This window comes from Anomaloglossus baeobatrachus, chromosome 12, assembly GCF_048569485.1.
Source record: "Anomaloglossus baeobatrachus isolate aAnoBae1 chromosome 12, aAnoBae1.hap1, whole genome shotgun sequence".
In the NCBI taxonomy this organism is placed as follows: domain Eukaryota; kingdom Metazoa; phylum Chordata; class Amphibia; order Anura; family Aromobatidae; genus Anomaloglossus; species Anomaloglossus baeobatrachus.
In genome coordinates, this window is record NC_134364.1 from 94533284 (window position 1) to 94821641 (window position 288358).

General features: G+C 44.6%; 3 protein-coding genes across 4 annotated transcripts; 1 reads left to right on the forward strand and 2 right to left on the reverse strand.

Moving 5' to 3' along the window:
* Positions 1 to 19784: 19784 nt before the first annotated feature.
* On the reverse strand, positions 19785 to 76154 carry LOC142257600 (uncharacterized). The gene is made up of 11 exons (XM_075329736.1): positions 76144 to 76154; positions 71886 to 71899; positions 71291 to 71590; positions 64783 to 64866; positions 62312 to 62395; positions 60499 to 60582; positions 26648 to 26785; positions 25513 to 25605; positions 25062 to 25130; positions 20284 to 20340; positions 19785 to 19876 (listed from the first exon to the last, which is right to left on the reverse strand). Exons 1-11 carry the CDS (start codon positions 76152 to 76154, stop codon positions 19785 to 19787), a joined length of 1026 nt encoding a protein of 341 aa, XP_075185851.1.
* Positions 76155 to 95336: 19182 nt separating this feature from the next.
* LOC142257766 (uncharacterized) lies at positions 95337 to 194350 on the reverse strand. 2 transcript variants are annotated; one of them, XM_075329943.1, is made up of 14 exons: positions 194088 to 194350; positions 177261 to 177569; positions 136601 to 136693; positions 135273 to 135380; positions 134529 to 134639; positions 125140 to 125250; positions 123558 to 123671; positions 107579 to 107617; positions 106708 to 106821; positions 105201 to 105284; positions 99941 to 101044; positions 99789 to 99835; positions 98295 to 98407; positions 95337 to 97690 (listed from the first exon to the last, which is right to left on the reverse strand). In XM_075329943.1, exons 1-10 carry the CDS (start codon positions 194131 to 194133, stop codon positions 105205 to 105207), a joined length of 1125 nt encoding a protein of 374 aa, XP_075186058.1. In that variant the 5' UTR covers positions 194134 to 194350; the 3' UTR covers positions 95337 to 97690; positions 98295 to 98407; positions 99789 to 99835; positions 99941 to 101044; positions 105201 to 105204. The 2 variants fall into 2 exon arrangements, with proteins under 2 accessions (XP_075186058.1, XP_075186057.1); XM_075329942.1 differs by having other exon boundaries at positions 99789 to 101044.
* A 24142-nt stretch (positions 194351 to 218492) lies between these two features.
* On the forward strand, positions 218493 to 235260 carry LOC142257601 (CD48 antigen-like). Its single transcript, XM_075329738.1, has 5 exons — positions 218493 to 218520; positions 230911 to 231213; positions 231425 to 231724; positions 234273 to 234368; positions 234871 to 235260. Exons 1-4 carry the CDS (start codon positions 218493 to 218495, stop codon positions 234359 to 234361), a joined length of 720 nt encoding a protein of 239 aa, XP_075185853.1. The 3' UTR covers positions 234362 to 234368; positions 234871 to 235260.
* Positions 235261 to 288358: the final 53098 nt, after the last annotated feature.

Below are 288358 nucleotides of genomic sequence, written 5' to 3' on the forward strand. Positions count from 1 at the left end.
TATTTTATAAAGTACATAGAGGTTACACACAAGTAAAGAAACAATAACATCACAGTCTTCAGTCAGTAGTGCCATCCCTGCCAGGGCAGTGGACAAGAAAGTCCTTTTAAAAAAATAAATAAATACCGTATTTTTTGTTTTATAAAATGCACCGGATTATAAGATGCACCCCAAATGTGAAGATGGAAAATAGGAAAAAAATTTTTTTACTGTTGAAATGAGGGTCCGTCTTATTATCCTAGTGCCTCTTATATTAGCTCACCAGAAGGGAGCGGCAGCGGTATAGCGGCTTAGGAAGGTCACAGGAGGCAAGGTAGACGATGGAAGACTGGGTGTTATGGCTCAAGAGGGTCAGCGTTCGGCAGTGGAGGGTCAGTGATACTGTGGGGTCGTGGGGCGAGCACCATTGATCTGCCGGTGGACTGCGGGGACTTCAAGAAAGTGGCCGCAGAGGCGCCGTGTACTTCAAGAAAAATGGCTGCGGAGCCCTATCATCATATGCGCCGCCTCTACGGCCATTTTCTTGCAGCCAATCTTGTCAACTGCGGGTGATTCAAAGCAGCCTGTAGATCAAGGGCGCCCACCACTGCAACATCCCATGAGCCCACAGTATTGCCGATACTTCGCTGCTGCACACTGACCCTCTTGAGCCCCGGCACCCCCTCCTTCAAGCCCATCAGCAGATCAATGACACCCGCCACCATGACACCCTATGACGCCGCAGTATAGCCAACACTGCGCCACCACTGCTGCCCCGCTAAGCGATATGAAGTCTGTAAGATGCACCCTCCCTTTTTTCCTCAGTTTTGGGGGGAAAAAGTGCGTATTACAAACTAGAAAATATGGTAAATACAATTGAAGTATCTAGGTGAATAAAACTCCCCTTTTTTTACTTTAACCCCTTGAGTGCTACCTCCATCTTAGGTACCTTGTAATACTGTCAATTAAAATATAATGACCAAATGGGAAGTCCTTGTCTACACTTTAGTCATTTAGCTAAGAACACATATTGATGTGTAAGGGGGTGCTGGGCCCGCGTGCCAACCCTAAAGACAATGGTACAATAATGTAAACAGTGTTGATGTGTGTATTGTTTTTATGCATATCTTACAATTGTGGCCATCTAGGGACCGGCTGTAAGTATTGCTCCTTATTAAGGTATTGGAGGTTGACTAGAGACAGGGTCAGTAAGATAGTAAACAGTAGAGTTGAGCGCGGTTCGAGGTTCTCCAGTTCTAGGCTCGAGTGATTTTGGGGCCTGTTCTAGATCGAACTAGAACTCGAGCTTTTTGCAAAAGCTCGATAGTTCTAGAAACGTTCGAGAACGGTTCTAGCAGCAAAAAAACAGCTAATTCCTAGCTGGCTTTCCGCTGTAATAGTGTAAGTCACTCTGTGACTCACACTATTATTAAATTTCAGTGTATAGTGTGCGTGAACAGCGCCTTCAGATCACTCCTGTTTGTATAATGGCGATCGCCATTTTTTTTTCCTTGTCTTCCTTCCCTAAGCGCGCGCGTGTAGTGGGGAGGGCCATTATGTCAGCCAATCCCAGACACACACACACAGCTAAGTGGACTTTTAGCCAGAGAAGCAACGGCATGTGTGATAGGATGTCCATGTCACATGTCCCTGCATTATAAAAACGAGTATCTGGCCGTCCGGATGCCATTATCTCTTCTGCGTCCTTGGTGTCAGACATCACTGGCGCAGCTCCGTCCTTTGTCCTATCGCCGATACAGCTGTATGCGCTCCATCCACAGCGCTGGACAGCATAGGGATAGCACTTTCCATCAGTCCTTTTAAGGGCTCGTACCGGCAGGGTCAGAGCCATAGGTGACAGGTCCTGAAAACAGAGACAGCGTCTGTGTAGCTAAGGTCAGGGATTTCGTCGCTGCATTTCCCCATTAGGAGGGAATAGAAAGGCAGGCTTCCATTCCTCTACCCAGAGCCCCACAACCCTGGCACTGTACCCTCCTGTCCTCTGCACACTCCAACTCATTATAACTAAGCCATTATACTAGCAAACACTCAGTGTACCTAGTGGCATCCTAAACGTGGCTATTGGAATTTGCTATAGTCCCACTAGTGCAAAGACATTTGCAGCACCTCTGCCTACATTGTACACTCCAACTCATTATAACTAAGCCATTATACTAGCAATTTATGCTGCCAGTTTAAGGGCCGTAGTTGCATTGTCAGGGATATTTATTCTTTATTATTCTGCTGTTAATAAAGCTAGACCACCGCTGCAATCTACACCACCTCTCAATTTTTACTACCACATTTTAAGTGCACAATCTTGTCGCAATCAACATGAGTGGCAAAATGACAGATGCTGGTGGAAAGGGGAAGAGGCGTGGTGGAAAAGGAAAAAAAGGGTTTGTCCATGGGGAAGGTGGCAAAGCTTCATTATCATCTGCTGAAGAGAGACCATCTTCCAGCAAAAGTAAGATGTCTACTACTTACCGTGGACAATCCGATGTGCTCCCTTTTTTACGGACACGAACAACAGGAACAAAGGTAGATGATGGCCAAAAAAGGAAAATGCTTGAATGGATCTCAAGTGGTCCAACAAGTGCCCTCTCAGCCACTTCAAGTACCGCATCCAAAAAACACCAGTCCTCTGAGTTGTCATCCCAATCAAACTTGCTTTCTCCCAGCTCTGAAGTCTCCATCAGCCCTGCACAGTATGGTGGAACTGAGATGGCTGAGTCTGCAGAGCTGTTCAGTCACACTATAGCCTGGGAATCAGAGGTCTGCTCCCAAGCTACAGTGAGTACAGAACAGGAAATGGTCTGCAGTGATGCCCAGAACCTTTGTGACTCTGATTCAGGCCGTGAGGACCAAGTTTCTGAGCATAATGTTGACCCTTTGTCACAAACTGTAACACCTGTGGTTATAGACAATGAGGAACATACTGATGAAGATGAGACGCAGATACCCGATTGGGATGACAACTTAAATATTCGGTCAGGGCAAGAAGAGGCTCGGTCTGAGGGGGAGGGGAGTGCAAACACAACAATTGATGATGAAGTTCTAGATCCCACCTACTGTCAACCCCCAGTCAGGCACTCGAGGAGGTCAACAGAGGAGGTGGAGGAGGATGCAACTGATGACTAAGTTACCTTGCGCCTTCCTGGACACAGTCGGAGTACTGGTAGCACGTCTACAACTGCATCCTCAGCCACCACTCTGCCTCTGAGCATTATTCGGGGTGGATCAACAGGTCGCATGGCCTCTAAGCCTTGCCTAGCCTGGTCCTTTTTTGACATAGAAAAAGATCGCCCAAATTATGTGATCTGTAAAATTTGTCATGGTTCTCTTAGTAGAGGTCAAAACCTCAGCAGTTTGACAACTTCTTCCATGAATCGTCACATGAATAAATATCATATGTCCCGGTGGGAAGCTCACCGTGCTGCAATGCGGCCTAGCGGAGCGAACCATCCACCGCCTGCCCCTTCCAGTGCATCCGCGCGCTCTTCATCTTCTAGGACTGTGGGGACAGCTGTCACACCTGTTTTTCCACCCACAACTTCCACCACTGTAACCGCAACAGGCACTTTGCTTGGTAGGTCGTCAGTTGGTTTGGAAGGGGAAACAAGTGCGTGTGTACAGCTCTCTCAGACATCGATAGCACCAACGTTGGATGAAGGCAACATCATGTCTCCGCCTGCACTTTCCTCACAAACCTGCATTTTTCCAGGGACACCCTACTCAACACCGTCTACACACAGCAGCCAGATCTCTGTCCCTCAGATGTGGTCAAATAAAAGGCCACTTCCTGCGACCCATGACAAAGCTAAGAGGTTGACTCTATCCCTCTGTAAGCTGTTGGCTACCGAAATGCTGCCTTTCCGCCTAGTGGACACACAGGATTTTAGAGACCTTATGTCTGTCGCTGTGCCCCAGTACCAGATGCCTAGTCGCCACTACTTCTCTAAGAAAGGTGTGCCCGCGCTACACCAGCATGTCGCACACAACATCACCGCTTCCTTGAGAAACTCTGTGTGTGAACGGGTGCATTTCACCACCGATACTTGGACCAGTAAGCATGGACAGGGACATTACATGTCGCTGACTGGGCACTGGGTAACTATGGTGATAGATGGTGAAGGGTCTGCTGCACAAGTCTTGCCGTCCCCACGACTTGTGTGTCAATCCTCTGTCTGTCCAAGTTCCGCCACTGCTTCTGCATCCTCCACCTCATCTGGGTCCTCCACCTCCGCCGCAAGCCTGCCTGGTCAGGCCACCAGCGTTCTCACTGCGCAGAAGGAATCACGCACCCCTCATTACTATGCTGGCAGCAGAGCGCAACGGCATCAGGCGGTCTTTAGCTTAACATGCCTTGGGAATAAGAGTCACACAGCTGAGGAGTTGTGGTCAGCTCTGCGGTCCGAGTTTAATAAATGGTTGTTTCCGCTCAACCTGCAGCCTGGTAAGGCCGTGTGCGACAATGCTGCAAACCTGGGTGCGGCCCTTCGCCTGGGCAAGGTGACACACGTACCTTGTATGGCTCACGTGTTGAACCTTGTCGTCCAGCAATTTTTAACACACTATCCCGGCCTAGATGGCCTTCTGAACAGGGCACAAAAACTGTCTGCTCACTTCCGCCGTTCAAGCGCCGCAGCTGAGCGACTTGCATCGCTCCAGAAGTCTTTCGGCCTGCCGGTTCATCGCCTGAAATGCGATGTGGCGACACGCTGGAATTCAACTCTCCACATGTTACAGCGACTGTGGCAGCACCGCCGAGCCCTGGTGCAATACGTCATGACGTATAGCCTGGGCCAACGAGATGCAGAGGTGGGTCAGATCACCCTGATAGAGTGGTCTCAGATCAAGGACCTATGCACCCTTCTGCACAGTTTCGACATGGCGACGAATATGTTTAGCGCTGACAATGCCATTATCAGCATGACGATTCCAGTCATTTACATGCTGGAGCACACGCTAAACACTATTCGGAGTCAGGGGGTGGGACAACAGGAAGGGGAGGAACTACAGGAGGATTCATATGCGCAAGACACAACAACATCACCAAGGTCCAGACGTTCATCATCACCAAGGCGCCAGGCATGGGACCATGGGGGACAGGGATCAACAAGGGCGCATAGTAGCAGGCGAGATGTTGAGGAAGGTGCAGGAGAACATGAAGAAATGGAGGACGAACTGTCCATGGACATGGAAGTCTCAGCAGATGAGGGAGACCTTGGTCAAATTTCAGTTGAAAGAGGTTGGGGGGAGATGTCAGAGGAAGAAAGAACGGTTAGCACCTCTATGCCACAAACACAGCGTGGACTTGGTCCGCATGGCTGCGCCAGACACATGAGCGCCTTCTTGTTGCACTACCTCCAACATGACCCTCGTATTGTCAAAATTAGAAGTGATGATGACTACTGGCTTGCCACACTATTAGATCCCCGGTACAAGTCCAAATTTTGTGACATAATTCCAGCCATAGAAAGGGACGCACGTATGCAGGAGTATCAGCAGAAGCTGTTACTCGATCTTAGCTCGGCTTTTCCACCAAACAACCGTGCAGGTGCAGGGAGTGATTCTCCCAGTTGTAACTTGCCAAACATGGGACGGTCTCGTCATCTTCAACAGTCTACCCGTACCAGTAGGACCGTATCTGGTGCTGGTAACAGCAATTTTATGGAATCTTTTCATAATTTTTTTAGACCCTCTTTTGCAAGGCCACCAGAGACAACAAGTCTGACACATAGTCAACGGCTGGAGAGGATGATACAGGAGTATCTCCAAATGAACATCGATGCCATGACTTTGCAAATGGAGCCTTGCTCCTTTTGGGCTTCAAATCTAGAAAAATGGCCAGAGCTCTCCAGTTACGCCTTGGAGATTTTTTCGTGTCCAGCTGCCAGCGTTGTCTCTGAACGTGTCTTCAGTGCTGCTGGGTGTGTGCTGACAGATAAGCGCACACGTCTGTCCAGTGACAATGTGGACAGACTGACGTTCATCAAAATGAACAAGTCATGGATCCAGAAGGAATTTACTACCCCTGTGTCATCCTGGGGAGAGTAAATGCTTGTGGATTTGGAATGTGCTTGATGCAAATCAAAACATCCTGTTTGCAACTAGGGCACAACTGCTGCCACTGAATGGGTGGGTGTGTGTGGGGCCTAATTTTTTGAAAAAAGGGAGACTCCGCTTGGAGTAACCCTTGCTTACATTGTTTTTAAAAGAAGCCAAGATGAACAGAGCTGGGATCAGGAAAGACTTTGCTACCTACCCTGGTGTCATCCTGGGGACGGTTAATTATGGCGTATTTTTGAATGTGCTTGATGCAAATCTACCTGTGAAGTGTACAACTGGGGCACAACTGCTGCCACTGAAGGGGTGGGTGTGTGTGGGGCCCAATTTTTGGAAAAAAGGAAGACTCCGCTTGGAGTCACCTTGCGGTGTTTTACATGATTTTAGAAGGGCGTGCCATGCCTATATCTGTGTCTCCTCCTCTTTTTCCTTGTCCTGCTCTTTTGTTTTCACATGAGTATATGTCCTTGTCACTTTCTCATGTTTGTGTTGTGTTGTGAGTTGTTTGTCACCTTTTGGACACCTTTTGAGGGTGTTTTCTATGTGTTTTTATGTGTTTGTGAATGCCTGCCATTGTTTCCTATGCGGTTCGAGTTCGGTTCGTCGAACGTTCGACGAACCGAACTCGAACGGGACCTCCGTTCGGCGAACCGACCTCGAGCCGAACCGGAACCGGTTCGCTCATCTCTAGTCCTGATCTGAAAGGAGTGTGTTGAATTCCACAGAAAAAGAGATACAAGGGTAAAACTAAGACTGTCACACAGCACTCACTCACAAAAAGGTAAAGAATAACAGATTCAGGAATAAAAACAAGAGCAGGAAGGAAGCTACAAAACAGGGGTCTACTCCTCAACTAGACCAGGCAATAAGCACACATTTCTCTAGAGAGTCTGCGACACCACACCTCACAGAGCAACATAGAATAAACTATAACTGGCATGGATGGAAGGATTCCACCAGCATAAATAAGAGGGGAGAATATGTGATAGATCTCCCCACAACATGTGATTAAAGGAGCAAGCACCAGAGAAACAATTGGGCGGAGAGTAAGAATCTGAAATCTAAACAGTCTGAGTCCATGGCAGTCTGCGAAATTTGTGCAAAACTCTGTGTGACAGAACCAGCTTCATTGGTGTCTTGGGTTGCAGTAAAACACCTTGGCTCTTGTGATCCTTACAGGTTATCTATGGAAAAAAAAAAGAGAATTGCATTAGCAAAAAATTTCAACTTTTAAGAACCACTTTTGGGATTTGAGAGAAGATTGTGTTATAATTTACTTTCCTACATTTCCCACATTTTTATAAATCTAACATTAATAACATGTAAGTGAAATATCATAGCCAAATTGTACCATAAAGTAATTTCCTTGATTATTTCCATTCCGAAATATTTCAAAAAGTGTAAAAAAAATAAATAAATTGAGTGTTCCTTTTTCTTTCTTAAATATGTACATTCCCCTTCAACTAACTGCTGGGTTTTTACCAAAAAAAACCCTCTTTGTGGGCGTGGCCATGTTTTGATTGGCCAGTCTCAGATGAGTACAGAGAAGATCTGTGGTGCACAGCTTGTTTAGTGAAACGAAAATTAGCATCATTACTACGACGAACTGTATCTTTGGAACGGAGGGGCACATAAATAAAAGAAAAACTGTTCCAAAATAAATGGAAAGCCAATAGGATAAAGAAATCCTGAAAAATAAAAAAATCCATTGAAAAATCCCCTTTAAGATACATTTTTGTATTTAAAGTGCAGCAATTTTATAAACATGGTAAAGTCTACTCAACTCATACCAGACCCCACTTTAAGAGATCCATACACTAAAGACGAGCCAATCTCCCCATATTCAATTTGAGAAGATTTGCCCAATTCAAACATATTTATCCCCCAGCCACCACCAATTCTTCAATCAGCTTTTCTTTTTTTCTGTTATCTATCTTCCTTCCAGTTGGGAGTTTCCTTTCACTAGGCACCTTATCATTACGTGGGTAGCAAAGTCCACTTTTGCTGTGCATTGTAACTTATTTGATGGCATGGGACCAAGCAGGGGCGTAACCATCGCAGTTGCAGAAATTACGACTGCGACTGGGTCTGGGGGTGCAGGGGGCCCACCTGCCCTAGTCCCTGATTCAGAAGGATGTGTGTCAGAAGGCAAGCATCCAGCTAAAATACATCGCAGCACAGAGACCCATCGGGTCCCTACATTGCAATGTGCCGGCCACCAATGAAAGCAGTGAATATTCATTGCTCCCCACGCACACAGTCCTGGGCACTGGGGAGTAGAGACTATGCTGACAGCTGCCGCAGCTGTAAGTAGCTGAATATGACAGTGACATCATGCGCTGCACTGCTTACACACTGTTAAGTTGCCAGCATGCAAACATCACAGGAGAACTTCAGGGTGAGCCCAAAGTAGGTGAGTACAATTGTTTTTTGTTTTTTTTCACTCTGTGTGGCATGGTGGGGGGCTATATACTAGGATGTGGACTATATACCAGGATGGAGGGCTATATTCCAGGATGAGGGGGGGCTATATACCAGGATGGGGGGATATATACCAGGATTGGGGGCTTTATACCAGGATGGGGACATGATTAAGACATATTTCCTAGCATGGGACTAGATACCAGGATGGTAAAATGATGGGCCAATATAAATAAGAATGGGGACATGATGGGAGGATATATACACCAGGATGAGGCCATGATGGGGACATATACCATGATGGGGTCATGATGGGAATATATATACCAGGATGGGGCCATGATAGTGGACATATATACCAGGATGGGACCATATATAACCATGATGTGGACATATACCAGGATGGGGCCATAATGTGAACATATACCAGGATGGGGGACATATTTACCAGGAAGTGGCCCGGGATAGGGGGACATTAGTACCCAATGAAGGGGGAGGGGGGGGCAACTTGTATGTCTTTATAGGATTTAGAATGCTACAATGGCCCATATATCTGATGAACACGTGGGGGGCCCAGGCTCAAACTCTGCATCGGGGCCCATCAGTGTCTAGTTACGCCACTGAGACCAAGTAAATAGAAGACCCAACAATAAGAAAGAAGTGTCAATCAGGGAATTGGCAGTTTAAGAGACACATGTAGGGCCCGAAAATAAGTGTGTATAAGGTTTATTTAAACCCTTCCCACTAGGAACATGTTTTATTGTATTTTTCCAAAGTGAATTTCCAAAAAAAATGGATTTTAGTGAATTGAGTAGATTTTATCATTAAAAACCTCTTTTAAGTGAAATAATATTTTTTTAATTTACATATTTCCATAATTTTATGAAAATTCCTTAATATTTCTATGTAAAGCTTTACCGTCCTCTTTTTTTGGAACACAGCACTAAATCCCTTGCATGTATCATACTTGCAAACTCTCTTAGAATATCTGTTTGACTTTTTCCTGGGCCCATCCGAAACCACCCAAATCATCCCAATATCTGTACTTCTGAAGGTGCCTCAGTGGGTCAAAGGAGCAAGAGGTGGAGGGGGCAAAGAATGATCCGGAATGAGCATAGAAAGGACATGTTCTCCAAAGGGGACATGGCTGTGTTCAGTAATTAATACCTGTACAATAATTTATTCCTACAATATCACCCATGGACCTTAAACCCTTCACCACAGGGATATTTTGCATTTTACCCCCCTTTCTTCCAAAAGCCATAACTTTTTTATTTTTCAGTCAATGTAGCCAGATGAGGTGGTTTGAAATTGCAAAAAAAATTGCAATTCGATATTTTTATAGTCCCCTATTGCTTTTGATTGCGATGTTGCGAGGATCAAAACCCCATAATTCTGGTATTTTGATTATTTTTCCTTTTTATTTAAGGGGGGGTGATTTTAATTTTTTTAATTTTTTTTCAGATTTTTTAAAACATTTTTATTTCTAATTTTTGTTTTTACTAGTCCTCTTAGAGGACTTGAAGCTGTGATCCTCCGATCACTTCTTCTGTATAGAGCAGGATCTGAATTAGCCACGCTCTGTACAGCAATCTCCTGTGAAAGTCAGCGCTCAGCCATCGTCCACAGAAAATATGTCATCATAGTGACAGGGGTCATCAGCTGACCCTCAGCTGTCATGATAACCCATCTGTTACAGTTGCTGTGGCTCTGGAGACTATGTCCGGATTTCTTGCTACTGCACATGTGCAAGCGCTGGAGACCAAGTCCTATCTTGGAGCCATTGCACATGTGCGGGTGACATCATCGCTGACACAAGGTCACATGTCTCTGACACCTTCTAAGCTGATTGGCCACTGGTCATGTGCTTGTGACACGTGGTCACATGTCTCTGACACCTTATATGCTGATTGATCGCTGGTCATGTGCTTGTGACGCTTAGGCCAGCGTGACGTCATTGCTGTCATTCTGGCAGCGGATTGGCTCTGGTGTCCTCCATCTTGGATGAGGCACAGAGTCTATATAAGACCCTGACGCACGCCGCCCGGCGCTCAGTCCTCTTGGTTCATGCATGAGGGTAGACGCCCTGTGCACGTCCCTCTAGGCATCTCTCTGTCTATGTTAGGTGAGCGCTACCGGCAGGGTAGCATTCTTATACCTTACAGCTTCGGCTGCGGTCCGTATCCTTACCTCTTAGTGGAGCGGACATAGGCAGGTGCCTGAGGCACATGGTCCGGCTAAGCCTTGTGATTCTACTCGTAGGTGGACGTTGCCGCTAGGGTAACGTTCCTTATACTGCGTCTGGCAGTTGTTCGTATCCTCGCACACTAGGGGAGCGAACAGAGGTAGGAGCTTTGTGTGGCTTATGCTGCTGTCCGTCTCTTTTGCACCACTAGAAGAGCGGACCTAGGCAGGTGCCATATCTATGGGTTCGTGTCCTCGCACACTAGTGGAGCGAACGCAGGTAGGAGCTTTGTGCGGCTTACGCTGCTGTCCGTCTCCTGGCACCACTAGAGGAACGGACCTAGGTAGGTGCCATTTCACACTCACTGCTTTTGTCTCTGTGATCTTTAACAGAGACCATTCCACATACCCTCCAAGTAAGGGAGTAAATGCTTTTATTTTCTAAATTATATTCCTCTGTGAGTTTAACAGAGGTATTGCACTCTGCATTTGTGCTATTATTATTTACAGTGGCACACTTATATACCCCTTATCCTCTGCCATAGTCTGCAGCAGAGTCTTTGCACGGTGGACCCTGACTGTCTGACATTCCTTTTAGGTTTTATTATCAGACAGCCCCCCGTAACACCATCGGTACTCCGAGATCACTGCACTGGGCCACCAATGGTGGTGGGGAATGACGCACTCCCCACTGGCATGCGTTAAATTGTACTGTCAGGGATTGACAACAGGATTTAACTAGCTAACAGGTGGATCTCCGATCTACCCGCACATGTTAGAGGCACATGTAAGCTGATCAGATCAGCTGCCCTGTGTGGGGATACATGAGGGTTTGCCACAAGAGCCCGCATCAAATTGAGTGACACAACCTATGACTAGAGATGAGCGAACCGGTCCCGGTTCGGCTCGAGTTCGGTTCGCCGAACAGAGGTGTCGTTCGAGTTCGGTTCGACAAACCGAACTCGAACCGCATAGGAAACAATGGCAGGCAAACACAAACACAGAAAAACACCTAGAAAACACCCTCAAAGGTGTCCAAAAGGTGACAAACAACTCACAACACAACACAAACACATGGGAAAGTGACAAGGACATATACTCATGCGAAAACAAAAGAGCTGGACAAGGAAAAAGAGGAGGAGACCCAGATATAGGCATGGCCCGCCCTTCTAAAATCATGTAAAACACCGCAAGGTGACTCCAAGCGGAGTCTCCCTTTTTTCCAAAAATTGGGCCACACAGACACTAACCCCTTCAGTGGCAGCACTTGTGCCCTAGTTGTACACTTCACAGCTAGATTTGCATCAAGCACATTCAAAAATATGCCATACTTAACCATCCCCAGGATGACACCAGGGTAGGTAGCAAAGTCTTTGCTGAACCATGACTTGTTCATCTTGGCTCCTTTTAAAAAACACAGCAAGCAAGGGTTACTCAAAGCGGAGTGTCCCTTTTTTTTCCAAAAATTGGGCCACACAGACACCCACCCCTTCAGTGGCAGCACTTGTGCCCTAGTTGCAAACAGGATGTTTTGATTTGCATCAAGCACATTCCAAATCCACAAGCATTTACTCTCCCCAGGATGACACAGGGGTAGTAAATTCCTTGTGGATCCATGACTTGTTCATTTTGATGAACGTTAGTCTGTCCACATTGTCACTGGACAGACGCGTGCGCTTATCTGTCAGCACACACCCAGCAGCACTGAAGACACGTTCAGAGACAACGCTGGCAGCTGGACACGACAAAATCTCCAAGGCGTAACTGGAGAGCTCTGGCCATTTTTCAAGATTTGAAGCCCAAAAATGAGCAAGGCTCCATTTTCAAAGTAATGGCATCGATGTTCATTTGGAGATAATCCTGTATCATCCTCTCCAGCCGTTGACTATGTGTCAGACTTGTTGTCTCTGGTGGCCTTGCAAAGGAGGGTCTAAAAAAATTATGAAAAGATTCCATAAAATTGCTGTTACCAGCACCAGATACGATGCTACTGGTACGGGTAGACTGTTGAAGATGACGAGACCGTCCCATGTTTGTCAAGTTACAACTGGGAGATTCACTCCCTGCACCTGCACAGTTGTTTGGTGGAAAAGCCGAGCTAAGATCGAGTAACAGCTTCTGCTGATACTCCTGCATTCCTGCGTCCCTTTCTATGGCTGGAATTATGTCACAAAATTTGGACTTGTACCGGGGATCTAATAGTGTGGCAAGCCAGTAGTCATCATCACTTCTAATTTTGACAATACGAGGGTCATGTTGGAGGTAGTGCAGCAAGAAGGCGCTCATGTGTCTTGCGCAGCCATGCGGACCAAGTCCACGCTGTGTTTGTGGCATAGAGGTGCTAACCGTTCTTTCTTCCTCTGACATCTCCCCCCAACCTCTTTCAACTGAAATTTGACCAAGGTCTCCCTCATCTGCTGAGTCTTCCATGTCCATGGACAGTTCGTCCTCCATTTCTTCATGTTCTCCTGCACCTTCCTCAACATTTCGCCTGCTACCATGCGCCCTTGTTGATGCCTGTCCCCCATGGTCCCATGCCTGCCGCGTTGGTGATGATGAACGTCTGGACCTTGGTGATGTTGTTGTCTTGCGCATATGAATCCTCTTGTAGTTCCTCCCCTTCCTGTTGTCCCACCCCCTGACTCCGAATAGTGTTTAGCATGTGCTCAAGCATGTAAATGACTGGAATTGTCATGCTGATAATGGCATTGTCAGCGCTAAACATATTCGTCGCCATGTCGAAACTGTGCAGAAGGGTGCATAGGTCCTTGATCTGAGACCACTCCATCAGGGTGATCTGCCCCACCTCTGCATCTCGTTGGCCCAGGCTATACGTCATGACGTATTGCACCAGGGCTCGGCGGTGCTGCCACAGTCGCTGTAACATGTGGAGAGTCGAATTCCAGCGTGTCGCCACATCGCATTTCAGGCGATGAACCGGCAGGCCGAAAGACTTCTGGAGCAATGCAAGTCGCTCAGCTGCGGCGGTTGAACGGCGGAAGTGAGCAGACAGTTTTCGTGCCCTGTTCAGAAGGCCATCTAGGCCGGGATAGTGTGTTAAAAATTGCTGGACAACAAGGTTCAACACGTGAGCCATACAAGGCACGTGTGTCACCTTGCCCAGGCGAAGGGCCGCACCCAGGTTTGCAGCATTGTCGCACACGGCCTTACCAGGCTGCAGGTTGAGTGGAGACAACCATTTATTAAACTCAGTCTCCAGAGCTGCCCACAACTCAGACGCTGTGTGACTCCTATTTCCAAGACATGTCAAGCTAAAGACCGCCTGATACCGTTGCGCTCTGCTGCCAGCATAGTAGTAAGGGGTGAATGCTTCCTTCTGCGCAGTGAGAACGCTGGTGGCCTGACCAGGCAGGCTTGGGGCGGAGCTGGAGGACCCAGATGAGGTGGAGGAGGCAGAAGCAGTGGCGGAACTTGGACAGACAGAGGATTGACACACAAGTCGTGGGGACGGCAAGACTTGTGCAGCAGACCCTTCACCATCTATCACCATAGTTACCCAGTGCCCAATCAGTGGCATGTAATGTCCCTATCCATGCTTACTGGTCCAAGTATCGGTTGTGAAATGCACCCGTTGACACACAGAGTTTCTCAAGGAAGCGGTGATGTTGTGTGCGACATGCTCGTGTAGCGCGGGCACACCTTTCTTAGAGAAGTAGTGGCGACTGGGCATCTGGTACTGGGGCACAGCGACAGACATAAGGTCTCTAAAATCCTGTGTGTCCACCAGGCGGAAAGGCAGCATTTCGGTAGCCAAGAGCTTACAGAGGGATAAAGTCAACCTCTTAGCTTTGTCATGGGTCGCAGGAAATGGCCTTTTATTTGTCCACATCTGAGGGACAGAGATCTGGCTGCTGTGTGTAGACGGTGTTGAGTAGGGTGTCCCTGGAAAAATGCAGGTTTGTGAGGAAAGTGCAGGCGGAGACATGATGTTGCCTTCATCCAACGTTGGTGCTATCGATGTCTGAGAGAGCTGTACACACGCACTTGTTTCCCCTTCCAAACCAACTGACGACCTACCAAGCAAAGTGCCTGTTGCGGTTACAGTGGTGGAAGTTGTGCGTGGAAAACCAGGTGTGACAGCTGTCCCCACAGTCCTAGAAGATGAAGAGCGCGCGGATGCACTGGAAGGGGCAGGCGGTGGATGGTTCGCTCCGCTAGGCCGCATTGCAGCACGGTGAGCTTCCCACTGGGACATATGATATTTATTCATGTGACGATTCATGGAAGAAGTTGTCAAACTGCTGAGGTTTTGCCCTCTACTAACAGAATCACGACAAATTTTACAGATCACATAATTTGGACGATCTTTTGCTATGTCAAAAAAGGACCAGGCTAGGCAAGGCTTAGAGGGTATGCGACCTGCTGAGCCCCCGCGACTAGTGCTCAGAGGCAGAGTTTTGCTGAGGAGGCAGTTGTAGACATGCTACCAGTACTCCGACTCTGTCCAGGAAGGCGCAAGGTAACTTCGTCGTTGGTTGCATCCTCCTCCACCGCTTCTGTTGACCTCCTCGAGTGCCTGACTGTGGGTTGACAGTAGGTGGGATCTAGAACTTCCTCATCAATTGTTGTGTTTGCCCTCCCCTCACCCTCAGACCGAACCTCTTCTTGCCCTGACCGAATATTTAAGTTGTCATCCCAATCTGGTATCTGCGTCTCATCGTCATCAGTATGTTCCTCATTGTCTATAACAACAGGTGTTACAGTTTGTGAATAAGGGACAACATTATGCTCAGAAACTTGGTCCTCATGGCCTGAATCAGAGTCACAAAGGTTCTGGGCATCACTGCAGACCATTTTCTGGTCTGTACTCACTGTAGCTTGGGAGCAGACCTCTGATTCCCAGGCTATAGTGTGACTGAACAGCTCTGCAGACTCAGCCATCTCAGTTCCACCATACTGTGCAGGGCTGATGGAGACTTCAGAGCTGGGAGAAAGCAAGTTTGATTGGGATGACAACTCAGAGGACTGGTGTGTTTTGGATGCGGTAGTTGAGGTGGCGGAGAGGGCACTTGTTGGACCACTTGAGATCCATTCAAGCATTTTCCTTTTTTGGCCATCATCTACCTTTGTTCCAGTTGTTCGTGTCCGTAAAAAAGGGAGCACATCGGATTGTCCACGGTAAGTAGTAGACATCTTACTTTTGCTGGAAGATGGTCTATCTTCAGCAGATGTTAATGGAGCTTTGCCACCTTCCCCACGGACAAACCCATTTTTTCCTTTTCCACCACGCCTCTTCCCCTTTCCACCAGCATCTGTCATTTTGCCACTCATGTTGATTGCGACAAGATTGTGCACTTAAAATGTGGTAGTAAAAATTGAGAGGTGGTGTAGATTGCAGCGGTGGTCTAGCTTTATTAACAGCAGAATAAACAACAATAATAATCCCTGACAATGCAACTACGGCCCTTAAACTGGCAGCATAAATTGCTAGTATAATAGCTTTGTAACAATGAGCTTGGATGTTCAATGCAGACTTGCTGCAAATATCTTTGCACTAGTGGGACAATACAGAAGTCCAACAGCCACGTTTAGGATGCCACTAAGTTCAGTCAGTGTTTGCTAGTATAATGGCTTAGTAACAATGAGTTTGAGTGTGCAAAGGGCCGGAGGGTACAGTGGCAGGGTTGTGGGTCTGGGTAGAGGAATGGAAGCTTGCCTTTCTATCCCTCCTAATGGGGAAATGCAGCGAGAAAATCCCTGACCTTAGCTACACAGACGCTGTCATCTTGTGTAGCTGTTAAACTCTGTTTTCACGGACCTGTCACCTATGGCTCTGACCCTGCCGGTATTAGCCCTTAAAAGGACTAATAGAAACTTCTATCCCTATTCTGTACAGCGCTGTGTATAGAGCGTACACAGCAGTATTGGAGATAGGAGCTGCGCCAGCGGTAAATGACACCAAGGAAGCAGAAAGCAGATAATGGCGTGCTGGAGAAAAATGTCCGTTTTTATAATGCAGGGACATGTGACATGGACATCCTATCACATGCCGTTGCTTCTCTGGCTAAAAGTCCACTTAGCTGTGTGTGTGTCTGGGATTGGCTGACATGCTGGCTCGCCCCACTACACGCGCGCGCTTAGGGAAGGAAGACAAGGAAAAAAAAAAAAAATGGCGATCGCCATTATCCAGACAGCAGTGATCTGAATGCGCTGTTCCCGCACACTATACACTGAAATGTCATAATAGTGTGAGTCACAGAGTGACTTACACTATTACAGCGGAAAGCCAGCTAGTAATTAGCTTGGCTTTTTGCTGCTAGAACCGTTCTCGAACGTATCTAGAACTATCGAGCTTTAGCAAAAAGCTCGAGTTCTAGTTCGATCTAGAACAGCCCCCAAAATCACTCGAGCCGCGAACTGGAGAACCTCGAACCGCGAACCGCGCTCAACTCTACCTATGACGTGCTATGTCAAAGGTTGTAAAGGGGTTAAACTCATGCAGAAACATCCAGAACATTACATGGGAAAATTTGATCTACTGGTTTGATCTCTGGTGGATTTCCCATGACTGCCCAAACATCTAGGTCACGATTCCTCTGTGCAGAGCATCTTGCACACAGGTGATGCTCTGCTGAACTTTCCTGAATTATGGAGTAGGCAGCGACATTATTCCTCTGTGAAGAGCATCTTGCGCACAGGTGATGCTCTGCCGCACCTTCCTGAACTACAGAGGCGGCAGTGACATGTTTCCTTTGTGTAGAGCATTTTGCATTAGGAAATGCTCTGCTGTATTTCTTTGAGCACTAGCTGGCAGGTTGTTTGACAGCACAGGATTCCATGCAGGTTCTGGGAGGTGTTGATTACTCAGGTGTTCCTCCTTCCTGGTAATTGTTCTGTTTCACTACTCTCCTGGAACCTTGCCAGTTGAACTCTCTGGTTCTGCAGTTGAGATCTTGGCTTATGTTTGTGCTTGTGTTCTGATGTAAGTTTCTTAATCCCAGACCGTTCATTGACTCCTCTCTGCTCGCTCCCTGTTCTTGTCGTTACCTCCTGACTTCTGACCTCGGACTGTTACCTGACCACATCTGTCTGCTCTGTGAATGTGATGCTTACTCTCCTTGAATTCTGACCCTTGGCTTGTGACTTTACTCCATTTCTGCTTACTCCTTGTGTCCTGTTGTCCTCCTTTTTCCTCACCCCGGCTTGTCTGACTACCCTTCCATCTACACTATCCATAAGTAGTGACTAGCATCACAATCTACCTGGTAATGCTATTTTGCAAATTAGTTATTCAATTTTCATTTTTATTCCGATTTTGATCCTCCTTCTTATGTTAGTCACTTCATTTTCATTTAAGTTTGCTGCCTATAACTATACGATAGTAATGCAAATTTTTCCTTCAACTAACTGCGTGTATACAATAGCACTCCTCTGTGGGCGTGGCCATGTTATGATTGGCCAACATCAGGGGAGAAAAAGCAAACACCCACAGAAATGTTCCGTGGTACACAATAAGTTGATTGAAGGGAAAATTTGCATAAATATTACTGGGGTTCATAACTTTGTAATGGATGGGCAAAAAAAACAAAAAGAAAAACTGGTCCAAAATCAGCACAGCGGTGGCAATTAGAGGAAGTACTCAGTTTAAATGTAAAAAATCAAGTGAAAGTCTCCTTTAAGAGACATTTTTGTATTTGAAGTAAAGATAATATGTGGTACATATAGAGTCGATAGAGGCATCAAGTCATGGTGAAGAGTCTTGTGCATCCCAAACCAGACTTGTTACATAAAACAGCTGACTACAGATGGTGTCTGGATCCTAATGAGTGACACCTAACACTTCATCACTACATACTGTGTAGGTCGTATCTCCCATATTATCGCTAAATCTGCAGTGGTCAACTTTCATCGTAGCTGGACACCTACTGGACTTCATCTGCTCTTCTCTTCTATTGTATCTGTCACCAGTGGGTCTTCTGTCTACTAAAGAGATTCACCAACAGCAGTATGAAGAAGCAGAGATCAGGTAGTGCAGTATCGTTTTTTTTGTGAAATAATATATAACCACGAGTGGGACAATTTTTAAATAATAAAAGTGTAGACATCTTTAACTCATACACTGTCATGCTGGGCATGGGGGAGCACCAAGAGGATGGCAAAAGGAAAGGGTCTAGGGAAGGGGGAGATGGTGACCCCTGACCAAACCTACCGCTGGTCCCTGGGGTTCCTCACCACCCTAGATAAGTGCCACACCTATGTGCCAAGCTGTATACTTGACCCTAGGATGACCCTAGAGCTGGGCCCTAGATAAAGAATGGGTGGGATGAGCTCTTTGTCAACCCCACTAAACACTAAAAAAGACACACTGAGCACACACGGGGAAAGCACATGAACAACTTGTCTCCAGATGTCTCTGGAAGAAGCTAACCAAAGAACAGCAACGCTTCTACAGATGAGTGCAAGCCACCTGCTTGTATCTAGAGCTTATGAAGGAGCTGACTATAACCAGCAGAAGTCCAGGGAAGACAAGAGTATTTAAACCCAAGGGAAAATACAAATATTTAGCACTGAAGGGAAGAGGAGATCCGCTGGGTCCTAAAGGGAAAAGGATGAATACCCAGCAGAGGAGATACCTAGTACACTGAGTACTGACAGCAGGAAAAAATCAAAGTCAGGGAGCATTTTCTACAGCCAAATGCTGTGACCTTCTATTGCCGGACACCACAGGACTGTCTGTCACCCATGACACACCTGTGACATGCTCACCCTAGTTGACTATTTGAAAGTCTTCATAACCAGACAATATTTTGAACCCATTCCAGAAGTAGGATGTAATAGGATGAAAGCAATGACAACAATATCTAAATGACGTGATTGCCAGTGAACACAAAGGCTCCAATCAGCTCGAATCAGCTCTCTGTGATATACTGTAATTGCGGGGTGCCAATGGGTCATCATATCGGACAAATGCGTGCCAAGATACCTAAAGCTGGCAAGTATATCCTCCTGTCTTCATAGAAGAACATAATTTGCTCTATATATTGCAGCACTATTGTATTGTGGTATATATTATGAGCTAGTATACAGGCTCAGGTTTAAGTCAACCAAATGGACTGAAAAGTCAAGTAAAAAAAAAATATATATTAAAAAATATTTCTTCACCATGTTGTTCATAATGTTGACTTTCTTATATCTCCATTCTGATATACATCTGTATCACATTCCTTTAACCTTTGTGTTTCCACTTGTTCATCTTGATCACCTGTTAATAGGAATAGATTAAGAAATAATATTAATAATCTTTTCTTACCATAGCACTAACATATTCCTGAGTGGTTTAAAATTCAGAGTTCACATGCTTACACTGAATATTGTAAATTAACCTGATGTCTGGAGTAGCGCATTCCAGAATTCTGGTGCAGCACAAGAAAAGTCTTGCATAGAAATAAGCAAATCACCTCATAACTCATTGAATTTGTTACGAATTCACACCCCAAAAAATATGTATTTACCAGGATCTGAATAATTCAAGTGTCGATTCGCACAACTCTAGCACCACATACTGTGAAATATCATATACAAATAATGGCACCCAATTTAAAAAATGTCCACTGTAATTGTGGCCTCATCATTTTGTCCTTGTCTTATTTGAAGGTCTCATTCTCATACCTTCATTCTCATGATCTTCGTTGCTGTGTTCTTCCATTTCTATCTGGTCTTTTACACCTACCAGGAATAAAACTTTTTTTATATATTTTTACCAGTATTTAAATATTATTAAAAAACATCTCAGAAAGCAATCCAGTCTCAAGGCTGCTTTACATGAGGCGACATTGCTAGCGATGTCGCTCGTGAAAGCGCCCGCCCCCGTCGTTTGTGCATCACGGGCAAATCGCCCATGCACACAAGCAGGTTTTAACCGCATATAGAGGTAACATTTGGTTAGGGACCCCATAAATAAGAGATTACCGTGAAGTTGGTTATGGGGTAGTAATGAATTGATCAATACATTAGCTAAATATCTCTTTTTTTCAAATAATCCTCAGCAGTTATGCAATATCACAATTTTTTTTTTCCATTTTTCATATGGCTAGTTGTATTTTTCATTCCTTATGTATCATAAAGCAGTTATGCTTGTTCATATTTCTCTGAATTTGGTGTGCAGCTTTCACTTCATATATATTGTCTGTGTCTGTCTCTGTCTGCATCAGTTTCTCTGTCTCTTTATCGGTCTCTATCTCTGTGTCTCTATCTTTGTGTCTCTCTCTTTCTCTGTCTCTGTCTGTCTCTCTCGTTCCCCGTCTGTCTCTTTCCAGGGCTGTCTCTTTCCCCGTCTGTCTCTTTCTCCGTCTGTCTCTTTCCAGGTCTGTCTGTTTGCCCGTCTGTTTCTTTCCCCGTCCATCTCTTTGCCCATCCGTCTCTTATCCCCGTCCATCTCTTTGCCCGTCTGTCTTTTTGCCCATCTGTCTATATCCCCGTCCGCCTCTTTGCCCGTCCGTCTGTTTGCCCGTCCGTCTCTTTCCCCGTCTGTCTCTTTCCAGGTCTGTCTCTTTCCAGGTCTGTCTCTTTCCAGGTCTGTCTCTTTCCAGGTCTGTCTCTTTCCAGGTCTGTCTCTTTCCCCGTCTGTCTCTTTCCCCGTCTGTCTCTTTCCCCGTCTGTCTCTTTCCCCGTCTGTCTCTTTCCCCGTCTGTCTCTTTCCCCGTCTGTCTCTTTCCCCGTCTGTCTCTTTCCCCGTCTGTCTCTTTCCCCGTCTGTCTCTTTCCCCGTCTCTCTTTCCCCGTCTCTCTTTCCCCGTCTGTCTCTTTCCCCGTCTGTCTCTTTCCCCGTCTGTCTCTTTCCCCGTCTGTCTCTTTCCCCGTCTGTCTCTTTCCAGGTCTGTCTCTTTCCAGGTCTGTCTCTTTCCAGGTCTGTCTCTTTCCAGGTCTGTCTCTTTCCAGGTCTGTCTCTTTCCAGGTCTGTCTCTTTCCCCGTCTGTCTCTTTCCCCGTCTGTCTCTTTCCCCGTCTGTCTCTTTCCCCGTCTGTCTCTTTCCCCGTCTGTCTCTTTCCCCGTCTGTCTCTTTCCCCGTCTGTCTCTTTCCCCGTCTGTCTCTTTCCCCGTCTGTCTCTTTCCCCGTCTCTCTTTCCCTGTCTGTCTCTTTCCCCGTCTGTCTCTTTCCCCGTCTGTCTCTTTCCCCGTCTGTCTCTTTCCCCGTCTGTCTCTTTGCCCAGCTGTCTCTTTCCAGGGCTGTCTCTTTCCAGGGCTGTCTCTTTCCAGGGCTGTCTCTTTGCCCGGGCTGTCTCTTTGCCCGGGCTGTCTCTTTGCCCGGGCTGTCTCTTTCCAGGGCTGTCTCTTTTGTCCTGCTGTCTCTTTGTCCTGCTGTCTCTTTCCAGGTCTCTCTCTTTGCCTGTCTGTCCATTTGCCCGTCTGTCTCTTTGCCCATCTGTCTCTTTCCCAAGGCTTCAATAAAAGTGAATCATGGTCTAATAGAGCGCTATGGAGGTCACAAATTGTTTAGTAAGTTTTATTTGTTTTATCAAAGCCACAACGCGTTTCGATATACACAATATTTTTGTCAGGTGGATAACCTGGTATCCACCTGACGAAGATATTGTGTATATCGAAACGCGTTGTGGCTTTGATAAAACAAATAAAACTTACTAAACGATTTGTGACCTCCATAGCGCTCTATCAGACCATGATTCACTTTTATTGATACCTATTTCCCCCTTCGGGGGTCCATGGCAAGAGCTGCTTAAACAGAGGCTTCATCAAAACCAGGACCTTTTGGACACCTATTCCCTCCACTAACCCGCGTCTGGATCAGGCTTACAGGAATCCGTCTCCCTGGAAGGATCTTACGGATAATCCTCCTGACAGCAGAACATTACACTCCCGTCTATTACCGTGGTTGTGCGAGGGCTGCACAACCACTCCAGGTGAGCAGTTATAATTACCGGTCTCACCGTTACTCCTGCCCTGAGACTCTTCACATGCACTCCCTGTTTTCACTTCTTTCAGTCTTTCCCAAGGCTGTCTCTTTGCCCGGCTGTCTCTTTGCCCGTCTGTCTCTTTGCCCGTCTGTCTCTTTGCCCGGCTGTCTCTTTGCCCGTCTGTCTCTTTGCCCGTCTGTCTCTTTGCCCGTCTGTCTCTTTGCCCGTCTGTCTCTTTGCCCGTCTGTCTCTTTGCCCGGCTGTCTCTTTGCCCATCTGTCTCTGTCTCTATCTCTGCCTCTTTCCCTGTCTATCTCTGTCTGTGTGTCTTTTTCTGTCTCTCTCTCTATCCGTCTCCCCACCGACATCTTTTTACCTCACACATAAACTTCTTATACTAACAGTTTATTTTGTTCCTATAGCAACCACTGACAGTTGCTATTAATAGCCCATATCTCCCACCTCCATTCAGATTAATGGAGGCAGGATTTTGGAGACTAACTGTAAAGCGCGGGGTTAAATTTTCCCGTCCAAACATAGTCTATGATGTTCCTTGAGTCACATGAGGCGTCTGTGCAAAATTTTGTGATTGTAAATGCGACGGTGCGGATTCCTTTAGCGGACATACATACACACATACATACACATACATACATACACTCAGCTTTATATATTAGATTTTATGAGGATTAGGCAAATCAGTTAGAAAGTACCCCAAGGGTAGTACTGGTTCCAGCAAATTCTCTGTCTGTCTGCAGTAATCCTTACCCAAAATCACCTCTCCCTAAACGGTGATTGACTGCTCTTCTCCTTCTGCTTTGTCGCTAACTTCAGCATTGAAATCTTATTCATGTGCCATGCTTTCCCTAACTCAGTCCATTTACTTAAGACTTTCACACCACTAATCAAAGCTAACTAACGGTGGTGTCACACACAGCGACGACGACAACGACGTCGCCGCTACGTCACCATTTTCTGTGACGTAGCAGTGACGTCCTGTCGCTGTCGCTGTGTGTGACATCCAGCAACGAGCTGGCCCCTGCTGTGATGTCGCCGCTCATTGTTGAATGTCCTGCTTCATTTTTTGGTCGTCGCTCTCCCGCTGTGACGCACAGATCGCTGTGTGTGACAGCGAGAGAGCGATGAAATGAAGCGATCAGGGAGCAGGAGCCGGCGTCTGGCAGCTGCGGTAAGCTGTAACCAGCGTAAACATCGGGTAACCAAGGGAAAACATTTCCCTGGTTACCCGATATTTATCTTCGTTACCAGCGTCAGCCGCTCTCGCTGCCGGCTCCTGCTCCCTGGACATGTAGCTGCAGTACACATCGGGTAATTAACCCGATGTGTACTGTAGCTAGGAGAGCAAGGAGCCAGCGCTAAGCAGTATGCGCGGCTCCCTGCTCTCTGCACATGTAGCACAGCGACGCGTGTCGTTATGATCGCTGCTGCGTCTGCTGTGTTTGACAGCTAAGCAGCGATCATAACAGCAACTTACAAGGTCGCTGTTACGTCACAGAAAATGGTGACGAAACAGCGACTTCGTTGTCGCTGTCGCTATGTGTGAACCCAGCTTAAGGTTTCCCTCTCTAAGCTTAGTGTTTGTTTACAGAGACTGAGAGCAAGAATGAGATCTCACCGACACACAATTACAAACAAAAAAGAATCCATTCACCTGTGGCCAAACATTTCTGTGCTTCAGGACACAAAATAAACCACATGAAAGTTGTCATATTAAAAGGCAACTTCAGATCACAGAGCCATCGCAGGGTCTGAGAATAGAAATTTATTACGAAGTTTGACTCTGTGGACACAGGACTCAACCTGTCAGGAGGATTTATGACACACTACAAAATCTGAGGAGCTCCAGAGTCTGAGGGCACCAGACCTCTGATCCTATATGGATACTGGGACAGTAAGACTTTCACACTACGAATCAAAACTAATTAAGGATTCACTTTCTAAGCTCAGTGTTTGTTTATTTAAATGTCTTTTATTATGCCATCCCTCTGCTCTGTTTGTGTATATATTTGTGTTTCAGATATTTTGTCATACCATGCCTGAGGAAGAGACCTGAGAAGTCTTGAAAGCTTGCTTTGTAATATCATTTGATTTTAGTTGGTCATTAAAAAGTATCACAACTACAAAATTATAATTTTGTTTCTCTCACTGAGAGCAATCAATCATTTTTCAACTGGCTAACACGGTACCAAAACCTTTTACTTTTAACTTTTTTGTATTGAATTACTGAAATAAATTAACTTTTTGATGATATTCTATTTTATTGAGATTCACCTGTATATAAATGATGTGATTTCCAGTGCACAAAATAGCTCCCATCAGCTTCTTACAATATCAGTGTGTTGCCGATGGGTCATCATGGTGGACAAGTAACTGATAAACGCATTAATGCTGCCAAGTCTATACTCCTGTATTCATAGGACAACTCAGGTGTAAGTATTCTAAAAACACTAAAAGTCAAGCAAAATAAAAAACATAAAAAATATTCCTCCACCAGTGGCTTATAATATTGACTTACTTATGTGTCCATTTTGATGTTCATAATTTTTACGTTTTTTCGAACTCTGTATTTGTTCATCATGATTACCTGTGAATAAAAGTAAACATCTTTTATTACTGAAGTGGCAACATATTCCACAGTATTTTAGAATTCACATGTAAGTCCTAAATATTGTGGATATTGGAAATCAACTTGACTATCTGGGGTATTGCACTCCAGAGATCTGGTGCAACACAAGAAAGTCTTGGAAAGAAATGAGCAACTTAGCTCATAACTCATTACATTTTTTATGAATTGTCCTCCCCAAAAAAAAAAATCTGGAGTTACCAGAATCTGAGTAATTCAGGATTTGATTTGCTCATGTCTAGCACAGTAAATGTTTAGATATCTTGTCCAAGTAATGGTACCCAATTAAAAAAATGTCTTGTCTAGTCATGGCCTCATCATCCTGCCCTTGATGCTGTCTTACCTGAAAGTTCCAAATGTTCTTCTCTCTCATGTTCTTCTCTCTCTTGTTCATTGCTCTTGTATTCCTCCCACATTTGTATTGGCTCTTGTCTACCTAAGAGGAAACTTTATTCAGAAGACCACTGCAGCCTATCACAGTCCTTAGTAGTATCATTACTGAGGACTAGGGATGAGCAAACCCAAAATGTAAAATTTGGTGTCCTTCCAAACACCTTGTGTTTAGTGCTGAACACCGAATACAGACTTTTGTCTGTACGTCTGGTTCCTGTTCGAGTTTGTCATCCAAATAAAGCTTGTTAAAAGGATGCAGAGCAGCCAATCAGCAAGGTTTTACATCGTGGGCACTTCCAGAGCCATGGCAGCTATGCAACCAATCACACACTCGGACACAGGATAGGTGGGGGAAGTAGTGAATATTGATGAACCTTAATTAGAGATATATATATCTTGAAAAAGCAAGAAACCATCTGTGTTCATCAAGAAATATAAGTCTGCATTGGAGCTATGTACACAAAATGACTGGTCTTGCTGGAAAGATTTAGTTTCAGCCTCCTCTGCTCAAACAAAACTGTAAATGCTGCAGCCAATCCTCAGCTACTAATTGTCTGCAGTGGTTCCCTGCTCCAGTTCTGGTTGGTCTTCTTTACTTCACTATAGTTGGTTACATGCTAAGCACACGACAGCTGCAGCCAATCTCTGGTCACTGTGGAATCACTACCGAGGGCAATGATTGGCTACAGCAGTCACATGTTTACATAACTGCTGTGCCTACTGGTGGTCACATGCTATCTAAGTTGACATATGGAGGACACAATGTTGAGGTCTTAAAATATAAGGTGGTCACGAGGTGTGTATAGGCTTTTTATTTTATGATGTGCGTTGGGGCAATTTAGAAGGGCCTATCAAAAAGTGAAAAAACCCTTTAAGAGTTGATGTGAAAGGCAAGGAAATTGGGTGAGCAAATGAGTTAGCAGTCATTGAGGACCATAGGCTGGACAAGCTCCCTTAAATGCCATTGTAACTTTTTTTCAGGATGTGCCCCGTCACCCCAATCACTGAAGATTGACATAATGGCCGTTGGGTGGACAACCCTTCCTGTCCCTCTCACTTTTCTTATGTAGAGATGAGGAACGTACCTTTGTGAGTCCTGTATGATGCTCTCTTCCTACATTTCCTACAAATTACTAATACCAAAGTCACCAAAATCACAGCCACCACGACAGCAGTCACTAAAAAGACCACAATGCTCAGATGGTTAAGTGTGTTCATGTTATCTGCAATGAGTAAAAACAATTATTACAGTTCAGAAAACTTCTGGTAATGAAGCATGTTCAATATAATAACAACCATAATATCAGTGCTCGAAATTCTGAAATTACTAATCACCCCCCATCTCCTTTTAAAAAGGAAAATATAGGGTTTGGGAACCCTTAACATAATAATTTGGATAAGGCACCCTGCCAAGTCTAGAGGTCACTGTATAGAGATGGTCCAATGTCAGGCTTCAGGTTTTCTTAAATTTCACACCAAAAAGTATGAACAAAAAAATTCACAAAATTCTGGGTACACCCCTTTGAGATAATATTCTTTGTTGGATGCATTCATGTTCCTCCATAAGTGTCAGTCATGGCCATATCTCTATAATAGTGAAACTCGCTGCCTCATCAAATGCCAGACAGGCACATGTAACACTTACAACTATCTGTCTTGACTACCCCACACACGAGTGCTTATCAGCTTTCCATGGGGAGAGAGGCAAATCATGCCAGATACCTCTTTCAGCAGCTTAACGAGTGTATCCGTGAAGAATGGGTTACATGACGCATGTTTCGGAGAACACTTTCTCCTTCTTCAGGAAAAAATCACATACAGAGAGTACACAGCAGTCAGGGTATAAATAGGCAGTAAAATCAGACATGTCAGATGACTTTTTGACAAAAAAGGCAGGTAAAAGCCGGTTCAAGTCAGATAAATAAAAACAAACAGCCTGACGGATTGGAAGAGGCATCACAATTAACATCAGAAAAATGAATTATTAAACATTTTTTACAGGTTCTGCGTCATAATTTTTTTTTTTTTTTAAAAAGTTGCTTGAAAAGGAGAAAAAATAAATTAACTTTACATCATGAGTCTCTTAAATTTTAACACCAGATGAGAGATGACATGTTTCACAGATCTGAACTTAGTGAAATGTGCTACAGACAGAACAGTGGAAGAGACACCTTACGTGTTAGAAAAATGTATATAAGAAAAAAATGTATATACAAAAAGATATATAACATTTGTGGGGATATCCGGGACTTCTTTTCAGTGTTAAATTAGAAATATATTTTCAAATTTAATAAATATTACAAAAATTAAATAAAAATTATATAAAAATCACACTGTGCATCTCAAAGGAATCAAACTCTAAGAAAACAATGTGTGCATGCGATTAGACTTCAGCGCTGTGTATGTGCTCAAGGCATGAGGCCGACAATTGTTAGGGAAGACAACCATAGGGCTGCTGAATAAAATAGTCAGGAGAAGAGAGACCCAATTTTTTTGTGATCATTCTAATAGTACTGTTGAGTTTCTACATACATATTGTTTGGATAGACAAAAAATATTCATGTGTAATATAAAACAAAATTTCAATAATTATAAATTGGAATCTTGGAAGAGGATTAACCAAATTCTTATACATGCAAAGAATATAAAACAATTGTTATTTATTAAAAAAATAGATAAAATAAAAATAAATCATTTTTTTTTCTCAATAACAGAAATTTGTCACTTCATTCAGACCTCGAGATTTCAGTGTGTTTAATTTATATAAAGAGAATGTTTTTCTTCTGTTTAATGTCTGTCTCCGATTGGGAACATGGACAGGGACATGGTCACCTGGGGTTACTTCCAAGGAACCCGGATCCTTATTGTGAAACAGAGTGTAGTGTCTGGATATGATGTGTTGCATTAACCCTTTTCTAATATTATGCCTATGTGAATTTAGCTTGAATAGTGCAACCTATGTACTGTTTGTTACAAGGACATTAAACTTAATAAATAATAACTAGGGATGATCTAATACCCTATTACTCGCTTAGACGGATATCCCACAAATACTTCGCCGCTATTCGAGTATTCGCGAATATTCGACCCCCAATGTAAGTCTATGGGAAACTCGAATAATTTTACGTTGAACCTGTCGGTGACCTGTGATGACTGAGGAAAAGGCTGAAATGGATGGGAAAAGGCTGAAACAGTATGGGGACAGCCTGTAGAAGGTGCCTGACTGCATTTCTGGTGTCTTTGAATAACGTGGTCAGAGCAGCACGTAGTCGCCAGAACAGCTCTCAAACCAAAGTAAAAGAGGGGAAATTGCTAAGAAACAGTTTCTAGTGCCTTATCACCCTAATCATCCTAATAAAACATTAAATCAAGCCCTGACCTCCAAAAAAAAAACACTTTAGCATATGTTCACACATTTCATTTTTTACCTTTTTCTCCCTTTTTCAATTAGAAAGGGCTGTAACATACACTACAGTTAGGTCCAGAAATATTTGGACAGTGACACAATTTTCGCGAGTTGGGCTCTGCATGCCACCACATTGGATTTGAAATGAAACCTCTACAACAGAATTCAAGTGCAGATTGTAACGTTTAATTTGAAGGTTTGAACAAAAATATCTGATAGAAATTGTAGGAATTGTACACATTTCTTTACAAACACTCCACATTTTAGGAGGTCAAAAGTAATTGGACAAATAAACCAAACCCAAACAAAGTATTTTTATTTTCAATATTTTGTTGCGAATTCTTTGGAGGCAATCACTGCCTTAAGTCTGGAACCCATGGACATCACCAAACGCTGGGTTTCCTCCTTCTTAATGCTTTGCCAGGCCTTTACAGCCGCAGCCTTCAGGTCTTGCTTGTTTGTGAGTCTTTCCGTCTAAAGTCTGGATTTGAGCAAGTGAAATGCATGCTCAATTGGGTTAAGATCTGGTGATTGACTTGGCCATTGCAGAATGTTCCACTTTTTTGCACTCATGAACTCCTGGGTAGCTTTGGCTGTATACTTGGGGTCATTGTCCATCTGTACTATGAAGCGCCGTCCGATCAACTTTGCGGCATTTGGCTGAATCTGGGCTGAAAGTATATCCCGGTACACTTCAGAATTCATCCGGCTACTCTTGTCTGCTGTTATGTCATCAATAAACACAAGTGACCCAGTGCCATTGAAAGCCATGCATGCCCATGCCATCACGTTGCCTCCACCATGTTTTACAGAGGATGTGGTGTGCCTTGGATCATGTGCCGTTCCCTTTCTTCTCCAAACTTTTTTCTTCCCATCATTCTGGTACAGGTTGATCTTTGTCTCATCTGTCCATAGAATACTTTTCCAGAACTGAGCTGGCTTCATGAGGTGTTTTTCAGCAAATTTAACTCTGGCCTGTCTATTTTTGGAATTGATGAATGGTTTGCATCTAGATGTGAACCCTTTGTATTTACTTTCATGGAGTCTTCTCTTTACTGTTGACTTAGAGACAGATACACCTACTTCACTGAGAGTGTTCTGGACTTCAGTTGATGTTGTGAACGGGTTCTTCTTCACCAAAGAAAGTATGCGGCGATCATCCACCACTGTTGTCATCCGTGGACGCCCAGGCCTTTTTGAGTTCCCAAGCCCACCAGTCAATTCCTTTTTTCTCAGAATGTACCCGACTGTTGATTTTGCTACTCCAAGCATGTCTGCTATCTCTCTGATGGATTTTTTCTGCCTCAGGATGTTCTGCTTCACTTCAATTGAGAGTTCCTTAGACCGCATGTTGTCTGGTCACAGCAACAGCTTCCAAATGCCAAACCACACACCTGTAATCAACCCCAGACCTTTTAACTACTTCATTGATTACAGGTTAACGAGGGAGACACCTTCAGAGTTAATTGCAGCCCTTAGAGTCCCTTGTCCAATTACTTTTGGTCCCTTGAAAAAGAGGAGGCTATGCATTACAGAGCTATGATTCCTAAACCCTTTCTCCGATTTGGATGTGAAAACTCTCATATTGCAGCTGGGAGTGTGCACTTTCAGCCCATATTATATATATAATTGTATTTCTGAACATGTTTTTGTAAACAGCTAAAATAACAAAACTTGTGTCACTGTCCAAATAATTCTGGACCTAACTGTATATTGGTGTCTGTCTCAAACTTCCTTTTTTGGGACATATTTGACAGCACTTTAAAAGGTCAGCTACAATGTGCCCGTTGGGATGTTGACCTTGCACTCCTCCTCCTCCACCAGCACCTCCGGCTCCAGTGTCCCTCTAAGGGCCACTGGCTGTCCTCAAATATCAGACTTCTTAGGTCTCTCAGATGGGCCCTGTAACATACATTGGGGAGGGATGGCAATCATTTGTAGTTTTTTGCGTCCTCTATATCATTAGTGTGAAAGTTGGAATACGTACTCCATAACACTTTACAGTGGCTTTATTGCCATTGTGGCCATTTGGATGTTGGCCTTGCCTTCCTCCTTCTCATCCTCCTCCTCCACCAGCACCACCAGCTCCAGTGGCTCTCTATTCAAATTCTATTAAAATTATTCAGAAATGTATATTTTATGGACAAATGAACGCCACGCTGGTACATCGAAGCTAATGTCGTTAATGATGATTTCATCTGACCAGAAGCAGGTTGGGAGTAGGAGGCATCATCGCCTGCTTCCTAGACCGCAGTTTGTGAAGCATGCAGCACCGTGTAAGTGTCAGTTGTTTCACTCTGGAACTCAGGCTTTATTCCACTAGCTAACACCGAGGATTTAAAAAAATTCCGTTTCTCCAGGGGGGAATGGTTGAAAGACCATGTAGCAAAGCATCAGAAGTTGCTCCCAACAGCTTTTTTTTTAAAAAAAAAAATTGGTAGCATAAGCAACAGGGCATAACATGCCAAGGAGCTTACTACATTCAGTTTCCCTAGGGTGTAGTTTTTCAGACACCATGTTTCCCCAGGGGATAATGGTTCAGACACTATGTAGCACTGCATCAGTAGGTACTCCTAACAGCTTATTTTTAAAAAATTGGTAGGATAAGCAACAGGATATAACATGCCAAGTAGTTTAATACATTCGTTTTCTCACACCACCAAAAGGTAAGCCTCTGTTCCTACAAGCCGATACGGCAAAATCTCAAGGGCTATCAATCGTGCAATGTGTGTAGTTATGGTTTCTGCCCTTGGGTGCATAACGGGGTATTTTAGCTTCTTTTTGAAGGTCTGTGGTATGGACAACTGAACGGAACGCTGGGACACCAAAGCGGATGTGGTCGTTGATGATTGCGTTTGGCCAACATCAGGTTGTGAGAAGGAGGCATCAGCACCATGTTCTTGCACACCAGATTGGGAAGCAGGAAGCCCTGGGGAAGTGGCAGAGTTTTGAGTCTGGAACTCAGGCTTTATTCCACTAGCTAACACCGAGGATTTAAAAAAAATTCAGTTTCCCCAGGGGATAATGGTGCAGACACTATGGAGCACTGCATCAGTAGGTACTCCCAACAGCATTTTTTTTAAAAAAAAATGGTAGCATAAGCAACAGGGCATAACATGCCAAGGAGTTTAATATATTCAGTTCCCCTGGGGTGTAGTAGTTCAGACACCATGTAGCTAAGCATCACAAGGTACTCCCAACAGCTCCGAACAGCTTATTTTAAACAAATTGGTAGGATAAGCAACAGGGCATAACATGCCAAGGAGTTTAATACATTCAGTTTCCCCAGGGGATAGTTTTCAGACACCATGGAGCACTGCATCAGTAGATACTCCCAATAGCTTTTTTTAAAAAAAATGGTAGCATAAGCAACAGGGCATAACATGCCAAGGAGCTAAAAAAAATTCTGATTCCGCAGGGGGCCATGTGTAACACACCCTGTAGCACAGCATCAATAAAGAACACAAATCGAGACTGCCTGACCAATTGTTCTAGATAGTGTAGCCTCGACAGTGGTTATGCCAGTGCATAATGTACAAAGGCTTGAAAAATATTGCCCTAGGTTTTTGGGCCAGACAATTACATGGCAGCAGCATAACAAGCTACATTAGTCATGCGGTGTCATTAGATGATAGAAGACAAAATAGTTTTGAATGAGAAACAATGAAATTTATTTGAACTTAAGAAATCCAAATTTTGGGGCTACACTTATTATTGGGTCTTGTTAACAGGCGGCCTGAGATACTCTGGGGCAATCCATCTGTGGATCATTTTGATCATCGTCAAACTGTCTGCACTTTCCGATAATAGTCGTGTGCGACTTTGTTATTATTGACCCCGTTGAGCTGAAAACACGCTCAGACAACACAGTCGCAGCAGGACAAGCTAGCACTTCCAAAGCGTATAATGCGAGGTCTTGCAAGTGTTGAGCTTGGAAACCCAATAGTTAAAGGGAACAGTAGACTTTTGAAAGCACGCTGATATGGTCACCTACATAGTCCCTCACTATCTTACTTAACTATTCCCTCCTTGTCATAGGTCCTCCAGCCGGTATCTGATTCGCAGTTGACGGTTTGTGGAAAATGGACCAGTTTTGGCACATTAGTCCCCCGCCTGTGTTGCTCCTACTATGCGTAGCCCTCTTTTGTAATCCTGTTGCATGAGATAACACACTACCTCTGATGCCAGCATGATCTGAGGGTAATCGTTTCATCAACTGCTGGGTCAAGGAAGGTACATAACCAGTATTTGTGGTCTGCAAAATGTGGACTAGCCGACAGTCATGAGAAAGGCAGTGTGACATGAATTGTGCCATGTGTCCCAGACTCCGAACTGGAAACCTTTTGTGTGTCACTGCTAAGAATACATTCTGTCTCCGTAAACCTCCTCTTCTCCTCAGTCTCTCTCTCTCCTCCTCCTCCTCAGGCCATCCATGCTGGACAGCCCTGAAGCTTGGGTTGTCAATCTTTTGGTTACCAACTTCAAAGCATTCCTGTTATTCATCATCCTCCTCATCCTCATGATGCTGAGCAAAGGTGGCCTGAGCTTGTTGGCCGAGGTTGTGTGGATTACTAGCAAACATTGGGAAGTCTGGATATACAGGCAACTCGGGTGCATGAACACTTTGGTCAGTCAGACCATTCAGAGAGTGTTTCAATAAACAAATCAGTGGAATGGTAATGCTGATAACAGCATCCTCACTGCTCACAATGTTGGTATAGTAATCAAAATTCTCCAAGACCTGACAAATGTTTGCTATCCACACCCACTCGGCAGTACTTATGTCTGGCAGCTGCGTGTGACGAGCATGTTCCAGCTAGAATTGGGATACTGCCCTCTGCTGCTCATGGATGCTGGCCAACATATGATAGGTTGAATTCCATCTCGTATGGAGGTCACATATTAGTCTGTGACAAGGCAAGTGTAAGTGCTGCTGCAGCACTGCCAGGCCAGCAAAAAAGGGAGATGACTTGCGGAAATGTGCGCTAATACGTCGTACCTTGGTAAGTAGGTCTGGTATCCCAGGGTATTTCGTCAGAAAGTGCTGAACTACTAAATTTACAATGTGGGCCATACAAGGAACGTGTACAAGATTTTCAAGCTTTAAAGCCGCCACCAGATTACGACCATTATTGCACACTACCATCCCTGGACAAAGATCCAAAGGCTCAAGACACTCATCTGTCTGCTCAGTTATTGCTTTCAAAAGCTCAGGTGCCATGCGCGATTTGTCACCGATACAGGTGAGCTTTATTAGAGCGTGTTGACGCTTATCCGAGGCAGTGCTGCAGAGATCCCAGCTGGGGAATGATGTCGACGGTTGAACACCGGTGGATGTTGAGGAGGATGCACAGGAGCCAGATGAAGAGTAGGGGGAGAAGGGAGTTGTTGCTGTGTAGGAGGCTACTGAAACTGTGATTGAAGTGGGCCCCGCTATTCTGGGTGTGGGAATTATATGGGATGTTGTAGGCTCAAACTCTTTACCAGTCGCCACTAGGTTCACCCAGTATGCCGTCAGTGAGATGTAGTGTCCCTGTCCACTTCCGCTTGTCCATGTGTCTGTGGTTAAGTGGACCTTCTCTCTTATAGCGTTGATGAGAGCCCGTTTGATGTTTACAGACACGTGATTGTGGAGTATGGAGACGGCACCATGAGAAAATTAGTGGCGGCTAGGCACAGAGTACCGATGTTCTAACACTGCCAAAAGGTCACGGAAAGCTGCCGTTCCCACAAGCCGATACGGCAACATCTCAAGGGCTATCAATCGTGCAATGTATGCAGTTTTGTTTTCTGCCCTTGGGTGTGTAACGGGGTATTTTCGCTTCTTTTTAAGGGTCTGTGGTAAGGACAACTGAACGGAATGCTTCTTGTTGTGAATGTCTGGTGGAGTTCCGCTCTTGGACTATCTCCTGTGTTCGCTGAGGTTAGTGGTTAGATTCTATCCCCAGTTCTACACACCTGGTTTGCAGCTCAAACCTTAATTTTGGATATAGGTGTGTGCTGGCTGTTTATACCTGCCAGTTGTCTGAAAATTCCAGAGACTATAGGAGTCTGTCTCTTGTCCCTCTAGCTTCCCCTTACCAAGGGGGAAGTTCATGGTTAAGTTCATGGTTTTGCTTCATACTTTTCGTGTGTTATTTGCTTATGCTTCTGTGAATTATCTCTGAAGGTTTTTTTTGTATCTATCCTGTTTTGTTTGTGCCTTCAGATAAGGAAGATTTATCTTCCTAGTCAGTCTTTGCTATTTATTTTAGCAAGGGTTAATCAGCAGGGTAATTGCTAGTTTTTTTCCTCCAATTTCACCAGAGTCTTGTACGGATTGTGAACGTGCGAGTATTAGATTACTCCTTGTTTTTTGCACATTCCGTGTAGGAAGTTTTGATAGGGTTTTTTCATACCGACCACAAGAGTTCCCTATCCTGTCTTTTGTATTTAGTATAGAGTGGCCTCTCTTTGCTCCATCTTGCTCTTACTGTGTGTGTCTTTTCATCTTCGCTCCCAGTCCGTACATGTGGGAGGCTGCCTATTTTCTTTGGGGAAATCTGTTCTGAGGCAAGATAGTTCCTTTTCACTTTCTGCCTTGTAGGTTAAGTAGTCCTCTGGCTAGGTTTGAGGCATCTAGGATTGTCCGGTATGCTGCCCAGCTACTTCTAGTGTGATGTTAAGTTCAGGGCTTGCGGTTGGTACGTTATTACCTACGACTCTGGTGGATTGTGCTCATTGTAGTCATTGAACATCGGATCATAACAGTACAACTGGCCAGTGATTATTATTCCACAGAAGCAGGGAAAAAAGGTGTTTTGAATTTTTTTTTTTCCCTCTTGTAATCAGGGTGTCTGATTACTTCTTCAGTGTGAGTGCACAGGATTTGGCTGCTCGCTTGGACCAGCTTGCGGGCAGAGTTCAGGGTATTATTATTATTATTATTATTTATTATTATAGCGCCATTTATTCCATGGCGCTTTACAAGTGAATGAGGGTATACGTACAACAATCATGAACAGTACAGGACAGACTGGTATAGGAGGAGAGAGGACCGTGCCCGCGAGGGCTCACAGTCTACAAGGTATAGCAGATTATGTTACTCAGCCTTCTGTATTTTAACCTAACATTCCTATTCCTGACTTATTTTCTGGTGATCAGTCAACATTTTTGAGTTTGAAAAATAACTGTAACTTATATCTAGCACTGAAACCGCAATCCTCTGGTGACGCCGTACAGCAGGTTAGGATAATTATTTCCTTGCTGCATGGCGACCCACAGGATTGGGCCTTTTCCCTGTCATCTGAGAATCCTGTTTTGCATAGTGTTGATTCCTTTTTTCAGGCTTTGGGTCTACTTTATGATGAGCCTAATCTGGTAGATCAAGCAGAAAAAGCCTTGCTGGCCTTGCAGCAGGGTTCTGAGACAGCTAAAATTTATTGTCAAAAGTTTAGAAAATGGTCAGTGTTGACTAAATGGAATGATGATTCTTTAGCAGCTCTGTTCAGAAAAGGCCTTTCTGAAGCAGTTAAAGATGTGATGGTAGGTTTCCCCACGCCGTCAGATCTGAATAATTCAACGTTTCTTGCAATTAAAATTGACAGGCGTTTGCGGGAGCGTAAATCTGAACGGCTCAGTTTTCAGCCTGGAAATCAGACTTCTGCATCTGTTGATCACGTTTCAGAACCTATGCAGTGTGATAATACGTTATCTCGTGGTGATCGACAGAGTTTCAGATGGAAAAATAGGCTGTGTTTATATTGCGGTGACCCGTCTCATGTAATTTCGGCTTGTCCTAAGTGGAGTACGAGGTTTGTCAGCTCCTTTTCCATCAATAATATACAGCCTAAATTTTTGTTGTCTGTCACTGGTCTGCTCGTTATTATTATTATTATTATTATTTATTATAGCGCCATTTATTTCATGGCGCTTTACAAGTGAAAGAGGGTATACGTACAACAATCATTAACAGTACAAACCAGACTGGTATAGGAGGAGAGAGGACCCTGCCCGCGAGTGTTCACAGTCTACAGGGAATGGGTGATGGTTAGAGTTGAGCGCGGTTCGTGGTTCGTGGTTCTCCAGTTCTAGGCTCGAGTGATTTTTGGGCTGTTCGAGATCGAACTAGAACTCGAGCTTTTTGCTAAAAGCTCGATAGTTCTAGATACGTTCGAGAACGGTTCTAGCAGCAAAAAGCAGGGCTTTTTACAGCTACAGTGAGCAGGAGCCATCGCTGGCAGCCTGCCACAAGCTGGTAACCAAGATAAACATCGGGTATCCAAGCAAAGCGCTTTGGTTAGTAACCCGATGTTTATCTTAGTTACGTGCAGGAAGCCCACACACTTTCCCGCTCAGCTCGCTCCACCCCCTCCTGCCCGCGGCATGTACACATACATACACATACACAAACACACACACACACACACACATCCACCCCCCCCCCCCCGCCTGCCCGCCCGCTCGCTCGCTCGCTCGCTCGGCTTACCTGCGGTGATGAAGTCCCGCCATCCCGACCTCAGCGCTGTCACTGTCCTCCATGGCCGCCGCTTGTCACATCACCTATCGCTTCCGACCCGAGACTGACACTGGCGGTGACGTCACGGACCTCTCGCGATACTTGATGTGAAGGCGCCGGTCATTGACCTCAGTGACAGGGGCTGTCAGTGTGCTGGAGATCAGCGCAGGTAATGTACCTCACTGACAGCAGCACTTGTCACCCCCCTGCAGTGACCTGGGCTGACCCATTGATGTTAGCTCAGGTCACTGCACTGCTCTCCCAGCCAATGGGGAACATCCTGCTCTTCATTGACTGGGACAGTGTGCATCGTCATGGCAACCCCTTGGATTACACCAGACCTGGATTTGTTTTTCAATCTAATAAATTGGTTAAAGAGGGAATGTTTTGGGGAGTGTTTTTTCAAATAAAAATGTGTTTGTCGTGTATTTTTTTTTTATTACTGACTGGGTTGGTGATGTCGGGTATCTGATAGACGCCTGACCTCACCAACCCCAGGGCTTGATGCCAGGTGACATTACACATCTGGTATTAACCCCAAATATTACCCCGTTTGCCACCGCACCAGGGCGCGGGATGAGCTGGGGCGAAGCACCAGGATTGGCGCATCTAATGGATGCGCCACTTCTGGGGCGGCTGCGGCCTGCTATTTTTAGGCTGGGGAGATTCCAATAACCATGGACCTCCCTAGTCTGAGAATATCAGGCCCCAGCTGTCTGCTTTACCTTGGCTGGTGATCCAATTTTGGGGGACCCCTACGTGGTTTTTTTTTTAATTATTTATTTAATTTAAAATAACAGCGTGGGGTGCCCTCAGTTTTGGATTACCAGCCAAGGTGAGGTTGCCAGCTGTGGTCTGCAGGCTGCAGCCGTCTGCTTTACCCTAGCTGGCTACAAAACTAGGGGGAACCCTATGTCATTTTTTTTTCATTTTTTTGGCTAAATACAAAGCTAAGCACCCCTTAGTGCCACATGAAAGGTACCAAAGGGTGTTCCACTTTTTCTCCATTTTTTTCTCCACTTTCTCTCCACTTTTTCTCCACTTTTTCTCCATTTTTTTCTCCACTTATTCTCCACTTTTTCTCCTCTTATTCTCCACTTTTTCTCCACTTTTTCTCCACTTTTTCTCCTCTTATTCTCCACTTTTTCTCCACTTTTTCTCCACTTTTTCTCCATTTTTTTTCTCCACTTTCTCCACTTTTTCTCCACTTTTTTCTCCACTTTTTCTCCTCTTATGCTCCACTTTTTCTCCACTTTTTCTCCACTTTTTTCTCCACTTTTTCTCCTCTTATGCTCCACTTTTTCTCCACTTTTTCTCCACTTTTTCTCCACTTTTTCTCCACTTTTTCTCCACTTTTTCTCCTCTTAATCTCCACTTTTTCTCCTCTTATGCTCCACTTTTTCTCCACTTTTTCTCCACTTTTTCTCCACGTTTTCTCCACGTTTTCTCCACTTTTTTCTCCACTTTTTTCTCCACTTTTTCTCCTCTTATGCTCCACTTTTTCTCCACTTTTTCTCCACTTTTTCTCCACTTTTTCTCCATTTTTTCTCCTCTTATGCTCCACTTTTTCTCCACTTTTTCTCCACTTTTTCTCCTCTTAATCTCCACTTTTCCTCCACTTTTTCTCCACTTTTTCTCCACTTTTTCTCCACTTTTTTCTCCACTTTTTCTCCACTTTTTCTCCTCTTATGCTCCACTTTTTCTCCACTTTTTCTCCACTTTTTCTCCACTTTTTCTCCTTATGCTCCACTTTTTCTCCACTTTTTCTCCACTTTTTCTCCTCCTATGCGCCACTTTTTCTCCACTTTTTCTCCACTTTTTTCTCCACTTTTTCTCCTCTTATGCTCCACTTTTTCTCCACTTTTTCTCCACTTTTTCTCCACTTTTTCTCCTCTTATGCTCCACTTTTTCTCCACTTTTTCTCCACTTTTTCTCCACTTTTTCTCCACTTTTTCTCCATTTTTTTCTCCACTTATTCTCCACTTTTTCTCCTCTTATTCTCCACTTTTTCTCCACTTTTTCTCCACTTTTTCTCCTCTTATGCTCCACTTTTTCTCCACTTTTTCTCCACTTTTTCTCCACTTTTTCTCCACTTTTTCTCCACTTTTTCTCCTCTTAATCTCCACTTTTTCTCCTCTTATGCTCCACTTTTTCTCCACTTTTTCTCCACTTTTTCTCCACGTTTTCTCCACGTTTTCTCCACTTTTTTCTCCACTTTTTTCTCCACTTTTTCTCCTCTTATGCTCCACTTTTTCTCCACTTTTTCTCCACTTTTTCTCCACTTTTTCTCCATTTTTTCTCCTCTTATGCTCCACTTTTTCTCCACTTTTTCTCCACTTTTTCTCCTCTTAATCTCCACTTTTCCTCCACTTTTCCTCCACTTTTTCTCCACTTTTTCTCCACTTTTTTCTCCACTTTTTCTCCACTTTTTCTCCACTTTTTCTCCTCTTATGCTCCACTTTTTCTCCACTTTTTCTCCACTTTTTCTCCACTTTTTCTCCTTATGCTCCACTTTTTCTCCACTTTTTCTCCACTTTTTCTCCTCCTATGCGCCACTTTTTCTCCACTTTTTCTCCACTTTTTTCTCCACTTTTTCTCCTCTTATGCTCCACTTTTTCTCCACTTTTTCTCCTCTTAATCTCCACTTTTTCTCCACTTTTTCTCCACTTTTTCTCCACTTTTTCTCCACTTTTTCTCCTCTTATGCTCCACTTTTTCTCCACTTTTTCTCCACTTTTTCTCCACTTTTTTCTCCACTTTTTCTCCTCTTATGCTCCACTTTTTCTCCTCTTATGCTCCACTTTTTCTCCACTTTTTTCTCCACTTTTTCTCCTCTTATGCTCCACTTTTTCTCCACTTTTTCTCCACTTTTTCTCCTCTTAATCTCCACTTTTTCTCCACGTTTTCTCCACGTTTTCTCCACTTTTTTCTCCACTTTTTCTCCTCTTATGCTCCACTTTTTCTCCACTTTTTCTCCACTTTTTCTCCTCTTAATCTCCACTTTTTCTCCACTTTTTCTCCACTTTTTCTCCACTTTTTCTCCACTTTTTCTCCACTTTTTCTCCTCTTATGCTCCACTTTTTCTCCACTTTTTCTCCTCTTATGCTCCACTTTTTCTCCACTTTTTCTCCACTTTTTCTCCTCTTATGCTCCACTTTTTCTCCACTTTTTCTCCACTTTTTCTCCACTTTTTTCTCCACTTTTTCTCCTCTTATGCTCCACTTTTTCTCCACTTTTTCTCCACTTTTTCTCCACTTTTTCTCCTCTTATGCTCCACTTTTTCTCCACTTTTTCTCCACTTTTTCTCCATTTTTTTCTCCACTTATTCTCCACTTTTTCTCCTCTTATTCTCCACTTTTTCTCCACTTTTTCTCCACTTTTTCTCCTCTTATTCTCCACTTTTTCTCCACTTTTTCTCCACTTTTTCTCCATTTTTTTCTCCACTTTCTCCACTTTTTCTCCACTTTTTTCTCCACTTTTTCTCCTCTTATGCTCCACTTTTTCTCCTCTTAATCTCCACTTTTTCTCCACTTTTTCTCCTCTTATGCTCCACTTTTTCTCCACTTTTTCTCCACTTTTTCTCCACTTTTTCTCCACTTTTTCTCCACTTTTTCTCCTCTTATGCTCCACTTTTTCTCCTCTTAATCTCCACTTTTTCTCCACTTTTTCTCCACTTTTTCTCCACTTTTTTCTCCACTTTTTCTCTTCTTATGCTCCACTTTTACTCCACTTTTTCTCCTCTTAATCTCCACTTTTTCTCCTCTTATGCTCCACTTTTTCTCCACTTTTTCTCCACTTTTTCTCCACTTTTTCTCCTCTTATGCTCCACTTTTTCTCCACTTTTTCTCCTCTTATGCTCCACTTTTTCTCCACTTTTTCTCCACTTTTTCTCCACTTTTTTCTCCACTTTTTCTCCACTTTTTCTCCACTTTTTTCTCCACTTTTTCTCCACTTTTTCTCCTCTTATGTTCCACTTATTCTCCACTTTTTCTCCACTTTTTCTCTACTTTTTCTATGGTCGGTCTACCCATTAGCTCTGCCATGCATAGTGTAGCTCTACACCTACTGCACATGTTACTTTATGATTGACATCTCTTTCGTACCAGAGCTGTCTAAGTCTACTCTGACCCCATATTTGTCATTACTATATTGTCCTTGTACTGTATTATGACATTTGTATCATGTGTTTCATTTCTTGCTGTGTTGCAATTTTTTTGCTGCATCCCAATTGTACCTCTACATTGTTCGAGTTTATGTTATTGTTCCCTCACTCTTATGTGATACTGATTATTGTCATTTTTCATGATTACAAGCAGATAAGTCCAATCTGACGAAGGCTCAGGCCGAAACGTCATTTGTAACTTGTTTTGGACAAAAACATATATGCTTATGAAAAAAAAATTTTCTTAATACGGACCAATAAAGAGTGATTTTGCATTACTATCCGTTGTGACTTACTGACTTAGTCTGGGAGATATAGAGTGCCGAGGTTACTCACTAATTTTATCTATTATTACCTCTGAGCACCTATATACCAGTGAGCAGAGCTTCCTCTACAGTAGTTCTCCTGATTAGGCATGCCCTTACCTCATGAGCAGGGCATTGCAGCTTTGGTAGCAACCATTACGACATGGACTCTGCTGCTGTGGACCCGGGGAGAGTGAGTGCAGGCAGATTCATTGCACCCACACTCCTCACATGAAGGGTCCGCACTCCTAGAAAATGGGGGATACGTTCCCTGAGTGTCTCCCCCCCATATTCTAGACGGTCCAGAGTCGTCGTGGGACCCCTTTATTTTTTTTCTTACAATAAATTGGTGAAAGAGGAAATGTTTTGGGGACTGTTTTTTCAAATAAATTTCTTTTGTCGATTTTTTTGTTTTTGTTAGTACTGACAGTTTATGATGTTGGGTATCTAATAGACGCCATGACATCACAAACTGCTGGGCTTGATCTCAGGTGACTTTACAGCTAGTATCAACCCGATTTATTACCCCGTTTGCCACTGCACCAGGGCACGGGATGAGCTGGGGTGAAGCGCCAGGATTGGCGCATCTAGTGGATGCGCCACGTCTGGGGTGCCTGCGGCCTGCTATTTTTAGGCTGTGAAGGCCCAATAACTATGGACCTTCCCACCCTGAGAATACCAGACCACAGCTGTCCGCTTTACCTTGGCTGGTGATCCAATTTGGGGGGTCCCCTACTTTTATTGTGTAATTATTAATATTTATAAAATAATTATAAAAAAGAGCCTGAGGGGACCTCCACATTGGATCCCCAACCACGGTAAAGCTGCCAGCTGTGGTTTTCAGGCTACAGCCGTCTGCTTTACCCTAGCTGGCTATCAAAAATGGGGGGACCCAACGTAATTTTTTTTTTTTAACTATTTTTTAAATAGAAAAAATTAATGGGCTTCCCTGTATTTTGATTGCCAACCAAGGTAACGGCAGGCAGATGGGGGTGGCAACCCATAGCTGTCTGCTTTATCTGCGCTGAGAATCAAAAATACCGCGGAGCGCTACGTCATTTTTTTAAAGATTTATTTTTACAGCACTGTGATGTCCAGCAATCAAAATACAGGGAAGCCCATTTTATTTTTAGTTATTTAAATAAATAATTAAAAAAAATATATGTTAGCTCCCACTGCATTTTTTGTATTGCTAGCTAAGGGTAATCCAAGCAGCTACTGGCTGCTAACCCCCACTGCTTGGTGTTACCTTCACTGGCAATGGAAAATCCAGGGAAGCATTTTTTTTTTTTTTTTGCCAAAAAGCTACAAAAAAAGGACGTGAGCTTCGCCATATTTTTGTATGCTAGCCAGGTATAGCAGGCAGGTGCTGGAAGAGTTGGATACAGCGCCAGAAGATGGCGCTTCTATGAAAATGCCATTTTCTGAGGTGGCTGCAGACTGCAATTCGCAGCAGTGGGGCCCAGAAAGCTCAGGCCAACCGGTGGTGCGGATTCCAATCCCAGCTGCCTAGTTGTACCTGGCTGGACACAAAAATGGGGCAAAGCCTACGTCATTTGTTTTCTAATTATTTCATGAAATTCATGAAATAATAAAAAAAGGGCTTCCCTTTATTTTTGGTTCCCAGCCGGGTACAAATAGGCAACTGGGGGTTGGGGGCAGCCGTACCTGCCTGCTGTACCTGGCTAGCATACAAAAATATGGCGAAGCCACATAATTTTTTCAGGGGGCAAAAAACTTCTGCATACAGTCCTGGATGGAGTATGCTGAGCCTTGTAGTTCTGCAGCTGCTGTCTGTCTGTATGGAGAAGAGCAGACAGCAGCTGCAGAACTACAAGGCTCAGCATACTCCATCCAGGACTGTATGCAGAAGTTTTTTGCCCAGCAAAAAAATGACGTGGGCTTCGCCATATTTTTGTATGCTAGCCAGGTACAGCTGGCAGCCACGGGCTGCCTCCAACCCCCAGTTGCCTATTTGTACCCGGCTGGGAACCAAAAATATAGGGAAGCCCGTTTTTTTTAATTATTTCACTTATTTCATGAAATAATTAAAAAACAAATGACGTGGGCTTCGCCCTATTTTTGTGTCCAGCCGGGTACAACTAGGCAGCTGGGGATTGGAATCCGCAGCACAGGTTAGCCCGAGGTTTGTGGGCGCCTCTGCTGCGGATTTCAGTCCGCAGCCGTCCCAGAAAATGGCGCTCTCATATAAGCGCCATCATCTGGCGCTGTATCCAACTCTTCCAACAGCCCTGGAGCCGGGTGGCTTGTTGGGTAATCATGAGTTAATACTGGCTTTGTTTTACCAGCCAGTATTAAGCCAGAGATTCTTAATGTCAGGCACGTTTGACCCGGCCATTAAGAATCTCCAATAAAGGGTTAAAAAAAGACACCACACAGAGAAAAAATACTTTAATAGAAATAAATACACAGACACATTAGAGACTCCATCTTTATTACCCCTGTCAGCCCTCCACGATCCTGCTCTTCTGTCTTCTTTCTTTCTAGTGTAGTAGTAGTGACGATTGTAGTGAGGGGCATCACTTGGGGCTGGGGAACCTCCATCCTAACTACAATGCTCACTACAATCGGGAAGCAGCGTGCAGCCTTCACTCCGTGAGTGATCACTGCTGGCTGCTAGCGGTAACGCTGACAGACGCGTTACCATAGCAACGGTGCTCCCGGAGCCGCGGTTAGCGGTGACGTCACCGCTAACTGCGTTGCTATGGCAACGGTGATCTCCGTTAATGACCGGCTGTGTCAGCCGGTCCCTAACGGAACGGGGAGTCGACCGTGTGCTAGAGCATGTCGCCGGTACACGGCGATACACATATGTGCACCGTGTACCGGAGAGATGCACTCGCAGGTCCTACATGACGTGTCATAGTCATGTGACCAGTCTGTAGCCAATGAGATAATAGCCACGTGACTGGTCACATGGCTATTTTGACGTCACGATAGGTCCTGCTTCTCTGCTGGCAGTGCAGGTCACCGGGAGGATTCAGCGATCATCGGATGGAATAGCGGCAGGAGACAGAGTGCAGAAGGGATCGCGAGGACCGGTAAGTGTTATGGCAATGTTTATTAACTGTTTGTGTACATTTATAATGCATTTTTATGTGTTTGTGATTGCCTCCCATTATAGCCTATACGTTCGAGTTCGGTTCGTCGAACGTTCGACGAACCGAACTCGAACGGGACCCCCGTTCGGCGAACCGGCCTCGAGCCGAACCGGGACCGGTTCGCTCATCTCTAGTGATGGTACAATAGGTGAGGACAGAGCTGGTTGCACAGTGGTGTCCTGGACTGAGGGCTATTGTAGGTTGTAGGCTTGTTGGAAGAGGTGGGTCTTGAGGTTCCTCTTGAAGCTTTCCACGGTAGGGGAGAGTCTGATATGCTGAGGTAGAGCGTTCCAGAGTATGGGGGAGGCATGGGAGAAATCTTGTACGCGATTGTGGGAAGAAGAGATAAGAGAGGAGTAGAGAAGGAGAGCTTGTGAGGATCTGAGGTTGCATGCAGGTAGGTACCTGGAGACTAGGTCACAGATGTAAGGAGGCGACAGGTTGTGGATGGCTTTGTATGTCATGGTTAATGTTTTGAACTAGAGTCGTTAGGCGATGGGAAGCCAGTGAAGGGATTGGCAGAGTGGCGAGGCTGGGGAATAGCGTAGGGAGAGGTGGATTAAGCGGGCCGCAGAGTTTAGGATAGATTGGAGGGGTGCAAGAGTGTTGGAAGGGAGGACAGAGAGCAGGAAGTTGCAGTTATCTTTTGCTGTAATGGCTTTTGTTGACTCGGGTGCTGCATTGAATCTCATGGATTTGAAGTTTGCCAGGAGTTGTGGCTTTCCGTTGCAGTCCTTGCAAGTCCCTATTCCTTTGAGAGGGATTGATGCAACTCCTTTGGCAAAGAATAAGCCGCAGTTTTGGACGGTCTTGACTATGCGTATGGCTCCGGATCATTCTGAGGAGTGTCAGTTTCTTGTTTGCAAGATTTGCATGTTGTCGTCGTGTTGGGGTACCCATGGCTGTAGACTCATAATCTGCTATTGGATTGGCAGAACATGTCTGTTATTAGTTGAGGCTGTCAGGGAAAACATAATGCTTTGCCTCTGAGGACAATTTCCGCATCTGTTTCAGGGATCCCTGAGTTCCTGTCTGATTTTCAGGAGGTTTTTGATGAACCTAAATCTGGTCCGCTTCCTGTGCATAGGGAGTGTGACTGTGCCATTGACTTGATACCAGGTAGTAGGTTCCCTAAGGGAAGACTTTTCAATCTGTCTGTGCCAGAACACGAGGCTATGAGGGCTTATATTAGGGAGGCCTTGGAGAAGGGACACATCAGACCTTCTTCTTTACCTTTTGGGCGCGGGGTTCATTTTTGTTTCTAAGAAGGATGGCTCCCTGAGACCCTGCATTGATTATCGTCAGTTGAACAAGATTACGGTGAAATTCCAATATCAGTTGCTATTCATTTCTGACTTGTTCGCCAGAATTAAGGGAGCATGCTGGTTCACTAAGATTGATTTGAGGGGGGCATATAATCTGGTTCGTATTAAGCAGGGTCATGAATGGAAAACGGAATTCAATTCGCCCGAAGGCCATTTCGAATACACCGTGATGCCGTTCGGACTTACTAATGCCCCATCTGTTTTCCAGTCCTTCATGCATGATATTTTTTGTTGTTTTATCGACAAGTTTTTGATTGTGTATCTGGACAACATTTTGATTTTTTCCCCGGATTGGGATTCTCATGTGGACCAGGTCAGGAAGGTTTTTCAGGTCCTTCGCGATAATTCCTTGCTTGTCAAGGGGTCCAAGTGCCTTTTTGGGGTTCAGAAGGGTTTTTTTTGGGTTTCATTTTGTCTCCTTTCACCATTGAGATGGACAGGAGAAGGTTCAGGTTATTCACCAATGGGTTCAACCCTCTTCTGTCAAAGGTCTCCAGAAATTTTTGGGGTTTGCTAACTTCTATCGGAAATTTATTGCAAATTTTTCTAGTATCGTTAAACCGCTCATTGATCTGAAAAGAAAAGGGGCTGATGTGGAGAACTGGATTCCTGAGGCGGTTTCTGCTTTTCGGGAGCTTAAGAGACATTTTACTTCGGCTCCTGTTTTGTGTCAACCGGATTTGTTTTGCCCCTTTCAAGTTGAAATTGATGCCTCTAACATTGGTGCCGGGGCTGTTCTGTCCCAGAGGGATCCTAAGGATTCTAAATTGAGACCATGCGCCTTCTTCTCTCAGAAATTTTCTTCTGCTGACCGTTCTGCGCATGCCCTGGCCAGATGACCCAACGTCACCTCTTTCCCATCTAGCCCTGGAGCAGGAAATAGATGGGAGGAGCAGAGCAGGACACCCCCGATCATCTGGTCATCTGGCCAGGGCATGCGCAGAACGGTGGAGGCAGAGGGGAAAGCGCGGGCATGAGATTATGGGCTGGAGCTTGCTGATGAAAATCACAGCACTGCCCATAATCTTGTGCCTGCGCAACGTAACCAGCGGTCCCACTGTGCACAGTCCCGCAACAGTGGCACGGCGCATGCGCGAGACATCGGACGCACTGGGCGGCGTCCTGAGGTATGTAAATGAGCGTTGGGGGGTGGCCTAAAGCGGCAGGAGGGACAGTAACGGACATCAGACAGCCCGCCCCCATGTACCATTAACAAGATTTTCAAACTGAAAGGTACCACTTTATAAACTATTTATTTTGATCTAAAAGGGGGCAGAATAACTATAGGAACCTTGCTAGAATGCAGGCCACGAGCTGCAGAAGGGGAAACTTTTAGGTTTAGGGCAAAATTTCTGCTGACAGGTTCCCTTTAACAATCGGGCCAGTTTGGCCACTTTGGTGTCCCCCTTCTTTTGCAATTTTGGATTTTATCCTCGCTTTTCCTTTGGGCAGGTTGCGCCTTCTGCCTGCCCGGGTGTTGATTCGGTGGTTCAGCGTTTGCAACTGATCTGGGACCGTGTGGTTGATAATTTGGCTCAGTCTCAGGAGAGTGTCCAGCGGTTTGCTAACCGACATCGGTGTGTTGGTTCTTGGCTTCGTGTGGGTGATCTGGTTTGGCTTTCTCCAGATTTATTCCTTTGCGGGTATCTTCACCTAAGTTTAAGCCTAGTTTTATTGGCCCTTATCGTATAGTGGAGGTGATTAACCCCTTAACGAACGCGGGCAGTAAAATTACGTCCTAGTGGTCATAACGTTACTGCCCGCGGTCTGCCGGCAGCAGCATGCCGCGATCGGCGCACATCTCAGCTGATTTTCACAGCTGAGATGTGTGCCTGCTAGGCACGAGCAGAATCGCTATCTGCTCGTGCCATTAACCCCTGTAATGGCGCTGTCAATATGTGACAGCGCCATTATAAACACGATCGCGGTAAAGTTTTACTTACCGCCCGATACTGGAAGTCACGTGACATGATCACGTGACTTCCGGTGGTTGTCATGGTAGCACAGGGTCATGTGATGACTCCTGTGCTAGACATGAACCACTTTCACTTTCTCTTTGTACAGAGGCCAGGGAAGCAGGAAGTGCACGTATCTGCTGTTTACAGGGGTCTCCTCCTTGAAGAAGCAACAACACCTCGCGAAACGCGCGTTGGTGGCGATCCTGTCCTCCTCTTTGGGTATGTGCATCATGTGATTCTATACCTGTGACTTCCATGGCTGGTTTCTTGTTGGCATGTGGTTTTTTACTGTGATTTTTTTTTTTTTTTTCTCTGACATTGGACATGTTCTATTGATATGCACTTGCACTTTAGACTGTGTGATAATTTGTCTGCCATAGAACTATTGGTAACTATTGGCCTGTGGTTGGATACTGTTGATATGGGTTTTTTACATACCTGGGTGGGGTTGGGCTCTACCAGTATATACACTGCAATTGTCAGTTAAATAGAGTATTGATATTTTCCACCTACCCCAGTGAGTTTGATTATCTGTTAGTATACCTTTACCTTCCCTCATGCTAGGACTAGAGGATTGTTAAAACATCCAGCACCTCTCCTCCCACGGCTAATTGTTTCCCTCATTGTTTTAAACCGCATGCCTCTCCCACGACTAGTAGAGAGTGTGAACAATAGATATTATTATTATATCACATCTATTTTTGATGGTTTAACAGAATAGCCATATATGTTCACCTCTCCCACGGCTATTGATAACAACTGTATTGTACATTTTCATCAGTGTTTGCCCCCCTTGATTCAGTGGTAGTTTTTAACTCCCTTTATATTGCTGTTTTGCGTTTGTCTCTCTTGATAATAAATAAATTTCTATTTGCATATACACTCGACTGTTCTCCTTTTTGCATGTTTACAGCTGTGTAGCTGTGATCAGCAGATAGTGCAGAGCGATCGGATTGCTGATCGCTATAGCCCCCTAGGGGGACTAGTAAAATAAAAAAAAAGTGAAAAAAATTAAAAAAAAAATTAAAAAAAAAACCAAAAAACAAAAAGTTCAAATCACCCCCCTTTCGCCCCATTGAAAATTAAAGGGTTAAAAAAATTAAAAATATACACACATTTGGTATCGCCGCGTTCAGAATCGCCCGATCTATCAAAATATAAAATCAATTAATCTGATCAGTAAACTGCGTAGCGGCAAAAAAAGTCCAAACGCCAAAATGAAGTTTTTTTTGTCGCCACAACTTTTGCGCAAAATGCAATAACAGGCGATCAAAACGTAGCATCTGCGCAAAAATTGTATCGTTAAAACCGTCAGCTTGAGTCGCAAAAAATAAGCCATCACTGAGCCATAGATCCCGAAAAAATGAGAACGCTACGGGTCACGGAATATGGCATAAAACGTGCGCCACTTTTTTCAGACAAACTTCCGAATTTTTTTTAACCCCTTATATAAAAGTACACCTATACATGTTTGGTGTCTACGAACTCACACTGACCTGAGGCATCACACCCACACATTAGTATTACCATAGAGTGAACACAGTGAATAAAATATCTCAAAAACAATAGTGCTATCGCACTTTTTTTGCAATTTTTCTGCATTTGGAATTTTTTTGCCGTTTTCCAGTACACTATTTGGTAAAACCTATGGTTTCATTTAAAAGTACAGCTCATTCCGTGAAAAATGAGCCCTCACATGACCATATTGACTGAAAAATAAAAACGTTACATCTCTCAGAAAAAGAATGGCGAAAAAAAAAACGGAAAGCGAAAAATTGGCCGGTCGTGTAGGGGTTAATCCTGTCTCTTTTCGTTTGGCTCTTCCGAATACTTTCAAGATCCATAATGTTTTCCATAAATCCTTGTTAAGGAGACATGTTGAGCTTATGTTAACCATTGCGGCCCCTCCTGACCCAGTGGTGGTTGATGGTGAGTTGGAGTATGAGGTGGAGAAGATCCTGGATTATTGTCTTGTTCGACTTGGACTACAGTACCTTGTGAAGTGGAAGGGATATGGACAAGAGGATAACTCTTGGGCATTAGCCTCTGAGGTTCATGCTGATGAGCTTGTTCGTGTCTTTCATCAGTCACATACGGATAGTCCTGGAAGTCCTGGTGAGTGTTCAGTGCCGCTTCCTCAAGGGGGGGGTACTGTTGTGAATATTGTCTGGTGGAGTTCCGCTCTTGGACTACCTCCTGTGTTCGCTGAGGTTAGTGGTTAAATTCTATCCCCAGTTCTACACACCTGGTTTGCAGCTCAAACCTTAATTTTGGATATAGGTGTGTGCTGGCTGTTTATACCTGCCAGTTGTCTGAAAATTCCAGAGACTATAGGAGTCTGTCTCTTGTCCCTCTGGCTTCCCCACTACCAAGATAAGCTAAGTTCATGATTTTGCTTCATACTTTTTCATGTGTTATTTGCTTATCTCTGAAGGTTTTTTTGCATCTATCCTGTATTGTTTGTGCCTTCAGATAAGGAAGATTTATCTTCCTAGTCAGTTTTTGCTATTTATTTTAGCAAGAGTTAGGGGTGCTTCTCACATAGAGAGATCGCTGCTGAGTCACGCTTTTTGTGACGCAGCAGTGACCTCATTAGCGATCTTGCTGTGTTTGACACTGAGCAGCGATTTGGCCCCTGCTGTGAGATCGCTGCTCGTTACACACAGTGCTGGTTCATTTTTTGGACGGTGCTCTCCCGCTGTGAAGCACACATCGCTGTGTTTGACAGCGAGAGAGCAACGATCTGAATGTGCAGGGAGCCGGCTTCTGGCAGCCTACAGTAAGCTGTAACCAAGGTAAATATCGGGTAACCAAGCGAAGCCCTTTGCTTTGTTACCCGATATTTATCTTGGTTACTAGTGTCCGCCGCTCTCCGGCTGTCAGTGTTGGCTCCCTGCGCATGAAGCCGGAGTACACATCGGGTAAATAAGGAGCAGAAGCACCGGACCCGAGCGCCCGCGATTCCCAGGCGATCGGCGTTCCCAACCCCTCCGCCCGCGACATTACAATTTATAGCGGGTTATGTATTTCAAGGTTATGATTAAGAGGCATTTATCCTCGAAACATGTAAACCGCTACTTACAATGTCCCTCTTTGTTACTTTATTTTTTTAACTTTAAGTTATAGAAGGTACATTTTTTAGAAGTGCTGGATTTCTTTTCTTACATTAACTTCTACAAGTGTTTCATGTTTTACATAGTTTGGCCATAAATATATTATGAATTGACTCCATTGTCAGCAGCATGAATTTCAATGTCTGTGTTCTGCGCAGTGTATTTCTATTCCTATAGATTTAGAAATGTTTCCGATCGTGGTCACATGGTCAGATACATGGAAGAAGACCACTAGAAAATCAAAGAGTCCTCTCACAATCCCAGACTGTGATAACACAGGCTAAACAGGATCTATGATCTTCTCTGGTAGACAAAATCATCTGCAGCTCTCCATGGAGGCTTATAGAGTAGGATTTCAAGAAGATCAACTGTAAATCCTATTAGTCTTCATGACACAACTTCTTTAAAGAGGACTCATCATTTGCCATAAATATGTAAGTTTTGAACCTGGTGTAAATGCCTCTGTTCTCCAGAATACGGCAATGTTATTCTTTTGTTTGCACACCTCTCTGTAACTGAGAATCGCCCATCTATTCCCTGTATTTAAATCTGGCCCTGTTCTAGAAGTGGGTGTGTTCTTGTGAACCACACCTACATGCATGAAAGCCTAGAGGAAGAGGAGGCCATATCTCAGGAACAGGGAGACCCAGGAACACAAGAAAAACATCGCCGGATTCAAGAGAACAGCAGTTTTTACACCAGGTAAACAAAAATGTCATATTTATAGATAGATAAAACTTTATTGATCCCACAATGAGAAAATTTGCACAGAATTAAAAAGTTTTATATAATATATATATATATATATATATATATATATATATACACACACATATTAGCAATGGCTATGTAGTTGAATTATCCATTTAAAGATAACTTTACAATTTTCACAATTTATTATACAATCTAACTGCAGTTGGAATGAAGGACCTACGAAAGCGCTCTGTCCTGAAGTCTGTGACTGAAGGAGCTATTCAGACCCTCCACAGTTCCATGCAGAGGGTGAAGGGTTTTTTTTTATGATAGCTGTCAGCTTTGATAACATCCTCCTCTCACCCACCATAGCCACAGACTCCGGAGGACAACCCAGCACAGAGCTTGACCTCCGTACCAGTTAGTCGATCCTGTTTCTGTCCCTTTCAGTACAACCAACCCCTCAAGAAAACACTCCATAAAAAAAGGCAGATGCTACCACCGTGTCATAGAATGTTCTAGACAGGGTCCTACAGACACCGAAGGACCTTAGCCTTCTCAATAGGTGGAGTCGACTCTGGCCCTTCTTATACAGTGCGTCTGTATTCATAGTCCAGTCCATCCTTTTGTTGAGGTGGACACCCAGGTACTTGTAAGAGTCCACTGTCTCTTTTCCCTGGATGTTCACCAGAACTATAGGGGGTGACTTCCTCCCAAGGTCAATAACCATAACCTTCGTCTTGTTGGTATTTACTTGTAGAGCATTGATCTCACACCAGCCAACAAAGTCACTGATGACACCCTTATATTCCTCATCATTCCCGTCAGATACGCATCCAATAATTGCCGTACCATCCGAGAACTTCTGAAGATAGCAGTGGTCCGAGTTGTACCTAAAGTCCAACGTATACAGACTAAACAAAAAGGGTGAGAGGACCGTGCCCTGTGGTGCCCCAGTGCTGCAGACCACCACATCAGACACAGTCGTAAAACCTCACATACTGTGGCCTGTTGGTGAGGTAATTGATTATCCATGCCGTCAACTGATTGTCCACACCTGCTCCCTCCCAACTTCTCTCTCAGCAGAGCAGGCTGGATGGATGGTATTGAAAGCACTGGAGAATTCAAAAAACATATTCAAAAAACATAACCCTCACACAGTGGCGTAGCTAGGGTTTCAGCTCAGGGGGGGCAAAACATCTGAGTGTGCCCCTTACCAGGTAACCATGATAACTACTGTGGCGCAGACTAATCGTGGGTATAGTGGAACCTCAGCAGATGACACGGATATTACCACTATATGGTGACAATATAGAGGTAGATATCGGTCTTGCAGCACATACAAGAGATCACAGTAGAGTTATAGATGGTGACTTACAGCTCACATTCTTTTGGATGGAATTGTTCACCTTTTACGTCCCCGTCGCTCATTCTATCCTGCGGGTGTTTATACTTACCATTGCGGCAGGCTTCTTTTCCGGGTGTTCACTCGCCGGCTTTAGACGAACACTGCGCATGTGCAGTGCACATCTGAAACTGACAAGGAGAACCCGGAAGAGAAGTCTGCTGCAATGGTAAGTATAAACGCGCACAGGATAGAATGAGCGACTGGGACGTTGCTCATGTGACTCCATGGTATCACGCCCACAGGGGCGTGATACCACGGAAAGTATGCAGACGCCCATAGGGCAAGGTGCCGCCCATGGTGACAGCGGCTCTGTAATCTACATAGAAAATATGAAAGTAATAAAATGATTTTTATTACTTTCATATTACAGAATTCTACAGCACAGGGATGGGTAGGGAGCTGCTAATAGGGCAAATATGCGTCTGCTAATATGTCAGATCACGTATTGGAGGTGACAGGTTCCCTTTCCTTTAGGGTAGATTCACATGACCGTTCCGTTTTTGCGGGCCGAAAAAAACGGTCCGTTTTTTTCACGGATGCATCCGTGTGACATCCGTTCCGTATACGGTCCGTGTGTCATCCGTGTGCCTTCCGTTTTTTTGCGACCGCAAAAAACGGAAGCAGCAAGAAAGATAAATGAGTAGATATAGAGATGGATAGATAGATATAGACAGAAAGATAGAGGGATGAATGAATGAATGGAGGGATAGATGGAGATATATATATATATATTATAATATAATATGTCCTACCCCCCTGCATATTCTAAGCTGACACCCTTTAGTGACTTTCATGTGGCACTAAAGGGTGCTTAGCCTTGTATTTAGCCAAAAAATAAATAAATTAAAAAAAAACGACGTGAGGTCCCCCAATCTTTTGTAGCCAGCTAGGGTAAAACAAACGGCTACAGCCTGTAAACCACAGCTGGCAGCTTCACCTTGGCTGGTAATCCAAAACTGAGGGCACCCCACGCTGTTATTTTAAATTAAATAAATAATTTAAAACAAAAAAACACGGGGTCCCCCCCAAATTGGATCACCAGCCAAGGTAAAGCAAACAGCTGTGGTCTGGTATTCTCAGACTAGGGAGGTCCACTGTTATTGGACACTCCCCAGCCTAAAAATAGTAGGCCACAGCCACCCCAGAAGTGGCGCATCCATTGGATGTGCCAATCCTGGCTCTTCGCCCCCAACTCATCCTGTTGCCCTGCTGCAGTGGCAAACGGGGTAATATATGGGGTTGATGCCAGATCTGTAATGTCACCTGGCATCAGGCCCTGGAGTTAGTGATGTCACGTGTCTATCAGATACCTGACATCACATACCCAGTCAGTAATAAAACTTTTTTTGTTGTCTATTTTTTTTTATTTGAAAAAACACTCCCCAAAACATTCCCTCTTTCACCATTTTATTGAAAAGAACAATCAAATCCGGGTCCGGCGTAATCTAATAAGGGGGTCCCACGACGATCCATACCATAGCCACTGTCCCAGTCAATGAAGAACTGCTCTCTCAACCCATTGGTTGGGAAAGCAGTGCAGTGACCTGAGCTAACATCAATAGGTCAGCCCAGGTAACTGCAGGGCATGACGAGCGCTGCTGTCAGGAGGTTAGCGAGGTACATTACCTGCTGTGATGATCTCCTGACGTCAGCGCTGTCACTGACTTCTATGCCCGCAGCGTTTTCAGCGATACGCAGGAGCCCGTGACGTCACCGCTAGTAACAGTCTCGGGCCACCCGCGACACTTGATGTGAGAACGCGGCGGACCTAGAAGGTAGTGACAGCGCTGACGTCAGGAGAGCAGGATATCGTCACAGCAGGTAATGATCTCATCTAACCTCCTGACAGCAGCACTCGTCATCCCCGTGGCTGCCTGCAGTGCAGGCATATGCTGACACACTGCAGTGCGGGCAGCCGCAGGGCTGGTGCGATAGCGGAACACAGACTGGACGGGCACCCGACGGAGGTCACACGGAAGTGCATCTGTGCGGCTTCCAGGGATTTTGCGGGCCCATTTAACTATATCTGCGCGCTGTGCACGCTGATATAGTTAATGGTATCGCAGCTCCGGGTGGGCCCCCTCTGAGCATGGGGCCCGGGGCGGCCGCACCCTCTGCCCCCCCGCTAGCTACGTTACTGCCCTCACAATGTTTCTTGCTTGCTCTAGGTGTGAAAGACATCGATGCTGCAGATAGATGACAGCATCCTCCACCCCAATACCGGGCTGGTAGGCAAACTACAGGGGGTCCAGCACTGGGCCCACCGCAGGACGGAGATGATACAGGATAAGCCTCTCCATGCTCTTCATCAGGTGAGAAGTCAGAGCCACAGGTCTATAGTGGTTAGGCTCCCTGGGATGTGAGATCTTCGGCACTGGAACCACACAGGACATTTATGTCACATGATTGGCCACCTTTAACTAACCTGTATAATCAACCATAGTCTACAGCTAGGATCACATATTCAATTTTTGCATGAGCCGAACCCAGGAGTGGATAAAAATAAAATAGATGAATGTAAAGGTATAATTTCTTTCCAGAGCTGGTGGGTAATAATTCAGGCTGGCTAGAGCTGGTTGGGTAGGAAGTGGTAGGCTCTCGTTCACTGGGAGTGAGATTCTCTAAGTAAAGGAAAAGAAAGGTTAGGATGACAGAGTGATGCCTGAATGGCTCCTCCTCAGGCTTTTATTATGGCATGATTGTCTTTACCTCTTTATGGCATCATATTATGGAGGCATGACTTCTTTAAAGCAATGTCTCCATAATATAACAACATGGTACCAATTGGTCCCGGGCCGTATATTTACGGTCTCCCGTTGAAGCACATGCGAAACACGTGTCGGGACCGGGTCCACATGTGAGGCTGACAGACTCCCTTTCTGGGTGCTATACATACCACAGGTAGGTCCTTCAGGTGCCATTTTACCCACCACTATATGAATTATTTATTTATTTTTTTTCCTCTGAGATTATTTTGGTGGTGTTACATACTGGTGTATTCAGGCCCTGATCTGGACCTTATCCTGTTGGTTACTGTTTAATGTATGGACATTCCATCACTCCACTAGCCCAGGGGGTATACTATTGATATCTTCTGGTTACTTATATGCCCCCCCGGGATATAGTAATACTACTTTCTTACCAGTTTTAGTTAAGGGGTAGTCTGTCTCCCTCCCTGGGACCTTTTTTCTCTCTGTCTCATCTAATTGGATTTTAACTATGTATGTCTAACTACTAACTGTCATCACATGTGATTTTTGATATTTGCACTTTTTCTAATAATAAAAACTGTATACTTTTTCACAACTGTGGTACAGTAGTTTTACTTAAAAAAACCATGATAAATACCCCTTCTTGTTCACAAGTTTTTGTATATTTACGGGGATGCTATGTCACGGGTGAATGCTGGCCGTTGCCCGGTTCCGTGATCCTGGGGACGCTTTTTAATGGGGAGTATTTACAGGGGAGTTTAAAGTCATTGGTGTGACGTCACCTGCGGGTTGCGGTTAAGCTAGTGGAACCGCCGCTGCTGAGTTCGTTATCCCTAGGGCTTGTGGTAGTGGCAGCTGTGGTGGTAGACCCTCCGCAGGTAGGACTGAGCCCCTGGAGATGTATGGTGGAGACTTTCGCTGAAGAAGGGAGGACACACCATGGATTATCAGTTAACAGTCTTTACTCACTGTAGACCCTTGGACGGCTGGTTCAGGTCCCTGTATTTTCAGTGCCAGTTTATGACTCGATTGCTCTGTCCCCGGTACCCTCAGTGTGGTTGGGTCCCTGTACCTTGGAGCTGGTTTGGGGCCTGACTGTCCTTTTTGTTGGCAGTCTCCTTGTCCGTACGGCGGGCAGTGTGGACCCTGTAGGATCGGTCTGTGTCCCGATCCTTGATCCTCCAGTTACTGCTGATGCCCCCGGATCTGCGGGTCAGTGAGGTCCATGAAGGTTCCCTCACTGTGCAGGTATTTTCCCGTTTGTGTGAAACTGACGCCTGACCTAGGGCCCTGTGCCTCGTCGGAGCTCTGGTCCCAGTGGTACTCAGGTGTACCTACTCTGGCGACCACTCTTCTGTGCCCTCAGGTCATCGTTACTTGACCCAGCCCTAGGCACCTCACTCTCCTCTCTCCTCGACTGACTACTGTCCCCTCCCACCAGGCTGTCTAGTCCCCTGGACTGGCTCCGCCCTTTGGGTGGCCATCCCTTTGTGTGTGACTAGCTAATTACCCCTGTTCTGGAGTGGAAACTGAAATTTTGGCGTGTGCAGGTGTCACTGGTGTTCCAGGTCCCTGAGAGTAGGCACTGCATTGTGGTTCTGGGATTTTTTTCTCACCGTTCTTGTGATCATTTTGACCCCACGGGTTGAGATTTTGAGCAGAGCCCCAGATAGAGGGGAATTATCAGTGGTCTTGTATGTCTTCCATTTTCTTATTATTGCTCCCACAGTTGATTTCATCACACCAAGCTGCTTGCTTATTACAGATTCAGTCTTTCCAGCCTGGTGCAGGGCTACAATTTTGTTTCTGGTGTCCTTCGACAGCTCTTTGGTCTTCACTATAGTGGAGATTGGAGTGTGACTGTTTGAGGTTGTGAACAGGTGTATTTTATACTGATAATTTCAAACAGGTGCCATTACTTCAGGTAATGAGTGGAGGACAGAGGTAATGAGTGGAGGACAGAGGATCCTCTTAAAGAAGAAGTTACAGGTCTGTGACATCCAGGAATCTTGCATATTTTTAGGTGACAAAATACTTATTTTCAACCATAATTTGCAAAAAAATTATTGCCAAATCAGACAAGGTAATTTTCTGGACTTTTTTCTCCTCATTTTATCTCTGATAGTTGTGGTCACCTATGATGTCAATTACAGGCTGACCTCATCTTTTTAAGTGGGAGAACTTGCCCAATTGGTGGCTCACTAAATGCTTTTTTTGTCTATGTTCCCCTGTATGCCGTTACTGTAGTTGTGACATCTAGTGTAATCACCGGTCTTGTCACTATCCACTAGGGTGGATGGAGGGCCAGACTAGGCATGTGACAGCGATGAGAAGAAGGATTCATATAGGGACATTAGAGGAGCTTAGGGACCAGAGAGGAACAAGACACAAGTTTGTGTCATAAGGTGTCTCATCCCCCGCTCCTTATAACTTGAACAAAGGACTGGCACTCCAAATCTTCTGGAATTTTTTACACTTTATTCCACATCATAAGGGTACAGGCGTAAATAACGCGTTTCGGCTAATAGTGAGCCTTTTTCCCATCTATAGATTAAATGAATGCACACACATTATATATATATATATATATATACAGTATATATATATATTATATATATATATATATATATATATATATATATATATATATATATATATATATATACGATTAGTGGATTACTTCCTTTGTGACTGACCCACTCCTTATCCGCTCCTTATAGTCAGAGTCCTCCTCTCTTTTTTACATCCTCATTGTTACTAGTCTATTTTGCAATGTGCCTCACAGTTGTTGGTCCATGCTCATCTGTCATGGCATGTTGCGGACACCCGCCAGTCCGAGGTAGACAGTTAATTTGGGGTTTAAGTGGCATACAAGGAGTGAATTTTGCTCAGAATTTGTATATATGCATAATATTATTATCTGTAACCTGCTTTTACATTTGTGATAAAAATGACATCTACTGTCCACATTTGTATGCCTGACAAGAGAGCTGTAGCAGCTTGTTAATACCGGATATGAGTTTTCAGGGCAACTATTAAATAATGGTATATAATCTCCAAATTGTAAAGTAGGTAAATTAATCCCGGATAAGAATTAAACCGTAAGTAAAGCTCAGGCTCGCCTGACCATAAGAGTGCACCTGGTAAAAAGTTCCAAATGGATAATCCAAGAACATAAATCCAGCACTTCTAAAAAAAATGAACTTTTAATTCTTCAAGTTAAAAATAAAGAAAAAAAGAGGGATGTTAAAAATATACCGGTTTATGCATTTCAAGGTTATGCTTAAGAGGCATTTATCCTCGAAACGTGTAAACCGCTTATTTCAATGTCCCTCTTTTTACTTTATTTTTTTAACTTTATATAATAGAAGGTAATTTTTTAGAAGTGCTGGATTTATTTTCCTGGATTAACTTCTACAAGTGTTTCATGTTTTACATAGTTTAGCCATAAATATATTATGAATTGACTCCATTGTCAGCAGCACGAATTTCAATGTCTGTGTTCTGCGCAGCGTATTTCTATTCCTATAGATTTAGAAATGTTTCCGATCGTGGTCAGATGGCCTGATACATGGAAGAAGACCACTAGAAAATCAAAGGGTCCTCTTGAGATCCCAGACTGTGATAACACAGGCTAAACAGGATCTATGATCTTATGTAGTAGACAAAATCATCTGCAGCTCTCCATGGAGGCTCATAGAGTAGGACTTAGAGAAGATCAACCATAAATCCTATTAGTCTTCATGACACAACTTCTTTAAAGAGGACTCATCGTTTTCCATAAACATGTATTTTTTGAACCTGGTGTAAATGCCTCTGTTCTCCTGAATCCGGCGATGTTATTCTTTTGTTTGCGCGCCTCTCTGTTCCTGAGATACGCCTGTCTGTTCCCTGTATTTAAATCTGGTCTTGTTCTAGAAGTGGGTGTGGCTCATCAGTGGTGTCTTCTTGTAAACCACACCTACATGCATGAAAGCCTAGAGAAAGAGGAGGCCATATCTCAGGAACAGAGAGACCCAGGAACACAAGAAAAACATCGCCAGATTCAGGAGAACAGCAGTTTTTACACCAAGTAAACAAAAATTTCGTATTTGTTACATGACTGGCCACCTTTAACTAACCTGTATAATCAACCATAGTCTACGGCTAGGATCACATATTCAATTTTTCTTTGAGCCAAACCCAGGAGTGGATAAAATGAAAATAGGTACATGAATGTAAAGGTATAATTTCTTACCAGGGCTGGTCGGTAATAATTCAGGCTGGCTAGAGGTGGTTGGGTAGGAAGTGGTAGGCTCTCGTTCACTGGGAGTGAGATTCCCTAAGTAAAGGAAAAGAAAGGTTAGGATGACAGAGTGATGCCTGAATGGCTCCTCCTAGTGCTTTTAATATGGCATGATTGTCTGTACCTCTTTATGGCATCATATGATGGAGGCATGGCCTCTCTAAAGCAATATCTCCAGAATATAACATGGTACCAATTGGTCCCGGGCCGTATATTTACGGGGATGCAGTGTCATGGGTGAATGCTGGCCATTGCCCGGTTCCGTGACCCTGGGGACGCTTTTTAATGGGGAATATTTACAGGCGAGTTTAAAGTCATTTGTGCGACGCCACTTGCGGGTTGCAGTTAAGATAGTGGAACCGCCACTGCTAAGTCCGTTATCCCTAGGGCTGGTGGTAGTGGCAGCTGTGGTGGTAGACCCTCCGCAGGTAGGGCTGAGCACCGGGGGATGTATGGTGCAGACTTTTGCCGAAGAAGGGAGGCCACACCATGGATTAAAAGTTCACAGTCTGTACTCACTGTGAACCCTTGGATGGCTGGTTCAGGTCCCTGTATTTTCAGTGCCAGTTTGATGACTATTGCTTTGTCCCCGGCACCCTCAGTGTGGTTGGGTGCCCATACCTTGGAGCTGGTTTGGGGCCCGAATGTCCCTTTGTTGGCAGTTTCCTTGTCCGTGCAGCGGGCAGTGTGGACCCTGTAAGGCCGGTCTGTGTCCCGATCCCTGATCCTCCCGTTATTAATTCTTCAAGTTAAAAAATAAAGTAAAAAAGAGGGATGTTACAAATATAGCAGTTTATGTGTTTCAAGGTTATGATGAAGAGGCATTTATCCTCGAAACGTGTAAACCGCTACTTGCAATGTCCCCCTTTTTTACTTTATTTTTTTAACTTTAAGTAATAAAAGGTATTTTTTTAGAAGTGCTGGATTTATTTTCATGGATTAACTTCTAAAAGTTTTTTTACATAGTTTGGCCATAAATATATTATGAATTGACTCCATTGTCAGCAGCACGAATTTCAATGTCTGTGTTCTGCACAGTGTATTTCTATTCCTATAGATTTAGAAATGTTTCCGATCGTGGTCACATGGTCAGATACATGGAAGAAGACCACTAGAAAATCAAAGGGTCCTCTTGAGATCCCAGACTGTGATAACACAGGCTAAACAGGATCTATGATCTTATGTAGTAGACAAAATCATCTGCAGCTCTCCATGGACGCTCATAGAGTAGGATTTCAAGAAGATCAACTGTAAATCCTATTAGTCTTCATGACACAACTTCTTTAAAGAGGACTCATCATTTGCCATAAATATGTATTTTTTGAACCTGGTGTAAATGCCTCTGTTCTCCTGAATCCGGCGATGTTATTCTTTTGTTTGCACACCTCTCTGTAACTGAGATACGCCCGTCTATTCCCTGTTTCTAAATCTGGTCTTGCTCTAGAAGTGGATGTGGCTCATCAGTGGTGTCTTCCTGTAAACCACACCTACATGCATGAAAGCCTAGAGGAAGAGGAGGTCATATCTCAGGAACAGGGAGACCCAGGAACACAAGAAAAACATCGCCGGATTCAAGAGAACAGCAGTTTTTACACCAGGTAAACAAAAATGTCATATTTATGTTACATGACTGGCCACCTTTAATGAACCTGTATAATTAACCACAGTCTACAACTAGGATCACATATTCAATTTTTCTTTGAGCCAAACCCAGGAGTGGATAAAATGAAAATAGGTACATGAATGTAAAGGTATAATTTCTTACCAGGGCTGGTCGGTAATAATTCAGGCTGGCTAGAGGTGGTTGGGTAGGAAGTGGTCAGCTCTCGTTCACTGGGAGTGAGATTCCCTAAGTAAAGGAAAAGAAAGGTTAGGATGGCAGAGTGATGCCCTAATGGCTCCACTAAGGGCATTTAATATGGCATGATTGTCTTTACCTCTTTATGGCATCATATTATGGAGGCATGGCCTCTTTAAAGCAATATCTCCATAATATCACAACATGGTAACAATTGGTTTCTTTTAGTATTTACATGGATCTAAAAGAAAAATAGGCTTCTGTGTGAGATTAGAGCAAAGGTACAATGATGAGCAAAAGGGTAATAATGTTCTGAACTTTTGAGTTTCAGGCTCCATATTTCACCATCAACTACAGCATTGAGCGTGAGACAACATTCATTTTATAGACAATCATCTTGGCTATCTCATACATAAATTTGACTTGCAACTATTTAGCATATGAGTTATGCAGATTCTTGTCATGTCACTGCATTGTTACTGTTTTGCTCCAAAAATCTAAATTTAATATTGTATAATAATGTTTTTGTTTTGTAAATCCACCCTTGGCTTTCAACACTGCCTGAATTCTTTCTGCATTGTCTCTCTATCATATTCAAGTAAATCTGACCCCAGGTCTCTTCTACACATTCCCAGTTTTGGTGTATATTGGGCGACTCACTTGGGGATGTGTACAGCTTTTTGTTTAAGTTTTTGATTGGGTTGAGGGCTGGGGACTGTGGAGGCCAATACAGCACCTCTACTTCATTGTCATTGATCCATTTCTTCACCAATCTCAATGTATGCTTTAGGTCGGTGTACTGCTGTTACAATATGTCGCCCTTTTCATTCCCATTGTACCTGAGTGTATGATGTAACTCGTTTTGTAGGATACTCATATATAGCTCAACATTAAGACCATCATTGATCCTGGTCAAGTATCTCATAGAATCATAGAATCATAGAATATTAGAGTTGGACGGGACCTCCTGGGTCATCTTGTCCAACTTCCTGCTCAAAGCAGGATTCACTAAATCATTTCAGACAGATGTCCGTCCAACCTCTTTTTAAAGACTTCCATTGAAGGAGAACTCACAACCTCTTGCGGCAGCCTGTTCCACTCATTGATCACCCTCACTGTCAAAAAGTTTTTTCTAATATCTAATCTGTGTCTCCTTCCCATCAGTTTCATCCCATTGCTTCTAGTCTTTCCATGTGAAAATGAGAATAAAACTAATCTCTCTACAGTGTGACAGCCTTTGGCTGTGAAACAACCCCTTATCAGATTTTTTTCCACCAAACTTGTCAGTTCCTTCAGTTTCTCGATCCATTAGCCCCTTTTTCCTTTGTTGCTTGCAGACACATTTGCACTCATCAGAGCCATCTGTTGATTTTCATCTCATCGCTCCAAATCACCTGTTGCCAATCTTCTATGGTCCACTTTTCGTACTTTTTTGCAATCTTGAGCTGACCCTTCTTATGATATTGAAGTTGAAGCCTCTTCACCTTTTTTCGGCCACCATTCCAGACTTGTGTAGCGTGTATCATATGGTGCTTGCATGGACATCAATGATCTCACTATTATGAAGTATATGAGCCGCCTCCACTGCCGTGTTTGTTTCCCCAGAACTGATAGACCTTGCGATGAGCCAACTGGTTGACTTGTATATTTTGCCTGGACGTCCACCTCTCGGCTTTTGATTGGATGGACGTACTTCATTTCATATTCTTTCAACTGTCATGGCACCTCACATGATGCAATTTGGCATTTTTCTTGGTCGAGAAACCGCTGTCGATGAGCTGGATAATGATTTTTCTCTTTTCTTGGGAAATCTTCTTCCAATACGCAGGAAAAAAAGCCCCAAGACAGTTCTTTCCACAGACTTCCCAATGTTTAACCAACAAAAGAGTTCCCAGAATATTTTCAATCATGACTCACCAATCCCTATAAATAATGGGAACCCAGATAAAGGTGAAACTGAATACACAAATGACTATCTAAATATAATAAAAAATATTTGCCAATGCAAAGTTGTGATATCTTTGACCAACTTTTGGGTCGATTTCCACATATTATTAGGAAATTTAGCAATGTTTTTCTTGTGTTCCTGCTACTCCCCAATTCCTGAGACATGGCCTCCTCTTTCTTATATTTAAAGCTAGTATTTTAGCCAATTGGGCGTGATCCTCAAGATTACTCCCCCAGAGAAGCCTTGTTGGCCAAAAGACTAGATTTAGTTACAAGCAAGAGGGGGCTGTATCTCAGGATTGGAGAGGTACCGAAGCAAAAACAGCAACTCCAGATTCACAAAAGCAGCGTCCAGATAAAAACAAATTACATATTTATTGCAAGTGCCAGGATCCCTTTAATTCACAAGACCACAATTTTCTTACGGCTAGGAAAACCAGGAGTATGTAAAAAAAAAATTAAAAATTGAAGGAGAAAGTTTAGTGTTTTACCAAAGTTAGTAGGTAATCCTTCAGACTGGGCATATGAGCTTGGGGAGGAAGTGGTGGGTTCCTTTTCCGCGGGAGCCAGATTTCCTGGGTTAAGAAAAAGAGAAGTCAGGATAGTAGAGAGTAACACAAAACACATTTTTTTTTAGATGACATGGTTGCCTTAGCCTCCATATGGTACCATAAGTTTGAAAGCATGGCCCCTTTGAAGTGATAGTTCCATAATGTGACAACATGGCTGAAAATGATTGGTGTTTCTGCATGGATCAAAGAGAAAATATGCCTCTGGATAAAATCATAGCAAAGGTACAAACTATGTTATAACTAGAGATGAGCCACCCCCCTAGAGTTCGAGTTCGGTTCGGTTCGTCTAACGGAGGACAAGTTCGTCGAACGTTCGATGAACCAACTCGTACCCCATTGAAAACAATGGGAGGCATACACAAACACATAAAAACACATTATACATGTACACATAGAGTTAATAAACATTGCCATTACACTTACAGGTCCCCGCGATGCGTCCTGCACTCTGTCTCCCGCCGCTTTTCCTTCCGATAATTGCTGCGTCCTCCCGGTAACCAGCACTGATGATACTAACTTCCATGACGTCAAAATAGCCATGTGACCAGTCACGTGTCTATTATCTCATTAACTACAGACTGGTCACATGGCTAGACGTCATGCTAGGTCCTGTCAGTGCATCTCTCCGAGATGCTCTGGCACATGGTCGGCTTCCCCGTTCCTGCATGTTGGCCCTATTTACAGAGTCAGCGCACATGCAAGGACTGCTGCCAGTGAATTGCGGTACCGGGAATCACATGATCGGAGCACCATTGCTATAGTAACCCGCCTGTCAGCGGTGACTTCACCGCTTACAGCCCGCAGCCTCTGCTCACTCACTGAGTGATTAGACTGCACGGAGCAGCAGCGTCTTCCTCCCATGCTGTGCTGTCTGATGTAGCAGAGCTGCATGGGTTGAAGGAGAAAGAAGACAGAAGACCAGGATCGTGGAGGGCTGACAGGGAGTAATAAACATGGAGTCTCTAAGTGTGTCTGTGTATTTATTTCTATTAAAGTATTTTTTCTCTGTGTGGTGTCTTTTTTTTAACCCTTTATTGGAGATTCTTAATGGCCGGGTCAAGCTTGCCTGACATTAAGAATCTCTGGCTTAAGGTCCAGTCACACTAAGCAACTTACCAGCGATCCCAACAACGATAGGGATCGCTGGTAAGTTGCTAGGAGGTTGCTGGTGAGATGACACACTGCGACGCTCCAGCGATCCCACCAGCAACCTGACCTGGCAGGGATCGCTGGAGCGTCGCTACACGAGTTGCTGGTGAGCTCACCAGCAACCAGTGACAAGCCCCCAGCGCCGCATGGAAGATGCTGCGCTTGGTAACTAAGGTAAATATCGGGTAACCAACCCGATATTTACCTTGGTTACCACCGCACGGAGCTACACGTGCAGAGAGCAGGGAGCAGCGCACACTGAGCGCTGGCTCCCTGCTCTCCTAGTTACAGCACACATCGGGTTAATTACCCGATGTGTGCTGCAGCTAAATGTGCACAGAGCAGGGAGCAGCGCACACTGCTTAGCGCTGGCTCCTTGCTCTCCTAGCTACAGCACACATCGGGTTAATTAACCCGATGTGTCCTGCAGCTACATGTGCACAGAGCAGGAGCCGGCACTGGCAGTGAGAGTGGCGGAGACTGGTAACAAAGGTAAATATCGGGTAACCAAGGACAGGGCTTCTTGGTTACCCGATGTTTACTGTGGTTACCAGCCTCCGCAGAAGCCGGCTCCTGCTGCCTGCACATTTAGTTGTTGCTGTCTCGCTGTCACACACAGCGATCTGCGCTTCACAGCGGGACAGCAACAACTAAAAAATGGCCCAGGACATTCAGCAACAACCAACGACCTCACAGCAGGGGCCAGGTTGTTGCCGGATGTCACACACAGCAACATCGCTAGCAACGTCACAAAAGTTGTTCGTTAGCAGCGATGTTGCTAGCGATGTTGCTTAGTGTGACGGGGCCTTTAATACTAGCTACCTACCTACAACTAAGAGATTACCATCACTCATCTCCCAAATCGTCTCTACCACTCTCCACACCCACCTCACGTGACCGGTCTATACTGAATAGACATTGAGAAGAAATATGGCTTTTTATAGTTAATGATTTTTGTTTTTTTGCTCTAATACTCCTGTCTTCATTGAATTTGGTTTAGAATTAATACTAGCTAGTAAAACAAAGCTAGTATTAACCTATTATTACCCAGCAAGCCACCCGGCTTCAGGGCTGCTGGAAGAGTTGGATACAGCGCCAGATGATGGCGCTTCTATGAAAGCGCCATTTTCTGGGGCGGCTGCGGACTGCAATTCACAGCAGAGGGGCCCAGAAAGCTCGGGCCAACCTGTGCTGCGGATTCCAATTCCCAGCTGCCTAGTTGTACCTGGCTGGACACAAAAATTGGGCGAAGCCCATGTCTTTTTTTTTTTTTTTTTTTTTTTAATTATTTCATGAAATTCGTGAAATAATTAACAAAAAAAAGGACTTCCCTATATTTTTGGTTCTCAGCCGGGTACAAATAGCTGGGGGTTAGGGGCAGCCGTACCTGCCTGTTGTACCTGGCTAGCATACAAAAATATGGCGAAGCCCACGTCATTTTTTTGGGGGTCAAAATAACTCCTGCATACAGTCCTGGATGGAGTATGCTGAGCTTTGTCATTCTGCAGCTGCTGTCTGCTCTCCTGCATACACTAGTGAATGGAGCATACTGAGTCTTGTAGTTCTGCTCCCCCTGCCTCTCCCTCCAGCATACAGTTCTGAATGTAGGATGCTGAGCCTTGTAGTTCTGCAGCTGTTCTGCAGCTGCTGTCTGCTCTGCTCCATACAGACAGACAGCAGCTACAGAATTACAAACTACAAGGCTCAGCATACTCCATCCAGGACTGTATGCAGGAGTTTTTTGCCCCCCCAAAAAAATTACGTGGGCTTCGCCATGTTTTTGTATGCCAGCCAGGTACAGCAGGCAGGTACGGGCTGCCCCCAACCCCCAGCTGCCTATTTAGATCCCGATTTATGTGTCCAGCCAGGTACAACTATGCAGCTGGGATTGGAATCCGCAGTGCAGGGTGGCCAAGCTTTCTGGGCACCCCTGCTGCGAATTGCAGTCCACAGCCGCCCCAGAAAATGGCGCTTTTATAGAAGCGCCATCTTTTGGCGCTGTATCCAACTCTTCCAGCTGCCCTCGTGACGGGTGGCTCGCTGGGTAATAATGGGGTAAGGGCTAGCTGTATATTATCAACTGGATCTAAGCCCGAAATTCATGGTGTCACACCAATATTAGGCATGACCACCATGAATTTCTAGTACAGATAAAAAAAAAACACAACACACAGAAAAATATTTTTATTAGAAATAAAACAGAACACAATTAGTGACTCCATCTTTATTGAAATAAGAACCCCCCCTCCATAGTAATCCTGGGTCAAGGGTCCCACGCTGTCCAATCCGGATCCAATATCATCTGATCGGTTTGCTGGATGCCAAAGCGATCAGATGATGTGTCAGGTTCAAGGGCCTGAATCACATGACACAGCAGCTGATTGTATAAACGGCTTTTATACAATCAGCTGATGCATCAGTGCAAAAAAAAACTACACACTTCTGTGCAGACTCTTGTCCGACAGCAGCAGCTGATAGTTTAGCCGGCCTGGCGGTAAAAATCCGACCTCACCCCTCGACTTTTAGTGTCAGCTGATTCCGTCAGGTGACCGCATCAGCTGATCATCGCCAGGTTTGAGAGAGAGAAAAAAGAGAGAGGGAGAGAGAGAGAGAACAAGAGAGAGAACAAGAGAGAGAACAAGAGAGAGAGAGAGAAAGAGAGAGAGAGAACAAGAGAGAGAGAGAAAGAGAGAGGTGAGAGCAATGCAGCCTTATTCCATGAATTGCTCCGATTTTGGAGGTGTATGCCGTGGCTCACAGCTGATGTCCGGCTCCTCCCCTCAGTGCATAAGTAAATTAAATTATAATTATAAATAAATAATAATTATAATTTAAAATTAAAAATAAATTAAATTCTTTACCGATGGATGGGCGGATGAATGGGCGGGCAAACACCAGCAGTACCGCACTCATCACCGCACACACACAGGCACTACAACCCCCATCATCACTGCACACGCAGGCACTACAACCCCCATCATCACTGCACACGCAGGCAGTACAACCCCCATCATCACTGCACACGCAGGCACTACAACCCCCATCATCACTGCACACGCAGGCACTACAACCCCCATCATCACTGCACACGCAGGCACTACAACCCCCATCATCACTGCACACGCAGGCACTACAACCCCCATCATCACTGCACACGCAGGCACTACAACCCCCATCATCACTGCACACGCAGGCACTACAACCCCCATCATCACTGCACACGCAGGCACTACAACCCCTATCACTGCACACGCAGGCACTACAACTCCCATCATCACTGCACATGCAGGCACTACAACCCCCATCATCACTGCACACGCAGGCACTAGCTGGGTGAAGTCTCCGCTGACAGCGCGGCTCACTTCATTGCTCCGTGGATATGACACAGAGCGCTCTTATTCTACAGAGCTCCTGTCATCTTCATGTAGAAGAGCTGACAGTGTTGTGTGGATTACATCAGACCTGGAGGGTTATTTGGGGATTTTATTAAAATGGTGAAAGAGGGTGTTTTTTTGTCTTTTATTCCAAATAAAGGATTTTTCGCTGTGTGTGTTTATTTACTTTCACTTACAGGTTAATCATGGAAGGTGCCTCGGGGAGACGCTTGTCATGATTAACCCCTTTATTACCCCAATTGCCACCGCACCAGGGCAATTCGGGAAGAGCTGGGTAGAGTCCCGGGACTGTCACATCTAATGGATGCAGCAATTCCGGGTGGCTGCTGGGTGATATTGTTAGGGTGGTGGGCTCCCCATAGCGTGGCGCTCCCCATCCTGACAATACCAGCCTCCAGCCGTGTGGCTATATTTTGGCTGGTATCAAAATTGGGGGGACCGCATTTTTTTTTTTTTTATTATTATTTATTTATTTATTTTACTGCACGATATAGACCTGCCCGCCAGCGGCTGTGATTGGTTCCAGTGAGACAGCTGTCACTCATTGTGGGGGCGTGTCTGACTGCAACCAATCATGGGCGCCGGTGGGTGGAGAAAGGCACGGAATACCTGATTGAATAATGAAGCGGCAGCCATTTTCAAAAGACGAAAAGCCGCTGGAGATTTGTGACAGCCGTGCGGCGAGTAGGAAAGAGAGAGGGATTGTGCTGGGGACGCAGGCCGCATGCAGATACGCAACGTGCGCACATACTTACTGTGAAAAGCCACGCTTTTGGTGATCGAATCTTTCTCGAACGCAACTCGAACTGACGAACTTTTAGCAAATCGTTCGAGTTCGTCAAATGACTCAAACACCCCCCAAAATCACTCGAACATGAAATTGGTGAACCTCGAACATCACTCAACTCTAGTTATAACCCGGATAATGCACCAGGGTGACAATATATACATTTTTTTCACACTGGAAAGTGCACACAGTTGGTTAGAGCAGTCATATGTCAAACCATTTACCCAACGGTCTCTATACAAGACAGTTTATTTGAAATATTAGTCTTCGCATCAATTTTTTCTACCTACTAAAGCATTAACTTAAAGCACATTTGTGCACTATATATATAGTACGTGCTTACATATGGATTTAGAAATGCCCCCAGGGTCAGACTCTAATACTCAGTAGACCACTAGAACACCAAAGAGTCCTTTGGTGAGCCCAGACTCTGATAAAAGAAGAATAACATGAGGTTTATAATAGACAATATCATCTACACATCTCCATACTGGTTCAAACAGTAGGATTTAAAAAGATTGTACATATGCCATATTAATCTTTAAATGGGACCTGTCACTTGTCCTTAATATGTAATTTTGAAACTTGCTGTAAATGGTGCCATTCTCCTGAATCCGGCGATGTCTTTTTTTCCTGTGCCTCTCCGTTCCTGAGATATGGCCTCTTCTTGAATGTGCGTAAAATGCAATCTTTTTTTGATAAGTGGGTGTAGACTTCAAACAGATGACATCATAGAAGAAGACCACACCCACTGGGTAACAAGACTAGCTTTATATACAGAGAAAGTGAGGCCGTATCTAAGGACAAGAGAGGCACAGGAAATAAAGAAAGCCATTTTTGGATTAAGGAAAATGGTGGCATTCATACCAGGCTCAAATATTACATATTTATGGCAAGTGACGGATTCCCTTTAAGTAATTTATATACTTATTGGGAACAAGAGCTATTTGCATACAGATTTATGATAACCCTGAATCTTGAAAGGCCACAGATCTGACATCTCCTGAAGGCTAGAAGCAAAATCAGTATTATTCACACTTCTCAAAAGACTAAATTAACATTATAATCAGTGATCATAAGTATTATGAATACATACCATGGACTGTGAGGTTAAAACACATTGTTTTCACTGTATTATTAGGAAAAGTAACATCAGCGATGTAGATTCCTTGATGATCTTTTGTCAGATTATCGATCTCCAGGACTGCTCCATTATCATATTGACTATAGCCGTTGTGGTCGTCAACGAATCTGCCATTCCTAATTGTTGCAATGAGATTTTCTGTTCCATTGATTTCAAATTTCCAGGATACTTCTTTCAGGTCATTTGAACTGAAAGACGTTGTCAAGTTCAGGGGCGAATGTAGATCCCCGGACACGTTATGTTGAGGCTCTGCTGTAACAAATGAAACAGGGTCATTTTAATCTTGGAATTTATGATACAGGATGGTTCCAAAAATAGACTTGTGGGGTCTATTTCCCTTAAACGACTGGAATTATGGGTGGGACAAGCTGTTTTGTTGTCTATTACAGTGGTTTCATAATAAGCATTGCTCCCCAAAATTAATGACTGTTAAATGGGCACTCGCTGTTGTCCAACCTTCACTATTAATACCTGCCCCTTCTTTTTGCTGACCTTTAATAAATCATAATAAAAATATTTGACCAAGATGACAATTAATACTTAGTACCTAATGACAATTTCCTAAAAACCAGAAACTAATATTAACAAAACAAAAACAGAAACCCTGCATCTCATTATATTTAGTTTTTGATAAAAAAATGTGTCACAAAATAGAGGTCTCTGTGTGTTTTGTTGCAGTTACTGCAACTCATCTGGAAACACGTAAAGAGTTTATACTTTGAAACAAAAAAACTCTAGAAACCATATAACTGGGACTCCAATTTATATATTCCACCCACTAATGTGGCACACATATTTGGAGACATGTTTACAAAACTTTTTAAAGTGCCTAACAGTATTTCATTATATACCCCATATTGCCACCAATCCTGAATTGATCCTGAAGCAATTGACACAGAGGTGTCGGTGTAACTGGAGCTAAGACCTCTAAACTGGCCCTCAGACTGGGCACCCTGTGCTGTCCTTTATTTAAGAGGTAGGCTTGATGTTAGCCAGGTCTGGACCACCAGCGTGACCCTAACTCCTGTTCGAACCCTGATCTAACACCCCCTCTCCTCCATCCCAGGAGAGGGCCGGGACCGGAGAAGAAAATCCAACAAATACCACAGACAGGGGAAAAACAAAACTCATGCACACTGCAATCAAACACAGGAAAGAGTAAATATGTGCCCAGGAAGAAATAAAACATAGGGAGGAAATAAACTAACAGAGATCTTTCCACACCACAAAGGAAAGCACACAACAGATTACCAGGCTCTGGATAATTATAATAGGGACCGGTATCGCTGAAGCAACGCTGTGCTATATTCCACCAGAAGCAACCGGATCCAGAATCTTATAGGGAGTAAAAGCAGCTGTAAGTGAACAAAAGCTCACAAAGCTCCCAGTGACACCACCTATCACCCCAGCAGAGCCATTGTCCGATACACTACAACTTACATATACTTTATTCCACTTGGGAGCTTCCATTATTGGATCTCACGGCCCTCCGGGTCCCTCTAGTATTTCGACCCTCCTCTCTGAAGGTCTACATGTTATACTAATAAAGTCATAATTGATACAAGTACTGTGTACCCCTCACAATTGACTCAATATCTTTGATGTTTTCCACTCTAAGATATTTATAAGGTGTGTGCACACCTGGTCCTTTTTGCCACCTCATTGACAGAGTGACACTAGCCCATGCAACAGAGGCGGTTGTAGAAATCCCATCATTCCTCTGAGAATCATCTCTTTTGTGGTGCTCCTTGTGCAATATTCCTTGTATTGATAGACAAAAGTCCTTGAGAAAGACCCGGATAGGGTTGAAACGTTGGACAATGTTTAAAAAAAATACACCACAATAAAATAATTTTGAGCACCATTCGGTATTTTTCAATTATTACTTGTTAGTGTGCCGGAGTATATTTGTAGTGTCTATTGTTTTTCTCCAGAGCACCTAAGACTAACGATAGTCGAGCCAGGTCTAATCTATTTGTAGTAACCCTTTATACACTGTATGCAGAATTATTAGGCAAATGAGTATTTTGATCACATGATACTTTTTATACATGTCGTCCTACTCCAAGCTGTATACGCTTGAGAGCCAACCAACAATTAAGTAAATCAGGTGATGTGTCTCTCTGTAATGAGGAGGAGTGTGGTGTAATGACATCAACACCCTATATAAGGTGTGCTTAATTATTAGGCAACTTTTCCTTCCTTTTTTGCAAAATGGGTCAGAAGAGAGATTTGACAGGCTCTGAAAAGTCCACAATTGTGAGATGTCTTGCAGAGGGATGCTGCAGTCTTGAAATTGCCAAACTTTTGAAGCGGGATCAACCAACCATCAAGTGTTTCATGGCAAATAGCCAACAGGGTTGCAAGAAGCATGTTGGGCAAAAAAGGCTCAAAATAGCTGCCCATGAATTGAGGAAAATCAAGCGTGAAGCTTCCAAGATGCCATTTGCCACCAGTTTGGCCATATTTCAGAGCTGCAACGTTACTGGAGTATCAAAAAGCACAAGGTGTGCCATACTCGGGGACATGGCCAAGGTAAGGAAGGCTGAAAAACGACCACCTTTGAACAAGAAACATAAGATAAAACGTCAAGACTGGGACAAGAAATATCTTAAGACTGATTTTTCAAAGGTTTTATGGACTGATGAAATGAGAGTGACTCTTTATGGGCCAGATGGATGGGCCAGAGGCTGGATCAGTAAAGGGCAGAGAGCTCCACACTGACTCAGTTGCCAGCAAGGTGGAGGTGGGGTACCAGTATGGGCTTATATCATCAAAGATGAACTTGTGGGGGAACGTTTCGGGTTGAGGATGGAGAGAAGCTCAACTCCCAGACCTACTGCCAGTTTCTGGAAGACAACTTCTTCAAGCAGTGGTACAGGAAGAAGTTGATATCGTTCATAAAAAACTTGATTTTCATGCATGGCCCCCTTGTTCACCTGATCTGAACCCCATAGACAACCTGTGGTCCCTCATAAAATGTAAGATCTAAAGAGAGGGAAAACAGTCCACCTCTGGGAACAGTGTCTGGAGGCTGTGGTGGCTGCTGCACGCAATGTTGATCATAAACAGATCAAGCAACTGACAGAATGTATGGATGGTAGGCTGTTGAGTGTCATCATATAGAAAGGTGTCTATATTGGTCACAAATTTTTGGGGGTTTTGTTTTTGGATGTCAGAAATGTTTATTTCTAAAGTTTGTGCAGTTATATTGGTTTACCTGGTGAAAAAACAGGTGAGGTGGGAATATATTTGGTTTTTATTAAGTTGCCTAATAATTCAGCACAGTAATAGTTACCTGCACAAACAGATATCCTCCTAAGATAGCCAAATCTAAAAAAAATCCCCCTCCAACTTCCAAAAATATTAAGCTTTGATATTTGAGTCTTTTGGGTTGATTGAGAACATAGTTGTTGATCAATAATAAAAAAATCCTCTAAAATACAACTTGCCTAATAATTCTGCATTCAATGTATCATCCTCATAGCCATCACACCAGGGCAATCGGGATGAGCCGAGTAAAGTACCAGGATTGGCATAATTAATGTGGTGTGCCAATTCTGGGTAACTGCAGGCTGGTATTTTTAGACTGAGGGGCCAAGATCCAAGGCACCTCCTGAGTATTATAATACCAGCCACCACCTGTCTGCTTTACCATGGCTGGATATTACAACTGGGGGGGACCTTTCATCTTTTTTTTCTTATCTGTTTTGATATCCAGCCACGGTAAAGTTTACAGTTGGGGGCTGCATCCTCCAGCTGTTGTTTTACCAGCACTGGCTATCAAAATGTTGCAGGAACCCATGTAATTTTTCTAAAATTAATTCTTTATCTTTTTACACTACTATACAGCAAACTAACTGCAACCAATTACAGACTCGGGCATATTGTAGGGGCGTGTATAACAGTCTGCAATTAATCACAGATATTGGCACAGAGGATGGCTGGGAAAGCAGTGTATATTGATGAACTTACTTCATCAATAGTTTCTGACTGCAGTGTGATAACTATCCTGCTCATACTAAAATTTTACTTCCATTTGTAACACTCTGGTGCTTACTAACGTTTCATCCCCATTGATTTGTATGCGGTTCGTTGTTCGGGGTTAAGTCCAGTGTCAAGTTCGCTCGCCGATCCCGATTTTTTTTTTTTTCGTGCTGGTTCGGCGAACCAATTATCCACGGGTTCACTCATCACTAACTGAGTGTTGAGGAGGACCGAACCAATCAGTTGAAATTATGTTCAGTAATATAATTAACATATATCATTTTGTATTACTATTCATTGCATTATGTAATTAATTACCAACAACCTACTACACATGGTAGATAGTATACTGCTGCCCAGTACATAGATAGTACATAGGATTAGTGGATATGTGAAAAAACTAGCACTGTGCAGATATGGACTATTAAGGGCTAGTCGCAATATTTAACAGAAAAACAAAAGGAGGACAAACGACCAAACGCCCAGATAATTTTTATATAAAGAGTTTATTTTAGAAAAGTGCACATGTAAAGGGTGAACAGGAATGATACAGGACTTAAAAGCCTCAAACAAGGTCACAGAACCCACATATATATAGCTGCTAGACATGCTAAATGATAAGGCACCTTTACTATGGAAATATCAGGAGCGTCCACTAGATGTCACTAGAGCACCCCGTGCCATAGCCCTGCGTGTACATATAACATAACTGGGAAGATTCCCACCATAATCAAAACAAACAGTATATATACTCACTGTGGAGCCACACGAAGGGACGCTGGGTGCCAAATAGGAAGGAGGGGGGGACCGTGACCCACCCGACGGCCATTTCCGCAACTCGAGGTTGCCTTCGTCAGGGGGCGTGGTTAGAAGGGCCAGGATGTGAGGTATTTATAATCCCATAGCCAATTACCAGGCAAGCCTCTATGACCCATGTAATTGTGCTGCGTGTAGCTCCGCCCCTGGATACCAGCCGAGTCACAATGTCCTTGGATGTCCTTGTCAGTAAGGACGGTGATTATGTTCTACAAACGGATCTGTGTCGTAAGCCAACTTCCACAAACACCTTGTTACATGCGTCATCTGCACATCCCAACTATATGATTGGATCAGTTCCTACTGGCCAATTTTTACGGTTACGTCGAATTTGCTCTACAAATGCGGATTTTGAGAAACAATCGGTGGACCTGATGGAGAGATTCAGGGAGAGGGGTTATAGTAGACGCATGATAAAAAGAGCTTATCATCGCGCGAAACATTCTGATAGGGATCAACTTCTGTATACTAACTCTATCCCTGGACCCTCCAATCAGGTTCGATTTATCACGAACTACAGCTCCAGTTTCAATCTGGTGAGGGCCAGCTTGGAACATGCCTGGCCAATATTGATGGCCGACCCTACTCTAAGGAAGGTTCTGCCAGAAAAACCAAAGATCGCCATCCGTAGAGGAACTAATTTTCGGGTTTTATTGGTGCACAGCCACTATGAGGGGAATAATAGAGATATAAGACTTTTTTGGGCGATATGCGACCTAAGAGCCGTAGTGGCTGTTCTCCCTGTGGCCAACATATGTCGCAGAAATACCTTTTCTGACTCCTCAGGCAATAAGAGATATTATATTAAGAAATTTATTACATGTTCATCACGGGCAGTAATTTATTACGCTACATGCCCATGTCCGAGGATATATGTAGGACTGACTACTCGTCAGTTAAAGGTTAGAGTATGTGAACATGTGTTGGGGATTGAGGCGGCACCTGGCCAGGTAGATAAAACCACGTTAAAAGCGATTCCCAAACATTATTTGGTACACCATGCATCAAACAGTTCACAATTTCGTGTTTTGGGCATCGACCAGATTGACCTGGGTATTAGGGGTGGTGAGGTGAGCAGGAGGTTGGCTCAATTAGAGGCCAGATGGATATACAGATTAAATACTGTGTATCCCTCTGGCCTCAATGAAAATTTGAGTTTTGCATTATTCCTCTAAGATCATTCCACTACATATATATATTTATATTTATATGTGTATATGCATACATTATATATGCTTGTGCTTGCCCTGTGCAAGTTGTTGTTTTTAATGTTTTAAGTGTGTGGTTATATATTTTAACTATGGTTTTTCTTCTCCTTCTGTATGTTAGCTTTGGGCCTCATGTTGAGCTTCTGGTTTTGGATTCCTCTCCATTTTCTGGATGTCATCCTGGCGAGCTGCACGTCGACTATGAATTTTGAATTTAAGCATACCACAGCATTTGTCAAAAAGTTCATTCAATCTATCCCTCCCCCCCCCTCCTCTCCCCCCTTCCACCCCCCCTTTCCCTCCCACAACCCCCCCCCCCCCTTCCCTTCTCCTGGTCCTTGGTCGGGTTACATGTTTGAATCCATAGTATGATATGTATTGACATGTAGTATATGTTCTCATCTATGAGCAATTATTCGGATCTGGCTATATATTCTATGTATATTAACTCCCCCAATTCCCCTGCACCTTTTTATATATGTGGACATAGCCGCATGCGCATGGTATAGTTTATTTTATGCGCAGTATTGCTGTCTCCGCGTGCTGATGTTTGGCTTACACACATCTGAGCGGGTTCGTTTATAATGAGTAACATAAAATATGGTTTATGCTGCTCTGATGTGTGTTCGCTAAATATATATATAGTTGCACCATATGATTTTGAACGAACTTTATAATACACACTTCTAATTGGTATTATATCATATACAGTGGTATATATATATATATATTAATCGTATAATTATATCCTATGGAGTGGGGATTCGATCCAGTTAGTATGGTGATACTGTTGGTCTGAGAATGCGGTCTTACCGCTAGTCTAAGGGGCACTTTGCACACTGCGACATCGCAGGTGCGATGTCGGTGGGGTCAAATTGAAAATGACGCACTTCCGGCATCGCATACGACATCATAGTGTGTAAAGGTTCGATGATACGATTAACGAGCGCAAAATCGTCGTAATCGTATCATCGGTGCAGCGTCGGCGTAATCCATAATTACGCTGACGCGACGGTCCGATGTTGTTCCTCGCTCCTGCGGCAGCACACATCGCTGTGTGTGAAGCCGCAGGAGCGAGGAACATCTCCTACCGGCGTCACCGCAGCTTCCGTAGGATATGCGGAAGGAAGGAGGTGGGCGGGATGTTTACATCCCGCTCATCTCCGCCCCTGCGCTCCGATTGGCCGCCTGCCGTGTGACGTCGCAGTGACTCCGCCCGACCCGCCCCCTTAACAAGGAGGCGGGTCGCCGGACACAGGGACGTCGCACAGCAGGTGAGTGTGTGTGTGAAGCTGGCGTAGCGATAATTTTCGCTACGCCAGCTATCACCACATATCGCTGCTGCGACGGGGGCGGGGACTATTGCACTCGGCATCGCAGCATCGGCCTGCGATGTCGCAGTGTGCAAAGTGCCCCTAAGTATCAGGTCAATCATCCACAGCTTCACCTTTAATCCTGGCTCTTCCATGTGTGCCGGTACCCGGGTGTTGTGCTGCTGTCCGCAGCCTGTCTGTCATCCGAGTCTATTCCGATCAGGTGGTTGCTGGTGTTTACACCGCATGTTTACGGCCGCATGGTTGGTGACTCGGCTGGTATCCAGGGGCGGAGCTACACGCAGCACAATTACATGGGTCATAGAGGCTTGACTGGTAATTGGCTATGGGATTATATATACCTCACATCCTGGCCCTTCTAACCACTCCACCTGACGAAGGCAACCTCGAGTTGCGGAAACGGCCGTCGGGTGGGTCACGGTCCCCCCTCCTTCCTATTTGGCACCCAGCATCCCTTCGTGTGGCTCCACAGTGAGTATATATACTGTTTGTTTTGATTATGGTGGGAATCTTCCCAGTTATGTTATATGTACACGCAGGGCTATGGCACGGGGTGCTCTAGTGACATCTAGTGGACGCTCCTGATATTTCCATAGTAAAGGTGCCTTATCATTTAGCATGTCTAGCAGCTATATATATGTGGGTTCTGTGACCTTGTTTGGGGCTTTTAAGTCCTGTATCATTCCTGTTTCACCCTTTACATGTGCACTTTTCTAAAATAAACTATATAAAAATTATCTGGGCGTTTGGTCGTTTGTCCTCCTTTTGTTTTTCTATTCATTGCATTGTTTAATATTAAGAAAATCCAAACAACATAATTTACCAATGTTTTAAAAAGCAGTAAATCATTCCACTTTGTTTATTGGGTGCTTGTACTATGATCAACAGCTACTCTAAAGTCAGTACAATCAGTATGATGTCCCTACAGAACCAAATACACATTATGACGCCACTATAGCTCCCCAGATGTCAGGGGTGTAATGTGTGGTTTCTGGCTATAGAAGGTCACAGTATTTGTCTGTGCAGAATGCTCTCTGACTTTCTATTTTTCCTGCTGTCAGTATTCATTGGTATAGGTAGCTTTCCTGCTGGATTCATCTCTCCCCCTTTTGGACCCAGCAGGAGCTCGCCTTCCACCCAGCTGCTGATCATCAGCATTCTCTTGGTGTTTAAATACTCCCTTCCTTCCTTCCTTGGATTGGTGCTTGTGATATTTTCAGTTCATTCAAGCCTTGTTTGCAAGCAGATGGCTTGTACTTCTCTGTGGTATTGTTGCTGAATACTTTGCTGAACTTCTACCTGAGTCATCTGTGGATATATAGTTTATGCATTTTTCCCCGTGTGTCCCACTTGTGTCTTCTATAGATGTTTAGTGGGGTTGACGAAGAGCTCATCCCATCCGTTCGCTATTTAGGGTCCAGCACTAGGGATACTTGGGGTCAGGTGTCCGGCTCGGCGCATAGGTGCAAAACCTTTCTAGGGTGGTGAGGGACCGCAGGGACCAGCGGTAGGTTTGGTCAGGGGTCACCATCTTCCTTTTCTCTAGACACAGGGTTTCCCTTGCCTTTTTTTTCACCGTTTACTTGGTACAATGTTCTACAGCTCCCCAGCATAGTGTGATACCTCATACAGTATAATAGCCTGTACAAAGTGTGATTGCCATTACAGTTCACCACACATTATGATTCGTAACAGCCCCTCAACCCAGTGATTGCCCCCACAGTCCACCACATATTATTATCCCTAACGGCCCCTCAATATAGTATGATTGCCCCCACAGTCCACCACATATTATTATCCCTAACAGCCCCTCAACACAGTATGATTGCCCCCACAGTCCACCACATATTATTATCCCTAACAGCCCCTCAACACAGTATGATTGCCCCCACAGTCCACCACATATTATTATCCCTAACAGCCCCTCAACACAGTATGATTGCCCCCACAGTCCACCACACATTATTATCCCTAACAGCCCCTCAACACAGTATGATTGCCCCCACAGTCCACCACATATTATTATCCCTAACAGCCCCTCAACACAGTATGATTGCCCCCACAGTTCACCACATATTATGATCCCTAACAGCCCCTCAACCCAGTGACTGCCCCCACAGTCCACCACATATTATTATCCCTAACAGCCCCTCAACACAGTATGATTGCCCCCACAGTTCACCACACATTATTATCCCTAACAGCCCCTCAACACAGTATGATTGCCCCCACAGTTGACCACATATTATGATCCCTAACAGCCCCTCAACACAGTATGATTGCCCCCACAGTTCACCACATATTATGATCCCTAACAGCCCCTCAACACAGTATGATTGCCCCCACAGTTCACCACATATTATTATCCCTAACAGCCCCTCAACACAGTATGATTGCCCCCACAGTCCACCACATATTATTATCCCTAACAGCCCCTCAACACAGTATGATTGCCCCCACAGTCCACCACATATTATGATCCCTAACAGCCCCTCAACACAGTATGATTGCCGTCACAGTTCACCACTTATTATGATCCCTAACAGCCCCTCAACACAGTATGATTGCCCCCACAGTCCACCACATATTATTATCCCTAACAGCCCCTCAACACAGTATGATTGCCCCCACAGTCCACCACACATTATTATCCCTAACAGCCCCTCAACACAGTATGATTGCCCCCACAGTCCACCACATATTATTATCCCTAACAGCCCCTCAACACAGTATGATTGCCCCCACAGTCCACCACATATTATGATCCCTAACAGCCCCTCAACCCAGTGACTGCCCCCACAGTCCACCACATATTATTATCCCTAACAGCCCCTCAACACAGTATGATTGCCCCCACAGTTCACCACACATTATTATCCCTAACAGCCCCTCAACACAGTATGATTGCCCCCACAGTTGACCACATATTATGATCCCTAACAGCCCCTCAACACAGTATGATTGCCCCCACAGTTCACCACATATTATGATCCCTAACAGCCCCTCAACACAGTATGATTGCCCCCACAGTCCACCACATATTATTATCCCTAACAGCCCCTCAACACAGTATGATTGCCCCCACAGTCCACCACATATTATTATCCCTAACAGCCCCTCAACACAGTATGATTGCCCCCACAGTTCACCACATATTATCATCCCTAACAGCCCCTCAACACAGTATGATTGCCCCCACAGTCCACCACATATTATTATCCCTAACAGCCCCTCAACACAGTATGATTGCCCCCACAGTCCACCACATATTATGATCCCTAACAGCCCCTCAACACAGTATGATTGCCGTCACAGTTCACCACTTATTATGATCCCTAACAGCCCCTCAACACAGTATGATTGCCCCCACAGTCCACCACATATTATTATCCCTAACAGCCCCTCAACACAGTATGATTGCCCCCACAGTTCACCACATATTATCCCTAACAGCCCCTCAACACAGTATGATTGCCCCCACAGTTCACCACATATTATTATCCCTAACAGCCCCTCAACACAGTATGATTGCCCCCACAGTTCACCACACATTATGATCCCTAACAGCCCCTCAACACAGTATGATTGCCCCCACAGTCCACCACATATTATGATCCCTAACAGCCCCTCAACACAGTATGATTGCCCCCACAGTCCACCACATATTATTATCCCTAACAGCCCCTCAACACAGTATGATTGCCCCCACAGTTCACCACTTATTATGATCCCTAACAGCCCCTCAACACAGTATGATTGCCCCCACAGTTCACCACATATTATTATCCCTAACAGCCCCTCAACACAGTATGATTGCCCCCACAGTTCACCACACATTATGATCCCTAACAGCCCCTCAACACAGTATTATTGCCCCCACAGTCCACCACATATTATGATCCCTAACAGCCCCTCAACACAGTATGATTGCCCCCATAGTCCACCACATATTATGATCCCTAACAGCCCCTCAACACAGTATGATTGCCCCCACAGTCCACCACATATTATCATCCCTAACAGCCCCTCAACACAGTATGATTGCCCCCACAGTCCACCACATATTATGATCCCTAACAGCCCCTCAACACAGTATGATTGCCCCCACAGTTCACCACACATTATGATCCCTAACAGCCCCTCAACACAGTATGATTGCCCCCATAGTCCACCACATATTATGATCCCTAACAGCCCCTCAACACAGTATGATTGCCCCCACAGTCCACCACATATTATCATCCCTAACAGCCCCTCAACACAGTATGATTGCCCCCACAGTCCACTACATATTATTATCCCTAACAGCCCCCCCAACAAACTGTGATGGCTATTAATACACCCCACCACAGAGTATGATGGCCACCAAAGCCCACCAAAAAGTATGATCCCACACAAAGAATAATGAGTCTATATAGATCTGAGCCAAAACAGATTTTCCACTCCGTGTGATGTATCTTCTTCTATTTCTTGACATTATAGGTAAATGCAGAATCCCAAAGCTGTCACCCGTACACTCCCCTTGCTCATTGAATCACCGTCCTGCAGCTACAGATAACTGGAGAACCAGTTTTATGGGAAGAGGGCCTTAGTCTCAGCAGCTACATGATAGTGTTCTCACTAACTGACGGGAAACAGATGTCTCCAAAATGGGGAAAATCAAAGAACAAAGAATATTAGAAAGTTGTTAAACTTTGGATGGGTTTTAGCTGCAAAGAAATGCTTCAGGATCAGGAAGACAAACCACACTGACACTGAAGACAAAAGGCCTTTTTTACAAGTGTCTGTCACTCACAATCAGTGGGGTACACAGGTAGCACTCACCTGCAGAAGACCTATACGACGCTAGTAACATCAGGAGCCCCATTGTGCTGCGTGTCCACATGCCGGTTACCTGTAGCACATTGCTTCACACCGGCTTCTCCTCCCCCACCTTCCAGAACGTGAAGGCGGAAGAGCAGGTTTTGAAGTTTGTACCTTACGCAAACACTTACTTTTCATATATGATCAAAATTCATAAGCAGGTTGGGAAGACTAAATATTCCAGCTGTACTGGGTCTAATATCCGGTGGCAAAGTGCTGGCACAGGGGTGACAAATTTTTCTAGGATACTGCACCCCTCCCATCCTACACTAAACACTACCAGAGGATGGAGGGATGGATGGATGGATGGAGTATAATATTCTCTATTATGGGCATGTCAGATATGCTGTGATATTTGCATCAAGTCTTGAAAAATCCACAGCAAAATTTGTAAATAAAATCATCAACAATTCATATAGATTTAGTAAGAACTTGTGTCACGGGCAGCGGGGCGCTGCGCTCACCAACGCTCGGGTCCGGCGCTGCTGCTGCTGCTCAGTGGCTTGAGCGGTGGGCTGGATCCGGGGACTCGAGCGGCGCTCCTCGCCCGTGAGTGAAAGGGGATAATTTTTGGGTTTAGGAAGTCAGTCCGTGACGCCACCCACGGTTTGTGGTGAGGTTGGGACACCACCGCTGCTCTGGACGGGGGATCCCGGGAGCGATGACAGGGAGCAGCCGAGATGTTTCTCTCCCCTCCGTGGGTAGGGGGATTTGGTGGTCCCGGGGCCCAGTGATGGTGACTGGAAGGTGGATGGCGGGGTGTGGCGAGGTGCAGGGTCGCTGGGGCAGCGCGGTGCCAGACGGCACGGTGGTACTCACTCAGCCAGTAACATACACGAAGTCTCTGGTAAAACAGACGGCTGGATGGACGGGTCCCACAGGCGGCTGCGGTGATCACTCCCGGTAGGTTGGCGGTGACTGTCTCTCCCTGCACCTTTGTTGTGTTTTCGGCCCCTTTGGCTTCCCACCAGTAGCCCGCTCCCCAGCAGTGTGTTGGCCAAAGGAGCCCCTTTTTGCCCGCAGGCGCTGGCCCTGGGAACTCTAGCTGTGGCGGTAGCTGTATTTCCCTTCACGTTTGAGCGGCCGCCTTCAGTCGGGTCCTTACCGCTGGGAAACCGATGGACTTGACTGGTTCAACGGCGACTCCAAGCCTGGTCGGGGTCCGTAGGCCCCGCCGGATGGCGCTGGCCTCTCCCCGCTCCCCGATCCGGCACCGGCGGGCCACCGCCCGTCCCCGGTCCCCACGGCTGTGCGTCAATCGGCCTCTCCTGCAGACGGTCACCACCGTCTGCCAACCTTGCTTTCAGGTGCCCGGGCCACGTACCCGGACACGGTCAGTCTGCTTCAGCTCCTCAACTACTACCCTCTTGCTTCAATTTCCCTCACCGAACTCTAACTCTCCCTTTTCCCGCCTCCAGGGCTGTGAACTCCTCGGTGGGTGGAGCCAACCGCCTGGCTCCGCCCCACCTGGTGTGGACATCAGCCCCTGGAGGGAGGCAACAAGGATTTGTGTCTGACTTTGATGTTCCTAACCGGGGTGTGGGGTGTGTTGTTGCAGTACCTGTGACGTCCTGGCTTGTCCATGGCGCCACACTTGCAAGTGTGTATTCTGCTCTGGAAGCTGAAGAATAATTATCTGTAGAAAAAGTACACAAAATATAATTGACTTCCATTATTATGTGAACATTATTTTACCTGTGTTGTTACCTAACTGTGTGTATTACCCCTGTTCTGTGACATCACTGTGTGTATTACCCCTGTTCTGTGACATCACTGTGTGTATTACCCCTGTTCTGTGACATCACTGTGTGTATTACCCCTGTTCTGTGACATCACTGTGTGTATTACCCCTGTTCTGTGACATCACTGTGTGTATTATCCCTGTACTGTGACATCACTGTGTGTATTATCCCTGTACTGTGACATCACTGTGTGTATTACCCCTGTTCTGTGACATCACTGTGTGCATTATCCCTGTACTGTGACATCACTGTGTGTATTATCCCTGTAATGTGACATAACTGTGTGTATTATCCCTGTACTGTGACATCACTGTGTGTATTACCCCTGTACTGTGGCATCACTGTGTACATTATCCCTGTACTGTGACATCACTGTGTGTATTATCCCTGTACTGTGACATCACTGTGTGCATTATCCCTGTACTGTGACATCACTGTGTGTATTATCCCTGTACTGTGACATCACTGTGTGTATTACTCCTGTTCTATGACATCACTGTGTGTATTACCCCTGTTCTGTGACATCACTGTGTGTATTACCCCTGTTCTGTGACATCACTGTGTGTATTATCCCTGTACTGTGACATCGCTGTCTGAATTATCCCTGTACTGTGACATCACTGTGTGTATTATCCCTGTACTGTGACATCGCTGTCTGAATTATCCCTGTACTGTGACATCACTGTGTATTATCCCTGCACTGTGACATCGCTGTGTGTATTATCCCTGTACTGTGACATCACTGTGTGTATTATCCCTGTACTGTGACATCACTGTGTGCATTATCCCTGTACTGTGACATCACTGTGTGTATTATCCCTGTACTGTGACATCACTGTGTGCATTATCCCTGTACTGTGGCATCACTGTGTGTATTATCCCTGTACTGTGGTATCACTGTGTGCATTATCCCTGTACTGTGACATCACTGTGTGTATTATCCCTGTACTGTGACATCACTGTGTGTATTATCCCTGTACTGTGACATCACTGTGTGTATTATCATTGTACTGTGACATCACTGTGTGTATTATCCCTGTACTGTGACATCACTGTGTGTATTATCCCTGTACTGTGACATCACTGTGTGTATTATCCCTGTACTGTGACATCACTGTGTGTATTATCCCTGTACTGTGACATCACTGTGTGCATTATCCCTGTACTGTGACATCACTGTGTGTATTATCCCTGTACTGTGACATCACTGTGTGTATTATCCCTGTGCTGTGACATCACTGTGTGTATTATCCCTGTGCTGTGACATCACTGTGTGTATTATCCCTGTACTGTGATATCACTGTGTGTATTATCCCTGTACTGTGACATCACTGTGTGTATTATCCCTGTGCTGTGACATCACTGTGTGTATTATCCCTGTGCTGTGACATCACTGTGTGTATTATCCCTGTACTGTGATATCACTGTGTGTATTATTCCTGTACTGTGACATCACTGTGTGTATTATCCCTGTGCTGTGACATCACTGTGTGTATTATCCCTGTACTGTGACATCACTGTGTGTATTATCCCTGTACTGTGACATCACTGTGTGCATTACATCTGATCAGTAATATCATTGTGTACTTCATCAATCTTTTCTGATATCACAGTATACATCATATGCTATTTTTCTACAGATTTTGTTGTGTGGTCTTGTTTTATGAGGGATGAGTTGTACCTTTGAATTCCACCTTGCATTTTATCATATGTGAGAAAATAATTCCAAGTGTGGCAAAATAAAAAAAAAAATTGCAGAATTTCACTTTTTTCTGTTTTATTTACAGAATTATTTCACCATAAAACTGACCTATGGTGGTATGATTCTCCGAGCTAGTACAGTTAGATGGCAAACATATACAGTTGTGCTAAAAAGTTTAAATACCCCGGCAGATTTTTTGCTTTCTGGGCCTTTTTTTTCTGAGAATATGAATGATAAATAAATAACAGAAAATCTTTTTTTCCACTCATGGTTAGTGGTTGGGTGAATCCATTTATTGTCAGACTGTTTTTTCTCTTCTAAATCACAATGACAACCGAAAACATCCAAATGACCCTGATCAACAGCTCACATACCCCAGTCCTTAATACCGTGTATTGCCCCCCTCTAACATCAATGACAGCTTGAAGTCTTTTGTAGTAGTTGTGGATAAGGCTCTTTATTTTCTCAGATGGTGAAGCTGCCCATTCTTCTTGGCAAAAAGCCTCCAGTTCCAGTAAATTCCTGGGCTTTCTTGCATGAACTGCGCGCTTGAGTTCTCCCCAGAGGGGCTCAATGATATTGAGGTCAGGAGACTGAGATGGCCACTCCAGAACCTTCACTTTGTTCTGCTGTAGCCAATGACAGGCCAACTTGGCCATGTGTTTTGGATCATTGTCATGTTGGAACGTCCAAGTACATCCCATGCGCAGCTTCTCGGCTGATGAGTGCAAATTTGCCTCTAGTATTTGCTGATAACGTGCTGCATTCATCTTTCCTTCCACTTTGACCATGTTTCCTGTGCCTTTATAGCTCACACATCCCCACATCATCAGCGATCCACCTCGATGCTTTACAGTAGGAATAATGTTCCTTTCATCATAGGCCTTGTTGACACCTTTCCAAATGTAACGTTTATGGTTCTGGCCAAACAGTTTGATTTTGGTCTCATCATTCCCAATTTCCTTGCTCCAGAAGTTTGGAGGCTTGTCTCCGTGCTGTTTGGCATATTGTAGGTGAGATACTCTGTGGCATTTGCGCAGTAATGGCTTTCTTCTGGTAACTTGACCATGCAGCCCATTTTTCTTCAAGTGTATCCTTGTTGTGCATCTTGAAACAGCCACACCGCTAGTCTTCAGTGACTCCTGTATTTCAGTTGATGTTATTTGTGGGTTTATCTTTGCATCCCGAACAATTTTCCTGGCAGTTGTGGCTAAAATTTTTGTTGGTCTATCTGATCGTGGTTTGGTTTTTACAGAGCCCCTGATTTTCCATTTTTTAATCACAGTTTGAACACTGCTGATAGGGCATTATCAATTCCTTGGATATCTGTTTGTATCCCTTTCCTGGTTTATACAGTTCAACTATCTTTTCATGTAGATCTATTCACATTTCTTTTGCTTTCCCCATGACTCACAATCCAGAAATGTCAATGGCTGGATGAAAGATGCAAGAGTCTGTCTGGATCCCAGAAACTCTCTCAGCTTTTATGCACACACTGATTACAAGCAAACAGGTCACACATGAGGAAGTTACCTTTTATTAGCCATTCAAACCCAATTGTGTCAACTTTTGTGCATGTTACCAGGCCAAAATCACCAGGGGATGTGAACTTTTGATCAGGGTCATTTGGATGTTTTTGGTTGTCATTATGATTAAAAAGGTAAAACACAGCAGTTTGATAATAAATGGCTTCACCCAACCACTAACCATGAGTGGAAAGAAAGTCTTTGTGTTATCATTCATATTCTCTGAAAAAAAGGCCAAACTCTGCCGTGGTATGTAAACTTTTGAGCGCAACTGTATAGTTTTTGTTTTTTTTTAAGTGGTGAAAAAAAAAATTCTGAAAAAATCTAGCTTGTGTCACAACTTTCCCAGAGCCGTAACATTTTACATTTTTGGAATCTGAGGCTATGGGAGGATTGTTTTTTATTGATATTATTTTGGGTATATATAATGTGCATAGCATGGCATGGGTCATTAACAGGTTAAAGATACCTCACATACCTGTTAATAATATTTCTAAATTTGGGAACAATATAGCTAAATTAATAAAGAAGAATAATACTACAATAGCATGCACAAACGATTTTCTGCAGATGTCACTGATTTTTTTTTTTTTAAATTATTACAGACCTTATAAAAATACAATAAATGGCCACTTTATTACACACAGCTGCCATTCTTCATTAGAGCCGCCCTGAGGAGTCCTGGTCCTTAATCTTGTGGCCCAGCATAAAATAAACTGAGCAATTTATTTTTCATGAATGAGTTGCCAAGTGGGTACAAATTAGAAAAAGAAGAGCAGTTGTCACAGATACTTTGAACTAGACATGTCCATTGGTGACAAACTAGCAAGGGCCAGTATTTCAGAAAGTGCCAACTGTGTGCGGTTTTCTCATGCAACAGTGTGGAGACTATATAGATAATGCTGTGAGATAGGATAAACAGCCAATAGGGGATGCTGTAAATATAGACTAGATTTCTACGAAAGGGATCAGAGGAGGATATAATGAATCACCCTGATGAAAAGGATCAGAGGAGGTATGTGAAGAATCATTCTACTGAAAGGATCAGAAGAGGCTATAAATAATTATTTTGACGAAAGGATCAAAGGAGGATGTTAAAGGGAACCAATCACCAGGGTTTTCCTATATAACCTAAAACCAGTGCTATACTGGCACTATCAGGCAGATTCTATACATACCTGTAGTGGTCAGTTGGGATGTTTAGGTTCTGAAATCCAAGAAAGTAAAGTTTATAAAATGAGCAGCTTGGTGAGTGACAGTTGCACTGGAGCAGATAATATATTCATAGTTATCTTTACCCTCTGTTAGAATTAGCATAAGTATTATACAAATTACTCACTTTGTCTGGCAGGACCTGTGGTGAGCTCATACCCATGTGACCTGGTATCCAGCTTTGGTGGCTGAGGCCCCGCCCCTTCTGGTCACATGGGTATGAGCTCACCACAGGTCCTGCCAGACAAAGTGAGTCGTTTGTATAATACTTATGCTAATTCTAACAGGAGGAGGGGATAACTATGAATATATTATCTGCTCCAGTGCAACTGGATTTGAAAACCTAAACATCCGAGCTGACCACCGCAGGTATGTATAGAATCAGCCTGATAGTGCCAGTATAGCACTGGCTTTAGGTTATATGTGAAAATCCTGGTGATTGGTTCCCTTTAAGAATTGTTCTTAAAACAGGAGTCAAAAAAGGAAGTGTGGAATCATTTTTAGGAAGGGATCAGAGAAGGGTGAGAATTATTTTGATGAAAGGATCAGAGGAGGATGTGAAGAATTGTTCTTATAACAGGAGTCAAAAGAGGATGTAAACAATTTGTTTTGTTGAAAGGATTAGACAAGGCTGAGAATCATTTTGGTGAAATAATCAGAAGAGGAGAATTGTTCCAATAAAAGAGTCAGAGTAGGATGTAAAGAATTGTTCTGATTAAAGGGAATAGAGGAGGATGTATTATATTGTATTATATTGTTTTGAGAAAATGAGTTAGAGGAGGATATGAAGAATCAATCTGATGAAGGATCAGAGGAGGCTGTCAAAAATGTTCTTAAAACAGGAGTCAAAGGAGAACGTGCAGAATCATTTTGATAAAAGGATCAGAGGAGGATGTCAAGAATTTTTACAATAAAAGGGTCAGAGTAGGATGTTAACAATTGTTCTGATCAAAGGAGCCTGACTGAGGAGCATGTGATAAATTGTTCTGATTAAGTTGGTCAGAGGAGTATATAAAAAATCATTGTGATGAAAGGATCAGAGGAGGATGTGAAGAATTGTTCTAATATAAGGGTAAGAGAGGGATATGAAGAATCATTATGAAGAAAAGGCAATGTACAATCAAAAAAACTTCAGATCTGGTCTCCAACTAACATGTCCGAATGCACAACTCATCGTTCCTTAGTACACATAGCCATCTCCAGTGCCTTTACTTTCCAAGCATTAGAGGAACCCTTGCTGTCACCAGTTCTGGATGGTGGAACTGACGTAATGGTGCGGGGAATGTTTTCTTGGCACATGTTTGGTGCTGTGACACCTGTTTATGGATGATGGTCTCTTCTTGTAAGGTTAGTGGAGATGGAGTAATGGTGCGGAAGGTTTTTATTTTTAGCACAACACAAGAGAGGTCCAATGTGTAACCAGACGAATGTCTCCAATAAGTAGCCATCATTATTGTAGTCGTCAGGTGAAATTATTTATTGGTATTTAATATCTTTGAAATCAGAACATTCCGAAAAAATATGGTACCTTGTATAACAAAATGTTGAAAATAAATAAGAACAACAAGGAGTCTTACATTTTCATGTCGAGATTCACAACAACCAAAGAAGACCCATTCCATGTCATTCTTTTAGTAGAACCATTATACTTTGAGGGCACCAATGACTCAGTCTAGAATCCTCACGGATTTGTTGGCCACTGTGACCACCACTGGATCAGTCTACCATTATCATAGTAACCTCAACATACAAACCTCATCATGAACATAGTCTTATTCCAGTGGTTAAAGTTAGTACATCAAAACCTGCAGACATCTCAGATTGGATTCTGTAAAAATATGACTATAGACCAGACATTTCTTGTTGTAGAAATGTTATTTGAAACTCAAAAGGGATTTTCAGACAATAGTAATATTTCTGCAGCACTCAGGAGAGGAAAAACCTCCAGTGGAGGAAACCTCTAGGGAACCATGGCTGAAGAATTGCCCTTCCCTTGGGCTGATAAGGCTAAGGGTATGTGCCCACAATCAAGACTCTGCATTCTGAACGCAATGAGTCCTGACCTGTGGGGCCATGTGTTTCCTCCACAGGTGCACGCAGGAGACCGCAGCTGCCTGTGCCCACGATCAGGGTTCAGTGGTCTGCGGTCTCCTGCTTGTGTTCTCCCTCTGGAGGACGCATGTGATTCCGTAGCAAACATTGACAATTGACATGCTGCGATCTAGAAAGATGCACTGCAGGTCAGTGTTTGCTGAGGAAAAAACAAGCACAGTTGGTACGGGATTTTTAGAAATCCCATTCACTATGCTTGTACTGTACACCGCAGCGTTTTGGACGTAGCTGAATCATACTGCATCCATAATGCTGCAAATACTGATCGAGGGCACGCACCCGAATACCATCTCACGAGGGTGTCACAATGGAAGTGGTCCCTCTTATTTCTGGTGTCAGGAGATCACAGCGCAGGGCTACATACACACTTGCGCAGGTTAATACTTCTAGCTGTGCAGATTCTCCTTTATCAAGTGCTGCTAGGGTTAAGTAGATCCTCTGGACTCCTTAATTCTGAATGAAATGTATAGCCACCTTTTTTGTATTGCTGAATAGCTCTGCTATAAAGACTTCCCTCCTAACCCAGGTAATCGCTGGTGATAGTTTCTGATTTACTTGCCTCTAGAGGGAATCTGTGGACCAGGAAGTCATTTAGAGAACATTTGCTGGGTGAAAGCTGTGAGTTTTTCCCTTCCTTAGTCCTTTTGTGGTTTTGTCCCTCTGGTCTGTTCCTCACTAGTACCTCTTGTTGTTTGGAGTGTTTTGTAAAATTGCTGTTTATTTTACCCCTGTGTTATCCTCTCTGTGTCTTTAGAGTTTGACTAGCATTCCCACTGCCTTGCTCACTCTACATGGCTGAGTCCAGGGAAAGACAGGGATAGGCACGTGATCGGCGAGGGGGCAAAAGATTCTGTATAGGGACATTAGAGAGTGCAGGGATCAGCCTCAGGGGAATTTAGGAGTGACCCTGCTCTCCTTTCCCTAGCGTCAGAGCCCACTGTTGTATCATATACCCTGTGTATTGCGTTGCTTGCTGGGGCTTCCTGTGCACCTGGCAGAGCCCTTTTAGTCACTGCAAGATATGCCTACAGGAAAATCATCAAAGTAAAAAAATATGTACACAGTACAGTATAAAAATAACTAACAGATATAAATACACATACACAACAAGACTACACAGATATGTTACACGCAGACAAGTATTTGCCACTTTTCATGAAAAAAAGGGGAAGTGAGAATGAAACAGGAAGTTACATCACTTTATAAACCCCACCCCTGAGGAACACAAATCACCCATACAGATGTACAGTCAGGGCCAGAAATATTTGGACGGTGACACAAGTTTTGTTATTTTAGCTGTTTACAAAAACATGTTCAGAAATACAATGATATATATAATATGGGCTGAAAGTGCACACTCCCAGCTGCAATATGAGAGTTTTCACATCCAAATCGGAGAAAGGGTTTAGGAATCATAGCTCTGTAATGCATAGCCTCCTCTTTTTCAAGGGACCAAAAGTAATTGGACAAGGGACTCTAAGGGCTGCAATTAACTCTGAAGGCATCTCCTTCATTAACCTGTAATCAATGAAGTAGTTAAAAGGTCTGGGGTTGATTACGGGTGTGTGGTTTTGCATTTGGAAGCTGTTGCTGTGACCAGACAACATGCGGTCTAAGGAACTCTCAATTGAGGTGAAGCAGAACATCCTGAGGCTGAAAAAAAAGAAAAAATCCATCAGAGAGATAGCAGACATGCTTGGAGTAGCAAAATCAACAGTCGGGTACATTCTGAGAAAAAAGGAATTGACTGGTGAGCTTGGGAACTCAAAAAGGCCTGGGCGTCCACGGATGACAACAGTGGTGGATGATCGCCGCATACTTTCTTTGGTGAAGAAGAACCCGTTCACAACATCAACTGAAGTCCAGAACACTCTCAGTGAAGTAGGTGTATCTGTCTCTAAGTCAACAAGTAAAGAGAAGACTCCATGAAAGTAAATACAAAGGGTTCACATCTAGATGCAAACCATTCATCAATTCCAAAAATAGACAGGCCAGAGTTAAATTTGCTGAAAAACACCTCATGAAGCCAGCTCAGTTCTGGAAAAGTATTCTATGGACAGATGAGACAAAGATCAACCTGTACCAGAATGATGGGAAGAAAAAAGTTTGGAGAAGAAAGGGAACGGCACATGATCCAAGGCACACAACATCCTCTGTAAAACATGGTGGAGGCAACGTGATGGCATGGGCATGCATGGCTTTCAATGGCACTGGGTCACTTGTGTTTATTGATGACATAACAGCAGACAAGAGTAGCCGGATGAATTCTGAAGTGTACCGGGATATACTTTCAGCCCAGATTCAGCCAAATGCCGCAAAGTTGATCGGACGGCGCTTCATAGTACAGATGGACAATGACCCCAAGCATACAGCCAAAGCTACCCAGGAGTTCATGAGTGCAAAAAAGTGGAACATTCTGCAATGGCCAAGTCAATCACCAGATCTTAACCCAATTGAGCATGCATTTCACTTGCTCAAATCCAGACTTAAGACGGAAAGACCCACAAACAAGCAAGACCTGAAGGCTGCGACTGTAAAGGCCTGGCAAAGCATTAAGAAGGAGGAAACCCAGCGTTTGGTGATGTCCATGGGTTCCAGACTTAAGGCAGTGATTGCCTCCAAAGGATTCGCAACAAAATATTGAAAATAAAAATATTTTGTTTGGGTTTGGTTTATTTGTCCAATTACTTTTGACCTCCTAAAATGTGGAGTGTTTGTAAAGAAATGTGTACAATTCCTACAATTTCTATCAGATATTTTTGTTCAAACCTTCAAATTAAACGTTACAATCTGCCCTTGAATTCTGTTGTAGAGATTTCATTTCAAATCCAATGTGGTGGCATGCAGAGCCCAACTCGCGAAAATTGTGTCACTGTCCAAATATTTCTGGACCTAACTATACATCCAGGAGTGTAACTACAATAAGTGCAGGGGTTGCAATCGTAACCAGGCCCTGAAGGCTAAAAAGCCAAAAAAGACCCTTTGGCTTATATGAAAAGACCAATACTATTAAAGGCTTGCAATAATTGGGGGCCTTGTTGGAGCTTTTATGGGGCCCATGAGCTTCAACTTACGCCACTGTGCCCATGTCTAGAAATATATTTATATGTATTGAAAACTTACTGCAGATGGTAAAATTCAACAGCTCACAGCCATATTTGTTTAGTTTCCCCTGGAAGATATAGGGGGAAGATCTTTCCAAATAATAATCTAGAGATATGAAGGAATACTCTCATTATCTACACAGTATAACATTTTAGAGGTGAGGTCCTGATGTGCAATAACAGTATCTAGACCCCTTGTTCCATAAGTTTGCTTTTGATCTGAAACTCGAATCCAAATAATGAATCCAAGACTTCCCAGAGGTTAATCAACACATTCAAATACAACCATTCAAAATAAATATATAAATAATAAAATAAATATTAGTAAAAGTAAAGTCGGACTCAGGATGGGAAACATGTATACCTTGAAGAAGCCCAGAATAGCCAATACATCTTTAGAAAATAGGGTTTATCATTTTTTTCATTATTTTGCTACTAAGTTTGACTAGTCACAAAATTAAATTGCTGCTTATATACTGTAGGAGTCTCCTATCACCTTCTACCTATGTCACACAGTGTTCAGCTCTAAACTCACTGAGTATCATGGCGACTTCTAACCCTGGTCACACTACAGAGCCGAACACCTCACACTATGGTTTCCTTGGTGTTTTTGAGTTGCTCAGTGAGACTCGGGCGTCGAACATGTGTGTGCTTATTTGTGATCAGTCTAGAAGGAGTTAATTTCTGCTAGCCTGTGGATTGCTTCTAGGGTCACAGGTTTGTGGAAGCCTATCACAGCTGCCTCCACCCTGTAAAAGATGTGAAGCCTGTTCCCCACGCCGATTATAGCTTTGTTTGTGATACCGGTCCTTGTGCTGTAGGGGGATCTAGTTCTGGTGACCTCCTGTGTTGTGAAATATCCTCGTTGTCTGCTTATTTCCTCCTGAGCACGTATTGTCTATCCACGGTGTGTGTGTGTGTGTGTGTGTGTGTGTGCAGTGGTTTCTCCCTGTCCATCTATTTGTGTGGGAAAAAACACTACTGTCCTGACCCTCCCCAGTGGTGGGGAAGAGGGAATATAGTAGATCAGAGATATTCAGGAGCTAGGGTTAGGAAGGCAGCCCAAACCTCATCACCATTAGATGTATATTTGGGAACAGGGACAGCTAGGATGACCCTAGCCCTAGAGCCAGTGTAGGTGCCCCTGTTCCAAGTTACCTCATCACACCCCGTGAGAACCTATCAATTAAATCTGAATTATTACATTTTCCTTGCTAATCTTCTTGCTGAGCTGTCATAAACATCTGTACAGATTCATCAGTGTTTTATGGCTTTTTCTATGGCAAAGCTATGAGTTGTGATGTCCTCTCAATATCCAGATTCACCATAACCCGTGCTTTTAGGCTATGTGCGCACGTTGCATATTTGCATGCAGTTACGCTGCGATCTGCACTGCAGCGTAACTACCTGCGTCCTGTGTCCCCTGCACAATCTATGGAGATTATGCAGGAGACGTGTGAACGTGGCGTATTAGAGCGCAGCGATTCGGCTGCTGCCCGAAGCGTGCGTTCTAAGACGTGACATGTCACTTCTTTCCTGCGCTCTGCATGCAGGTCCCGCTCTGTCTATGGGAGGGGCTGCACTCAGAGCGCATGGAATCAGCTTTTTTTTTTTTCATTACGTACTCTTTCTGCAGCAATTTGAAGCGCACGTGTGCTGTTCAAATCGCTGCAGACATTTCTGCAGGGACAAACGCTACGTGCGCACATAGCCTTACTTTTGCACAGGTTAGGATAGTCCCTCGTGATTATCTATACTTTAAAATGTGGTGTGATAGATTAAAGGCATTATGTGCTGTGTTTGAGAACAAATGATCCTTCTCTGGGTTCTGCAGCCTTATGCAATGTGTAAAATGGCAGCGACCATTTTAGGCAATTCATAAAAATGTGTTCACATTCGCCAAGTTAGGAGAATTCCTAAAAATTAATCACAAATTTAACTCACATTGAATCAATTGACTCCTCTTAGGTATGGGGTTATGTAGTTTGGTACATCACTCCAAATGTTGTACTTATAGATCGGTTGAAGGTACCACTGTGCTCCCATACCAGTGCCGAACTGCAATCATTCTTAACAAAGAGTGGAGCTCGCCATACACCTTAGATAGCTGTTGGCCAGTCAGATATGTTGCCCGATCCCTCTATACACATGAGTGCTGAGCTCGGCCAAACGCTCTTGTGTTTTCAAAGGAGAAGGACAAGAGAGAGCTACCAGGCTACTCTTAAAACAATAGAATTGTCTTTTGAGATTGAAATGACCTAACCCTTCTCTCCACCACAAATCCACTCTTGGGGGGAAAATCTTGAGATCCACAAACACATTAGATGATTGGCTGGTCCCATTTGAATTGGCAGGTGAAGATGACTTCCATCTTGTAATATGATCCCATAGCATTGAAGTCCTAAAAATGGTCCAAGAGAAATGAAGAATCTCCCAAGCTTGAGTTGTTGCCTACTGGTTGCCAAATTAAGCACCAGATAACCATACAACTTCATATATAAAAAAATTCCCATGGAAAGGTGATTAGGTCATCTCAAATGAGAATATGGCTGTTGAAGTTGCATAAGTGGCTCCATACCTAACACTCAAGTCACAGAATACACGGTCTTCTTGGTCCAAATCCAGGTCCTGCCATTAATTATAGACCAACAAAATGTTTTAATGCCATAAGGCGCAAAAAATAAATCTTTCATTGTCCAACCATGGAATGATGTAGAAAGTAGGGTTGGATTTATGTCATTGACCACTGCAAAAAAAAAGAAAAAGAATAAAATTTAAGATCTAAATGGTCATAAACATCAGAGCAGATCAACTAATCTCATAAAGACCTTACTTTATGCCCCACTAGGGAATATTGAGATTGCGAGGATCCCATTGATACCTCAAAGCAGCTAACAGAGTGTCTTCAGTGGAGAAAAAAGGGTAAACACCGCACTTTCGTAAGAAGAAAACTGCAGATGGGATCCTGAACAATGATTTTATGCGTTTCGGATACCAGGAGTAGTCATCATTGAATAGTGATTGTTCGTGAGGAAGGAGCTTAACTATAAAACGCTTAACAGAAAATCACTATCCAGGATGCTTTCTGAAGTTTTCTTCTTATGGCAGAGCAGTGTTAGCCCTTGTTTCTCCACTGAAGCATCGTCTGTATCTCTGGTACAACAGTGGTTGTGTCTGACACAACACTCCCAGTAGAGCAAGTTTTCGCTCATTATCCCTCGAATATAACCCTATTGTGCTTTTGTGTCTCCCATATATCTTACATAGAGTGTCTGACACTCTGGAGAACCAGCCAGTCCATGTATCAAATAGTCAACTACTCAATCCCCGCATGTAATACAACATTTTACCTGTAGTGACCACTGCTGGTTAATCATATGGCTTGCCAGAGCTGATGGGTGGTAAAAGCTGATCCAGGACCTGGGCCAAACATGATTTTTTTTTGTTCTTCAATTGTTCAATCCTTAAGATTGCAAAAATACACACAAATTCTTTAAGACATGTTCTTCAGTTGTAAACAAATATTCACGAAATCTAGAGCCACAATCTGATTTTTATCTAAAATTGATACCAGTCATTAGATGTTTTTCTAAGCAAATAGTCTCTGCACAGAGGAATAAAGGGGTCTACACTGCCATCTTTTGGAGATAGCAATCTTAACAGTCAATACAGACCCTTAAAAAACTTAGATTCTTAGAACATAAAGCCAAACTAGAATATTCTGCAAATGTAAAAGGCCACTATTTACACACAACTATTTTGAGGTTTTTTTCCCTTTGTCAATGCAAAATAGGTGTAAGAGACTTTCTATGGACTGACTAAAGCGGGCTTTACAGACTGCGACATCGCTAGCAATTGCTAGCGATGTCGAGCGCGATAACACCCGCCCCCATCGTTTGTGCGATATTGTGTGATCGCTGCCGTAGCGAACATTATCGTTAAGGCAGCGTCACACGCACATACCTGGTCAGAGACGTCGCTCTGGCCGGCGATCCACCTCCTTTCTAAGGGGGCGGGTCGTGCGGCGTCACAGCGACGTCACACGGCAGCCGTCCAATAGCAAAGGAGGGGCGGAGATGAGCAGCCGGAACATGCCGCCCACCTCCTTCCTTCCTCATTGCCGGTGGACGGAGATAAGGGGATGTTTGTCGCTCCTGCGGTGTCACACATAGCGATGTGTGCTGCCGCAGGAACGAGGAACAACATCGCTACTAAGCAGGCAACGATATTTGGTTTTAGGACGACATCTCCAAAACCAACGATTTTTGCCAGTTTTGCTATCGTTTAAGGTCGCTCGTAAGTGTCACGCGCTGCGACGTCGTTAAGGACACCGGATGTGCGTCACAAACACTGTGACCCCGGCGATAAATCATTAGCGATATTGGAGCATGTAAAGCCCCCTTAAGGGGTGCAGTTTTTCTGTTGAGGAACTTGTAGGTTTATAATTGGTACCACCTGGTTTTCAAATTTAGTTGAGTCTCCCGACATTGCAAAGGAGAGGTTTGGAATCCATCTCCTCCCCCTCTCATCCAATTGCCCACCCACCAAGAATCAAAGAGGACAAGTTAGGTGGCAACCCAACATCCACTGCTCAGAGGACTCTTGTTTTAGAGCATCCCGCCAAGCCTTGGTAACCAATGGAATTTTCCAGACATTGTCCTGTGCGCCCATAGTACTTCTATTTGGCACTAATAGAAAACAAATCTAAAAAATTATTGACTTTCATTTTTTTACTGACTTACTCTAAATATTTATCTTTTAAAACATAAAAGTGATAGTTTTTCAAAAAAAATGTTGTCCATCTCTTACCTATTTTAAAATATTTACCGAATATATTCCCTTACCTGGTGATGTCACTACATGATGATGTCACTATATGACATGTAAGATACTGCAAAAAATAATTTACATAATGAACATTTTTTTTTTATAGACTTTTAGCCAGTAGGTGGCCACCAAAGGACCCAACCAGGATTTATATTACAATTTTTTGTACCTGGTGCCTTTCAGATCACTCTATGTAACTTTACTTCCGACCGTCCTGGTCATTCTTTAGTGTATATAAGATATTGCTAGCTTAGGCAGGTTGTCAGTGGAAGATTAGTGCCAATTAACAAAGCATTATACAATTTGCTCCTAAATTCTCTGAATCTTGACTAGGTACATTTTCAATCAGTTTTCCTCATAACTTTACTTTGAAATTTCCAAAAACAGCTGAATTTTAGCCATAGAGAAGTCTTTATATTTATGATTACCACTGGACAAATTATCATTGAAGAGGACTTGAAGCCATTCCTGATGGTGCGATTTTTCATTTTTGCACTAATTTTTTTCTGCTCTCCTTCTTCCAAGTGTATCAACTTTTTTATTGCAGTGATTGTCAGCAAAATTGATCTGGTCAACAGCACAAGGAGCATAGCTCCTCACTCTCGTTAGACACAGATGATGGCTGATCATTTGTTGGCAAAGATGCGGACTCAGCTTGAGAGCCTGCATCAAAAACAGGGAGCCAACATATGTTGTTAAAAGGTTGAAGCCCCCATACTCATTAGAAACAAAATACTAAAAGTCAGCCAATTTTGGGGATGATCAAATATGGATGGGCCTCTGTTTGACTATGTTAGGGGACAAAAGGATCGAGGTTGGAATGTAATCGCCTGATCCTTTAAGCTTGCAAGTAAAAAAGCAGATCATATGAGTTATCTAATGTGTATGGCCAGCCTTATGTTAGTATTAAGGAAGGTCATAAAATGTTGTATTTTTTCATAGCTATCCATTTTATGGTCAAGATGCAATGCCGGCAACAGAAGGGACTCCCAATGGTTAGCCAACTGCAATGTGATGAGTTTAGTTTACATGGGCATCAGATCATTTGCCTTATCTCATAATGTGCCCTGTCCTGTTAGTGTACATGGGCATCAGGTCACTTGGCTCATCTCATCATGTGCTCTGTCTTTTATTTTATTTTATCAATAAATTCAAAAATGACAAAAGTTCTACATATCTTTTCAAAGTCTTTGTAACAATGAAGACATCATATCAGTAGGGTTCTCCTCTAACGTGAATCTGGGTCTCGATGTTTTCGTGGCTGTTGTGGCATCTGTAAAATGTAACACAACATATTAGAAATTTTCTTCCAAATACTATAGAACAACACAAAACAATCAACTTATGAAAGTAGAGAAGGTGAGGTGTAGCGGTGGGTGATCTCAGTGCTCATCCACATAACGAACTATGGCTAATTAATTTCAGGGATTTGCTCAACTCTAGTTTCCAATATTTTAAAGACATTTTTAGGTCAGGAACGAAAATTCTGTATGTTACTTTTAATCCATTGGGGCCATCTTTTATTGTTCATCCAGTTCTAATATTTTACATTCTTCTAAAACTGCAATTGATGATGTGTAAGTGAAATATCATGCCCAAAATACAGTACAAACCAAAAGATTGGACACAAAAGGATGAGATCTCACCGCCACACAATTACAAACAAAAAAATCCATTTACCTTTGGCCAAACATTTCTGTGCTTCAGGACACAACATAAACTATATGAAAGTTGTCATATTAAAAGGCAACTTCAGATCACAAAATCATTGAAGGGTCTGGGAATACAAATTCATTAAAATGTTTAACTCTGTGGGCACAGGACTCAACCAGTCAGAAGGATTTATGGGACCATTACAAAATCTGAGGAGTCTATTCCAGAGATTCACCAGACCTATCCTACATGGATATTGGGACAATAAAACTCTCATACCACTAATCAAAGCTAATTAAGGATTCACTTTCTAAGCTCAGTGTTTGTTTATTTAAATACCTTTTATTATGCCATCCCTCTGCTCTGTCTGTGCATATATTTGTGTTTCTTCAGATATTTTGTCATACCATGCCTGATGAAGGGACCTGAGATGTCTCAAAAGCTTGCTTTGTAACATCATTTTATTTTATTTTAGTTAACTATTAAAAGGTATCACAAGATTATAATTGTGTTCCTCTCACTGAGAACATTCAATAATTAGTCACAAAAGATGAACAAATCAGTTCAAAGAAAATTTGCCAAGAATTTTACTGAATTATTGAATTTTTGTAAGCTAAATTTCTTATGACTCACTTTCTGTGAATTCTGCTAAAGATTGTAAAGGGCTGAAAAAGGGGGGAGAAAACAGAAACCTTGATGCTTTTTTGTCGTGACCAAGTACTCTTGTCTAGTCCTCCATAATGATCATTCTAGTACCACATACAGTCAGGGCCAGAAATATTTGGACAGTGACACAAGTTTTGTTTTTTTAGCTGTTTACAAAAACATGTTCAGAAATACAATTATATATATAATATGGGCTGAAAGTGCACACTCCCAGCTGCAATATGAGAGTTTTCACATCCAAATCGGAGAAAGGGTTTAGGAATCATAGCTCTGTAATGCATAGCCTCCTCTTTTTCAAGGGACCAAAAGTAATTGGACAAGGGACTCCAAGGGCTGCAATTAACTCTGAAGGCATCTCCCTCGTTAACCTGTAATCAATGAAGTAGTTAAAAGGTCTGGGGTTGATTACAGGTGTGTGGTTTTGCATTTGGAAGCTGTTGCTGTGACCAGACAACATGCGGTCTAAGGAACTCTCAATTGAGGTGAAGCAGAACATCCTGAGGCTGAAAAAAAAGAAAAAATCCATCAGAGAGATAGCAGACATGCTTGGAGTAGCAAAATCAACAGTCGGGTACATTCTGAGAAAAAGGGAATTGACTGGTGAGCTTGGGAACTCAAAAAGGCCTGGGCGTCCACGGATGACAACAGTGGTGGATGATTGCCGCATACTTTCTTTGGTGAAGAAGAACCCGTTCACAACATCAACTGAAGTCCAGAACACTCTCAGTGAAGTAGGTGTATCTGTCTCTAAGTCAACAGTAAAGAGAAGACTCCATGAAAGTAAATACAAAGGGTTCACATCTAGATGCAAACCATTCATCAATTCCAAAAATAGACAGGCCAGAGTTAAATTTGCTGAAAAACACCTCATGAAGCCAGCTCAGTTCTGGAAAAGTATTCTATGGACAGATGAGACAAAGATCAACCTGTACCAGAATGATGGAAAGAAAAAAGTTTGGAGAAGAAAGGGAACGGCACATGATCCAAGGCACACCACATCCTCTGTAAAACATGGTGGAGGCAACGTGATGGCATGGGCATGCATGGCTTTCAATGGCACTGGGTCACTTGTGTTTATTGATGACATAACAGCAGACAAGAGTAGCCGGATGAATTCTGAAGTGTACCGGGATATACTTTCAGCCCAGATTCAGCCAAATGCCGCAAAGTTGATCGGACGGCGCTTCATAGTACAGATGGACAATGACCCCAAGCATACAGCCAAAGCTACCCAGGAGTTCATGAGTGCAAAAAAGTGGAACATTCTGCAATGGCCAAGTCAATCACCAGATCTTAACCCAATTGAGCATGCATTTCACTTGCTCAAATCCAGACTTAAGACGGAAAGACCCACAAACAAGCAAGACCTGAAGGCTGCGGCTGTAAAGGCCTGGCAAAGCATTAAGAAGGAGGAAACCCAGCGTTTGGTGATGTCCATGGGTTCCAGACTTAAGGCAGTGATTGCCTCCAAAGGATTCGCAACAAAATATTGAAAATAAAAATATTTTGTTTGGGTTTGGTTTATTTGTCCAATTACTTTTGACCTCCTAAAATGTGGAGTGTTTGTAAAGAAATGTGTACAATTCCTACAATTTCTATCAGATATTTTTGTTCAAACCTTCAAATTAAACGTTACAATCTGCACTTGAATTCTGTTGTAGAGGTTTCATTTCAAATCCAATGTGGTGGCATGCAGAGCCCAACTCGCGAAAATTGTGTCACTGTCCAAATATTTCTGGACCTAACTGTATGCATTATTTCGTTCAGCTCTTCCGGCATCTCTACTTGATGCTGGAAACCTCAACTTCCCAAGGACACAAGGTACATTGCCAAGGACCACAACATCATCTTGACATTAGAGCCCTATCACATGATTTGATTCTCTTTCAACAAATTTGAACTGAATCATATTTCCTGGCCAACTTGGATAGAATTGCCGAATTTGAAATTCAGTAAATTCGCTTATGACTGGTCATCTCATACCTTCCACTCTCAAACAAAAAGCAAGGAAATCAGCGGGATCGTTGATATGGAGGAGTCGTAAAGTACGTATTTAAAATTAAAAAAAAGTCTGGACAAAGCCCTTAAGAAATAGTAGAAAGGGGTTGCCCCAATATTGAAAATTTTCTCCTTTTTAGAGGATAAGAGCCCTACTGTAGAGAACCCAAAAAAGATAAAACCTTGCATTTCTAGTAGTTTTATGAACACTATGTGAAGTGAAAGTTCTCATGAGCCTTATTTTTGTTATCAGCGAGGGACTCAAAGGTTGAACCCCTGTGATTTAGAATGTTATCAACCAACATTTTGCTTGAGGATGAGTTTTAGTCTTGGGAAAACTCTTTAGTAGGCTCTTGTCTCTAAGGGGTGCTTTACACGCTGCAACATCGCTGCCGATATATCGTTGGGGTCACGGCGTTAGTGATGCACATCCGGCGCCGGTAGCGACATCGCAGCGTGTAACACTAATGAGCGACGATAAACGATGATTGTTGACACGTCGTTCATTTCCTTAATATTGCTGCTGCCACCGGTATGATGTTGTTCGTCGTTCCTGCGGCAGCACACATCGCTATGTGTGACACCGTGGGAGCGACAAACATCTCCTTACCTGCGTCCACCGGAAAAGGAGGAAGAAAGGAGGTGGGCGGCATGTTCCGGCCGCTCATCTCCTCCCCTCCTTTTCTATTGGGCGGCAGTTCAGTGACGCTGCTGTGACGCTGAACAAATCGCACCCTTAGAAAGGAGGTGGTTCACCGGTCACAGCGACGTTGCAGAACAGGTATGTGCGTGTCACGCTGCCGTAGAGATAATGTTTGCTACGGCAGCGATCACCACATATTGGCCATACAACGGGGGCGGGTGCTATCGCGCTCGACATCACCAGCAAATGCTAGCGTTGTTGCAGCGTGTAAAGTGGCCCCTAAGCACTATAGCAAATTCCCACCAGAGACATCATTTTTTTTTCATCAGTTTTAGCTGAATTTCTCTCATGGACCTTAATCTCCATCAGAAATATTCATATAGTGATTGTTTATAATGCTATATTTTATTCTAAGTACTGGTTTGACTTTCAGAGGGTTTATGTGTCATTACTTCCCCAACTAATTTACCTGTTTATTGAACAAGTGAATGTCCTTCATCGTTCTCATGGTCATCCTTCATCTCATCTTTTCGCACTCGGTCATCCAAATCACCTGGAAAAAAAATAGTAGATTTGTACAGCAAATTTTTTAGAAACATTTCTAGAGACATTGATGTCATTGGACATAGTACACAAGCTATGTGCAAGAAGGGCTACCTATGAGGCTGTTGGCCACTTGACAGGTTTCATGAAAGCTTAGTAGGCTTTGCACACCTGTCCTATTAATTAAAAAGGATTACATATATGGTGTCTGCTACTGTATTTTTCGGATTATAAGACACAATTTTCCTCCCAAAACTTTGGTAGGAAAATGAGGGGTGCGATTTTAAAATCCGAATGCAGCTTACTGGGGGGTTGTGCAGAGGTCTGCTGGTCTGTGCGACGCTGTTCTGTGCATCGGGCAGCATCACTTTTCTGTGTGGGGCTGCTCTGTGCACAGCTGTTCCGTTCTTCTCAGTGCTCGCCTGCTCCGTTGTGTTTGCCTGGTCCGTTGTGTTCGGCGCTCGCCTGCTCCATTGTGCTCAGCGCTCGTCTGCTCCGTTGTGCTCGCCGCCTCCGTTGTACTCGGCGCTCGTCTACTCCATTCTGCTCGGCGCTCACCTGCTCCGTTCTGCTCGGCGCTCGCCTGCTCCATTCTGCTCGGCAGGCGGCTGCTCTGTGCAGCGTGCGGTCATTCTGAAAATATCAGTGGTCAGGGATTCAAATAATGGTGCCTAAGGGCAATGCATGTGCCTATGGAGCTCTCCGCTCCATCTCAGCTCTCTCCATTAATTGAAGCGCTCACCGCCGACATCTTTAGAATGGCTGGTGACTCACCGGCCCCGCACAGAGCAGAGCAGCGTCACCGACCTCGCACCGAGCAGCACCCGCAGTCAGTGAGTATCTGGGCCCCCCTCTATACTACTCGCAGTATTTCAGTACTCCAGTACCGCCCCTGCCTCCTGTGACCCCCGCTCCGCTGCTGCCCCCTCTCCCTGGTAAGACACCACCAGATTTTAAAACGGACCCGATATTTATTTTTTTTTACCTTTTTTTTTTTTTTTTTTTTTTCCCATCCAAGTTTGGGGTGTGTCTTATAATCGGGTGCATCTTATGAAACTAAAAATATGGTACTTAGCGAGTGGCCCAATGTAAAGTGAAAGGCGCCTATAAATTATCTAAGAAATATAGTTTTCTGCAGCATTTTGTCTTCTTGCAGACAGGGTAATAGGGGAAGGATTGTAAATATGGTAAAGCCTACTGAACTCATAGGAATCCTGAGCAAAGCCAATCTCTCAGAATTCCTCTAAAGAGTCAATACTGTGTTCTATAACTTCTACCAGTATAATGCTTTATTCCCACAATGTCACCAGAGGACCTTAAAATCGTCCAGAAATGGCTAGAATATTTTTTGGGAAGACTTGATCTATTGGACTGATCTCTGTTGGATTCCCCATGACTACGGCCTCATCTTCTGCCTGGTTGTGTTTTCTTACTTGTTTCTTGCAACTGAACTTTTCTATATTCAGTGTTATTCCAATGTTGATACTCCTTGTCATGTTTCCTCACTTCTTTTTCATACACGGGTGTTGTCCACACCTTAAGGTTTCCTGTGAATAGAGAAAATTGTGATAATTTACAATTTCTAATATTTAAAGAGAAGTTTCACTGGAATTTTTTATTTAAACTTGATACATCCTCCAGTTGCCGCTGTTCTCCTGAATTTGGAACAGTTTTTCTTTTTCTTCTCTGCTTTATGGTTTCAAAGTTATGTCCCCCTGTAAGGACAATGCAAAAAATTCCCTACAATTAGCTTTTATGGTACATGCCCAACTATGTGGGCGTGGCTGGATTTTGATTGGCCAGAATCAGAGGAGAAAAAGGTAATGTCCACAGAGAAGTTCTGTTGTACACAACTCATTGGCTTTAGGGTAAATTGACATTATTGTTAAATGGGAGCATAATTTTGGAATAGAGAGGCACAGAAGAAAAAAAAGAACTGTTCCAGAATTAGTGGAGCAGATCAAATTCAAAGAAGCAGTCTATTTAAATTAAAAAAAGTCAAATGAAAATCTGTGATTCTAGTCACTACTTACGGGTAAAAAAAATGTTTAAAAGAACAGAGAGTCCTCAGTGGTTGATACCTTTTAATGGCTAACTGAAAAGATGTAAATAATTGCAAGCTTTCGAGACTACTCAGGTCTCTTCATCAGGCATGGTATAACACAAAATCTGAAGAGTCACATATTTATACACAACAGGACTTAGAATAGTGCAGTAACCACTGAGGACTCTCTGTTCTTTTAAACATTTTTTTTTATCTCTACTGGCTAACACGGTACAAAGATATATTTTACTTGTACTTACGGGTAGTATAGATGGAAGAGTAGTCAGGAAAGCTGGGTTCTGGTAACAGGAGGACACATATGAGCACGAGGAGTAAACCGAGGCGTAGTCAGGTCACAATCCGAAGGTCAGATATCCAGGAGAACACGTAAGAAGTTCAGGGAGAAAACAGAGACATTGTCAGGTAACAGTCAAAGGTAAAAAAAAAAACAGAAGGTCACAAGAGGAACAGGGAGCGAGCAGAGAGGAGTCAGATAACAGTCAGGAGTCAAAACACAAAGATCAGAACACTAGCAAAGACACAAGCCAACAGCAGAACCGCAGAACCAGAGAATACAACTGGCAAGGTTCTGGGCGAGCATGCTCCATAAAGAAGCCTGAGCAGTTACCAGGAAGGTGGGACACCTGAGTAATTAGCACCAACATGGAATCCTGTGCTGTCAAACAGCTGCTAGCTCGGTAACTCAGGAAAGTGCAGCAGAGCACTTTCAAAGGCAAGTTGCTCTGCACAGAGGAATCGTGTCACTGGCAGGTCTGTAATCCAGGAAAATGCAGAAGAACATTTTCTAGTTTTAAAGATGTTCTGCACAGAGGAATTGTGACAAAATTCCCTTTAAGCCATATTTTTATATTTGAAGTGGATTATTTTGTGATCCAGCAGGGGAAAATCCTGTTGCTGCCAGTTGTCGTCTTTTTTATTTTGTGCATTTTATGTGTATATGGTAAAGTCTACTTGACACATACAGGGGGATTCTGCGCAAAACCTTTTAGTAAAAAGTCTATATACTAGTGTTAACCAAATCTCTAAATATGAGATTTGCTCAAGTCAAAGTGGAAATTCAATTTGCACCTATGATGACCTCATACATTTTTCCTACTACCACCACCAGTCCTCCAAATGGCTTTTTTTATCTTGTTTCCAGTTGGGTCTTCATTTCACTAAGCCCCTTTATAATACGTAGTTTATGATGCTGATCCCTGCCGTGCGTTGCACCAGACGTGATGGCATCTAACCAGGTAAATGGAAGACCCAACATGAAGAATTACAAAAGAAGATTTAAGAGTCGATTATTGAATTTTCAGCCAGACAGGTAGATGTATAAGATTGATTTTCAACCCTTCCTATAAAGCCACAGTTCTACTAGATTTGCCCAAACTGAATGGCAATAAGAAACAGATTTGGGTGCACCACATACAGTTAGGTCCAGAAATATTTGGACAGTGGCACAATTTTCGCGAGTTGGGCTCTGCATGCCACCACATTGGATTTGAAATGAAATCTCTACAACAGAATTCAAGTGCAGATTGTAACGTTTAATTTGAAGGTTTGAACAAAAATATCTGATAGAAATTGTAGGAATTGTACACATTTCTTTACAAACACTCCACATTTTAGGAGGTCAAAAGTAATTGGACAAATAAACCAAACCCAAACAAAATATTTTTATTTTCAATAATTTGTTGCAAATCCTTTGGAGGCAATCACTGCCTTAAGTCTGGAACCCATGGACATCACCAAACGCTGGGTTTCCTCCTTCTTAATGCTTTGCCAGGCCTTTACAGCCGCAGCCTTCAGGTCTTGCTTGTTTGTGGGTCTTTCCGTCTTAAGTCTGGATTTGAGCAAGTGAAATGCATGCTCAATTGGGTTAAGATCTGGTGATTGACTTGGCCATTGCAGAATGTTCCACTTTTTTGCACTCATGAACTCCTGGGTAGCTTTGGCTGTATGCTTAGGGTCATTGTCCATCTGTACTATGAAGTGCCGTCCGATCAACTTTGCGGCATTTGGCTGAATCTGGGCTGAAAGTATATCCCGGTACACTTCAGAATTCATCCGGCTACTCTTGTCTGCTGTTATGTCATCAACAAACACAAGTGACCCAGTGCCATTGAAAGCCATGCATGCCCATGCCATCACGTTGCCTCCACCATGTTTTACAGAGGATGTGGTGTGCCTTGGATCATGTGCTGTTCCCTTTCTTCTCCAAACTTTTTTCTTCCCATCATTCTGGTACAGGTTGATCTTTGTCTCATCTGTCCATAGAATACTTTTCCAGAACTGAGCTGGCTTCATGAGGTGTTTTTCAGCAAATTTAACTCTGGCCTGTCTATTTTTGGAATTGATGAATGGTTTGCATCTAGATGTGAACCCTTTGTATTTAATTTCATGGAGTCTTCTCTTTACTGTTGACTTAGAGACAGATACACCTACTTCACTGACAGTGTTCTGGACTTCAGTTGATGTTGTGAATGGGTTCTTCTTCACCAAAGAAAGTATGCGGCGATCATCCACCACTGTTGTCATCCGTGGACGCCCAGGCCTTTTTGAGTTCCCAAGCTCACCAGTCAATTCCTTTTTTCTCAGAATGTACCCGACTGTTGATTTTGCTACTCCAAGCATGTCTGCTATCTCTCTGATGGATTTTTTCTTTTTTTCAGCCTCAGGATGTTCTGCTTCACCTCAATTGAGAGTTCCTTAGACCGCATGTTGTCTGGTCACAGCAACAGCTTCCAAATGCAAAACCACACACCTGTAATCAACCCCAGACCTTTTAACTACTTCATTGATTACAGGTTAACGAGGGAGACGCCTTCAGAGTTAATTGCAGCCCTTAGAGTCCCTTGTCCAATTACTTTTGGTCCCTTGAAAAAGAGGAGGCTATGCATTACAGAGCTATGATTCCTAAACCCTTTCTCCGATTTGGATGTGAAAACTCTCATATTGCAGCTGGGAGTGTGCACTTTCAGCCCATATTATATATATATAATTGTATTTCTGAACATGTTTTTGTAAACAGCTAAAATAACAAAACTTGTGTCACTGTCCAAATATTTCTGGACCTAACTGTAGATACTCTCATCTCTAGAGACAACTTCTTTTAAAGTTGATGTATTATAATTGAGAGTTTTATTACCGAAATATTTTCAAAATTTCGCATACACGCATCTCCTTAATATTTCAATATGAGTGTTTAGTGCTCACTTTTTCTGAAACAGAGCTCTAAATCCCTTGCATAGACCATCACTCTTTGAATATCTGGGAAGCTTCCAAAAAAGGGAAAGCTCTCTCTGACCCCCAAAAATCAGCAATTCTCCTGGAGCCCCTCTGAAACTAAAACATTTCAGAATTTGTAATTCTGAAGGGAAGCAAAGAGTGGGGAAGTCAAAGAATGGTTAGGAATGAGCATGGAGACCATGTCCTCTAAAGGGGACATGACTGTGTTCTATAACGTCTACAAGTACAATGTGTTTTTTTCCTATGGACATCAAACTCCTTCAGAAACATCCAGAAAATTAGTTCAGAAAACTTCATGTATTGGTTTGAATTGGTGGATTCCCCATGACTGCCCCATCATCTACCAGGTAAAAAGTCCAAAAACAGAGAATTTGTCAGGTAATTCCATAAAATCTTCAATTTATTATAAAGTCATAAAATCCATATTAATGGTCAAGGGAGGTAGTCCCAGTTAACGCGTTTCGACTTGTTGTGGTCTTAGTAACGCGTTAACTGGGACTACCACCCTTGACCATTAATATGGATTTTATGACTTTATAATAAATTGAAGATTTTATGGAATTGCCGGACAAATTCTCTTCTTTTGGACTTGTTATTGCCCATTGGTGGCTGATGGGCAGTCTGGTCTCCACATTCAAGGATTCTAAGAGCAGGATCCTGAACAAGTCAGTGGTGAGTAGAGTTGAGCGCGGTTCGTGGTTCGTGGTTCTCCAGTTCGCGGCTCGAGTGATTTTGGGGGCTGTTCTAGATCGAACTAGAACTCGAGCTTTTTGCAAAAGCTCGATAGTTCTAGAAACGTTCGAGAACGGTTCTAGCAGCCAAAAAACAGCTAAATCCTAGCTTGGTTTCTGCTGTAATAGTGTAAGTCACTCTGTGAATCAAACTATTATCACATTTCAGTGTATAGTGTGCGTGAACAGCGCCTTCAGATCACTGCTGTTTCTATAATGGCGATCGCCATTTTTTTTTTTTTTTTTCTTGTCTTCCTTCCCTAAGCGCGCGCGTCTTGTGGGGCGGGCCAGCATGTCAGCCAATCACAGACACACACACACCTAAGTGGACTTTGAGCCAGAGAAGCAACGGCATGTGTGATAGGATCTGCATGTCACATGTCCCTGCATTATAAAAACGGACATTTTCCTCCAGGACACCATTATCTGCCTTCCGCGTCTTTGGTGTCAGACATCAGTGTCGCAGCTCCGTCCTCCTGAGTCCTATAGCCGATACAGCTGTATGCGCTGCATACACAGCGTTAGACAGCTTAGGGAGAGCACATTCTAGCAGTCCTTTTAAGGGCTCAAAGCGGCAGGGTCAGAGAGCCATAAGTGACAGGTCCTGCAAACAGCAACAGCGTCTGTGTAGCCCAGGTCAGGGATTTCCTCCCTGCATTTCACCATTAGGAGGGAATAGAAAGGCAGGCTTCCATTCCTCTACCCAGAGCACCACAATCCTGCCACTGTACCCTCTTGTCCTCTGCACACTCCAACTCATTCTAAGTAAGCCATTATACTAGCAAACACTCAGTGTACCTAGTGGCATCCTAAACGTGGCTATTGGACTTTGCTATAGTCCCACTAGTGCAAAGACATTAGCAGAGCACATCTGCCTGCATTGCACACTCCAAGTTTTTTAAACTAAGCAATTTTACTAGCAAACACTCAGTGTACCTAGTGGCATCCTATACGTGGCTATTGGACTTTGCTATAGTCCCACTAGTGCCAAGACATTTGCAGAGCGCATCTGCCTGCGTTGCACACTCCAACTAATTATAACGAAGCCATTATACTAGCAAACACTCAGTGTACCTAGTGGCATCCTATACGTGGCTATTGGACTTTGCTATAGTCCCACTAGTGCAAAGACATTAGCAGAGCACGTCTGCCTGCATTGCACACTACAACTTTTTTAAACTAAGCAATTTTACTAGCAAACACTCAGTGTACCTAGTGGCATCCTAAACGTGGCTATTGGACTTTGCTATAGTCCCACTAGTGCAAAGACATTAGCAGAGCACATCTGCCTGCATTGCACACTCCAAGTTTTTTAAACTAAGCAATTTTACTAGCAAACACTCAGTGTACCTAGTGGCATCCTATACGTGGCTATTGGACTTTGCTATAGTCCCACTAGTGCAAAGACATTTGCAGAGCACGTCTGCCTGCATTGCACACTACAACTTTTTTAAACTAAGCAATTTTACTAGCAAACACTCAGTGTACCTAGTGGCATCCTATACGTGGCTATTGGACTTTGCTATAGTCCCACTAGTGCCAAGACATTTGCAGAGCGCATCTGCCTGCGTTGCACACTCCAACTAATTATAACGAAGCCATTATACTAGCAAACACTCAGTGTACCTAGTGGCATCCTATACGTGGCTATTGGACTTTTGTCAATTCACAGTATTGGAACGTTATTTGCATGACATCTGCCTGCATTGCACACTCTAACTTTTTTAAACTCAGCCATTATACTAGCAAACACTCACTGTACCTAGTTGTATCCTAAACGTGGCTATTGTACTTTTGTCAATTCACAGTATTGGAACGTTATTTGCAGCACGTCTGCCTGCCTTGCACACTCAAACTTTTTTAAACTCAGCCATTATACTAGCAAACACTCACTGTACCTAGTTGTATCCTAAACGTGGCTATTGTACTTTTGTCAATTCACAGTATTGGAACGTTATTTGCAGGACGTCTGCCTGCATTGCACACTCAAACTTTTTTAAACTCAGCCATTATACTAGCAAACACTCACTGTACCTAGTTGTATCCTAAACGTGGCTATTGTACTTTTGTCAATTCACAGTATTGGAACGTTATTTGCAGCACGTCTGCCTGCCTTGCACACTCAAACTTTTTTAAACTCAGCCATTATACTAGCAAACACTCACTGTACCTAGTTGTATCCTAAACGTGGCTATTGTACTTTTGTCTATTCACACTACTGCAAATCTATGTGCAGCACCTCTGCATGACAACCTCGTGCTCTGTTTTTAATAAGCTATAATGATAGCACAAAATACTGCCATTTTGTGGCATCATAGAACTGGCTGTTGTATTCCATTAGTGCCCCACTGGTGACAAGCTATTTCTAGCACCTCTACATCACACCCTCATGCACATTTTGCTACGCTAATGTTATAGCAAACTCATGGAATTCATTGCTGCATTTCATAATTCGGAGGGATAGAAAGTCAGGCTTCCTTTAGCTTTTCCTTCTGTTCATAGACAGCATCTCCAAGACAAATTTCCCCTCCACGTCTAAGTGTGGAGAGGCAGCTAGTGCGCATGCGTGTGCCGATGTACCCCAGCTGCAGCATAATTACAGTGTTTCGCCTAGTGAGTATGCTCAGCCTGACTGTGCCATTCCTGACGCTAAGTTTTCATTTCGGGATACAGCGCATGCTCCCACACTAAGTGTGAAAAGCCTCTTTGCACAGGTGCTTGCATTCCGTGCCGGGTATAAGTCCTGTTTTGGGCATAGACACCATGCTAAAGCTGATAGTCTTTTTTCAGAGACTGTATTTCATGCTACTGAGCATGCTCAGGCACTTCCTGCATCAGAGACTAGGTCCGGTAATGAACTCTTTGGCCCTGGCCCTGATGTGGGGGTCCCATATAGACCACAGGGCATCAGGTGTCCTCCCAAATGGCTTGCAGAGGCCCACACCTATGACTTGTCACCGCATTATTGATGCTCAGACGATGACTGGTGAGGTGTTTGGGTCATGGCAGCCATGAGGTCATCATTGAAGTTGCGTTTCCAAATAGGACGCTAGTTATGCCACTCATGACGTGTCACTCTACTTTTGTCTCCAGGAGGTGCATTGTGGTTCACCCTGGTTTGGGGCGGACCCAGGTTATAAAAGGGGCTGGAGCCAACAAGGAGGTGCGCAGTCTTCTATTATGCTCCGAAAGAGCACACCTCCATGTGTTGAACCCATTGCGGCTTTAGGCCAGAGGTAGGCAGGGATCGGGTGGTGGATGCAGGCCACCACCACAGTTGGTAACGCAGAACGGTTAAGACCAGCTCCTGTCCTAACAGTCCTGCTTGTGCAGCCCAGTGGCATTAACAGGCCTGCTGCTGCTGATGCGCCTGCTGTCCACAGGTGTGGCCTCTACGCACACGGTCAGCGTACTCAATGGCCCCTGTGTTGTTAACAGGGAGTTCCAGGGCTGGGTGGGCATGTGGACCCTGTGACGCTAACAGGGCTCACAGTCTCCAGATCCGAATGGCGTCTAACTCGGTTCAGGCTACTATTAGTTTCATAGCCACACAGCTCTGTATCCTCCACCAAACCTTCAAGTTGCCAACCTCTCCTTTTCCAACTGGGAGCACGGTGGACACTGACTGCTGATGGGGATATATACCTTTCTCTTTCTTTTCTTATTAATTTTCGTTATATAGCGGTCACAGATTATATACCACTTTATCCAAATCTGCCAGTCCCACTGTAACAGATGTTGTTTCTTCAGCAAATGTTACAGTTGCTTAACCACCAAATCCACGGACCAAAACTTTTTTCCCCTTTCCAACACACCTGTTCCCCTTTCCAACAGCATCTGTCCTTTTTCAACTCATTTTGGGATATGACCAAAAGTGCAACTGTGCAGGGACACCGTACTCAACGCCATCTCAGCACAGCAGCCATCCCTCGGTCCCTCCGATGTGGACAAGTAAAAGACCATTTCCTCCTATCCATGACAAAGCGTTGAGATTCACTCTGTGCAGCACTGGTGTTTAGTGGACAAGTAGATCTAAGATTGCGTACCACATTCTGCAGATACTCCTGTATACGTGCGTCTATTTCTATGGCAGGAATTAGTTCGCCAAATTTTGTCTTGTACCGGGGATCTAACAGTGTGGCAACCCAGTATTCAGGATTAGTTCAAATTCATACAATCCGAGGGTCATGTAGGTAGTGCAGCAAGAAGGCGCTCATGTGTCTTGTGCATCCAGGAGGACCAAGTCCTTGGTGTGTTGGTGGCAGAGAGGTGAGAATCGTGCATCCTTCCTCTGCCCTCTCCCCCCAACCTCGCACAACCGAAATGTGAGCAAGCTCTCACTCATCTGCTGAGTCTTCCATGCCCATCGCCAGTTCGTCCTCCATTTCTTCATGGGCTCCTGCACTTTCATCAACACTTTTTGCTGATACTATGCGCCCTTGTTAATCCCTCTCCCTCACCATGACTGCCGCATAGGTGCCGCTGACCATCTGGACCTCGTAGATCTTGTTATCCCTTCCGCATATGACTCCTCCTGTACTTCCTCCCCTTCCTCTTGTCCCAACACCTGACTCCGAATAATAATTACAGTGTGCTCCATCATGTAGATGACCAGAATTGTCACGCTGAGAATGACATTGCCAGTGCTAAACATCTTCGTCGACATTTCAAAACTGTGTAGCAGGGTGCATAGGTCCTTGATCTGACACCACTCCAGCAGCGTGATCTGCACCACCTCTGGATCAAGTTATCCCAGGCTATATGTCTTACCGTATTTCAGCAGGGCTCTGCGGTGCTGCCACACACGCTGCAACATATGCAGATTCCAATTCCTGCGTGTCGAAACATCGCATTTACGGCGTTTAACTGCCAGACCCTAAGACTTCCGGAGTGATGAAAGTTGTTGAGCTGCTGTGTGCGCACGATGGAAGTGAGCACATAGCGAGCGTGCCCACTGCACAAGGCCATGTAGGCCGTGATGGTGTTTTAAAAATTGCTGGCGAATTCGGTTCAACACGTGAGCCCTAAAAGGCACGTGTGTCACATTGCCCTGAGGATGGCCCGCAGCCAGGTTTGCATCATTGCCGCACACGGCTGTTAAGTCACCAACGGAGTCCGCTCCGTCAATTTGTACTCCGGTCGCCAGGTGACAACGTGTTCCTTTCATGAATAGTGCTGATGATGGGAGAGTAGTCGATGCCAGCGGCGCAGGTGGACGCAGGTTATGCTCACCCACTGGGCTGCATTACCTTGACAGATGCAGAATCTCTGGCTGAATGTAGCTGGTGGGTATCTCACAGATGAAATACCATCATTCAGCTACAACCAATGGGAAGACACCACACCCTTTTTTATGCCCATCCTGTCTGCAGACCACTGCCAGACATAGCTATGAACCTCTGGTTAATTTTACCCCCAGTTCAGTTTTATGATTTTGTGTGCTTGTTACCTGACTACTTTTCCTGCTTGCTGTTTATGTACCTTGTTGGCCGATACGCATTTCACCTCTGCTTGTTTTCTGATTCTTTCCTGGCCGTCCCATTCTGTTCCTGTTCCTCAATTAATGTTTTGACCCTGCCTGACTACTATTCTCTGTAATAGCGGTGTGACTCACATTTCCCATACATTTCAAAGTAAAACTTTGACCGCCTGATGGCATTGAGCTCTGCTGCCAGCATAGTAAGGAGGTGTGTGGTAGTCCTTGTGCGCAGTTGCAAGGAAGGGTGGCCTGACCACACAGGGTTTGCGCCAAGGTAGAGGACCCACACGAGGTTGAAGAGGCAGAAGCAGTGTATTAACTTCTACATACAGAACAAGGATTGAAACAACTCGTGGGGACGGCAAGACTTGTACAGCAGACCCTTCTCCATCTCTCACCATAGTTTGCCAGTGCCCAGTCAGTGACATGTAATGACCCTGTCTATGCTTACTGGTCCAAGTATCTGTGTTGAAATGCACCCTGTCGCACACAGATTTTCTCAAGGAAGTGGTGATGTTGTGTGCGACATGCTGGTGTAGCGCGGGCATGCTTTTCTTGGAGAAGCAGTGGTGATTGGGCATCTGGTACTGGGGCACAGCGACAGACATAAGGTCTGTAAAATCCTGTGTGTCCACTACGCGTAAAGGCAGCATTTCGGTAGCCAACAGCTTACAGAGGGATAGAGTCAACCACTTAGCTTTGTCATGGGTCGCAGTAAGTGGCCTTTTATTTGACCACATCTGAGGGACAGAGATCTGGCTGCTGTCTGTAGACGGTGTTGAGTAGGGTGTCCCTGGAAAAATGCAGGTTTGTGAGAAAAGTGCAGGCGGAGACATGATGTTGCCTTCATCTTGCCTTCAGATCTGTTCATCTTGTATCATTTTTAAAAAACACAGCAAGCAAGGGTTACTCCAAGCGGAGTCTACCTTTTTTCCCCAAATTGGGCACACAGACACCCCATCAGTGGCAGGACTTGTGCCCTAGTTGCAAACAGGATGTTTTGATTCGCATCAAGCACATTCCAAATCCACAAGCATTTACTCTCCCCAGGATGACACAGGGGTAGTAAATTCCTTCTGGATCCATGACTTGTTCATTTTGATGAACGTCAGTCTGTCCACATTGTCACTGGACAGACGCGTGCGCTTATCTGTCAGCACACACCCAGCAGCACTGAAGACACGTTCAGAGACAACGCTGGCAGCTGGACACGACAAAATCTTCAAGGCGTAACTGGAGAGCTCTTGACATTTTTCTAGATTTGAAGCACAAAAGGAGCAAGGCTCCATTTGCAAAGTCATTGCATCGATGTTCATTTGGAGATACTCCTGTATCATCCTCTCCATCCGTTGACTATGTGACACACTTGATGTCTCTGGTGGCCTTGCAAAGGAGGGTCTAAAAAAATTATGAAAAGATTCCATAAAATTGCTGTTACCAGCACCAGATACGGTCCTACTGGTACGGGTAGACTGTTGAAGATGACGAGGCCGTCCCATGTTTGTCAAGTTACAACTGGGAGAATCACTCCCTTCACCTGCACGGTTGTTTGGTGGAAAAGCCGAGCTAAGATCGAGTAACAGCTTCTGCTGATACTCCTGCATACGTGCGTCCCTTTCTATGGGTGGAATTATGTCACAAAATTTGGACTTGTCCCGGGGATCTAATAGTGTGGCAAGCCAGTAGTCATCATCACTTCTAATTTTGACAATACGAGGGTCATGTTGGAGGTAGTGCAACAAGAAGGCACTCATGTGTCTTGCGCAGCCATGCGGACCAAGTCCACGCTGTGTTTGTGGCATAGAGGTGCTAACCGTTCTTTCTTCCTCTGTCATCTCCCCCCAACCTCTTTCAACTTAAATTTGACCAAGGTCCCCCTCATCAGCTGAGTCTTCCATGTCCATGGACAGTTCGTCCTCCATATCTTCATGTCCTCCTGCACCTTCCTCAACATCTCGCCTGCTACCATGCGCCCTTGTTGATCCCTGTCCCCCATGGTCCCATGCCTGCCGCGTTGGTGATGATGAACGTCTGGACCTTGGTGATGTTGTTGTGTCTTGCGCATATGAATCCTCCTGTAGTTCCTCCCCTTCCTGTTGTCCCACCCCCTGACTCCGAATAGTGTTTAGCGTGTGCTCCAGCATGTAAATGACTGTAATCGTCATGCTGATAATGGCATTGTCAGCGCTAAACATATTCGTCGCCATGTCGAAACTGTGCAGAAGGGTGCATAGGTCCGTGATCTGAGATCACTCCATCAGGGTGATCTGCCCCACCTCTGCATCTCGTTGGCCCAGGCTATACGTCATGACGTATTGCACCAGGGCTCTGCGGTGCTGCCACAGTCGCTGTAACATGTGGAGAGTTGAATTCCAGCGTGTCGCCACATCGCATTTCAGGCGATGAACCGGCAGGCCGAAAGACTTCTGGAGCGATGCAAGTCGCTCAGCTGCGGCGCTTGAACGGCGGAAGTGAGCACTGCAGACAGTTTCCGTGCCCTGGTCAGAAGGCCATCTAGGCCGGGATAGTGTGTTAAAAATTGCTGGACAACAAGGTTCAACACGTGAGCCATACAAGGCACGTGTGTCACCTTGCCCAGGCGAAGGGCCGCACCCAGGTTTGCAGCATTGTCGCACACGGCCTTACCAGGCTGCAGGTTGAGTGGAGACAACCATTTATTAAACTCGGACCGCAGAGCTGACCACAACTCCTCAGCTGTGTGACTCTTATTCCCAAGACATGTCAAGCTAAAGACCGCCTGATGCCGTTGCGCTCTGCTGCCAGCATAGTAATGAGGGGTGCGTGATTCCTTCTGCGCAGTGAGAACGCTGGTGGCCTGACCAGGCAGGCTTGGGGCGGAGGTGGAGGACCCAGATGAGGTGGAGGATGCAGAAGCAGTGGCGGAACTTGGACAGACAGAGGATTGACACACAAGTCGTGGGGACGGCAAGACTTGTGCAGCAGACCCTTCACCATCTATCACCATAGTTACCCAGTGCCCAGTCAGCGACATGTAACGTCCCTGTCCATGCTTACTGGTCCAAGTATCGGTGCTGAAATTCACCCGTTCACACACAGAGTTTCTCAAGGAAGCGGTGATATTGTGTGCGACATGCTGGTGTAGCGCGGGCACACCTTTCTTAGAGAAGTAGTGGCGACTAGGCATCTGGTACTGGGGCACAGCGACAGATATAAGGTCTCTAAAATCCTGTGTGTCCACTAGGCGGAAAGGCAGCATTTCTGTAGCCAACAGCTTACAGAGGGATAGAGTCAACCTCTTCGCTTTGTCATGGGTCGAAGGAAGTGGCCTTTTATTTGACCACATCTGAGGGACAGAGATCTGGCTGCTGTGTGTAGACGGTGTTGAGTAGGGTGTCCCTGGAAAAATGCAGCTTTGGGAGGAAAGTGCAGGCGGAGACATGATGTTGCCTTCATCCAAAGTTGGTGCTATCGATGTCTGAGAGAGCTGAACACACTCACTTGTTTCCCCTTCCAAACCAACTGACGACCTACCAAGCAAACTGCCTGTTGCGGTTACAGTGGTGGAAGTTGTGGGTGGAAAAACAGGTGTGACAGCTGTCCCCACAGTCCTAGAAGATGACGAGCGCGCGGATGCCCTGGAAGGGGCAGGCGGTGGATGGTTGGCTCCACTAGGCCGCATTGCAGCACGGTGAGCTTCCCACCAGGCCATATGATATTTATTCATGTGACGATTCATGGAAGAAGTTGTCAAACTGCTGAGGTTTTGACCTCTACTAAGATAACCATGGCAAATGTTACAGATCACATAATTTGGCCGATCTTTTTTTATGTCAAAAAAGGACCAGGCTAGGCAAGGCTTAGAGGCCATGCGACCTGTTGATCCACCCCGAATAATGCTCAGAGGCAGAGTGGTGGCTGAGGATGCAGTTGTAGACGTGCTACCAGTGCTCCGACTGTGTCCAGGAAGGCGCCAGGTTACTTCGACGTCGGTTGCATCCTCCTCCACCGCCTCTATTGACCTCCTCGAGTGTCTGACTGTGGGTTGACAGTAGGTGGGATCTAGAACTTCATCATCAATTGTTGTGTTTGCACTCCCCTCCCCCTCAGACCGAGTTTCTTCTTGCCCTGACCGAATATTTAAGTTGTCATCCCAATCGGGTATCTGCGTCTCATCTTCATCAGTATGTTCCTCATTGCCTATAACCACAGTTGTTGGAAAGGCAGCATTTTGGTAGCCAACAGTTTGCATTTTATGAAAGTCAACCTCCAAGCCATGTCATGCCCTTCTAAAAGCATGTATAACACAGCGAGGGGACTCCAACCACAGTCTCCCTCGTTGCCACTCACTGGGCCACACACACCCCACTTGACTGGCATCGGTTGAGCCCCCTTTTGAAAAAGAAAAAGATGCTTTGCATGAAGCACTCTCAAAAATACGCGTGCCTTTCCCGTCCCCTGGCTGACCCCGGGGAAGAAAAGTCCTCTGAGAGCCATGACTTGTTCATCTTGGTTCTTTTAGAAACACAGCGAGGGGACTCCAACCACAGTCTCCCTCGTTGCCACTCACTGGGCCACACACACCCCACTTGACTGGCATCGGTTGAGCCCCCTTTTGAAAAAGAAAAAGATGCTTTGCATGAAGCACTCTCAAAAATACGCGTGCCTTTCCCGTCCCCTGGCTGACCCCGGGGAAGAAAAGTCCTCTGAGAGCCATGACTTGTTCATCTTGGTTCTTTTAGAAACACAGCGAGGGGACTCCAACCACAGTCTCCCTCGTTGCCACTCACTGGGCCACACACACCCCACTTGACTGGCATCGGTTGAGCCCCCTTTTGAAAAAGAAAAAGATGCTTTGCATGAAGCACTCTCAAAAATACGCGTGCCTTTCCCGTCCCCTGGCTGACCCCGGGGAAGAAAAGTCCTCTGAGAGCCATGACTTGTTCATCTTGGTTCTTTTAGAAACACAGCGAGGGGACTCCAACCACAGTCTCCCTCGTTGCCACTCACTGGGCCACACACACCCCACTTGACTGGCATCGGTTGAGCCCCCTTTTGAAAAAGAAAAAGATGCTTTGCATGAAGCACTCTCAAAAATACGCGTGCCTTTCCCGTCCCCTGGCTGACCCCGGGGAAGAAAAGTCCTCTGAGAGCCATGACTTGTTCATCTTGGTTCTTTTAGAAACACAGCGAGGGGACTCCAACCACAGTCTCCCTCGTTGCCACTCACTGGGCCACACACACCCCACTTGACTGGCATCGGTTGAGCCCCCTTTTGAAAAAGAAAAAGATGCTTTGCATGAAGCACTCTCAAAAATACGCGTGCCTTTCCCGTCCCCTGGCTGACCCCGGGGAAGAAAAGTCCTCTGAGAGCCATGACTTGTTCATCTTGGTTCTTTTAGAAACACAGCGAGGGGACTCCAACCACAGTCTCCCTCGTTGCCACTCACTGGGCCACACACACCCCACTTGACTGGCATCGGTTGAGCCCCCTTTTGAAAAAGAAAAAGATGCTTTGCATGAAGCACTCTCAAAAATACGCGTGCCTTTCCCGTCCCCTGGCTGACCCCGGGGAAGAAAAGTCCTCTGAGAGCCATGACTTGTTCATCTTGGTTCTTTTAGAAACACAGCGAGGGGACTCCAACCACAGTCTCCCTCGTTGCCACTCACTGGGCCACACACACCCCACTTGACTGGCATCGGTTGAGCCCCCTTTTGAAAAAGAAAAAGATGCTTTGCATGAAGCACTCTCAAAAATACGCGTGCCTTTCCCGTCCCCTGGCTGACCCCGGGGAAGAAAAGTCCTCTGAGAGCCATGACTTGTTCATCTTGGTTCTTTTAGAAACACAGCGAGGGGACTCCAACCACAGTCTCCCTCATTGCCACTCACTGGGCCACACACACCCCACTTGACTGGCATCGGTTGAGCCCCCTTTTGAAAAAGAAAAAGATGCTTTGCATGAAGCACTCTCAAAAATACGCGTGCCTTTCCCGTCCCCTGGCTGACCCCGGGGAAGAAAAGTCCTCTGAGAGCCATGACTTGTTCATCTTGGTTCTTTTAGAAACACAGCGAGGGGACTCCAACCACAGTCTCCCTCGTTGCCACTCACTGGGCCACACACACCCCACTTGACTGGCATCGGTTGAGCCCCCTTTTGAAAAAGAAAAAGATGCTTTGCATGAAGCACTCTCAAAAATACGCGTGCCTTTCCCGTCCCCTGGCTGACCCCGGGGAAGAAAAGTCCTCTGAGAGCCATGTCCACATTGTCAGTGGACAGACACGTGTGCTTATCTGCCAGCAGACCCACAGCAGCACTGAAGACAGGTTCCGAGAGAACGCTGGCTGCAGGACACGACAAGATCCCCAAGACGTACGTGGCGAGCTCAGGCAATTTATCCAGATTGGAAGCCAAGAATGAGCAGGGCTCAAGTTGCACAATAATGGTATGTTTCCTTGCATATACTCATATATCTGTGTGTCCTCCTCTTTTTCCTTGTCCATCTCTTTTGTTTTCGCATGAGTATATGTCCTTGTCACTTTCCCATGTGTTGTGAGTTGTTTGTGACCTTTTGGACACCTTTGAGGGTGTTTTCTAGGTGTTTTTCTGTGTTTGTGATTGCCTGCCATTGTTTCCTATGCAGTTCGAGTTCGGTTCGTCGAACGTTCGACGAACCGAACTCAAACGGGAGGTCCGTTCGGCGAACCAACCTCGAGCCGAACCGCGACCGGTTCGCTCATCTCTAGTGGTGAGTGTCTATCTGGAACTTTGCATCTACCGGGTAATGATGTCTTACTTGTCCTTTGCAAAAGATTTTCTCTTTCTTCGCTTTTGTTCCAATGTTCATCCTCCTTGTTGTGTTTCTTTACTTCATTCTCATACACGACTTGTGCCCACACCTTGTGGTTTCCTGTGAATCTCAGCAAATTGCCATAATTAATGATTTTTAACATTTAATGGGAATGTTTTACTGGATTTTATAATATAAACAGCACAGCTCATCCAAATACCAGTGCTCTACAGAATCTGAAACAGTTTTTCTTTTTCTTCTGTTCCTCTCCTTTCCAAAGTTATGCCCTCTGGTAATAATTAAGCCATTTTTGCCTTTTAACTAACTGGGCGTATACCAGAGCACTCCTCTGTGGGTGTGGCCATGTTGTGATTGGCCAGCATCAAAGGAGAAAAAGAAAATGCCTTTTGGTCCACGCCTATTTAGTTCAAGGGTAAATTTGCATCATTATTACATGGGGGCATAATTTTGGAACAGAAGGCCACAGAATAAAAATAAAAACTGTCCCAGATTTAGAAGCTCAGTGACAATTCAACGAGGCACTCAGTTTAAATGATAAAAATCCAATGAAAGTCCCCTTTAAGAGGCATTTTTGTATTTAAAGTAAAAATCATTGTTAAAAAATATACTCTTAAATATATTTTCCTTCAAATACGTAAAGGCGCATGAATGAAAAGACCTCAAAAATGTAAAAAATAAATGTATTTTATCTATTTAAAAATGGTTGCCAGGGTTCAGTTACAGAAAGGAAAAAAATAATATACTTTGATAGCTTATGTAAAAAGAGTTCATTTAGTCCATACTGAACAATGGGAAGTCTTTACCCATCTCTCTTTGGCTCCTGAACGGCAATGCAGGGGATGTCATCTCAGCATGTCATATCTTGCAGCACTGGAGTCTTCTCACAGCAGGCAGTGTGGAGAGCGAACAGTAGCCCCCTCCATCGTGCATTATATACCAGCTGTTCAAACCATATAGGGCATTCTAGTGTAACACAGTTGAATATAGTTCCATATTACGTAACCTTCTGGAAACTTCGGAAAGCTTCGGGAAGGATTTAAATATATCCCTTCATGCTCAGCACTCAAGTATATTCAATATGGGCATATTTACCCTTATAAACTTTATTAATAACCTATGCCCTCCAACATAAACAGAACTATGAACGTATATGTCTTACTATGAAATATTTGATAACTAGATGTATTAATTTTAATCATTTTACAATCATATATGGTACATATTTTTAGAGGCTCCATCTTACCCCAGGTTAAAGTCAATAGTCTCATGCCTCCAAAACTTTTTTTTTTTCTCTTTACTTGGCACTTACCCTACAAACTAAGACATTTTTTATGTTTTGAAAAACTTTTTTGATTCTTTAATTGCTTATCTGATTGCTTATCCTTTAAACTCAATACTTCTTGAACACGGCCATTGCATCATTTAAGTGCTGCTATCTCTTTGTCTCCTTATTTCACCCATGGACATTACACTGCTATGTTTTTCATAAAAATATCCTATACTTTCTACTCATCTTTGCATTGCTTCCAATAATTATTGTCACATCTGACTCCAAATGTTGTCTTACCTATTTCCTGAACAGGACGAGTTAAATTATCTTCATTCTGCTGTTCATCTCTGTTTTCATTTTCCTTTTTCTCATTTTCATTCTCCTCTGCTTCTCCTTTATCCTGGTCATCTGGGAACAATGATAAAATCATCAAAAATTGAAATTATAGAATAGTAGAGTTGGAAGGGACCTCAAGGGTCATCGGCTCCAAACCCCTGTGAATGCAGGCTTTCCTAAATCATCCCAGCTATATGTTTATCCAGTTTCCGCTTGAAGATTTCCATTGATGGAGAGCTCACCACCTCCCGGGGTCGCCTGTTCCACTCCCTGACTGCCCTCACTGTCAGAAAGTTTTTCCTAATGTCTAAACTGAATCTCCTTCCTTTAAGTTTCACCCCATTGCTTCTTGTACTTCCTTGTGCTAATGAGGAATAGGGTAGTTCCCTCTGCACTGTGACTACCTTTTAGATATTTGTAGACCGCTATTAAGTCTCCTCTCAGCCTTCTCTTTTTCAAACTAAACATCCCTAGTTCTTTTAGCCGTTCTTTATATGACTTGGTTTGCAGACCTTCTACCATCTTGGTGGCTCTTCTTTGGACTTGCTCCAATATATCGATGTATTTCTTGAATTAGGGCGCCCAGAACTGTACACTGTATTCCAGGTGGGGTCTGACCAGGGCAGATTATAGCGGATCAGCTGTAGTTTGTAGAGCCATCTGATACAAGTGTCCACACCTCCTGTAGCGCCACCACATGGAATGTGACACATTACACAGTGATAATTTTGTCACTGAGCTGTTGGTGTAATGCATGGATGTGTTGGCTCCTCTAGGATGAAAAATTATTTATTTAACCCCTCTGTATGAATGTCTTCAGAAAGTCAGAAAGATATTACCTTTCTATTAAAGTGAGGCTTAGTTTAAAAATGTGCCATCCAAATATGGTTACAAATTATCATATCGACCTACTGAACCCCTGTTGCTCCAACATTTTACTGCTGGTGTTTCTCCCTGATCTCGTCACTTCCTTTTCTGGCAGGAAGGGGTCTCAGGTGACTAAATAAGTGGCCACTGATTGCATTGGTCACAACCTGTTCAAGCTGGAAGAATCAGTCTCTAATATCTTTTTTTTTTGTTGAATGGAATGTGAGCACTGCAACCAATCAGTGGCTGCTGATTGCCTATAGTAGTCAGCTGGGGTCTAAGCTGACCAAATACTTCACTCCTGCCCACCTTTCTCTTCTGTTTTACTTGAGCTGCTAATACTTCATTATCCTGTTACTTGTGTCTCTCACTGATCTCATGACTTTTTTTTTAACAGGCAACTGGGTCCTCAGGTGACTTAGCAAGCCAATCAGTGGCCACTGAGCTTGTCATGGCTTTTTTGAACTGGAAGAATGTCCAAGGGGTCTTGGGCTCTGTATGAGGTAATTCAAACTGCAGTCTATCCTAGTCACTTGTCTGGAAGGGTTATAGTCTAAAAAAAAACACAGATCCCGAGTCCAAAATGGCCGCGGTTGGAGACAGACGCACATGAGGGAGCTCCAAACCATCTGCCAACATCCTCCTCCCCCGCTACAAATAATCAGGCCGGGACCCCTCATCTGAGCCAGGGAGACCAGGCGGAAAGAAAGCGACCCTGAATTGGTTGGCTACACTGGGGCTGGGACCCCAGGGAGGTACTTCGGGACTGAGGCCAGGAAGCAAGCAGTAGGCCGCAGGGCCCGAGCAGCGAGATCCCCGGTGGCGAGGAGCACCCGTGCTGAGGTGACCCGGACAACGATAAGGGGCCCAGGCAGAGCTGACGGGGACTCCACAGAGCCGCCCCCCCCCAGACTCGGCCTCACAATTCAGCGAGCCCGGCGACCAGGGAGAAGAGGAGAGAGACCGCCGCCATCTTGGAGACCTGGCCCCCTCCCCCTGATTCTGAAAGCCGGAGGCAAGCGCGGCAAACCCACAGCCGCAGGACGCAAGGTAGACGGCCGATAGGAAGTGGAGGGGACGCCGTCACCTACCCGGTCACCAGCCAGACAGAGCCGGAGCAGAGGAGGTGCGTGACGCGTCGGGCCTACAGGCGGCCGCCGGGAGATCCGGAGATACCGCCGGAAACCTCGCGACAGCTGCAGACGGCGCTCAGGGAGACCCTGCCGGGACTGGAGAGGAGCCCGGGCGGTGAGTGAAAACTTCCGGACGCCCTCCGGTCGCCCTCCCACACCCCCGCGTCCTCCCAGTGAGACCCAGGAGAACCCAGGGCATATCCCGCCGCGATCCCCATCCACCGGGACGGTGTCCTCCTCCCCCCCCCCCCCTCCTCCCACAGCTGAACAATACGCGTCAATATAGGAGTCGGGGTGCTGCCAGGCCCACATACGCTGAGAGGCCGCACTCAGGTCAGACAGAAGAGCCTGAGGAAGCTCCAAGTATAGAGGCCCCCCCGTACAGCCTAGGGCTGAGTCCACGTCATCTCAGAGGACACCCCACTCCTCTCTCCACTATCTGGGGCCCAGCCAAGGATGAGACTATTACAATTAGGGTCGCAAGAAGGGTAATTTGCCAATACTCCAAGACCCTGAGCCAAATATCTCCCTGGATACTGGGGCTGCAGACGGGAACACACAGAGGAGTGAGCACAGAGAGCACTCACGCAGACCTACACTCCATTTAAAGGCACAGTCCATCTGACCCCCCCCTCCCACAGGGGCATGTAAAAAGGTGAACTCCACACTGCTCAGAAGGAGCAGAGGGACCAGACCCCCACTATACTCATTATAACATAATATCATAAGAACTGACTTCGACATGGTCAAATTTGGCAATAAAATGGCCAGTGCTTTGCCTAAACCAGCGGTGACCACGACTCAGGCAGACGTCGATAAGTTCCTCAAAAAACATCTCTTGCCAGCAGAGGCGGGGGCTGATAGTTTTCAAAACTCATCTACTACTGCCACACAAGAAATGGAAGATGACGCTAGTGATGCAGAGGACATGGATTCCAACAAGAGCCTGCCAATCTCCAGGTCCTTTATCAGAAGGATTCTCAACAAAGCCTTAGAACCGGTAGTGAAAGAACTTTCTGACATCAAACAGGATATCGGCCAGATAGGCCACAGAGTGGAAACACTAGAAGCTTCCCAGGCCACTATCACCACAACCTCCAATGCCATCATCTCTTGTCTTCACCAACAAGAAGACAGTGTCAATCAAATACATGCAATCTTGGAGGATCATGAAAATAGAGAGAGGCGGAACAATCTTAGAATAAAAGGCCTCCCAGAATCGGTAGCAAACGAAGCCCTGGTCCCGGCTCTCCAAAGCACCTTCTCCGACCTGATAGGCGCTGATCCTGCACCACCGATAGAGCTGGTCAGAGCCCACAGATCATTGAGACCCAGACCCAGGCAGGGGGAACCACCAAGAGATGTCATATGCCGCTTTATGGACTACCGTATTAAGGAGCTCATTCTTAAAAAAGCAAGGGAAGCTGGCACCATAAGGTATGAAGACTCCGAAATCCGGATTTTTCAAGACCTTGCAGCCACCACTCTGACCAAAAGGCGAATACTAAAGCCCCTTACAGAAGAGTTACGCCAACGCCAATTCCCATATCGCTGGCTGTACCCATTTGGCATTGCGATAACAGCAAAAGGGAAACACTACCAAGGCAAAACATCAGCTGAAATTAGGCGAATCTGTGAAGACCTGGGGATTACTATGGAGAAATATCCTGAATTGGAAATCCACAGTTCGACATCTACGCTACAGCAACTCCCAGAGCCGTCACCTTGGCACAGCATCGTTCCGAAGACCCAAAGGCCCAGGCGCAATGTGGCACAGAAGCTCCAGGCGAACTTGGAAAGCGGGCCCCATGGGAGGGCCTAGGCTCAGGCCTACTATTGTCCGACATTGCGTATATATGCTAAAAACATGAAGTCACTTTAGGGGTTTTGCACTTTCTGCTCCTTCTCGAGGCATACCCATTCCTATTCCGATGTTGAAAATGTTGTTATTGTTGAATTTAACACCCTGTTCCCTATCTGATTCTTTCTCTACCCTCCATCCCGTCTGCTCTTTCCTTTCCCAGCATGGTCGTGGGTCTGGTCCATTCATCTTACCGGGAAAAGAGACATCCACACGCAGTTGCCACTATGCCGACACATCATAAGGTATTTAATGTGATTAGTCTTAATGCGCACGGGCTGAACTCCCCCATACCAAGGGCACAGACTCTATCTAACCTTCATAAGAAACACATTGACATTATCTTCTTACAAGAAACACACTTCTGCAAAGGCAAAATTCCAAGCTTTGAAAAAGCACACTACAGCACGTGGTTTCATGCCCCCTCCCCAAATAAACGCACTAAAGGAGTATCGATAGCACTCGCCAAAGACATACCCTTTTTACCCCAACATGAAGTCATTGACCCTGATGGCCGGTTCATATTTGTTAAAGGCCTACTGGCGGGCTCAATGGTAACATTGGGCAATATCTATGCTCCAAATGTCAAACAGGTTCGATGGCTACTTTCCACACTCAAAAAATTCAGGTCTTTTTTGGAAGGCACTCCAATTCTCTGTGGAGACTTTAATGTAGCCCTGGAGCCAAAATTAGACTCAACCTCAAAAAAGAGCCACATATCACTCAGGGACCTATCCCGGATCAAAACTTCTCTCCTCTCTCTCTCCCTGATAGATATCTGGCGATTACAGCATCCGACAACCAAAGATTTCACCTTCTTCTCTCATCCCCATAAATCTTACCACAGGCTGGATTACATTTTTTTACCTAGGTTTCTATTATCCAATGTCACTGACACATCAATCCAATCCACGCCACACTCTGACCACGCATTTGTCACGGCAAGCTTCACATTGCAGAGGCCATATCTGATCCACCGCACATGGAGGTTAAATGAATCAGTCCTCTCCTCAGAAGACAATAGGAAACGCATTTCTGATCGTCTCCGTAATTACTTTGCGGAGAATAAGACACAAGACATCAGTGCACCAATTCTATGGGAAGCACATAAAGCGGTCATACGGGGAGAACTGATTTCCATTTCCTCACACCTTAATAAACAAAGGAAACTAATTTTGCAAAGCCTATATGAAGAAATTTATACTTTGGAAACCCAACACAAAAAATCTCTGTCCCAACAGACTTTAGAACTATTGACTGCCAAACGGGTGGCACTAAGAGACATACTCAATAAACAGTCAGCCAAATTACATTTGAGCTGGAAAAACCGCATATTTTTACATGGGGACAAAGCCTCCAAGCTTATGATGTCATTAATAAAAACAAGGCAGGCGCGTACGTTTATACATACACTTAAAACACCGCAGGGCCACCGCACCCAGGACTATTCCCAAATCTCAAACGAATTTCTACAATTTTATAAGACCCTATACCAATCTCGACCAGAAGAGTCAGCTACAGAAAAAGACAAGAGAAAATGCGACATACACGACTATCTAGCTAAATTAAATCTCCCGACACTCTCCAAGACACAACAAGAATCCCTGACAAAACAGTTTTCTCGTGCTGAGGTTCAGTCCATTCTGTCCAAATGCCCCATGGGAAGAGCACCAGGCCCAGATGGCCTACCAACCATTTATTACAAAAAATTTTTTGATATCTTGGGAGATCACCTCCTAGCAGCATGCAATGCTTTACTTCTCGGCGATCCTATTCCCAAACAAGCCCTGGAAGCCCACATATCATTAATACATAAGGAAGGGAAAGATCCGGAATGTTGTGGAAGTTACAGACCCATTTCACTTCTGAATGTGGATCTAAAAATTTACGCCAGCTTAATCGCTAACCGGGTTGCGGAAATCCTTCCTGACCTCATATCTCCGGAGCAATCCGGATTTGTACGGGGAAGAGAAGGGAAAGATAATGCGCTACGATTATTACACTTAATGCAATATGCTAGGGCCCAGAACTTGCCCCTTGTGCTCTTGGGAACGGATGCCGAGAAGGCATTCGATAGAGTGGACTGGACCTTCTTGCGGGGCACGTTGGAAGCTTTTCATTTTCCTTCGACTGTCATACAGGCAATATTACAGATGTACACATCTCCCACAGCCAGAATCAAAATAAATAACACGCTGACCGACCCCTTCGATATCAGGAATGGAACCAGGCAGGGTTGCCCCTTGTCCCCCCTACTATTTGTCATGGTAATGGAGCCTTTGGTGTGCTCCATCCAGCGAAACCAGGAAATTGAGGGGATTAACCTACAGGGGACTCACCACAAGTCCGCCGCCTTTGCGGATGACTTGTTGGTAGTAATGTCCAGACCGGAAAGAGGTTTCCCTGCCTTCATGAACACACTAGAAGAATACAGCCAATGGTCCAACTTCAAAATTAACCTATCCAAATCTGAAGCGTTGAGTCTAAACATCCCGGGCAATGTCACTAAACTCCTTCAACAGTCATTTCCATTCAGGTGGCCAAAGAGCCACATTACCTATCTCGGCATTAAAATAGGGAAAGCTCCCAAATCCCTTTTTGACCTAAACTACAAGTCTCTCCTTCCCAAACTTACCACGCAAATAGCCTCTTGGAAAGCCCCTTTTATATCTTGGATAGGTCGGAAAAATTTAATCAAAAGCATCATACTCCCAAAACTCATATACCTCTTTCAAATGTTACCTATACCAGTCCCCAAATCTTTCCTTTCTCAATGCAATTCTTTAATTTCCAACTACATCTGGAACAAACATAAACCAAGAATTAACTTTCACACATTGAGCCTCCCAAAGGACAAAGGGGGTATGGGACTCCCCAATATAGCCACATACTATAAAGCCGCTGTCCTCTCTAGAGCAGTGGACTGGGTCAGACGCCCTCCGAATAAGTTATGGACGACAATAGAGGAACACTTGGCCCCCACCCCCTTACGAGCCCTTTTACTTGCTCCTTCCTGCCAGGGATATAAAAGAACCTTTACCAACGAACTGACTAGAGCACTTCTGGACAATTGGAATCATAATGTGGAGTTCCTGGCTCCTCCTCTTTCCCCACTAACCCTAATCTCTGATATTCTAGACTCCAGCCTGAATCTTGCTAACTCCGCTAAATCCACGCATCTGAGTAATGCAAAGATCCCGGCTACGGATCTCTTGGAGGATGGCTCTCTGGTCTCGAGGCAGGAGATAGGTGAGATTCCTCTTCTTTCTAAACTCACATTTCTCCATTATATAAAAATAAAACACACAATCCAACCACTACTGTCACATTCCAACTTCGCCAGACCACTAACCGTATTTGAATCCTTTTGTTCGCAAACAAGGACCCCCAAAAAAATCCTATCTCGCCTGTATAATACTTTACTTACAAAAGAATTAGCAGTAAAGAGGGCTTACATACTGAAATGGGAAAGAGATCTGAACGTCACATTTACTGACGCTCAAACGAGCCAAATCTACGGAGCCTCGCACGGGCCATCATGCTGTGTGAGAGTCCAAGAGAACTCTTTCAAAGTAGTTGCGAGATGGTACATAGTCCCTTCCACGGTGGGCACATGGAAACCCGCCTCTTCGGATCTCTGCTGGAGATGCGAGGGGGACAAGGGAACGTACCTCCACATATGGTGGACATGCCCACGCCTCCAGATATTCTGGAAGACAGCAACTCAGCTGATCTCGGACCTTACAGGCAAACAGGGGGACCCTGAACCCATGCATCTGCTACTAAATTTCCCACTGTGGCCTAAAGATAAAGCTAACTCGAGACTAGTGGCATTTGTGAGTTCAGCATGTAAACTGCTGATTGCCCAACTGTGGCGCACAACAATGATACCCACCATCTCGCAGCTGCTACTGAAAATTGACCAATTATACTACGCGGAAGAGCTCTCAGCCCTCTCACGACAGAATATGTTCTCCTTTGTGCAAGTATGGAATGCCTGGAAGGAATACAAGTCCGATCCCACTTTCTTGGCGGCTGTGGCGCAGATGATACCATAAAAGATTCTAAGTCATCTCCCCCCCCCATTAGGGGACTGAACGAGCAGATGACTTGGCCCCGATTATTATGGACATAAGGATGAATGGACCCTAGACCAACAACCTCTTCCTACTCTTTCTCCCCCCCCATCTCTCCCCCCTTTTTCTCCAAATCTCTTGGACCCCCTATTTCTCTCACTAAAACTGAGTTGCAAGTGCTTTCAGGCTTCTTTCAGGAGTCTCAATTACACCCCCCCCCCATATTCTAGTTTCTCTTATTTGTTCTTTTTTTTTCGAAAAAGTAAAAGAAAAAAAAAAAAAACAAAAAAACACAGATCCCAAGACCTACATCTCAAATAACAGCAGAGTTGTATCAGTAACACACATACTGTTAGCTGCTGTAGAAGGGCTACAATATGAGAAGAAATAAATCTTCTCCTTGGCTGATTTTACATGGAAGACTGAGGCTGGAGAAAATTATTCTTTGTGCTCAGTCATTTTTTTTCAGCTTCAGTCTTTCCTGCACATTCAGTCAAGGAAAATATTTATTTCTACTTATGTCACAGCCCTTCTCCAGCAGTTCACAGTGGTATGTGCATTTGCGATATAGCTTTTTTGTCAGTTGAGACACAGATCTTAGGAGTTATGATTCTTCAGGCTCCTGAAGTGACTAGGATGGGCTGCAGTATGAACTACACAATAAGGGACACTTTATCACATTATTGGAGAATCCTTTTAATAACCAATTAACCATGACATTCTCCGTTAACACCAATCATCCTCACATTGTACTTTGAGTTGGGAAAATAGTAGTGAATACTTTTAAAATTGCCTGATGACCTTTGAAGGTATGAACAATTTGGACTTTAGCAACGTGAAAGATCTACATTCCTTACCGACCACTTAGATCACTCATTAGGAATAACCTGTTCATACCTAGGGTTCAGCTTGCAACATTTGAAGGCAGAACTTTTTGTTTGGCTGCTCCTTCCAGATCTGCTTTAAATGGATTGTTCACAACCCCTTCTTATTCCTTATGTTTAGCCCTATGAAAAGAAAAGATCTTATACTCACCTCCCGTGGCAGCGCCATTCCAGTGGTGCCGACACTTAAGTTCTCAAGCTCACATGAGCGTGTGACGTCACGCAAGCCACCGCGGTCACTCACCACTAGCTTCTCTGTCTCTGGCTTCAGATTTTTAAGGAAGATGTCATAACCTCACATGAGCTCTGGGAACGTGAGTGTCAGGACCACTGGAATAACACCACTGCAGTAAGTGAGTGTAAGCTTTTTTATTATAATGGGGCCAAGCTTGGGGAATGAAAAAGGGTTGTCCAAGTAGTGGACAACCACGTTCATGGGACAATAAAATATTCTAAATACTGGTTCTGACCATTATATGGCTTACTGTAATTTCTGTGTTATCATCTGTGGTCCATAATGGCTTCTTACCTATGGGTTGAACAGTATTTTCCAAATATTCTTCATTCTTGTTTTTAGCGTTCTCATCTTCCTCTACAGTCTTCTTGTATTGCCTTGTTTTTACTCCATCTGTCTGGTTATCTGGGAACAGAAGCTGATTTAGACCCAACAAAGTTTTCACACCTGAACCCATCATTTCTGAAAGTTGTGAAATATGATGCCCAAGATGCTACAACTGTCTCCCATTAGTAGCTCAAAAAAATGTTTCTGTCATCAGGTTTTCACTACCCATCTGACAGCTGCATGATTTAGGATTAAAGACCCTGATTTCAGAAATGTATCACTTAGTTTAATGAGTGCAGCAGTTGTGTTACAACCACAGTTTTCTCTTCATCAGATTTAGCAGTGCTCCGAATACTGAGCTGCCTATAACACTGCCAATTACTTAGACAAGGAGGACTAGGAGGCACATGACAATTAGTCCTTCAGTGATAACCTCTTGCTGATAAAACATTAAGGATAGGACAAGCTATTGATGCGATGCGCAAGGCAGAGGTTTTAGAACGTACCACACCACCTTATCTCTATAAATATGATGCCTCGAGACATGACCCCTTTTCCACTGAAATCTATGAATTTTACCCCTAGGCAATGTCCTACTTTTGCCTTTAATTCATTCTGGCCCTAGCTCTTGCCTCGAATGACAAAACTGCTTTAACTAAAGCATGGCATTAACATTTAGTACCCTGATGAGTGCAACTGAGAGAGATTTACCTTGTTCAGATGACTTCTTTTTGCGCCACGTCACCCAAAATGAAACCGCCATCAGTAGAGCCACCGCCACTACCCCTATGACTATGGATATAGTGTTTGACTTCACTTCTGTCATGAGAAAAGAAGACACTACATAATTAAAGTCATATACCCACTTAGCTATAAGAGTGCAGTTCTGTTAAAATTCAAAGCCCCTTGTGCCAAATCTGGGGGCTCTTGTAACATTTAGAATTTGTATTTCAGGCACTTTTTCACAATAACTACAGCCATACTGGGAACTGCAGTGTCATACAGCACAACTAGTCACAAAGCTTGCATGCACTACCAATCACATTGCCTTATTATATACCACCCTCAAGGTCCTCATGCACTGCCCCCCTCAAGGCCCTCATACACGTCCAGCTATAGAGCCATGTAAAACACCAGTCTCAATGCCTTCATTCACTGGTAACCACAAAGTTCCCATACACTGCCAACCACATAGTGCCACCCACACAGCCCCGTACACTGCCACCCTCAAGACTGTCATGCACTACCAACCGCAGAGCTGCCACCTTCACAGCCCCCTACATTGCCACCTTCAAGGCTGTGATACATAGCCAACCACAGGGCCATCACCTACACTGGCCCATGCACTGCCACCCTAAACGCTTTTATACACTGCCAACCACATGGCCCTCAACCACACATCCTCATACACCGCCACTCTCAAGACTGTCATTCCCTGCCAACAACAGAGACGCCACCAACACAGCCCCATATACTTCCACCCTCAAAGCTATCATACACTGCAAACCACAGAACCTACACCCACTGAGCCCCATATACTGCCAACCACAGGGCCTCCACCCATATGGGCCTATACACTATCTGCTATGGACACCTAATGCACAGCCAACCATGGAACTTACACTCACAGAGCCCCATAAACTGCCAGCTACAGGGCCCCCAAGCACTGCAAATTACGGGGTTCTCATACACTGTAAATCACAGAGTCCAGTGTTTATTTTAACCATTATAATTCCACTAAAATCAGACCTCAATACACTTCTGGATCGGCATATTATATTTATACAGCTTCTTTATCTAGAACTGTCTGTGATCACTGAATTACTTGCATTCAGACAGTTTAATAAGGGTTTAGCTCCTACCTGAACAATGCTTTGTGTGGACAATGACATTTTTCTGGTTTGACAGGTTTTGGACTATGCATATGAATGCTGTCCCATGGTGGTCCTCTATTGCTATCTGGATGACATTTTCAGTCTTACTTATATTCTGATACTCTTTGTCCCCATGTCTGTATTTCCAGATATAGAAAAAATTACCTGTAGTTGATGAGATGGAACAATTCAGAGTAACATGACACTGATTCCCGGTTGTCTCCCCTTCATATATGATCTGCGGAGTGGAGACTGGATCTGTAACAAAAAAGAAGTTTTATTGATTTACAATATACAGTAGCAAAGCCATGCTAATAAAACGCTGCTTTTTTTTTTTTTCCAAAACGTTTTTTATTGATTTTTCAAATTTGTAAAAACATGACAAGTATCATTGCAAAAAAAGAACATTCGTCTGACAAAATGTGACATAGAGGTGGGTGATACCCCAATTTGGAGTTCCATGTTGCTGTTCGATTTAAGATAGTGTGGCGCCCCTGACCTGGTCAGGCACCACTGAGTACTGCACCCATGCTGGGGACAGTACAACACAGGTAATCCAGAAGGCTGACCGGGGTGTGGAACACAGGCGCATAGTGATCAGGTCTCACACATGTACCCATGAGAGGACCCCTGGGGATCCCAGGAGGGGGCAAGCCTTCACCTTCACTGGAATAGTGGAGGGGGTAGAGCCTCCATCTCCTCTCAAGGGGTGTGGTGGAGAGTCTGGTTGCTAGGTGGCGTAGGCAAGAACAGGAGAGGAGGAGCAGTGAGCCAGTTCAGTGTAGAGTCCAGGGAGCTCAAGTGAGGAGCGGATCCCTGGAGCTGTGCAATCTGACAGCGTCCGCGCAGTGGCTACAGACGGGGGAGAACGGTCAACTAGGAGTGCTACCTGAAAGCCAGCTTCAGCTAGGGAGTGCAACGGAGTGGGAAGTAAGGAGACTGCTAGAGAGCACCAGGCCCAACCGGGCGGCAGATCCCGAAGCAAAGATAGATCCAGCTTTCTTCTGCTAAACCTGCCGGTGTGGGGCTCTCAAAGCCCACACCACAACACCACAAAAGCCGCAGCCACGTAACCGCAGTGAGGGCCCATAGGTCACAGGAGGCAAGCAGCTGGAGTGGCCTGGTCCGGGGAACAAGCAAACGGCAAACAAAAGGGGGAGAGAGGCTGCAGCATCTTCCCTGGGTGACCCCCATAGGGACTCAAAGTCGGGGTCACCCCAAACCACCAAGGGCTAAGGAAGGCGAGTCAGTAGTCACCCTCATAAAGTCAGCCTGAAGGATACCTGGTTCCCACCTGGTTCATCTCAGCTACGCCCGGGCTACTCACCCTGCCATCAAATGTGAGTAAAGCCCTTGAAAGACATTCCTGCCTGTGTGGTCATTCTGCGCCTTGTGGTACTACAAACCTACACTGGGCCCTGGGGCTTGCCTCACTCTCAGGAGGCTATTCCAACTAACTGCACACACCATCAGCCCCAGGCGTCCCCTAACCTGCAGTGGCGGTCCCCACTGACCGCAATACTGAGAGTGGCGTCACGATCAAAACCGAAGATTCCCTACCTGTGACCAGCACCAGCCGAGTGGAGTCCCTGAAGGTAATGCACCGACACTACACCTGTGGGGCTTCACAATAGTATACAGTAACATTAAACCAAAACAGAGGTAATGAAATATAATATAACATATGCAATACAATTCGTTAAATCTCTGTGTCGTCCCTGAATGATTTCAATTTTGCTAGCGTGTCTTGGCATTCCCAACCGTCTCGTCTCCCCCTCCCGCCAGAGCCCCCTCCTAGGTGATTCTCAGTCTACCCAGGCTGTCCTGGATATCGCTCAGGATATACCACTCCGAGTGAACAAAAGGTGCCATCAGGTTAATTATTTCTCCCTGTGTGAATTGGCTTTCAATAAAATGTCTCCATCTCACAAAAAACTTGGCTGTCAACCCATCTTTATCCCTCTCCGCTTCTAGTTTTTCCCACTTCAGAAGGTTGTGTAATTCGCCCACAACCTCCTTTATGGATGGGCCCTCCCTTTGAATCCAGTGTTTTAAGATGCAACGCTTAGCTATCATGGCTATGTCATGCGTTATTGCGTATTTCCTCTTTTCCTGCGTGCTCGGTCCTCCTCCTACTCCTCCCTCAAAGGAGTGGAAAATCCACACCATTAAGTCTAGTTTGCTGAAAATTCCCCATGTTGACTGGGCAAATATTCTGACTTGGTTCCAGAACCTAGCGATTGTCTCACATTCCCATAGCCCATGCAGCATATCCGTTTTTTCTTTTTGACACTTAGGACACCACCTATCCCTACCTGGTATGTTGAAACCTATAATGGCCCTATGTAGAATTCTGAATTGAGTGTCTCTCCATCTCTCATTGGTAATATGTTTCCGCACTTGTACCCATCCTCTCAGTATATCATCCACCACTTCTTCCCTTCCCAATTGTTTCCCCCACGCTTTTAAAGTCCGACTATCCTCCCGTGAGATAAGCACCCCCCTTAGCGATCGATATATTTTAGAGACATTTATACTTGTTACATCACATTCCAGTAACTCATCAATCGAACTTCTGTTCAGCTCTCTTCCAACCACACCCAGGTCTCCTATTATTCCATGTTTCAATTGTTCATACTGGATGACATGTGAGCTATTAAGGTTGTACTTATCCAACACTTCCCGACCTGTCATCCACCTCCTGTCCTCCACATTCATAACATCTATCATTCTCCTGACTCCCCTCTCTTTCCATCTAGTAAATAGCTTGTTTTCTCGTCCCAGGGGAAAATTTGGGAATGCCCAGGGGTTCAAGTACTTGGACACTTTCCATGAGAGCCCCAGTTTTTTCCTTACCGACTTCCATGTTAGCATGGTGTCTCGGAATATAATTGAGTTCCTTATGTGCCCTTCAACCCTGGATAGTGGGGAGTGCAGAATGGACGTCAGATCCCACGGTGACGCATATTTAGTTTCCATCGCATGATCTGAGTGCCTACTCGTTCCTCTCACCCAATCAATTACATGCCTCATGATACATACAAGATTATACCCTTGGACATCTGGAAAGTTTAGACCTCCCTCCTCTGCTGACTTCATCAGCGTACGCAGCTTTATTCTGGGTTTCCTTCCCCTCCACAGAAATTCTGTATACGCGGAGTTGAGCTTATTCACATCCTTTAGTTTTAGCAATAGCGGGATTGTCTGGAAGGGATACAGCAGCCTAGGAAAGCTCATCATTTTTATCAGGTGGCATCTTGCCAGTAATGGAAGTGGCAGACCTTTCCATCCCTTTAATTGAACTATAATTTTCCTGATTAGCAGTCCATAATTCAAGTTATAGATTGTTTCCACCGATCTTCCTATATGCACTCCCAGGTATTTAATTGAAGATTGTGCTATAGGAATTCCACATAGACAGCCATCCCTTATTTGTCCCCCCATTGTCCCATGATGCCCCTTTAGGAACATGATCTCGCATTTTTTTTTGTTCAGTTTGAAACCGGAGAATGAGCCAAATTTTTCAATCAAGGCAAGAGTCTGTGGCAAATCCGCACCGGGGTCCCCCATATAAAGTATGATGTCATCAGCAAAAAGCGCTGTCTTTACTTCTGAACCCCTTATCTTGATTCCTTTAAAGCTATTTTGTCCCTGTAGTATTCTTGACAACGGCTCGATTGCCAGGTTGAATAAAAGAGGAGATAATGGGCAGCCCTGTCTTGTTCCCTTCATCAAAGGGAACACGTCTGATAGAAAGCCCAGAGTGTGTACCCTAGCTCCCGAGTTGGCATAAAGGTTTCTAATGTAAAGTCTCATCTTGCCTACAATCCCTATGGCCTCCATTACCCTGTCTAACCACCCCCAATTTACATTATCAAACGCTTTTTCTGCGTCAAGTGTAACTAGGGCAGGTCTAGCCTCTCCCTCAGTGAGACCCAGTCTAACCGCGTCTACCACTAGAATTGTCTTTCGGATATTGGTAACGGCATTTCTCCCCTTAATAAACCCCACCTGGTGATTCGTAATGATCCTAGGTAAGATCTCGGCCAGTCTATTAGCCATGATCTTGGACATAATTTTTAAATCCTGATTTATGAGCGATATAGGTCTATAACTAGAGGGATCATCCAGGTCCTTGGTTCCCTTGGGGAGTAATTTAATATATGCTATGTTGGAATTTTTGGTTATTTCCGCCCCTCCCAGGAAAGCATTAAAGACTGAGGTTAGATCCGGCGAGATCAGATCCTTCAGAGCCTTATAGAATTCACTATTGAAACCGTCAGGTCCCGGTGCCTTGTTGGTGTTAAGCTCCCCAATTGTTCTCGTCACCTCCTCTACTGTGATATCTGCGTTTAAGGCACTCAAATCTTCCTCCGTCAAGCTAGGCATTTGGGCTTGTCTTAGCCACTCTGCCTCATCAGTCATGTCGTTATTCCCTGACCCATATAGTTTTCTATAGTAATCTCCCAACAGTTTATTAATGTCCTTAGGATCCGTAGTCACCTCTCCCCCCTTTGTTTTCAGTTTAGAGATCACTGTCATCTTTCTGCTGCCCCTTGCCAGATTGGCCAACATCCTTCCCGCCTTGTTGCCAAACCTATGTAAGTCAACCTCCTTGTGCGACCAGAATAGTTGTTCCTTTTTTTTGGCCCATTCGTCAAATCCCTCTTTTGCCTCCAGCCATCTGCCTTTTGTCATGGGAGATCTATTTGTCACATAATTTGCATATGCTACCCGTACTGCTTCACTATGGAAATTATAATTCTCATTGGTTTTCCGTTTGATCATGGCTGCGTACCCCACCAGACGGCCCCTTAGGACCGCTTTTGCCGTTTCCCAAAATATCACTGGGGACTCTCTATGTTCCTTATTGTCCTCTGCGAATTCTCCCCACCACTCCTGTAGCACCTTATGAAAATTATCTTGCCTGAGAAGGAACGATGGGAATCTCCATATGATATCTGTACCTCTCCTGAATTTCTCTCTAATGCCCAATCTCACCGGACTATGATCAGAGATCACCATATTCTCTATCACACAATCTTGCGTACCACTCAGTAAGTCTTGCGAGATCCAGAACTGATCAATACGTGACCAGCTATCATGAGGGTGAGAGAAGTGTGTATACTCTCTGTCATGTGGGTGAGTTAGTCTCCAGATGTCTTTCAGTCCTACGTCTTCTAATGTTACATCCCTATTGTCTAAACTCCTGCCCACATTAGCTGTCCCCTCCTCGCCCCTCCTCCTATCTTCAGCTGAGTCTGGGACGGTGTTAAAATCGCCTCCCACTATAATGTTAGCCTCCCCATCTGCTAATATGATGGCCTTTATGTCATCATGAAATGTGATTTGTTGTGAATTTGGGCCATAGACATTATAAATACTGAGTTTACCCGCTGGACTAACGATTGTTAAGTGCTGCCACCTTCCATGGTCGTCTGCCTCATGTGCCACTACCTCATGACTGAATTGTTTATTTATTAGAATCATAGTGCCCGCTTTTCTACCTTGTGCCGCTGCCCCGTAAACGGTGCCCACCCAATGTTTCTTCATGCGGAAAAAGTCCTCCCCCCCCAAGTGGGTTTCCTGTAATAAGGCAATGTCTGTCTTTAGTCTTTTCAGATGTCTCAATATCATTGCTCGTTTGTTAGGTGATCTCAGCCCTTTAACATTCCACGTAGTTATCTGTATCATGTTTACCTGTGTATTCTGCTTTTACTACTCCCTCCCCTATGGGCCCCTGCATCAAGGAAGACGAGATGTTCGACACTAGATTCACAGTTGGTACCACAAAATCGACACTCCCTTTCCCCACCTTGCAAATATAACAAATACAACAAAAAGCATGTAACTGTAAAACATATTTTCCCTTCCGAGAAATCCACGGCGCTTCCCGCCACGTTGGTGAGCTCCCCTATTCCTAGCCAAAATATGTAGCTCCCTAATCACCCCCCAAAAAATATATGTTCTATCCCCGGACTAACTTGAATAAGCCTTTGAAAATTATGCAAAAATTAGCACAGTATGTCAAAACCTCAGCAAGATTCTCCAGTCTTACTTATCTCTGACTCCAGGTAGCCATCAGTCCGCCCAGAACAGGCCCACTTCATTTGAATTTGGATGATGTTCCTGGACAAAGGAGAAAAAGAAAAAAAAGACCAAGGGGAGAGAAGATGGAGAAAGAAAGAAGAAGAACAAAAAAAAAAAAAAGAGAGGGGGCGGAAGAGGACCCAGACTTTGGGATGTTTTCCTCTCTTTTCTCCCTTCCCCCTCCTCCTCTCACCTCCCCAACCCTCTCTCCGTAATGCATCCTCCTCAACGCCTCTCCCTGTTTGGGAAGAGAAAAAAAAAAAAAAACAGGCAAAAAAAGGAAAAACAATGAGCGAGTTCCAGTTCAGGTATCATGGTTTCTCTCCAAGGGTTGGTTCCTGTGTTCCAGGCGAGAATTATGCTGTCGACCCGGGCTTGGCCTCCTTTCCTCCCTGGTCTCGACTTGCTTTTGTCCCCCAAGACGTCCCACATCTCTTCCTGAGCTTGTGGGGGATCCTCTTCTATTATTCCCTTCTCCACTAGCTCCTTTTTCTTGCCTTTCTGACCTAGTCTTGTTGAGCTCTGCCATGAGAATGTTTTCTGCTTCTTTGTAGTCCTTGTAGTATACAAACGAGCCATTGGGGTTTCTAACTTTCAGTGTAGCAGGGTATAATAGCTGGCACTTTACTTTTTTGTTGTACAGAAATGAGCAAATTTTGGTAAATTCTTTTCTCCTTCTGGATACTTCCGCTGAATAATCCCCAAAAATTAGCAGTCTGTTGCCTTGATATTGTAGTGGACGCTTTCGTTCTCTAAAAGCCCTCAATATTTCCTCCTTATGCTTATAATCAAGGTACTTGACAATCACCTGCCTGGCTCTTATCGGGGTATTCTTGTTTGAGTTTTGGCCCTCTCCCTTATTCGCCTCCTGGTGTCTCAGTGGACCCACTCTGTGGGCTCTTTCAACTCTGAATTTCGCCTTTATGCCCAGGGCCTGCGGTAGCTCCAACTCGCATATATTATCCAACTGTCCAATCGACACAGACTCTGGCAACCCGACTATACGTAGGTTGTTTCGTCTCGATCTGTTTTCCAAATCGTCTGCTTTATCCTTCAAGTATTCATTAGATTTTGCTAGAGCTGCTATTTGTGCTTGCATAGCCAGTATTGTCTCCTCGGAGTCAGATATTCTCTGCTCTGATTCTGCCAGTCTAGAGGCATGGGCATTTATCTGTTTTTGCATATTAGCTAATGATGTTTGTATGGCTGCCTCAATAGCCACTTTAACCTCTTTTGACAAGTGTGATGTCACTTCTTCAGCCAGTTTTTTATAGTCCACATTAAGCTTTTGTGTGTACTTGTCTTGGCCTGCAGGTGGTGCTGTTTTCTTAGTTCTCTTTGTCTGGACTGGGCCACCACCTCCATCCCCCAATAGCTTGCAGGCTTGTGATGTTGGTGTAGTAGGCTGTTTTTTGTTTTCTTTGGAAGGGGTACTATGAATTCTTGCATTTGACTTCCTGTGAGTCTGAGTGGGATTAATCTCCCTGTGCTGTTTGTCAGTTTCATCCTCCAACACTGCTGTGTCTCTGAGCTGCCCTGCTTTGTCTGCACCTTCTCTCCCCTCTGCCTCCATATCCCCTTCATCCTCCCATTGCGATCCACCGTCATCAGTCCCCTGCATCCACCTCTCTCCTGCTGTGTCCTCCTGTGACTCCTCGCTCATATCTTCCTTATCTCCTGTCTCCTCGCTCATATCTCCCTTATCTCTCCCCTTCCAGCTCTGTGTTTGCTTTTCTGTGTCTCTCACCATGCGTTCAGGCTCCTCCCCCATCAGGCTCGGCGCCATTATCTTATCTTCTCCTCTGTCCATATCAAAGCTTCTCCAGGCTGACTCACTGCTCCCAGAGCTTCTCAGGAGGTACCTTTCCATAGCTGTCTGCTTTAGGTAACCTCCTGTGCTGCTCTCTGTTTGGTGGCTCGTCCGGGGGGGTCTCTTTTTAGTCGGTTTCTGTGAGGGGTGGCAGGAGATTCTCCTCTAAGCTTCCACCTCAGCCAGGACAGGAACCGGAAGTAAAAAACGCTGCTTTTTACAGTCCCTGCAAAGTCTGAGATTTCTGAAGTCTCATACACGCACATACAAACACGTCAGGATTTTTTCCTGACTGTTTTGTGAACCACCTCCGGTTTTGCTGCGTTATGAAAAGAATGAACAGGTCAATTCTTTTCAGCGCTTTTGCTACAGTTTATACCTTAGTAACAGGTGGACTTGCAGATACCTTGCGAGTCCACCTGTCACTAGATACCCGGAATTGATCCAGGGTAGCTGGCCGGCACATAAATGGTGTTGGGGATAGGGGGATTGGAGCAGGCGCGATATAGTTACCGAATCCTCGGTGCAGCTGTACGCTCCTGCAGCTCCTCCACTTCCCCACTCATTACATATTCATGCTTTCATCTGTGATTGGTTTCAGTCAAATGCTGGGGGCGTGTCTGCCTGAAACCAATCACAGACCCGGAGTTCGGGTCTAGAGTAGAGAATGAGTGAGCCGTTTATTCAGCGGTGACCTCACTCAGACTATTGCTGGTCACAGGTATCACCAGCTGTGACCAGGAATCACCTGAGTGAAGTGACCGCTGATAGTTCGGCTCATTCATTCTCTGGAGCTCACAGCGGACAGTCCTGTTCTATGGCGCTCGCTGTGATCTTCAGATGTAGCAGAGCTGAACTGCCATGAGACCTCGTGTGGATTACGTCGGACCTGCAGGGGTGATTAGGGGGTTAATAAAGTGGTGAAAGAGGGGGATTTTTGTATTTTATTTCAAATAAAGGATTTTTTCGGTGTTTGTGTTTATTTCTTTTCACTTATTGCAGATTGGTGATGGGGGTGTCTCATAGACGCCTGCTATTACCAATCTAGCGCTTAGTCGCAGCTGTGGGCTGCGATTAACCCCTTATATTACCCTGATTGCCATTGCACCAGAACAATTTGGGAAGAGGCAGGTAAAGTGCTGGGATTGTCGCATCTAATGGATGTGACAATCCTGGGAGGCTGCAGGCTGATATTTTTAGGTTGGGTCTATACAGCCTGAGAATACCAGCCTCCAGCTGTGGGCTTTATCTTGGCTGGGTATCAAAATTGAGGGGGATCACAGGCTGTTTTTTTTTTTTTTAATTATTTAATTAAATAATAGAAAAAACAGCATGGAATCCCTCTTATTTTGATACCCAGCCAAGATAAGCACACAACTGGGGTCTGAAGCCTGTAGCTGTAGGCTTTATCTGTGCTGGGTATCAAAATATAGGGAGACCCTACGTCATTTTTTTAAATTTATTCATTTATTTTTTACTGTACGATAGACCCACAGACACTAGTGGTGGGGGAGCAGTGAATATGCATGAGGCTAATGAGCAGCACCAGGCATAGGAGGGGCCGCATTAGCAGGTACGGATGATCCTAAAATGTATGGGCTCCATCCAGGTTAGTGTGCGTGACCAGCTGGGTTAGTGAGCTTGCCGATGTTTTCTTCCTTCTACTATGATCATGCTTCGCCCCCCTGCCCCCCATGTGAGAGGGGCCTGTTGAAGACATCATACCTGGAAGGAGCCCATACACTCTAGCATCTACCGCAGACTAGTAAGTATAGCGTGCTTGCTTTTTTTTTTTTTTCTACCTTTTTTTTTTTTTTAACTACCAGAGTGCCAGATCCAGGTCAATACCAACCTGACCCAGCACTCGAGTACTCTTGAACCCTTGCTGGTCTTGACATCACATAAAAAACGCTGTAAAAACACCACAAAAACCGCACCAAAACCACAGATGACTCCCTGGAGACATCCTCCCACAAGGTCACGTTTTGGTCAGGAAAAAAATGCTGCAAAAACGTCCTGCATGAACATAGCCTAAGGGTATTTTCATACTGATTATTTGTCAGTAGTTTTTGGAGCAAATAGACTCCATAAATCATGAGGACTTGAAAAACCAGAAGCTTTGAATGGAGAGTTGGAGAGTGTCTGCTCCAAAATTATTGAAATATCAACTAGATATTTAATTACCTTTTTAGATGTGGAGAGTTTGTATACTCTTATACTATATGACAGGGACATCCAGTTACGTATAGTGTATCTAAAAGTTCCCATATGAATTTGACAATAGTTGGCCAAAACTGAATAATAATTAAAGAGGAAGGGCACTACCCGTCGGATCTCCTGGTATACAAAGAACTAAACCATGAAATAAGAGAAAGAATATACCAATACGGGATCACCACAAGGTTAGGGTACATATGAAAAATTCACTTTATTATACAAAAAACCACAAGAAAACACATGCCCTCAGCAGAGGTATAGTACACACGATAGATAATAAAAACACTTAAAAAAGCCTATGGCATGTAAAAAACCTGTCCCATTGGGAAACAATACATACAATAAATGCCAAGTATATCAATACAATTTTAGATATCAAGACAATCTCTCCTCATGCACCATACAGATGTTAAATTACATTGCTGTTTCACTGTCCAGAAGACAGAGGAACGAGGTACTGTGTTAGCACCAAATAAACAAGATTGAGGTCTAAGATCACAGACCATTAATTGGCTACAAGACTCTGTTTAAAGAGAAAAGACATATAACGCTGAATAGCCAATAGAGTAGTCCTGCACCAAATCTAATACCAAATATGTATACCCTCAGTCTATACTCACTAACCGCATAATACCAGCAGATAGAAAACACCATGCAAAGTCAGGGTAACATGAGGAGAGGGTTTCCCAAGGGATAACCCCACGCGTATCGCCGCCTCCAAGGGTGGCTTCCTCAGGGGAAGAAAGAAAGCTGTTTAAAGCTTCCATGTGTACCTTATATAAAGGGAGTACATTAGGACTCACCAATACCACAGCTGAGGAATTTCATATGTCTGGAGCGTTCTGATGGCGGCCGCCATCTTGCTTAGGTCATAGATTTGGTGCAGGACTACTCTATTGGCTATTCAGCGTTATATGTCTTTTCTCTTTAAACAGAGTCTTGTAGCCAATTAATGGTCTGTGATCTTAGACCTCAATCTTGTTTATTTGGTGCTAACACAGTACCTCGTTCCTCTGTCTTCTGGACAGTGAAACAGCAATGTAATTTAACATCTGTATGGTGCATGAGGAGAGATTGTCTTGATATCTAAAATTGTATTGATATACTTGGCATTTATTGTATGTATTGTTTCCCAATGGGACAGGTTTTTTACATGCCATAGGCTTTTTTAAGTGTTTTTATTATCTATCGTGTGTACTATACCTCTGCTGAGGGCATGTGTTTTCTTGTGGTTTTTTGTATAATAAAGTGAATTTTTCATATGTACCCTAACCTTGTGGTGATCCCGTATTGGTATATTCTTTCTCTTATTTCATGGTTTAGTTCTTTGTATACCAGGAGATCCCACGGGTAGTGCCCTTCCTCTTTAATTATTGATCTTTGTGCTGGTGCATCTATTGCTCCGTTTCTGGAAGGAGGCACACCCCTCTTTTTGTTGTCAGCCAAATTTTTGGTAGTGTTGATTGGTGTAGTAGGTTTCTACATTGTGGTACAAAAAACCATATGGATTTAGCAGCTAGAGAAGCAGCCTGGTCATGTCAATCTTCAGACATTTTTGGTGCCCCTTTTAATTCTGGGGCTTCAGGCGGTACAGGCAGTCTGCAGGACGAGAATCATCAGCTTATGCAAAGTCTAATTAACCTGCATAAAAGAGTAACTAAAGTGTGGTGGAATATTAGAACCCTAGAGGAGTATAAGAAACTTAAGATCACACCAAGGGGTTTGAGAGTGCAAATATTTCCTGCATGGGAGACTGATGCACAATTCAGAATTACATGGGAGCAGGGTTTGCAAACATGCTCAATGATATTATTGGATATGCTAATTGAACATGACCGTTGTTACGGGGGGCTGTCTGATAATAACCGAAAGGAGTATCAGACAGTCAGGGTCCACCGTGCAAAGACTTTGCTGCAGACTATGGCAGAGTGCGATACCTCTGTTAACTCACAGAAGGATATAATAAGAAAGTAAAGCAATTCCTCCCTTACTTGGAGGGTGTGTGGAATGATCTCTGTTAATAATCACAGAGACAAAGGCAATGTGTGCGAAATGGCACCTACCTAGGTCCGCTCTTCTAGTGGTGCAAAAGAGACGAACAGCAGCGTAAGCCGCACAAAGCTCCTACCTGCGTTCGCTCCACTAGTGTGCGAGGACACGAACCACTAGATATGGCACCTGCCTAGGTCCGCTCTTCTAGTGGTGCAAAAGAGACGAACAGCAGCGTAAGCCGCACAAAGCTCCTACCTCTGTTCGCTCCCCTAGTGTGCGAGGATACGAACAACTGCCAGACGCAGTATAAGGAACGTTACCCTAGCGGCAACGTCCACCTACGAGTACAATCACAAGGCCCAGCCAGACCATGTGCCTCAGGCACCTGCCTATGTCCGCTCCCCTAAGAGGTAAGGATACGGACAGCAGCCGAAGCTGTAAGGTATAAGAACGCTACCCTGCCGGTAGCGCTCACCTAGCATAGACAGAGGAATGCCTAGAGGAACGCGCACAGAGCGTCTACTCATATGCATGAACCAAGAGGACTGAGCACCATGCGGCGTGTGTCAGGGTCTTATATAGACTCTGTGCCTCATCCAAGATGGAGGACACCCGAGCCAATCCGCTTCCAGAACGACAGGAGTGACGTCATGCTGGCCTATCACCGAGCAAGACGTCACAAGCACATGACCAGCGACCAATCAGCATAGAAGGTGTCAGAGACATGTGACCTCGTGTCAGCGATGATGTCACCCGCACATGTGCAATGGCTCCAAGATTGGACTTAGTCTCCGGCGCTCGCACATGTGCAGTAGCAAGAAATCTGGACTTAGTCTCCAGCGCTCGCACATGTGCAGTAGCAAGAAATCTGGACTTAGTCTCCAGCGCTCGCACATGTGCAGTAGCAAGAAATCTTGACTTATTCTCCAGCGCTCGCACATGTGCAGTAGCAAGAAATCTGGACATAGTCTCCAGTGCTCGCAGCAACCGTAACAGTACCTCCCCCTCAAGGGCCCCCCTCCCGGCGACGCAGATAATCGGCAACTAAGTCGGGAGCATGGACAGCCTCCTCAGGCTCCCAAGAGCGATGTTCCGGGCCATAGCCCTCCCAATCTATCAAGAAGAACCTGCGCCCTCTAACCATCTTAGAACCAACTATGGCTCGTACCTCATAGCTAGAGCGAGAGGAATCAGAGGCAGGAGAGTGCACTTCACGAGCGTGAGGTAAAATAGCCGGCTTTAGCAGTGAGACATGGAATTTGTCATGAATCCTAAGATGGACAGGTAACTTCAATTGATAGACTACAGGATTTACCTGTCGAAGAACCTCATAAGGACCCAGGAAGCGAGGAGCAAATTTGACAGAGCCCACTCTAAGTCTCACGTGTTTTGCAGAGAGCCACACAAAGTCCCCTGGAGAAAAGACAGGAGCCGGGCGACGAAACCGATCGGACACCGTCTTCATACGGTCCTTAGCTGCTTGGATCGACTCTTGAGTCCGATCCCAAACCTCTCTGGCATTAGTTGCCCAGTCGGCCACAAGAGGAGGAGGTGCAGCAGCGGGAAACGGTACCGGTACCCTAGGGTGTTGCCCATTATTGAGTACGAACGGTGTCTGCCCAGTGGCCTCAGCCAGCGAATTGTTAAGGGCAAATTCTGCCCAGGGTAGGAGGGAGGACCAGTTATCGTGGTTCTCAGCAACAAAGTGTCGAAGGTATATAATCATAGATTGATTGGTACGCTCAACCAAACCATTGGTCTCCGGATGGTATGCCGAAGAGAGATTCAACTCAATTTGCAGAAGGCTACAAAGATCTCGCCAGAAACGGGAAGTAAATTGCGGGCCTCTATCACAAATGATACGATCTGGCATCCCGTGAAGCCTAAAGACATGCTTGAGGAATAGTTTGGCTAGTACCCTGGAAGATGGGATTCTCGATAACGGTACGAGATGAACCATCCGGGAGAAATGGTCCGTAATGACCCACACAAATCTATGTCCCTGTGAACATGGAAGATCACCCACAAAGTCCATGCCTACCACCTCCCATGGTCTATCTGGCACTGGTAAAGGATGCAAGAGCCCAGCCGGTCTCTGCCGTAATGGACGGTTGCGAGCACACGAGTAGCAGGAACCGACATATCTCTTGACGTGGCTGGCTAAGTGTGGCCACCAATACCACCTCTCCAGTAACTCTCGTGTCCGCCTAATACCAAAATGCCCACCCACCTTTGAGGTGTGGGCCCATGACAGTATATCATTCTGTCGATCAGGCGGAACAAATGTCTTGCCCGGTGGGATTTGGTCTAACGTCACAGGGGAGAGCGTATGAAAAACCCTGGAGGGAAGGATAAGACGAGGTTCGTCAATCTCTTCCTGGGTAGAAAGCATAGAGCGAGACAGGGCGTCTGCCTTGTTATTCTTACTCCCAGACAAATAGTTGATGGAGAAGTGAAAGCGGGAGAAAAACAAGGACCAGCGGGCTTGGCGAGGATTCAGACGCTGAGCAGTTTGTAAGTACGTCAGATTCTTATGGTCTGTATAGACCTGGAAAGGATGTTTCGCTCCTTCCAGCAAGTGACGCCACTCCTCCAAGGCTAATCTCAAGGCGAGCAGTTCCCTATCCCCAATGGTATAGTTTCTCTCTGCCGGTGAAAAGGTTTTAGCAAAGAAGAAACACGGCCTTTTTCTACCTGCACCGTTCTTTTGATACAAGACCGCACCAGCACCCACTGAAGAGGCATCAACCTCTAAGAGGAAGGGCTTACTCTCATCGGGTCTTTGAAGAACGGGAGCAGTTGAAAAGTGTCTTTTTACTGCCTCAAAAGCCTGAGATGTCTCAGTAGACCAGGCTTTGGGATTAGCACCTTTCTTAGTCAAGGCCACCAAAGGGGCCACCAAAGTAGAAAAATGGGGTATGAACTGCCTGTAATAATTTATAAATCCTAAGAAGCGTTGCACCGCCTTCAAGGAATGAGGTTCGGACCATTGCAGGACAGCAGAGAGCTTCGCAGGATCCATAGCCAGACCCTCTTGTGAGATAATGTAACCCAAAAAAGGCAATGAGGACTGCTCGAATACACATTTCTCGAGTTTAGCAAACAATGAGTGCTCCCTTAAACGGGAAAGGACACGAACGACATCCTGACGATGAGTCTCCAGATCAGGAGAAAAAATCAGGATGTCGTCCAGATACACCACTACTGAGGATAACAGTAAATCCCTGAACACATCATTTACGAAGTCCTGAAATACTGCGGGTGCATTACATAACCCAAAAGGCATGACGAGGTATTCATAGTGACCGTCTCGGGTGTTAAAAGCGGTCTTCCATTCGTCACCCTCTCGAATTCGTACCAAGTTATACGCACCCCGCAGATCCAACTTCGTAAAAACTTGAGCTCCTCTCAGTCTGTCAAAGAGCTCCGAAATTAAAGGTAATGGGTATTTGTTCTTTATTGTGATTGCGTTGAGACCCCTGTAATCTATGCAGGGACGCAAATCACCCTCTTTCTTCCGAACAAAGAAAAACCCAGCTCCCGCGGGAGAGACAGACTTACGAATGAACCCCTTCTCTAAGCTCTCTCTTATATAGGTCGACATGGCCTCCGACTCAGGTATCGACAGGGGGTAAACCCTGCCTTTAGGTTGAACCGAACCTGGGATAAGGTCTATGGCACAGTCATACGGCCTATGGGGTGGAAGAACCTCAGCACCCTGTTTGGAGAACACGTCAGCGAAATCCAAATAGGGTGTAGGTATGGGAGAGAGATCAGTTGATGCAACTGCAACGACCTTAGGTGGTAAGGGAAGACATCGGGACTGACATTTCGAACCCCAACTAATAATGCTGTCAGACTCCCAGTCAATGTGAGGAGCATGAGTCCGAAGCCATGGAAGACCCAGAAGGACGTCGTCTATACCCTCAGGCAAAACAAGAAAAGAAATCTCCTCTATGTGACCCTGAGACAGGGAAAGGCGCAAGGGAACTGTCCTCAATGTAATGGAGTCAGACAACATAGTTCCATTAACAACACGGACAGGAATAGGCGCCTCTAACATGATAGAGGGAATATTGTGTCCCTTTACAAATCCTGAGGACACAAAAATCCCGTCAGCTCCGGAATCCACAAAAGCCATAATAGGCCATGTATTCTCAGATAACGAGAGCTGACCTGGGATACAACACTTAGAGGGTGCAGAAGACGTCTCTAGTAACCCCCCTCTAATGGTTACTAGGCCAGGGAGTTTCCCTGACGCCTAGGACACTTGTTGGCATAGTGCCCAGCCTGACGACATACGTAACATATAGGAGGACCAGACTTGCGTAGTCTGGAGAACGTATGACCTAACTCCATAGGAGTGGGAGATGTTTCAGATGCTGAGGAAGATGGTAGTGGACCCTCAACAACTGGAATAGCCCGATGCTTAGGGCGTGAGGAAGAGACCTCGAGTCTACGTTCCTTATGGCGTACATCGATCCTCGTTGCTACTGTGATCAAGTCCTCCAGAGAAGCAGGGACTTCACGAGTAGCAAGGGCATCCTTGACATAGCCAGCCAACCCTCTCCAGAAGATAGGAATCAACACCTTCTCTGGCCAATCTAGTTCTGCCACCAGAGTTCTAAAAGCAATGGCATAAGAACTAGTGGATAACGAACCCTGAGATAGATCTAACAGTCTCAGGGCCGCATCATGGGTAACCTGCGGACCCATGAATACCGCCTTAAGAGCATCAAGAAAGTCTTGATGTCTCAGAGTAACCACATCAGAGCGCTCCCATAGGGGAGTCGCCCATTCTAAGGCTTTGTCCTGAAGTAAGGAGATGATAAAGCCTACTCTGGACCTCTCCGTAGAGAAGCGAGAAGAGTTAACCTCTAGGTGTATCTGACACTGACTAATGAAACCACGACATGATCTGGCATCGCCAGAATATCTGTTTGGTAGAGCAAGTCGAGGATCATGTGCAGATGTCACCATGGTCTGAGGTTTATCCTCTATACTCTTGAGCCGTGACTCAAGTACTTGTATGTAACGGTGTAACTGCTGATATTCTGCCATATCTGCCAGACCCTTGGCTCAGTCCTAATGTTACGGGGGACTGTCTGATAATAACCGAAAGGAGTATCAGACAGTCAGGGTCCACCGTGCAAAGACTTTGCTGCAGACTATGGCAGAGTGCGATACCTCTGTTAACTCACAGAAGGATATAATAAGAAAGTAAAGCAATTCCTCCCTTACTTGGAGGGTGTGTGGAATGATCTCTGTTAATAATCACAGAGACAAAGGCAATGTGTGCGAAATGGCACCTACCTAGGTCCGCTCTTCTAGTGGTGCAAAAGAGACGAACAGCAGCGTAAGCCGCACAAAGCTCCTACCTGCGTTCGCTCCACTAGTGTGCGAGGACACGAACCACTAGATATGGCACCTGCCTAGGTCCGCTCTTCTAGTGGTGCAAAAGAGACGAACAGCAGCGTAAGCCGCACAAAGCTCCTACCTCTGTTCGCTCCCCTAGTGTGCGAGGATACGAACAACTGCCAGACGCAGTATAAGGAACGTTACCCTAGCGGCAACGTCCACCTACGAGTACAATCACAAGGCCCAGCCAGACCATGTGCCTCAGGCACCTGCCTATGTCCGCTCCCCTAAGAGGTAAGGATACGGACAGCAGCCGAAGCTGTAAGGTATAAGAACGCTACCCTGCCGGTAGCGCTCACCTAGCATAGACAGAGGAATGCCTAGAGGAACGCGCACAGAGCGTCTACTCATATGCATGAACCAAGAGGACTGAGCACCATGCGGCGTGTGTCAGGGTCTTATATAGACTCTGTGCCTCATCCAAGATGGAGGACACCCGAGCCAATCCGCTTCCAGAACGACAGGAGTGACGTCATGCTGGCCTATCACCGAGCAAGACGTCACAAGCACATGACCAGCGACCAATCGGCATAGAAGGTGTCAGAGACATGTGACCTCGTGTCAGCGATGATGTCACCCGCACATGTGCAATGGCTCCAAGATTGGACTTAGTCTCCGGCGCTCGCACATGTGCAGTAGCAAGAAATCTGGACTTAGTCTCCAGCGCTCGCACATGTGCAGTAGCAAGAAATCTGGACTTAGTCTCCAGCGCTCGCACATGTGCAGTAGCAAGAAATCTTGACTTAGTCTCCAGCGCTCGCACATGTGCAGTAGCAAGAAATCTGGACATAGTCTCCAGTGCTCGCAGCAACCGTAACAACCGTTCCCTGCTTGCCCAGTTAAAAGAGGAGATCAGCAACAAAGAACATATATTAAAACAGCTAGACACACAAACAGTGGTAGTCCCATTTCAGGAGAAATTGAGGAATATCCTCGACACTTACGAAAGGGACATTATCAAGGGCAAAACAAGCAAGTTCCAACGAGATAGAAGCGACTACGCGGAGAATAGGGCCTATAGGTGGTCACACAAAGGTAACAGACGCAGACGGGTGAATCAGCAACCTGATAGTGCTCCGGCGGCCTCCGAACCTTCCTCTAGTGATCCTTTTTTATCGACGGACACAAGCGATCCAGAAAGCGTACCCGGAGGGGCCGTCGGAAACCAAAACGTCAAGAGAAAGAACAGGAGAATTCAGCCATGGCGATCTTCTCCGCAGAGGCAAACGAGGAGCCGGAGGCAGAATTGGTAACAGGTAAACTGAATGACCTACAAATAGTGAATCTCTCTAAATACAAACTATCAGAAGTAGAAACCAATCTACTTACTAGAGGACTATCTTTTGCACCCATGAGTAGATTGGACAAATTCACTGTTACCAAGGACATTTACCTCTTCTGCCGACAACTTACATTTAAATATCTTTACAGTAGACCTGAGCTCATCGATACATTGCCTCCTGAGGACCGCCAGGTATTCAACGATCTTTTGGAGCTCCTGGAGGAAAACGAACGACAAACTGGTAAGAAGATCCCCTTCACGGGACGACTTCTGTCCCAAGCCACACCCTCCCTTGGTCTCTGTCCGGCTGTTGGGATTTTTTTCAACAAAATGTGCAAAGATATTGATAAGCTTAAATTAGATAATAAAGCTAATAATCTAAGCACAGAAGAGAGAAGGACTCTATCTGGACTAAAGAACAACAAAGAATTCTTGATAAAAGAAGCTGACAAGGGGGGGAATGTAGTGTTGTGGCCAACAGATATGTATATCAGAGAGGCAAAGAGACAGCTATCTAACAGGGAATGTTACGTGGCGCTACCATCAGACCCAACGACCATCTTTAAAAAGAATCTGGATAGATTCTTGTATGCAGCACACGATCAGGGTATTATCACTCTGAGGGAGAAAAATTTCTTAACAACAAATGATCCAGTGATACCAACATTTTATATGTTGCCCAAAATTCACAAGGGCCGCCCAGAACCACCGGGCAGACCAATAGTCTCGGGGATTGGTGGGTTATTTGAGAGACCTTGTATCTACTTGGATTTCTATCTCCAACCCCTGGCACAATCCTCCCCATCGTATGTGAGAGATACTACCCACTTGATTGATCAATTGGCGCAGTTGGAGGTTCCTTCTGAGGTCCTTCTTGTCACACTGGATGTGGAATCCCTATACACCTCAATTGATCATGAGTTGGGATCAAGGGCAGTATCGTATTTCCTGGATAATAGAACAGCCGGGAACAGGAGGCATGACTCCTTTATCCTGGATCTACTCCACCAAGTACTGGATAGGAACTACTTTCTGTTTGATAGAATTTACTATCGCCAAACGTCCGGGACCGCTATGGGGGCGTGCTGTGCACCACCCTATGCTAATATCTTTTTAGGGTGGTGGGAGGAGTTACATGTCTACACTCTTGAACAGTACAAAAACAATGTGGTCCGGTGGTTCAGATATATTGACGACATTTTGTTTTTCTGGTCGGGAACCCTGGATCAATGCAAATCCTTCATTGCCATCTTGAATGATAATATTCTGAATATTAGACTGACATCCAACATTTCTTCTGAATCTGTTGAGTTTCTCGATCTACAGATCAATAAGGTAGAAGGGGACATTCATACGACTCTATATCGCAAGCCTACGGCGACCAATAGCTTGCTACACTACAGCAGCTTTCACCCAATGCATGTCAAAAATGGTATCCCTAAGGGACAATTCATGCGGGTGAAAAGGAACTGTAGTGATAACACCGATTTTGAGTCACATGCCCTTGATCTGACCAACAGATTCTGCAAAAGGGGATATCCAAAGGGAGTGGTCTCCGGAGCCTTACAAACCTGCAGGACCATGGAACGACGAACTCTACTCCAACCAAGAATGCGGAAAAAACAGACAACAGTGAGTATTATCACACCCTTTAATAATCAGTGGCAGGATCTCTATGGTCTGCTCCATAACAACTGGGATATCTTGCGAAGCGATAAGAAGCTGATTCCTTTTTTGGGTGAAAAACCCAGACTTGTAGCAAGGAGGGCCCAGAATCTACGGGGTATCCTCTCTACCAGCCATTTTTCCAGACCGAAATTGAGCCTGGGTACTGGTGTTAAATTGAGAGGAACATTTCCCTGTGGAGCATGCACGGTGTGTCCTCACATGGTTGCTGGTGACCATATTTCCTTACCATTTCCTCCTAGGCAAATCACTTCTGGGGCATATTACAACTGCCGGACCAGGAATGCAGTTTACGTCCTCATTTGCAGTTGCCCTAAATTGTATGTGGGCGAAACCACACAGGAGATAAGAAGGAGAGTACAACAGCACTTTTCAAGTATCAACACAGCCAGTGCAGACCTAAAGAAGGGTAAGGTACTCACCTCAGTGGCTGCCCACTTTCTTACTCATCATGGAGGGCGATTTAACACAATCAAAGTATTGGTTGTTGATTCCGTGAAACAGAACATCAGAGGTGGGAACTGTATTAAGGAACTCCTACGGAAGGAGTCCCGATGGATATACACCCTTAATAGTTTAGTCCCGCATGGCCTAAACGAAGAGTTACTGTACACTGGATTTTACAATACTACTTGAAATTGTGGGTTCTATAACATCGTGCTATCTCCTCATTTTGTCCGTTTCTTCTCCCTATTAGTTTCGTGTGCTCGCTGGGATGAGATATTCAAGCGAATGATGAGAAAGGAAGGATGCATAAACGGGAAATGAGGAAGACACTGAACCCCATCTATGAGATCTCCTTTGCACCCTCCCCACACTGCCAATTGGTTCCAGGAGAATGCCATGCCCCGCCACTACGTGATCTTGGGGACTATGACCTAAGTGTGACATGGGGGAAAGAAGGAAGAAATGGAGAGAAGAAGGAAAGACTAAGGACTATGATAACGCCGGAAATTATATCAATCATAACCCTGGACTGATGTCTTAATATATAAAAATCTATAAACCTTCTAAGTTAACTCTTCTCTCCTGCTAGTGCTCTTGGATCTAGTTGATCCGTCGGACCTTTGGCTGTGTCCAAACGTTTCCCTTGGGTGAAGAGTATCTTGTCTACAGTCCTGACATTGGACACTTCATACTCAACAGTTGAGTCCAAAATATGTATATGGAATTTGCTTGTAACCATTTACTCTACGTGGCTCTAATGATCATCTCATTGTTTGTTTTTTTTTTTTTGTTTTTTTTTGTTTTTTTTTTTTAATCCTGTCCCGCTTATACAGCAAGGGTACTGTTGTGCACTGCTTACTGCACCTCTGACAAATGTCTTTTGTCCTACGTGTGGTCCTCGTTGCAAATTGGATTCCGCTTTCATTCTATCTTACTGAGTGATATCTCTATGCAGGCAGTGCGATCATATAACACCTCTCCAGGATTGTGTTCTATGGCCGGAATTGTATTTGCACATTTGCATATTCTCATACACAATTGGTACATGGTATTTGCCGAAAATAGCATATTTTGGGAGGCTTTAATGACTCCCTTCTAAATGATTAAATGGGATCATGACTACATTCTGGCCCTGATAATTGTGTTGTATCTGCTATATGCCTGTTTAGAGACATTCATTCTATGTGGAGAAACTTCTGTAACTTGGACCCTCACTGCGTGCCCTATTATCCCTATACGTTTGGCATGATTCTGACTTGCTATGACTTATTATGGTTTTGGGGCGCAATATGGTGCAAATTGTCTTTCCACCTTTGAGATGCATTTCTGTGTACCCACTGGGCTTATATGTCATTCCCCCATGTTGCGGTAATACAGCTCTACTCGGCTTTGTGAATGTACCCTCTGAAGGGTCAATATCTTGATTACTTAGCCGATAGACGAGTGCTGAGGTCTGTGCACAGAAGTTGTTGTAGGGTATATGGGGATATAGCGATGTATTTCTCCTGTCTGCTCGGCTTCTTATCCCCCAAGGGGTTAAAACAATCTGTACCATCAGACATCTCCTCTGTCTGCTCTACTTTTTACATGGATTCTGTCTAAGTCTGTCGATGCTGTGAAATTTATAGTGAATCCTTGTTCTTGCACTATAACAATAGAAATAAAATATATATTCTTGGGGAATAAAGCGCAATTGTTAGAAAGATTTTCTATGATATCTATAAGAGTATGTACTATTGTATACACTATGCTTAATTGCAATTTGACAGCGTTCAGAGCTTTCATTTTTAGCGCGTGCGCATTGTGAGATAAAGCTGCCCCTCTCCCCATGTTATATTATGCGATCAAGATAACCGGCGCTGTGCAAGTCTGCCTGTACAAACAGTAATTAATCAGTATGAATGGATTGCTAAGCGCCGTGAAAGCATATGCTAACAACGAATCTGCTTAGTGTTATCTTACAAAACTCTGATTAAAGCACTGTGCTTAATTGCAGTTTGACAGCACTTAGATCAAGATAACCGGCGCTGTGCAAGTCTGCCTGTACAAACAGTAATTAACCAGTATGAATGGATTGATAAGCGCCGTGAAAGCATATGCTAAACAACAAATCTGCTTAGTGTTATCTTACAAAACTCTGATTAAAACGCTGCTCGATTCTTTGACTAACGCATGCGCAGTAGGAGCTTGGGGCTGTACTGTTCTATGTCATATGACCTAAGCAAGATGGCGGCCGCCATCAGAACGCTCCAGACATATGAAATTCCTCAGCTGTGGTATTGGTGAGTCCTAATGTACTCCCTTTATATAAGGTACACATGGAAGCTTTAAACAGCTTTCTTTCTTCCCCTGAGGAAGCCACCCTTGGAGGCGGCGATACGCGTGGGGTTATCCCTTGGGAAACCCTCTCCTCATGTTACCCTGACTTTGCATGGTGTTTTCTATCTGCTGGTATTATGCGGTTAGTGAGTATAGACTGAGGGTATACATGTTTGGTATTAGATTTGGTGCAGGACTACTCTATTGGCTATTCAGCGTTATATGTCTTTTCTCTTTAAACAGAGTCTTGTAGCCAATTAATGGTCTGTGATCTTAGACCTCAATCTTGTTTATTTGGTGCTAACACAGTACCTCGTTCCTCTGTCTTCTGGACAGTGAAACAGCAATGTAATTTAACATCTGTATGGTGCATGAGGAGAGATTGTCTTGATATCTAAAATTGTATTGATATACTTGGCATTTATTGTATGTATTGTTTCCCAATGGGACAGGTTTTTTACATGCCATAAGCTTTTTTAAGTGTTTTTATTATCTATCGTGTGTACTATACCTCTGCTGAGGGCATGTGTTTTCTTGTGGTTTTTTGTATAATAAAGTGAATTTTTCATATGTACCCTAACCTTGTGGTGATCCCGTATTGGTATATTCTTTCTCTTATTTCATGGTTTAGTTGGCCAAAACTGTTAATGTTGGTGTACTGGCTGACAGTCTAAAGCTGGGTTCACACATAGCGACAACGACGTCGCTGTTACGTCACCATTTTCTGTGACGCAACAGCGACCTAGTAAGTCGCTGTTATGATCGCTGCTTAGCTGTCAAACACAGCAGACGCAGCAGAGATCATAACGACACACGTCGCTGAGGAAGCCATGCTGCACTTGGTAACTAAGGTAAATATCGGGTAACCATTACCCGATATTTACCTTGGTTACCAGTGCACATGCTTAGCGCTGGCTCCCTGCTCTCCTAGCCAGGGTACACATCGGGTTAATTACCTGATGTGTACTCAGGCTCTGGCTACGTGTGCAGGGAGCCAGTGCTAAGCGGTGTGCTCTCACGCTGCCAGTGCCGGCTCCCTGCTCACGTAGCTGGAGTACACATCGGGTAATAACCCGATGTGTACTCTGACTAGGAGTGCAGGGAGTCGGCACTGGCAGTGTGAGAGTGGCGGTGCTAGTAACTAATGTAAATATCGTGTAACCAAGGAAAGGGCTTCTTGGTTACCCGATGTTTACCGTGGTTACAGCTTACCGCAGCTGCCAGAAGCCGGCTCCTGCTCCCTGCTCGCTTCAGTTCATCACTCTCTCGCTGTCACACACAGCGATGTGCGCTTCACAGCGGGAGAGCGACGAGCAAAAAATGAAGCAGGACATTCAGCAACGAGCGGTGACCTCACAGCAGGGGCCAGCTCGTTGCTGGATGTCACACACAGCGACAGCGATGGGACGTCGCTGCTACGTCACAGAAAATGGTGGCATAGAAGCGACGTCGTTGTCGCCGTCGTTGTGTGTGACACCACCTTAATCTGTATGGGGCTTCTTCCAGACTTTATAACAATAGATAATGGTGAGGGAGAGACAGATCTTGCACTTTGGATTTTCCACAGTAGATACTTTTGATCTCCAAGAGATAAGCTACTAGAGATGAGCGAACCGGTCGCGGTTCGGCTCGAGGTCGGTTCGCCGAACGGAGCTCCCGTTTGAGTTCGGTTCGTCGAACGTTCGACGAACCGAACTCGAACTGCATAGGAAACAATGGCAGGCATTCACAAACACATAAAAACACCTAGAAAACACCCTCAAAGGTGTCCAAAAGGTGATAAACAACTCACAACACAACACAAACACATGGGAAAGTGACAAGGACATATACTCATGTGAAAACAAAAGAGCTGGACAAGGAAAAAGAGGAGGAGACACAGATATATGAGTATATGCAAGGAAACATCGATGCCATTACTGTGCAACTTGAGCCCTGCTCATTTTAGGCTTCCAATCTGGATAAATTGCCTGAGCTCGACACGTACGCCTTGGGGATCTTGTCGTGTCCTGCAGCCAGCGTTCTCTCTGAACCTGTCTTCAGTGCTGCTGGGGGTCTGCTGACAGATAAGCACACGCGTCTGTCCACTGACAATGTGGACATGGCTCTCAGAGGACTTTTCTTCCCCTGGGTCAGCCAGGGGACAGGAAAGGCACGCGAATTTTTGAGAGTGCTTCATGCAAAGCATCTTTTTCTTTTTCAAAAGGGGGGTCAACTGATGCCAGTCAAGTGGGGTGTGTGTGGCCCAGTTAGTGGAAACGAGGGAGACTGTGGTTGGAGTCCCCTCGCTGTGTTTTACATGCTTTTAGAAGGGCATGACATGGCTTGGAGGTTGACTTTCAGCATCTGCAAACTGTTGGCTACCAAAATGCTGCCTTTCCAACCTTTTTAACCGAGGATTTTCGAGACCTTATGCCCATCGCAGTGCCCCAAGAGCCGATGCCCAGGCGCCACTCCTTCTCCAACAAAGGCGTGCACGCGCTACACCAGCATGTTGCACTAAACATCACTGATTCCTTGAGAAACTCTGTGTGACAGGGTGCATTTCACCACAGATAATTGGCCCAGTAAGCATGGACAGGGGCGTTACATGTCGCTGACTGGGCAATGGGTTACTGTGGGGAGAGATGGAGAAGGGTCTGCTGTACAAGTCTTGCCGTCCCCACGAGTTGTGTCAATCCTTCTTCTGTATGTAGAAGTTAATACACTGCTTCTGCCTCTTCAACCTCGTGTGGGTCCTCCACCTTGGCACAAACCCTGTGTGGTCAGGCCACCCTTCCTTGTAACTGCGCACAAGGAATACCACACACCTCCTTACTATGCTGGCAGCAGAGCTCAATGCCATCAGGCGGTCAAAGGTTTACTTTGAAATGTATGGGAAATGTGAGTCACACCGCTGAGAAGTTGTGGACGGTTAGCTCTGGAGACCGAGTTTCATCAATGGTTGTCTCCACTCAACCAGCAGCCAGGGAAGGCCGGGTGCGACAATGATGCAAACATGGGTGCGGCCCTTCGCTGTGACGATGTGACACACGTGCCTTGTGTCGCTCACGTGTTGAACCTGGTTGTCCAGCAATTTTTAAAGCATTATCCTGGCCCACATGACCTTCTGCAGAGGGCACGGTGTAACGCCTTCCTTGATCCACACACTCAGACGGGCTGTAAAGGATAGGCTAGAGGGAAGCCACTCACCAAGCAGGACCCCTAGAACCCTGAAACCCTTTAACCCCTATACAGGGATTAGGAATTGCACAGGGCCCAAGTTGATCAATACCTGTGGAAGGCTGCAGTTCCAGAGAATAGTAGTCAGGCAGGGTCAAAACATTAATTGAGGAACAGGAACAGAATGGGACGGCCAGGACTTAATCAGAAAACAAGCAGAGGTGAAATGCGGATCGGCCAACAAGGTACATAAACAGCAAGCAGGAAAAGTAGTCAGGTAACAAGCACACAAAATCATAAAACTTAACTGGGGGTAAAAGTAACCAGAGGTCATAGCTATGTCTGGCAGTGGTCTGCAGACAGGGTGGGCATAAAAAAGGGTGTGGTGTCTTCCCATTGGTTGTAGGTGAATGATGGTACTTCATCTGTGAGATACCCACCAGCTACATTTAGCCAGAGATTCTGCATCTGTCAAGGTAATGCAGCCCAGTGGGTGAGCATAACCTGCGTCCACCTGCGCCGCTGGCATCGACTCCTCTCCCATCATCAGCACTATTCATGAAAGGAACACGTTGTCACCTGGCGACCGGAGTACAAATTGACGGAGCGGACTCCGTTGGTGACTTAACAGCCGTGTGCGGCAATGATGCAAACCTGGCTGCGGGCCATTGTCAGGGCAATGTGACACACGTGCCTTGTATGGATCACGTGTTGAACCTAATTCTCCAGCAATTTTTAAAACACCATCCCGGCCTACATGGCCTTGTGCAGCGGGCACGCTCGCTATGTGCTCACTTCCATCGTGCGCACACAGCAGCTCAACAACTTTCGTCGCTACAGAAGTCTTTCGGTCTGGTGGTTAAACGCCTGAAATGCGATGTGCCCACACGCAGGAATTTGAATCTGCACATGTTGCAGCTTTTGTGGCAGCACCGCAGAGCCCTGCTGAAATACGGTATGACATATAGCCTGGGATAACTTGATCCAGAGGTGGTGCAGATCACGCTGCTGGAGTGGTGTCAGATCAAGGACCTATGCACCCTTCTACACAGTTTACAAATGTCGACGAAGATGTTTAGCACTGGCGATGCCATTCTCAGCGTGAAAATTCTGGTCATCTACATGATGGAGCACACTGTAAGCATTATTCGGAGTCAGGTGTTGGTCCAAGAGGAAGGTGAGGAAGTACAGGAGGAGTCATATGCATGACTCCTCATGGTGGGGGATAGGGATTAACAAGGGCGCATAGTATCAGCAAAAAGTGTTGAGGAAGGTGCAGGAGCCCATGAAGAAATGGAGGACGAACTGGCGATGAGCATGGAAGACTCAGCAGATGAGTGAGAGCTTGCTCACATTTCGGTTGTGCGAGGTTGTGGGGAGAGGGCAGAGGAAGGAGGCACGATTCTCACCTCTCTGCCACCAACACACCAAGGACTTGGTCCTCCTGGATACACAAGACACATGAGCGCCTTCTTGCTGCACTACCTACAACATGACCCTCGGATTGTACGAATTCAAAGTAATGCTGACTACTGGGTTGCCACACTGTTAGATCCCCGGTACAAGACAAAATTTGGCAAAATAATTCCTGCCATAGAAAGGGACGCACGTATACAGGAGTATCTGCAGAAGGTGGTACGGATTCTTAGATTTGCTTTTCCAGTAAACACCAGTGCTGCACAGAGTGAATCTCAACGCTTTGTCATGGATAGGAGGAAATGGTCTTTTACTTGTCCACATCTGAGGGACCGAGGGCTGGCTGCTGTGCTGAGATGGCGTTGAGTACGGTGTCCCTGCAGAGTTGCACTTTTGGTCATATACCAAAATGAGTTGAAAAAGGACAGATGCTGGTGGAAAGGGGAACAGGTGTGTTGGAAAGGGGAAAAAAGTTTTTGTCCGTGGATTTGGTGGTTAAGCAACAGTAACATTTGATGAAGAAACACCATCTGTTACGGTGGGGCTGGCAGATTTGTATAAGGTGGTATATACTATGTTACCGCTATATACCGAAAATTATTAAGAAAAGAAAGAGAAAGGTATATATCCCCATCAGCAGTCAGTGTCCACCGTGCTCCCAGATGGAAAAGGAGAGGTTGGCAACTGGAAGGTTTGGTGGAGGATACAGAGCTGTGTGGCTATGAAACTAATAGTAGCCTGAACCGAGTTACACGCCATTCGGATCTGGAGACTGGGAGCCCTGTTAGCGTCACAGGGTCCACAGGCCCACCCAGCCCAGGAACTCCCTGTTAACATCACAGGGGCCATTGAGTACGCTGACCGTGTGCGTAGGGGCCACACCTGTGGACAGCAGGTGCATCAGCAGCAGCAGGCCTGTTAATGCCACTGGGCTGCACAAGCAGGACTTGTAGGACAGGAGCTGGTCTTAACCGTTCTGCGTTACCAACTGTGGTGGCGGCCTGCATCAACGCCCTATCCCTGCCTACCTCTGGCCTAAAGCCGCAATGGGTTCAACACATGGAGGTGTGCTCTTTCGCAGCATAATAGAAGACTGCGCACCTCCTTGTTGTCTCCAGCCCGTTTTATAACCTGGGTCCGCCCCAAACCAGGGTGGACCACAATGCATCTCCTGGAGACAAAAGCAGAGTGACACGTCATGAGTGGCATAACTAGCGTCCTATTTGGAACTGCAACTTCAATGATGACCTCATGGCTGCCATGACCCAAACACCTCACCAGTCATCGTCTGACCATCAATAATGCGGTGACAAGTCATAGGGGCGGGCCTCTGCAAGCCATTTGGGAGTGCCCTGGCCACATCGTCAGGACACCTGATGCCCTGTGGTCTAAATGGGAACCCCACATCAGGGGCAGGGCCAAAGAGTTCATTACCGGACATAGTCTCTGATGCAGTAAGTGCCTGAGCATGCTCAGTAGCATGAAATACAGTGTCTGAAAAAAGACTATCAGCTTTATGGTGTCTAGGCACAACACAGGACCTAGACCCGGCACGGAGTGCAAGTACCTGTGCAAAGAGGCTTTTCGCACTAAGTGTGGGAGAATGCACTGTATCCCGAAATGAAGACTTAGCCTCAGCAATGGCACAGTCAGGCTGAGCATACTCACTAGGCGAAACACTGTAGTTAGGCTGCGGCTGGGGTAAATCGGCACACGCATGCGCACTAGCTGCCTCTCCACACTTAGACGTGGAGGAGAAATTGCTCTTTGGGTGTGGACTTGGAGATGCTGTCTATGAACAGAAGGAAAAGCTAAAGGTGTGTGTTACAGCAAGGAGCCACCGCGGAAACACTTCGTTCAATTGTGAGGGGAGTCATGTTGTACTTTGATGATGAGCCCCGTAATGCCAGTGAGCAGCATCCTGTGCCACAGACCAACATTCTTACAGTGCTGTCTATACTGTTTACCGTGAGAGGAGCGTAAAGTCTGTATTTCTGGCAACTGGACATCACAGTACCCGGGTACGGTAGGCTGTGCCCAGACAATAATGCAGGCACGCAACACTTTGTTTTATTAGCAAAACACATATCTGTTCTGGGTAGGACGACTATATAGACAATAAGACTTGCTGCCTCTGCACTGTCAAATTGTCACGTACAGTTTAAATCATAGAGGGACAGCAACACATGTTTGCAATGACTGTTGCTTTTCAAGATTTCCATGACTGTGTTGCAGAGCTGTGTGGTTTGCATTCACACTGTTATCATCTGCATTATCTGTGAGGCTTCAGCTAACAAGGGTATTCAGGGGGGGTCATGTGTTTTGTCTATGTTTAGGTAGGTAACTTGGAAGCTCTTGTGATGCGCCACTGATAAGTCGTGTTCGCGCACACACACACACACACACACACACACACGCACAAACACACAATTACTGCTACACAGAGGGATTAGCAGGTAGTAGGCAACAGAATAGATTGTTCAATTATTTAAATTGTATGCATGGTTCTTATTGTTTGTTTTGGTAAAGTTAAACAATCATTTATCAACCCAACTGCCTAGAGTCCTTTTCCTGTTGCCTGGTTTTGCTGCATACTGGGGAGCCCACCCTGTACACAACTTAAAATGAAGCATAAGTCGCAATGTGAATTTCACTGTGCTACAATGCGGCCTAGCGTGCCTGTGGAACCACCGCCTGCCCCATCAAGTGCATCTGCGTGCTCTTCATCCTCTGTGACTGTGGGGACAGCAGTCACACATGGTTTTTCACACTGAACTTCCACTTCTTTACCCGCAACAGGGAGTGTGATTGGCAGGTCATCACTTGTTTTGGAAGTGGAAACAGAAGGTATTGTTGAGCTGTCAGACATCGAGAGAACCAGCATTGGATGCAGGCTACATTATATCCACGCCTGCACCTTCGTCACAGATTGGCTGGACTACCTGCAGTTAATAATTGCATTCCAGAAATGGAAAGGAGTGTAGAATGCACATGTGTTGTACCTTGCTTGGCAGCAAAGGAACACTAACTTAGTATTCCAGACAATTTTAGGATGGCAGAAAAAGAGTCAGCTCTTTGGGCAAATTAAATAGCGTGGCAAAAGTGGACAGATGGGTACAGGGGCCGTGTTCTGTGGGTACCAGGACAGTGAAAGAAGCCTCACTTTCTATCCCTCCTAATGATCAAATGCAGCAAGGAATTCCCTGAGTTTGCTATAAAATTAGCATAGCTAAAAGTGCATGAGGGTGTCCTGCAGAGGTGCTAGAAATAGCTTGGCACCAGTGGGACAATAATGGAATACAACAGCCAGTTCTATGATGCCACTAAATGGCAGTATTTTTTGCTATCATTATAGCTTATTAAAAACAGAGCAGGAGGGTGTCCTGCACAGGTGCTGCACATAGATTTGCACCAGTGGGGCACTAATGGAGTAAAACAGCCACTTCTTGTATGCCACTAAGTTTACTCAATTTTTGGTATTATAATGTCTTAGTAAGTAACAATGAGTTTGAGTGTGCAATGCAGGCAGACGTGCTGCAAATATCTTTGCACTAGTGGGACTATACAGAAGTCCAATAGCCACGTTTAGGATGCCACTAGGTACACTCAGTGTTTGCTAGTATAATGGCTTAGTTATAATGAGTTGGAGTGTGCAGAGGACAGGAGGGTACAGTGCCAGGGTTGTGGGGCTCTGGGTAGAGGAATGGAAGCCTGCCTTTCTATTCCCTCCTAATGGGGAAATGCAGCGAGGAAATCCCTGACCTTAGCTACACAGACGCTGTCTCTGTTTTCAGGACCTGTCACCTATGGCTCTGACCCTGCCGGTACGAGCCCTTAAAAGGACTGATAGAAAGTGCTCTCCCTAAGCTGTCCAGCGCTGTGTATGGAGCGCATACAGCAGTATCGGCGATAGGACTCAGGACGGAGCTGCGCCAGTGATGTCTGACACCAAGGACGCAGAAGAGATAATGGCGTCCAGACGGGCAGATACCCGTTTTTATAATGCAGGGACATGTGACATGGACATCCTATCACACATGCCGTTGCTTCTCTGGCTAAAAGTCCACTTAGCTGTGTGTGTGTCTGGGATTGGCTGACATGCTGTCCCTCCCCACTACACGCGCGCGCTTAGGGAAGGAAGACAAGGAAAAAAAAAAAAAAAATGGCGATCGCCATTATCCAAACAGCAGTGATCTGAATGCGCTGTTCCCGCACACTATACACTGAAATGTCATAATAGTGTGAGTCACAGAGTGACTTACACTATTACAGCGGAAAGCCAGCTAGGAATTAGCTGGGCTTTTTGCTGCTAGAACCGTTCTCGAACGTATCTAGAACTATCGAGCTTTTGCAAAAAAGCTCGAGCTCTAGTTCGATCTAGAACAGCCCCCAAAATCACTCGAGCCGCGAACTGGAGAACCTAGAACCGCGCTCAACTCTATAAGCTACCGTCAGAGGAATCTGGGAGTGGCTTTCTCCTACAGAACACAGGAGAGCTTGGCCAAGCCCAGTATTTTTAGAGATAGCTGTGAGCTAAAAGCTATCTGATGTGTGTGGGAGGTTTATGACAGACAAGAGTGAGATTTTTGTTGATTTTGCGTGTATGACTTTGAGCCTTGTCCTTATACATTCTGTTTTACAACAAGCAATGCTATCAAGAAGCTAGTACTGTAATGGGAACGCCCGTAGCCTCTACATATGCAAACATTTTTCTTGAAAATTTTCAAGATGTGCAATTCTTTGAGGTTTATCTAACCTATCGTTACAGTTTATCAACTTCTACGTTTGTTTTTTTTCGTTTACATTTTTATATTTTTTTCTGATTCGGAAGACCAAGTTTAATCTTTCGTAGTATATTTCAGCCATACAGGGACTATGAATATGAGATTCACCTCTAAATTTGGTGGCTCCTGTCCTAACTACGCAAATGTCCTCATCACTATTGACGATTGGTAGCCTAGACACCTCAAATTTCAGAAAATCCTCTGCTACTTCTTCCCTTTCATACATTCAGAAATCAACAACCCCTCGTGTTACTCACTCAGTACCATATAATCAGCATGTGATGCTTCGGCAAATGGTAGTAAAGAGGGTTTTCATATGCAAGCAAATTAATTAGAATAAAAACAGTTGCAACAAGACTCCCCTAAAAAAAACTGGGAAGAGGCAAAACTAAACACTAAAATACACGCAATTGGAAAAAAAGGAAAACGTTTTTACTTTGTTGGCACTGGATTGACAGTTATTCAGACTTAAAGGGGTTGTCCACTACTTGGACAAACACTCACAATCTGAGTGTTTAACCCCTTTAAAATTAAAACACATAGTCACTTCTGGTCCCTACACCATTCCAGTGGTATCGGCACTCGCTCTTTTGAGGCTCACATGAGATTGTTACATTATGAAAGCTTTGCAACCAAACAGGGCTGTCTTCACAGTCCCCATCTTTGAAAAAATCAAATATCAAGAGGATGTCAGGACTATGGGTGGCTGCTCACTTTCTACTGATGTTTAATATATCTGAAGGTGGGGAGAGGGAAGGATGATTGGGTGCTACGTTATGTGAGCACCGGGAGAGTGAGTGCCGATACTGCTGGGAAGCCACCACCACCAGAGTTGAATATAAGTGATGATTGGACACAAGGCTCATGTGATGCAACAACATCATATGAACTCTTGGAGAGCAAGTGCCAACACTGCTGAAAGGCCACCGGCAGCGGAGCTGAGCATAAATAATGATTGGGCGCAAGGTTCATATGATGCAACCTCCCGGAGGAACTCGCATCCAGGTTACCTCCCGCTATTTTACCTGCACCTATGGAGAAAATTCCTGAATAAAATTTTTCCGGCACAGCAGCTGAATGCAGTCAGTTTTCTTCTTTTCGTTTTGGATTACTAAGACTGACTGTCTTTCCTGACGTGCACGCTGCACCCGGAGCTGACTAGCGCTACAACCCCATCTCCTGCACGTGTGTGGAAACCACAAGGTAACCTAAGGGCGGGCAGTGCAGGACTTTTCCTTTGCTTGCAGCAAGGTTCATATGATGCAACAACGTAAACTCTGTGGGATTGAGTGCTAACACTGCTGAAAAGCTATTGGCAGGGGAGTTGAGTGTAAGCGATGATGTGACGCAACAACGTCATCTGAGCTTCGGGAGAGCGAATGCCAACACCAATGAATTGTCACCAGCACCGGAGTTCAATATAAGTGTTTTTATTTTGTCAAGTTCAATCTCTCAGATTTGAGAAGGAATTTGTCCAAGTAGAGGACAACCCCTTTAACATTAATGATAACTTATAATGAAATTACAATCTTAGGTTGTAGCAGGTTTTGGAATAGGACAATTACTTTGTTAAAAGACTCTGTGCCTAAAGGCAATTTCAAATGTGGAAATTGTTTCGTAAAGGTAAGGCAAAGCAGAATGTGACAACTTTGGGTGGAGTAACCCTTGAGGTTAAACATTGCTTCATACAGTACAGAAGTTTTAGTATATTTAATCCTTTATTAAGTAGGCTTATTACATAGGAAAATCTACTCTTCTCCTGTATACCAAGTCCAAGGAATATTTTAAATCAATTACAATAGAAGGAAGTTCCATTGTCTACTAAAGGAATGCTGACATATTACGGTGTCTTGGCCAAGATATGACCCACCACTACTGCAAAAGATTGTTATTGCAAAGAGAAGCTAAATGAATCCTTTGTACAATTGCAATAAAAGCAATATATGTAATAAGGGATTTTCTATAACCAACAATTTACCTTTTTCATGTTTTATAATTTGCGGAAATTGTTTAATGTAGATAGATTGTATTCAAGTGCCAATTTTATGTTCTTATTGTATTCCTACAGTTACAGTTCCCCTGACTATTTTTGTTTTTTTGATTTCTCAAAATCCACCAATTGGTTCCAGATATATGGGCTTTTTTATTGAGTGCCAGGCAGCTTGGCTCTCTGGATAATTAAAATAAAACCTAAGGACATGCCTCAGAGGATCCTGTGAGCAATAACCCTTGATAAAGACCATAAACATTAGCATTAGTGATGAGCGAGTACTAAAAAGCTCGGGTGCTCGAGGCTCGGGCCGAGCATCCCAAGATACCCGTGTACTCGGCCCGAGCACCGAGCCCAATGTTATCCTATGGGAGACCCGAGTATTTTTATGAAATGACCCCCGGCAGCATGTAGAAACCCTAAAAATGTCACAAAAGTCTCAGAAGAGTGCTCAAATGACATGGCAACAGCATGGGGAAGACCCCTTGAAGCATTTATCACTCAAAAGTCACAGCTGTGAACAATTTTGTCCGCGTTTTACGCCATTTTTACGGACTCACCAGAAAACCTTCAAAAATGACACCAAAATGAATTTTCATGGCAGAAATGTTAAGGGCACATACCCAATAGTGAGATAGAGCTGGTGTATGTTACTTTTTGAGATTAATACATGAAAGTTTTTACGTAAAACATTGTGTGGCACTCCGATGTCCCTGAGAAGAGACGTACATGAAGGCCTCTTGAGTCTAATGTGCCCATTTTGAGGAAGTGAGTCTTTGTAGTATTTTCCTTTGCCATGGCATCCAAAATTGTGAGGTTCACCAATGCCCCTGCATACAGACGTGCATGAGGGCCTGTATACCTGAAGTGCCCATTGTAAGGAAGTGGGTCTATTGTAGTATAGCCCTTTGGCAGGGCAGCCAAAAATTGGGAGGCTCCACATTGTCCCTGGATAGAGACGTGCATTAGGGCCTGTAAACCTGAAGTGCCCATTGTAAGGAAGTGGGTCTATTGTAGTATAGCCCTTTGGCAGGACAGCCAAAAATTGGCAGGCTCCACATTGTCCCTGGATAGAGACGTGCATGAGGGCCTGTAAACCTGAAGTGCCCATTGTAAGGAAGTGGGTCTATTGTAGTATAGCCCTTTGGCAGGACAGCCAAAAATTGGGAGGCTCCACATTGTCCCTGGATAGAGACGTGCATGAGGGCCTGTACACCAGAAGTGCCCATTGTAAGGAAGTGGGTCTATTGTAGTATAGCCCTTAGGCAGGGCAGCCAAAAATTGGGAGGCTCCACATTGTCCCTGGATAGAGACGTGCATGAGGGCCTCTAAACCTGAAGTGCCCATTGTAAGGAAGTGGGTCTATTGTAGTATAGCCCTTTGGCAGGGCAGCCAAAAATTGGGAGGCTCCACGTTGTCCCTGGATAGAGACGTGCATGAGGGCCTCAAAACATTGTTCCCATTGCAAAGGAGTGGGTCTCCTGTCATTGTAATGTCCATTCTGAAAGAATGGGCGAAAAAATTTACCACTGGGGGTATACCTGAAACAAAGGCCTAACTATTGTAACGGTCATCATGGTGGCGCATGAGGAGAAGGAGGAGCAGTCCAGCGATTATCCAAAGTCCAGAAGTGTGTACCCATGGGTGAGTGGAGGTACATGGCAAATTCCCGTTTCAAACTTTAAATTCCGCTCTCATTTGCTGGTGGTGTGGTGAAGTCTGGCCCAATCCAACCCTTGTTCATCTTGATCAGAGTCAGCCTGTCAGCATTTTCAGTTGACAGGCGGGTGCGTTTATCTGTAATGATTCCACCTGTGGCACTAAAAACACGCTCTGACAAAACGCTAGCGGCAGGGCAGGCCAGGACTTCCAAGGCGTAGAGAGCCAATTCATGCCATGTGTCCACCTTGGATACCCAATAATTGTAAGGCACAGAGGAATGTCGGAGTACAGTTGTTCGATCTGCAAGGTACTCCTTGAGCATCTGGGCAAACTTAGGATTTCTTGTGGCACTACCCCGCACCTCAGGGGCTGTGGTACGTGAGGGGCTGAGAAAACTGTCCCACATCTTAAAGACTGTTCCCCTACCTCTGGCGGATTGGACTTGTGCCTCTCTCGGCTGTACGCCTTGGTTGTCCACTGATTCCTGACCTATGCCGCTAGCGTTTTGTGAGGGGAATGCTTTGCCTACTTCCGTGACTATGGCCTTCCGGAACTGCTGCATTTTGGTTGACCTCTCCGCCTCGGGAATAAGAGACATAAAGTTCTCCTTGTAGCGTGGGTCTAACAGTGTTACCAACCAGTAATGATTGTCGGCCAAGATGTTCTTAACGCGAGGGTCACGAGACAGGCAGCTTACCATAAAGTCAGCCATGTGCGCCAGACTCTTAACAGCCAGTACTTCAGTATCCTGACCAACACGATGACTGAACATGCTGTCCTCCTCCTCCTCCTCCTCCTCCTCCTCCTCATCTACCCTGTCCTCTGGCCAGCCACGCTGAACAGAGGATATGACTGGTGTGCATGTCATATCCTCAATTTGGCCGGAGAGTTGCTCCATGTCCTCATCCTCCTCCTCGTCATAGTCCTCCACTGCACGTTGTGATGAGACGAGGCTGGGCTGTGCATTATCACCCACACCGACTACTGTTTCTTGCTGCAACTCATCGTGCTCCGCCTGCAATGCATCATGTTTGTTTTTGAGCAGAGACTGTTTTAGAAGGCAGAGAAGCGGTATGGTGACGCTAATAATGGCGTCATCACCACTCACCATCTTGGTGGAGTCCTCAAAGTTTTGGAGGATGGTACATAGGTCGGACATCCATCTCCACTCCTCAGGTGTTATGTGTGGAGTTTGACCCATTTCCTGACTGCTTAGGTGATGCAGGTACTCAACAACTGCCCTCTTCTGCTCACATATCCTGACCAACATGTGCAGAGTTGAATTCCAACGCGTGGGGACATCACACACCAGTCTGTGAGCCGGAAGATGCAAACGGCGCTGAAAGCCGACAAGGCCGGCTGAAGCAGTAGGTGACTTTCGAAAATGTGCAGACAGGCGGCAAACTTTTACCAGCAGATCAGACAGCTCTGGGTATGACTTTAGAAACCGCTGAACCACGAGGTTGAGTACATGGGCCACGCATGGAACATGTGTCAGCTGGCCTCGTCTCAAAGCCGCCACCAGGTTCCGGCCATTGTCACACACGACCTTTCCTGGCTTTAGGTTCAGAGGTGTGAGCCAGTGATCTGCCTGCTGTTTCAGAGCTGTCCACACCTCTTCTCCATTGTGGGGTTTGTCACCTATGCAGATTAGCTACAGCACAGCCTGTTGCTGCTTCGCCGAGGCAGTGCTGCAGTGCTTCCAGCTTGGGACTGGTGTGGAGGGTAAAGTGGATGAGGATGCGCAGGAGGAGGAGGAGGCTGAAAAGCATGACATTCCGGAGCTGTAGATTGTGGGTGAAACCCTGACTGAGGTAGGGCCTGCAAACCTTGGTGTGGGAAGGACGTGTTCCGTCCCTCGCTCAGACTGGGTCCCAGCTTCCAGAATATTAACCCAGTGTGCCGTCAACGAGATGTAGCGGCCTTGCCGACAAGCACTTGTCCACGTGTCTGTGGTTAGGTGTACTTTGGCTGAAACAGCGTTGTTCAGGGCACGTGTGATGTTTTGTGACACGTGGTTATGCAATGCGGGGACGGCACACCGGGAGAAATAGTGGCGGCTGGGGACCGAGTAACGTGGGACAGCTGCCGCCATCAGGTCGCGGAATGCTTCTGTCTCCACCAGCCTAAAAGGCAACATTTCCAGCGCAAGCAGTCGCGAAATGTTAGCATTTAGAACTGTGGCATGTCGGGCGTTGGCAGTGTATTTGCGCCTGCGTTCAAAGGTTTGCTGAATGGATAACTGAACGCTGCGCTGGGACAAGGACGTGCTTGATGATGGTGTTATTTCTGCGTAGGCAACTGCAGGTGCAGGGCCGGAGGAGGCTTGTTCGCAGGCAGCATGGACAGGGGATTGGCTCGCATGCACAACAAGCAAAGACGTAGCAGTGACATCAGCAAGCACTGCTCCTCAACTCTGTTGTTCTTCCCACAAAGTCGGGTGCTTGGCTGACATGTGCCTGATCATGCTGGTGGTGGTCAGGCTGCTAGTTTTGGTACCCCTGCTGATGCTGGCACTGCAGGTGTTGCATATGGCCTTTTTAGAATCATCTGGAGCCAACTTAAAAAACTGCCAGACTCGGGAAGACCTAACATTTGTACAGGCACCTTGTATCGTGTTGTTGTTCCGGGGAACGGTTGCCTGACTTCTGCCTGGAGCCACCACCCTGCTTCTTACTGCCTGTTGGGATGCTACGCCTCCCTCCCCCTGTGCACTGCTGTCCTCGCTCTGCATATCCTCCTGCCAGGTTGGGTCAGTTACTGGATCATCCACCACGTCGTCTTCCTCTTCCGCACCCTGCTCCTCCTCCTGACTTCCTGACAATTGTGTCTCATCATCGTCCACCCCTTGTTGAGACACGTTGCCAACTTTGTGAGAACGTGGCTGCTCAAATATTTGGGCATCTGTACATACGATCTCCTCATGACCCACTTCAACAGGAGCTGGCGAGAGGCCAGAATATGCGAATGGAAACGTAAACAGCTCTTCCGAGTGTCCAAGTGTGGGATCAGTAATGTCCGAGGACGTGTACTCAGCCTTGTGGTAGGAAGGAGGATCAGGTTCTGAAATGTGCGGTGCAGTATCACGGCTACTGACACTTGACCGTGTGGAAGACAGAGTGTTTGTGGTGGTGCCAATCTGACTGGAAGCATTATCCGCTATCCAACTAACAACCTGTTGACACTGGTCTTGGTTCAAGAGCGGTGTACTGCTGCGGTCCCCAAGAATTTGGGACAGGACGTGCAAGCGACTAGATGTGGCCCTTTGTTGTGGCGAAATTAGAGCTTGCCCACGACCTCGGCCTCTGCCTGCACCACCATCACGTCCACTTCCTTGTTCCTTGCCAACGCCCTTGCACATTTTGCAATGCTGTGCTGACGTGTATTCACTAGACTTGTGTGTTATATCCAAGTTTGTGCAAATTGTGCACCTGTACGCTGCCACCGACAGGCACACACGTGCGGTTTTTAAATGCAAGCACGGACGCACTAAGAACCTAACAGGTTTTTAGGAGCGACAATTACTGAGAAGTCTGACACTATCTGGACTGTTTTAGACTGTGTACACCAGCCCCAGATATGATGAAGGCTGGTATACGGTCACCACTAGGAATGCCTATATACCCTGCCTGCCTGCCTGCCTGTATACTGCTACAATAGTCCTGACACGGACTCTTCTGGTCACTAGCCTGTATTCCGACCTGGCTATACCCTGCCTGTATACAGCAACAATATTCCTGAGAAGGACTCTGCTACTGTACTCCGACCTGGCTATACCCTGCCTGCCTGTATACAACTATAATAGTCCTAAGAAGGACTTCTGGTCACACTGTTTGCAGCCCTGCTACGGAAATAGCTATAAAGGGCCGCAAACCTTTCCCTGAAGCAGCAACACTCTCCCTGCACTGACTGTCTGGATGGCTGTGAGCAGAGCACAGCGCGCCCGCCGGTATAAAGGCTCGGTCACGCTGTGCAGGCCGGCCAATCACTGCAATTCCACAACTAACAGGGCTGTGGCATTGCAGTGGTCTGCCAGCCAATCCCTGCATGAGGGCTGGCTCTCAAAAGAGCGCCAACATGCAGGGATGAAGACCACGAGTACAGCACGAGTATCGCGAGATTACTCGGTCCCCGCCGAGTAGCCCGAGTACAGTGATACTCGTGCGAGTACCGAGTAGTAACAAGCATACTCGCTCATCACTAATTAGCATGAAATAATAAGCTCCTTATCTCTGGAACTGTATGGTAGATTTTAGTAGCCAAAAATGTAATGTTCTGGGGGAGCTGCAGGAAAAATACAAGAACAGAAACCTTTTTGACTGGTCATTACTAGACCAGACATGTCTAGACCAGACATCGTACACACTAGCACAAAATGGACAACGCCCGTTTGCTGAAATTTTTGTTTTCTAGAATAAAGCCCTTTTTTGAAGATACCCCCAAGGCTTTATTATGGAAACTCCAATTTCATTTAGCTCTTGTTTAAAAAAGACTAAAAAAAATACTCATTTTTAGTCTTGTGAAAGGCTAAAAATACCGGAAATACATACCAACCACTGTGACTTCAAAATGTTCTTTATCCATGTAAGTATCCCACATGGTAATCTCAGCCGTGTAGTTTCCAGAATCCTTTTTAGTCAGATTATTGATTCTTAAAATAGTTCCATGAAAGGATGGTTTGTATCTGTTGTTTAGATTTTCAACCAAGCGGCCATTTTGAATCTTGATGATCCGATAATTTTCTTGCTTGGTTTTAAAAAACCAAGTGAAGCTTTCCACATTAACATGGTCAAAAGATGTTGTCAAGTTGATTGATGATTGTGAATCCGCATTCACATGATCTGAAGGTCGTCCTGCAACTAAAAGTAACATTTTTATTATACACTCTTTTTTTAAGGCCCCTTCCCAAGCTTATATTGTATAAGCCATAACATTCATGTTGACGGCATAGTAAGTTTTTAAAGCATCATTTTTAGGGAAGTTATATTGAAGATACAGTGGGGGAAATAAGTATTTGATCCCTTGCCCATGGTGTAGAGGTTAGAGTCTGACTAATTGAATCTGTGGACAGAAGTCTTTTATACAGGTGACAATGTAAGACAGCGTCTGTAATGCAGGGAACGAGGGGGATTAGGAAGGTCTAACTGATCTGTAGGAGCCAGAAATATTAATGCTTGATAGTGGATGAAATACTTATATAAATTTGGATTTTGCAGAGATAAATAAGTTATTCAATGTGATATTCATTTTAAATATTCTCTCACTGTTAATTAACCTACTTTTAAAATTATAGACTGTTCATGTCTTTGTCAGTGGGAAAACTTAAAAAAATAGCAAGGGATCAAATAATTATTTCCCCCACTGCACATTCAGCAGGTGAAATAAGTATTGAACATGTCACCAATTTTCTAAGTAAGTTTCTAAAGTTGCTATTGACATGAATTTTTCATGAAATATCATTAATAACCCATCCAATCAACACAGGCAAAAAAAAATCAAACTGTAGATGTCCATAAAATTACTGACGTGTATTAATGAGAAATGACACAGAAAAAGTATTGAACACATGAAGAAGGAGATGTGCAAAAAGCCATGGAAAGTCATGATACCAACTGCAATCTATCAGTAGTTAGAAACAATGCTGCCACTTAATGAAAAATAATAGCTAGTTCAACTGATGGCCTCTAAAAAGTGTCTCATTACCAAGGTACCACACAAAAAACATTTCATGTTGGGTAAAACCAGTGAGCTGTCTCAAGACCTTCACAAACCTTATTGTTGTAAAACATACTGATGGCATTGGTTCTAAAAGAATTTCAAAACTACTGAGGGTTCCAGTGAGCTGTTTTGGGGCCATAATCTGGAAATGGAAAGATCATCATTTTACTATAAATTGACGATGACCAGTAGCTCCCTGCAAGATTTCAGATAGAGGGCTAAAAAAAATATCAGAAGAGTTGTTCAAGAGCCAAGGAACACCTGTGCAGAGCTGCAGAAAGACCTGGAATGAGCAGGTACAATTTTTCCAAAGAAAAGAATAAGTAATGCACTCCCCTCCATGGCCTGTATGCACACTCCTGTATGCATGCTCACAACGCAAGACTCCATTACTGAACAAAAAGCAGGTTCAAGACCATTTATAGTTTGCTCAACAACATTTAGAGAAGCAATAAATTAAATACTGGTAGAATATAGTCTGGTCACATTAAACCAAAATTGATCTCTTTAGATGTCATAATACACACCATGTTCAGGAGGTCAAAAGGCAAATCATCCCAAAAATACAAACAACAGTGAAATGTGGAGGTGGGAACATCATGGTGTGTGGCTGTTATTCAGCATATGGCACTGGCAAACTTCATATCATTGAAAGAAGGATGAATGGACAAATGTACTGTGAAATTTCTGTTGCCATCTACCAGGATGATGAAGATGAAGCAAGGGTGGATATTTCCACAAGACAATGATCCCAAACACAGAACCAAAAAAACTCTCAATTGGTTTCAGAGAAAAAAATAGAGCTGCTAGAATGGCTGATCATCAGATGTGAATCCAATAGAAAATTTATTGAAGAAACTAAAGCTCATAGTTCATAAAGGAGCCTGGTATCTGCTGGATGTGAAGAGTATTTGTGTGGAAGAGTGGGCCAAAATCAGTGTCGGGGCCAGATGGTTTCACGGACAGAGAGTGGGAAAACAGTTGTAATTCTTTTTAATGGTCCAAAATAATGCATGTAAATTACAGTCAGCCCCAATATTTGGAGGACCACACAAATATGCATTTCATAGGCAGCCCTGATATCTGACAGAACACACGAGATGCACTCAATAGGCTCCCTCAATATTTGGCAGAGCACACAGAGTTGCACTAGAGAAGCAGCCTTGATATTTAGCAGAGCACATGAGATGCACTTAACAGGCAGCCCCAATATTTGGAGGTGCACTCGGAGATGCACTTGACAGACAGCCCTGTTATTTGGAGGAGCACAAGGAGATGCACTCAACAGACTGCCCTGATATTTGGAGAAGCTCATGAAAATGCACTTGACAGGCAGCCCCAATATATTGAGGAGCACACGGAGATGCACTCAACAGGCTGCTTTGATATTTGATGGAGCACATGAGGTGCACTCAATAGACAGCACCGATATTTGGTGGAGCACATGGATATGCACTTGACAGACAGCCTGATATTCAGGAGAGCACACAGAGATGCACTTGACAGGCAGCCCCAATATTTGGAGGAGCACACGGAGATGCACTCAACAGGCTGCCCTGAAATTTGGAGGAGCACATGAGATGCATTCAACATTCAGCCCTGAGGAGCACACGGAGATGCACTCGACAGGCAGCCCTGATATTTGGAGGAGTACACAGAGATGCACTCAACAGACTGCCCTGAAATTCGATGGAGCAGACAGAGATGCACTTGACAGGCAGCCTTGATATTTGGAGGGGCACATGAGATGCAATCAACATTCAACCCCAAAGAGCACACGGAGATGCACTTGACAGGCAGGAGCACATGGAGATGTGTGACACCCTGGCCTATCAGGTCTTCACAGGGTATTGTGCAACCTGCCCTTCTGTGCAATATCCATCTCCTCCTTGATTATGGGTCCCTCACCTTTAATGTTGCCAAGAACAAGCTAATCAAAATGCTAGGAATACTCTGCACCACACCCACCCACCAGACACACCAGTAGACGGCCTGAGTGGAATAGGGTCACCCAATTGGGGGGTTGGTTGAAGGGGAGGTCAGGAGTGTTAGTAGACAGTCAGTTGAGCAGTGACTCTCGAGATGAGAGGTCAGGAGCTGGGCTCCGTGAACTACTAGGTGGCAGGCGCTAGTCTGGACCTGGTAGGAGCTAGACCCCGGTCGCAATGGGATCGTGACAATTGGCACGGACTGTCGAGGAGGACAGCCGGTGGCCTTGTGCCATCACCGGGCAGGGGCCAGGGCACGACAGGCTACGTGGACCCTGGGTCAGGAAGGAGCTTCAGGTGTCCTGACAATTTACCCGACGAGGACGGAGCCTTCAAGATCCGTTCGCCACCTGCTCCAAAATCGGGGTACTAGCGCAACGAGGGGGATAGGACTTTCCACTACCCGGTCTAGAAAATCCCAAGCGTGAACCCTGAGAGCAAGCTCACCCAGTTAGCCATACTGGGGAGCGGGACCCGATTTTAGTTTCAGGTTAAAGGGACCAACTAGAAGACATGGTGCCATGGGAAAAGGTCACAGACTAACAGGCAACACCAATGGGCACTGGACCCAGGCATGCTCGCTCGCAGCGGCAGTGGTGTCCAGAACTTTGGTTTATTACAACTGCCGGTGTCAGCGTTATTGGTTTGAGTGAGTACGCAAGTGACCCTTACCATCCCAACGGCACGTCCCTGTCACTATTGCCTTCACCAAGTCCCCGGAGCATTCCCCCTACCTGGAGGGGTTAAACACCTAGCTTCCCACACCATCGCCACCGGGTATTCCCAATCGCAGCGGTGGTACTCCATCTTACCACGCATCACGGGTAGCATCACGAACTTTCCACACCGTCCCCTGTACATAGCCCCCCTTTATTTGAGAGGCCTCACGACCCCCGGGTCCGGAGACCTCTCGAGCTACCGCGGATCTGGATCCGAGCAGCCCGGCTACTGACGCGGGGGTGGCACAGATGTGTGTCGCCCCAGGAATGTTGATCCAGCTTCAGGGACGCCACAGAGTCTTCTTCTGTATATGGCAAACAGGTATGTCAGATTTTGTATGTGTCGAGAGCCACTCACGGCTTGCGGTCAAGGATATAGATGACTGCCACTGCAGATTTTATGAGCTTCTGTGGCTGATGGAGTCTGCAGTCAGATGGAGTGGCCTCCCGTGAGTGAGGCAGGCCCCAGGGGCTCAGGTGTGTAGAACAACGGGTCCAGAATAACTCAGACAGAGTCCAAAAGTCATTTAACTGGTTTTTACTCACACAGATGTTATGGTGAGCTGACCAGAGCGTTGCTGTGATGAACCAGGTAGGACCAGGGGTTCCTTCAGGCCAGTCTGAGGGTAACAGGTTAGCTCGCCTTCGTAGCACTTCTGTGTTCGGATAACCCCCTGACTTGAAGTACCATGGGGGTCTATCCAGGGAGTCGCTACTGCCTTTTCTCCCCTTTTTGGACCGTTTGCCGGCAGTGTGGACCAGGTGAGATGGCTCCTAGCTCTGTCTCCTTATGGGTCCCTGCGTTGCTGCTGAGGCTCGGATTCTGTGTGGTTGGTGAGGTACTTGTAGTTCCCCTCACCGACAGGTTTAGCAAATAGTTAAACTTGAGTCTGCTCTAGGGACCTGTACCCTGTACGTGCCTAGTCACCAGAAGCACCTCTTCTTCTGACTACTCGGTGACCGTTCTCCCCTGCCAACTGTCACTACACCGCGCAGAGTCTGACTAGTGTGAGGGCGCGGATCCGCCTCGCTACTGCCGCGCTCCACTACCAGACTGGCTCTCCTCTCTTCCTTACAACCTCTGCACTCTAGCTCTCAGCTCCTCTGCTGCACCCATTAATAAGATTTGAAGGCTAGCCCCCTCTGGAGACTACCCAAGGGTCTCATCTAATGGTGTGGGAGAATTGGTTGCTATGTGTCTGTGCGTACACACCTCATTCTGGCCCTTAGGACTACCTGGAAGAACTGTCCCAGCATGGGTGCAATACTCAGTGGTGCCTGACCAGGTCAGGGGCGCCACAGATGCACTTAACAGACAGCTCCACATATGGAGGAGCACTATTAAGACCACAAACCAGCAATAAAGTGTGCATACTTAATCTCTCATAATTTCTAATATTCCATATATATAATTTAGAATTAAACACTCGGACTATATCTAATTAGGGCATAAATCGTATCATACAATGTAGAAAACCAGAAGAAACAAACGATCGAAGCCCAATAATTTTTATACAAAAAAGAGTTTTTTATTATTACAAGTGATAATATAAGTGTTACAGTGGGCACAATTAATGCATCATATATATCATAAAATATAAATTTCATTCACATAGCGGAACTATACAGTTGTGACCGAAAAATGTATTCCCCTATAGTAGTATATATCCTCATAGATTATATCTATATACTAGGTGTCACCTAAAAGGGGGATTATATCACGCGAGCAGCGGGGACTACTCACTCATATTTGAATAATATATACCACTTAATAGCATGTGTTATATAATTCAGATGTCACAAATATCTCAATCTTGCAAGCCTCCAAACTGCATATCATACTATGTGTTCAACTTCTAGAACAGGCACATGTATTCAGGTGATACTATCTGTCTCCACCAGTGTTTTAATATATAACCAAACTAGCATGTACTTGTATAATCTATAATAATTAATTATCCTGGTTATAATATACCGATATACAGAATATGCATACCATATAAATCACTGCATGCAATATACCGCACAGCAGTACTACCGGGTAACCACAAGAATTATCATATCGTTTGGTTTAAAATAGTGGAAAGAAAATAGACCTACATCGTCCATGTGATCAGTCCATGTTGTAAGAACACCAATCGGTTGCACCCCATGCAGGCTGAAATTCCCTTAGGCTACCATTTTTTCAGCAGATCACATATATTAAGGTGATACTGTCTGTCTCCACCAGTAGTTAGTATATACCCAAACTAGCATGTACACCTATAGTTCATAATAGATTGCCCTGGTCAGACCATACCAATATACAGAGCATATGTTATATAAATCACTGCATGCAATATACCGCACAGCAGCACTGCCAAGTGAACGGCAGGAATTACCATGCCATTGGTTTGACTAGTGGAAACTAGTGGAAACAAACAGACCCACATCACCAATATAAGCTGTCCATATTATGATAGCACTAAGCAGCCGTACCGCATGCAGACTAAAGTTCCCTTAGGCTACCGTTATTACAGCAGGTCACAACTATATTCAATAAACAATAGCGAACCATGTGGATTATAATTACCGCTTGTGTAGAAGACTCCCGACACGTGTTTCGGCTCTCTACCTTCGTCAGGGGGCGTGTCTATTCACCCAGGAGCTCCGGCTAAAATACTGCCGTGCTCCAATCATCATTCGATCCCTCAAATGACGCGCGCGTTGTCATGGCGCCTTGCCGACGCCGATCCAGCCGCCGCGTCACCAGACATCAGTCCCAGGGTATTATAACCCGGGAGTGAAGTACCAGTATAGACACAGCGGGTGGATCAGGGCCGGCCACCAGTGACAGCCGTGCGTGCAGGTATCGAATGAAAATATATGTGCAAACTAACAATTTAAAGTGATAACAACAAAATGATCAGGAAAATATGTTATCTCATGAAAAAAATATATATATATATATGAGGGATATATGTATATGTACATCTCCATAATTTTTATGTCCCATGTCATTTGACGGAAGATATTGCCCCAAAACAGAAAATATAAACTACTATATCTATACGCATCTCTAGAACACGTATCATATGAAGATGCAGGAGGTCCCCCATGCACCGAGCAGCCATAGGGATTGCTGTATAGCATTTACTATGTGTCACCAGGACTTCATCATTCGACCATCTTCATTGTATATACAAATAGGCAAAATATAAGATATCAAATCCACCATCTCCTCCTTTTACTCTCCTCCGTCAGACAATATATCATAGATCCATGAGAACATATTTCCAGATTGCTAAAAATGATAAAAAGGGGTAAATTAGACAAAAAATTAAATTAATTACCACATATATAATTTTAAAAGGTATATATATACAGATGCATATACGGCACAGGGGTATATGTACATGACCTATATGGCAGCATGTTTACTACAAAAAAGACGCAAAGCTAATATTTTCATTGAGGCCAGATGGACACACAGTACCCAATGTGTATATCCATCTGGCCTCAAGTTGGGCCAATCTCCTGCTGATCTCACCGCCCCTCAACCCCAGATCAATTTGGTCAATACCTTTCACCTTTAATGAACCACCATTACAAGAGTGAAACATAGCAAAATGTCTTGGAAGGGTTTTAAGATCTTCAATATTAGTCGCATTCCGTGCCGCCTCAATCCCCAATATATGCTCACGAGTGCGTACCTTCAACTGACGAGTCGTCAGTCCAATATAGATTTTCGGACAAGGACATGTTGCATAGTATATAACGGCTCGAGAATTGCACGTTATATATTTTCGTATTTCGTACGTTTTAACGTTTTTCGCGTCAGTGAAGGTACTCTCCCGGCATATATTGGGGCATGCGACACATCCTCCACATGGAAAGCAACCCATTTTCACATTGGGTTTAAAATTACCCAAAAATGTGGGGTCTCTCCTATTGCTCTCATAGTGGCTGCGGATCAAATGATCCCGTAGATTTTTATTTCTACGCATGGTGATTGATATCTTCTCGGGGACGATTTTGCTGAGGGTGGGGTCAGCTTGGAGTATGGGCCATGCCTTCTCCAGACAATCACGTATATCCGGAATTTGGGCACAGTAATTGGTCACAAAGCGAATTTTCTCATTTAGTTCAGATTTCGGTTGAGAATATAGCAGTGAATTCCGAGATGAATGTTTGGCTCTATGATATGCTTTTTTTATTATTCTCCCACTATATCCTTTTTTTTTGGGCGCGGTACATCGACGATATCTTCATGATCTGGCAGGGGTCGGTTGAGGAACTTAATTTATTCATGCAGGGAATTAATTCGGGGGGACGCAACATCAGGATCACGTTTCAGTGGTCTTCTAGACAGATTGAATTCTTGGACGTATTGATACGGAAGGATGACGATGGTTTCTTGCAGTCGAATTTATACCGTAAACCGACTTCCACTAATATGCTCCTCCATGCAACCTCGGCTCATCCTCAGTTTATGATTAGATCAGTACCAGTTGGACAGTTTCTCCGACTTAGGAGAATCTGCTCGACTGACGTGGATTTCGAACAACAGGCTCAGATTCTCCGGGCTCGTTTTAAAGAACGAGGATATAGTGGGAGAATAATAAAAAAAGCATATCATAGAGCCAAACATTCATCTCGGAATTCACTGCTATATTCTCAACCGAAATCTGAACTAAATGAGAAAATTCGCTTTGTGACCAATTACTGTGCCCAAATTCCGGATATACGTGATTGTCTGGAGAAGGCATGGCCCATACTCCAAGCTGACCCCACCCTCAGCAAAATCGTCCCCGAGAAGATATCAATCACCATGCGTAGAAATAAAAATCTACGGGATCATTTGATCCGCAGCCACTATGAGAGCAATAGGAGAGACCCCACATTTTTGGGTAATTTTAAACCCAATGTGAAAATGGGTTGCTTTCCATGTGGAGGATGTGTCGCATGCCCCAATATATGCCGGGAGAGTACCTTCACTGACGCGAAAAACGTTAAAACGTACGAAATACGAAAATATATAACGTGCAATTCTCGAGCCGTTATATACTATGCAACATGTCCTTGTCCGAAAATCTATATTGGACTGACGACTCGTCAGTTGAAGGTACGCACTCGTGAGCATATATTGGGGATTGAGGCGGCACGGAATGCGACTAATATTGAAGATCTTAAAACCCTTCCAAGACATTTTGCTATGTTTCACTCTTGTAATGGTGGTTCATTAAAGGTGAAAGGTATTGACCAAATTGATCTGGGGTTGAGGGGCGGTGAGATCAGCAGGAGATTGGCCCAACTTGAGGCCAGATGGATATACACATTGGGTACTGTGTGTCCATCTGGCCTCAATGAAAATATTAGCTTTGCGTCTTTTTTGTAGTAAACATGCTGCCATATAGGTCATGTACATATACCCCTGTGCCGTATATGCATCTGTATATATATACCTTTTAAAATTATATATGTGGTAATTAATTTAATTTTTTGTCTAATTTACCCCTTTTTATCATTTTTAGCAATCTGGAAATATGTTCTCATGGATCTATGATATATTGTCTGACGGAGGAGAGTAAAAGGAGGAGATGGTGGATTTGATATCTTATATTTTGCCTATTTGTATATACAATGAAGATGGTCGAATGATGAAGTCCTGGTGACACATAGTAAATGCTATACAGCAATCCCTATGGCTGCTCGGTGCATGGGGGACCTCCTGCATCTTCATATGATACGTGTTCTAGAGATGCGTATAGATATAGTAGTTTATATTTTCTGTTTTGGGGCAATATCTTCCGTCAAATGACATGGGACATAAAAATTATGGAGATGTACATATACATATATCCCTCATATATATATATATATTTTTTTCATGAGATAACATATTTTCCTGATCATTTTGTTGTTATCACTTTAAATTGTTAGTTTGCACATATATTTTCATTCGATACCTGCACGCACGGCTGTCACTGGTGGCCGGCCCTGATCCACCCGCTGTGTCTATACTGGTACTTCACTCCCGGGTTATAATACCCTGGGACTGATGTCTGGTGACGCGGCGGCTGGATCGGCGTCGGCAAGGCGCCATGACAACGCGCGCGTCATTTGAGGGATCGAATGATGATTGGAGCACGGCAGTATTTTAGCCGGAGCTCCTGGGTGAATAGACACGCCCCCTGACGAAGGTAGAGAGCCGAAACACGTGTCGGGAGTCTTCTACACAAGCGGTAATTATAATCCACATGGTTCGCTATTGTTTATTGAATATAGTTGTGACCTGCTGTAATAACGGTAGCCTAAGGGAACTTTAGTCTGCATGCGGTACGGCTGCTTAGTGCTATCATAATATGGACAGCTTATATTGGTGATGTGGGTCTGTTTGTTTCCACTAGTTTCCACTAGTCAAACCAATGGCATGGTAATTCCTGCCGTTCACTTGGCAGTGCTGCTGTGCGGTATATTGCATGCAGTGATTTATATAACATATGCTCTGTATATTGGTATGGTCTGACCAGGGCAATCTATTATGAACTATAGGTGTACATGCTAGTTTGGGTATATACTAACTACTGGTGGAGACAGACAGTATCACCTTAATATATGTGATCTGCTGAAAAAATGGTAGCCTAAGGGAATTTCAGCCTGCATGGGGTGCAACCGATTGGTGTTCTTACAACATGGACTGATCACATGGACGATGTAGGTCTATTTTCTTTCCACTATTTTAAACCAAACGATATGATAATTCTTGTGGTTACCCGGTAGTACTGCTGTGCGGTATATTGCATGCAGTGATTTATATGGTATGCATATTCTGTATATCGGTATATTATAACCAGGATAATTAATTATTATAGATTATACAAGTACATGCTAGTTTGGTTATATATTAAAACACTGGTGGAGACAGATAGTATCACCTGAATACATGTGCCTGTTCTAGAAGTTGAACACATAGTATGATATGCAGTTTGGAGGCTTGCAAGATTGAGATATTTGTGACATCTGAATTATATAACACATGCTATTAAGTGGTATATATTATTCAAATATGAGTGAGTAGTCCCCGCTGCTCGCGTGATATAATCCCCCTTTTAGGTGACACCTAGTATATAGATATAATCTATGAGGATATATACTACTATAGGGGAATACATTTTTCGGTCACAACTGTATAGTTCCGCTATGTGAATGAAATTTATATTTTATGATATATATGATGCATTAATTGTGCCCACTGTAACACTTATATTATCACTTGTAATAATAAAAAACTCTTTTTTGTATAAAAATTATTGGGCTTCGATCGTTTGTTTCTTCTGGTTTTCTACATTGTATGATACGATTTATGCCCTAATTAGATATAGTCCGAGTGTTTAATTCTAAATTATATATATGGAATATTAGAAATTATGAGAGATTAAGTATGCACACTTTATTGCTGGTTTGTGGTCTTAATATTGTTCTTTCTACTGTGTTTAGCACAGAAATAGTACCAGCGATGGACTATAAAGCCATTGAACATACATGGCTAAATCAAGTGGAGCAAGTGTTCGGTGGGCCGATATCCGGCACTAATAATGAGGAGGCACATGGCCTGGACGACATGTTTGCCGAAATACAACGGTTAATTATAAAACGCACGCGATTATGGTGGAATAGGGCACTATTGGAACGGTATATTGCAAAGAAACTTATTCCTAGAGGCCTGCGCATTAGGGTTACTCCTTCCTTCGTGGTCGATGAGGAATCCTTTATTGATAAATGGGAAGACACCTGCAACATATGTTCAAATACACTTATGCAGTTGCTTATTGAACTTGATACGTCTTCTATAACCAAACTTGACAAAATATTGGATCAAAAGCAAAGCGAATTTAGATCCATATGTCCTGAAGATAGGCTTAAAAGCTTTGATGATATATTGATGAAAAAACTTGAGCAGGTGGTCAAAAAGATACATTCTACTCAGGCCTCTAAATTGAATAGAGATCAAGGCGATTTTCAAAAGAAATTGGTTTATGCATGGAGGAGACCCAATGATGTTAATCCGGGATTTAGTAGGACATCGTCACAATCATCCTTGACAACTATGAGTGACGTCTCCGACAATTCCATGTCTGGAGTTGTCACACGCTCTGGAGCGAGATTGGATGGAGGAAACCGATCAAACCGCAAATTCTTCAATTACAAAAATGGATCTGGATACCGCAAAGCAGATAATAAGGTAATCAACTTGAGCTCGCATCAATTATCCAGTACTGATTTGCATTTGTTGGAAAGGGGGCTGTCCTTTTCCCCTACTGCGAATATGGATTTATTTTCTGTCATCAAAGACCTGCATATATTTGCAAGGTCTATTATTTTTAAAAAACATTTCTTTGATGACACGTTACATTCTTTATTTCCTACAGCAGAGGAACAAACTGCGATAAATATACTTCAGGAGTTGGCTGAGGAACATGACACGGAGATTTGCGGTAAGATCCCTTCCTCCATCAAACCTCGTTCCAAAAAATTCCCCCCGTTGGCAACATGTGCCAACGTGGAACTATTTGTCAAGGTAGTCACTAGGGAATTGGAGAAGATTTCTCCTTTAAAGCAGAAGGACAATCTGTCTAGAGTGGAACGTCTGAGATTACGGGAACTCAAGGAGCTCCCAGGGGTGGTGATGAAGCCAGCAGACAAGGGCGGCAACATCGTCATCTGGCCCACCAAAATGTATGAGAGAGAGGCATTTAAACAACTAAAAAATGAAACATGCTATAAAAAAATGACTTTCAATCCTCTCTCCTCTTTTACCTTACAACTTAGAAAAATCATTGGTGAGGCGGCAGATGGCGGTGTTGTCGACAAGGGGCTGGCTTCGGCACTACTGGTGGCTGAACCAACAATTGCCACCTTTTATTTATTGCCCAAAGTACACAAGAATGCTTCCACACCCCCAGGAAGACCTATTATATCAGGGTGTGGAAATTTCCTTGAAAAAGTCAACCGTTGGATTGATTCCATTCTTCAGCCGATGGTTGGAAGTTTGCCATCATATATCAAGGATACTGGAGACTTTCTTAAAAAGATCGACGGTTTATTTGTGGGCAATGATACAATTCTGGTGACTGGCGACGTTGAGTCGCTATACACCAGCATTATTCATAAAGATGGCATCGAAGCCACCAAATTTTATTTGGATATGGCCGACATGCCCTCGGAATTCCGTGAGTTGGTGTTGCGTCTCCTCGAATTTTCCCTTACACATAATTTTTTTATTTTTATGGGTTCCTTTTACCTACAGCTCCAGGGTACTGCAATGGGGGCGTCCTTTGCCCCCTCATATGCTAATTTATTCCTGGGGCTGTGGGAAAGGGACCTACTCCTGTCAGATCAGCAGCCGTTGATGGACCGCGTCCTTTTTTGGGCGCGGTACATCGACGATATCTTCATGATCTGGCAGGGGTCGGTTGAGGAACTTAATTTATTCATGCAGGGAATTAATTCGGGGGGACGCAACATCAGGATCACGTTTCAGTGGTCTTCTAGACAGATTGAATTCTTGGACGTATTGATACGGAAGGATGACGATGGTTTCTTGCAGTCGAATTTATACCGTAAACCGACTTCCACTAATATGCTCCTCCATGCAACCTCGGCTCATCCTCAGTTTATGATTAGATCAGTACCAGTTGGACAGTTTCTCCGACTTAGGAGAATCTGCTCGACTGACGTGGATTTCGAACAACAGGCTCAGATTCTCCGGGCTCGTTTTAAAGAACGAGGATATAGTGGGAGAATAATAAAAAAAGCATATCATAGAGCCAAACATTCATCTCGGAATTCACTGCTATATTCTCAACCGAAATCTGAACTAAATGAGAAAATTCGCTTTGTGACCAATTACTGTGCCCAAATTCCGGATATACGTGATTGTCTGGAGAAGGCATGGCCCATACTCCAAGCTGACCCCACCCTCAGCAAAATCGTCCCCGAGAAGATATCAATCACCATGCGTAGAAATAAAAATCTACGGGATCATTTGATCCGCAGCCACTATGAGAGCAATAGGAGAGACCCCACATTTTTGGGTAATTTTAAACCCAATGTGAAAATGGGTTGCTTTCCATGTGGAGGATGTGTCGCATGCCCCAATATATGCCGGGAGAGTACCTTCACTGACGCGAAAAACGTTAAAACGTACGAAATACGAAAATATATAACGTGCAATTCTCGAGCCGTTATATACTATGCAACATGTCCTTGTCCGAAAATCTATATTGGACTGACGACTCGTCAGTTGAAGGTACGCACTCGTGAGCATATATTGGGGATTGAGGCGGCACGGAATGCGACTAATATTGAAGATCTTAAAACCCTTCCAAGACATTTTGCTATGTTTCACTCTTGTAATGGTGGTTCATTAAAGGTGAAAGGTATTGACCAAATTGATCTGGGGTTGAGGGGCGGTGAGATCAGCAGGAGATTGGCCCAACTTGAGGCCAGATGGATATACACATTGGGTACTGTGTGTCCATCTGGCCTCAATGAAAATATTAGCTTTGCGTCTTTTTTGTAGTAAACATGCTGCCATATAGGTCATGTACATATACCCCTGTGCCGTATATGCATCTGTATATATATACCTTTTAAAATTATATATGTGGTAATTAATTTAATTTTTTGTCTAATTTACCCCTTTTTATCATTTTTAGCAATCTGGAAATATGTTCTCATGGATCTATGATATATTGTCTGACGGAGGAGAGTAAAAGGAGGAGATGGTGGATTTGATATCTTATATTTTGCCTATTTGTATATACAATGAAGATGGTCGAATGATGAAGTCCTGGTGACACATAGTAAATGCTATACAGCAATCCCTATGGCTGCTCGGTGCATGGGGGACCTCCTGCATCTTCATATGATACGTGTTCTAGAGATGCGTATAGATATAGTAGTTTATATTTTCTGTTTTGGGGCAATATCTTCCGTCAAATGACATGGGACATAAAAATTATGGAGATGTACATATACATATATCCCTCATATATATATATATATTTTTTTCATGAGATAACATATTTTCCTGATCATTTTGTTGTTATCACTTTAAATTGTTAGTTTGCACATATATTTTCATTCGATACCTGCACGCACGGCTGTCACTGGTGGCCGGCCCTGATCCACCCGCTGTGTCTATACTGGTACTTCACTCCCGGGTTATAATACCCTGGGACTGATGTCTGGTGACGCGGCGGCTGGATCGGCGTCGGCAAGGCGCCATGACAACGCGCGCGTCATTTGAGGGATCGAATGATGATTGGAGCACGGCAGTATTTTAGCCGGAGCTCCTGGGTGAATAGACACGCCCCCTGACGAAGGTAGAGAGCCGAAACACGTGTCGGGAGTCTTCTACACAAGCGGTAATTATAATCCACATGGTTCGCTATTGTTTATTGAATATAGTTGTGACCTGCTGTAATAACGGTAGCCTAAGGGAACTTTAGTCTGCATGCGGTACGGCTGCTTAGTGCTATCATAATATGGACAGCTTATATTGGTGATGTGGGTCTGTTTGTTTCCACTAGTTTCCACTAGTCAAACCAATGGCATGGTAATTCCTGCCGTTCACTTGGCAGTGCTGCTGTGCGGTATATTGCATGCAGTGATTTATATAACATATGCTCTGTATATTGGTATGGTCTGACCAGGGCAATCTATTATGAACTATAGGTGTACATGCTAGTTTGGGTATATACTAACTACTGGTGGAGACAGACAGTATCACCTTAATATATGTGATCTGCTGAAAAAATGGTAGCCTAAGGGAATTTCAGCCTGCATGGGGTGCAACCGATTGGTGTTCTTACAACATGGACTGATCACATGGACGATGTAGGTCTATTTTCTTTCCACTATTTTAAACCAAACGATATGATAATTCTTGTGGTTACCCGGTAGTACTGCTGTGCGGTATATTGCATGCAGTGATTTATATGGTATGCATATTCTGTATATCGGTATATTATAACCAGGATAATTAATTATTATAGATTATACAAGTACATGCTAGTTTGGTTATATATTAAAACACTGGTGGAGACAGATAGTATCACCTGAATACATGTGCCTGTTCTAGAAGTTGAACACATAGTATGATATGCAGTTTGGAGGCTTGCAAGATTGAGATATTTGTGACATCTGAATTATATAACACATGCTATTAAGTGGTATATATTATTCAAATATGAGTGAGTAGTCCCCGCTGCTCGCGTGATATAATCCCCCTTTTAGGTGACACCTAGTATATAGATATAATCTATGAGGATATATACTACTATAGGGGAATACATTTTTCGGTCACAACTGTATAGTTCCGCTATGTGAATGAAATTTATATTTTATGATATATATGATGCATTAATTGTGCCCACTGTAACACTTATATTATCACTTGTAATAATAAAAAACTCTTTTTTGTATAAAAATTATTGGGCTTCGATCGTTTGTTTCTTCTGGTTTTCTATATGGAGGAGCACACAGAGGTGCACTCAAAAGGCAGCCCTGATATTTGGAGGAGCACACTGAGATGCACTCGATTTACAGACGTAACTGTCTCATGTTTTTGTACAGGCGTCTTAACCCAGCCTTATTCCAATAGAAATTATATATGAAGGACTAGTTAGTCTCATCTGTTAACTGTCCTGAAGTGGGGCTGTTAAGATGTTTAGGGGTCCTCGGCTTTCTCCTCTCGTATTATGGCAGTCGGCATCTGATTTACATCTATTTTCACTTTGGATAGGGGATTTCCATGTTAGAAGAAAAACAGGATGAGTGAGGTCAAAGTAAAAAAAAAAAATAGAAAAGGATTTAGAAGCTAAACATGAACACTTAAGAAAACAAAAAAAGTAGAAATGCATTAAACCCTTCAAGAGCTTACTGGCAGAATATTAGGATCACTCACCTGCCACAGATACCAGTGATAGCATTAATAAGTGTGAAATCGCCATATTGAATGTCCTGAAGAAGAGGAAGAAGTCGCTTTATGGTCTCACAGATGCCGCCCACTTAATTGAAGGCTTCGTTGGCCGAATATCAAATTTCTATTGCTTCTGTCGGGAGAAGAAACTGCTGCTCTGACCCCTTCAGGACAAAGCTTTTTTTTCTTATTTGATTTTTTCAGATAGACAGATGTGAGAGGGTGAGATTAGATGCAGGACTGCTCGTACCGTCTGTGCTGTCGTGTCTGGCGGGAAGGATCGCATTCTTATATAGACCTCGTCATCCCTGCAGTGACTCCTCATTGGTAGAAAGGATTAACCCACTCCCATTAATAACATTGTAAAAAGTATTATACATGATTGTCAAGGTTTTATCTTACTGGTAAAACACTGAAGTTATTTTCACAGCACATGAGTCATAACCTGATAGGACTTTCTCCTCCGTCTCTTTGTTATGCCTTGTTTCCAACTCTATTATGTAAGCCCAGCTTAGCAGCATTTGCCTGGTTGAATACATTACAGCTAACATTGGGGACATGTTTGTGTAACGGTACTTTCACACTTGCGTTAATTACCTTTAGTCACAATCCGCCCTTTTGGAAAACAGCGAAATCTGTTAACGGATTCCGCTGTTTCCCGTAGACTTGTATGGATGACGGATTGTGCCAAAAGTACTTGCGTTGCTTCTGCTGGCCGACGCTGCGTTGCTTCCGCCGGGTGGAAGGAACGCAGCATGTAATGTTTTTTGAGCGGCAGAATCCTTGATTTTTCACTGCGCTTGCTCATTTTTTTTTTTTAATCACAGAAACTTTATTTTGTCTCTCGGTGGCCAAACGTTCAGCTGAGCACCCAGCAGCCGGCTTTTGAGAGCAATCAGCTGAGCGCCCGTCAGCCAGCTATTGAGAGCGATCAGCTGAGCGACCGGCAGCCAGCTATTGAGAGCAATCAGCTGAGTGCCCGGCAGCCGGCTATTGAGAGCGCTCAGCTGAGCGCCCGGCAGCCAGCTTTTGAGAGCGATCAGCTGAGCGCCCGGCAGCCAGCTATTGAGAGCGATCAGCTGAGCGCCCGGCAGCCAGCTATTGAGAGCGCTCAGCTGAGCGCCCGGCAGCCGGCTTTTGATAGCGATCAGCTGAGCGCTCGGCAACCGGCTTTTGAGAGAGATCAGCTGAGCGCCCGGCAGCCGGCTTTTGAGAGCGCTCAGCTGAGCGCCCGGCAGCCGGGTGATCAGCTGATCGTTCACAATAGTCTGCTGCCGGTAAAACTGTAAAGAAGAAAAAGAAAAAAAAAAAGCTTTCCGTTGTCTTGTACGATCCGTTGCATCCGTTGTTCCATTATATGCAACGCATCCGTTGCATCCGTCACACAACGCAATGCTATGGATGCCGTTCAACGCAAGTGTGAAACTAGCCTAAGTCTGAATCTAGTATCTTCTTAATGAGTTTCCTTATCAATACCACCCATAATGCCCTAATCAGTTCCAGCCATGGTGCCCTTAACAAGACCACCTATATTCCTCCATTTATTGCCAGCCATCTTGTCCTTATCAACACCACCCACAATGCCCTAATTAGTGCCAGCCATCGCAGCATCATAGGGTCACCCACATTGTTCCAGGATAAGTTCATTCTCTCTCTCTCTCTCCGTCTCTCCAAGCGCTTCATACTCACTGATCACTGGCTAGGCTATAACTGCTCCCACAGCCTTTCCTTCTTCTTCCAGAGCCGCTCATTAGGCTCATACATATTCACCGGTTCCCCTCACACCAAAGTCTGTGATTAGTTGCAGTCAGACACTCACCCATGCTCAGTGACAGCTGTCTGAGTGCAACCAATCACAGACTCCAATGAGTGGGTGTATATAGTACAGTAAAAAAATAAATAATTAAAAAAAAACGGCGTGCAGTCCCCCTCCAATTTTGATAACCAACCAAGATAAAGCCTCACAGCTTCTGACTGCTTTTCTCACGCTGGGGAGGCCTACGTTTATTAGGCTCCCCCCAGCCTAAAAATATCATCCAGCAGCTGACCCGAATTGCCGCACCATTAGATGCGACAGTCCCAGCACTTTATCCAGCTCTTCCCGATTGCCCTGGTGCGGTGGCAATTGGGGTAATAAGAAGTTAATAACAGCCACTAATAATAGCCAGCATAGTCCTAGATTAGTCACGGCAGGCATCTATGAGACACTCCCTCATCACTAATCTGTAAGAGAAAATAAATAAACACAAACACCCCCAAAAAAATTTATTTGAAATAACAGACAAAAAAAACACCCTCTTTCGCCACTTTATTAACCCCCATACATCCCTCTAGGTCTGACATAATCCATATGAGGTTAGACTGCTGATCTCTATAATCCCCTTGGGGGACTAGTAAAATAAAAAAAAAGGTAAAAACAAGTTTGAAAAAATGAAAAAAATAATAATAATAATAAAATAAATAAATTAAACTTAAAATTTGCCTCATTGAAAAATAAATGGTTAAAAAATAAGTATACACATATTTGGTATTGCATCATTCAGAAATGCCAGGTCTATCAAAATATAAAATCAAATAATCTGACTGGTAGCTACAAAAAAAAAAAAAAATCAAAAAAACAAAATTTGCACAACATGCAATAACAGGCGATCAAAATGCAGCATTTGCGCAAAATGGTACAATTAAAAACCAAAAGTTTAAGACACAAAAAATAAGCCGTCGCAGTGCCGCATATCCCAAAAAAAGAGAGTGCTATGGTGCTGGAAAATAGGGCAAAAAGTGTACCACTTTTTTGGGACAAACTTCTGGTTTTTTTTTAACCCCTTAGATAAAAGTAAACCTCTACATGTTTGGTATCTACAAACTCGTACCAACCTGAGGCATCACACAAACACATCCGGTTTACCATATAGTGAACACAGTGAATAAAATACCCCCAAAATAATCATGCAATAGCACTTTTGTTTTTGCAATTTTCCGCACTTGAAATTTCTTTTACCATTTTACAGTGGACAATATAATAAAACTTATGGTTTAATTTAAAACTACAACTCGTTTCGCAAAATACAAGCTTTCATATGACAAGATTGATGGAAAAATAAAAAAGTTATGGCTCTCGAAAGAAGGGGAGCAAAAAACTAAAATGAAAAAACGTAAAATCGCCTGGGGTGAAAGGGTTAAAGTTGTGACGACCAAAAAATATTAATTTTGGTATTTGGATTTTTTTTCTCACTATGCCCTTTATTGATCAGATTAATTAATATTTTGATAGATTAAATATTTGATAACACCACAATCATAAATTTCAAATATTTTGTCTTTTTTTTTATTGTTTTATTCTCAGTGAGGCAAAGGGGGTGATTTGAACTTTTATTTTTTAATGTTTTTTTTTTTTACATTTTTTATTGATTTTACTAGTCTCCTAGGGACTTGAAGCCTGCACTGTCTGATCGCTTCTCCTGATCAGTGATGCCTGTGAGGGCCGGCACTCTGCCGGCATTCATAGGAAGTGAGTGATGACAGCGAGAGAGATCATCATCTAAACTTGCACTATCATGGCAACACATTGCTGCCCGTGATCGTCGATGTCAGAGTTTGACGGCGCGATCTAAGGAATTAAAAGGCACACATGTTGGCGGTAACCAGAGGAAGGTGATCTAGGACATACTGTATATATACGTCCATGGTCATGAAGGTGATAATAAAAAAATAAATGCCAGATTTACTGGGTTTTTTTGCACATTCCGCCTTCCAATTAGTGTATTAAGCACTGATCAAAATGTCCTATGTACTAGAAGGTGGCATCAGTGAAAAAAAGGGGCGTAACTACCGCGTTCGCAGGGGTCGTCATTGCAACCGGGCCCAGGAGGTTAGGGGCCCGTGGCCGCCCTACAGATCAGCAGCCAGCTTTTTTCTGTAAGAGAGGAGCTGCGCTGTTCTGTCACAGAGCATGCAGCCGCTATATGACCCGGTGCCACTGCTGACACTGGGCCCCCCCTTCCCATGCTCTGATATGTGAAAGCTGGGTGGTGAGGGAAAGATATATAGCAGAGCATGGGGAAGCTGGGTGCCGAGGAAAAGATGGATATCATAACCATGGCCGGCTTTAGGCATGTGCGACTTGTGCGGCCGCACAGGGCGCCGATGGCCATGCTTCAGGGGGGGCGCCGCAGAGAGGTAAGAAATTAATTTCCTGCCTCTCTTTACGGGCGGCCGGGTGCTTGTCTGTGCGGGTGGCCGGCCGGCTGCCTGCCTCTCTTTGCGGGCGTCGGCTGCTTGTCTGTGCGGGTAGCCGCCGGCCGCCTGCCTCTCTTTGCGGGCGCCGGCTGCTTGTCTGTGCGGATGGGCAGGCGGCCGCCTGCCTCTCTGTGTGGGCGCCGGCCGCTTGTCTGTGCGGGCGGCCGGCCGCCTGCCTCTCTGTGTGGGCGCCAGCCGCTTGTCTGTGCGGGCAGGCGGGCAGCCGCCTGCCTCTCTGTGCGGGCAGGCGGCTGCTTGTCTGTGCGGGCGGGCGGGCAGCCGCCTGCCTCTCTGTGTGGGCGCCGGCCGCTTGTCTGTGCGGGCGGGTGGCCGGACATCTGCCTCTCTGTGCGGGCGCCGGCCGCTTGTCTGTGTGGGCGGGCGGGCATCTGCTTGCCTCTCTGTGCGGGCGCCCCGCTTGTATGGGCGGGCGGGCGGCTGGCTGCATCTCTGTGCGGGCGCTGGCCACTTGTCTGTGCGGGCGGGCGGCTGCCTGCCTCTCTGTGCGGGCGCCAGCCAATTGTCTGTGCGGGCGGCCGGCCGCCTGCCTCTGTGTGGGCACCAGCCGCTTGTCTGTGCGGGCAGGCGGCTGCTTGTCTTTGTGGGCGGGCGGGCAGCCGCCTGCCTCTCTGTGCGGGCGGGAGGCTGGCCGGCTGCCTCTCTGCGCGGGCGGGAGGCCGGCCGGCTGCCTCTCTGCGCGGGCGGGAGGCCGGCCGGCTGCCTCTCTGCGCGGGCGGGAGGCCGGCCGGCTGCCTCTCTGCGCGGGCGGGAGGCCGGCCGGCTGCCTCTCTGCGTGGGCGGGAGGCCGGCCGCCTGCCTCTAAATGCGGGTGAGAGGCCGGCCGCCTGCCTCTCTGTGCGGGCGAGAGGCCGGCTGCCTGCCTCTCTGTGCGGGCGGGAGGCCGGCCGCCTGCCTCTCTACGCGGGCGACCATCTGCCTCTCTCTGCGGGCGGCCGGCCAGCTGCCTACCACTTTGTGCTGGAGGCCGGCTGGCTGGATATCTGTCTGTGCAGACAGCGGTGGCTGTGGGGAGCAGGGCGGTGTGGCTGATGTCCCAGATGCTCCGGGTTCAACTGATGGTGTCCGGGGCGGCGCGTGTGCAGATGGAGCCTTTAGCTCAAGATCTTGTCATTGAACTGAGAGCTCAATCTGCTCTGGAGGCTATTTCTTTGAAGCCCGTACCGCTGACAGAGCATCTGGGACACCCGCCGCACCAGCCTGCTCCACACAGCCAGCACAGCTTACGCTGCCAGAACCGCCACACCGTTCCCACCACCATGCCTGCCTCCTGTGACTTTGCTCCCTCTCCAGTAAGACAACAATGGAGTATAAGACGAACCCCATTTTTTTACCTTTTTTTATCTCTAAATTTGGGGTGCGTCTTATAATCCGACATATCTTATAAAACAAAAAATATGGTATGTGCTTTTGTTACCATCAAGGATATGTGAATGTGTTCCTGGAGTGGGCATCATTTTCATGCAATGGGTGGTGTGTGTGTGTGTGTGTGTGTGTGTGTGTGTGTGTGTGTGGGTGGGTGGGTGGGTGTGTGGTGTGTGTGGGTGTGTGTGTGTGTCCTTACATACTAGTATATTAATATGCACCATTACTGTAAAATACACCCTTTGTAATAAAATGATGCCCCACTCCAGTCCATAAAAGGGAAGTCCACTACTTGGGCAACCCCTTCTCATTCCCCTTGTTTGCTACAGAAAAATAAAGAAAGCTATACGCCCCTCCAGTGCAGCCTCGGTTCCAGCGATGTCTAAAACTGCGTTCCAGGGGCATCTGTGACATTGTTATGACACACGAGCCCAAAAAGCAATCAGCGCCGGCTTTCTTATGCCCACCTTTGGACATTTCGGCAGAAATTCAGTGTAGCGCTCACATCCTGCTCAAATGTCTGAAGGCGGAGAGAGAGACACTGGGCGCTGTTTGGTTAAGGTGCCTCATGGAACGCAGCTTTAGACATCGCTGGAACCGAAGCCGTACCGGAGGGGAGTATAGCGTTATTTATTTTTCTGGGGCAAACAAGGGGAATGAGAAGGGGTTGTTGACATCCCTTTTATGGATTGAAGTGGGGCATCATTTTATTACAAAGGGTGTATGTGGTTATGCTTCAACAAATGGAATGAATAGGGGTTGTCAAATTTAAAGGGGCTGTTCTTTTAGTAAATGTCTAACCTAAGGTGTAGGTTATTATAAAGAAATTATAATGTTGTTACGCAAACACCGTAAATTAAAAAAAAAAAAAAACTTTAGGAAAAATCACTCCAAAAATGTTTTTTAGTCTTACTGAAAACACAAAAATTGAATAAAAAGCCAACAAAAGTCATATGTGAACGAATAAGCCCTAAAAGTTCTTTTGAACAAAAAAATTAAAAAAGTTACAGCTCTCAGAATATTAATTTTTGTAAAATATTGCTTTTAGTGTGCAAACGTCGCAAAGTATAAAAAATTGTATAAATCTGGTATAGTGTAATCGTTCTGACCCGAAGAATAAATCAGTCATCACTTTTATCGCATGGTGAACTGAGCAAAAAATGTAAAAGAATAAGCGAATCGCTGGTTTTCCCTCAAAAATCTGAATAAATAGCAATCAAGAACTGGTATGTACCCCATAATAGTACCAAAAATCCTTCAGCTTATTGCGCAAAAAATAAGCTTCCACACAGCCCTGTTCACTCCAAAAAGAAAAAAGTTACAGTTCTCACAATATGGCGACGAAAAAACTTTTTTTTTTTATAAAAAAAGCATTTTCACTGTGTGCTAGAAGCTGAACAATATAAATCTGGTATCAATGTAACAGCACCAACAAAGAGAATCTGTCGTCAGAGATTACTGACTGCATCCGTTCTGACATATTCTAAGATTTAAGATTTTAGGCCTGTTTTGCCTGTCAGTGAAAACCAGACGTTTTTCACTGACGTGTTAAAAGCGCATGTGTCCCTCCGTGTGCCGTGATTCACGGAACACGTGGGTTGTCAATGTGCAATCCGTGATCTGTGATACATGATAGCACATGGAGATAAACTCACCTGCCCCCGCTCCTGCTGTCCGTGGTGCTGAACTCTCCGGCTCTGCTGCATCTGGCCGCCGCTGTGTCTCCCCTCTGCAAGTACTTCCGGGTCGGCTGTGCCATGCATAAATGAATATGCATGACAGTAATTAGCCGGGCAGGAAGCAGCAGACAGCAGAGGCCGGAGACAGCTGGAGAAGTTGAATGTAAAAATCACTTTATTTTCAATGTCCGTGTTTTTCTAGTACATGTTTCACGGATCACAAACATAGTGTGGTCCGTGAGACATCAGTGATGCCGGAAAAAAGCGGACATGTTTCTGTGCGCAACAGATAAAGCGTGTGAGCAACAGGGAGTACCTGCCTAAAAAAGCGCCTCAAATACACCATAGCAAAGGGACATGATGCACAGCAATTTCAAAATGATTTTGCTGTGCACGTGTTCCGTCTTTGGTTAATTATTTTAGCTGCTGTAGGCTTCAAAAGCCATGAAACGGCTAAAAGAGGTAACCTTCTCATTCTTGGGGCGGCTAAAATTGGAAGAAGCCACTCGCTCTATATACTTAAAGGACACAGAAATGAAGCCAGTAACAACGGCGCATACATAGAGACTTTCAGGATGTTTTTTGCAAATGATTTTTATTATTTTTTTTTAAATAACTAAATTGCAGTATACTTAGGGCGAGGCTTTTTTGTCATTTTACAGTACATGAAAAAAACAAACGCAGCAGAAAAGCAATACAACCGGGCACCGGGGTCTTGTGATCTGCAGCCAATCAGCGGCTGCTTCACTATCCCTCTTCCAAAACTGTAATCCAGAAGAAGTGAGAGCTGCTGCTGTTTCATGACTTACTCTGGATGTCAGTTTTATCTAAAGGATGAGAGAGTAAACCAGCTGCTGATTGGCTGCAGGTCGCCTGTGACATGGTTTGGGGGCACCAAACGGTAATTTGGCACAGGGCGCCATTTAGCCTAAGGCCGGCCCTGATCATAACATAGGAAACCTGGGTGCTGAGGGAAAGAGCCAAGTATCAGCATCATTATCCTGTACCCCAAGTGTCAGTGTCATTATCCCGTACCCCAAGTATCAGCATCATTATCCTGTATCCCCCAGTGTCAGTGTCATTATCCTGTACCCCAAGTATCAGCATCATTATCCTGTACCCCAAGTATCAGCATCATTATCCTGTACCCCAAGTGTCAGTGTCATTATCCTGTACCCCAAGTATCAGCATCATTATCCTGTACCCCAAATGTCGGTGGAGGGGGGGCCAAGGTCCAAACTTTGCACCAGGGCCCATCAAACTCTTGTTACGTCGCTGGTGAAAACTACATGTTGCCATGCAAGAAATAAGCAGTTATACAGCTATTTTGATAGAGAATTGGAAAACATCTAGCTTTTAGAATATGGTGACAAAATAAAACAAAACTTTTATTCGAATTGTATTTATTATACAAAATAAAATAAAATAAATTTGATATCAAGATAATCAGCGTGACCTACAGAAAAAAGTTATTGCTTTATTTATGTAGCATATGAAGAGTAAAAAACCTAAAACATCAAAAAATAGCAGACAAATTTGTTCTTTTTTTTATTCTTTATGCTCATAAAGAGTTAAAAAAAGTTAGTGGGCACCAAAATGTGCCATTGGCAATTATGAGTTATCCTACAAAAACTGTTGATGAAATATTAAAAATGTTATGGCTCATTTTTAGCCAGTTAATAAAACAATTTCTGTACGTAATAATAATGAATACATTAAAAGGTAGAAATTTGTGGCTCACAGATGGAACTGGAGGCAAAGCGTCTACAAATTATAGAATTGTGCAATTTAAAAATAGATGAATGTAAACCGGTTCTTTGGGCATTCCGCCAATGTCAGTTAGACTGAGTAAAGAACATTAGAAGTCATTATACCATCATTTGTCATAAGATGTGTTAAGTACATTCATAAAACAAATTAATATGAAAATGCTCATTCTCCCACAAGGTGCGAGCTCTCAATGATTCTGCTGAAAGCAGAAATCCACAATGTATTTCACATAATAAAAGAGCTAAGGTCCGGTTTGGGGTCTTTTTTATGGTCTGCTCTGGGGTCCCTTTATGGTAAAATGGTCTGATCTGGGGTCTGTGGCATTTCGGGGGGGGGGGGTCTGTTAAATTCTGGAATTTGGTCTTACATCTATATGTAATTAAGGGCATGATCTCTTGTCTTTATACATTACTGCTTGGTGTAGGCTTAAATTTATTCTGGAGTCTATTTATTTTAGGGAGTCTGAGGTCTGTATTTAAGCACTTGAATTTAGGGAAGATATAAATATATATATATATATACCGTAAGTTTGGACACACCTTCTCATCTCTAGAACAACTGTTAAGAGGAGACTTTGTGCAGCAGCCTTCATGGTAAAATAGCTGCTAGGAAACCACTGCTAAGGACAGGCAACAAGCAGAAGAGACTTGTTTGGGCTAAAGAACACAAGGAATAGACATTGGACCAGTGGAAATCTGTGCTTTGGTCTGATGAGTCCAAATTTGAGATCTTTGGATCCAACCACCGTGTCTTTGTAGAAAAGGTGAATGGATGGACTCTACATGGCTGGTTCCCACCATGAAGCATGGAGGAGGTGTGATGGTGTGGAGGTGCTTTGCTGGTGACACTGTTGGGGATTTATTCAAAATTGAAGGCCTACTGAACCAGCATGCCTACCACAGCATCTTGCAGCGGCATGCTATTCCATCCGGTTTGCGTTTAGTTGGACAATCATTTATTTTTCAACAGGACAATGACCCCAAACACACCTCCAGGCTGTGTAAGGGCTATTTGACTAAGAAGGAGAGTGATGGGGTGCTACGCCAGATGACCGTGTCTCCACAGTCACCAGACCTGAACCCAATCGAGATGGTTTAGGCTGAGCTGGACGGCAGAGTGAAGGCAAAAGGGCCAACAAGTGCTAAGCATCTCTGGGAACTCCTTCAAGACTGTTGGAAGACCATTTCCAGTGACTACCTCTTGAAGCTCATCAAGAGAATGCCAAGAGTGTGCAAAGCAGTAATCAAAGCAAAAGGTGGCTACTTTGAAGAACCTAGAATATAAGACATATTTTCAGTTGTTTCACACTTTTGTAAGTATTTCCACGTTTTCATTCATAGCTTCGATACCTTCAATGTGAATCTACTATTTTTAGAGTCATGAAAATAAGGAAAACTCTTTGAATAAGACTGTGTGTCCAAACTTTTGGTCTGTACTGTATGTATATATATATATATATATATATATATATATATATATATATATATATATATATATTTATATATATATATATACTGTATATACAGTTAGGTCCAGAAATATTTGGACAGTGACACAATTTTCGCGAGTTGGGCTCTACATGCCACCACATTGGATTTGAAATGAAACCTCTACAACAGAATTCAAGTGCAGATTGTAACGTTTAATTTGAAGGTTTGAACAAAAATATCTGATAGAAATTGTAGGAATTGTACACATTTCTTTACAAACACTCCACATTTTAGGAGGTCAAAAGTAATTGGACAAATAAACCAAACCCAAACAAAATATTTTTATTTTCAATATTTTGTTGCGAATCCTTTGGAGGCAATCACTGCCTTAAGTCTGGAACCCATGGACATCACCAAACGCTGGGTTTCCTCCTTCTTAATGCTTTGCCAGGCCTTTACAGCCGCAGCCTTCAGGTCTTGCTTGTTTGTGGGTCTTTCCGTCTTAAGTCTGGATTTGAGCAAGTGAAATGCATGCTCAATTGGGTTAAGATCTGGTGATTGACTTGGTCATTGCAGAATGTTCCACTTTTTTGCACTCATGAACTCCTGGGTAGCTTTGGCTGTATGCTTGGGGTCATTGTCCATCTGTACTATGAAGCGCTGTCCGATCAACTTTGCGGCATTTGGCTGAATCTGGGCTGAAAGTATATCCCGGTACACTTCAGAATTCATCCGGCTACTCTTGTCTGCTGTTATGTCATCAATAAACACAAGTGACCCAGTGCCATTGAAAGCCATGCATGCCCATGTCATCACGTTGCCTCCACCATGTTTTACAGAGGATGTGGTGTGCCTTGGATCATGTGCCGTTCCCTTTCTTCTCCAAACTTTTTTCTTCCCATCATTCTGGTACAGGTTGATCTTTGTCTCATCTGTCCATAGAATACTTTTCCAGAACTGAGCTGGCTTCATGAGGTGTTTTTCAGCAAATTTAACTCTGGCCTGTCTATTTTTGGAATTGATGAATGGTTTGCATCTAGATGTGAACCCTTTGTATTTTTTTCATGGAGTCTTCTCTTTACTGTTGACTTAGAGACAGATACACCTACTTCACTGAGAGTGTTCTGGACTTCAGTTGATGTTGTGAACGGGTTCTTCTTCACCAAAGAAAGTATGCGGCGATCATCCACCACTGTTGTCATCCGTGGACGCCCAGGCCTTTTTGAGTTCCCAAGCTCACCAGTCAATTCCTTTTTTCTCAGAATGTACCCGACTGTTGATTTTGCTACTCCAAGCATGTCTGCTATCTCTCTGATGGATTTTTTCTTTTTTTTCAGCCTCAGGATGTTCTGCTTCACCTCAATTGAGAGTTCCTTAGACCGCATGTTGTCTGGTCACAGCAACAGCTTCCAAATGCAAAACCACACACCTGTAATCAACCCCAGACCTTTTAACTACTTCATTGATTACAGGTTAATGAGGGAGATGCCTTCAGAGTTAATTGCAGCCCTTGGAGTCCCTTGTCCAATTACTTTTGGTCCCTTGAAAAAGAGGAGGCTATGCATTACAGAGCTATGATTCCTAAACCCTTTCTCCGATTTGGATGTGAAAACTCTCATATTGCAGCTGGGAGTGTGCACTTTCAGCCCATATTATATATATAATTGTATTTCTGAACATGTTTTTGTAAACAGCTAAAATAACAAAACTTGTGTCACTGTCCAAATATTTCTGGCCCTGACTGTGTATGTATATATATATATATATATATATATATATATATATATATATATATATATATATATATATATTTTGGCCAATCTCCCCTTAATGTATATTTATTATGTGAAACTGAAATGACACAGAAAGGGGGCGCAAATGGTATCTTCTCCGGTGGTACCAAAAAGAATTTAATTCGGTGCACTGACCTGGTGTGGTTGTGTTATAGACACAACCACTATAACCACGTGTTGAGGAAGGCTGCTGCAAAACCTAGGAAGATAGCGTTGGAGGAGATGAAAGAAAAGGTTTAATCCACGCTGCCAGAAGATCAATGGGGATTAATACATCGTATTTTATTGTTCCATGCGTTTCGGAGCTGTATACCTCCTTCAGGAACAAGAATTGTGCATTATTGATTTTTGATCCTAAAGAAGGGGTTATACAGCTCCAAAACGCATAGAACAATAAAATACAATGTCTTAATCCCCATTAATCTTCAGTGATCTTCTTCTGGCAGTGCAGATTAACCCTTTTCTTCCATCTCCTCCAACCCTAATATATATTTTACAGACTATAGCAAACGCTTCAATTTTTAATAAAGAAGTAATGAAAAATAGGTATAGCTATTAATCAACAATAGGGCTGCTTTTGACCACAGGCTGCATTTGGTATTGCTGCTCAATAAGGATTCAGCTCACCCATTACGAGTCCATGTTCAGTGGTCAGTGCACGGGCAGAAGGCAGGCCGGCCCCTGGATGAAGATTCTATGCGATTCAATGGGTTTTTGTCCAGCACTAGAGTTGAGCGCGGTTCGAGGTTCTCCAGTTCGCGGCTCGAGTGATTTTGGGGCATGTTCTAGATCGAACTAGAACTCGAGCTTTTTGCAAAAGCTCGATAGTTCTAGAAACGTTCGAGAACGGTTCTAGCAGCCAAAAAACAGCTAATTCCTAGCTTGGTTTCCGCTGTAATAGTGTAAGTCACTCTGTGAATCAAACTATTATCACATTTCAGTGTATAGTGTGCGTGAACAGCGCCTTCAGATCACTGCTGTTTCTATAATGGCGATCGCCATTTTTTTTTTTTTTTTTCTTGTCTTCCTTCCCTAAGCGCGCGCGTCTTGTGGGGCGGGCCAGCATGTCAGCCAATCACAGACACACACACACCTAAGTGGACTTTGAGCCAGAGAAGCAACGGCATGTGTGATAGGATCTGCATGTCACATGTCCCTGCATTATAAAACCGGACATTTTCTTCACGAACGCCATTATCTGCCTTCTGCGTCTTTGGTGTCAGACATCAGTGTCGCAGCTCCGTCCTCCTGAGTCCTATAGCCGATACAGCTGTATGCGCTGCATACACAGCGTTAGACAGCTTAGGGAGAGCACATTCTAGCAGTCCTTTTAAGGGCTCAAAGCGGCAGGGTCAGAGAGCCATAGGTGACAGGTCCTGCAAACAGCAACAGCGTCTGTGTAGCCCAGGTCAGGGATTTCCTCCCTGCATTTCACCATTAGGAGGGAATAGAAAGGCAGGCTTCCATTCCTCTACCCAGAGCACCACAATCCTGCCACTGTACCCTCTTGTCCTCTGCACACTCCAACTCATTCTAACTAAGCCATTATACTAGCACACACTCAGTGTACCTAGTGGCATCCTATACGTGGCTATTGGACTTTGCTATAGTCCCACTAGTGCCAAGACATTTGCAGAGCGCATCTGCCTGCGTTGCACACTCCAACTAATTATAACTAAGCCATTATACTAGCAAACACTCAGTGAACCTAGTGGCATCCTATACGTGGCTATTGGACTTTGCTATAGTCCCACTAGTGCCAAGACATTTGCAGCACGTCTGCCTGCGTTGCACACTCCAACTAATTATAACTAAGCCATTATACTAGCACACACTCAGTGTACCTAGTGGCATCCTATACGTGGCTATTGGACTTTGCTATAGTCCCACTAGTGCCAAGACATTTGCAGCACGTCTGCCTGCGTTGCACACTCCAACTAATTATAACTAAGCCATTATACTAGCACACACTCAGTGTACCTAGTGGCATCCTATACGTGGCTATTGGACTTTGCTATAGTCCCACTAGTGCCAAGACATTTGCAGCACGTCTGCCTGCGTTGCACACTCCAACTAATTATAACTAAGCCATTATACTAGCACACACTCAGTGTACCTAGTGGCATCCTATACGTGGCTATTGGACTTTGCTATAGTCCCACTAGTGCCAAGACATTTGCAGCACATCTGCCTGCGTTGCACACTCCAACTAATTATAACTAAGCCATTATACTAGCACACACTCAGTGTACCTAGTGGCATCCTATACGTGGCTATTGGACTTTGCTATAGTCCCACTAGTGCCAAGACATTTGCAGCACGTCTGCCTGCGTTGCACACTCCAACTAATTATAACTAAGCCATTATACTAGCACACACTCAGTGTACCTAGTGGCATCCTATACGTGGCTATTGGACTTTGCTATAGTCCTACTAGTGCCAAGACATTTGCAGAGCGCATCTGCCTGCGTTGCACACTCCAACTAATTATAACTAAGCCATTATACTAGCACACACTCAGTGAACCTAGTGGCATCCTATACGTGGATATTGGACTTTGCTATAGTCCCACTAGTGCCAAGACATTTGCAGCACGTCTGCCTGCGTTGCACACTCCAACTAATTATAACTAAGCCATTATACTAGCACACACTCAGTGTACCTAGTGGCATCCTATACGTGGCTATTGGACTTTGCTATAGTCCCACTAGTGCCAAGACATTTGCAGCACGTCTGCCTGCGTTGCACACTCCAACTAATTATAACTAAGCCATTATACTAGCACACACTCAGTGTACCTAGTGGCATCCTATACGTGGCTATTGGACTTTGCTATAGCCCCACTAGTGCCAAGACATTTGCAGCACGTCTGCCTGCGTTGCACACTCCAACGAATTATAACTAAGTTACATTGTCAGGGATATTTATTCTTTATTATTCTGCTGTTAATAAAGCTAGACCACCACTGCAATCTTCACCACCTCTCAATTTTTACTACCACATTTTCAGTCCACAATCTTGTCGCAATCAACATGAGTGGCAAAATGACAGATGCTGGTGGAAAGGGGAAGAGGCGTGGTGGAAAAGGCAAAAAAGGTTTTGTCAGTGGGGAAGGTGCCAAAGCTCCATTATCATCTGCTGAAGATAGACCATCTACTAGCAAAAGTAAGATGTCTACTACTTATTGTGGACAATCCGATGTGCTCCCTTTTTTACGGACACGAACAAGAGGAACAAAGGTAGATGATGGGCAAAAAAGGAAAATGCTTGAATGGATCTCAAGTGGTCCAACAAGTGCCCTCTCAGCCACTTCAAGTACCGCATCCAAAAAACACCATTCCTCTGAGTTGTCATCCCAATCACACTTGATTTCTCCCAGCTCTGAAGTCTCCATCAGCCCTGCACAGTATGGTGGAACTGAGATGGCTGAGTCTGCAGAGCTGTTCAGTCACACTATAGCCTGGGAATCAGAGGTCTGCTCCCAAGCTACAGTGAGTACAGAACAGGAAATGGTCTGCAGTGATGCCCAGAACCTTTGTGACTCAGATTCAGGCCGTGAGGACCAAGTTTCTGAGCATAATGTTGACCCTTTGTCACAAACTGTAACACCTGTGGTTATAGACAATGAGGAACATACTGATGAAGATGAGACGCAGATACCCGATTGGGATGACAACTTAAATATTCGGTCAGGGCAAGAAGAGGCTCGGTCTGAGGGGGAGGGGAGTGCGAACACAACAATTGATGATGACGTTCTAGATCCCACCTACTGTCAACCCCCAGTCAGGCACTCGAGGAGGTCAACAGAGGCGGTGGAGGAGGATGCAACCGACGACGAAGTTACCTTGCGCCTTCCTGGACAGAGTCGGAGCACTGGTAGCACGTCTACAACTGCATCCTCAGCCACCACTCTGCCTATGAGCATTATTCGGGGTGGATCAACAGGTCGCATGGCCTCTAAGCCTTGCCTAGCCTGGGCCTTTTTTCACATCGAAAAAGATCGCCCAACTCATGTGATATGTAACATTTGTCATGATTCTGTTAGTAGAGGTCAAAACCTCAGCAGTTTGACAACTTCTTCCATGAATCGTCACATGAATAAATATCATAAGTCCCGGTGGGAAGCTCACCGTGCTGCAATGCCGGCTAGCGGAGCGAACCATCCACCACCCGCCCCTTCCAGTGCATCCGCGCGCTCTTCATCTTCTAGGACTGTGGGGACAGCTGTCACACCTGTTTTTCCACGCAAAACTTCCACCACTGTAACCGCAACAGGCAGTTTGCTTGTAAGGTCGTCAGTTGGTTTGGAAGGGGAAACAAGTGAGTGTGTACAGCTCTCTCAGACATCGATGGCACCAACGTTGGATGAAGGCAACATCATGTCTCCGCCTGCACTTTCCTCACAAACCTGCATTTTTCCAGGGACACCCTACTCAACACCGTCTACACACAGCAGCCAGATCTCTGTCCCTCAGATGTGGTCAAATAAAAGGCCACTTCCTCCGACCCATGACAAAGCTAAGAGGTTGACTCTATCCCTCTGTAAGCTGTTGGCTACCGAAATGCTGCCTTTCCGCCTAGTGGACACACAGGATTTTAGAGACCTTATGTCTGTCGCTGTGCCCCAGTACCAGATGCCTAGTCGCCACTACTTCTCTAAGAAAGGTGTGCCCGCGCTACACCAGCATGTCGCACACAACATCACCGCTTCCTTGAGAAACTCTGTGTGTGAACGGGTGCATTTCACCACCGATACTTGGACCAGTAAGCATGGACAGGGACGTTACATGTCGCTGACTGGGCACTGGGTAACTATGGTGATAGATGGTGAAGGGTCTGCTGCACAAGTCTTGCCGTCCCCACGACTTGTGTGTCAATCCTCTGTCTGTCCAAGTTCCGCCACAGCTTCTGCATCCTCCACCTCATCTGGGTCCTCCACCTCCGCCCCAAGCCTGCCTGGTCAGGCCACCAGCGTTCTCACTGCGCAGAAGGAATCACGCACGCCTCATTACTATGCTGGCAGCCGAGCGCAACGGCATCAGGCGGTCTTTAGCTTGACATGTCTTGGTAATAAGAGTCACACAGCTGAGGAGTTGTGGTCAGCTCTGCGGTCCGAGTTTAATAAATGGTTGTCTCCACTCAACCTGCAGCCTGGTAAGGCCGTGTGCGACAATGCTGCAAACCTGGGTGCGGCCCTTCGCCTGGGCAAGGTGACACACGTACCTTGTATGGCTCACGTGTTGAACCTTGTCGTGCAGCAATTTTTAACACACTATCCCGGCCTAGATGGCCTTCTGAACAGGGCACGAAAACTGTCTGCTCACTTCCGGCGTTCAAGCGCCGCAGCTGAGCGACTTGCATCGCTACAGAAGTCTTTCGGCCTGCCGGTTCATCGCCTGAAATGCGATGTGGCGACACGCTGGAATTCAACTCTCCACATGTTACAGCGACTGTGGCAGCACCGCAGAGCCCTGGTGCAATACGTCATGACGTATAGCCTGGGCCAACGAGATGCAGAGGTGGGGCAGATCACCCTGATGGAGTGGTCTCAGATCAAGGACCTATGCACCCTTCTGCACAGTTTCGACATGGCGACGAATATGTTTAGCTCTGACAATGCCATTATCAGCATGACGATTCCTGTCATTTACATGCTGGAGCACACGCTAAACACTATTCGGAGTCAGGGGGTGGGAGAACATGAAGGGGAGGAACTACAGGAGGATTCATATGTGCAAGGGACAACAACATCACCAAGGTCCAGACGTTCATCATCACCAACGCAGCAGGCATGGGACCATGGGGAACAGGGATCGACAAGGGCGCATAGTAGCAGGCGAAATGTTGAGCAAGGTGCAGGAGAACATGAAGAAATGGAGGACGAACTGTCCATGGACATGGAAGACTCAGCGGATGAGGGAGACCTTGGTCAAATTTCAGTTGAAAGAGGTTGGGGGGAGATGTCAGAGGAAGAAAGAACGGGTAGCACCTCTATGCCACAAACACAGCGTGGACTTGGTCCGCATGGCTGCGCAAGACACATGAGTGCCTTTTTGTTGCACTACCTCCAACATGACAGTCGTATTGTCAAAATTAGAAGTGATGATGACTACTGGATTGCCACACTATTAGATCCCCGGTACAAGTCCAAATTTTGTGACATAATTCCAGCCATAGAAAGGGACGCACGTATGCAGGAGTATCAGCAGAAGCTGTTACTCGATCTTAGCTCGGCTTTTCCACCAAACAACCGTGCAGGTGCAGGGAGGGAATCTCCCAGTTGTAACTTGACAAACATGGGACGGTCTCGTCATCTTCACCAGTCTACCCGTACCAGTAGGACCGTATCTGGTGCCGGTAACAGCAATTTTATGGAATCTTTTCATAATTTTTTTAGACCCTCTTTTGCAAGGCCACCAGAGACAACAAGTCTGACACATACTCAACGGCTGGAGAGGATGATACAGGAGTATCTCCAAATGAACATCGATGCCATGACTGTGCAACTGGAGCCTTGCTCCTTTTGGGCTTCAAACATAGAAAAATGGCCAGAGCTCTCCAGTTACGCCTTGGAGATTTTGTCGTGTCCAGCTGCCAGCGTTGTCTCTGAACGTGTATTCAGTGCTGCTGGGTGTGTGCTGACAGATAAGCGCACGCGTCTGTCCAGTGACAATGTGGACAGACTGACAATCATCAAAATGAACAAGTCATGGATCCAGAAGGAATTTACTACCCCTGTGTCATCCTGGGGAGAGTAAATGCTTGTGGATTTGGAATGTGCTTGATGCAAATCAAAACATCCTGTTTGCAACAAGGGCCCAAGTGCTGCCACTGATGGGGTGGGTGTCTGTGTGGCCCAATTTTTGGAAAAAAGGGAGACTCCGCTTGGAGTAACCCTTGCTTACATTGTTTTTAAAAGAAGCCAAGATGAACAAGTCATGGGTCAGCAAAGACTTTGCTACCTACCCCGGTGTCATCCTGGGGACGGTTAATTATGGGGTATTTTTGAATGTGATTGATGCAAATCAAAACATCCTGTTTGCAACTAGGGCCCAAGTGCTGCCACTGATGGGGTGGGTGTCTGTGTGGCCCAATTTTTGGAAAAAAAGGGAGACTCCGCTTGGAGTAACCCTTGCTTGATGTGTTTTTAAAAGAAGCCAAGATGAACAGAGCTGGGATCAGCAAAGACTTTGCTACCTACCCCGGTGTCATCCTGGGGACGGATAAGAATAGCGTATTTTTGAATGTGCTTGATGCAAATCAAAACATCCTGTTTGCAACTAGGGCCCAAGTGCTGCCACTGATGGGGTGGGTGTCTGTGTGGCCCAATTTTTGGAAAAAAAGGGAGACTCCGCTTGGAGTAACCCTTGCTTGATGTGTTTTTAAAAGAAGCCAAGATGAACAGAGCTGGGATCAGGAAAGACTTTGCTACCTACCCCGGTGTCATCCTGGGGACGGATAAGAATGGCGTATTTTTGAATGTGCTTGATGCAAATCAAAACATCCTGTTTGCAACTAGGGCCCAAGTGCTGCCACTGATGGGGTGGGTGTCTGTGTGGCCCAATTTTTGGAAAAAAAGGGAGACTCCGCTTGGAGTAACCCTTGCTTGATGTGTTTTTAAAAGAAGCCAAGATGAACAGAGCTGGGATCAGCAAAGACTTTGCTACCTACCCCGGTGTCATCCTGGGGACGGATAAGAATGGCGTATTTTTGAATGTGCTTGATGCAAATCAAAACATCCTGTTTGCAACTAGGGCCCAAGTGCTGCCACTGATGGGGTGGGTGTCTGTGTGGCCCAATTTTTGGAAAAAAAGGGAGACTCCGCTTGGAGTAACCCTTGCTTGATGTGTTTTTAAAAGAAGCCAAGATGAACAGAGCTGGGATCAGCAAAGACTTTGCTACCTACCCCGGTGTCATCCTGGGGACGGATAAGAATGGCGTATTTTTGAATGTGCTTGATGCAAATCAAAACATCCTGTTTGCAACTAGGGCCCAAGTGCTGCCACTGATGGGGTGGGTGTCTGTGTGGCCCAATTTTTGGAAAAAAAGGGAGACTCCGCTTGGAGTAACCCTTGCTTGATGTGTTTTTAAAAGAAGCCAAGATGAACAGAGCTGGGATCAGCAAAGACTTTGCTACCTACCCCGGTGTCATCCTGGGGACGGATAAGAATGGCGTATTTTTGAATGTGCTTGATGCAAATCAAAACATCCTGTTTGCAACTAGGGCCCAAGTGCTGCCACTGATGGGGTGGGTGTCTGTGTGGCCCAATTTTTGGAAAAAAAGGGAGACTCCGCTTGGAGTAACCCTTGCTTGATGTGTTTTTAAAAGAAGCCAAGATGAACAGAGCTGGGATCAGGAAAGACTTTGCTACCTACCCCGGTGTCATCCTGGGGACGGATAAGAATGGCGTATTTTTGAATGTGCTTGATGCAAATCAAAACATCCTGTTTGCAACTAGGGCCCAAGTGCTGCCACTGATGGGGTGGGTGTCTGTGTGGCCCAATTTTTGGAAAAAAAGGGAGACTCCGCTTGGAGTAACCCTTGCTTGATGTGTTTTTAAAAGAAGCCAAGATGAACAGAGCTGGGATCAGGAAAGACTTTGCTACCTACCCCGGTGTCATCCTGGGGACGGATAAGAATGGCGTATTTTTGAATGTGCTTGATGCAAATCAAAACATCCTGTTTGCAACTAGGGCCCAAGTGCTGCCACTGAAGGGGTGGGTGTCTGTGTGGCCCAATTTTTGGAAAAAAAGGGAGACTCCGCTTGGAGTAACCCTTGCTTGATGTGTTTTTAAAAGAAGCCAAGATGAACAGAGCTGGGATCAGGAAAGACTTTGCTACCTACCCCGGTGTCATCCTGGGGACGGATAAGAATGGCGTATTTTTGAATGTGCTTGATGCAAATCAAAACATCCTGTTTGCAACTAGGGCCCAAGTGCTGCCACTGATGGGGTGGGTGTCTGTGTGGCCCAATTTTTGGAAAAAAGGGAGACTCCGCTTGGAGTAACCCTTGCTTACATTGTTTTTAAAAGAAGCCAAGATGAACAAGTCATGGGTCAGCAAAGACTTTGCTACCTACCCCGGTGTCATCCTGGGGATGGATAAGAATGGCGTATTTTTGAATGTGCTTGATGCAAATGTAGCTGTGAAGTGTACAACTGGGGCACAACTGCTGCCACTGAAGGGGTGGGTGTGTGTGTGGCCCAATTTTTGGAAAAAATGGAGACTCCGCTTGGAGTCACCTTGCGGTGTTTTACATGATTTTAGAAGGGCGTGCCATGCCTATATCTGTGTGTCCTCCTCTTTTTCCTTGTCCAGGTGTTTTGTTTTCGCATGAGTATATGTCCTTGTCACTTTCCAATGTGTTTGAGTTGTTTGTCACCTTTAGGACACCTTTGAGGGTGTTTTCTAGGTGTTTTTCTGTGTTTGTGATTGCCTGCCATTGTTTCCTATGCAGTTCGAGTTCGGTTCGTTGAACGTTCGACGAACCGAACTCGAACGGGAGGTCCGTTCGGCGAACCAACCTCGAGCCGAACCGCGACCGGTTCGCTCATCTCTATCCAGCACTGTCCGATATATTTCTTTAATCCACAAAAACTTTCTTAGATAAAATTATAAAATATAATTTTATCTAAGAAAGTTTTTGTGGATTAAAGAAATATATTGGACGATGCTGGACAAAAACCCATTGAATCGCATTGCAGCTCAATCCCATTAATGAAAATCAGCTGCAATACCATGCACAGACTATAGACAAAGGTGGCGCTTTCACTTTTTTTTTAGTATGCAGTAGTTTTTTCAGCTTTTTCTATGACCATGTCCCAAGCGTAGATGTTTTCTCTGTGGTAATTATTGGCTGATATAGGTTGTGGGTTGGCTGCAACGTTTGGCACTACAGCTCCTGGCATAGCTTGACAGCAGCGAGCTGAGAGTTGCTATAGTTTTAGACATCAGATCTCGTAACTTTCATTTCTTGTTTCTTGTCCTGCATTGAGCATCAGGAAGCTGATAATTGGTCTTGCATACTGCAAAACCACAGGAAGCTGAAGGCTCGGTATTCTCTCTCACTACACCTTACTACTGTGCCGCTTGGGTCACTGTTATCTCAGCCGGTCCACCATCATGCTCTCAAAAGAAACCTTCAACACCCACAGCAAACAGGAAGGATCTGCCATAACTTCTCAGCATTATATTCATTCGTATATCTTAAAATGTGCATGTATAGTAATTACCTAATACGAGTGGGTGGTGATAGGAGTTTTGCCAAATTGATCCCTTTTCTTGCCCACAACAACAAATCAGCATTCAGCTTCATGCATTTTACATTCCCCTTTCTACCTTTAAAAAAAAAAGTGTTGTGATTTTGTTAAATTATGGCAACTTACTTTCAGATATGTCATAAAGTTTCTATCATGGGTGTGTCATGGGTGACAGACAGGCCTGTGGTGTCCAACTATAGAAGGTCACAGTGTTTGGCTGCGCAAAATGGTCCCTGACATATTATTTCTGCTTGGTTTTCATCCCCTTCCCATAGGGACCCTGCAGAGTTCCTCAACCTTTCAGGTGCTTTTCATCAGTACTTTCCTTGGTGTCTTTATATACCTTCACTTCCTATTACTCGCTGCTGGTGATAGCTTTTATACCCTTAACAAATCTTCAGTGCAAGCAGTCGGTTTGCATACATCTGGAGAATCATTGTGGTTGTTGCTGTTCCTCTGCCTAAATCATCTGGCAATAAGTTGTTTGTTTAATTTCCCCTGTGTGTATTCCCTGTGTGTTCTTTAGAGCTTAGTGGGGTTGACTAAGTGCTCATCCCATCCTCTCCCTACCTAGAGCCTATTCAGGGTCAGCCAGGGTCAGGTATCCAGTTCGATGCATTGGTGCAGAACCTATCTAGGGAAGCGAGAGAGCCCGGGCTGGGCAGTTGACATGATCAGGAGTCACCATCTCCCCCTTCCCTAGAAACAAGGTCTCCCTTTCCTTTTGCCATTTGCTGGGTACTTCCCCGTACCTAACGTGACAGTTTTAGTGTATACAGGAAGTTCTTAAGCTCCCCCTAGTGGTGGTTGCAGGTAGCCAAGATTCTGTTAAAAATGAAGGACCTTGCTCAAAAATCTCAAATATCTTCTTGTATCAAAGATGTTTAAAATATCTCAGATTAATCCTCACACTGCAGTGAAAGTTTTCTTAAATTTGGATTCTCAAAAATGAGTCAAAAAAGTTTTCTTAAAGGGGTAGTCCAAAGCTTTAAAAATTAACTCTAAGAGTCCAAGAAGGGGTAAGAAATTAAAATAAAAACTCACCTACCAGACTGGTACCATGGCTCCAAGCTCAGTAATGTGTCATCCAGTAGTCTTCTGTTTCATCATTCAGCAGGGGGCATCACTTGACCACTGCAGCTAATCGCCACCACTGATCAGATACAACCTACACATATTTTCCAAACAGGAAGCTTCCTGATTTGCTGCAGCCACATGAAGCCTCTGAATGTAGATGTCAGGAGACTGGCAGGGACACAGTCCAGAGAACATAGGAATGGCACTGGCCTTGCACGTGAACGTTGTTGTTTTTTATAACCCCTAAACCCATTAAGGTTATTTTTTTAAATAGTGGACAATCTTTTCAGCGAGTTGGGCTAGCCACATGTGTACCCCTTTAAACAGACTCAGCCGCCACAATGGATTGTCATTGGTGCCTCTGAAAGTGCTTGGCTCAGTGCTTGGCTCAGATTCCTCCATTTCACCATAAATGTCATCTATAGACATCCTTTATAGCTGCCTGACAAGGATGACCCATAAATTCATGTCAAAGATATACACAAAAAGTGCTGGCCAATTACTCCATCTTTATCGTTTTCCACTCAGGGTCAGCCCTTGGGGTATGTGACAATTTACAAATGAAAAAGTAGCATCAAATTTCTTGTTGGCATGGGCATCTTCGGTCTGAGCCCCTACATTCACATTTGGTGCCACACATGCCAGCCATAAGCATGGCCAATTTCAGGGAGCTGATTACAAAAAGCATGATACCTTTCTTCCAACAGCGTCAACACAGGTTGTCTGTTATTGTAGATAATTCCCATTTACTGAGTACTAGAGATGGCTCATACACAAGAAATTATAATAGGTATGTTCCTCGGGGGTGGAGCTTTCACAGCTTCAGTACTTTTCTTAAAGTGCCCTTTACCCTAAAAAATGTTAATTTATTTATTTTTTTAAATCTGAAAGTAAATCTGTTTAGCAAAAACCATAATACGACACTTACAAATCTGGGAACGATGGATGGTAATTTTCACAGAGCTTTAAGGTTTCCAATTTTGATACCTTATTTTGTTTTTTTGGTCTGTAAAGCCACAATGTGGATAAAATAGCAACCACGTGATTGAGCAGAGGTGGTTATACTACATGTTATTTAGGTCAAGAGTAGGGAAGTATGCTTTCATTTCTCTTCACGGTGAGAGGATGCAGCACACAACCCAAATCCTGCTCTCTGCAATCGTGCCCGTCCTTCTGGTCCGTTCTTCAGGTAAGAGGCCTTCATAAAAATATTCTTTGATTTGGAATTTTGTGCAGCCAAAGGGGTATCTAGAGAGACTATCTGTTTTTTTTCTTGCAACCACAGATAAAATATAAAAAATATTAACCTTTTAATAACAAAAGAATTTTTCCTTTTTGCGCTTTTTTTTTTTACTCCCTTTCACCCAAAAAACGAAACGTTCAAGGGCTCCTATTTTGGAGAAGAGTTGTAGACAATTCACTTTGCCAAATAATTCCAATTTCCCATTGTTTTTGGATTTTGGTTTTAAAGGTTTTTGTTTTTTGGTTACGTGATTTTCCAGGCCAGTGTGACTATGTTTATGCCAAACTTGTATATATTTTTTTATTATTATAGTGATGGAAAAAAATTCAAACTTCTTTTCAAAAAATTATTTGTGTTGCCATTTTTTGAGACCGTAGCGTTTTTTATTTTTCTATTGATGGAGCTAAGTGAGGGCTTGTCTTTTGTAACCCAAACTTTTTTTTACTTAGGCCATTTTGGGGTTTATATGAGATTTTCATCACTGTTTTGATGTTTTTGTTTTGGATTGAAATGCAGCAATCAAAACATTAAATCTGCCTTCATATTTGTTCTCCTTTTTAGTGTTTAGGGGAAGGATTAAACCATTTTATACTTTGATAGATTGGACTTTTTTTGTTTGTTTTTTTTATTATAGTAAAGAGGATTATTATTATTATTACTATTATTATTTATTATTATTATTATAGCGCCATTTATTCCATGGCGCTTTACAAGTGAAAGAGGGTATACGTACAACAATCATTAACAGTATAAAACAGACTGGTATAGGAGGAGAGAGGACCCTGCCCGCGAGGGCTCACAGTCTACAGGGAATGGGTGATGGTACAATAGGTGAGGACAGAGCTGGTTACACAGTGGTCTACTGGGCTGAGGGCTGTTGTAGGTTGTAGGCTTGTTGGAAGAGATGGATGATATGCATATATATATGTATCTATATATATATATATACACACATACATATACTGTATAATATATATATGTCTACTATGCCTTGCAAAAGTATTCGGCCCCCTTGAACTTTTCAACCTTTGCCCAGATTTCAGGCTTCAAACGTAAAGATAAAAATGTTATTTTATGGGGAAGAATCAACAACAAGTGGGACACAATTGTGAAGGTGAACGAAATTTTTTGCTTCTTTTTAACTTTTCCTTTATGTTTTGGATTATTGTCTTGTTGGAAGACAAATCTCCGTCCCATTCTCAGGTCTTTTGCAGACTCCAACAGGTTTTTTTCAAGAATGGTCCTGTATTTGGCTCCATCCATTTTCCCATCAATTTTAACCATCTTCCCTGTCCCTTCTGAAGAACAGCAGGCTCAAACCATGATGCTGCCACCACCATGTTTGACAGTGGGGATGGTGTGTTCAGGGTGATGGGCTGTGTTGCTTTTACGCCAAACATATCTTTGGCATTGTGCCCAAATAGTTTTAGTTTTGTTTCATCTGACCAGAGCACCTTCTTCCACATGTTTGGTGTCTACCAGGTGGCTCGTGGCAAACTTTCAACAACACTTTTTATGGATATCGTTGGGAAATGGCTTTCTTCTTGCCACTCTTCCATAAAGGCCAGATTTGTGCAGTGTACGACTGATTGTTGTCCTATGGACAGACTCTCCCACCTCAGCTGTAGATCTCTGCAGCTCATCCAGAGTGATCATGGGCCTCTTGGCTGCATCTCTGATCGGTCTTCTCCGTGTTTGAGATGAAAGTTTGGATGGACGGCCGGGTCTTGGTAGATTTGCAGTGGTATGATCCTCCTTCCATTTCAATATGATCACTTGCACAGTGCTTCTTGGGATGTTTAAAATTATGGAAATCTTTTTGTAAACAAACCCGGCTTTAAACTTCTCCACAACAGTATCACGGACCTGCCTGTTGTGTTCCTTGCTCTTCATGATGCGATCTGCACTTTAAACAGAACACTGAGACTATCACAGAGCAGGTGCATTTATACGGAGACTGGATTACACACAGGGGATTATATTTATGATCATCAGTCATTTAGGACAACATTGCATCATTCAGAGATCCTCAATGAACTTCTAGAGTGAGTTTCCTGCACTGAAAGTAAAGGGGATGAATAATATTGCACGCCCCAATTTTCAGTTTATTATTTTTTACAAAAGTTTAAATTAAGCAATAAATTTGGTTCAACTTCACAATTGTGTCCCACTTGTTGTTGATTCTTCACCAGAACATTAACATTTTTATCCTTATGCTGGAAGCCTGAAATGTGGGAAAAGGTTGAAAAATTCAAGGGCGCCGAAAACCTTTGCAAGGCACTGTATAATATATATATATTGAGGATGGAGTGAAGCTCAACTCCCAGACCTACTGACAGTTTCTGGAAGACAACTTCTTCAAGCAGTGGTACAGGAAGAAGTCTGTATCGTTCAAGAAAAACATGATTTTCATGCAGGACAATGCTCCATCACATGCATCTGTGCCGCCCCCGGATCAGCAGCCGGGCTGCTCGGATACGGATCCTCGGTGGCTCGAGGGGTCTCCGGACCTGGGAAGGGGGCCGCGCAGACAGTCGAAGTGAAAAGGGGGTATTTACAGGGGAGTCTATGTACAGTTCGTGACGCCACCCACAGTGTGTGGTAAGGTGGGATGCCACTGCTGCCGTTGGGAGCACCCGGTGGTGATGGGATGGCAGCCAGGTGTTTATCCCCTCCGTGGTTAGGAGGAATGCCCCGGGGCTCGATGATGCTGGTTGTGGAATACCGTTAGGGAGGTAAGGGTCACTGTGTACTCACTCAGTCCTATGACGCTAACACCAACACTTATAGTAAACCAAAGTTCTGAGTACCGCTCCAGCAGGGAGGGAGCACGCATGGATCCTGTGCCCGATGGTGTTGCTTGTTAGCCTGTGACCTTTTCCTTGGCACCTTCTGTTTGGCCACTATAGTGTGAAACTAGTCGGGTCCCGCTCACCTGTATAGCTAACAGAGTGAGCTTGCTCTCAGGGTTCACGCTTGGGATTTTCTGGACTATGCAGTGGGAAAGTCCTATCCACCTCGTTGTGCTAGTACCCCGATTTTGGAGCGGGATGAGAAAGGATCTTGAAGACTTCGTCCTCGTCGGGTAAATTACCAGGACGCTTGAAGCTACTTCCCGGCCTAGGGTCCACATACCCCGTCGTGATACTCACATACTGAGAATTACACCCAGGATACAGGACAGGAGAAGTGGTACTGTGCAGTGTATATATACAGGATAATAGAAATACTGAGAATTACACCCAGTATACAGGACAGGAGAAGTGGTACTATGCAGTGTATATATACAGAATAATACAGATACTGAGGATTACACCCAGTATACAGGACAGGAGAAGTGGTACTGTGCAGTGTATATATACAAAAGGAACCACAGCCACACCATGATTTACCAGACATGAATATAGATATTAACCATTATAGTATGCATAGAATCCTGGATGGGGACTGAGGATAAGTCGTAATTAAATAGTAAATAAAGAGAACCATACGACCAAAATCCAAAGTGCAAAAAGTGAGATCTTTATTAGTAGGGGTAGGTGCAGGGCGGCACAGTACAAGTGAGGCCACAGACGATCAAACACTGACCATACATATAAACAATTAGTCAAATCGATAATGCATCCATATGGAAATCACAGAACCTCAATCACCATGTGTATATAGGGGAAACCATTGAAATCCGTACTACAAAAAATTGAAAAAATACAAAATACAGATATCAACAGAGTGGAATATGTCATCACAAAGAGGGGGGATTTACCCATATATCCCATATATCAAAATACTCAATTGAATCCAGTGTGTTGACAATTTCAATGGAATCCCAAACCATGCACATTGATGATGAAGTCTCACTGTATGCATATCCTGAATTAACATCAATCTAGAACTGACACAATACGCATCAAATCTATACTATAAAAATATATATAGATGTTGACAGGTTAAATTACATTACATCATCCAAAAGAGGGAAAATTTCCCCACATCTCCCAACCATCAGGATATCCAATTAATACTAGTATATTGGTAATCTCAAGGGAGATTCAAAATGTATATATAAATGATGTAATCATTACTATGTACACCGTCTGCACTGACATCACTCTGTGACAACCATAATGGGCATCATTGACAGACTGTGGTCATAGCTGTGATCAGGAAATGCACACAGATTGTATATGGACGTGTAACACCAATCAGGAAAGGCTATACCATTATATGTATGGGAAGAAACAAGCGTTTCTATATACCTTGTTAGTGTGAGTCCTCACTGTTGTGACTAAGGTACCTATATATAGGGGGAACCTCACACAAATTATAACAATATTGTGGTAAAGCGCTATACCTGAAGGATTGGTGGTCAGTGAATGTTGTCTGCGTCCTTCCCGACGGCCGTTTCGGCGAGAAGCCTTCGTCAGGGGGCGTGTAAAGGGACGCCCCCTGACGAGGGCTTCTCGCCGAAACGGCCGTCTGGAAGGACGCAGACAACATTCACTGACCACCAATCCTTCAGGTATAGCGCTTTACCACAATATTGTTATAATTTGTGTGAGGTTCCCCCTATATATAGGTACCTTAGTCACAACAGTGAGGACTCACACTAACAAGGTATATAGAAACGCTTGTTTCTTCCCATACATATAATGGTATAGCCTTTCCTGATTGGTGTTACACGTCCATATACAATCTGTGTGCATTTCCTGATCACAGCTATGACCACAGTCTGTCAATGATGCCCATTATGGTTGTCACAGAGTGATGTCAGTGCAGACGGTGTACATAGTAATGATTACATCATTTATATATACACTTTGAATCTCCCTTGAGATTACCAATATACTAGTATTAATTGGATATCCTGATGGTTGGGAGATGTGGGGAAATTTTCCCTCTGTTGGATGATGTAATGTAATTTAACCTGTCAACATCTATATATATTTTTATAGTATAGATTTGATGCGTATTGTGTCAGTTCTAGATTGATGTTAATTCAGGGTATGCATACAGTGAGACTTCATCATCAATGTGCATGGTTTGGGATTCCATTGAAATTGTCAACACACTGGATTCAATTGAGTATTTTGATATATGGGATATATGGGTAAATCCCCCCTCTTTCTGATGACATATTCCACTCTGTTGATATCTGTATTTTGTATTTTTTGTAGTACGGATTTCAATGGTTTCCCCTATATACACATGGTGATTGAGGTTCTGTGATTTCCATATGGATGCATTATCGATTTGACTAATTGTTTATATGTATGGTCAGTGTTTGATCGTCTGTGGCCTCACTTGTACTGTGCCGCCCTGCACCTACCCCTACTAATAAAGATCTCACTTTTTGCACTTTGGATTTTGGTCGTATGGTTCTCTTTATTTAGTGTATATATACAGAATAATAGAAATACTGAGAATTACACCCAGTATACAGGACAGGAGAAGTGGTACTATGCAGTGTATATATACAGAATAATACAGATACTGAGGATTACACCCAGTATACAGGAAAGGAGAAGTGGTACTGTGCAGTGTATATATACAGAATAATAGAAATACTGAGAATTACACCCAGTATACAGGACAGGAGAAGTGGTACTATGCAGTGTATATATACAGAATAATACAGACACTGAGAATTACACCCAGTATACAGGACAGGAGAAGTAGTACTATGCAGTGTATATATACAGAATAATACAGACACTGAGAATTACACCCAGTATACAGGACAGGACAAGTGGAACTGTGCAGTGTATATATACAGAATAATAGAAATACTGAGAATTACACCCAGTATACAGGACAGGAGAAGTGGTACTGTGCAGTGTATATATACAGATTAATACAGGTACTGAGGATTACACCCAGTATACAGGACAGGAGTAGTGGTACTGTGCAGTGTATATATACAAAATACTACAGATACTGAAGATTACACCCAGTATACGGGACAGGAGAAGTGGTACTGTGCAGTGTGTATATATACAGAATAATACAGGTACTGAGGATTACACCCAGTATACAGGACAGGAGAAGTGGTACTGTGCAGTGTATATATACAGAATAATACAGATACTGAGGATTACACCCAGTATACAGGACAGGAGAAGTGGTACTGTGCAATGTATATATACAGAATAATACAGATACTGAGGATTACACCCAGTATACAGGACAGGAGAAGTGGTACTGTGCAGTGTATATATACAGAATAATTCAGATACTGAGGATTACACCCAGTATACAGGACAGGAGAAGTGGTACTGTGCAGTGTATATATACAGAATAATACAGATACTGAGGATTACACCCAGTATACAGGACAGGAGAGGTGGTACTGTGTAGTGTATATATACAGAATAATACAGATACTGAGGATTACACCCAGTATACAGGACAGGAGAAGTGGTACTGTGCAGTGTATATATACAGAATAATACAGATACTGAGGATTACACCCAGTATACAGGACAGGAGAAGTGGTACTGTGCAGTGAATATTGCACATGTGCCTGGAAATTATTCCAACTCCTCTGAGATTCCTTGAGATCCTACCATTACCGGTGTGGTTACACTGAATATCTATGTATCTAGATTTATTAATGGGTCACACTTAGGATAGATAATTCCAATAAGTGGCACTAGAGAGCAAGTTTCCTTCCTTTAATTACAGTAGCATACCTTTTTCCGCAGAGGGCATTAGCTGTCATGAAAGCCTCCATATGATCCTTGCATGTAAGCCTCCATATGCGCCTGGGCTGTAAGCCTCCATATGCATTTAGCATATAAGCCTCTGTATGTGCCTGGCATGTAAGCCTCCTTATACGCCTAGCATGTAAGCCCCCTTATGTGCCTGGCAATTAAGCCTCCTTATGCACCTGGAATGTAAGCCTCCATATGTACCTGGCATTTAAGCCTCCTTATGCACCTGGGATGTAAGCCTCCATATGTACCTGGCATTTAAGCCTCCTTATGCACCTGGGATGTAAGCCCCCATATGCGCTTGGGATGTAAGCCCCCATATGTGCCTTGCATGTAAGCCCCAAAAGTGTCTGGCATGTAAGCCTCCCTATTCCAGCTTATCAGTTTCCACATATAGAACCAATATTCTATTGACCTTATGCTAAGAAGATGTAGAGAAATCTTTTGAGAACTTCACTATGATCTGGTCTGTAAAACAGGATGTGGTTGGTCAGTGAGAAGACTAAGTTAGTGGAATTTCTCATTAACACAGGATCTTCTTAGTTTCTGTATGTGTCACTATGTGGGGGGATTTCACAGGTGGTGCCAAGATTTCCATTAACCAATATCTATATCTAGTTATTTCTCATTGATGGCTCTTTCTTATCCTGATCCCCATCACTCGGAGGAACCAAGGTTCCATGACACCTCCTGTATGCCCATAGTCCCTCCACAGTAATGCCCCTGTCCAGAAAGCCGCACTGGCAAAGATGTGCGCGTTACTGTAGGGTTAAAAAGGCCAAAAGTTCATTTAGATCCAAATGAGTAGACCATCAGTGTTAAGAGGTTTCCCAATAAATATATTTTTCACAATTCCAAAGAATGAATGAAAATGTGTGATCATTGGTTAGTTTGACCTCTGGGCCTTAAATTTCATGAATGGAGCACTGATGTGCATGCTTGATATGTTGTGAACACATTTGGACTGGGTTCCTGTTTGGGGCTCCCTCTTGTGGCCAGTGCTGGTAGTAGAGTTGGTCTGCTTAACAGAAGCCAGACAGCTGATGATGATTGAAAATCAGACTGCTCAGACTGGGCCTATATAACTGAGTAGTGTTCTCTTGGTCTGGGCCAGTGATCAGTGTTGTCTCCTGTGGTGCTGTGGACATTATGAAGCCTGCCCTATTTTCTGTTTCTACCTGAACTCCTTGCAGATAAGTTTTGTCTTTGTACCTCTTGTTGTTTTATTTTTGTGATATTAAGGCTTGTCTCCTGGTTTTGCTTGTGTGGAGTTCTGGGTGGAGTTGGATCATTCCCTGCTGGGAATGTCTGTGTACCTTGCTCCATATTCTGCAATGTATTTTTGTTTTGTCATGCTTGGTATTAATGTTAGCCCTTCCTCTATATTAGTGTTTTGCTTGGATTCCAGTAACATCAAAGTACTGATATAGTGGGGGAGAGGCCGTGTGGTCTCAGCTTTTTTCTTATCAGGTAAGTTGGTTATTGTAGGGTATTATGCGGCTGCAGACAGTGCGCTTTTCTGTATTTTCCTATATAGATAGTTTGGACCTTATCTTTGCTGAATCTGTTTTCTACCTGTGTACTGTGTTTAATCTTGTCTCCCCGGCTTTACATGTTTGGGGGCTATCTATATCTTTGGGGGACTCTCCGAGGCAGATTAGCTTTCCTTGTTTTTCTCTCTTTAGGAACAATTAGTTCGCAGGCTGTGTCGAGGCTTCCAGGTCATCGTAGGCACATCCCATGGCTACTTCTAGTTGTGTTGTCAGTTACAGATCTGCAGTCAGCTGAGTTTCCAACCACTCTGGTGATTCTCTGGGTTTCCTAGTTTTTGCCCCTTTTTGATCCTCCTCGGTCACTGAATCATAACATTGATCATCACTGCATTAATTTCTATGCAAGAGAAGGAATGACTATCTCCATTAGTCCTATGGAAGCCAATGCGCATGCACAGAGTGCATGTGCACCAGGGGTGTAGCAAGGGCTACACAGGGGTGGTTTATCTGGATGCAACATTTTATTGTGGAGCAGGGGTGCTGTCAGTGATGACATCTCAGAAGGAGAATTTGTAGCACCCAGAGGGCAGGGGTCATCAGGCACGGGGAATCTCGTACCTGCGTTACTCGTCACCGAGCTGGTGTGATGATCCAGAATGTTGCAGTGGCTTGTCCAGCTTTGTGCCCCAAGGTGTACACCAATAAAGAGGGAAGATGATGGGAGTAGTAGTAGGATGAATGTCGTGACACCATCTGTGGTATGTCCTCCGGAGTAGATGGTAGTAGGAGCCAGAGATTGAATTGCTCTCCACAGGTGGAGCGGACCCCAGGGAGGAGGATGAGAAAAGTAGTGATGGCATTTGGCGCCGAGGCCAGGGCGGTGTCGGTAATCAAGAGACAAAGTCAATTGCTGCGGTTCCACTGACTTTATGCTGTGCTGTTCGCCCGGTTAGTACTGGTCACCCACTGTGATGGGCTCCGTCGACCCTGGATAAGCTAGAAGTCACCAGTGTTGGAAAGAAGAAGAAAGTCCTTTTTCAGAGTGGTCCTTTTAGCTGTGAGGCACCTGGGCCGAGTGTTACGTTCCCAGCCCCAGGCCCCGTGAAAAGAGAAGATGGAAGTGATTGTGTTCCAGAACTGGTGTCCCGGGTAGACTGACTAGTGATTGTGTAAGTTTGCTCTTATTTCTACCCCAAGTGGAATCCTCCCTCCAGATGGTTGCCCTAGTCACTGGGACATTCCGAAGCTTCGTGTTGGCAAACCCCTTTGCCTAACCTAGTCCTGCTCCCCCGAGAGAAGACTCCTAAGCTATATATAACGTGTGAATGTGGAACACCGGTGATTAACCCCCTCCTTACCTCGAGGTGAATACTGCAGCTTAAATGAGCTGCAATACTCTGTGGTGACTAAAGCCTCAGGGGCGTCACAGATTCATTTCCTATGCAGAATGCAGCAGTCAAAATTAGTTTGCCATCAATGTCGTGTTCTGTATATACAGTACTGTGAAAGAAAATACAAAGCTCACTTTATCATGCTGCGAACTTTGTCATCTCTGTCACTGTCTATGCAGAGCATTACAGCTGAAGACAAACTCATATCCAACTCATATCCACTGCTTCACTTTGCTTAGGCAGAAACTAAGATGAAAAAGGCTGCACTGTGCTCACCCCGGCTGCCTGCCTTTCCTTTCACTTGTATTTGGGTGACAGTAGAATCAGAGACCTTTTTATTAAAATTATCCCATGTATAAAAAAAAGCACTGGCAATTATAAACTTAAAGTTTTTACCTATTTTTTACTAACCCTAAGAAGTGTTAGGACTAAAGTTACAGCTATGGTTAGAGTTAGGGATATATATAGTGCTAGGGATAGATTTACAAAATATGTACACATTATAAGACAAAAATGTAAAAAAAAAAAACTATGAAAAAATATAATGATATAACACTCTTGCACCCCTCCAATCTATCCTAAACTCTGCAGCCCGCTTAATCCACCTCTCCCCTCGCTACTCCCCAGCCTCGCCACTCTGCCAATCCCTTCACTGGCTTCCCATCGCCCAACGACTCCAGTTCAAAACATTAACCATGACATACAAAGCCATGCACAACCTGTCTCCTCCCTACATCTGTGACCTAGTCTCCCGGTACCTACCTGCACGCAACCTTAGATCCTCACAAGATCTCCTTCTCTGCTCCTCTCTTATCTCCTCTTCCCACAATCGTGTACAAGATTTCTCCCGTGCATCCCCCATACTCTGGAACGCTCTACCTCAGCACATCAGACTCTCCACGACCGTGGAAAGCTTCAAGAGGAACCTCAAGACCCACCTCTTCCAACAAGCCTACAACCTACAATAGCCTTCAGCCCAGTAGACCACTGCGCAACCAGCTCTGTCCTCACCTATTGTACCATCACCCATTCCCTGTAGACTGTGAGCCCTCGCGGGCAGGGTCCTCTCTCCTCCTATACCAGTCTGTCTTGTACTGTTAATGATTGTTGTACGTATACCCTCTTTCACTTGTAAAGCGCCATGGAATAAATGGCGCTATAATAATAAATAATAATAATAATAATAATAATATATCTTCATTTTCAAAAATGTTATACCAGATTTCAGCAGAAAATAGCTAAAAGGTTAAAGGGCATACTATTTGCTTAAAATACAATATATGTCCTTGTGGGACAAGGGGTTCAATACACAACTGGAGGAAGGGTCTTAGGAAGTGAAATTGGGATGCAAAGCACTTGCCATACTTCTGTTGCTGGCAATCATTGCTACGTCATTGATGCACACTACCACGTTAGGACCTCTGTTTTTTAATGTGGGCCGGACTGTGGTCCAAGCAGTCCTGTCAATAGGTAATACATTTTGTGGGAAAATTGCATCAAATCTTATAAAAAATGTTGGATGTGTAGCATCATTTTGGGACCTGAAACCCCCTTTTGACTACTTGACTAGTTCACTACTCTGCAAAAGTGACCACATCCCTGTAAAACTGATAGAGAAGGCTTTTTCTAAATACCTTGTTCAGCCAATTCTGCCTCTGAGCAGCGCTATTGCCGTCCAATCATCCCCATGAAGTGACCCCCGAGCTCCGTGACCTTTGAGATCCGGTGATGTCACGTCAACTTCCAGTTGACCTGACATCACCGCGGCCGGCCCCAGTCTTCCTGAGTGACTGGGCTGAGGGCAATGTTTCACCTCTCATCACAGCCTAGTGTCACAATGCAGCATGCCGCACATGCTCTCCTTCACTGCAGAGCGCCGCATGCAGGAGCGATGCTGGGCTGTGATGAACAGTGAAATGCTGCCCACAACCCAGTCTCTCAGAAAGACTGGGGATGACCTCGGTGATGTCAGGTCAATTGGAAGTTGATGGGACATCACAGTATCCCAGAGGTCATGTAGCCTGGGGTGTCATTTCATGGGGATGAGCAGATCGCAATAGCGCCGCTCAGAGGCAGAATTGGCTGAACAAGGTATTTAGAAAATTCCTTCCCTATCAGTTTTACAGGGATGTGGCCACTATTGCAGAGTAGTGAACCACCCCTTTAAGGATCTCGTAAGGATTTCCTTCACCTGGAAAAGAGTGAGCTTAGTACTCATCGAAAAATCTCCCAGCATAGCCACATAGAAGTGTCACAGCTAAAAAAATTTAGAACTGAAAGGACCTTTTTTATTGCTCTGTATTATTTCATATTTTTGTTTCTCTGTCCTTTTAACCAATCAAGAGCCTGTGATCGGTCTGGTGAACAGCACCGTAGAACTCTCCGCCTACCGGCACTTCCCACTTCCTGTAAAAGAAACTATATGGAAGTTTACATCCGGAAGCAGCACAGTTAAAGTGGCAGAGGCTGGGAATAATTCATTTTTGACATATAGTGATCAATTCAAGAACCGTATTGAAGCTTCCAATAATGGAACAATCATTACTATCCGACATCTGAGCTTAAAAGATACCGGGGAATACTGTGCAGAGATTGTACTTATCAGCAAAGTCATCCGCAAGCTGATGTTCACCCTCACTGTGTACGGTAAGTTTGTGTCCGGACATCCATCGTATGAGCTAGAACAAAACCTAAAAACATGAAACGGCTAAGAAATGGAATCTCTTAAATATATTAATCCATAACATTGGATAGAATTGGCAAATGTTCCTTAGTTTTAGTAATACCATGTTAGGGTATATATGACTTTTTGATGTCTTTATTTTATTTAACTAGTGTCAGATCACTTTAATTACAGAGCCCATTCCCACTCTGGCTATAAAGGTGGAATTTACGAACCATTCTGGAGACCAATGTAATGTCACCTTCCATTGTTTGGCACCGTCATATACTTCAGCTTTGTCTTATAACTGGAAATACAGACACCAGAACTTGGAGTATCAGCAGTATAATAATAGAAGCACCATCCAGATATCAGTACCCCGGGACCACCAGGACATGGAGTTCTTGTGTATAGTGCAGAACCCGGCTGACCAGAAGAACGTCTCTGTCCATCTAGGACGGTTTTGTGGCGTAGCAAATTTGACGAAAAACAGAGGTGATGTAAGACCTGTTTTTACATGTACAGTATGTGCAAAGCAAAAATGTCCACAAAAATACATCATAGAGTTAGCAAAGTGCTAGCACAATGCCTTCCTATAAGCTGCAAAGTGTAAATACTGACCCCTTCAGCTGGGCTCTATATGTGATGAGATAAAGGGGAAAGTGCAGGCGCAGATCTAAGCGTAGATGTTTGCGTTCAATTGGTCCTGAGGAAGGCTACTTGTTTGATATTGTAGCCGAAACGCGTTTTTTGTATGTGGACCTACAGACGTATACTGTTTTATATTTTTTTGAATCCAATAAAATTCTGAAGGAATTAAGATTCTGAAATAACTCTGGGAGTGCCAGGCTAACAAATCGGGATTTCTCTATACAGGATTTATAAGCTGTAAAGGCAATAAACTGGAGAAAAAAGTAGCACAAATAGGTGATAAAAATCACCATCTTCTCTGGATTTTTCCATGGTTCCATGATGATATCCCATCTTTGCTTCTGTAAGGAATATTCCTATATCTGTGGCAGTATACCACCCCTATAACTAATAGCGCCAATAGAATTAGCCTAAATACATCATCGATATAGCTTATCTATTATTTAATTATCTACAATCTTCAACAGTGAAATGCAAAACCAAGGAGAACAATCTGTAAAGTTATGCAAATTGAGTATGGAGCCAGTGTGGCTAAAATCTGAAAATGATCAAATTTTCAAACACCAAGCTCCAATCTGTAATTTGCAAAAGATGCATAAAAGCCAAATTGAAAGCAAATGTTTGTAGTCACATTACTTAAAAAATTGGATCAGGTCTACTGAGATGAATGTATGATGCCTCTTGTTTGCTGACATGCCAGTTATTGCTAATTCTTGCAAACTGAGAGAATCCTTGAACTGAGGGATATCAGCATTGTTCAATGTTGCGTGTCCCAGTGATTGGGAGAACAACGGCAAATAGTAATGAAAGAAAAAGGTGGATAGAGGTGAAACACTGCATGGATGGATCTTCAGATTAGAATAATGGCGTCTAGTGATCTGTTCTGTCCTGTAAGTAAAATTGGAAGTTCCATATTGCGTCTAAGGCTGAGGCCACACGGGGATTACTGCGAGTCTTTGCATAACACTCGGCACACGCTCACAGCACAGCGGGAGCTGAGTGTCATGCAACTGTGGTCCGGTTGTGTGATCAGACCACAGTTACGGAGAGGAGGACCGGCGCTGTGGAGGAGAGGAGATCGAGTGATTTATCTCCCTATCTCTTCCATTGCTGGCTGATGCAAAAAACGCACTGCACTCGCGTTACTCCGGTGTAACGCGAGAGCAATGCAATGTTTCTCTCTCCCCATAGACTTGAATGAGTGCGAGTGAAACAAGCTTGCATTCCACCCGCAGCATGCTTTTGTCGGTCCGATTAGGGCTGAGAAAATAATTGCTCATTGGAGCTGCCCCATAGAGTAATATTGGTCCGAGTGGAATGTGATTTTTTTTTTTTTATCGCGTTCCACTCGCTCCATATTACTCGCCGTGTGTGTCACGCAGCATCTGTACAAACTCAAAAGCATCTGTACGACATTGGCCTGCAAACCAGATGTCAAGCTACAAGTGTCCATTGTCTTCATGACACAGCTCTCAAAGGCTATAATGGTGCTGAGCAATGGAGGCTGTATTGCACATTTATCCTCTTCAACGATGAGTCCTTATGATAGCTGGTGATTTGTCTAGAGACCATGTGGGCAACAAAGTTAAGAGGCCCTCACAAGGGAATGACACACCAGGCCTGCTCCCAGGGTTAAGATGTGAGGGACATAATGTATGGTATCCAGGCCTCTCTAGTCCTCTTCAACAGCTCAGCATTACATTGATTTGGTGGTAAAACCAGTCATGTGGCCATTTCTCCAAAGTGTCCCTGGAGCTATTATTCAACACGACAACGCCAGACTGTGTATTGCCCCTACTTATGGGAGCAGTCTACATGGCCTAAACGTGCTACCACAGCCTGCAGCATCTCCAGACTTGTGTCTGATTGAGCACAACTGGGATCTCATTGGTCGGTGATTACGCAGGAAGCTGCCAGCAGAGGATCTTGATGATTTGCCCAAGTACATACAGTGGCAGAACCTTCCTCACTGATAGCAGCCAAGGATGGATGTGTGGGGATTTCAGCACTTAGAGCTCATACTACAGACAGAAGAAGTCCAGAAGATGTTTTTGTTGCTATTTTTTCATAATTGGAAGATCAGTAACATGTCTATCCATCCTGTGGTTTCCATAACTCCACGACTTTTCCTTCTTGATGTTGTAAATTCAATGTTGAGGAGTTTGTCTATTTACCTATCTACTCTACGCCACTTGAAGTGAACAGGGCTAAGCTGCAATACCATACACTGCCATAATTTAAGAGTGGCGCTGTTAACAGTAAAAACTATTGTTTCCAGTCTCTGACCCCTGATTCTGAATGGATCTGCTAGAAGTGTCTTGTTTGTTTTTTTTTTGTCTTTTAATTTAAGTTCCAGAATTCTTCCAACTCTAGAATCATATTTTGCCTCTAGGATGCCACTTGTATCTGAGGTCCGGACTGATTGCAGCTTTCCTGCTCATATCCCTCTTCTCCATATGCCTTTTCTGCTGTTATCACTAACATACAGGTAACTCTTTATATGACCAACGTGAATGCTTGATCGGCCATATTAAAGGACCACTTCATACATAACCGATATGGGGGAAGGAGGACTTATTAAAGATAATTGCTCAATTTGAGCCTTGTACTACATTTATAGTGTCTTATACATTTTTACACCACAAGTGGGAGTGGCTCTAATGGGGCGTGGTTTAGTTAAAGGGGAAGTGACTGAAAAAACTAAAAAGTTTCAAGGACACCAAAGAGAAAATGATACTTTCATGAACATACAAGATAACATCACTGGTCATTAATAAAAAGATTGACTGTACCCCTGGTGGTACTACATGAATTTTAAAAGGGGAGGTGCATGATATGAGGGAGGGGCAAATATATCTATTTATCAAATCCAACCCTGTTGTTCTATATGGTAGAAAATTGTTCGGTAATTGTACCGGATTATTAGGTAGCCAACTCAATGTACATTTTGTTTAGCTTTACGTGCTTATTTTTTTCTTTTTTTTTATCAGGCACACTTCCATAATGAAACAACCTTCACTGGAGACACTGAAAATTCTCAATGACTAAATGGAACATATTGACATTCTTAGAAGTGCAACATTTAGAGTCTACTGAGTAGGCTTGATTCTCTCCATGCTTCTCTCCAAATTGCAGCTCCTTTTTCCCTCGCATATCATAAAAAGGGAGATATACTGCAGCTCCATCTCCCTCCTCCCACGCTTTCTTTCATTTCTTCTCTTTTTGTATTTTTGAAATCTCTCAACTCATTTATACGCATGTAAATAATACAAGTATAACCCTAAGAGGGTTAAAAAATTGTCATTTAATTTATTAATTAAATAGAGATTGTTTTATATGTTTTATACCATTCTTGTTTTTTATATAATAATTTATATATACGAGCTCTTGTTAATTTTCTGGCGGCTGTAATAAATGTTGGTGTGCTCTGTATAGAATCTAAATGTGTGCTTCTTTTATTTTTTGACACTTTACATAATGTGTAAGATTTGGCTATATATAATAGTGGTAGAAACCTCACTAAATAGCAATTATGGTTAAATAAATTTATGGAAGAATTGTGGCCCATAACTAGAGATGAGCGAACCGGTCGCGGTTCGGCTCGAGTTCGGTTCGCCGAACGGAGCTCCCATTCGAGTTCGGTTCGTCGAACGTTCGACGAACCGAACTCGAACCAATAGGCTATAATGGGAGGCAATCACAAACACATAAAAATGCATTATAAATGTACACATACAGTTAATAAACATTGCCATAACACTTACCAGTCCCCACGATCCCTCCTGCACTCTGTCTCCTGCCGCTATTCCATCCGATGATCGCTGAATCCTCCCGGTGACCGGCACTGCCAGCAGAGATGCAGGACCTATCGTGACGTCAAAATAGCCATGTGACCAGTCACGTGGCTATTATCTCATTGGCTACAGACTGGTCACATGACTATGACGCGTCATGTAGGACCTGCGAGTGCATCTCTCCGGTACACGGTGCACATATGTGTATCGCCGTGTACCGGCGACATGCTCTAGCACACAGTCGACTCCCCGTTCCGTTAGGGACCGGCTGACACAGCCGGTCATTAAAGGAGATCACCGTTGCTATAGCAACGCAGTTAGCGGTGACGTCACCGCTAACCGCGGCTCCGGGAGCACCGTTGCTATGGTAACGTGTCTGTCAGCGTTACCGATAGCAGCACTGATCACTCACGGAGTGAAGGCTGCACGCTGCTTCTCGTGCAGCTTTCACGGAGTGAATGCTCCACGGGAAGCAGCGTCTTCCCCCATGCAGCAGTGATGTAGCAGAGCTGCATTTGTTGAACGAGAAAGACAGAAGAGCAGGATCGTGGAGGCCTGACAGGGGGTAATAAAGATGGAGTCTCTAATGTGTCTGTGTATTTATGTCTATTAAAGTATTTTTTCTCTGTGTGGTGTTTTTTTTTACTTTTTATTGGAGATTCTTAATGGCCGGGTCAAACGTGCCTGACATTAAGAATCTCTGGCTTAATACTAGCTAGTAAAACAAAGCCAATATTAACTCATGATTACCCAACAAGCCACCCGGCTCCAGGGCTGTTGGAAGTGTTGGATACAGAGCCAGATGATGGCGCTTCTATGAGAGCGCCATTTTCTGGGACGGCTGCGGACTGAAATTCGCAGCAGAGGCGCCCAGAAACCTCGGGCTAACCTGTGCTGCGGATTCCAATCCCCAGCTGCCTAGTTGTACCTGGCTGGACACAAAAATGGGGCGAAGCCCACGTCATTTGTTTTTTAATTATTTCATGAAATAAGTGAAATAATTAAAAAAAACGGGCTTCCCTATATTTTTGGTTCCCAGCCGGGTACAAATAGGTAACTGGGGGTTTTGAGGCAGCCCGTGGCTGCCTGCTGTACCTGGCTAGCATACAAAAATATGGCGAAGCCCACGTCATTTTTTTTGGTGGGCAAAAAACTTCTGCATACAGTCCTGGATGGAGTATGCTGAGCCTTGTAGTTCTGCAGCATCTGTCTGCTCTTCTCCATACAGACAGACAGCAGCTGCAGAACTACAAGGCTCAGCATACTCCATCCAGGACTGTATGCAGAAGTTTTTTGCCCCCTGAAAAAATTATGTGGGCTTCGCCATATTTTTGTATGCTAGCCAGGTACAGCAGGCAGGTACGGCTGCCCCCAACCCCCAGTTGCCTATTTGTACCCGGCTGGGAACCAAAAATAAAGGGAAGCCCTTTTTTTATTATTTCATGAATTTCATGAAATAATTAGAAAACAAATGACGTAGGCTTCGCCCCATTTTTGTGTCCAGCCAGGTACAACTAGGCAGCTTGGGATTGGAATCCGCAGCACAGGTTGGCCTGAGCTTTCTGGGCCCCACTGCTGCGAATTGCAGTCTGCAGCCGCCTCAGAAAATGGCATTTTCATAGTAGCGCCATCTTCTGGCGCTGTATCCAACTCTTCCAGCACCTGCCTGCTATACCTGGCTAGCATACAAAAATATGGCGAAGCTCACTTCCTTTTTTTGTAGTTTTTTTGGCAAAAAAAATAAAAAATGCTTCCCTGGATTTTCCATTGCCAGTGAAGGTAACACCAAGCAGTGGGGGTTAGCAGCCAGTAGCTGCTTGGATTACCCTTAGCTAGCAATACAAAAACTGCAGCGGGAGCCCATATATATTTTTTTTAATTATTTATTTAAATAACTAAAAACAAAATGGGCTTCCCTGTATTTTGATTGCTGGACATCACAGTGCTGTAAAAATAAATCTTTAAAAAAATGACGTAGCGCTCCGCGGTATTTTTGATTCTCAGCGCAGATAAAGCAGACAGCTATGGGTTGCCACCCCCATCTGCCTGCCGTTACCTTGGTTGGCAATCAAAATACAGGGAAGCCCATTAATTTTTTCTATTTAAAATATAGTTAAAAAAAAAATGACGTTGGGTCCCCCCATTTTTGATAGCTAGCTAGGGTAAAGCAGACGGCTGTATCCTGAAAACCACAGCTGGCAGCTTTACCGTGGTTGGGGATCCAATGTGGAGGTCCCCCCAGGCTCTTTTTTTATAATTATTTTATAAATATTAATAATTACACAATAAAAGTAGGGTCCCCCCCCCCCAAATTGGATCACCAGCCAAGATAAAGCGGACAGCTGTGGTCTGGTATTATCAGGGTGGGAAGGTCCATAGTTATTGGGCCTTCACAGCCTAAAAATAGCAGGCCGCAGGCACCCCAGACGTGGCGCATCCACTAGATGCGCCAATCCTGGCGCTTCACCCCAGCTCATCCCGTGCCCTGGTGCAGTGGCAAACGGGGTAATAAATCGGGTTGATACTAGCTGTAAAGTCACCTGAGATCAAGCCCAGCAGTTTGTGATGTCATGGCGTCTATTAGATACCCAACATCATAAACTGTCAGTACTAACAAGAAAAAAAATCGACAAAAGAAATTTATTTGAAAAAACAGTCCCCAAAACATTTCCTCTTTCACCAATTTATTGTAAGAAAAAAAATAAAGGGGTCCCACGACGACTCTGGACCGTCTAGAATATGGGGGGGGAGACACTCAGGGAACGTATCCCCCATTTTCTAGGAGTGCGGACCCTTCATGTGAGGAGTGTGGGTGCAATGAATCTGCACTCACTCTCCCCGGCTCCACAGCAGCAGAGTCCATGTCGTAATGGTTGCTACCAAAGCTGCAATGCCCTGCTCATGAGGTAAGGGCATGCCTAATCAGGAGAACTACTGTAGAGGAAGCTCTGCTCACTGGTATATAGGTGCTCAGAGGTAATAATAGATAAAATTAGTGAGTAACCTCGGCACTCTAAATCTCCCAGACTAAGTCAGCAAGTCACAACGGATAGTAATGCAAAAATCACTCTTTATTGGTCCGTATTAAGAAAAAAAATTTTTTCATAAGCATATATGTTTTTGTCCAAAACAAGTTACAAATGACGTTTCGGCCTGAGCCTTCGTCAGATTGGACTTATCTGCATGTAATCATGAAAAATGACAATAATCAGTATCACATAAGAGTGAGAGAACAATAACATAAACTCGAACAATGTAGAGGTACAATTGGGATGCAGCAAAAAAATTGCAACACAGCAAGAAATGAAACACATGATACAAATGTCATAATACAGTACAAGGACAATATAGTAATGACAAATATGGGGTCAGAGTAGGCTTAGACAGCTCTGGTACGAAAGAGATGTCAATCATAAAGTAACATGTGCAGTAGGTGTAGAGCTACACTATGCATGGCAGAGCTAATGGGTAGACCGACCATAGAAAAAGAACGGAGAAAAAGTGGAGAGAAAGTGGTGAAAAAGTGGAGAAAAAGTGGAGAAAAAGATGGAGAAAAAGTGGAGAAAAAAATGGAGAATAAGTGGAGAAAAAAATGGAGAAAAAGTGGAGAAAAAGTGGAGAATAAGTGGAGAAGTGGAGAAGAAGTGGAGAAGTGTTTGTTCATGCCAGATGGGAGAAATAATTTCTTACCGGCGCTGTCATTTACAGTAACGTGATCATCGGTGTACGGTGTATACCTGTGATCACGTGAGCGGGAACCGGAAAAACCGTCCTGAATCATGATCTCCAGGGTCTCAGCTAGCCCTGAAACCCCGGAGATTTTCTGACGCTAGGGGGCACTATTCACTTATTTCTGCCTGCTGTTTATAAACGGCAGATCAGAATAAGGCTACATTAACACGACCGATCCATTTTTGCGGTCTGCAAAAAACAGTCAGTTTTTTTTCACGGGTGCATCCGTGTGGCATCCGTTTCCGTTCCGTAGATGGTCCGTATGTCATCTGTTTGTCATCCGTATGCCTTCCGTTTTTTTTGTGTACTGCAAAAAAACTGAAGGAGGGTAAATGCATAAATTTACCCAGGATCCATAGCTTCATCCTACATGAGGCGGTCACATGTTCACTCCAGTGCCATTTTCTACTGCTTTTCACAGCGTAGAGCGCTCTGGTGATTTTCTTGTGCTTGTGCACTTCATATCAGTCTTTTCTGTCATTATAATGGCAGAAAGACACATAATGTCCCACTCTCCTGCATTTTGTAATTTTGCACCCTTTGGTGCCTTTCATGTGGCACTAAGGGGTGCTTAGCTTTGTATTTAGCCAAAAAAATGAAAAAAAAAAAAAAAGACGTAGGGTTCCCCCTAGTTTTGTAGCCAGCTAGGGTAAAGCAGACGGCTGCAGCCTGCAGACCACAGCTGGCAACCTCACCTTGGCTGGTAATCCAAAACTGAGGCCACCCCACGCTGTTATTTTAAATTAAATAAATAATTTAAAAAAAAAACACGTAGGGGTCTGTTACATCTCGTGGCTCTCCTGAGGCAAGGACTGAGGCAGTCTCCCATTCCTTGCCTGCCACGAGCGCTCCTGCTCAGCAGCGCCGAAGGTCTGCCGGACTGCGCAGTGTGCAGGAGATACCTTCTCAGAGAGGCAGCAGAAGGGTGACACCTAGTGGTTCTCCTGTTACAAGGAGTGAAGCGGTCTCCCATTCCTGGCCTGCCGCAGACCCTCCTGCTCAGCAGCCCCGAAGGTCTGCGAGGCTGCGCAATGTGCAGAGGTTTACTGCTCAGGGAAGCAGTGAGACTTCCGTTATCTCTGCACATTGTGAGACTGAGGATCCCGCCTCTATTTCCCAGAGGCAGGAGGGTGAGCATGTGCAATGCGTGGTGGGTTCTGATTCGCCCACTGACGTCACACGGCTTGATGACAAGGCTGGTGACGTGGTGAATCCTGACTGGCCAGGCTGGGACGTCGTGGACCCTGATTGGGTCAAGTCCGTCATCTCCGCCTCGCGCCCGCCCTTGGGTGGAACGACACCTCCTTAAAAGCTCCTCCTGCCATCATGGCGGCGCGCGACCGTCCTTCTATGTTTGGATGTCTGGCAGCGTGCTGCCACGCCACTGCTCAGGAATTACTGTCTTATGTGGGCTTGGCCCTTGCTGCTTAGGCAGCCCCTGGTTTGCAGGCCGTGTTCCTGCCTTGCTGCTCCGGCAGTATCCCCTTCAACAGGCCGTGTTCCTGTCCCAGGTGAGCTCCTCAAGTCTCCACCGGACTCACCTGGTTATTGAAAGCACACGTGCGTGGGCACCTCTGTGCTACCCTCGTGCCATATTCTCGTGACTTCCACTGGCACACGTGCGTGGGCACCTCTGTGCTTCCCCGTGCAACAGGTACACCGAGCCGTGAGATCCGTGCCATACAACCCTCACGGGTTAGGGCAGATCGGTGTACATAGATCGTCTGTGACATTCCAGACGATCGCTAGCAGCAACCCGCTCACTCTTCACCCACCATAGCGGCGGTCCCTTACACCGCACAGTGGACCTTGACCGGCGGAAGCTGTACATTCCCCATCTTGGCACGCTTCCCCGGGTCCCCCTCGTAACAGGGTCCCCCCAAAATTGGATCACCAGCCAAGGTAAAGCAGACAGCTGGGGTCTGATATTCTCAGACTAGGGAGGTCCATGGTTATTGGACTCTCCCCAGCCTAAAAATAGCAGGCCGCAGCCGCCCCAGAAGTGGCGCATCCATTAGATGCGCCAATCCTGGTGCTTCGCCCCAGCTCATCCCGCGCTCTGGTGCGGTGGCAAACGGTTTAATATATGGGGTTAATACCAGATGTGTAATGTCACCTGGCATCAAGCCCTGGGGTTGGTGAGGTCAGGCGTCTATCAGATACCCGACATCACCAACCCAGTCAGTAATAAAAAAAATAGACGACAAACACATTTTTATTTGAAAAAACACTCCCCAAAACATTCCCTCTTTAACCAATGTATTAGAAAGAAAAACAAATCCAGGTCTGGTGTAATCCAAGGGGTTGCCATGACGATCCACACTGTCCCAGTCAATGAAGAGCAGAATGTTCCCCATTGCTGGGAGAGCAATGCAGTGACCTGAGCTAACATCAATGGTTCAGCCCAGGTCACTGCAGGGCATGACAAGTGCTGCTGTCAGCGAGGTACATTACCTGCGCTGATCTCCTGCACTGCTGACAGCACCTGTCACTGAGTTCAATGACCGCCGCCTTCACAGCTAAGTATCGCGAGAGGCCCGTGACGTCACTGCTAGTCAGTCTCGGGTCGGAAGCGAGAGAAGGTGATGTGACAAGCGGCGGCCATGGAGGACAGTGACAGCGCTGAGGTCGGGATGGCGGGACTTCATCACGGCAGGTAAGCCGAGCGGGGCCATGTGTGCAGCGTGTGTGTGTGTGTGTGTGTGTGTACATGCCGCATGCAGGAGGGGGCGGAGCGAGCTGAGCGGGGAAGTGTGGGCTTCCTGCACGTAACTAGGATAAACATCGGGTTACTAACCAAAGCGCTTTGGTTGGATACCCGATGTTTATCTTGGTTAACAGCTTCTGGCAGGCTGCCAGGATTGCTCCCTGCACACTGTAGCTGTAAAAAGCCCTGCTTTTTGCTGCTAGAACCGTTCTCGAACGTATCTAGAACTATCCAATTTTATCTAAAAAGCTTGAGTTCTAGTTCGATCTAGAACAGTCCCAAAATCACTCGAACCGCGAACTGGAGAACCGCGAACTGCGCTCAACTCTACCCATAACCAGACCTTTGACACAGTATAAGGCAATGAGACAAATCTGAGCTTGAAAATATAGTGATGAGGTACTGAAAAATGGCAGCAGGTCTCTGGACTGATGAGTTTGTAACAGAAGAAGTTTGTTCCCCTGAGGCTGGAGAGAGGAACAATATTGAGGATCTGCAAGAGCAGGGAAGCTCAGGGGAGGGGCCTGAAAGTTTAGGAGTAGACTCTAGCAAGTTAAGTTGAGGATTTAGTCAGAATTAATTTTGAGAAATCCAGGAAGATACTTCTTCATCATGTAATACCATCATGGAGGCATCCTAATTTATTCTGCAGACCCCAAATATCCAGCCAATGTCATTAAAAATGAGAATCCCTGGAGGTGATGATCCGGCCCCCGAGGAGCCCTGATCTCACATCATCCACTCTGTGAGGGATGACATGAAGGATCTGCACAAGCCTCATACAGAGAAAATCTAGGGACAGTTCTCCAAGATGTTTGGCACAATGTCAAAACCTGAGTGCAAGTGACCTAGAAGAAGTGATAAAGACAAAGAGCGGTCACAAAATATTGATGCACTTACATTTTTCATTTTTTCATTCACTTAGCATTTTGTTAATTGCTAAAAATAAGCTTTAACATTTTTATTTTTGAAGGCATTCTTTGTTTGTATTTAACCAACTATGTTTAGGTGGGGATCAAAAAATCAGATTAACAAATGAGTAATCACAATTTAAAAGTTAAACTTTTTCTGATATGCATTAAAATCATAATGTGTGTAAACAAGATAAAACATATAGTAATCCCATTAAAATTGGTTCCAGTGAGAGGAGGATATCCATTGGGGTGTATGGAAAACACAGTAGCTGTATATAGTGTACAGGGTCAGGGGTACATGAGTATGGGTAAAAAATGACGCTACAGCAAAAATAAGCCTCAGTGACGTTACGGACTCTGCAAGGAAACAAAAAAGGCGGTCTGATGGAGCGCTATAAAGGAAGAATAGACCAAATGTTTTTTTTAAAAAATTAGCCAACCTTTTATTATTGGTTCCTTATCAGCCACAACGCATTTCGACAACCAGTATGTTGTCTTCCTCAGGTGATATTGTGACACCGCTGGACTAGTCAGGTCGTCACACTCTTTAGCTCCCAGTGCAGGACCCAACCCCCATGGTTCTGGGTTCCCAACTTGCAGTACTGCGAACATCAGCATCTAAAAATCCTAATCACACCTCGCACCACACCCTGTCAGACACACCAGTGGGCTGATAAACTAGAGTAGGGCCACCTACCTAGGTGTCAGGCAGGGAGGTGACAAGTGAATTGAGTGGTAGCCCTCGAGCAGTGAGGAGCTTGAGGAAGCTGGGAGTTGGAGCTCCCAGGGGAGAAGTAGATTGGGTTGCAGACGGTGGTCTGAACCCAAAGGAGTCGGAGACTTGGTTACGGGATATTGGGACTCGGTGCCTGGCTTAGTCTAGGAGGACGGTCAGCAGCTGCAGTCCAATAGCCTGTCTGGGGCCAAAAGCACGTCGGGGTACTGGACCCTAGGTCGGGGAGAGGCTTCAAGCAACCCGGCAATTAACTTGCGGAGTGTAGTACCTTTATGGACTGTTCCTATGAAGCTCAGAGATTTGGGGGCACTAGCGCAACGAGGGGGATAGGGTTTTCCAAGCAAAGCAGCCCATAGAAATCCCAAGCGTGAGCCCCTGAGAGCAAGCTCCTCTGCTAACCATAGTATTGAGCGGAGCCCGGATAGCTCCAAGCTTACGGGCCACAACAAACACAAAAATTCTATGCATGGAAGCAGGAGCCGGACCATCAGGCAGTGCTGCAGGGGACAGAACCCGAATCCCAGCGGTTTGACCCCTGCTGGTGCGGTACAATATAACCTGAAGCCGCTGTGTTAGAGAGGAAAGCAGTAATCCTTTCACGGGTACATGCTTAGCCTAACACTGGGGCTGTGCGGGGGCGCACAACCCTAAAAGGTGAGCAGTGGATGGAAGTTTTTTTAGTTTTCAATATTGCTGGTACTCCTCATTGCACTCCCGTCTTATTTTTCTTATTCAGTTACTGACTGTGCAGGAATTTACTCATTTGTTACACCTATTCTCTGTTTGTAGCAGTTTTTTACACATGCCTCAGACTTGTGCACAGTACTGTGTCTCCTTTTCCCATCTATTTTTTGCAACTTAGTTCTTATACTTTTTTATACTTTTTTTTTATACTATGTGCACCTGATAAAAGGATGTACTCTTTTGACTATTTTTTTATAGGTTTTATTTTATTATTATACTTCCTCTTCTGTCACATATAATCATAAACTATATGATCCTACATACAGTATGTCTGTATTGGAAGAGGTGACTGTGGTCTTCCCATATCCAGTATGGCACACTTGGGTCTGAAAGCGTACTGAGCATGCTCACACTGTGCAATGTGCTCTGTGTGCTGTAGTATACCCTGATCATCCCAATCACCTGAGATGTACTACTTTGGTCTGGACACGTGCAGTGGCTACAGGTAAATGCCAGTAATGGCGCCTCTCACTAGTATATGGGGATATACTGCATAATCTAGGAGCTGCCATAGCATGGTACGTGTACAGTTTTGAGCTTTTGGACAGTTTGTGTGTATGTATATGTATATGTATATGTATATATATATATACATGTTTTCCATGATCTTTTGATAATTTTATAGCTATATAGTGTGAACATTTTGTATATGTAAATGATCTTTGTATCCGGAGATGGCATTTAGCACCGTGTTCCTACGTGGTGTAAATAATGCATTTTTTGTGCAACAAATCTGCTGCTTTAATTGTCCAAGGAAAGTGATATGACCTTGTGAAAACTCATGGGCGCTGGGTCTAAAGAAGCTGTCAAATTGTGCTTGTTTTGGTGCAGTTTTTCTTCCTAGGCTGCTATGGTGAGCCTGAAAGAAAAAAATCCATGTAAAAAAAGTTTACAGCATTTTTTTTTTTTTTTGTGCAGAATAAAAGCATTTTACTAAAAAAATGTAATTACAAAAATGCTGCTTTGTCTGCACCAAAAATGTATCAAAGGGGCAAATGCTGCAAAAACCCCAGCATAAATGCAATAATGAGAGAAGCTTGTTAGTGCAGATGATAAGCAGCAGAGCAAAATGCAGCAATAACTCTGTGTGTGAATATGGACTAAGGCATCATTCAAACATCTGTGAGTTTTCTATGTTGCTCTTTTTTTTTTTCATGGATGATGCACAACCCCATTATAGGCTATGTGGCCTGGCGTTATGTTGCTAAACAGCTACACTTTGGAAAAGTGGTTGGACCACTGGTTGTACCCTAAAATCAATGTATCACCCAGCTATCAAAGATTAGAGGGGTCCGACTGACTCACATTATGCCACTCCACACCATAATCCCAAGATTAGGAACAGTGTAGTGTTTCTTTGTAAGACCTCATGTCATCACATGTCATAGTGCTGAGCAAAACGGCAATGGAGGCTGGAATGGAGGTCTATCATTTTCGGCAATGAGTCCTATTTTTGTCTTGAGCACAATGTAACCACAGATTGGTCTGAAGACCATGTGGACAACACCATGAAGAGGCCTTCATGAGGGAATGTCACACTGATCCTATCCTGAGGGGGCCCGGCTTTATTTGCCAGTGAGCCCCTGACTGCCCAGCCCGGTTGTGGCATGTTTTTGCCCTCTTTTCCTAACATACGGGAAAGGGTTAATGATCTTGTTTAATAACCATCCTTCCCTTTTAGTTATGCCTAGCTGTTGCGGATGTGCCCCCCGCATCCGGATGTGCATTTTCTCCTCCCCTCTGTGGCGGGTATATATAGCTGTGCCCTAGGCTCTTCCGGCCTCTTTGATTCTGCGTCAAGAGCTTCCCACCGTCCTTCCCTTCTAATGTTGGTTTGTTTAATGGTTAATGGAGTTGATGAAAGTCGCAGCTGTTGACGGAAGATCGACTCTGGGTAACATGTGTCGGGAGTCCGGTGGCATATCCCCATCACTTCCGGTGGTCAACTTTAAGAGCTACGACCTTACCCTTCCAAAGTTGGTGGTGAGAAAAGATGAGAGTGGTTTTAATTTGGATACTCTCCAATAAAAGTTTAATTTGGATTTCTGTTTTTGGTCTTTCTTTGTGTTGGGAAAAGAGGCAATCGTTTAATGGTGTGGGCAGTCCTGGGGTTTTGGTGGGGAGTAGCAAAATGTACAGCAGGGAGACCCCACTAGTCTTCATTCCAAATACTCTAACAGCTCAGCATTACATTGATCTTTTGGTAGAACAAGGGATGAAGTCATTTCTAGAGTTGAGCGCGGTTCGCGGTTCTCCAGTTCGCAGTTCGAGTGATTTTGGGGGCTGTTTTAGATCGAACTCAAGCTTTTTGCTAAAAGCTCGACAGTTCGAGTTACGTTCGAGAACGGTTCTATCAGCAAAAGCAGGGCTTTTTACAGCTACAGTGTGCAGGAGCCATCGCTGGCAGCCTGCCAGAAGCTGGTAACCAAGATAAACATCGGGTATCCAAGCAAAGTGCTTTGTTTAGTAACCCGATATTTATCCTAGTTACGTGTGCAGGGAGCCGACACTTCCCTGCTCAGCTCGCTTCGCCCCCTACTGCACGCGGCATGTACACATGTGTATACACACACACACACACACACACACACACACACACACACTCACCTGTCCCCAGCCATGCAGTCCACGACACTGACGTCCTCAGCACCACATGGCCCCGCTAGGCTCCACCCACTTCGTACTCTGCCGCCCGCACACATGGCCCGCTAGGCTCCGCCCACCTGGCACTCTGCACACATGGCCCCGCTAGGCTCCGCCCACCTGGCACTCTGCACACATGGCCCCGCTAGGCTCCGCCCACCTGGCACTCTGCACACATGGCCCCGCTAGGCTCCGCCCACCTGGCACTTGGCACACATGGCCCCGCTCGGCTTACCTGCGGTGATGAAGTCCCGCCCTCCCGACCTCAGCGCTGACACTGTCTTCCATAGCCACCGCTTCACATCTGTCACTGCAGCCCAAGACTGTCACTAGCGGTGACGTCACAGGCTCTCACGATACTTGTCACTGAGTTCAATGACCTTCACAGCCAAGTCGGCTGTCAGCAGTGCAGGAGATCGTCACTGCAGGTAATGTACCTCGCTGACAGCAGCACTTGTCATGCCCTGCAGTGACCTGGGCTGACCTATTGATGTTAACTCAAGTCACTGCATTGCTCTCCCAGCCAATGGGGAACATTCTGTTCTTCATTGACTGGGACAGTGTGGATCGTCATGGTAACCCCTTGGATTACAGCAGACCTGGATTTGTTTTTCTTTCTAATAAATTGGTGAAAGAGGAAATGTATTGGGCAGTGTTTTTTCAAATAAAAATGTGTTTGTCGTCTATTTTTTTTTTTTTTTTATTACTGACTGGGTTGGTGATGTCGGGTATCTGATAGACGCCTGACCTCACCAACCCCAGGGCTTGATGCCAGGTGACATTACACATCTGGTATTAACCCCATATATTACCCTGTTTGCCACCGCACCACGGCACGGGATGAGTTAGGGCAAAGCACCAGGATTGGCGCATCTAATGGATGCGCCACTTCTGGGGCGGCTGTGGCCTGCTATTTTTAGGCTGGGGAGAGTCCAATAACCATGGACCTCCCTAGTCTGAGAATATCAGACCCCAGCTGTCCGCTTTAGCTTGGCTGGTAATCCAATTTTGGGGGGACCCCAACGTGTTTTTTTTTTATTTATTTAATTTTAAATAACAGCGTGGGGTGCCCTCAGTTTTGGATTACCAGCCAAGGAGAAGCTGCCAGCTGTGTTCTGCAGACTGCAGCTGTCTGCTTGACCCTAGCTGGCTACAAAAATAGGGGGAACCCCACATCATTTTTTTTTTTAAATTTATTTATTTTTTTGGTAAATACAAGGCTAAGCACCCCTTAGTGCCACATGAAAGGCACCAAAGGGTGCATAATTACAAAATTGCAGGAGAGTGGGACATTGTGTCTTTCTGCCATTATAATGACAAAAAAGACTGATATGAAGTGTACAAATTTATGTATTTTCCCTCCTTCAGTTTTTTGGCAGTACGCCAAAAAAACGGAAGGCACACGGATGACAAATGGATAACATATGGACCGTATACGTGTCACGCTTCCGATGCCTCAGCACCGCTCCTTACCCACTGATCCAGTGGCACCTGCACAGCACCGCTCCTTACCCACTGATATGGTCCACGTGTCCACCGGTCACGGCTGCCCCTCCCGCTCATGCTTTCCTGTGTCCTGTCCCCAGTCTCATGTGTCTGACTCATGCTTCTGTATAGAGTCGGGCCGCGCCCACTCACCTGGTCTTATGGGCCCAGCACTGCTGCAGCAGGATATGACATGAGGCTGTGCTGGGTATATAAGACTGGCCTTTCCGTGTGGGCGGGGCCTGATCAATGTGTCTTGTAAGCCTTGTCTTGAAAGCTAGGTGCTCAGGTCCCCCTTGTGCCGTGTCCTGTGATCCATACTATTGCCTGACATTCCTTCCCGGCACTTGTGCCGGATTCCTTCACTGTCTCCAGGAACTCTTAAGCTCCAGTGACTGTTCTACCCGTCCCCTGAGGGATGCAGTCCCTGCCACGCTAGTGCTCCGGCTACCGTGCACCCAGGCCTCCTGTGGGGTGCACGGCCCAGTGGATCCACCACCCGGACTTAACAATACGGAACGGAAACGGATGCCACATGGATGCACCCGTGAAAAAAATAGACCGTTTTTTGCGGACCGCAAAAACGGATCGGTTGTGTGAATGTAGCCTTATTCTGATCAGCCATTTATAAACAGCAGGCAGAAATAAGTGAACAGTGCCTCCCCAGCGTCAGAAAATCTCCGGGGTTTTAGGGGTAGCTGAGACCCTGGAGATCATGATTCAGGCCGGTTTTTCTGATCCCCGCTCACGTGATCACCAGTATACACCGTATACCGGTGACCACGTTACAGTAAATGACAGCGCCGGTAAAAAATTATTTATCTCCCATCTGACATGAACAAACATGTCAGATGGGAGAGAAATCTCCTCCCCGGTCTCCCGATGTCGCCAAAGTGCCCCCCCCCCCCCCGACCCCCTCCCGGAAATCCAAGATGGCCGCGCGCACAGCAGCGCGCCGGCCACATTCACCCTACTCCTCTGATTTCTGTCGCATGTGCCATGACACATGCGACAGAAAACTCCTCCCCAGGCCCCAGGCCCTGCCAGGTCACCCCCTATAACACCACCGGTCTTCCCCGGTGTTCCACGGTACCTGTGCAGCATTGATCCCCGCGGCCCCCTCCATTACAATAGACGCTGCCGCATGCACAGAGCGGCTGTCAGCTCAGCTTCCTGTGTTCAGACACAGTGAGTGGTGGTAACCATGCATCTGTAAGCTACTGCAATGCCCTGCTCATGAGGTAAGGGACATAGTTGATCAGGAGAGCTATACTACATTTCCAAATGGAGGGATTTGCTATTTCTGTTGCCCTGCTGAACGACTACCAAACATGAGAGTCCGTTATACGCCACAAGAAAACCTGTCTAAATAGCGAGCTCTGTTTAGTATTCATTCAGCTTGATAACTGGACTTAAAGGGGTATTCCATCTCCAAGATCCTATCCCCAATATATAGTAGGTGGAATAGCAATAATATCAGCAAATACCAATATTTGGAAATGTAGAATAGTTCTCCTGATTAGGCATGCCCTTACCTCATGAGCAGGGCATTGCAGCTTTGGTAGCAACAGTTACGACATGGACTCTGCTGCTGTGGACCCGGGGAGAGTGGGTGCAGATTCATTGCACCCACACTCCTCACATGGAGGGTCTGCACTCCTAGAAAATGGGGGACAGGTTCCCTGAGCGTGTCACCCCATATTCTAGACAGTCCAGAGTCATTGTGGGACCCCCTTATTTTTTTTCCTTACAATAAATTGGTGAAAGAGGGAATGTTTTGGAGAGTAATTTTTCAAATACATTTTTTTTCGTCTATTTGTTTTGTTAGTACTGACAGTTTGTGATGTCGGGTATCTGATAGACGCCATGACATCACAAACTGCTGGGCTTGATGTCAGGTGACCTTACAGCTAGTATCAACCCCATTTATTACCCCGTTTGCCACTGCACTAGGGCACGGGATGAGCTGGGGTGAAGCGCCAGGAGTGGCGCATCTAGTGCATGCGCCACTTCTGGGGCGCCTACGGCCTGCTATTTTTAGGCTGTGAAGGGCCAATAACTATGGACCTTCCCACCCTGAGAATACCAGACCACAGCTGTCCGCTTTACCTTGGCTGGTGATCCAATTTGGGGGGGACCCTACTTTTTTTTTTTGTAATTATTAATATTTATAAAATAATTATAAAAAAAGAGTTTGGGGGGACCTCCACATTGGATCCCCAACCACGGTAAAGCTGCCAGCTGTGGTTTTCAGGATACAGCCTTCTGCTTTACCCTAGCTGGCTATCAAAAATGGGGGGACCCAACGTCATTTTTTTTTTAAACTATTTTTTTTAAATAAAAAAAATGAATGGGCTTCCCTGTATTTTGATTGCCAGCCAAGGTAACGCCAGGCAGATGGGGGTGGCAACCCATAGCTGTCTGCTTTATCTGCACTGAGAATCAAAAATACTGCCGAGCGCTACGTCATTTTTTTTAAAGATTTATTTTTACAGCACTGTGATGTCCAGCAATCAAAATACAGGGAAGTGCATTTTGTTCTTAGTTATTTAAATAAATAATTAAAAAAATATATATGGGCTCCCGCTGCATTTTTTGTATTGCTAACTAAAGGTAATCCAAGCAGCTACTGGCTGCTAACCGTCACTGCTTGGTGTTGCCTTCACTGGCAATGGAAAATCCAGGGAAGCATTTCTTATTTTTTTTGCCAAAAAACTACAAAAAAAATGACGTGAGCTTCGCCATATTTTTGTATGCTAGCCAGGTACAGCAGGCAGGTACGGGCTGCCCCCAACCCCCAGCTGCCTATTTGTACCCGGCTGGGAACTAAAAATATAGGGAAGCCCTTTTTTTAATTATTTCATGAATTTCATGAAATAATTAAAAAAAAACCGATGTAGGCTTTGCCCCATTTTTGTGTCTAGCCGGGTACAACTAGGCATCTGGGGATTGGATCCGCAGCACAGGTTAGCCCGAGCTTTCTTGGCCCCTCTGCTGCGAATTGCAGTCCACAGCCGTCCCAGAAAATGGCGCTCTCATAGATGGGCCATCATCTGGCGCTGAATCCAACTCTTCCAGCTGCCCTGATGCCGGTGGCTCGCTAGGTAATAATGATTTCAGTTGATAATATACAGCTAACCCTAACCCCATTATTACCCAGCGAACCACCCTTCACCAGGTCAGCTGGAAGAGCTTCTATGAAAGTGCCATTTTCTGAGGCGGCTGCAGACTGCAATTCACAGCAGAGGGGCCCAGAAAGCTCAGGCCAACCTGTGCTGCGGATTCCAATCCCCAGCTGCCTAGTTGTACCTGGCTAGACACAAAAATATGGCGAAGCCCACATCATTTGTTTTCTAATTATTTCATGAAATTCAGGAAAAATAATAAAAAAGGACTTCCCTTTATTTTTGGTTTCCAGCCGGATACAAATAGGCAGTTGGGGGTTGAGGGCAGCCCGTAGCTGCCTGCTGTACCTGGCTAGCATACAAAAATATGGCGAAGCCCACATAATTTTTTCAGGGGGCAAAAAACTCCTGCATACAGTCCTGGATGGAGTATGCTGAGCCTTGTAGTTCTGCAGCTGCTGTCTGTCTCTATGGAGGAGAGCAGACAGCAGCTGCAGAACGACAAGTCTCAGCATGCTCCATTCACTAGTGTATGCAGGAGAGCAGACAGCAGCTGCAGAACTACAAGGCTCAGCATACTCTATCCAGGACTGTATGCAGGAGTTTTTTGCCTACCAAAAAAATTACGTGGGCTTCGCCATATTTTTGTATGCTAGCCAGGTACAGCAAGCAGGTACGGCTGCCCCCAACGCCCAGCTGCCTATTTGTACCCGGCTGGGAACTAAAAATATAGGGAAGGCCGTTTTTTTAAATTATTTCAGTTATTCCATGAAATAATTAAAAAACAAATGACGTGGGCTTCGCCCCATTTTTGTGTCCAGCCGGGTACAACTAGGCAGCTGGGGATTGGAATCCGCAGCACAGGTTAGCCCGAGGTTTCTGGGCGCTTCTGCTGCGAATTGCAATTCGCAGCCGCCCCAGAAAATGGCGCATTCATAGAAGCGCCATCATCTGGCGCTGTATCTAACTCTTCCAACAGCCCTGGTGACAGTGGCTTTGCTGGGTAATGAGTTAATACTGGCTTTGTTTTACTAGCTAGTATTAAGTCAGAGATTCTTAATGTCAGGCAAGTTTGACCCGGCCATTAAGAATCTCCAATAAAGGGTTAAAAAAAAACACCACACAGAAAAAAAATACTTTAATAGAAATAAATACACAGACACATTAGAGACTCCATCTTTATTACCCCCTCTCAGCCCTCCACGATCCGGCTCTTCTGTCTTCTTTCCCCTTCAACACATGCAGCTGTCTGCTCCATCAGACAGCACAGCTGCATGGGGGAAGAAGCTGTGCTCCGTGCAGAAATCACTCTGAGAGTGACCACATGCTCCCGGCTGGAAGCGGTGGTACGGGTTTCCATAGCAACGCTGCTCCGATTACGTGATTCCGGTGCCGCATGCTGGTAGTGGGACGTCCCCATCACCGCTGCCAAGCACGTTGCTATGGCAACAGTGATCTCCGTTATTGACCGGCTGTGTCAGCCGGTCAGGAGTTGGCTTCTGCGGACGATGGTAACTACGGTAAACATCGGGTAACCAAGAAGCCCTATCCTTGGTTACCCGATGTTTACCTTCGTTACCAGCGTTTGCCGCTCTCATGCTGTCAGTGCCGGCTCCCTGCTCCCTGCACACATAGCCAGACTACACATCAGGTTAAATTAGGTTGGTTACCCGATATTTACCTTAGTTACCAGGCGCAGTATCGCTTCCACGCGTCGCTGCTGGCTGGGGGCTGGTCACTGGTTGCTGTTGAGATCTGCCTGTGTGACAGCTCACCAGCAACCCGTGTAGCGACGCTCCAGCGATCCCTAGCAGGTCAGGTTGCTGGTGGGATCGCTGGAGCGTCGCTTAGTGTGACGGTACCTTAAGGGAACGGGGAAGCAGAGCGGGGAGTCGACCGTGTGCTAGAGCATGTTGCCGGTACACGGCGATACACAAACGTGCACAGTGTAACAGAGAGATGCAATGACAGGTCCTAGCATGACGCGTCATAGTCATGTGACCAGTCTGTAGCCAATGAGATAATACATGTGACTGGTCACATGGCTATTTTGATGTCACGATAGGTCCTGCATCACTGCTGGTTTTTCCGGAGGACGCAGCGATTACCGATGGAAAAGCTGCAGGAGACAGAGTGCAGGACGCATCCCGGGGACAGGTAAGTGTTATGGCAATGTTTATTAACTGTATGTCTACATTTATAATGCGTTTTTATGTGTTTGTGATTGCCTCCCATTGTTTCCTATGGGTTCGAATGGTTCGCCGAACCGAACTCGAACCAGACCTCGGTTCGACGAACCGAGCTCGAGCCAAAATGCGACCGGTTCGCTCATCTCTAGTCATTTCTCCAAAGTGTCCTAGGAGATCATTGACAGTGCCAGGCTGCATGTTTACCCGCACAGTAAGCAGCCTAAACGTCTTACCATGACCTGCATCATCTCCAGCTTTGCCTCACATTGAGGACATATTGGACGTCATTGGTGACTGCCAGCCGCAGGTCTTGATGATTTGCCTAAGAACATCCAGCAAAGTCAGAACATTTTTAAGGTAACCATTAATAGCCTCAGTGATAGTATAGAAAAATACACGATCAAAAAGTCACTCTTAAATAAAAATGGTATAGCTGAAAATGTTATCTTGTGCTACAAAAAAAGACCCCACAATACAGCTCTGTTAGCCTAGAAATAAAAACACTATAACTCTCAGAATATGCAAAAACAATTAAAAATTGTTTTTATTGTATAAAAGCAGCAAAATACACAAAATATTATATAAATACGATATTCCTGTATTTGTTCTGATCCAAAGAGTAAAGCTGTCTAATCACTAATACTACACGGAGAAAAAAAACTATTCCTGAATTCTTGCTATTTGTTCATTCTGCCTCCCAAAAATTGGAATAGAAAGCGATCAAAAAATATGTGCCCAAAAATTATATCAATAAAAACTTTAACTCCTCCAAAAAAAACAAGCCCTCACATTGCTCTGTAATTAGAAATATAGAAAAATTTAAGCTCTCAAAATATGGTGATGCAAAAACTTTATTTGGGAAAAAAACGCTGTTTTTTAAGTTTGTGATAGCAGCCAAATATATATAAATCTGGTATCCCTGAAATTGCACCAATCCGAAAAATAAAGCCATCTAATCACATAAATTGCACTGTGAGAAGCATAAAAAGTAAGCAAAAGTAATTCTTGCAAAACCAACAAGAAAGTTTTTAGTGAAATACAAAAATATTTTAATAAACTACATGTGACATAAGGACAGACAGTAGTGACGAATAGGATCTTAAAATCATCAGACACAAAATTGCACAAACACTACCTGCAGATGTAATGAAGCTGCTAGATGTGAGAGGGTTAATGTAAAGAAACCCCAGAAAACCAGAGGACGGGGAGATCATGTAATAAATAATAGACAGATAATAGTCACCCACGTGTACCTCTCCCTACATATGCCAAGGGAACATGTCACTAAATAAACATATAAGAGTAACAACCTTGAGACATGTCGGGAGGGCGGAGGTTCGACGCGCGTTTCACCGGGCTTGGCTTCGTCAGGAGAAAAAAAGGAATTCTTGACCTGCTGTTGATTTGTTCATTCTTCCTCCCAAGAATTGCAGTAAGGCTCTACTCACATTTATCCTGTGCTCTATGCTGAGCACTTAAACCAGGGATGCCATGCAAATCCCTGAAATACGTGATTTAGATAGAACACCAGATAGAAGATTCCCTATAATGAGGCAGAGGAAGTCATTTTGGACTCTCTCTCTCTCTGTCCTATGATCCAGTGATGTCCATCTTGTCAGTGGTGCATAAAAGCACTGTCAACCCCAGTTTTGTGCACTTCTGAAAAGACAGACACAACTAAAAAGAGGCCAGAGAGTGTCAAGAGTAAATCTATTGCCTCATTATGAATGGATCCTTTGAGGGTTTAATCTGATTTATTACAGTAGGAGATTTGTATAGAAACCTCTGATGTAAGTGCTCAGCGTAAAGCACAGGATAATTGTATGTAAAATATTCACCCCAATAAAAGCTCTAACTCAATTCACAAAAAACACAAGTCCTCTCTCAGGTCCGCATCTGTCAATTAAAATATAGGAGTCTTCCATGTGAATGGTAGCACAAAGGCTCTGGAAAACCACAATGGCTCCCCCAAAAAGAAATTCAGAAAAATCTATGCTCCCAAATCGAAGTGCCCCACTTCCTTCTGAGCCCCACAGTGTGCATACACCACATTTAGCATCCACACGTTTGGTGTTTCTGTAGCGATGAGAGCCCGCTTAATTTACTGTGTGCATATCTATAAAAGCACAAGCTTGGCACAATGAACTGGGAACTGCAATGTACTGAGCAGTACAATGTACGGGCACTACAACATACTTCGCACTACAATGTACTGGGCATTACAATGTCAAATTTGTCATTTTCACTCAGTAGCATTCATTGCTGCTTATTTCTAGAAAACACCCATGAAATCAAAATTATTGCTACACCTGACAATTGAGGGGGATTGTGCTCTTCTGTCACTTAGGTGTTTTATATATGGAGCTTGCAAACTATTTTGCAAAAATTTGTTCACCATGGGTCCAATTATTCTTTTCACACTGCTATCATTTCTATGAACCACTTAAAGGGTTAATAAACTTCTTGAAAAACTTTGAAGCACCTTGAGGGATGCAGTTTTTAAAATGGCGCCACTTTTGTATATTTTCGGTCACCTAGGCCTCTCAAAGTCACTTCAAATGTGATGTCATCCCTTAATCCCTGAGCAATTTTCCGTTTTTCGTTTGTTTTGGTTTTTGCTGTTTTTCTTCCAAGAGCTGTAACTTTTTTATTTTTCCATCAATCTCATCAAGGACGAGTTGTACTTTTAAATGAAATCATAAGTTTTACAATATAATGTACTAGAAAATGCAGAAACAAATTCCAAGTGTGGAAAAATTGTAAAAAAGAAAGTGCATTACCGAAACGGCCGTCGGGTGGTCTACAGAGCCCCTTCTGCTGACATCCCTTATCTGATCTTGTTTGCATCCATGTAAGTTCTATTGTGCTTTATTATTAATTAACTATGCTGTGAATTTTCGATAATAGTATCTCATGGTTGCACATAAGGGGAAGGTGTAAAGAATACACAGTGTCACCTAGTGGACCTTATGTATATGTATTGGGTTGTCACTAGCCTGATAGCTATAGGTTCATATATGGAGGGATCCGGGACCTTAGGTGTTAACGAAGTCCTGCACCAAATTGCTTCACCCTTTTCATGCTGTTTGCTGTCATGATATAAAATAAATAAAAAATCTTTGTAAATTATCAATGGGCGTTTGATCGCTTTTTCTTTTCCTCGGTGTTAACAGGAGCGAGTGGATTATGGATCCACCTGTGCCTGAGAGGCGCACATGTCAGCTGTTCAAAGCAGCTGATGTGCAGGGATCAGCATTGGCTCACTGCAGCAGCCAGCGGTGATTCCGCCTTCATGATTTAGGAAATACATGTACGTCCTCGGTCGTGAAGGGATTAAAAAAATGCTTTGTAAATTTTGCTTGAAAAACAGAAATTGCTGATAAACTTTCAACCTTTCTAAATTTCTAACGGAACAATATGTTTAAAAAATTATTTTGATGTAAAGTATACACGATGGAAATGTTAACTATTTTGGTATGGTATAATTATTTGGTTGTTGGTTTAAGGGCATAAGAAATCCCACCTTGAAAATTGCTTAAAAAATGTGCAATATTTTCAGAAACATAAATCATATTGACCTAAATTTACCACTAACATGAAAAACATTATATCACAAAAAAAAAAAATCTCAGAATCACTTAAACATATTGAAGCGTTTCAGTGTTATTACCTCATAAAGTGACACTGATCAGAATTGAAAAAAAATTACCTGGTCAGGAAGGTGAAAAAAGGCGGATGGTGGAGGGATTAAAGAGAGAAATTCCTTGAAAATTATTTAAATATCTGATAGAAGTTTCTATTACAAAATTATGGATGTAAATAAATGGGTTCTGGGGCAATTCAACCTAGACAGTTTGTTGTAGGTTGAACTTTTTTTTTAGGTAGCTCCACCTCTTCACCATGTTATATAAGAAGTAATTCTGACCTAACGGGTTCCCTTAAAGGGAAAAATCACTTGAAAATTATTTGAAATTCATCTAGAAATTTCAATGATATAAATATGGATGTGACTAAAGCGTATTTGGGGCCATTTCCACTAGACAGTTCCTCGGAGGCAGACCTTTACTTTATGGACAGCTCTGCCCCTCCAATTTTGTGAAAAAGGTCATCAATTCATTGACAACTGTGATCAATTTTGATTTGCCTGTAATTCTACATTTTTCCAGTACTGTTAGCCATTGAAATGAATGGCCAGTTGTCACGCTGTTCTACGGGATGTCCTAAAGCAGTACAGTGCAAACTCCACTAGAAGGCAGCAGAGTAGTGATAGAGCCAGTAACCCTGCACTAATAGCAGACCAGGAGTAGTACAGAGAAGCCACCACAAGGTGGCAGCAGAATAGTCAGAAAGACGAGTCAGTAACCAGAGGTCAAACAAAGTACAAGGGGAAAACCAAACTCAGCATCAGAAGCAAGCCACGGGGTTAGGAGCCGGTCGGTCACAGAGATATCAGAGGAGAGAGACAGAACCAAGTCAGGGATGGAGCGTAAGTCAAATACCAGGAAGTCAGAATAAACAAGGGGATAGGGTAGGAGGGATAGGGTCAGAGGCGGGCTGACAGACACTGGTCAGGAAGTCAGGGAAATGCAGTAGGATGGATCAGGGAAATCTCCAGTGCCAGCTACACACGCTGTTGACATAGACTATAACTGGCACTGAACAAGAATTTCAGCACTAAGATATAGCGTGTCGGAAGCAGAAACGAGGCAGAGAGACGATAACCCCTGACATAATCAGGCCGGAGCTGGAGCACTGCCAAGTCAAATTACGGTCTGGATCATGACACCAGTCAGTATTTTAGCAGTTAGCTTTAATTTTAAAAAGGGCTTTTTTCATGAGACAACCAGTTTAAGTAAGCAGTTTTTTTTGTTGAGGCCTTGACAGCAGGAAACAGTAGATTTCAAACAACTAAAAATTCATAGAATTCTGTTCCATACTATTGTAGCCTATGGTTTCTGGCTGACCATACTCAATATAGGAAACATAAAGGTGTGAAAACCAATGATGATGCCTACACACTTTTTCCATCACTGTAACAAATACTGACACTATGAGATCTAATGTGAGACAGACTTCTGGCTGATTGTAAGAAACTCTCAAGAAACAATAATACTTTCATCACATGTTAAATAAATATACAAAATTCAAATGAAAGTTTTGTCACAGAGTCCAGAGAGGAGATAATTCTATGTCCCATCCGCCATTTGTACAGAACATGAGCATATCCCGTAAAAATTGCACTGAAATGTTTATATCATTGATAAGTGTGAAATACATTGTGTGACTCATCCAATAAGAAATAGCCAGTGGAGGTGTCCAAAGTCATCTCCAATTGAGGTCCTGGATAGATTATTTTGGGTTGATGTTTGAAATAGATAGATGAATGGAAAGAGACTGAAAGAAAGATAAATTAGACAGATGACACAAACTCCTCACATTGAGTTTACAACACGAAGAAGGAAAAACTGTTACTGTGAAGAGTTAAGCAAGTTGAAGATAAAATGATCTGTAACAATCATAAAGTTAAATATGACACGCTTCCTTTGTATTTTAGGCAATAATATATATATAATATAATTATATATATATATATATATATATATATATATATATATATAATATATATTCATCTTTGAATATATATATTATTGCCTCAAAAACATTTGAAAATTAAAACAAAGGGCAGGGGCCGATGCAAACATTTGGGCACCCTGCATGTTTGGTACCCAGTAGCACACCGTTTGGCAAGTATCACAGATTGTAAATGCTTTTTGTAGCCATCCAAGAGCCTTTTGACTCTAGTTTGAGGGATTCTTATCCATTCTTCCTTGGAGACGTCTTCCAGTTCTATGAGATTCCTGGCTTGTCTTCCAGTTCTGTGAGATTCCTGGCTCGTCTTCCAGTTCTGTGAGATTCCTGGCTCGTCTTCCATTTCTGTGAGATTCCTGGCTCGTCTTCCAGTTCTGTGAGATTCCTGGCTCACCTTGCATGCACTGCTCTTTTGAGGTCTAGCCACAGATTTTCAATGATTTTACAATCAAGGGACTGTAAGGGCCATTGAAAAACCTTCAGCTTGCACCTTTTGAAGTCATGTATTTTGGAATTTGGAATGTTTAGGATCATTATTCATTTGTAGTAGCCATCCTCTGTTCAACTTCAGCTTTTTTTATAGATGTGTGTTATGTTTCATTAAGGAATTTGTTAAAATTTCATTTAATGCATTCTTCCCTCTACCCATGATCTCTTTCAACTGACATTGGTTGCAACATAACCCCAAAGCATGATTAATCCACCCCCATGCTAAATGGTTGATGTGATGTTCTTTTCCTGAACTTCTTTGCCATTTTTCCCACACATACCTTTGATCATTGAGGCCAAAGAGTTCTATTTCAATCTCATTGGTCCATTGGACTTATCAAAATGCATCAGGCTTGTTTAGATTTCTTTTGCATACATTTGATGCTGAATTTTAAGGTGAGGACGCAGGATAGGTTTGTTTCTGATAGCTCTTCCATGAAGATCATATTTCTGCAGGTGTCTCTGAACAGTAGAACAATGTACCACAACTACACTCTGCTAAATCTTCCTGAAGGTCTTTTGCAGTCAGGCAGGGGTTCTGATTTGATTCTGCAGCAATCCTACAGCAGCTCTTACAGAAATTTTAGATGTTCTTCCAGACTTCATCTTGACTTCCACTGTTCCTGGTAACTGCCATTTGTTAATTACATTTTAAACTAATGAAACGGCAACTTAAAAACACTTTTTTATCTTCTTATAGCCTTCTCCTGCTTCATGAGCCTCCACCATTTTCATTTCAGAGTGCTAGGCACCTGCTTAGAAGAACCCATGCCTGCTGATTTTTGGCACAAGGTTAAAGGAGGCTGGGTTTTTATAAAGCAAATTTGCATCACGTGGTCTTTCCTAACGATGATACTGAACAAGACATAATCCTAGCAGGCTAATTAAGGTCTGAGATCCTAGTATATATGTTCCCCATCCTTGTATATATGCCCCCATCCTAGGCCCCATCCTTGTATATACTCTTCCCCATCTTGGAACTATCCTTTTGTATACCGTTTATCCCCTATTCTGATATGTATGTCCCTCATCCTAGTATATATGTTCCTATTCTGCATAATAAAAAAATGCAACTCACCATCCATCCACCATTCCCCCTCTGTGGGGTGTCCTTTTCTACAGCTGGTGCAGAGGCTGCAGCTGACATCACAGTGTGTGCCAAGGCACATAATGTCCCTACAATGCTCCCCTGTTCACTAGCATGCCAACGTCAACTGCAGGCAGCATATATAGATATCCAGGGACTTGATGGGTCACTGAATTGCTATACACTTCAGCTGAATGTGTGTCCAGCTAAAGTAGGTGCTGGGGTCGGGGGCCCCCTGTACCCCAGGCCCTGTCTCGATATATGCATCCATGATCAATATGTCCTTCTATAAAGAAAATGTGACTGCAAGAGTTGTTTAGTTTTAATTGTTCCAAAGTTCATCTATTCACATTAATAGTTACATTCTAGAAGATCTATAAATTATATTCAAATGTTTTTCTCCTTAAGGGATAACCTGTCCGATTCAAAATTTTTCCTACATAAAGTTGTCAAGGTGGAGTTGTCCAGAAAAGAAAGTCCTCCTCCAACGAAGTGTCTAGTTTGATCAGCACCAAAAACCCTTAATTCACATTCATAATTATATAATAAAAATTTTCAGAACAATTTCAACCCATTTTCAATAAACTGTCTATTTAAACACTTCAAATTCTAAAGTATAATTACATAATAAAAATTATTTTAAATTCTAGAAATTTCTAAGGTATTTTTTATTTTAAAGGGAGCTGTCCAGAGCAGTATTCTCCCTCACATACAATTGTGTAAGTACGGTAGATCTTTCTACAATTGAAAGCCCCACCTCCAAGGAACTGTCTTGTTTAAGTAGCCTATGAAACCATCCATAATTATATAATATTAGATTCCAAAAATTATTTTTAGGAAATTATTCTCTTTAACAAGAACTTATTTAAGATAGAGAATGCCCTATCTAAATAAAGGTAGGGCAGTCTAGGATTCCCTTTAATCTTGTTTTGATTCCACTATAATTAAGGGATAAGAGAATACAAATTAATGAAAATATATCATAAAGGAAATGACTTTACTCTGAAAAAAAGTATGACGTATATTAAAATATTCCACTTTGGTCACCACTTAAAGATGTAGCGGCAGGAGGATGGCTGTTCGAGTCTCTGCCACAAAAACCCTAAACACGGAAGGTTCATTTTTAATCTTTCTTCAAGACACCGACTGTGAGACGTGGATATGTATGTGCTTAATCTGCTGCTTCTAACAAAAGGTATGAACTTCCTAAATTTAAATGTGTTTTTATAAAAAAAAAAATACCAATAAAATGGTCAATTGATGTTTTTTCCTCTAGGAGAAGGATGTTTCACTAGCAAAAAAAAGTTTAATACCCCTTGTGTTATTGTATCATCTAATTGTCTTATACGGGTTTAATAGATTGAATTGAAAAAAATTGTACTTAAAACTGAAAAAAATCACCGAAAAGCAAAATATATTTTCTTTTCTGTTTATCTTTTAGCATAATCTACCTTTTAAAAAAAAAATAAAAAACAAATGAATATTAAAAAAAATGTGATACCGCATACAATTTTAGTACCAGCACTTATCAATTTTGCATAGCACTTAAAAAAATATATACAGTCCATATATTTCTACCATATCTTTGGAATATCTGCTTCTCGTGAAGTCTTCACTAATATTCTTTTTCCAAACTGAAGTTCCGCTTCTTAATTGCGGGGTAAAATTTTCACTTTAGCCATCATTTACCTTTGAATATCCTTAAAATTTAATACACACTTCATAAAATTTAGAAAAACTTTTAAAAAAACCTTCTCAATTAAAATTGGAATATAAAAAATTAACATTTTGGACAATTTTTGAAGTTTAAAAAGTTTGTGTGTTCATTAAGGAGAAAGAGAACCATCCCTAATAATGCAATGCAGGACGTCGATCAGAACTTGGGTTATTTTTATATAAATCTTCATGTGTGGCAATTTTTCAAAACTGAACTAAAAAAGTTTTAGATTTTATGTTTTACTTTGATTTATTTTCCCTTCTATTAGGAAATTTTTCTATGATGTAAGCAAAAAACACACAAACATGCATATCAAGTACAAAAATGTCTAAGAGTAGAGCAAGAACAAAAAGAATTTAATTTTCAATAATTCTCTAGGATTATAATTTTTTTAAAGGGTTGTACAATTTTTATTGACAAGTGAATCAGCCAAATGTGAATTCAGAATTTTGCTAGGAAATTTGACTGAATATTTCATATCAGATGTTGGAGTCCTCCAAGACCACTGAGTAGAAATAATATAACCCAAACTTACAGTTCAGGGTTTGTATCGAACACAGACTTTACAAGAAGATCAGTGTCCGATAGTAGGTGCTGAATGCATGCTAACCACTCGATCGAGCAGAACTGTTCTTGGGTATGCTCAGTGATCGGCCCATTGGGAACCAATTGCAATCTCTGAATGGCTCTGTCTGGGGGTAAAAACATTTTCGGATGTAGTGTATCTCAAAAATAAACCACCGCCCTCCCTTTCCCGGAAGTGCTCTGTTTATGGCTGGCTGTATGTGGGTGAAGAGCCAAACAGCCTAATCAGTGACTTCCAATGTAATTCAGGCTCCGACATCAAGTTCAGGTCAAGTCTGGCTTTAACCCTGTGAACCCAAATTTCAACAGGTCTACTCATCTCTACCTAAGATCATGATTAACATAGGGTAGAAAGGGCACCTCGCTGTAGTTCTCACCTGTCCCACTACCACAGTTCTCAGTCCGGTCCCCTACAAAGCTCTCTCAGGCCTCCTTTCTTTCTGCACGAGACACCATATTACTCCGCACCAGGCCTTCTGGTGCAAAATAAGGCTGAGATGTCAGTTTGTGGGGTCACAATATCACCAGGGCTGTGGTGGCAGAACATGTGATCAGTGAAATAAAAATTATTTTAGGGGGTTGTTTTGTACTCCTTTCAAGGCCCTCTAAATATCTTGAAAATGGCCATAATCAAATATCATTTGGCCATAATTTTGCTGAATGTGAGAAATCTAGAAAAACCCAATTTTTATTAAATTATAGGGTTAATTTAATTTTCTTTCAACCAATTTGCTAATTTTTAATCATTTGTATAATTTTCTGATGATTTTCATCTATTTTCCAGTTTTAGTTTCTGGACTGTCAGCCAATCAGCCTGAAGATGTGGTTTTTGCTCATCCGGGTAGCTCGGTAAACCTCACTTGTGTTGTCAATGTAACAAAAGGAACAAAACTGAGAACTTGGTACCGCAGGAGAGAACATGACGTTTGGACTGCTGTCAATAATAATTCCCAAAAATCTGCATCTCAACCGGAGGAAAATATCACTCAACTGCTCCTAGACAATGTGACGTCTCAGGATTCCGGGAGATATTACTGTGCTGGTTTTAATGGAAAAACTCAAGTCTTTAATAAAGGGATAACACTAATCACTGGAGGTGAGACTTCATTTTTTCACCTTTATACCTAAAATTTTAAATTTGAAAATAAAAAATAATCAAAATGTCAGAAAATAGTTAGAAACATTCTTAATTAACGAATTCCCACCACAGCCACTTTGTTTTTGTTCTCTCGTTTTTTCTATCACTTATAACATTCTGGTGTTTTGATTTTTTTTCTCCCATTAGCTAATATCATAAGGTAATTAGTTTTATATTTTGATAGATCAGTCTATCATTGAGGCAGTGATACCGAGTATGTATTTTTTATTGAAGGTAAAGGAAGTAATTAAAAAATTTTTTTTTTTTTATTTTTTTAAACTTTTTTTTTATTTTATTAGTTCCTCAGGGCACTTGAACCTGAGATTATATGATTGCCTGTTCCATTTACTGCAGTAGATCAGACAAAATTAGAATTCACCAGTTTGTGTGTGGGTTTATTTTTTCTGGGATATTTGGTTCACGGAGAAGTTATTCTCATCACATTCCTTCTCCTTTTTATGTTCTGGGGTCTTTTCAGAGCATAATAAATATATGTAAACAATAAAATAAATCCTTGTACGTACCACACTGTTCACCTCTTTTTTGGCCCAACCCATCCTATCATCACCGCATCTTATCACCCCCGCTCATGCTGAAATTTCCAGACCTTTCATGCTTGGATGGAACTTCTTGCTTTTCGGGGGCCCGGGAGAGTTCTACACATTTCACACAAGGTCACTTTCGTGAATCCACACAGAAGCAAATTACAAAAAATTTGGGAATCTTTGAATTAATTTTGCCTTTAATTGAATTTATAGGCAAAATTTGATAAGGTCGGCCAATCCGAATTTCAAAAGATTTATGTATATTTAGTTGGGACCTATTATGTAAGTCTGAACCTGGATCAGCTGGTGGATCCTCTGGTAGGCTGGTGGGGGTTAGTTTGGGCAGTTTGCTTTGCAGAGTCCCATTAATGTAAACATTTTAATCTTTCCTTAAAATTTCCAGGTATCTCTCCCTCCAGTAGCTCCATCCACCTTCTGACTCCTCTTCATCCCACCACTCACCTGTTTCCTTTTCCACTGGCTTGTGTAGTCCATGCTGCCTCCCCACAACTCCATGTAATCTGGAAAATCAATGGGCAACGAATCAAGGGCAAGATGATCTCTTGGCAAACACCCAATGGGAAATGGATCAGGCACAATTTCATCTCAATTTCTAGAAACATGTGGAAAATTGGAGAGAAAGTGGAATGTGAAGTCTGGTTTACTCCCACTCCAGTCAGTGTCCACTGGCAAATACCAGAAAATGGTAATTACAGTCTATATTCAGGGGTACTCGTATCACCTTGTGTAAAAAATGGTACACTTTTTTAAAAATTGTTCTAATAATCTGCTATAATTTGCATTAGGATTATTACATTTTCCCTTTTGATGTTTGCAGGTAAGATGCTATCTACATGTTGGCCCTGGTGGATACCGATGTACAAACTTGTCCTTATGATAGCCATTTATGTGTGCTATATCTGGAAATATGAAGAATTCTGGACTGTCCAGAACAGAAGTGAAATTGGTATTTATTTTTTTACACTTTTTTTCAAAAGTAATTAAAAATACAAATTAGCGGATTGTGGGAATTCTTGTGTCCCAAGCCAAGATATAATACAGAAAAAGAGACTGTAGCCTTATTAAGTTCATGTAATAAAGTTAGCATACGTTTATTCTCAATATTGTGTGCAGAGATGGCTGTAAAAGTTCTAGTTTCATGTCTGCAACTCATATGTGTACACTCGTATGTGTCTCAGTGGTTATGGGCTTATGGCATATACACAAATCCTGTTCTGCAGTCATGTGCTCAGCCATTTTTTAACCAAAACATCTTACCAATCTGAAGCTGGTAAATGACAGGCACGAAAAAATCCCCAAATGTCTAAATGAAGGATCAGACTACACAGAGGGTTTGTTTTTAGTCTGTTGCCATGGATACATCTATGTTCTAAAGGTCTAATCTAACAAAACTCTATCCTTACAATTTGTTTTGTCTTCCTTGCAGGATGATATTATGTCCATTTCTTACATATCTACAGCTCATATCAATGGATTCCACAGTAGGATGAGATAACTATAGATATGATTTTTTTTTTAATAAAAGCTTTAAAATAGCAGAATATGGCCAAATTGATCAGAAGGCCATAAAGAGTCTTATTGATTTATTTACTTCAATGTTGATCTCAATAAATTTGAATGCTGTGGATGTATGTCTCTCATAGAGGTTAATAAACTTGTAAATATCCTATACTATTCTCCAGGAAGCGTCTGAGGATATATCTGGTTCCTCATCTTTAAGGCTACATACTGAATAAGGCAAAATCTGGAGAGGATTTTTGAGATTTATGAATATATCAGTCAACAGAGAACAGTAGAGAAGGGTTTCAATACCGCGCCAATGATCGACAATCCGGGAGTGTCAGATTAATGTTTCTTTATTTCATGCACAGGTCAGGTCAACGCGTTTCAAGAGGCTCCGCTCTCTTCATCAGGACAAGCTGGCTAAAAACATCAAATCTGCTGCAAGGAGCCCTATACAGCATTATATACCTTGGAGGTGAAGTCTCGGTCCACCCCTTTTTTTTTTTTTTTTCCTTTCTTTATTTTAAAAAAAATCGGCGGGAATCTATACATCTAAATCAGCATGACATCATATATTGTAATAAAAGAATTATCCAACTTATATCTTTATATACACTTGTTCTTATTCCCAGAATATTATTGATGCTGATAAAAAGTGATATTTGAACAAAAAATAAAATTGTGTAATAAAATTTACTTATGTGCAGTTGTAGTCCTTGTGTTTCAAAAATGTTTCTTTGAATACCAAGACACATGATCCTCCCGATATTCCATATCTCACCTAAACTGCCTTGAACCCCAATACAAGTATTCAGGCAGTACATGTTCCAAGTGCCAAGAACCACAAACACTCAGCCCCCTGTGCTACGCATACACATGATTTGATTTGTTCTAAACAACCACATCGAGGGTAAATATTCACCTTAATCAAAAGAAAACAAAAAACGGGGAATGGGGGTGTTTCCCTAATAATTATATATATTTTATACATATATGTACTTCATTTTAAAAAAAAAAAAAAAATGGGGATTGAAATTATATTATTTAGTCATATCGTGTGAATTCAAACAAACAAGTCAAAGTGGACATTGCTGGATACAGTGAGAACTCGCCCCACCTGCGGTTCCACCCCGAGGAATCGCAGATGCGCAAGGGAAAAGGAACATATTAATATCATTAAACTATTCTCCATTGGAGCTAAAAGGAAACTCCCCAAAAATTCGGTAATCTATCATGCCATAATCTATGTTATTTTTAGAAATTTAGCGAAACCGCCCTAAATTGACGGTGTATATAAAAAAAATAGTGTTAACCGTGCGAAGAGAACCCGGGAATATAACAACAATATATTGTTCTAGAAGTGAAAGTTATATCAGAGTCATGTGCCACTGATATATGTGAAAAAATAAAATAAAATAAACATATAAACATTTATATACACCGTCAATTTAGGGCGGTTTCGCTAAATTTCTAAAAATAACATAGATTATGGCATGATAGATTACCGAATTTTTGGGGAGTTTCCTTTTAGCTCCAATGGAGAATAGTTTAATGATATTAATATGTTCCTTTTCCCTTGCGCATCTGCGATTCCTCGGGGTGGAACCGCAGGTGGGGCGAGTTCTCACTGTATCCAGCAATGTCCACTTTGACTTGTTTGTTTGAATTCACACGATATGACTAAATAATATAATTTCCATCCCCATTTTTTTTTTTTTTTTTAAAATGAAGTACATATATGTATAAAATATATATAATTATTAGGGAAACACCCCCATTCCCCGTTTTTTGTTTTCTTTTGATTAAGGTGAATATTTACCCTCGATGTGGTTGTTTAGAACAAATCAAATCATGTGTATGCGTAGCACAGGGGGCTGAGTGTTTGTGGTTCTTGGCACTTGGAACATGTACTGCCTGAATACTTGTATTGGGGTTCAAGGCAGTTTAGGTGAGATATGGAATATCGGGAGGATCATGTGTCTTGGTATTCAAAGAAACGTTTTTGAAACACAAGGACTACAACTGCACATAAGTAAATTTTTTTACACAATTTTATTTTTTGTTCAAATATCACTTTTTATCAGCATCAATAATATTCTGGGAATAAGAACAAGTGTATATAAAGATATAAGTTGGATAATTCTTTTATTACAATATATGATGTCATGCTGATTTAAATGTATAGATTCCCGCTGATTTTTTTAAAATAAAGAAAGGAAAAAAAAAAAAAAAAGGGGTGGACCGAGACTTCACCTCCAAGGTATATAATGCTGTATAGGGCTCCTTGCAGCAGATTTGATGTTTTTAGCCAGCTTGTCCTGATGAAGAGAGCGGAGCCTCTTGAAACACGTTGACCTGACCTGTGCATGAAATAAAGAAACATTAATCTGACACTCCTGGATTGTCGATCATTGGCGCGGTATTGAAACCCTTCTCTACTGTTCTCTGTTGTCTGCCATTTTGGGGACCGCTGCCGTGATTGGAGCTACATGCTTGCATAGGAGTTGTGACTTTCACAACCATCTTTGGTGAGTAGGATTGCTCATTTCAGACCCCTATATACCGGGGTAAGACCCTATTGCGCTTCTCTTTCCACAGATTTTTCTTATGAATATATCAGTGACTGTCAATATAGGGATTTTTTGATGTTCATTACATACTGATAAATCCTGATGGGATGGTGGGAGGTGGATTATCTGATAGAGATTTATAAGACCCAGGTGTTTCAACAACCCAAAAATAAGTATCTAAAAATTTGCATTTAATCCCAGTGCAGTCAACAGTCTAGGATGTAAGGCACAGATGTGCTAAGCACAGAATATGCAGTGCTCAGATCAATGTTTAGCTTCAATAACTAGTCAAGTTTAAAGCTAGACTTAGTAATTCTACAAGAGGCTTGGGGCTGTAGGAAGACGCTGTAGTTTTTCAGGCAGTCTTATGGTCAAAGTTAGGTTCTACAGTTATAAAAAAAAGACTGAATTAGAGTTGTTGCCAAGTTTTGATGTAGTCCTGGCAGCCCAAGAGCTGACATCGGGCTCTATAGTTCTCAAGGTAAGTTACAGGATATAAATTAGCTTTGTAGCTCTCGTAGAAGGCTCAGGAGGACTGCAGACCAGATTTGTAGCATTATATGAAAGCTTAGGGTAATAGCCATGTTGTGTAGTTTTCCTAAGCAGGATCAGGGATAAATCTGGGTTCTTGAGTTATTCAAGTATGCTCACTGTCAAACTTGGGATCTCTAGCTGGCCAAGTAGGCTTAGAGTAAAGCTAGACTTTTCAAGTTTTTCCGGAAGACTTAGCTGAATTTCATAGTTCTATCAAGCACACACACACTATATAACTCTATATATACACACACACACACACACACACACTATATAACTATACACACACGCACACACACGCACACACACTATATAACTATACACACACGCACACACACACACTATAACTCTATATACACACACACACACACACTATATAACTCTATATACACACACACTATATAACTCTATATACACACACACTATATAACTCTATATATATACATACACACACACACACACACACACTATATAACTCTATACACACACACACACACTATATAACTCTATATACACACACACACTATATAACTATATACAGACACACACACAAACACATACACACACACTATAACTCTATATACACACACACACACACTATATAACTCTATATACACACACACACACACACACACTATATAACTCTATATACACACACTATATAACTATATACACACACACTATATAACTCTATATACACACACAAACACACACACACACACTATAACTCTATATACACACACACACACTATATAACTCTATATACACACACACACAAACACTATATAACTCTATATACACACACACACTATATAACTATATACAGACACACACACAAACACACACACACACACACTATAACTCTATATACACACACACACGCGCACACACACACTATAACACACACACACTATATAACTCTATATACACACACACACTATATAACTCTATATATACACACACACTATAACTATATACACACACACACACACACACCAGATTGGAGGATCACACCTATAATGATGGGGAACATGCATATTCCACGATGGGGGCCATATATACCTGGAAGGTACCCAGAATGGGGGATATGAGGACAGAATTTGGGGATATTATTACCTCAGTAACACTGTCAGCAGTAAAATAACAGTGTCATGACCACATTCTTTTACTTTAATTTTATTTTTTTTTCTATTTTTCCTCCTCTAAAACAAGGGTGCGTCTTATAGTCCGGTGCGTCTTATAGTCCGAAAAATACGGTAGTCCGTGACGCCACCCACGGTTTGTGGTGAAGATAGGCACCACCGCTGCTGGTGACGGAGATCCCGGGAGCGATGGCAGGGAGCAGCTGGGATGTTGTTTTCCCCCTCCGTGGGTAGGGGTCGGTGGTCCCGGGGCCCGGTGGTGAGACGGGGATGCAGGGTTGGTGAGGTGCAGGGACAGCACGGCGCGGTGCCGGATGGCACGGGTGTACTCACTTAGTAAGAGATGCACAAAGTCCTCGGTAAACCAAACGGCTGGATGAACGGGTCCCGCAGCCGGCTGCAGTGTCTCTTCCCCGGACAGGTGATGGTGGCTGTCTTTCCCTGCACCTTTGTGTACTTGTTTGACTACGATGGATTCCCAACGGTAGTCCGCTCCCCCGTTGTATGGATGCCGGAGGAGCCCGTTTGCCCGCAGGTGCTGGTCCTTGGGTCTCTAGCCTTAGGCGGTAGCTGTATACCCTCACGGTGTGGGCGGTTGCCTTCAATCGGGTCTTTGGCTGTTGGGAAACCCCTGGGGTTCCCGTCACACTCGGATTTGACTATTGTCGGCGGCTCCAAGCCTGGTTGGGGTCCGATGGCCCTGCCTGTGTGTGCTGGCTTCACTTCGCTCCCCGGTCGGTACCGGCGGGCCAACGCTCGGTCCTACGGTTCCGCGTCGATTCACCTCTCCTGCAGACGGCCACCACCGTCTGCCAACCTTGCTGTTGGTGCCTGGGCCACAAACCCAGACATCCATGTGTTTACTCCTCACACTTCAACCTCCTCTACTCAACTGTCAGTTTTCCCGCCTCCAGGCCTGTGAACTCCTTGGTGGGTGGAGCCAACCGCCTGGCTCCGCCCCAACCTGGTGTGGACATCAGACCCTGGAGGGAGGCAACAAGGATTTTGTGTTTGGCTAATGTTACTGTCTAGTGGGGGTGGGGGTGTTTGTGTGTTACCTGTGACGACCTGGCTAGTCCAGCGTGCCACATTCCCCCTTGGTGAAATGCAGACCGTCCGCGGGCTGCCCGTCCATCACCGTTTTTATTTTTCAAAACTGTAAAACATAAATAACATATAAACATTTCAAATATAAGCATTTTTGTTAGGTCACTTGAACGTTGCACATATAAACAAGAACACTTTTAATAATGACGGACGGAAGGATGTCTTCCGCTCTTCCACCCAAGCAACCTAGCCCTGATGCTGCCCCTAAGAAGTGGGCAGCACCCCTTGACCCCAGTCCAGGTTCAGGCTGCCCGAGTGGGAACGGGTACGGTTACTCGTACCCGACTGTCACTTCAGGGGATCCCACGTCCAGGGGGACCCCTGACCTCCGGAGGATGGCCACCGGTCCTGGTGGTGGCCGGGCCCCAGCCTGCTCTGCTGCGGGCCCTTCCTCCAATCTGCCTCTCCGGAGGCGGCAACGGTTTCCATCCCACAAAACAATTTACAAGCCCACCAGTTCGTGGCCATGTCCATTAGCAGTTTCTCATGTGGTTATGGGGGTGTTAACTGACATGGACTACTCCAGTCCCAACGGGGAAGGTTCTCTTCTCTCAGACGACAATCGGGTGATTTTTCGGTTTGATTCATTGTCATTCACTCACATAAACAACGGTGCTGGGGGTCCCAACGGGGACAACTGTATGCAACGGTGGACCGCTGCCGCATCCTTTTTCTCCAAGCAGCAGTCTTAGGGCACAGCTGCCATGGCCGCCACTCCTGGTCAGCCGGTGTGGGGGACGGGCCCAGCCGGAGTCCCTCCATGCCGGCTACGACCGGCACCTCCAGTAGTGAGGGGCCCCGCTGTGACGTGGCCTGCTCTTCCACTTGGCAGCTACGTCCCCGCGGTGCCTCATCCGAGGCCGGGTGTCTGGAAGCAGTCAACGTGGCTTGCGGTGCTGGCGTCGGGTCGAGGATCGCCTCTGTTGCGGCCGGGCGGACTGCCGGAGCCGTCGTCATCTCCATCGCGGCCAGGATGGAAGCCGGGACGGGTGCCAGGGCGGTGGTAAAAGTAAGGCCTGGGGGCCGCAGGTCTGGGCCCTCTCCCACAGACGCTACGGGCTCCGCTACCGGTGACAGTGGTAACGGGTCAGTCGGGGTGGTGGCCGCGGGCATGGGCAGTAAGGGAGGTGGCGTAGTGGATGGCAGCAGGCCGGGCCCCTCAGACGCAGCGGCCGTTCCCTCAGGGACATAGGGGCGTGGGTCGCTTACCGGCTCCTCGGAAACCACCTCCACTTCGCATGCCCACACGGTTGCAGCCAGGCCCTTCTTCTCCGACGTCCACTCTGCCATCATGGAGTGGACCGTGGCCTGGAGCTCCTGGCACGTCTTGCTGCTGGGTCCAGGAACGTGTTCCGGCAGAGTCCTGGCCTCCCTGCACTTCTGCGGCACTAATTACATGCGGCCGCTAAGCACTGCCGCTCCTGTGGCCAGCGCTCCTCCTCCAGACACGGACATCTTCTCTCCGTCAGGCGCAGACATCTTTTTCCCGTCCCCCCTTGGCTCTCTTCAGCACTTCCGTTTGTTGGGGGAGGGCTTCGCTTTCGCGCCTTCCATGCTCGGAGAAGACGATCGAGCGGGAGATTTTTGCGTCAAAGATGGCGTCCGCTTCAAAATTTTCGGCCGGACTCCGCCGGCGGGGATCACAAGGCGCACTTCTACTGGTAAGTAGATGGGTCCAATCCTGTTTGTGACGCCAAGTTGTCGCGGGCGGAGGAGGACGCCACTGCGCTGCGCTCACTAACACTTGGGTCCGGCGCTGCTGCTCGGTGGCTCGAGCGGTGGGCCGGATCCGGGGACTCGAGCGGCGCTCCTCGCCCGTGAATTAAAAGGGGTGGTTGGTTTGGGGGATTTAGTCCGTGACACCACCCACGGTTTGTGGTGAAGATAGGCACCACCGCTGCTGGTGACGGGGATCCCGGGAACAATGGCAGGGAGCAGCTGGGATGTTGTTCCCCCCCCTCCGTGGGTGGGGGTCGGTGGTTCCGGGGCCCGGTGGTGAGACGGGGAGGCAGGGTTGGTAAGGTGCAGGGTTGCAGGGACAGCACGGCCCGGTGCCGGATGGCACGAGTGTACTCACTTAGTAAGAGATGCACAAAGTCCTCGGTAAACCAAACGGCTGGATGGACGGGTCCCGCAGCCGGCTGCAGTATCTCTCCCCGGACAGGTGATGGCGGCTGTCTTTCCCTGCACCTTTGTGTACTTGTTTGACTACGATGGATTCCCAACGGTAGTCCGCTCCCCGGTGTATGGATGCCGGAGGAGCCCGTTTTGCCCGCAGGCGCTGGCCCTTGGGTCTCTAGCCTTAGGCGGTAGCTATATACCCTCACAGTGTGGGCGGTTGCCTTCAATCGGGTCTTTGGCTGTTAGGAAACCCCTGGGGTTCCCGTCACACTCGGATTTGACTATATTGTCGGCGGCTCCAAGCCTGGTCGGGGTCTGATGGCCCTGCCTGTGTATACTGGCTTCACTTCGCTCCCCGGTCGGTACCGGCGGGCCAACGCCCGACCCCGGTCCTACGGTTCCGCGTCGATTCACCTCTCCTGCAGACGGCCACCACCGTCTGCCAACCTTGCTGTTTGTGCCTGGGCCACAAACCCAGACACCCAAGTGTTTACTCCTCACACTTCAACCTCCTCTACTCAACTGTCATTTTTCCCGCCTCCAGGCCTGTGAACTCCTCGGTGGGTGGAGCCAACCGCTTGGCTCCGCCCCCACCTGGTGTGGACATCAGGCCTTGGAGGAAGGCAACAAGGATTTTGTGTTTGGCTAATGTTACTGTCTAGTGGGGGTGGGGGTGTTTGTGTGTTACCTGTGACGACCTGGCTAGTCCAGGGCGCCACACAGGCAAATGGCTGCCCGTGTCGCACAAAGTCGTTAATGCGCCGTCACACGTACTTACCTGCTGTGCGACCTCGCTGTGGGCGGCGAACATCCACTTTCTGAAGCGGGAGGGTCGTTCGGCGTCACAGCGACGTCACACGGCAGCCGGCCAATAGAAGCAGAGGGGCGGAGATGAGCGGGACGTAAACATCCCGCCCACCTCCTTCCTTCCACATAGCTTACCTGCGTCCCGCAGCTCCCGCCGGCTAAGTTCATCGTTCCCGGGGTGTCACACGGAGCACCATGAAACCATGAAAGAGGTAGTAATTTACAGCAGGACCCAGTACAATGAGGTTGTCGTGTTGTGGCTACTGGGCAGGTATGAGAATGGCCATTCTGATATGCAAAACACCTAAAAAAAATATTTAGAGTTCTTTTTTTTTGCTTGTTTTTTTTAGTTGCAAGCTCACAAAAAAAGTGGAACAAAATGCGATCAAAATCTCATATATAAATATAAATGTTACCTCTGAAAACATCATCTTGTCCCACAAAAATCAAGCTGCCACAAAGCTCCATCAGCAGAAAAATATAAAAGTTATTTCTCTCAGAATACAGCAATGCAAAAACTGTTTTTTCTCCCTATAAATTAGTTTTTTTTGTATTAAAGCGGCAAAACATAAAAAAAATAATAAAAATGTGGTATCGCTGTAATCATATTGACATTAAGAAAAAAACTGATTCATTTTACTGCACGGTGAATGGCGAATAGAAAAAAAACTATTTCTGAGTTGCTGTTTCTTTTTAATTCCGCCTCACAAAAAGTGGAATAGAAAGCGATCAAAGATTATGTGGCTAAACATGGTACCAATACAAACTGCAACTCATCCCGCAAAAAACAAGCTCTCACATTACTCTGTCGGCAGAAAAATTAAAAAACTATCGACTTCAAAATTCAGTGATGCAAAACACCTTTATTTTGTAAGAAGCATTTTTTAGTGCGATAGTCGTGAAACCTAAAAAATGATATAAACCAGGTATCACTGTAATCATACTGACCTGAGGAATGAAGCCGCCTTATCACCTATACCGCAAGGTGACAGGCATAAAAAATAAAGCCAATTCTTCAACTGCTGTTGATTTGTTCATTTTTCCTTTAAAGGATTGCTGTATGGCACAGCTCATATTTATTCTGTGCTCTACACTGAGTGCTTACACTGGTATTTAGTGTAAGGGTGCATACCCATAAACAGGAATAGAAGTGTTTTGGATGCTGTATCCAAACTGCTGTATTGTGCAGTACAAGCACAGTGGATGGATTTATAGAAATCCCATGCTCACTGTTCTCATTTTCCCCACAGCATAAACTCACATGCAACTCAGATTCCCTAGCTGCAGCATGTCCATTTATGCTGCGGAGATGCGAGTGTCCTCAGCTGAGTAAACAGAGAGGAAATCCACAGCACCCCAAACCCTAAAAGTACACATGGCAGCTACAGTATTTTGCAGATAACACTTGCGTCTCTGCGGGGCAATGATACGCTCATGGTACGACAAAATTCCCAACTGAGCATTCACTATAATGAGGGAGTCACTTTAACCTCACATCTGGCCTGTGGTTAGTAGAGTTGAGCGTGGTTCGCGGTTCGAGGTTCTCCAGTTCTAGGCTCGAGTGATTTTGGGGCCTGTTCTAGATCGAACTAGAACTCGAGCTTTTTGCAAAAGCTCGATAGTTCTAGAAACGTTCGATAATGGTTCTAGCAGCAAAAAACAGCTAATTCCTAGCTGGCTTTCCGCTGTAATAGTGTAAGTCACTCTGTGACTCACACTATTATGAAATTTCAGTGTATAGTGTGCGTGAACAGCGCCTTCAGATCACTGCTGTTTGTATAATGGCGATCGCCATTTTTTTTTTTTTTTCCTTGTCTTCCTTCCCTAAGCGCGCGCGTCTAGTGGGGAGGGCCATTATGGCAGCCAATCCCAGACACACACACAGCTAAGTGGACTTTTAGCCAGAGAAGCAACGGCATGTGTGATATGATGTCCATGTCACATTTCCCTGCATTATAAAACCGGACATTTTCCTCCAGCACGCCATTATCTCTTCTGCATCCTTGGTGTCAGACATCACTGGCGCAGCTCCGTCCTGAGTCCTATCGCCGATACTGCTGTATACGCTCCATACACAGCGCTGGACAGCTTAGGGAGAGCACTTTCTATCAGTCCTTTTAAGGGCTCGTACCGGCGGGGTCAGAGCCATAGGTGACAGGTCCTGAAAACAGAGACATCGTCTGTGTAGCTAAGGTCAGGGATTTCGTCGCTGCATTTCCCCATTAGGAGGGAATAGAAAGGCAGGCTTCCTTTCCCCTACCCAGAGCCCCACAATCCTGGCACTGTACCCTCCTGTCCTCTGCACACTCCAACTCATTATAACTAAGCCATTATACTAGCAAACACTCAGTGTACCTAGTGGCATCCTAAACGTGGCTATTGGACTTTGCTATAGTCCCACTAGTGCAAAGATATTTTGCAAAGCGTTGAGATTCACTCTGTGCAGCACTGGTGTTTACTGGAAAAGCAGATCTAAGAATCCGTACCACCTTCCGCAGATACTCCTGTATACGTGCGTCCATTTCTATGGCAGGAATTATTTCGCCAAATTTTGTCTTGTACCGGGGATCTAACAGTGTGGCAACCCAGTAGTCAGGATTACTTTGAATTCGTACAATCCGAGGGTCATGTTGTAGGTAGTGCAGCAAGAAGGCGCTCATGTGTCTTGTGCATCCAGGAGGACCAAGTCCTTGGTGTGTTGGAGGCAGAGAGGTGAGAATCGTGCCTCCTTCCTCTGCCCTCTCCCCCCAACCGCGCACAACCGAAATGTGAGCAAGCTCTCACTCATCTGCTGAGTCTTCCATGCCCATCGCCAGTTCGTCTTCCATTTCTTCATGGGCTCCTGCACCTTCCTCAACTGTTTTGCTGATACTATGCGCCCTTGTTAATCCGTCTCCCTCACCATGACTGCCGCCTAGGTGCCGCTGACCATCTGGACCTCGTAGATCTTGTTATCCCTTCCGCATATGACTCCTCCTGTACTTCCTCCCCTTCCTCTTGTCCCAACACCTGACTCCGAATAATAATTACAGTGTGCTCCATCATGTAGGTGACCAGAATTGTCACGATGAGAATGACATTGCCAGTGCTAAACATCTTCGTCGACATTTGTAAACTGTGTAGAAGGGTGCATAGGTCCTTGATCTGACACCACTCCAGCAGCGTGATCTGCACCACCTCTGGATCAAGTTATCCCAGGCTATATGTCATAACGTATTGCAGCAGGGTTCGGCGGTGCTGCCACAAACACTGCAACATGTGCAGATTCAAATTCCTGCGTGTCGGCACATTGCATTTCAGGCGTTTAACCACCAGACCTAAAGACTTCTGTAGCGACGAAAGTTGTTGAGCTGCTGTGTGCGCACGATGGAAGTGAGCACATAGCGAGCGTGCCCGCTGCACAAGGCCATGTAGGCCGGGATGGGGTTTTAAAAATTGCTGGAGAATTAGGTTCAACACGTGAGCCATACAAGGCACGTGTGTCACATTGCCCTGACGATGGCCCGCAGCCAGGTTTGCATCATTGCCGCACACGGCTGTTAAGTCACCAACGGAGTCCGCTCCGTCAATTTGTACTCCGGTCGCCAGGTGACAACGTGTTCCTTTCATGCATAGTGCTGATGATGGGAGAGGAGTCGATGCCAGCGGCGCAGGTGGACGCAGGTTATGCTCACCCACTGGGCTGCATTACCTTGACAGATGCAGAATCTCTGGCTGAATGTAGCTGGTGGGTATCTCACAGATGAAATACCATCATTCAGCTACAACCAATGGGAAGACACCCTTTTTTATGCCCATCCTGTCTGCAGACCACTGCCAGACATAGCTATGACCTCTGGTTAATTTTACCCCCAGTTCAGTTTTATGATTTTGTGTGCTTGTTACCTGACTACGTTTCCTGCTTGCTGTTTATGTACCTTGTTGGCCGATCCGCATTTCACCTCTGCTTGTTTTCTGAGTAAGTCCTGGCCATCCCATTCTGTTCCTGTTCCTCAATTAATGTTTTGACCCTGCCTGACTACTATTCTCTGGAACTGCAGCCTTCCACAGGTATTGATCACCTTGGGCCCTGTGTAATTCCTAATCCCTGTATAGGGATTAAAGGGTTTCAGGGTTCTAGGGGTCCTGCTTGGTGAGTGGCTTCCCTCTAGCCTATCATTTACAGCCCATCTGAGTGTGTGGATCAAGGAAGGCGATACACCGTGCTCTTTGCAGAAGGCCATGTGGGCCAGGATAGTGTTTTAAAAATTGCTGGACAACCAGGTTCAACACGTGAACCACACAAGGCACGTGTGTCACATTGTCACAGCGAAGGGCCGCACCCATGTTTGCATCATTGTCGCACCCGGCCTTCCCTGGCTGCTGGTTGAGTGGAGACAACCATTGATGAAACTCGGTCTCCAGAGCTAACCGTCCACAACTTCTCAGCGGTGTGACTCACATTTCCCATACATTTCAAAGTAAACCTTTGACCGCCTGATGGCATTGAGCTCTGCTGCCAGCATAGTAAGGAGGTGTGTGGTATTCCTTGTGCGCAGTTACAAGGAAGGGTGGCCTGACCACACAGGGTTTGGGCCAAGGTGGAGGACCCACCCGAGGTTGAAGAGGCAGAAGCAGTGTATTAACTTCTACATACAGAAGAAGGATTGACACAACTCGTGGGGACGGCAAGACTTGTACAGCAGACCCTTCTCCATCTCTCCCCACAGTAACCCATTGCCCAGTCAGCGACATGTAACGCCCCTGTCCATGCTTACTGGGCCAATTATCTGTGGTGAAATGCACCCTGTCACACAGAGTTTCTCAAGGAATCAGTGATGTTTAGTGCGACATGCTGGTGTAGCGCGGGCACGCCTTTGTTGGAGAAGGAGTGGCGCCTGGGCATCGGCTCTTGGTTCACTGCGATGGGCATAAGGTCTCGAAAATCCTCGGTTAAAAAGGTTGGAAAGGCAGCATTTTGGTAGCCAACAGTTTGCAGATGCTGAAAGTCAACCTCCAAGCCATGTCATGCCCTTCTAAAAGCATGTAAAACACAGCGAGGGGACTCCAACCACAGTCTCCCTCGTTTCCACTAACTGGGCCACACACACCCCACTTGACTGGCATCAGTTGACCCCCCTTTTGAAAAAGAAAAAGATGCTTTGCATGAAGCACTCTCCAAAATACGCGTGCCTTTCCCATCCCCGGATGACCCAGGGGAAGAAAGTCCTCTGAGAGCCATGACTTGTTCATCTTGGTTCTTTTAGAAACACAGCGAGGGGACTCCAACCACAGTCTCCCTCGTTGCCACTAATTGGGCCACACACACCCCACTTGACTGGCATCAGTTGACCCAATTTTCAAGATGAAAAAGATGCTTTGCATGAAGCACTCTCAAAAATACGCGTGCCTTTCCCGTCCCCTGGCTGACCCAGGGGAAGAAAAGTCCTCTGAGAGCCATGACTTGTTCATCTTGGTTCTTTTAGAAACACAGCGAGGGGACTCCAACCACAGTCTCCCTCGTTGCCACTAATTGGGCCACACACACCCCACTTGACTGGCATCAGTTGACCCAATTTTCAAGATGAAAAAGATGCTTTGCATGAAGCACTCTCAAAAATACGCATGCCTTTCCCGTCCCCTGGCTGACCCAGGGGAAGAAAAGTCCTCTGAGAGCCATGACGTGTTCATCTTGGTTCTTTTAGAAACACAGCGAGGGGACTCCAACCACAGTCTCCCTCGTTTCCACTAATTGGGCCACACACACCCCACTTGACTGGCATCAGTTGACCCAATTTTCAAGATGAAAAAGATGCTTTGCATGAAGCACTCTCAAAAATACGCGTGCCTTTCCCGTCCCCTGGCTGACCCAGGGGAAGAAAAGTCCTCTGAGAGCCATGACTTGTTCATCTTGGTTCTTTTAGAAACACAACGAGGGGACTCCAACCACAGTCTCCCTCGTTGCCACTAATTGGGCCACACACACCCCACTTGACTGGCATCAGTTGACCCAATTTTCAAGATGAAAAAGATGCTTTCCATGAAGCACTCTCAAAAATACGCATGCCTTTCCCGTCCCCTGGCTGACCCAGGGGAAGAAAAGTCCTCTGAGAGCCATGACTTGTTCATCTTGGTTCTTTTAGAAACACAGCGAGGGGACTCCAACACTCCAACCACAGTCTCCCTCGTTGCCACTAATTGGGCCACACACACCCCACTTGACTGGCATCAGTTGACCCAATTTTCAAGATGAAAAAGATGCTTTGCATGAAGCACTCTCAAAAATACGCATGCCTTTCCCGTCCCCTGGCTGACCCAGGGGAAGAAAAGTCCTCTGAGAGCCATGACGTGTTCATCTTGGTTCTTTTAGAAACACAGCGAGGGGACTCCAACCACAGTCTCCCTCGTTTCCACTAATTGGGCCACACACACCCCACTTGACTGGCATCAGTTGACCCAATTTTCAAGATGAAAAAGATGCTTTCCATGAAGCACTCTCAAAAATACGCATGCCTTTCCCGTCCCCTGGCTGACCCAGGGAAAGAAAAGTCCTCTGAGAGCCATGACTTGTTCATCTTGGTTCTTTTAGAAACACAGCGAGGGGACTCCAACACTCCAACCACAGTCTCCCTCGTTGCCACTAATTGGGCCACACACACCCCACTTGACTGGCATCAGTTGACCCAATTTTCAAGATGAAAAAGATGCTTTGCATGAAGCACTCTCAAAAATACGCGTGCCTTTCCCGTCCCCTGGCTGACCCAGGGGAAGAAAAGTCCTCTGAGAGCCATGTCCACATTGTCAGTGGACAGACACGTGTGCTTATCTGCCAGCAGACCCCCAGCAGCACTGAAGATAGGTTCCGAGAGAACGCTGGCTGCAGGACACGACAAGATCCCCAAGGCGTACGTGTCGAGCTCAGGCAATTTATCCAGATTGGAAGCCTAAAATGAGCAGGGCTCAAGTTGCACAGTAATGGCATCGATGTTTCCTTGCATATACTCATATATCTGTGTCTCCTCCTCTTTTTCCTTGTCCAGCTCTTTTGTTTTCGCATGAGTATATGTCCTTGTCACTTTCCCATGTGTTTGTGTTGTGTTGTGAGTTGTTTATCACCTTTTGGACACCTTTGAGGGTGTTTTCTAGGTGTTTTTATGTGTTTGTGATTGCCTGCCATTGTTTCCTATGCGGTTCGAGTTCGGTTCGTCAAGTGTTCGACGAACCGAACTCGAACAGGAGCTCCGTTCGGCGAACCGACCTCGAGCCGAACCGGGACCGGTTCGCTCATCTCTAGTGGTTAGGTGTTTGTCCATATTTTTAAACTTTTTTTTTAGGCGTGAACAAAAGTGCGGACATCAACAGTTTTGTTCACCTTTGAAAAGCTGGACACCGCTGATCATAGGCCAAATGCAGTCCAGAGTAAATCTGTGCTCCAAAAATCAAGTGGCGCTCCTTCCCTCCAGAACCCTGTGGTGCAACTGAATAGTACCATACAGTGACATGCGCGTTATTGCCACATCCAAGAGAAATTGTGTAACACATTATGGGGCCTTTTTTACCTATTCCCCTTGTGAAAATTGGAAATCTGGTAGTGTCAATATGCTCACTGCACCCCTGGATGAATTAATTTAGGGGTGCACTTTGTAAAATGTGGTCACTTGTGGGGGGTTTCTGCTGTTCAGGCATCTCAGGGGCCCTGCCAATCTGATGTGGCACCCGCAAACCATTCCAACTAAATTTGCACTCCAATATGGCACTCCTTCCCTTCTTCATTTTGTACTGTGCCTTTAAAAGTAGTTTTTGACTAAACATGGGGTACTGGCATACTCAAGAGAAATTGCACAACAAATTGAATAGTTCATTATCCCTTGTTATCCTAGTGAATTTGAAAAATTTGTTGTTAACGCAACATTTTTTGAGATTAAAAATGTATTTTTTAATTTTCACAGCTCAGCATTTTAAAGTTCTGTGAAGCCCTTGGGGGTTCCAGGTGCTCACCAACCATCTAGATAAATTCCTTGAATGGTCTAGTTTCCAAAATAGAGTGAATTTTGGGGGGGGAGATCCACTGTTTTGGGACATCGGGGGCTCTCCAAATGCGACATGGCGTCCGCTAATGATTCCAGCCAATTTTGCAGTTAAATGGCGCTCCTTCCCTTCCAAGCTCTGCCATGCACCCAAACAGTTGATTTCCACCACATATGAGGTATCTGTGCACTCAGGACAAATTGCACAATAAATTTAATGGTGCATTTTTCCTGTTACCCTTGTGAAAAATAGCTACATGGTTGAAGTAAGAATTTTGTGGTAAAAATGTATGTTTTAATTTTCACAGCTCTAACAAAATTCTAAAATTCTGTGAAGCCCCTGGGGGTTCAAGGTGCTCATTACACATCTAAATAAATTCCTTGAGGGGTCTAGTTTTCAAAATGGGGTCACTTGTGGGGGAGCTCCACTGTAGGCACATCAGGGGGTCTCCAAATGTGAAATAACGTCCGCAAATGAGTCCAGCCAATTTTTCAGTCAAATGGCACTTCTTCCCTTCCGAGTTCGGCTGTGCGCCCAAACAATTGATTTCCACCATGTATGGGGTATCAGTATACTTACGAGAAATTGCGCAATAAATTGTATGGTGTATTTTCTCTTTTCTCCCTTGTGAAAATGCAAAATGTATGGCTAAAGTAACATTTTTGTGTTTGAAAAGTAAATTTTTTATTTTTTCTTTCCATGTTGCTTTGGTTCCTGTGAAGAACCTAAATGGTTAATAAACTTCTTGGATGTGGTTCTGAGCAGTGTGAGGGGTGCAGTTTTTAGAATGGTGTTATTTTGGGGTATTTTCTGTCACCTACGCCTCTCAAAGTTACTTCAGATGTGATGTGGTCCCTAAAAAAATGGTTTTGTAAATTTTATTTTAAAAATGAGGTGGGAATGTTAATTAGTAACTATTTTGTGCAACAAATCTCTTGGATTTATTTGTGTAAAAATTCAAAGATTGAAAATTGTGCAATTTTCTACATTTTCGTCAAATTTCTGATATTTTCACAAACGCAAAAAAAAATATCGGCCTACATTTATCACTTTTATGAAGTCCAATATGTCATGAAAAAATTGTGTCAGAATAACTGAGATGCGCTGAAGCGTTCCGGAATTATAACCTCATAAAGGGACACTGGTCAGGATTGCAAAACATGGCCGGGTCAGAAGAGTGTTTTCAGGCCTGGTGATGAAGGGGTTAAGATTTCATTAGACGTTTATAAGCGGTTTCTGTGCACACATTTTGTTAATTCATGTTTATTGAAGCGTTAATTGTTTTTCTCCGGTGACAGGTTTCTGCCCCGCCCTTTCTTACAGGAGGGTTTTCTATAGATATTGACTCAAGTTTGTTGTTTTCTTTTAGATGCATTTTGTCCTGATTAGGAGCACACTGCTGCTGGAATCGCGTCAGTTACTCATACCTTCACACTGCAGGATGATTTTTCTTTAAAGTAATTTTTTAGTCTACTGCGGACACTGGACTAATTGCTCTAATTCTTTTGTTGTTCTACTTGGAGCCAGACCAGGATACCCAAGCACCAAATTTCATCTTACATTCTCCGGTGAGCTGGCTTTCTTTCCTTGTTTGTCTCTGCAGTCACTGTGTACATGTATTACTGATCCTGAGTTACATCCTGTATTATACCCCAGAGCTGCACTCACTATTCTGCTGGTGCAATCACTGTGTACATGTATTACTGATCCTGAGTTACATCCTGTATTATATCCGAGAGCTGCTGTGGCGCCCCTGACCTGGTCAGGCACCACTGAGTACTGCACCCATGCTGGGGACAGTACAATACAGGTAATCCAGAAGGCTGACCGGGGTGTGGAACACAGGCGCATAGTGATCAGGTCTCACACATGTACCTATGAGAGGACCCCTGGGGATCCCAGGAGGGGGTGAAGCAGGAGCATGGCCTCCATCTCCTCTCAAGGGGTGTGGTAAGAGAGTCTGGTTGCTAGGTGGCGTAGGCAAGAACAGGAGAGGAGGGGCAGTGAGTCAGTTAGAGCAGAACTCCATAGGGCTCAGTGAGGAGCAGACCTGTGGGGCTGTTGCTGTCTAACAGCGCCCGCGCAGTGGCTACTGACGGGGGAGAACGGTCAACTAGGAGTGCTACCCGAAATCCATCTTCAGCTAAAGAAAGGGCACGGAGTGGGAAGTAAGGAGACTGCTAGAGAGTACCAGGCCCAAACGGGCGGCAGATCCCGAAGCGGAGATAGATCCAACTTTCTTTTGCTAAACCTGCCAGTGTGGGGCTCTCAAAGCCCACGCCACAACACCACAAAAGCCGCAGCCACGTAGCCACAGTTAGGGCCCATAGGTCACAGGAGGCAAGCAGCTGGAGTGGCCTGGTCCAGGCGACAAGCAAACGGCAAACGAAGGGGAGAGAGGCTGCAGCATCTTCCCTGGGTGACCCCCATAGGGACTCAAAGTCGGGGTTACCCCAAACCACCAAGGGCTAAGGAAGGCGAGTTAGTAGTCACCCTCACAAGTCAGCCTGAAGGACACCTGGTTCCCACTTGGTTCATCCCAGCTACGCCCGGGTCACTCACCCTGCCATCAACTGTGAGTAAAAACCCTGAAAGACATCCTGCTTGTGTGGAGTTATTCTGCGCCTTGTGGTTCTACACACCTATACAGGGCCCTGGGGCTTGCCTCACTCTCAGGAGGCTACTCCAACTGACTGCACCTATCATCAGCCCCAGGCACCCTTAATCTGCAGTGGCGGTCCCCACTGACCGCAATACTGAGAGTGGCGTCACGACAAACAGAAGATTTTCTACCTGTGACCAGATCCAGCTGAGTGGAGTCCCTGAAGGTAATGCACCGACACTTCACCTGTGGGGCTTCACACTGCACTCACTATTCTGCTGGTGCAGTCACTGTGTACATGTATTACTGATCCTGAGTTACATGCTGTATTATACTTATTATACTCCAGAGCTGCACTCACTATTCTGCTGATGCAATCATTGTGTACATGTATTACTGATCCTGAGTTACATCCTGTATTATACTCCAGAGCTGCACTCACTATTCTGCTGGTGCAGTCACTGTGTACATACATTACTGATCCTGAGTTACATCCTGCATTATACTCCAGAGCTGCACTCACTATTCTGCTGGTGCAGTCACTGTGTACATACATTACTGATCCTGAGTTACATCCTGCATTATACTCCAGAGCTGCACTCACTATTCTGCTGGTGCAGTCACTGTGTACATGTATTACTGATCCTGAGTTACATCCTGTATTATACTTATTATACTCCAGAGCTGCACTCACTATTCTGCTGATGCAATCACTGTGTAGATGTATTACTGATCCTGAGTTACATCCTGTATTATATCCCAGAGCTGCACTCACTATTCTGCTGGTGCAGTCACTGTGTACATACATTACATTACTGATCCTGAGTTACATCCTGCATTATACTCCAGAGCTGCACTCACTATTCTGCTGGTGCAGTCACTGTGTACATACATTACTGATCCTGAGTTACATCCTGCATTATACTCCAGAGCTGCACTCACTATTCTGCTGGTGCAGTCACTGTGTACATGTATTACTGATCCTGAGTTACATCCTGTATTATACTTATTATACTCCAGAGCTGCACTCACTATTCTGCTGATGCAATCACTGTGTAGATGTATTACTGATCCTGAGTTACATCCTGTATTATATCCCAGAGCTGCACTCACTATTCTGCTGGTGCAGTCACTGTGTACATGTATTACTGATCCTGAGTTACATCCTGTATTATACTTATTATACTCCAGAGCTGCACTCACTATTCTGCTGATGCAATCCCTGTGTAGATGTATTACTGATCCTGAGTTACATCCTGTATTATATCCCAGAGCTGCACTCACTATTCTGCTGGTGCAGTCACTGTGTACATGCATTACTGATCCTGAGTTACCTCCTGTAGATCTTTTATTATAAAAGTAAAAAAACATAACAATAACAGAAACATAACAAAATATCAATCAGAAAAGCTCCATGTAACTGAGCACTGGTTCAGCCGCTCGCTCTCTCCACACACACATTATTACATACAACCCTCATGTATACACAATAATAACTAATGACATCACTGACTTCTGGTCCAGCTGCCAAAGAAAATAGCAAACATAATAAACACTTAACACTGGCACTTAAAAGTATTGGACTAGGGGAGAACATGTTAAATAGAATCACAGCATTTTATGCCACATCAACTGTGCAGGTCTCGGCCTTTTCGCATTAGTAATGGGACAAGGCAGGGTTGTCTATTCTCGCCACTGTTATAGATGTTGACCATAGAGTTCCTCGCTGAGGCGATCAGATCTAACCAGTCTATCAGAGGACTGTCTGTTAGCGGTGTGGAGCATAAGTTGGCTCTTTTTGCTGATGACCTGCTCCTTTACATCACGTCCCCGGTCACCACCATACCAAACCTGATATCGGAGTTTTCTGGCTTTGGTCGCCTCAGCAATTTCAAGGTGAATTCACATAAATCTGAAATGCTTAATGTAACTATGGTTACAATTGGTGTCGCAACTCCGTAGCTCATTACCATACAAATGCGCCTTGGAAACTCTTACCTATCTGGGTATTAAAATATCTAAAGACCTGGATAGTTTTCCGCGTCTGAACTTCCACAAGGCGATCCATTCTATTGAACAGGATATATCAAAATGGAACAAGCTGAACCTTTCCTGGTTTGGCAGGATTAATGCGGTCAAGATGGACCTTTTGCCCCGTCTTTTATACTTTTTTCAGGCTCTTCCCATTTGCCTTCCGACCTCCTTCTTTTTCAGACTTAAGACTCTGATAAATAAATTCGTCTGGGCCAACAAAAGATCCCGCACCTCCTATCAGATTTTGCGTAGAACTAGACTAAATGGAGGGGCAGGTTTAACTGACTTCCGGCTCTACAGTTTTGCAGCCTTGGGAACCTGTATTTTGGATCTCTTCCATAACAGAGGATATAAGTGTTGGGTGAATATCGAGTATAACAAGACAGATAATGGCCCATTGGCTGAGATTTGGTTGCCAGAAAGCATTCCTAATTCCATGCGAGAGACATCGTTTCTGGTACAGAATTTGTGTAGGTGGGTCAAGAGAAATTTGGAGGCGATTAAGCTAACCACTATCCCTGGTCTGCTCACTCCACTTTGCGGAAACCCGGGGTTTCCAGCAGGTGCATATGGCCAATCCATATTGCACAAGAAGAAACAAGATCATCCCATGGTCAAAGACTACATTGACAACACAGAGGTTTGATCTCTATCATCTCTTTTCCCAGAAGCACTGGTTCCTCCGGGGGCTTGGTTTTTATACGAGCAGGTGAAAAGCTATATTAGGGCTTTAACCCCAAGCGACAATATTTTTAGACCTCCTACTGCTTTTGAACAGCTTTGCTTGGATAGGTACCCTCCTGCCCATCCG

Excerpts from the sequence above, each read along its gene's own strand:
- LOC142257600 (XM_075329736.1), bottom strand. Across the intron at positions 60,583-62,311 it reads ATTATTACCGACCAGCCCTG|GGAATCTCACTCCCAGTGAA; the intron begins GTAAGAAATTAT and ends TCCTTTACTTAG. Across the intron at positions 25,131-25,512 it reads AGAACATTTGGAACTTTCAG|GTAATCATGATGAACAAATA; the intron begins GTAAGACAGCAT and ends TTTTATTCACAG.
- LOC142257766 (XM_075329943.1), bottom strand. The coding sequence starts at position 194,133 with ATGGCGATTTCACACTTATTAATGCTATCACTGGTATCTGTGGCAG. Across the intron at positions 106,822-107,578 it reads CTCTTCCATCTATACTACCC|GAAACCTTAAGGTGTGGACA; the intron begins GTAAGTACAAGT and ends CTCTATTCACAG. Across the intron at positions 105,285-106,707 it reads AGTTCAGTTGCAAGAAACAA|GTGATTTGGATGACCGAGTG; the intron begins GTAAGAAAACAC and ends TTTTTTTTCCAG.
- LOC142257601 (XM_075329738.1), top strand. The coding sequence starts at position 218,493 with ATGGCTCATACACAAGAAATTATAATAG. Across the intron at positions 231,214-231,424 it reads GTTCACCCTCACTGTGTACG|AGCCCATTCCCACTCTGGCT; the intron begins GTAAGTTTGTGT and ends CTTTAATTACAG. Across the intron at positions 231,725-234,272 it reads AAATTTGACGAAAAACAGAG|GATGCCACTTGTATCTGAGG; the intron begins GTGATGTAAGAC and ends TTTTGCCTCTAG.